The sequence below is a fragment of the Falco peregrinus genome, chromosome 5 (assembly GCF_023634155.1).
Source record: "Falco peregrinus isolate bFalPer1 chromosome 5, bFalPer1.pri, whole genome shotgun sequence".
Taxonomy (NCBI): Eukaryota; Metazoa; Chordata; class Aves; order Falconiformes; family Falconidae; genus Falco; species Falco peregrinus.
The window spans coordinates 88,778,360-88,999,339 of NC_073725.1; the positions used below are offsets into that span (position 1 = coordinate 88,778,360).

The 220,980-nt window shown below is 51.9% G+C and overlaps 5 protein-coding genes across 14 annotated transcripts; 3 read left to right on the forward strand and 2 right to left on the reverse strand.

Annotated features, from left to right (window-relative positions):
* Positions 1–11,101: 11,101 nt before the first annotated feature.
* Positions 11,102–13,469, forward strand: NPW (neuropeptide W). Its single transcript, XM_055806298.1, is given in 5 exon segments — positions 11,102–11,229; positions 11,231–11,356; positions 11,358–11,462; positions 11,465–11,524; positions 13,073–13,469. Coding segments are annotated over 5 exon segments (423 nt in total). The 5' UTR covers positions 11,102–11,133; the 3' UTR covers positions 13,109–13,469.
* Positions 13,470–23,149: 9,680 nt separating this feature from the next.
* NHERF2 (NHERF family PDZ scaffold protein 2) lies at positions 23,150–63,633 on the forward strand. Its single transcript, XM_055806369.1, is given in 8 exon segments — positions 23,150–23,328; positions 23,330–23,494; positions 27,998–28,255; positions 50,365–50,541; positions 54,103–54,256; positions 56,792–56,835; positions 57,465–57,527; positions 60,799–63,633. Coding segments are annotated over 8 exon segments (1,065 nt in total). The 5' UTR covers positions 23,150–23,283; the 3' UTR covers positions 60,958–63,633.
* Positions 63,634–64,216: 583 nt separating this feature from the next.
* Positions 64,217–71,143, reverse strand: NTHL1 (nth like DNA glycosylase 1). Of its 3 annotated transcripts, XR_008747514.1 has the most exons (7): positions 71,008–71,143; positions 70,240–70,487; positions 67,985–68,155; positions 67,273–67,432; positions 65,684–65,932; positions 65,417–65,564; positions 64,686–64,728 (listed from the first exon to the last, which is right to left on the reverse strand). XR_008747514.1 is itself a non-coding variant. In XM_055806370.1 (6 exons), the coding sequence occupies exons 1-6, from the start codon at positions 71,081–71,083 to the stop codon at positions 64,605–64,607; spliced, it is 885 nt and encodes a 294-aa protein (XP_055662345.1). In that variant the 5' UTR covers positions 71,084–71,143; the 3' UTR covers positions 64,217–64,604. The 3 variants fall into 3 exon arrangements, 1 of the variants encoding a protein (XP_055662345.1); XM_055806370.1 differs by lacking the exon at positions 65,684–65,932 and having other exon boundaries at positions 64,217–64,728; positions 65,417–65,522; XR_008747515.1 differs by lacking the exon at positions 64,686–64,728 and having other exon boundaries at positions 65,417–65,522.
* A 78-nt stretch (positions 71,144–71,221) lies between these two features.
* On the forward strand, positions 71,222–106,531 carry TSC2 (TSC complex subunit 2). Of its 8 annotated transcripts, none has more exons than XM_055806361.1 (42): positions 71,222–71,240; positions 72,601–72,765; positions 73,638–73,724; positions 74,387–74,497; positions 75,369–75,513; positions 75,636–75,753; positions 76,259–76,307; positions 76,700–76,825; positions 77,178–77,251; positions 77,599–77,725; positions 78,381–78,524; positions 78,753–78,890; positions 79,098–79,201; positions 79,994–80,075; positions 80,971–81,126; positions 81,448–81,564; positions 82,111–82,233; positions 82,523–82,629; positions 83,244–83,397; positions 84,108–84,230; positions 84,524–84,658; positions 85,233–85,422; positions 85,906–85,999; positions 86,316–86,418; positions 86,642–86,736; positions 89,293–89,424; positions 91,174–91,338; positions 91,979–92,131; positions 92,295–92,407; positions 93,439–93,660; positions 94,463–94,678; positions 96,360–96,428; positions 98,622–98,782; positions 99,129–99,631; positions 100,432–100,507; positions 101,416–101,502; positions 101,739–101,925; positions 103,001–103,140; positions 103,350–103,428; positions 104,147–104,238; positions 104,527–104,625; positions 104,961–106,531. In XM_055806361.1, the coding sequence occupies exons 2-42, from the start codon at positions 72,628–72,630 to the stop codon at positions 105,126–105,128; spliced, it is 5,502 nt and encodes a 1,833-aa protein (XP_055662336.1). In that variant the 5' UTR covers positions 71,222–71,240; positions 72,601–72,627; the 3' UTR covers positions 105,129–106,531. The 8 variants fall into 8 exon arrangements, with proteins under 8 accessions (XP_055662336.1, XP_055662338.1, XP_055662339.1 ...); XM_055806363.1 differs by having other exon boundaries at positions 89,296–89,424; XM_055806364.1 differs by lacking the exon at positions 96,360–96,428 and having other exon boundaries at positions 71,223–71,240.
* A 539-nt stretch (positions 106,532–107,070) lies between these two features.
* PKD1 (polycystin 1, transient receptor potential channel interacting) lies at positions 107,071–206,047 on the reverse strand. The gene is made up of 46 exons (XM_055806360.1): positions 205,718–206,047; positions 164,493–164,564; positions 163,316–163,387; positions 161,777–161,946; positions 159,041–159,709; positions 158,553–158,736; positions 154,612–154,826; positions 153,434–153,546; positions 153,226–153,352; positions 152,024–152,301; positions 150,798–151,547; positions 149,564–149,695; positions 147,764–147,939; positions 147,180–147,313; positions 142,973–146,595; positions 141,818–141,964; positions 139,369–139,512; positions 137,839–138,118; positions 136,110–136,326; positions 134,880–135,030; positions 133,751–133,903; positions 131,324–131,468; positions 129,870–130,472; positions 129,220–129,376; positions 127,608–127,860; positions 126,793–126,988; positions 125,524–125,694; positions 124,949–125,092; positions 124,394–124,604; positions 123,899–124,025; positions 122,886–123,002; positions 122,427–122,476; positions 122,049–122,251; positions 121,319–121,424; positions 120,507–120,625; positions 119,165–119,367; positions 118,624–118,818; positions 117,656–117,795; positions 116,446–116,573; positions 115,902–116,070; positions 115,057–115,182; positions 114,715–114,889; positions 113,771–114,058; positions 113,147–113,281; positions 112,535–112,849; positions 107,071–112,119 (listed from the first exon to the last, which is right to left on the reverse strand). Exons 1-46 carry the CDS (start codon positions 205,963–205,965, stop codon positions 111,493–111,495), a joined length of 13,158 nt encoding a protein of 4,385 aa, XP_055662335.1. The 5' UTR covers positions 205,966–206,047; the 3' UTR covers positions 107,071–111,492.
* Between the last annotated feature and the right edge of the window lie 14,933 nt (positions 206,048–220,980).

Below are 220,980 nucleotides of genomic sequence, written 5' to 3' on the forward strand. Positions count from 1 at the left end.
GTCTCCAGTGACCTGTAGAGCTGGTATAAGAGGATGATCGAAAAATGATTCTGGGACACACCATCCTCAGTGAAGCAGGTCAGTGCTCAGGTTACTCATTGGCATAATATGATAACCCTTAAAGGCAAAACATCTCAAAACAAATTAAATTTTCTAGGAAGGAAAATGGAGACAAACCACATTAATTTACACATTAAAACATACAGTAAATTCCTAGGATCTACTCGTGTGCATCACGGCTAGGTGGAAGATCAGATGAGCAGCATCCTTATCATTCAGATTGCTTTCTTTTCACTGAATTCCTTGTCATTTGAGTTAAAGATGCTCTTGTTTTCTTTGAGGCATAAGTGATCATTTTAAAACAAAGGGGCATATAAAACATAGCAAGTTAATTAAAATGTATCATGGTGTTATCTTGTCCAACATAAACATCTGTGCCATAAAATAAATTAAATAATAGGTTTGATAAGAATTTTGGAAAACAGATAAATGAAGTATTTCAATGTTTTGGATCATCGGCTGCAACAGGTAATATTTGCTTTCTTCTGAAGAGACCCGTGTATCATACTTCAAAGCAGAGTAGATAATACATGTCTTTCTGGTAATCAACATTAAAGTGTGTTTGGGTGGGGCTCTATTAAATAATTAGGAATGACTGAGGATGTTGGCTGTAATTATTTCAGGAAATGTTCCCCCCCTCCCCGAATTAATGATACTGTTGAAAATGTTTTTTTGTCAAAACTGCATCACACAATTTTGGAGAGCAATTAGCATGAAATGAGATGGAGGCTGCTGACAGTAATGTGCTGTCTTAAGTGTCACTCGTCTGTGAAATTACGCAAGTACCCCAGTGCTATGGCCAAGCATAGGGTAATAAATATACCTGCATAATTAGGCTCAAAAATGACATTACTCATCACAAGGAACGTGGTGACAAAGTGACCGGGCAGAACCGGAGTTTGTACTTTTCAGATTTCAGTTGTGCAGGTGGGAGCTGGCCGGTGACACCGCTTTCTCCCCACCCGGGAGCACTGAGGACCTGATCCTGCAAAGCGTGTTTGTACCAACATGCTTTTCCCACCAGCAGCATGCGTGGTGTTCCAGGTGAAAGGAAGCACTGGCTGTCTTCCAGGGTGCTGCAGGCAGGCAGGATCGCTGGCAGCTCGTCAGCTGGGGCATTTTCTGCTTCTCGGATGGTATTTGCTATAATTGGTGTCTGAAGGGGAAAACTGCTGAAGGTTTCGTGTCCTTTCATGGTGCAGCTAAACTTCCATCAGCAGTGAAAGCTCACAGCAGTCAGATTTCTCACTTTCACAGAGTTGTCAATTTTAAACTAGATCCAGGAAATTTATTTGGAACAAAACCCGGGTAAGGTTATCAATCCTTCCAGTTGCAGGCTGGGAGGCCCAATCCAGCCCTGTCCTCTACCAGCAGCCATATGACAACCCAAACCGGCCCAGATCCCCAGCTCTGGCACACCACTGAGGCAGCCTTCGGCAAAGGTTGGATTTCCTTAACTCCTGCCTCTTGTTCTTGCTACCCCCACTAGCGGGTCTGAACAGCCACGTTCCGCAGTCTGCAGCTCTGTCTATAACACTGCAATTCCAGTGATGTGCCAGGTCTTTCCACAGGTGTAAAATGCCAAAAAACCACCATCCCTCTGTGCCATTTCGATATCATTGCACAAGCTACTCCTGCTTCCCTCATGTCTGCACCTTCCACAAGCAGAACAAAGAAGTGCTAAAAAGCCAATATTCAAACTATTCACCAAAGACTGTTTTCAACTCATCGTCATTCTGAAAAATCATCCTGCTGGTGTATGTGAGTCATGCGTTTAGATTAATTTATTTTGCAGTGCAAAGAGGTTTTTATAATACTCTTTCAATGGATTGAATCATTCATTGCTGATGACTTAAGGATGCTGTTTTATTTCTCTAGTGATTGTAAATGGAAGCTCGGTCTTAGCACCGTGACCCCAAAACATAAAGAAATATGATCATATATAATTAACTAGGCTCCAGTGCGTATTGTAAATATCTTGGTTGGTACTTAGTTCTACGTGTTGTCAGACAGGAAATGTGTTCTTCCCAAGATAAAGGGTTAATATTGATGCTAGGGATAGTTAATTTCCATATTTACTTGCTAAATATCACATAATAACAGAAGAAAAAGGCACTTTTTAAGTCATTTAACCAGTAATAAATATACTTTGGAATAATTGATAACTGCAGATGAGCACAACAAATCCATTTCACTCAGAAGAGCAACAGATCAAATATTTATAGTTCAGCACTAAAATATTGTCAAAGTGTAGAGCTAAAGGTTATGCCTTAGATTAATTTCATGTTCACAGCTTGATGCGGATGCGGTTCATTTGCAGCCAAGATACTTCGTGCGTAATAGTGAGATTTGCTTTCATTTGACAAAGTTTCTGTTAAAAGTGATAATTTTCTCAGGGCTTCTTTTTTTTCGTGTAAGTCTCAGATCGCCTCTTATTAGCAGTGGCTTCACACAAGTACCTCATTTAAGGGCGTGTTTAAATCTACAGCCTTGACCATTCATAGTCTTTAGAGACTGGAGTTTATGGTTCAGAGTTTAAGGCTTAAAATAGCATTTTAGGCTGCTGTAGGATCGGCGTTGCTTGTCCCAGACATATCACACCCCTTTCCTCTGAGGCCTCCCATCACTGCTGCTGTGTGCAATCAGACCAGTTTGTGCCATTTCAAACTGCCCAGGGGACAGCGGGGTCAGGGTTTTCACGAGGTTTTGGATCAAATATACCAACGGCCCTACCTGTGGGACTGATAAGAAGTCTGTCTGTTATTTTCCTGCATTTAAGAAATATCCCAGTCTGCAATTATTAATCACATTAGTTGTTCACCGTTTTTTTTAACCAAAAGATGTTTTTCTATTTAAAAGTTCTGTTGCGGAGAGGCATACGCATACTGCAGTCCTTTGATCTGTCAACAGGCACAGCACACTCTGCACAACTTCAGATTTGGTGAGAGAATTTTCCTCCAAGATCTTTATTTATGAAAAAACGTAATTTAGTGATACAAGCTTTTCTGAAAAGTAGTGATTCCTTAAAGAGGAGGAGGATGAATGGACAGGGGCAGGATCCTGAAAGTCAAAAGAGAGATTCATGCTGGGAAGCAGAGTTGTATTTTAAGGCATTCACAAACATTAGTTTGGTGATAGAGTTTTCTTTAGCAGCGGCTTGTTGGAGGATGAGAGCAGGGTAAGTGCAGCTTACAGAAAACGCAGTACCTAGATGGGAATTCAAAGGAACAGTGGGGGAAGGAAACGGCATTAGGCTTTCAAGGTGAAGTGCCGATGTGCAAATTCCCAGAACAGGATGAGCTCGATTTTCAAATAACATTACAGGAGCTAACATCAACGGACAGAGGCAAAGCAACTCGGCAGCAGGCGTGTCCAGTTTTCATATGGGGGGAAGAGCTCATACTGGGGCACATCGGAGAGGACGGAGCAGGCAGAGAAGGGCACTGCGTGATGCCCGGGGCAGGGTGGGAGCCTCGGGAGCATCTGTGGAGCTGAGTTGTGACCAAACCTCACTTCATCTAACCTGGCCTGGTGTCAGACTCAGCAAATGCAAGTTCTGCCTGGTGGTCGGGGCGTGCTTTTCAAATGACAAGATACCTTTTCATTCCCATTTCTATATTCAGCACTGCTACAGCTCAGGAAGCTGCAGAGGTCAGATAGGCAATAATTGATAACTTTGGGAGTGCAGCTTGGAGCCCCCGACTCTCCATTTGGTGCCCTGCCAGCCTGACCACCCTGCTCTGAATAATTTGATTTTTTTTGTCTGCTGCTAGATTTTAGGGGGATGTCAATCTCACACCTACAGGGCCATCATAAACAGCAGTGAGAATTGCATGCTGTCAGCGGGGACATTGGGCTTCTTGTAGCCTTGTACTTCTTGCAACGCAGTTGTAGCATATTTAATGCTAGTTGTTGTAGTGATGGTCCAGGAATGAGACTGCTAATGTGCCTCCTTTTTGATATCACAGAGTGTTTTACAAATATAGCTCTTAGTCTGGCAAAGTGTTCATGCCAAGCAAAACAGACTCCACCTGTGCAGATTTGCTTGAAGACAAATCTTATTCTCATCTACATGCCTTAGAACCCTCTACTCCAATTATCCTACATGTATATAATTGTGTGTACTGTATTGCCTCACCTAATTAAATTTCAAGAAATGGGAGAGCACTTTGGGGTTGTGTGGGATTTGTTTAAGAGATCTCAGAGCTGTCAAAGAAAAGATTAATCTCACAACTCTTCCTCCTTACAGTAAACATGCTTCAGATTGCAGCCAAATATACTCTGCACTTCACACATCTGGGTATTAGCTCGCTTTCGGTATTGTAAATTACTTCCAGGAGAAGGACTGAATCATGGACTGGAGGGGTGTGAGAAGTCTGCCTGCATTAGAGAGAGCTATCTGATGGCATCTCCCTTCCCTGCTTCTTGGATTTTTGTCTTTCCTGCTTACTTGCTACTTTTCTGAGGCAATGCTGTCATGCCTCATCATCGTGATTTTTTTATCAAGATTCTTTGGTGATGTTATGTCATGTCCAGATCCCTCTATGATGACATCGCTTCAGCCCTTGAGATGTTTAGGGACTCTCTTAACATTCTGCCAGCCTCAACTGTTGGAGGGAAAATAGGCAAAATGCAGGGCTGGATGGATGGGCAATGTGATGGGTTCTGACAGTTCATCCTTTCACCCAGTAACCCTGTCAGAGTTGGGTTCTTGAGTTGATGAGTCACGTAAGAAGTGAAGGATCACGCCTGTAGCTTGTAAGATGATGGACTGCTTCATTAAGCTTGGACAGGCGAGGACCTATTAGTGGAGTTTGGTGCGTAGTGCAGAGGACCTGGGTCTGTACCTCGGTTCAGTTTTGGTCTCTCATCAGTGATTCAGTTATTCCCTCCTCGTACTGCAGTTTTAAGCAGAAATAATTCCACTGACTCAGCTGGGTGCAATGGGGCTTAATTATTGTCTGTAAAGCGCTTTGAAATCCTAAATGATCGATGCCTTGAGAGTGTGTGTGATTAGTACGCTGGATGCTGTGTTGTGAGCTCAGCTGCAGACTTTGAGTGAACAAACAAGTTCATTTGGCTTGGGGCAGCCAGCTCCACGAAACTATGCAAAAGTATCGAGTCTGTGTTGTTGTGTTTTTTTTGACTTAGCACTAATGGATCCATTGTTTCATGTAAAGGTTTCTACCGCTCTTGTAATAGTGTGTGACATTTACAGTACTCTTTGTTCCATTAGCAAAGTAATTTGAGATCTTTATTATCCTTTGGAGACTTTACTGCTTGCTGTTTAACTTCCATGTGACTGGACCCTGGAAAAAAATCTCTTAAAATAGTACAAGAGTCTAAAAATAGGGAGGAATTAATCATTTCATAAGGAGTAAAATAATTAATCTAGTGCACTTTAATAAGATCTGTAACATTAGAAAACACTACTTACTGTTTCCTCTTTCTCTTCAGAGCCACCAAAATATGCAGCAGCTCTATCGTGGAGTCAAGGTGTGTCTTGCCTCACAGTTTGAAATCATAATTTGTTTGTATCAGCTACAGTTCCTTTATTTCAGAAGAACAAAGAAATAGCATTTAATCAGCATGTTCTGAATCACTGGTGAAAGGTATTGCTCCATAATCTGAATTTATTACACGAGGACACACTCTAGATGCAAGAAAATGGCAAAAGTTGTTATTCCTGGGACTATCTTCCTGGGGTGCTGTCACTGCAGTACCCGAGGGACTGAGCCCGTTTGGGTCCCGCTCGCTAAGTGCCTCATCCACACTCCTTAGCAAAACACACTCGTTCTGATTCACCAAGAAAGCTCAGCAGTGGGTTGGGTGTTGGAAAGCATCAGAGTTTGCTGAGCCACATGTGTGGGAATATCTTTTTCTTGCCATTAAGACATGACTCGCTCCTGCATTGAAGTAATGCAAGAGGCAGCAGGGATGTGAATCTGGGAAAGTAGGTGAAGGGTGAACTGCAGAAATCTGGTGTGCAGGCAGAGATGGAGCGGCAGGGAGCTGGACCACTGACCTCCTGGGCAGCCAGGCAGGGTGTTTATCACGTTCAACTGTTCAGGTGGGATTTTCAATATCAGGTCACTCAGGTGCTGAGCTTCAAACCTTGCCTGAAAGACAACTGCCTGCAGTGGGCTTTGCACCGGTTCAGGATGAGCATGGTGCTGCCTGGTAAGGGATGGACAGCAAAACTCATCCCTGCTGCAGCCTCTGACTTCAGCTCCTTTGCCAGTTTTGTGCCTCCAGCTGATTTCACGGCAGCCAAGCCTCTCTTGCCTTTTGGCTGTTTTGTGCCCGTCTCTGCAAGGTAAGCTTGTGCCCTGCATGGAAAAGCAGAGCTTGGCAGAGTCTCCCCATGAAGGACCTCAGAGCAGGAGGCTCCATGACTTGGCCATTAGCTTGCGTGGCCTTTGGCAACTCACTCGAATGCTCTGGGCCTCGGTTTCCCAGTCTGAAAAACAGGATGATCACAATTACCAAAGGTGATGTGAGTTTGCCGAGTGCTGCACAGCCAGAGGAGGAGGGCAGGCTCTGCACCAGAGTGCATGAGGCTCCTTGTTCAAAACGATGTTGCCTCCACCCTCTCATCATACTCCCACAGGAAGATGCTGTAGAGCCCAAATGGCCAAAAACCTGTCATGTATAGAATAAGCATTAATGACCAAGTGTGCCGAGACCCCATCACAGGGCCGACCTCCTCAATTGCTTTGTTTTCATGCTCGGCTGAGTCGCAAACCTTCCAATAAACACCAGAGTCATTATAATAAAAATGTGGAAAATGCTGTCATTAAACCACACCGGTTTATTTTTCAAGTGCCTCTTTCTGGGACATCAAATTCATTTAGATCATTCTCAAAAGCCACAAATCCTGAATGGGTGCAGTAATGTGTGTGGTGGGAGGTGAGAGCACAACAGGCATTAAATCGGGTAAAGAGGGCTCTAAGGGAGCTCGGCTGGGTTTATTGCAGGGGTCTAAGACGTGATGCCTCCAGCTGCTCATCCCTCCTTCCCCCCAGCCATGGGGACCCCTGGGCAGTTTTTCAGACTGAAACTTTGTGTTTTTTCAGCAGAAACCTCAGTTCATGCTCTGATAGCTCAGAGCTGTGGGGGAGATGGCTGGTCCAGCAGAGAAGCAGCAGTTACCTCCTGGAGAGCCCGAGCATCCAACAAGATGGGGAGCTGCAGCTGGATCTTCCTCTTACAGAAAGACTGGGTTTGTTCCAAAATAATAGATGACCTTAAATCCTTTCAGCAGCAGAGCCATATGGTTAGATCGCACTCCACCTCGACAAATTAATAACATCGTGAAGGGTTTGTCCAAGCACTGGGGTAAGCTGAGCAAAGTCTCAGCTCAGTGTCTGTGTAGTTGATAAATGTGATGCTGGAGCTAATAATGTGTTTATTAAGTGAAAATGTAAAAGTGGGGTTTTCAAAAGGGCTTGAGATCAGCCGGATCCTGCTTGGGTGAACCCAAGTACCTGCAGCTTATAGAAGTGGCCCGAAAGGCTGAAATCTTACCCTCACGGGGTCTGTAGAATACTTCCACAGGAGCCAGGATTTGTTCAAAAGATTTTTATCTGTAAAGAAGGATTTTGTTCCTCTGGGGGAGTTCCTGACACGAAGACCACCTCGGAGCAGCACGGTGTGATGGGTCCGCTGACGTGCTGCAGTGTTTGTGGGAGCATCGACTGCTGTGAGGGGAGCAGGAATCCTAAAATTATATTTTAGTTACTTAGAATATAAATAGAAGACAAACTGCTTGTCAGCTGTTTTGTTCTAAAGATGCGTAAAAATACTTGGGAGAGAAAACATGCACTCTACTAGAGATCTGGAGCCCTACTATATCATCCTGAAGGGTCTCAAAGTGCCTTGCAGACACAAGAGGCTGGCTGTGAGCAGGAATCATTCAATGCACTGGGAGGAAAGAGTTCAGTTCAGTTCCCAGAGAGTCTATATGTGTGATAAGTTATTCAAGTTACACCAAAAATACACATAAAAGACACTTTAGGCAGATCTCGAGGAATGAGAAAATCTTCCACTGCTGGGTGGGAAGGTTGAGCCCACGTTGGTGTACTGCTGCAGCGAAACATAAGCTCCTAAAACCTGTTTGCTCGGGAATGGGGGCAGAGGTAGGAACAAGCCTCTGCCTTCTCCAGGCTGAGCGTCAGGTCATTCAGAATTGATCTGGCTCTCGGGGGGAGAAGGAACTGTAATGGCTTATTACTGAGTGGAATAAACCTGGCAGTGCGTGTCCGGTTGTGAACTGGGATTTGGTGACCAGGGCAGGCTGCGATGTGATTGTCTGTGTGCTGTACCGATGCCATTCATTAATGGCTCTGTTAAAACGTGAAAGTGGTGAGGCCGTTTGTAATGTTCAGAGCACTCAAAGGGTGATGAAAATAGCCCACCCATCAATGACCTGCTTGGTGGGAGACGGGAACCCAGCTTTCTCCTTACCGTAAGCCTGGGAGCCTCCGAGAAGTTGGGCCATGGGTGAGTTGGACACTCTGGGTCTGGTTCATTAACAGAAATGAGTCGTGCTCCACGCAGTGTAACTTCCAGTACTCTGCTCGGGAAAAGGCCGGGATCTCCTTCTTACCAACTGGGATTTCACTTGCTCCCAGCCTTCCCAGAAGAGGAGAATCATGAGGCTTTTCACTGAGACAGACCATCTTATACCTCCCCATGTCTTATTGCTGCTTTGCACTTCTCTTTTACTCCTCCTCCTCCTCCTCCTCCTCCTCCTCCTCCTCGGAGCCCCAGCCCCCCTGTCTCTGGCCCTTGCCTAGCCAAGGGGCTGGCTCCTCCAGCAGGAGGTTGTCGCTTGGCTGAGATGAGCAGAACCTGCTCCCACACACTGAGGGGTCCCCAGCGTGGGTCTGTCTCCTGCTTGCACGTGCAAACACGTCCCCATGCCTGAGCAGAGGATCACAAAATGCCGGTGTGGGCAAGCTGGGCTGATGGAGAGAGCTTCGCTGCTGGGCGGGATGGGGGAGGCTGGCTGGATGCTGGTAAAGAGCTGGGCAGCCTGGTGGTGGGAAGCAGGCTGGCCACATTCCTTGGGACCATGCTAAAATAATCTCAAAAAGAGAAATGGGCACCCAGAGGCTGAGAATAAAGTCAATCAAGTTACTGTGCGGCCTGAAAAAAAAAAAATAAAAAAAAAGAAATTAGTTAGTCATAGTTCAGTGTATAAAGCCAAGAACTTGGCTAATAAATGAGAGGAACTGGAATTGCTCCCTGATGAGCATGAATTTTACCTGCTTGGTTGCATTAAGGAATCTGAGGGGAAAAGTCACCTGACTGGAATGGCAAAATTTGCAGTAATGTCCTATTTAAGAAGACCTGAGTTGCAGAAAAGAAGGGGACGCAGCCTGACAAGCCCACTGCAAATGGTCTTGAGCACTTTGCTGCAGGACAAAGCCCCTGTCCGCTGTGGGCTCCCACATCGCGGCGGGTTGCAGAACACAGCGGGGAGCTCCTCACATCTCTCCAAAATATCTACAGGCAAAACATCGTGTGGTCACAAGATTTGGATCCAGGCAACATAAAGTGGCTCTCAGCAGGAGGCAGCAGGGATGGTGTCACCAAATCCCCAGTCCTCCTGTTTGTTAAGAAGTGGCACCAGAGGAGTGTTGGAAGGGGCTGGAAATACCAGGTCCTGTGATTTCTCTGGATTATGGAGGCAGCAGGCTTTGGTGAAGAGGAAGACGAGTTGGCAGGCATCCCACGGGAATCAGGTATTCACCTCCTGGGTCATCTTTTTTTTCCTAAAGAAGAGAGGGAAGAGCAGGAATTACTGAAGGAGCTGTTCGGGTGGGAGTCAGGCAGCTGGCCGCTTTACACTGCGATGGACAAGTGACCAAGAGCAGGCGGTGATCCCGGGGGTAGCAGCAGTCTGAGCCCCCCGCATGGGTGCGGTATCTCATCTCTTCCTATTGCTTTGCACCTCTTACGCAGTCGTGACTTTGCCCTGCACCAAGGCAAGTTCATGGGCACTAGGACCCACAAACCACAGGTGGGATATTAATTGAGCTGAGCGAGATCGGAGTGAAATCTGGGTCTCAACGCTCCGTGGGTGCTACGAAGGTGGAGAGCACAGCAGGACACTGAGCTCCCTGGGACACATGGGCCCTTTGCACCCCCCAGGCAGCAGCAGCATCATCTCTACGCCGGGGCAGGTAACCACAGCAGGGTTCAGTCTCCATCACTCACCTCCATCTGGTACCCCACGTGGGATGAATTTTGTTGAAAATCACTGCAATTTGTTCTTACAGTTGGTTCCTCCAGGGCATGTTCCTGCTGCCTTGCTGTTGGTCCCACTCTAGGCAGTGAGGCTGGGGGCACAGGACCTCCAAGGGTCCTCACTTGCAGTCAGTTTGTAACATCTCTTCCTCCAGCAGCAAATCCTGCCGGTGTCAAGCAGGTGCTGAGGGGCTGGAGAGGATGCTGGGCTGTGGGGAACTTGGGGGGCTGTGGGGAGGTTTGAGGGGCTGTGGGGAGGTTTGGGGGGCTGCAGGAAAGTTTGTAGGGCTGCAGGGAGCTTGGGGGGCTGTGGAGAGGTTTGTGGGGCTGTGGGAAGGTTTTGGGGGCAGTGGGGAGCTGTGGGGTGGTTTGGGGGGCTGCAGAGGATGCTCGGTGCTGTGGCAGGATGTTAAGCATGGTGGGGAAGATGCTCAGCGCCACGGAGAAGGTATTTAGGGCCACGAGGAAGGTGCTGGGGCTGCAGAGGGCCCCACGGGGAGGTTTCCTGGGCCATGAGGAGGATGATGAAGGTAGCGGGGAGGATGCTCAGGGATGCTGGGGGCGGCGAAGGGGGGTGCTCAAAGACGGGAGGACTGCTCGGGGCCGCGGGGGGTGCTGCAGGGGGAGGGCGGGGGGCCACTGGAGGCGGCAGGTAGGAGGTGGGGGGGGCTGGGGGCTGCCGGGGCGGGGCCGCGGGGTGCCCCTCCCGACGGCGCTATAAACCGGCGGGGCGCGGGCGCGGGGCAGAGCTCGCTGGGGCGGCCGGGGCCGGGGGCTGCCCCTGCCCGCACCCTGCCCGCACCCTGCCAGCCCGGCGCCATGCCGAGGGGGCGGCTGTCAGGGGGCGCCTGGGGGGCCCTGGTGCTGCTGGGGCTGATGCTGCCGGCCGGCGCTTGGTACAAGCACGTCGCCAGCCCCCCGGTACCACACGGTGGGGCGCGCCTCGGGGCTGCTCATGGGGGTCCGCCGCTCCCCCTACCTCTGGCGCCGGGAGCTGCCGGCCGAGCCCCCCCGGCGCCCCGGGGCAGACACCCCCGCCGCCCCCCCCGCCGCCCCCGGGCCGCCCCGTCGGGGACACGCCGCCGGCCGCCCCGCCGCCGCCCGGTCCCGGCCGCCTCCTGCAGCGCCTGCTCCGGCGGGGCTGGGGGGTCCCCGCGGGGGTCCCCGCCCGGCCCCCGCCCGCGCCCCACCCGCGCCCCGCCGAGCTCAGGTAACCCCGGGGCCCCGGCGGGCGGGCGGGGGCGGTGGAGCCCGGGGGGTGTCGCCCGGGGGGGGGGGGGTGTCACGGCCTCTCGGCAGGATGCTGGAGGGGTGACACCCGTGTGCGGGGCGCTAGAGCCGTGCTGCGGTCCCTCGGTGGCACCACCGCGGTGCTGGGGGGGGCGCCAGGGAACGGGGATGCACGGAGCCTTGGAGGGGGCTCCCCAGGGAATGGGGGTGCACGGAGCCTTGGAGGGGTTTCAGCAGAGAAACGGGGGTGCACAGAACCTTAGAGGGATTCCACCAGGGAATGGGGTGCACAGAGCTTTCGAAGGGGTCCCCCAGGGAAATGGGGGTGCATGGAGCCTTGGAGGGGTTCCCCCAGGGAAATGGGGGTGCATGGAGCCTTGGAGGGGTTCCACCAGGGAATGGGGGTGCACGGAGCCTTGCTGCGGTGTCCCATCCTGCAGGCCCTGGGGTTTTGGGGTGCTCCAAGCAGTCAGCTGGGCTGCCCCATGGCATCACCCAGATATGGGGAGCTGCCCCTCAACACCTGCACCACTTCTGCACCCAGCCCCGGCTGGGCTGGGAGGGTGTTGGGGGGTGAGGGGAGCCGTGACCCCACAGGACAGCCCAGGTCCGGGGGGTTCAGCCCCGTCACCACTGTGTGGGTGCCACAGCCAAAGTTGTGGCTCTGCCACGGTTTTGAACTTGACCCACAAGGTGTGTGGTGCCCCGCAAAGCGGCCGGGAGGAGGGGGCAGGTTCCTCCTCCCCAGGGGATGTCTGTGGGGGAGCTGCACTTTGGTTTTAAGACTGAAAAAGGAGGGGGATTATTTCTGTGCCCCCTGTTTGGTGCATCACAGCCCTGCACCCTGCGGGACCCAGCTGCCAGGGCTGGGAGGGTACCCATGGGGGTGATGCCGCGGTGCTCCTGGTGTGGCCCCCTCTGCCGGACCCCTCTCCCTGCCCCCCAAAAGGGGCTCAGCCAGGCTGCGTGGGGCTGGCTCGGGGCTGGCTCCGGACATGACATTTCTTTCCTCTTATGTCACACTGGAGCCAACATCCAGCTGAAATCCATGGGGGCTGTTAGCTGTTGGAGCAGCCCCTGAATCATGTAGCTGTATTCCTCCGCCCTTGCATTTTTGGAGGAAATAACGGGATTAGTATCTTTTTGGGGAAGCCCGGACGGGTCAGCTCAGCCCTGCGTCATGCCTGTACTGTGCCGTGTCCTCCCGCAGCCTGGCTGCATGCGGGGAGAGCGGTGCTGGTGCCATGGCTGGGGCTCCAGACCTTTGGACACGCGTGTGTCCCCCCCGATGTCACAGCCACATTTCCAGGGGAGCCTGGCAGGCAGGGCCAAGCTCGGCGTTCGGGAGCCTGCAGCCACCCTGGGCTGGATCTGAGCCCACAGAGAATATTAAATGAGGACCGCGAATGCAGCGCTGGTTCCGGCGCTGTACGGCGGGGAGATGCGGTCCCACGTGGGCAGGGCGGTGGTGGCAGGGCTCAGGTGTGCAGCTGGATGCTCTGCAATAACCCAGCCCCTCTCCTTACAGCTTCTCCCGCTTGAAGACGTGGCTCTGATCCGCTGAAGGGGCCCGGCAGAGATGCTTCAAGCGGCGGAGGAGCATTGACTGCCCAAGGTGGAAACCATTCACCCTAGCTGGCGAGGAAGACTCTCATCGGCAGATCTCCCGGTACTCTGACCTCTCTGAAACCATACAGACAATTGCATTCCAAAAAAATTCTAATTTTTCATGGCCGCTGTCCAGATGCAGTGGTAAATTCATCTTGTTTTCAGGTCAACCTAGTGCTATAAACTTGGGGAGAAATAAACAGGGAAGATATTTATTTTTGTTTATTTTTTTTAGATTTCTGTACTAGCTTGTTTGCAATATGATACAAACGTACTGTTTGCTTCCTAGGAACCTGCCCTCATTAAAATGAGAATCGATCAAAGGAAACTTTGGCTTCATTGTACTGTTGTGGTGTGTTGGGTTTTTTTTAAAAGCAAAACCTGGTACGGCTCTGCACGGGGCAGGCACTTCAGTGGTAGGTCACTCCCAGATTTTTCTGACATGATTTAACTCCTTGACACATTTTCTTCTGCAGCTTTACAGTAAATCTCTTTTACTACCCGTCAGGCAGTTACTGCCAGGCTAAGCGTCAATTAAGATGACAGAGTTAGACATCTTTTGTGGACTGGGCTGAAAAAAAGCTCTGTGACTCCTCACTGCTCTAGCTGGTTTTTTGCTTGCTTAAGAGCTTCATTTTTTATTATGTCTGCTGATGAAAGTAAGTGTTATTCCCCATTTAAACGGGGAGAAGCCTCAGGGCCGGGCAGGAGCACATAGTGAGGTGTGCTGGAGCAGGTGGGATCTGGGCTCTAGAGAAAACTGAGGTTTGGGGGGCTGAGTCTGGCTCCCGTGGATCGCTGAGCCCTCGCCTGCCAGCGCTGGCAGATTTTGCAGGAAATCTGGCAAAACGAGACGTTTCCACCCCTCTCGCCTGAACCGCCTGCTCCTGCCAAGCCCCTGCAGCTGACTGTGGAGTGGGGGCAGCAGGGTTTGTGCTGCTTTGGTTCAGATCTGAAAGGAAAACCCCCTCGTGGTGTTTGTTTGGGAGCCAGGTGCACACCAAGCCCTGCCTGCCGTGCTGCCCCTCGCACCTGCTGGGCTGCTGGCACATCTCGCTGGGTCTCAGGGAGGATTTGGGGTTCTGTAAGATGTGAAGGATCATCCTCTCCCAAATGATTCCCAACCGGTTTCTCCTCCCTGTCCCCACTCTCTTGCCCCCCATGATTTTCCAATTTCTGCTCTTCATTAGAGCAGCATGGTGCTCAGATGGGCCAAATAAGACTCGATTGCCAATAACCCATTAGGCAGCTGCACTTGAAAAGGGACATACCTGTCAGGGTGCCAATCAGCCGGTGGAGTGGCCACTGAGGCAAATTGCCCTTCTTGATGGAGGTAAGTGATAAAATGAGGTAGAAAATGTAAAGGTCATCGTTGCACGGGAAGATGAGCAGAGAGCAGGATGAAGGGTGATGTGATGAGAGATGTGACTCAAGCGCATGCTTCTGCCCTCATCTGTCGGAGAGAAGCACTTGTACATGCCAATTACTGGGGCAAAACCAGCAAGACACGTAGTTAACCACAAGCCCTTCACTTCCCATCTTGTAAAATAATTGTTCCTGTTGCTGTTGAAGAGCATGACTGATTCCCCAGCAGAGCTGTAAAATAATTTCCTCTGTGCTCCCAGCTCTCCGGAGAGGTCTGGGTCTTCCCCAGAGGTCAACAAGCCCAATAAAATGGAAGAAAGCTTAAGAGGGTGTTTAATTACCCCTCCCGCCTCAGGGCAGGACCCAGCCATCCCTGATGGATGTTCAACTGATCCCTTCTAAAAGATGGTCCTGGGGGAGATGCTGCACTCCTCACGGTCTGCCTCCCGTCCCCCTCACTCCGGGGGGCTGCATGCCTGGACCACAGGGACCCCCTGTCCTGGCCCCCATGGGTGCCCCAAGATGAAATGCAGCCCCAGGGAGGGTGCTGGGTCCCTGCCCAACACAGGCTGGGATTGCAGCTGGGAGCAAAGCGGGGGTATGAAAGCTTTCGGGGGGAGCGTGGATGGGCCCAGAGCTGCAGCTGCACATCAGCTCCTGGCCCCGCTCAGGGTCCCGGTGCCCCCTGACCCCCACGGAGCAGCTTTGAGGGGGGTAAGTGCAGCCAAGGAGGTAAATTCTGTCACTTCTTTGGGCTCTGGGAGATGTGGGGGGCTCAGAACCCCCCAGGTGACAGTGGGACACATCACCCCTTCTCTCCTACCACGTCCCACCTGGTCACTGAGGCTGTGGGGCGGTGGGCAGGGGTGCCAGGAGTGCGGTGGCACCCGGTGGCTTTGCCGTGCCCTCTTGTGGTCACAGCGATGCCAGGGGATGAGGACGGCTGGGGAGCTGCAACAGGCGTGAGCCCTGCCACCATGTCCGCATCCCTGCGCCCTTGCAGAGTGGGGAACTGCCCCCACGGGTGCCCCTCCATCTGCACAGCCCCAGCCGCGACCACGGGCCCAGGAGGGGGTGGAAGCTCTGGGCTAAAGCCTGTCCCGCTGCTCCATGTCTGGACCAGGGCGGCCCAGGGATGTGGCTGCTCCCAGCTCTGGGTCCCCGCGCAGCACGTGGGGTTTGGACCTGGATGTGGCCGCTGGTCCAGGGCCATCTCCAAGGTGCCACCTGGCAGCTCTGCAGACCCAGTGCCGCTGGGCAGAGCCGGGGCCAGCTGACGCAGCAAGGCTTTCCCGGATGGGGTGCGCCATCACCCAGCCTGCTGTGCCAGCGGATGCATTTTATCCCAGTCCAAAAGGCAAGCGAATCCCAGGGGCTGCGGCGGGCAGGAAGACGTCCCACCCCAACCCACCCTGAGCCTGGGGCGGCTCCTTTTCCTTCCCGGCTACCCAACCTCTCCCAGGGGGCCAGCAGTATTCACCGAGGCGGCCGGGCACGCCGGGGCTGGGGGCTTTGGGGGGGCAGTGTCTGGGGCAGGAACCAGCAGCCTTGGGGGAGCCGGCGTGAGCTCACACCCGTGCTGGCCCATGCACTCACACAATGACTGCAGGGCCCTTGCATGTACCAGGAGGAAGAAAACTCCCCAAAGAATTTCCTCCATCGTCTGCTCTGCCCAAAAGCTGTTCCTCACCCTGCCGGGATGCAGGCGGCTGGGGCTGAGTCCCTCTCCGGTGGGTGCTGGGTGCGGTGGTGGCTGGGGATGGACAGTCCTTGGGCAGATGGTCCCTGCAATGGCCCCGAATGGGGGGCCCAGGCTGCGGGACCCAGCACTGAGCTGAGGTCTGCCAGGGGTCCCGTCCCATCCCACTGGGCTGCCCACAGCTTCCCACTGACACCACCCGGGGGAATTGACCTTGGCTGGAGATACGGGGTAGGAGCTGCAGAGAGTAGGAGATAACAGTATCTCTGTGCCTGCTGCTTGCTGATTTCCAAGATGTCCCGAGTGCTGACAAGGCGCCTGTGGCTTACAGACACAGGCAGAGCCCTCCCTGGCCGAGCTGCAGCAGCCCAGGGCTATTCCTGGGGAGACGCTGGGTCAGGATCCTCCCATGGGCCCCATGCTGCCACCCATGCGTCCCCACCGGTCTCCCGAGGGCTGTGCTGGCCCCACATGCGGCCACCCTGGAGCTGCATCCCCGTGTTGACTGTACACAGGGCTGTATTTGGGGAGCGCCCGTGCCGCCTGGTTGGAGCAGCTCACCTGCTGCGGGCACGTGCCGCAGGGAGCAGAGGTGAGCCATGCCAGCACTGCCCTGCCTGCTCTACCTGCTCCCCGGCCATTCTGCTGGACGTGCCCGTCTCCTGGGGATGTGCAGGCTTGCTGCTGGCTCTGGCACAGTGGTGGCAGGTGGTGCAGCAAAGGTAAAACGTCCCCTTGGGGTCCCCTCCTGAGTAATGAGGTGCTGGGATACAGGCACCTTCCCAGCCTCGGACATTTCCCCTGTCTCATTTTCTGGTGGATGTTCCTTCTAATGTTTGCAGGAGAGAGCAAAACCCAGATGCATCCCCCACCGGGTGGTGAAGGGGACCTGCTGACCCCCAGCCCAGCCATGCAGCTGCTGCAGGAGAAGCAGCCCCACAGACTGCCCTGCACAAACCCCATCAAGAGCTGCCAGCACCCCAGGGGCCAGCTGAGGTCCCCGGGGATGTTCTGGCCCTTCTGCTTATGCCAAGAATCACAGAATCATTCAGGCTGGAAAAGACCTTTAAGATCGAGTCCAACCATTAACTCAGTGCCGCCAAGGCCACCACTAACCATGTCCCTAAGTGCCATGTGCCAAGAAAATGTTGCAGGAGTGGTCCCAGCCCTTGCAGTGTCGCCTGGGTGCTGGGGTGGCATCTGGGGCTGGACATGCCAGCAGAAGAGCTGATGCCTCCAAAACCCTCAGCCTGGGCCACGACTGTCATGGCACAGTAGGATTAAACCCAGGCACAGCCGGGCTAAAACCCCGGCACGGGCCGGCTGCACTCCCAGCCCCCCGGGCTGCCGCGGCTGGGCTGGTGGGGGGGGGGGGGTCCCAGCTGGGTGAAGCTGGGAGCCCCACCATCTCCATCCACCTCCAGCCCTGAAAGAGCCTCTTTGAGGTGCTTCTGCAGCTCCCTGCTGAGGCCACCCTCACCCCCCGCCCTGGGGCTTGGGTCCAGCTCCCATGTCAGCACATGGGGACTCCGCTTTTCCTGGCAGGACAGGAGCCAGCCGTGGTGGAGCGTGGCAGGAACGAATGCCGATGGCTCCTTGGGTGGTAGCGCTGCCCGCCTGGCTGGGCACTGGCAGGGACCTCTCTTTGGAGCACCTTTGAGGTCCCTGCCACTGCGCTGGCACTTCTGTGGACCTGCTCACCAGCGCTGCTCTGCCACCAGCCTCACCCAGGGTGGGTGCTCCTGGGGATGGGTACTCCCAGGGATGGGTGCTCCTGGCGATGGGATGCTGTTGGGGATGTCTGCTTCAAGGATGGGGTACTGCTGGAGGTGGGGTACTGCTGGGGATGGGTACTTCCAAGGATGGGATGCTGCTGGGGATGGGATGCTGCTAGCGATGGGTGCTCACAGGGACAGGGGGCCTCAGAGCCAGCTGCAGGGCTCACTGATTCTCTTACATCCACATCCTTGCTGCGGCAGGCACAACGGCACGCCGGTGATGGCACCGGCACCAGCTGGCATCCAGCTCAGGAAACGAGCTGTGCCAGCATCGGCCTCTCCAGAAGCAAGTCCCTCTGCAGTCATATTATCCGTATGGTTTTCCCATAGCTGTTAGAGACATTTAGCTTTTCCAGGGGAAAATGATGGGCAGAGGCAGCAGGGTGCCCGTGCCATGGGGACGCGGCGGGTGTGGAGCAGGGAGGTTTGCACGCTGCCAGGGTGCAGGAGCAGCATCATTGCTTGTACTCTTGTCTGTGGGTGTGCTGGCATGTGGGAGGTCTTGGGTTTGCCCAGCCGGGCTGGGGACCATCGCCAGCTCCATGCCTGCACAGCACCATGTGCTGCCGGGCCTCATCCAGCTTGGTAGCCATAGTGCTGCTATCTGCTTGCAAATAATAAAGGACCTGGGCAGATTCCTACCTGACAGCTTGTGCAAGAGCAGCATAACTGAACTTTCTGGACTTTCACAATCCACAGAGCATATAATTAATCCTCCTAATGATCAGTTCCCCTTCTATCCCCATAAATCTAGCCTAGAAAATGTTTACAGCTCAATAGTGCCACACACAGAGGCTTAGAGAAAATGAGACCGTGCCTTTTATGAGCTTTCCTCTCGTTCCCAGTTCCTCTGGCAGCACAAATAAATCATTGGCCTTTCCCCGCTCCATGAGAGCTGCTGCTCCCCGAGAGCAGCCAGGACCCAGCAGCCCCACGCTGAGTGATGGCGAAACAAATGAGGAATGAGCACGGCCGCATCCACGCCAGGCGGAAAGCCCGAGACTTCGTTTATTAATAGTCACGAGCCAATTACTGCAGTAGCAGCAGCTCTCTGCAGCTCCCAGCAAGGACTGTCCAACACCACTGCTGACCAGGGTACATCCCTGAGCCTGGGCAGAGGGACTCGGGTCTTCCTCCACACCCAGGCAGAAGGTGCTGTGGGTGGCCAAGGTCTCTCAGGATGTGGAGCCTGGCTGCAACCAGCCCAGTGAGCTCTGGCTCCACGGTGGAAAGCTGGGTGTGGAGCAGGCGGTGGATAAACAGCAGCCAACGTGTGCTGCTGGGGAGGAGGAGGCTGAGCGGGAGGAAGAGCATCTCCCTGCCAGCTGCTCCCATGGCTGAGATGGAAACCAGTGTCTCACGAAAGCTGAAGGGAGGGGTGTCTGGCAGCACCCAGCCTTTTCCTCGTTCTCCCCCTGCCTTTGGCGATGCTCCTGTCGCCGAGCAGGACAGGCACAAGGAGAGACCCGCATCCCAGGGGAGGGTTGGGGAGAGGGGGGAAACAGAGAAGCCACAAGATCTGCCCAAAGCCATCCAGCAGGCACGATGTGGAGCCATGAACAAGACATGGGGCTCCTGGCATCTTGAAAATGTGTGTCCTCTTTGGCAGAAGATGGCCCAAAGGCACGTGCAAAACCTTCTTTCTTTGGAAGGACTAGCACAGCCCAGCGACCCCACCACCAGCCTCGGCAAACCATCCTCCGAATCAAAGAGCTCCTCACCCTGACGCCCTGACCTTAGAAATGAACCATTCTCAACAGGCTCAGGTTATCAGCCAAGGTTTTTCCAGTTTCTGAATGAAGATGGGCTTCATGGGCTCCAAAAATTCCTCCCTCAGACACCACAGGGAGCCTGCCGGTCCAGCCCGCTTTCTGTGATTGTGAAACTCCTCACAGCATCTGTGTTTTGCCTGAGTGATGCAACAGGATCAGGCCTAAAGCAAACAGGGTTCAGGACACAGGTGTAATTCTCGGTCTCTGCTCAACCAAGTGCAGTGAAGGAATTAGAAGCAGATGTCAAACAAAAAGAGCTTCAAACGCTTCCAAGCCAGTAAGCACACAGTGAACTTCCTCAGGCTCCAGGCTGGCCCAATTCAGACTTAAATATGTGCCCAAATCAAGACACACGGAAGTTTAAGTGGAAAAACCTTGCCTGTGCAGTATCTGCCAGATTTAATCATGGCTCTGTTATACCAGCAAGTGCAGGAGCCCTCCTGTGCTCTCTCCTTTTTTCCCACAATGGGCCACAGATGGGAAAAGGGAGGACAGCCTTGAGCACCGCAGGGGTCTTGCACCGTGTGAGGATGCACCTTCGCACAAAGCATTTTCAAGTTTGTTCCAGCTTCTTTGCACAAAGGAGCATCCCCCACCAGCTGCACTAAGAAAATACAGCGTTTCTCCTTGCACCATGCCGGTGGCAAAGCGTGCGCTGAGCTGTGCGTCCCAGGGCAGGGGGACAGCCCCCACCCCTGCACTGTCTCAGCTCCATCGGTCCGTAGAGTGGTGGGATTGTGACAGAAATGCTCTGGTTTAGGCTCATAAGGTGCGCAACCAGGAGCAGCCAGGCAAAACTGCTGTGCTGAGTCGGGGCTCTACCAAACCCTCCGTGTGTCCCTGCAGGAGAGGGGACCCAGCGGGGGCTGGGTCGGGGGTCCCGGTGCCCCCAGGCAGTGGGTGCTGGGCTGCTGCTGCCTCCTGCACCCAGCAGAGGTGGGCAGGGAAGGTTTGCTAAAGCCTTCCTGGGAATGGTTTGCAGATCCCGGCATCTCTTTTGGGTTACATCTTCTTGCTGGACAGCTGACGCTTGGTGCCTGACCCTCCTTAATTTCGCTACAATTAATAGATGTTTTTTTGGAGAAAAAAACACCTTTTGGGGACACTGAGGTTGGAAAAAAACCACAAGTCCAGGTCACACTTGAGAAAATGCTTGTGCTCAAGAAAATAAGCAGTTTTGAAAAATTCACCTCTTTGAAATGATTTTTTGTCCCTTTTTTTTTATTTTGCAAGCTACCAACTCTTTTAAAGACATTCAAAAGGGTTAAAATATTCTGTCTGACCACCCAAAAGATTTTGTCTCTCGTGTTTTTATTGCGCTGAATAAAAAGAAACTTTTTTGTTCAAATAAACTTGAAACGATTCCTTCTCCTCCCCCTCCTCCCTCCAGGTTTTTGGTTTGGCCAGTGAGTGGAAAAATCAATTATTCGCACTCCTCCAGCCTGATAAAAAGCTTCAGGACTCCACAAAGAGGCTCAAGGGACTACTTGTGTCGTACAGCAAATAAAACAGCCTCCGAATTTCCCGGCTTTCTGGCCTCCTCTTGTGTCACCCAAGATTTTGTGCCGAGATCAGCACTTCTGCTGCGCCGCGGAGAGCAAAGGACCCCTGGAGCAGGGGCAGCTGGCATCATCCCCGGTGCGACCTCCCTGGCTGCAAACGGTGCTGGAGCCGGGGCTGAGCCCGCTGCTGGCTGAGGGTGACAGGCACTTCGAGGGCCAGCACCGAGTGCCCGTGGGGGCCAGTGCCCAGCACGCGGCCGTAGCCACACTGCACCCTCTCCTTGGGCACAACACCCAAGTAGCCACATTGCCTGTAGGAAACAAGGGTGGGAAGCATCGCCGGAGACACGTAATGCCATTCTCTTCCAGAACAGTGACTCTCCTCTAAGACACGCCGCCGAGCAGCTTTTTGGTTCAGACACCTTCCCTTTGAAGAGTGACTTTATGTATAACTGCAGTGGGAGTCTTTCTTTGTTGGGTTGACTGCAAATTAAAAGAGAATCAAGATTCATGTCTGGAGTGGTTTACTTACCATGCCAAGCTGGGTGCTGCATTTGCTTTAGCTCTGTAAAAACCGGGTAGGAGAGCAGCTGAGGAGGGAGAGGTAGTAGAGGAGAGCTAGAAAACCTGTGAGAGGCAGGCAGCACGCAGCGGCAGCACTGCCCCAGCTGAGCTGGGTCGTTTCCTCCTTGTGAAAGATTTCAAGGAAATGAAGACTAGGAATGCAAGAGGGTGAAGACGAGGATCTCGGCGTTTCACCAAAACAAGCTCATTCCAGGGGAAACCTGGATGGCCTCTCTGCCTGGGCACCTGGGATGGAGCCGGGAATGGCCAGGACCAGCACAGCGGAGCTGCCCACTAACAAACCCCAGCCTGGTGTTCAGAGGGTCACAAAACATTTCTGAACCCCTTGGCATGGACGAGCTCCACGTGTGACATCCCACAAGGAGCTCCACAGCTCCTGCCGTCCCAGGCTGGGGCTGCGTGGGCACAGGAGCCGCTGGGCTGCATCCTGCCCTCTCCGGACCCAGGGGGCTCCCAGCGCATCCCATCCCTTTGGGATGAACCCTGGGGATGAGGGGCCTCTGACCCAGGCCCTGCCCCCCATAGCCTCCCCTCCACGGGGTGCCCCTGGCCTGTGTCCCGCTGCCCCATGGATGAGCCCAGGCCCAGGTACCCCTCCCCGGTGGGCAGCGGTGGGGGGTCCCGGCCAACAGATGTGGGGGGCAGCATCCCCAGGCTGGCCTGGAGGGTGGTGGGCTCCAGTCCGAGGGGCTGCCTGCTGGCGTGGCCCGGGGGGGGCTCGGTGCTACACCGGAGAGGGGGGAGGGGGAGCAACACCAGGAGGGGGCTCAGCACTGCACGGGGTGGGGTGGGGGCTCAGTGCTGCCCTGAGCGGGGGTTCAGTGCTACACCAGCTCGGTGCTGCCGCAGGGAGGGTCGGTGCTACCCTGGGGGTCTCAGCGCCGCTCCAGGGGGCCTCAGTGCTGTTCCGGGGGGGGCTCAGTGGTACACCAGGAGCGGGCTCAGTCCTGCCACGGGGGTCTCGGCGCTGCCCCAGGGGGGTCTCGGTGCTGCCCCGGGCGGGCTCTGCCCTGGGGGGAGGTCTGGCGCTGCCCCGGGGGGGGTCTCGGCGCTGCCCCGGGGGAGCTGGACCGGAGCCGGAGCCGAGCCGCAGCGCCGCGGATGGCTCCGATCAACCCCGGCCGTTCCCGCACCATCGGCCGCGGAGGTCCCTCGGCTCCGTCCGCCCGGTGCCGGTGCCGGTTCTCCCCGCCCCGTCCCGAGCTGCGGCTCCGCCCCGCCCCCGGCCCCGCCCCCGGCCGCCGCGCTCCCGGCGCCGCGGGGCAGCGCGCAGCATGGCCGCGCTGCGCAGCGCCCCGGCCCCAGCCCCAGCCCCAGCGCCGGCCCCGGCCGCGGCCCCGGCCCGCCCCCCCGCTCCCCGCCGCTCCGCGCCCGCCCCGGGCCGCGCATAAAAGGGGCCCCGCGGCCGCCTGCCCCCGCCCGCCCCGGCCATGGCCAAGGACCAGCTGAAGCCGCGGCTGTGCCGCATGCTGAAGGGGGGAGAGCGGCTACGGCTTCCACCTGCACGGCGAGAAGGGCAAGAGCGGGCAGTTCATCCGCAAAGTGGAGCCCGGCTCGCCGGCCGAGGCGGCGGGGCTGCGCGCCGGGGACCGCGTCGTCGAGGTGAACGGGCTCAACGTGGAGCAGGAGACGCACCACCAGGTACGGGCAGGGCAGCAGCTGCCTGCTGCTCCCCGGTTCTGCCCCCCCCCCCGCTCGGCTGTGCCCGGCTGCAGCCACCCAGGGCCGGGCTGGAGCCGTGCTTTGCTCCCCAAAACCGCTGCGCTGGAGCATCCTTGGCCTTGGCATCCTGGGGGCTGCAGCGGTGGGTGCCCCCCAAACCCTGGGCCTGGGGCTGTGGGGGTGTGCGCCAGGGATGCTGAGCTCCCGTGGTGCATGGGAGGCAGTGTCCTATCGGGTGTCGTGGAGCTCGCTGCTGTGCCGTGCTCCTGCTGGGATGGCATTAGTGTGTGTGTGTGAGCATGCGAGTGGTGTGAGCAGGGGCAGCCCTGCCCCAGGACGTGTGCTGGGATCACCCTTCCTCCTGCTGGGTTTCTGGGCACGGGGGGGACAGCTAGAGGTGTTTCAGTGGGGCAGGGCACTGCTGTAGGGCGCAGCTGGGGGCGGAGAGGAATGGGGGACCCAGGCTTTAGTTCCAGCTCCTCTGTGGCTTTTCTTGGCCGCCTTGGGTGAGCTGCTCGGGCTTGGGCAGCCCCCAGTGTGCAGGGGTACCCTAAAACCTGCTGGCAAAGCTCTCCGGGTGCTGAGCAGTCTGGTTTAATGGAGATGGGGCGTGTGTGGGGGTAATGGTTGTTCCTAGACCGTGGCTGTGGCTGGGGGTGGGGTGGGTCCAGGCAAGCTGTTTCTCAGCCCTGTAACAGAAGCTGCATGCTTCAGGCTTGTCATTTTTCTGTTTATAAAACTGAAACTTCTATTTGTTAAACAGTTCAGTTAAAAAAAGTGATGAGATTGAAGCAGCTCTTGTCCCACCAGAGTCCAAGAGCTTGGCAAGGCATGGCACCGAATGTGCCCATTGCCTAATGGCTCATGGGACGCTGCGGGGTTTGGTGCTTCAGTAACTTAAAACATGTGGCCGAGCCCCCCTGCCAGCGCGTTACCGGGGCAGGGCAGGGATGTGCCTTGCATAGCTCGGGGACCTGGCCGAGTTCTGGGGGGCTGCGGGTTCCAGGGCTTCACCCCCCAGGTGTGGATGCTGCTGTGCTGAAGGTGAGGCAGAGCCTTCCTGGTGGCTCCAGTAAAGCCTTGTGAGCCCCTCTCCATGGGCCTGGTGGGGTTTTGTGGTGAATGGAGCCTGTTTTGATGATCTGAGCCAGCTGTGTAAAAGTTAATGTTTGTCTTGAATGTGATTTCAAAATCCTTGAAGGAGGATCCACATCTTTGATCTGGTTGGGCAGAAAGGAGGGCTGCGTTCCTGTAAGGCACCCGTCGTACTGGAAACCATCAGACCTCCCTGCTGAGACTGGGATGCTGGGCATGGATGATAGCGGAGCTGAGGCAGCCAGCTGTGTCTTTGAAAAGTGCTGGGGTCTTGCAGGAGGTGAAGTGAAATGGGAGAAATCTTTCTGTCTTCCATTTTCTGTTGGCGGAGGCAGGACGGAGCTGCTGGCGCTCGCTCCCCGCTGCAGAGTGGTGCATGGGAGGCAGTGTCCCATCAGGTGTTGTGGAGCTCGCTGCTGTGCCGTGCTCCTGCTGGGATGGCATTAGTGTGTGTGTGTGAGCATGCGAGTGGTGTGAGCAGGAGCAGCCCTGCCCCAGGACGTGTGCTGGGATCACCCTTCCTCCTGCCTCAATACAGCAAGAACCTCTTCCCCCCCCCCCCCCCCCCCCCCCAAAAAAAAATAATGCCTGGCACTGCTGGACGGCGGGAAGGGCAATGCCATGGCGGATCAGGCACAAGGTTAGAGCAGCCGGTTTGCCATGGCCTCTCCTTGCACTACTGAGCTCCCTGACCTTGAGTAAGTAATGCTTCTCCACGTGCATCTGAAGCTGTGGTAGGATGGAGCCCGCAGCACACAAGGCCTTGCTGTTTGGGTGTAACTGTGTTTCGAGCTGAAGCTGGCAGCATTTGTGTCTTTGTTCTCTGTTTTTTCCTGGCCTTACCCAAGGAGCAAAGGCAGAACGTGTTCTCAGGGAGTTTCATGTCTCGGATGTGAAATTGCATCCTGGCTCCTTGGTTCCTCACTGGGCGGGTGTCATGTGCCAGGCAGAGCGGTGGGCTCCTGCCCTCCTGCTGTGCCCCAAGCCAGGAAAACCAGGTCCTTGCTGAGCTGGCAGCGTGCTGTGCGGGCAGGGGCACCTCTTTTGGGGTGGGAGGGATGAGCCGAGCTGTTTCACGTGGCACCACAAGCCTCCTTGCTGGGCAGCTGTTGTTTGGCAAGGGTGGAAGAGCCCGGGCCGCCTTTGCCTGGCCGGTGCTGGTGTAACCAGGGGTGAAAGTCTTTTTGGGTGGAGCTGCGGAAATTATGGGGCTGGGACCGGTGCTGAGAAGGTCCCCAGGCGCCAGATGCACAGGGGAGGCTGTGTCGTTTTCAGAAAAGCTGCGGACTGGAGGCTGTGAGCATGGCTCGGAAGCGGGTAGGGTGCCAGGCTCTGCCTGCCTTGGGCAGGACCTCGCCATGTGCCTGGATGCTGCTTTGCCTTCCGCCTCCCCACTCTGTCCCCTGAGTGATGCGCTGCCTGGGACTTTGTCACAGAAAGCCCCTTCTGCCCATCCCTGCTGATGGGAGAGGGCGAAGGGCTGCCCTGTGCCTGCTCTCCATCCCTGCGGGGCTCAGCCCCTGGCACTCGCAGGGCTGGGGGGATGCTTGCTTCATCGCTGCTCTTGCCATGGCTGCTGGGGAGGTTGGGAGCAAGTTGAGCCCCAGCACCGCGGCGGGTTGGAGTGCTTCTCTGGTCCCTCTGCCTTTTGTTGCGGTCTGTGGCACCCTGCTCCCTGCCTGTGATTAACCGTGCTGCCCTAATGCCTGCAGCACCCAAACCTGGGGTCTGAGGGATGTTGCTGTGCAGGACCTGGCACATTTCTCCTGCACGCTCCCCACAGGTGCTGCCTGTCTGCATCTTGTGCCACCGCACCTTGGCTGCCCGCTCGCAGGTCTCCTCTGGGAGAAGGGGCCTGGCGCAGGCATTGCCTTGCTGGTATCAGCAGCACTGTCTGATGTCGTGTGTAAATAGATCTGAAAGCGAGCAGATGGATTTTCTGGGGCTTGATGGAACAGCACCCTTCAGGGCGGTTCCGGATGGGAGCCCTGGGCATGCTGCCGCTCAGCGTGCCACGTGGGGACGGAGGCTGCAGCCTGCAGCAGATCACTTGGTTTGGGGCAAGCAAGCAGCCTGGTCTGCAGTCTATAAATTGTTGGGTGTGTGTGGTTGGGTTTTTTTTTTGTTTGCAGATACTGGCTCTGACCTTGAATGGAGCTTGCAGGGGAGTAAATAAATGCTAGTTAATTGCACATTAGGCTTGTTTGTTGCTTATAACCTTGGTGGTTGCAGTGTGTCTGGCCGATGTGACCTAGATCAGAGCAGGAGCCCTGTAAGGAAACCCAGTGCTGCTTTGGGGGGTTCCCAGCACGCTGGGGGGGGTCCCGGGTCTGTGGTCTTCAGAGCCACCCCATGGTATGGCTGCCAAGCATTGCTGGTGGTATGACCCCTCCTCCTCCTCCTCCGGATGAAGGGCTGTGCAGAGAGGAGGTGGCCCAGCAGAGCCCTTTGCTGCCGGGGGGAGTCTGGAGGTGGTTTCCCTTGCTCTGGTGCATGTCCTGGTTTTGCCCTGTTCCCATTGCAGCTCACCCTGGTGTGATCCACCCCCCTGCCCGGCCACGGGTGGGATCAAGCTCTCCCGGTTCTCCCCACCATGCCGACACTGCCAGCTCCTTTCAGAGCCCCTGCCAGTCACCGATCCCCGCCAAGGGACAATGGTCCCCATTCAGCGCTGCCTGGAGCTGGATCCTGCCAGAGATGGGCCCATCTGCTCCCAGCGCTGCCTTCCCTTATCTCTGCTGGCCCTGAGCATGGACCAGGGGTGGATGCGCAGATCTGCTTGTTTCGTTTGTAAATCCACCCAGGGCTGGGGGTACCATATGCTGGTGTGGTGGGGAGCACCTGGCATAGGCAGCCCAGCCACTGAATGCATGCACGGGTGCTTGGTGCACCCTGGCTCTCTGCCCTGCCCCAGGTAAGGGGGAGGAAGGACACCCCAGATCAAGGAAATGAGGATGTGTGAGGTGGCTTGCATGGTGGGACAGGTTGTGTTGTCCCTTTAAGGGACAAAGCCAGGCAGCAGGGTTTCTGATGCTTGGGGGGCAACGGAGCAGTGTCTGTGAAAGCTCCTGTCTGAGCAGGGTGGGGGAGCCCTGGTGGTCTGTACAGGTGCTCTGGGCAGAGCTGTCACATGGGTTGCATGGTGAGGGCTGGAAGGAGGCATCACCATCATCACCCAGCGCTGCAGGCTGCTCCATCCTGGGGGTCCCCCAAAGCCATGCTCTGCCCTTCTCCCATCACTGCTGGCTGGAGGTGACAGCAAACTCGCACCCTGCAGGAAGACCAAATCTGCAGGAAGGTGTGAGGGAGCTGGTGGTCCTTGGTTCCAGCTCCTGCCACCTCTGAGAGGTCCCTGGGTTTCTTCTCAGTTGTTCTTCTCCTTTCCAGGTTGTGCAGCGCATCAAAGCTGTGGAGACGGAGACCCGCTTGCTTGTGGTAGACAAGGAGACGGACGAGTACCTGTGCAGCCTGCGCCTGACGTGCACAGAGGAGATGGTGCACAGTGGGATCCTGCTCAACTCTGGCATCTCACCCACCAAGTCGGTGAGCAGCGACAATGGGGAGGTCTGGAAGCCGCAGCTGAATCTAAGTGGGAGCAGCATCCAGAGGCACTCGCACAGCTTCTCCTCGCACGGCAGCAGGAAGGTGAGGGCGGAGCCAGGTGGTGCATGGGGCTGCTGGGTGCAGAGCTGGCAGGGGGTGCAGCCACCCTGGAATTACCTCCCTCTGCAAGCATGGGTTGCTTCTGGTTGGAGAAAACCCTTCTGTACATGGCTGTTGGCTTTGGGGACCCCGCTGTGTCCCGACGCAGTGGGCGAGCTGCCCCTTACCCTTGTTTGCTCTTGCTCAGAGCAGCATTGGCTGCCAGGGGCTGTGCTGCTGTCCCCTCCTGTGCCCCTCCAGGGTCTCTGGAGCCCTGGGAGCTGCTGGAGGGCTTGGGGTGTGTGTGTGCTCGTCAGCCCTGGGGAAGAGTGACCCCATACTGCATCAGCTGAGGCTGGTGTCCCAGCCTGTGGGGACGGGCTGCACGGACCAGGGACGCGGTGAAGCTGGAGCTTGTGAATGAGCTTCTCCCTCCTCCATTATTTGCAGGAGGGAGGGAACATATGGGGCAAATGTGTTCTCAGCTTTTTGCTTAAATAGGAAGGAAATTAGCTCTTTTTCAAGTGGCCTGGGTCTGGACTGTGATTCTGCAGTAAGTGCCTTTTATTGGTAAACTTTCAAAAAAGGAAAGAATTTGGTGTGGAAAACATCCAGTTTCCATGGCTGTCTTGCTGCTGGGGCTGGGCTGGTGGAGACGGCGCAGCCTTGCTCTCGGCAGATAGCAGGGCTCAGTCCCGGCGCTGCCCTTGCTCAGGGTGTGAACTTGGCAGGGGCGGTGTGGGCATCGCGTGGCTGAGCCGGTGACTCTGGCACCTCTCTGCAGCCATCTGTCCCCTTCCCTTCCACGTCCCCACTCTGCATGCAGCCCAGCTGTGCTGCTAACCAGGGAGCACTGGTGCTCAGCAGCCTCTTCCAGCCTGGAGCTGCCATGGGCACATGCCTCCACCTCCTCCCCCCTGCGGGGCTGGCAGGGGCTGCAGCACCTGGTCGGCCTCTGCCCCCTTGGAGGTGGGGTGCTGGCTGGATGCTGGCCCAGAAGGGTCACTGGGCTGCTGGGAGGGTGTAAGTAGGAAAGTCGGGAAAGCTTCGCGTCCTCAGGAGCTCCCATGGCGAAACAGCTGAAGAAATTCCCCTGCAGAGATAAGAGGTGATGCTGATATGGGGTGGAAGGGATGTGAGTCTCCAGCGCTAAGGAGGGGGTCTCGCCCCCAGTCCTTCCCTCTGGCCCTGTTTGGCATCTCGCAGCAGAGGCTCCCTGCTTCCCTTGGGCTGGCAGGAGCAGGCATGGAGGCAATATTTTTTTTTAACTTATTGTGTGATTTGAAGCTGTTTGAAGGTCTGTGTGATGGTGATGGGTGTGTTTCCTCTGGGGGTCAGTGCGGTGGAGGGCTGGTCACCCACCCCCAGGATGGCTGGTGGGAGAGGAGCCTTTCTTGGGGGGCAGGTGGCTGGCTGGGGGCGACTTTCCAAGCTGGGATTTCCTATCCTGTCTCCGTTGCGTTTGCTGGTCGCAGTCCAACAGCGCGTGCTGATGGGAAGTCAGGCGAGGGGAATGGGATGGTCCTTTCCGGCCTTTGGGTTTCGGCTCCTCCAAGGCAGGGGGTAGGTGGGGAGGGGAGAGCCGGGCAGGGCTGGGGTGCAGGGGGAGAAGCACCCATGCTTGGCTGAGGGCTTTGCCTGGGCTGGCAAGGCTGCGGCGTTTGCTGTGTTGGGGCTGGTGTTTGCCGGAGCTGGACGAAGGGAGCTGACCCTGGGGGCGATGCCCACTGCATTGGGGACACTGGGGACGGGCTGCTGAGTGTCGGGTGTTTGCGGAGCTCATGTCAGCGGCTGGTTTGCTTTCGCTGCTGCAGGTGGCGGCTCTTTGAAGAGCTGGGTGCTGCGGGTGCTCCTGGCCAAGGTCACTTCTCCATGCCAGGGCCGTGACTGACCCTGGTGCAAGGTCAAGGGTGGCTGGAGCAGCAGGACTTGCGTCCTGCTCCTGTGCCTTGCAGTCCTGCTTGCTTCATGGTAGGAAGACCTACTCCAGGCTTTTGGTCTGGGTGATGTGGCCCTCCTGCTAGGTCCCACAACAGCTGGAGGCCAGGGGAGCGATGGTGTACCCCAGTCCCTGCAGTGCTCAGCCCCCCAGTGCCATGTCCCTCTGTGGAGCAGCTGTAGCCTGACCCAGATCCTGTAGATCACAGGTGCTGGGACCACAGGGGGCATGCAGTGTCTGAGCTGGGGGGCTGTTTGGGAGATTCTGCCCCTGCAGTGGGGCTGTGGCAGCTGGGGCCCAGTCAGAGATTTGTCCCCAGCCAGATCTGGGGCTTTTTGTGTAGCTTCCCCGGAGGTACTCTGGGCTACTCCCATGGAGCAGCATTTCTTTGAGCAGCATTTGTTTATGTAAAGGCTGCAGTTTTCCTTGGTTTGAGGCTGGGTTGTGCAGTGCAGCCCAAAGCAGCCAGCAACTGAAACAGAGAGGAGGGAAATCTGGCACCCAGGGTGGTTGTAGCGGTGGGCAGCAGGAAGGTGGTGCAGCAGGCAGGGTGGGCATGGCCATGCCAGCCTCCCTTGTGCTGCCCCAGACTTATTTTGCAAGAGTGACCCCCCTGCTCCGAGATCTGCTGTGAGTGGGGAGGTCAGTGCACACCCGTGGCAGAGACCTGGTGTCCAGGACCTTGTGCTCCAGGAACCACGGTGATGCCATGAATAATTCAGCATGTATTTAAAATCATGCTGCCTGCCCTGAGAGCAGGTCAGCAGCGCTGGCTGCCAGCAGCTGTGGCTGTCACAGCGCTGCTGGCGCTGGCACCCTGGGGACTTGCACCCTGCATGGCCGTGGTGGCACGGGGAGCAGGGTGCGCTGTGCCCCATCCCACAGCACTGCACTCGTGTCCGTGGCTGGAGGGGTTTGCCTGCTTGCTGCCTGCCCCACGCTGTGTCCCCTGGGCAGGGAAGCAGCAGGGCACGTACCTCCGTGCCATTGATCCCCCTGTCCCAGGCACGTTCTTGTGGCCACTGGGCTGTTCTCTGCTTTTCCCTGGGGCTCTGGCTCTGCCTGGCCAAGCACCCACCATCGAGCCCCCTGGAAGGTCCGGAGGCAGCGGGCAGGGGGTCTCCGTGTCAGGGACTGCCTGGTGGTGATTGCCTTTTATTGCAAAGGTGCTTTTGGGACCGCAGGCTGAGCTGCTGGTGGTAGTTAATAAAATGCCTGGGCTAACTGTGTATAAAAGGCAGGCGTGCTGTGGGGCTGGGCTGGTGCTGAGCAGTGCTGCTGGCCATCCTGGCGGTGCTGGTGCTGTGCAAGCAGCGTGGCCCGGGGCTGGCGGCGCCTTTGCTTGGCTGTCCCTGCTCCTGCTGCGTGGTGCGTGCTGGTACTGGGACCCGTCACAGCTGCACAGGTCGCACCAGCCACATTAGCAGTGTCCTTGGGACTTGCTGCCTCACTGCTTTCTCCAGGTGTGTTTGTAGGAGAAACAAGAGCAGTAAAGCCACCGAGATGCTTTCGGGGTGATGCAGTTCCCCTCCGTTGCTGCTCTGGTCACACCAAAGCAGGGCTGCAGGGAGCTGGTGAGCAAAGGGACCTTTACAACCAGCATTTATCTTTTGGGAAACAAACCCACCTCTTGTAGCTGCTGCATTCAAGCAGCCTGTTGGGTCTGGGAATTTTAAGGGGGGGGAATTAGCAGCTGGTTGTTAATTTGCCCCTGCTCTGGGAGGGACGATGTCACCTTGGCATTGCAGCTGGCCAGAACTGCAAACAGCCAGAGAATGTGTGTCCCGCCGCTGACACGGGGGATTGTGGCCAGCTCTGTCGCGACAGCAAGCAGCACTGAGCTCCCGTGTGCAGCCAGAGCCCTCGAGCTGCCATGCCTGGGGACAGACGTGCTGTTTTCTGGAGGAGGATGGATCAGTGTCTGGGTGTCTGTCAGGACCCGCAGGTGTGCAGCCAGCGCTGACATTGAGGCAGTAAATATTTATCCTTCTGTTTGGGTCAGGAATAAGAACTTTTTTCTGTTGCAAAGAAAACTGTGTTGCAACATCTTTGCCAGCTTTCTGCCGGAGTGCTAGAAGGGGAGTAACTCAGGACAGATGTTTTCAGAGAACTTTGCCAGCTCAGTTGAGGCCCAAAATTTAGGGCTTGTAGAATAACCACAAAGATGTAATAAAACCTAACATGAGCAGAAATGTCTGCAGTAATTATGTGATTAAAAAAAAATACCAAACACACACAAAAAAATAAGTGCATGGTTTAAATTAAAGCACATCCCTGCAGCATCCTGTGCTTCCTGGGCCCCCGTGGCAGGCTCAGACTTGCAGGGAGAGGGTGATGGGGCAGGACAGCAAAGCTTGTCCCTGGTACAACCTGGGTGAGGTTCCTCCATGCGGGCAGGGGTTGGGGAAGCCCTCCAGCGTGGAGCTTGAGAAGCTGTGGCTGTGTCCCTGCAGCGTCCCCTGCCCTTCCCACAGCAGCTATTTTTGTGAAAGCTGCCAGCCCGGCAGCACTTGCTGCAGGTCTGAAAGGGCAGAGCTGAGAGGAAAAGCTGTGTGCATGCCCTGTTGAGGCAGGGATGCCATCACTGTGCGTGTTCTGCGTGTCACTGCTAAAATAAAAACCAACTCTGAAAAGCCGTTTCTGCACCAGGGCTGCTGGCAGTTTGGGCTGATGCTCTGCTGTGCCTGGCTGAGGGCATGGGGTGGGAGCGTGGCTTCCCACATCCCTGCTGGGGAAGGGGAGATGCCTGCAGGGAGCCGGGAGGCAGGACAGCGGTGCTGGAGACCCCCTGCCTCCCCATGGAGAGCGGCACTGCAGCGGGTGGTGGGCTGCACGGGGATGGCGAGCGCTCTGGTTGCTGCAGAAGCTCAGCTGAGGAGCGGCAGCAAAGCTGGGCTTGTTTTTGGGGTTAGTGCTTCAATCCCATCGCAGAGGCGGCTGTTGGGCTGGTGTGTGGGGAAGCTGGCAGCCCTGCACCGGCACTGACCCTGCTGCATTATTGATAGCGCTGGGCTCGCTGGCATCATGTGTCATGGGGCCGGGCAGAGTCTGTGCAGGTGGGCTCTGGAGCAGCTGCAGCCTCTGGGGGATGGAGGTTGGGGCACATCTCCGGGGGTGGCTGTGGGATGCTCCCCCCTCGCCTGCGGGCAATGGTGTGGTGGTCCAGGTTGCAGGAACCTGCTACACCGTGAGCTTTGCTCCAAGGAGCCCAGCGTGTTGTGCTTTCCTAGGAGCCTGCCCCTTTCCCGTGCAGGCAGCAATAGGATACAGGCATAGAAATAACTGATTCGTCAGACCGCTGGTCCCTCTGACTTGGCTTTTGGTTAGAAGGAACAGGACGAGACACGTTTTTGCAGAGCTCCCGTTGCATAGGGCTGGGGTGTTTCAGGAGCTGGCAGCACTTCAGCCCCCACAGTTGGCAGCAGTGGGGTCCCCACTGCTCGAGGGGCTGCAGGGCTCTGCGTCCCATAGACCCCTACACTGGGACCAGGGCAGCCGTAGCCTCATTCCCCACACAGTCCTGCCTGCTCGCCCTTTGTGCATCGGCGAGCCATTAACTTTGGGCTGTTGTTTGCTGGGTTTGGTATCTGTCTGGGGTAGCGTTGCAGTCAGGAGCAGCGTTTGCTGAGCCTGGGGCTGTGGTGAGCCTGTGGGGTGTTGCTGCAGTGCTCAGAGATGGTGCTGGCGGGGATCTGAGCCTCGTCCCGCTGGATGCAACCTAGAGGCAAGATGGGATGCTTACCCGCGGCGGGTGTAAGGTGAAGAAGGCAGTGTGGCGCTTGCCATGCTGGAGCGTGCCGTTCTGAGCCCCCCAGGTCCCGTGCACTCACTGCCTCCCACTGCTGTGGGGAGGGGGTTTGGATGCAGAGCACTTCCTTTCATGTGGATTGTGGCTGTGTCCTGTCACCTAGAACACCTGGGAGCTATGGGTGGGCTGTGGGGGACAGGAGGAGGGGTCTGAGCAGGGTCCCCTGCGTGCTGCTCCCTGCCCAGGCTCGGTGCGGCAGCAGGTCCCGCACAGGGCTCGGCTGGGGGGTTATTCTTGTGCCGGGGCAGCACAGGAAGCCCCTCCCGGGGAGGAGAGCATCCACCCCGCAGCAGAAACTTCCTCCGCTGTGATATTTTTAGTGAAACACAAAGCGAGTGGAAGGGAGCGGGAGGCAGGAGGCAGATTAGCATCGGGAGGAGCTGTGCCCTGCCAAGTGTCTTTGTTCCTGGGGCCACATGCTCCCAAGGGACACCTGGTCCTGTGAGGGGACAGTGGGGTCACCCCGGGACCCTCCACCTCCCTAGGAGGGGAAAGGAGTGGGGGTGTGTGTTTGCATCCCAGCCCCTTGCCTGGCGGCAGAGCGGTGACACTGCTGGTACCAAGGGATGCTGCGTGTGGTCCAGCCGGTGACGTTCCCTTCTGCATCCTTGAGTAATCAAAAGCTTTTCCTCAAAAAGATTTGAAAACTGATATTAAATGGGAGCCGTTCAAAATGCAGCTTGTTCTGGCACAGCCAGTCCTGGCCCCCTCTGCTTGCAGGGATGCACTTGAGCAGCTTGCTTTAATAACAGCCCCGCTTGCAAGTGGGCTCCTCGCCAGCTGTCTAATGGGTCTGTTCTATAGTAAAAATATTAAATGGTTTTAAATAAATTAAAAAATCTTCTGGCAGAATTGGGGCCTTCTGCATGTGCCCTGGCAGCTGCACAGAGCCTCTGCTGTGACTTTGCTCTGTCACTTGGTGTTTCTCTGGGCTGGTTGGGCTCGTGGTCCTGTCATGGTGAGGGAAACCTTAAAACATTATTGGGTTTGGTTTGTTTGGTTTTTTGGATTCTTTATTCCCAAGACCCAAATGAGTTGTGGAGGAGGGGACATGCTGCACGTTTCCAGCTGTTCCTCCAGGGCTGTCTCTGGTGCCACTGTGCAGTGTGGTTGGATAAAACATCTCCGGGAGTTTGATCCCGGACTTGGTGATGCTGTGGGTCTGGGTGAATCCCACCTCCTCCTGCCCACCCTGCCAGGCACGGGGCTGCTTCTACCCAGGGGAGAATGGGGAATGGAAACATGGAGCAAAGATGCTCTCTGTATGCTGACTTACAGCACGTGTTCCTGGGCTGGAGGGAGCTGGGCTTCCAGCCACCGGCCAGGCACACCTGACTTCCAAACAAGGTTTGGAAGAGCTGCTTTTAATCCGTAAGACTTTAAATCCATAAGGCAACATCCCTTTGCTGCTGGCAGCCCTAAGTGTGCAGGCGAGATGCGATGGCTGTGGTGTTGCCTGTCTGCTTCATTCCTGCCCTTTGGTCTGGGAGACTGTGAGGTGGTGATGCACCCAGCGCTACAGGAGAGCTCGGTGTGTAAAGTAACGTCTGCACTGAGCTGGTTTGGGCTCCCAGTCCTTGGCTGGGTATCTCTAGGTATGGACATCTTACAAGCAGTGGTCTTGTGAGACTCCAGATTGGGATATGAGAGAGAGAAAATTAAGCTCATAATCAGCAAAGGGTTTCTCCAGATCCATAAGTCTCTATAAATAAGAAATTAAAACCCAAGTTGTCAACATAATTATTTCTGGCGTATTGTAATTTGATTTCATTACAGCTTTTGCCTGGACTCCTGAGTGTTTTGGTTCCACTGCTGCATACATTTATTAAACTGTAACTGGATTTTGTTGGCTAAATGTCTCTCTTTTTCCCACTAAAGCCTTGCAAGAGTTTGTTACCGGGTAAAACAAGTAGGTAATAAACGTCCGTTAGTGGTGAGTCTGTGAAAGCTGAACTGTAAAGTAGCTTTATGAGAGAGGGGAAGGTAAGAAAGATGATTCCCTATAGGCACCGATGCAGCAGTAGTGTGCGGGGCCGCTTTGAGGGCGCTTGGGCTCTGTCTCCTTGCAGGGGGTCGTTCCCTCGGAGGGGTCTCCAGCCCTGGCACCGAGCCATCCCGCACGCTGCCCTGCAGCCAGGGATGCTGGGGGAAGGAGTGGGGCTGGGAGCTGGTGTCTGATCGCAGTCCTGGTCCCCTCCATCGGTGGGGCTCACCAGTGCATAGCCCTGCAAGAGCCCTGCCGCTCACCCAAGGCATTATGTGATTAAACCCTCTTACGGATTTACAGGGACTAATCCCGTTAAAGAAACTAGCAGCACAAAAGGTGGCGGGAGGGCTAATCCCTGCACTCCTGCCTTGGCGGGCTGAGCACTCATCTGGGTGTGCTCCAGCAGCTCCTCCTGCAGCCCTTGGGGATGGGGCTGACTGGCATCCCCCGGGGAGCGATGCTCTGCCATGGGGCAGGTCTCCAGTGGCTCTTCCCAAGCCCTGATGGCTCCTGCCTTGCCATATCCACAGCCACCGTGGCTGGTGCTGGGCTGGCTGGCTCGTGCCGGGCTAGCAGTCCCTTGTGAGCGGCCAAAGGCCATCCCAGGTAAATCAGTTAATTCTGGCCCTGGGGTTGTGCATGGTTAGCAGGATTTAATTAAGACAAGTCCTAATTAGTTCTAAGAGGGGTGAATAGTCTGCTTTGCCTGGAAGAATTCCCTGCTCTTGTCTGGCAGCTGTTAATGAGCGCAGGGCGCTCACTGGCATCAGGGCCTGGGTCTGCCCTGGGGATGGGGTGCACGGGAGACCCCACGTTGTGCTGGAGAGGTGCTTGGGGCAGCCTGAATGTGGGGAGATAAACTGCCTCGTGCTGCTCCTTGAAGCAGCTGCTGGGTTTTGCTGGGCACCCAGATCCATCTCTGCATTGCGAGCATCGTGCCGGGGCTGTTCCCGGAGCAGCCACTTTTCCTGTAGCTTTCTGGTCCTTTTCAGCCTTTCCCGTGGGCACGGACCACAGCATGCTCAGCACCCTGCAGCCGGCACCGGAGCCTGCCTGACGCCACGCACCCGCCTTCGCCAGGGTTTATCAGTGGGAGCAGCCGGAGCCTGGCACTGGCTGTGGGGGTTATCGCCACAGGTCCTCCCGTGCTGCTTCGGACACACGCTTTGTCCCGGACCCCCCACCGCTGTGCAGGCCTTTGGCAGAGCCGCCTCCCAACCTACTTATCTGCCCCAGCACAGAGGGGCTGTTCGGCTGCCCCAGCTGGAGATAACCAGCCCCTCGCCCAGGGAGCAGTGGCCAGGAGGGTGCTTAGCTCCCTGCAGAATTTGGCAAGCAAGGGGCATCTTCTGTGGTCTTCTCATTTGCAAGGGGCTGCGTTTAAAACATGTAGTTTATGGAGCTGAGCGTCGTGGTGGAGTGGGCTGAGTGAATGAGCACTGATGTTCCACGATTGCGTCAGATCTCAGTTTGATCCCGTGTTTTCCAGCAGTGTTGTAGGATGGAGCTGGTGCATTTTGCAGTGGTGACTGTGGAAGGAGGGTTGGTGGAGGGGAGGGGAAGGAGAGCTGCAGGCAGAGCTGAGGGCTTGGGTGCTGTGTCCACATCAGCTCTGTGGGCAGCTTTTGTGCAAAAGCTTTGGGCTGGGAATTTTTGGGAGGAGGGGGATGACCGAGGCCCCTCACTCCCACTTTTTGGAAAGTTGTACCCCTGGATATTTTATTGCAGGATTTTTAAATACAAAAGGCCTTACATTTGGTTAACCCCAAGCACAAGTGCCACAGCGCTGGCTTTACTTTCGTTATAAGGAATGCAGAGGATGTTTGGAGCCCTCCCCCTGCCCTGCTTCCTCCAGCAAGCCATGCTGCCCGGCCAAGACAAATATTGGTAGTAAACTATTGAACTTCCCTGGTCCCAGTGCTCGCCGGCGCTCACAGAGCAGTGCCTGTTCTCCCCCTGCCTGGGCAGGGGCCATGCTGGGGAGGTGCAGATGTGTCCCCTCGCTGGGGACAGCCGTGGCAGCCGCTCTGCAGCGGTGGGAGCTGCATGGTGAGCATGCGGTGCGTTCTGCAGAGCTGCAGCACCTGCGGGGGCTGTGCCAGCTCCTGCCCAGTGTCCGTCACACCCCTCAGTGCAGCTTGGGCACGAGGTGGGCTGGGTGGTGGAGCAGGGGGCAAAGCTCACCCCAAAGGGCCACTATGATGGCTTGTGCGATCCGTCTCCTGCCCTGCACGTGCTTCATTGGGCTCTGCAAGTCTAAATATAGCACCCATGACCTCTTCCTCTGCGGCCAGGGGAAGCTGCGGGGGCTCGGGGGGAGGACCAGGAGCTGTGCACAACACAGGCTTCCCCATCCCGTGTTAGACATCCCACCTAACAGCTGGCTTTCTGCAGGGCTGTGGCTTGCTATTGACGTGCTGCAGACTGAGCCCTGTCCCCCAAAATCAGGCTTTTTTGGGGCAAGTCTCAGTGGGTTTGAGCAGGCTGGTGCTGACCCCCGTGGGCTGTGGTTGGCAGCGGGCAGGATGCTGTGGAACGTGGGGTTTGCTGTGTGGTCCTGTGATGGTGACCCCAGCCTGGCATGCGTGCTGCGGTGTGGCTGTGCAGCCCGCCGGGTGAGAGCCAGGGGTTAAGAGCCGGAGCCACCTCAACCCTTGGGAAAATATCTTTCCTTCCCTGGGCGTGTGTCTGAGAGCGCCCTGCCTGTGGCGGGGTGGGGGGTGTTCTCTGCGGAGGCAGCGGTGCTCCCCGCCGTGCCTGGGGCATTGCACGAGCCCCTCGTGCTCCCTGGCATGTCCCACAGCCCACAGGAGCCCCCACTGTCTCGAGGGGGATTTCCCTCTGCATCCGTGGTGCCAAGCTGGTCACCGCGGGAGCGCAAAGCTTGTATGACTGGATTCCTGCTAATGACCCGGGGGTGGTTATTAAAGGCAACGGGGCCAGCATTAATGAATGATTTGGTGATTGCTCAAGGCTTGGCCTCAGCAAGAAGTGGAGGATTCCAAAGGGTAGGCTGATACAACGTGGTCAGCAGTTTTATGGTGTGCGGCTCTGGCCGGAGCCTCTGGCTGCGAGCGAACGCGCGCTTGGGTGCGGGATGTGCTTCGGGCTCTGCCCTGTGCTGGAGGCTCCCTTTGGGATCCATCGCCTGTCCTTGGAGCAGTGCTGGGGACGTGGAGACCTGCCCTCATGGGTGGCAGTGGGGCAGTCTGTGCCCTGGGGGCCGCGAGCTCGGTACGGTCCCTGTGCAGGGGGAGCACCGTGCCATCAGGGAGGCTCATTCCCAGCATCTCCCTCTGCCTTCCCACTGCTCGCGGCCATCCCTCCCCTTGCCCAGGAGGCCCGTGGTGAGCGTGGGAAGGACTTTTCCCCCTGTTCCAGCAGCTCAGGCTGTGGTTCAAGCCCTGCACAGAGTGACTGATGCTCCTTGCCTCCTTTCCCTCCTCCCCTCCGGAAAGCAGATCCCTCTGGATCTGGCAAGATCCCTTTGAATGGAGATCCTGTGTTTCTCCCCTTGGACAAATCCCAGCTTGCCAGGACCCACGTTGCCATCCCACGTTGTCCCAGAGCCGATCCCTCTGGAGCAGGGGAGCTTGCCGGTATCCTGGCCGTGTGTTCCCTTGGCAGATCATGCTGGAAAAGTTGTCTCTTAAAGAAAACACGTGCACGTGGCGGTTTCGGTCTCCTCCATCCTCCCTCCCTGTCTCTCCCTGGGCTGGGCCAGCTGCTCCCTGCTCCCAGCCAAGCCTGTGCTGCTGTTTCTGGCTCCAGCCCTGCCCGGAGGGAGAGCGCGAGTGCCTTCGCTGTCTGAGTCGGCTCAAACGCCAGCAAACGGGGTGGGGGGGTGGGGGGGAAGCTGCTTCTCATGGCTTGTGGCTGAGAAATTCTGCAGCTGTGGGATTGCCGAGGAATGGCAGGGACAGCTCGGCTGGAGGCATCGTTGCTGGGGGGACCAGACGGACTCAGCAGAGCTGGACCAGGCTGGCATCCTGCAGCAGCCAGCTGGGGACCCTCGCCCGGGGCTGTGCCAGCTGGGGATGTGTGGTCCTCTCCAGGACGTGGCCCTGGCCGCAGCCCTTCTCCTGAGAGGCCTCTTTGTGCTCAGGGATTTCCGTAATGCCACAGCCGGAGCTGTGGCCCAGCGCCGGGGATTTTGGAGTGGGGCAAATCCAGGCTTACCCCCTTGCCTTAGGGCATCAGCAGTAAGGTCAAGCTCTTACTTATTTGGCAGCAAGTTGCTTAAAGGTGGAACACTGGTGGGAGGCTGTTAGTGAAATGCTTTTTCCATCACGCCGCTGCGGTGCAGGGTGCCCGGGGGAGGTGGGAGCTGTGCTCTCCCTCTGGGCAGCCCAGCCTGGCAGGCACTGTCACCGTGGGCTGGAGATCAGGCGTCCTCCCCACCCTTCACATCCTTCCTGCTCTTGTTTTCTCCTGCCCGGCAGTTCCTCGGGATAATAACCTTTTGTCGTGTCTGGGACCGTGGCCGAGGTCCGGCTCTGCGGCATGGTGCTGGCACAGCCGCCCTGCTCTCTGCGGGGTTTGCATGCCATAGTGCCTGGAAGGGACCAGGTTGGGGTGCACGGGCTGGGGGAGCTGGGTGCACAGCTCAGGGCGAGCGCAAGAGTGGTAAGAAGCAGTGCCAGGGGACAGCAAAGGACCTCATGAATTTTTTTCTGATTGCTTTTGCATTGCCCTGGGAAGGGCTGCGGGTCACCAGTGGCGAGCCACACTGTCCCCTCTGCCGGGTCTGAAACCGCTGCAGGGCTCAGGGCAAGTGGCCCTGGGAGCAGCGAGTTTCTGCCAGGCTCGGTGGCTGTCCGGGATCATCCGTCCCCTCCGCAGCTGGAAGGAGCTGCCCTGTGGGCACAGGGTTTCCATTGCCCGGCTAATCCTCCTCCTCGTGGGGGCTGCGACCGAGGGCAGAGCAGGGACCTGGTGTCACCTCAGCTGGCACAGCCAGCCCCCGACTCCATGCTCCTGTCTGCTCTAGTGGCCCCGGCAGGGGCTGGAAACTCACTGAAAATATCCAAATTACCATATCAGCTGCAGCTTGGCCATGGGTCCTGCTGAGTACCCACGGCTGGATGCTTTCCACTGCTAATTGGAATCGCTTGGCTGTCTCCTGGCTCGCCTGCCATCCTCGCTCACTCCCTTTGTGCTGCGTGTTGGCAGAGAAAGCAGCAGGACACATCCAGAGGGTGCTGGGCATGCTTGCTGGTGCAGCCCCCTGGGCTGGTGTGAGGATGCTGAGGGAGCAGTGCTGCAGCTGTTGGGGAGAACAGCACCAATCTCAATGTCTTCTGCCCTTTAAAAAAAATAATAATTTTTTTTTTCGATTCTTCTATCACTCAAACCCAGCTGGAGCAATTTAAATAATTGGAGCAATTTGAATAATAGAAGCAATTTAAATAAGCTACAAAAGCCCAGACCTGGAGTCGGAGCTGGCAGCCTGTGCGGGCAGGCGAGGTGCCCGGCAGTTCGGGTCGGTGGCAACACGAAGCTTTGACACAGGCGAGGGACAGTGGCACCGCTTGTGCCAGCGCCGTCAGGAACCTGCAGCACCCCCTTCTCCTCCCGGTGATAATTTAAGATAATTGCATGTTTCAGGGTGATCACAGGCTCTGCCAAGAGCTGTTTTGTGGCAACTTAGTGTGTTTGAGCCCCTGCTTTTCTCTCGGGGCAGCGATTGCCATGGGCACTGCCACAGTCCCCATGGAGCACCCAAAACTTTCTGCTGGCATGTGGACGGTGGCAGCTGCTGCTGCCCAGGAGATGCTGTGAAGCAAAGGGCTTTAAGAGCTGGTGTCGGTCCGGCTGTTGGGTCTATGTTGGAAGAAGGAAGCAAGATTTTTCTGCTTTGACCACTGGTGTTGGAGCCAAAACACCTCCGCGGCTGACAGGGCAGGTGGCAATTAGGGTTGTGGCTGTATAAAAATGGAAGCAGGTTGTTTACTGAACTGGGCCTGCATGAGGTTTTATTCCTGGACTGGCTGGTGGAAAACCTGCGAATTATTTCCCTTCTGTAGGTGTGGGGGTGGGTCTCGCCAGCCAGGGGACCCTCTGGGTGCTGGAGCTGCCACCCTTCTCCCCAGCCCCAGCTGCGGACCCCCACAGGGAAGGGGAACATCTGCTTGTGTTTCGGTGGGTCTGACGTCCCACCAGCCCCGTCTCCCCTTCCCCCTCCTTTATTTATAACATTTCACCAACATCTGGAGTTTGAGCCGATTCGGCGCTGGCTGACTCTGAGCTGGGGGACGGAGCCGGGTGAAACGTGGGCGGCCGGGGAGGGAGGGAGCCCCCCAGCCCTTCCCTGCAGCATGTGGGCAGCCGCAGCATCCCAGCGTGGTGCTGAGGACCATGCGGAGGTTGGGAGGCTGCGGGAGCATCCTCACTCTGCTTTTCTCAGTGGTGGGGATGGTGGGAGAGCTGCTCTGTCCTTGCCCCGTGGCACAGACCTGGGGGTCCTCTGCCTCCCCCCTCGCAGCGGTGCTGGCCAGAGCTCCCACTTTCTGCCTGAGCTTGGAGGCTCCTTTGAGGTTTGCCATCAGCCCAGTCTGTCCCCCGCAAAGTGTCACCGAGGTCCCCCTGGCCCCAGGGGATGCAGGGCTACAATAGCCCCCTTTCTGGTGCTGCTTTAATGGGAAAATTTGAGTCATTCCTGGGGGAAGGGGAATGAAAACCAGCCCCACCGTAGCAGGCTGCGGATCCCTGGCACGGCAGTGAATGGAGCAGTAATCCTGCTCCTGGCCATGGCGCAAGCCCAAAGCCTCCCTTGTTCTCATGGCAAGCAGGGCTACGGGCACTGCCGGCAGTCACGGCGAGGGCTCCGGCTTCTCCCAGCTTTCCTCATCTTTGTAGCGTGAAAGATGGTTTCTTCTGGGTTTTCAAGTCAGGGATGTGAGGACCCCCCTGCCCTTCAGGGCGATAAGCATCTGCTTAAAGTTAAGTGCAAGCTGAGCAAAGGCAGCAGCCTTTGAACTTCCAACAAAATTGTAGTAATAATAGTGGCAATTAAAGCTTGCCCGCGGCTCAGCTCAGCTGCCAGTATAACCAGTACTGCCAAGGAAGGGTGCCCGTGTCAGGGTGGGTGTAAACGGGCCCCTTGTTCTGGCTGTGCTGCAGCCCTGGGTCCCCTTTCTCCATGGGTTTATCCCCCTGGCTTGGCTCCCTCCTGGCTCCCAGCATTGCCCCACGCTGCTCTGCCTGCCGGTGTTTGGGTTTCGGTCAGGATCCCGCGCTGCTGGAGCTGCCCTTCTCCTCCACAACCCCCAAAGGTGGCCGTGCATCCCTCCCTGCCTGCTGCCTGCAGGGGATGGAGAGATCCCAGCTGGAGGTGAGGCAGTGGGGATGGACATGGAGGCCCTGAGCAGTGTCCCTCGTCCCCCAGACATGTGTGTATCCCAAGGTGGCCTCAGGGCAGGACAGGAGCCCTGTGTCCTCCAGCCCTGGCCAGCAGAGGTTTGCTTTGCAGGGAGCAGGCAAGCAAAGGAGCCATTTTCTGACCAAAACCACATGCGAAAGGAGAGGAAACGCCACGGGAGCTGACTTAAAAGAAAATATGTTAACAATGTAAATTAGGCAGGAATGCTCCTGCCTGCGTTTTCTCCAGCTCCACTGAGCAGAGGCGGAAAGGCTGGACGTGTTGCAGGGTGATCCGGAGCCGGGATTGCATCCAGGCGGTTCAATTCCCAACAGCAGCAATTAGAGCTGCTTTGGCTGCCCCCAGGAAATGGCGAAGCCCACCAGGCTGTGCTGCGGGGGGCTGGGGCTGGTGCTGGGAGCAGCCCTGATAGCGCTGGTGGGTGCTGAGTGCGGTGGGTGAGGTGGTCCCAGGCAGGATTGACCCGATTAGGTGGCGAGCCCTGATCTCCGGTGATTATATGCTGCGACGGGGCCAAGGCAGCCGTGACGCCCGCGGCGGATGAGCTCAGCTCGGTTTGAGCAAATCCCCGTTCTGAGGGGACGAGCGGGGCTGGAGCTCCCACTCCCATTGTGGTGCTGCCATGGGATGCTGCAGTGGTGCATCGCGTGCTTCCCGGCTGTGGCGAGAGCATCCCTTCAGCCTTGGAGGGCATTCCGGGGGCACCTCCCCTTGCTGAGGTGCCCAGCAGCATCGTGGCTTTGGCGTGCTGGTCTGCAGGAGCTGCCCTGCCCCTCGGTGTGCCAGGACCCCCTGGGCTCCCCCAGCAGATGGTACCGACACAGCCTCGGCTGCTTAGTCTAGTCCGTGCGTGTGTGCGTGTGCTTGGTTGTCCTCCTCTTCCTCCTCGTCGTGTCCTGGAGGACCTGGGAGAGCGAGGTGTCCACACTGGCACAGCACTGGCACTGCTGTGTTTTTCCTGGAATAAGCCCCTGAAGCGTGACTTTTCCAGGTGTTTTAGCCTGTCACAGGGTGTGCGTTTGCCTGTGCAGCATGAGGAGCTGTGGGGCAGGGGGGCTGGAGACGGTCCTGGGGTCTGGCCGCTGCTGGCTGCAAGCATCCTGGGTGCGGAGAGACCTGCGCCGGCTGGGCTGGGCTGCTGGCAAGTTTGCATCGTGCAGCCTGCAGCATCCATGCTCCTGCTCAAAAGCACGTGCTGCCTGCGTGGCAGAGGTCTTTGAAAAGCCCTTTTCATCCCCGCTCCTGCTCAAAGGCAGGCTGCGGGGGGTGGTTCGGAGTCGCAGGTCAGTTCTGTGAGTTTGTGCCTTTCGGGGAAGGTGGTGGGTCCAGGCTGGGGGGAGCACAGGGACAGCCCTGTCCCAGAGCTGGAGCTTGGGATTGGGTCAGGCTGACACAAGTGGGTCTCTGACGCCTCTGAAGGGCTTTTTTAGGGGCAGTTGGGTTTTGCTTGGGCAGCGGGGCATGGGGGGCTGCTCTGTTGCCCCTCAAAATCCAGGAGGCAAGTTTGTTTCAGGGAACAGAGAAGAGCAAAGTGCCGGCGGTTTGGTGCTTCTGTGAGTGGATCCTGCTTGCATGGAGGTTGGCACACACTAATTAATTGCATGGAAACTCCTCGTTAATCAGAGTTGCTGACATTTCTGATAGTGGCTCCATGGTGGAGTGTGCCTGAAACATACAGGCGTACGAAATGGGAATGGTCCCGGTCACTGCAGGGACCTGCATGAAGGTGGCACGAAGCCTGTGCCGTGACAACCCAGTCAGCTGGGGGGTGTCCTCAGGGGACCCCAGCACCCAGCAGCAGCACTGGAAACTCTAAGGGGTAAAAAATTTAGATGCTGCAAGATTTGTAATGAGATTGAGAGAGCTGGCAACACCCAAGCAGGTTTTTTTCTTTTTGTTTTGTTTCTTTTTTATTGAAAGTGTTTAATTGTTATTTAATGTCTTGTTTGTGCATTGTTAAATGGACCAGCTTGAACAGTGTTTCCGAAACTTTTATCCTAAAATGATGATTTGCCTCAAGCGGCAGCTCCGGAGGTGGTGTGGCAATGCAGCTTATTGTCTGAGCAGCATTTATCTGCACGCACATACCTGCGGGTGGGTATAGGCAGCGATGCCTGTAGGTGGGGTACGACATGCCATTGCTGCTTAGTCCAGTTTGTGAAATTGCTGGATTCCTAGAAAAAAAAATCGGCTTAGTTTTGCAATTTTTTTTGCATGCAAACAGACAAAAAATACAGGTGATTTTTGTTGCTTTCTAGTATAGGTGCGAATCTGACTTATCCAAATCAGCTTTTATGTTCTTTGTATGTGCAAGGGTGGCGAAGCCTCCTCCGGAGCAATGCCGAAGCGTTTCTGCAGGGGCGAGTGGTGGGTTTCTGGGGAGCCCAGATAATGTGCCACTCTTACAGGGAACGCTTGGTCACAGCGCTTGGGTTTCACAAAGGCACAATCCCCCCGGGAGCTTTGGAAATATCTTCCCAGAACACAACCAGGGAAACGTTGGCACCGGTCGAAAAGAAAATAAATAGCAGAGCTGGCAAGAGAGGCAGCAGCTCCGTGTCAACAGCGCACATAAGTGCAAAGTGTTTGAGCATGTGCTCGGCTCTGGGTGAGGCGAGGGGAGCGCCTGTGTTTGCTTAATCCCAGAAAGGGGCTTTGCAGAGTTGTGGTCTAAGACCTCTTTTTTCCTAGTGGCCAAGGATTGCGTTAGTCGGGAGGTTTAAGAGCCCAGCAAAACCCCCGGATCATCTCTGCGGGAGGATAAGCAGTTTTGCCCAAGGATTTCTGCTCAGAACAGATGCTGAATTGGCTTTTTTTTTTTCGTAATTTTTTTTTTTTTTAAACTAAGATCTTGAATTCATTTCAGTTAAGAACCTCGAATTCAGGATTTTGTGGTGAAAGCAGAGGAAGCCTGCATAGGACGCGGCACCGATTACTGCCCTCGCAGCCACAGAGATCCTGCAGATGAAGCTTCCCCCTGTGTAGTTTATTTACTGAGTAATTTGATTTCATGGTGATCCCGAGGGATCCCCTGAAGTGCTGAGCCCCGGGATCCCCGTGCTGGGACGGCAGCTGCAGCGCAGCGTTTCCTCAGTGCTTCCACACGGCTGCTGGCACTCTGACCCTGTAAAAATGAAGCAAGAGGAAAATGGTTTCAAAAGGTCCTTTTTAAGCCCGAATAGGTGATTCCAGACATGTTCCCCTCTGCTTGCGAGACGTGCCCCCTTTCCCTGGCTGCGCAGAGCCCCCGGCATCCTTTAAGGTCGCGCAGATCCGACCCTCTTCGGCCAGTTGAATCATTTCCTGTTTTCTTCGGTTTTTGGAGAGCTCAGAGGCAAGCTGGAAATGTTTGCAGATAGGGTGAACCGGCTGCGCCGGGGCCATGGGAAAACCACAGGCGTGCTGAGTCTGGGGAGGGAGGGGGCACGGGCGCGGGGCTGGTCCTGGCTGCGGCTGGGCAGGTACCAGAGGCACTTTGGGAGCCTTGGCCCGTTCTGGCAGGAGCTGGGTTTTGTTGATCAGTGGATTTTGCACGGATGATTTTTATTTTTTTTATTTTTTTTTCCCCTTCGAAGAACTGATCTGTGCGTTGAGGTGTCGATGCCAAGAGCATCTCCCCAGACAGGTGCCTGGGGGTCTCTTTCCCCCTACAACTTGCCCGGGTAGCATCTGTGCACCCTGCAGGCTCAGCTGCAGCCTGAGCAGTTGGTAAGGGTTTTCCTGCCGCTCCCTCTGTGCTTTTTTTTTTTTATAAACACACCTGCATGGCCGAGTTAATCTCTGTAAGGGTTCAGGTGCGGTTTGCAGCTGACCCAGGCACACCCCGATATCTGCTGATGGCCCTTGTTTGCAGGCACTTTTTGAGGATGTTGGTGCTGTGGCTCCGAGGAGTCGGGGTGCCCGGGGTGTCTCTCCTGGGCTAGAGCAGCCATTGCAGGCAGCTCTGACCTGGCGTCCAGCAAGCACTGGTCACCTCACATCTCTGTTTCTTCCCAGATGCTAGGATTGAACTGATCAAGCCGGTCCTGTAGTCCCCATCCACCTCCGTTCCCTCTGGGCATGGCAGCTACAAAACTCCCCCTGCTTTTTGCCTCCAGGGTCTGGGACCGATGTCATTGCTCGGTGTGGGAGAGCGCAGGCAGTGTGCGCCTGTGCAGGCGGCAGCGGTGGGCGCGGTGGGTGCAGTGGGCACAGTCAGGAGCAGCGGGCGCAGGGGGAGCGGCGGGTGCAGGTGAGTGCAGCTCCAGCTCTTGCTTTGGCCAGGGCTTGCCAAGTGCTGCTGCTGCTTGGCCCTGGGGGGGGCTTTGCTCTCACCTCCCTGCTATGGGGCTCGGTGGGGCTGGGGGCCCGCAGGGGGGTCAGGCTGGCCCTGCAGGGGCTGCATTCGGATGAGCTCTGTGTGGGGAAGCAGGTTGCAGAGAACGGGAGGAGGCGGTTTGCAAAAATACAGCCTGAAGTGATGGGGCAGAAAGGTGGTGGGTTTTTTTTTTGCATTTGTGTTCCCAACGAAGGGCCACAGGGGGTGGGGGCTGCAGTCACGCCAGGGTCATCCCCTGACCTCCTCCAGCCCACTGGGAACCCACCATCCCGGGTATTCCCTAAGAGCAATGCTGGGAGATCTATTTGCATCCCACCGAGCTGGAGCGAGTGCGGGATGGGGTGAGGGGGAGTTTGTCCCCGCAGTGAAGCAGTCGTGGTGGGTTTCTGCCTCCCCTCACCCTGTCCCCGGGTCTCACCCCCACCCCAGGTCTCTCCCTGTTGCATTAAAACCTGCAAGAGGCAGTTGGTGCTGGGGGAGAGGGCAGGGGTCCGGATCCCCCGCTTGCCGGGCGGTCACAGATTGCGGCACGGGGACATGTGCTCCCTGCAGCACGAAGCGGGTGTTTCCTGCTGGGATTATTTGGGTTTATCTCTGGTCATCTGCTCCCTGCGGCTGCCCTGTGGCCCCTGTCCCCTGCCAGCAGCATCACCTGGGCTTGGGGACATCTGCGTGGCCAAAGGTGCCCGTGCTCAGCGCAGGTTGAGGGGCGATGTTCTGGCCCTGAGTTCTGCAAAGTGGGGGACCCAGCTGGGGACAGGGACACGTGCTGAGCAACATCAGTCGTGTTTTGCCATTTGCATTAACGCGGTGCCCCCGGCAGGGAAGGGGCCTGCAGGGCTGCTCCCTCCATCCCCATTGGCAGCCACTGGCTCCGTGGCTGTGCCGAAGGGGCAATGTGGCAGAGTTGTTCCTCAGCATGGGGGGTGACCGCTCTGTGTGTCCCCACCTGGTGCTCCTCCAGAAAATCCCTTCTTCGAGAGGATGAAGGAGATGGGATCAGCCCCCGAAGTGACTTAGCCGTGGCGGTCCCAGCAGCAGGAGCCGGCAGCTCGCCAGCAGTGCCCGGCTGCCCAGTAATCAGCTTGTGCCTGTGCTGGGCATTAGGCACTGACCCCAGCTGTGGGTCACCGCTGTCCCCGAGGCAGCTGGGGCATCAGCGAGTGCTGGCGAATCCATTCAGCTCTTGGCTGCCCTCCATATTTTCCCCCCCCGTGACTCTCAGTGGCCAAAAATCGCCTCGTGTCATTGCAAACAGTTATTCCCTGTGTCACCGGGGCACACAGGGACCTGCGGGTAGTCCGGCTCCACGGTGGCAGCGGGAAACGTCCTTTGGCTGGTTTGGCTCTTGCCATGCAGGGTCCATGTGCAGCTGGAGCCACTTGGCATCACCACCCGTGGGGTCCCTCACGTTGGTGGTGGCCAGGCATCATCTCCTGGGCATCGGGCACGGGTGCCCTCAGCTCCTGCCACCCTTCCTGGAGAGGGAGCAACATTTTAAGCAATTAAAGCAAAAAAAAAAATAAATTAAGCATTATTGAAGGTATTTTGCAGAAAGAAGCCCAAGGTGCTGCCAGTGCAAGGAGCTGTTGGCACGGGTAGTGCCAGCATGGCGTGTAGGAGCCCGGAGCTGCGGGAGGAGGGAGGACATCTCTGGGCACGTGGCAGGAGGTGGGGGTGCAGGTTTGGTGTTCCGCAGTGCCTTTTGGCTGAGAGAGGAACGTGGAGGAAATTGCTGCCTGGGTTTTTAATTTGAAATGAAAGGCTGTAAGAGATTTCACTGTAAATGTGATCTGAAAAAAATACGGTCTGTTAGCAGGAGGGGAGCGGTGCAGCATTTCTTTTAATGAAAGATTAAAACTCAGCCACAGGGGATGGCTCTCCTTAAACCACAGATGAAAATGAAAACTGTATCTCTGAGGTGGCTTTCACTGGGGACGTGGTGCTGTGCTGTGAGCTGGTGCTGCTCGGTCCGTGGGCTGGTGGGGAGAGCAGCATCCAAGGGAGCGTAATGGCTCGCGCAGACCCAGAGAAAAACTGGTGTTTGTTGCTCCTGAGGAGCCGTAAAGCATCTGCCAAGGGCTGTGGGGGGAAAGCACTAAACTCCTTACGTGCTCCTGAACCATTTGTCCCATGCCAAGCTCAGCCTTCCCGTGCTGCAGGGAGCTGGCAGCAGTGGGGTCCGTCGCCCTGGTCCCCAGAGCCTCTCCGCTGGGAGGTGATTGTAGCTGCGGGTGATGCTGATGTCACCAGGACCGAGGGCACGGCGCTGCCTTAAATAAATAGCTAAGGTTAATCCAGTGCCTGGGTGAACTGGTGTGCTGTGCCTGGGCCCCCAGGTTGCGTTCCTCTGCTGGGGGCTGCGGGGCTTGGCTGCTGCCAGGGGGCTCTGGGCGTCTGGGTGGACTTTGTCTGGGCTGCTTCTGGCGAAGGAAATGCACTTTTTGTTTTGTTTTAATTTTTCTGGAATGGTTTTGGACAATTGATTTTCTAAAATAGACTCAATGAGAGGAAATCCATTTGTTAACCTGTCCCCGTTCAGGGGACTGGGAGGACAGGGCGCAGATACGGTGCTTCCTTGGTAGCTTTATTTACGATTGCATCTGCTTCAGAGCAAACCCAAACCTATAAATTAACGACTGTGTTTTCTCTCCCCCCAACCCCTCCTCTGTTCTTCAGGATTTAAACGGACAGAAGGAGCTGTGCCCACGTCTCTGCCACCTGAAGAAAGGCCCCAATGGCTATGGCTTCAACCTGCACAGCGAGAAGTCCCGGCCGGGGCAGTTCATCCGCTCGGTCGACCCTGACTCGCCGGCCTCCAGGTCGGGGCTGCGGCCCCAGGACCGGCTGGTGGAGGTAACGGCACGAGGGCTCAGCACCTCTGGGGGCTCAGCACCTCCCTGCCCTCGGGCTTCCCTCGGTGTGTGCCGCGCGGGGGTGTTCAATCCTGCCCAGCTGGGTCCTGTTCCCCTCTGGCAGGTGGGAAGAGGGGTGGCAGAAGGGATGGGACCCTTGGGAAGCCTGAAGCCAAAACAGCGCCCTGTCCCTTGACTTTTTCCATCAGATCCTCCCTCTGGATTCCTCTGTAATCTGTAAGACCCGTGCGGGTGCTTAAGCAGGGGCTTTGTGGCCCTTCCGCAGCTCGTTCAGCGCAGGCACTTGCCAGCACTGAAATCTGGATGCTGCGGGCACAGAGGAGGGTCAGAGCAGGCGAGCTGCTGCCCCTGCACCCGTCTGGGTGGCTCAGGGGTGGCAGCGGGATTCCAGGGACAGGTTGGGTGCTTGGTGGGTGCCCATGTCCCTGCTGCAGCACAGTGAGCCCCGCAGTCGGTGGCATAGCCTGATGGCACTTGGTGCTGGAGCTGGATCTGCCCACTGCAGTGAAGGGGTCATGGGGACATGTGGGACCCATCCCACCGCCGGTGCTCGGGAGGGGGTGGCCCCCTGCCCAGCCACCCTCCGGTCTGCGTCCTGCCACGGGCAGAGCGGTGCTGCCTGGCTGAGCTGATGCACTCGGGCAGGCGGCTGGAAAAGGCTTTGCAGAGGTTTTATGACACAAAACTGCGGAAGATAGCGAGGGGGAAATTGCTCTTGGAAGCATCTTCCTGGTTGCCGAGTGCTGGACAACACAAGTTTTGGTGGGGCTGGAAATCACCCTCCCTTGGCTTGTTTGTGTCATGTTTTTCCTGAAGAACGAGGCTCCCCGGTCCAGAGCTGCCCATGCCTGGGGCAGAGGGACAGGCAGGGGCTGATCCAGCGGCCGGTGCCTCAGGCATGGCCACCATCACCCCTTTCACTGCAGGAGCAGTGGATGTCCCCTGCTTGGGGTGATGCGTGGCCCTTCCCTGGGAGGGTGAACCCCAAGACCCTCCTGCGGGGACCCAGCCGTGGCCCTCGCTGCTGGCACAGAGGGGGAATGGGGCTCGTGCTCCTGGCAGAAAGCACTGGTGTCCTGGGCAAGTTGGGGAAGTACTAAGACCAAAGCACTCGCCTGCTTTCTAGCCCTGTGAATAACTGTTCTGCAGCCGGTGGGAGCTGCTGCCTCTTCCCAGCACCTGAAAGTTTAATGGTGGGAGCAGCATGGCGCTGGGAGCGGGGTGCCGGTGGCGGCGGCTCCTGGCAGCGCGGTGTCGCGGCGAGGGTTGTGTTATTTATTTATTGGTGCTTGGCAGAGTGCCTGGCACACACAAAGCGGCGAGGGGTGAGCTGGTGAGCTTGGAAACCCAATCCCCTCCGTACCGGCTCTTTGGGGCTTTGATAAATATTTGATGCCCCCCAGCCCTGTGCCGGGGTGGTGGGAGAGCAGCCCTGTGCTGCCTGGCCGAGCTCAACCGGGGTGAGCACCGGGCATGGACCAGGGTGATCGGGAGCGGCAGGAGGATGGAGCAGGGTTACCAGCCAGTAGCTGAGGTTGCTGGCAGCCAGAGGGAGATGCAAAGCCTGGGGAAGGGGGTTCCCTTTCCATCCCAACCCTTGCAGCCGTGTCCTGGCCCTCAGGACCTGCTTCTGCCCCACATTTCTGTTTAGGCGTTCCAAATGCAATGGGTAGCCCGAAGTTTGGAGCTGGCCCAGCTCAGGCTCTGCAGCGTTCACCTGCCTTGTCCTGTTGAGATGAGGATGAGCAGCCAGTTCCCCTGGGTCGTGCCGAGGCTCTCACAGGGCTGGAGACCCTCCTGCTAGTCTTCAACCCCCCCGACAGCCTCGGCACGACCCAGAGGAGCTGTGCTGCTCATCCGTGCCTCGAAGCAGCTGTGACTTTGCCGTGAGAGGGTCCGGGCTGGGCCAGGACCAGCCTCGTTCATTGTCCCACTTTGCTGGGACTGGTGGCAGCGTGCTGGGTGCTGCTGGGGCAGTGCCACCCTGGTGTAGCTCAGCGCCCAGGGAAGGGGCTGGGCTGGGGTCACCCCACTCCCGGGCTCAGTCCCCAGCTCTGGCATCGGTGTGCTCTTCGCTTCAGGGTCTGGCACGGGAGAAGGCAGCTGTCTGTCTGCAGGCGGAGGAGGAATAAAAATGTGTTGATGCTGGTGAACCTGGACAGCCATGGCCCTGCAGGAGAGCAGGCGTGTAACATGCAGTTACAGCGTTCTGTGTGGCTTAGGAAAATAAACAAAATGTGCTGTCCGCTTCTCCTAACGAAGGCATTTCTGTGCTAGGCGGATTTCTCAAGTCTTTGATTTGTTTCAGAAGGCTGTAGGAATGGAATAGCTGTTTTTAAGAGGAGGAGGCTGTGCCGCTCCCGGTGGTCTCTGCATCACCAGCACCCTCTGCCCTTCCCAGTCCAGGCTGAATTAGCACATTGCCGCACTGTGCTGCGGGCAGGCACCTTCAGATGCCGAAGGCAGGGCGGGCAGCGGAGGGTGGGTTGAGTTTTGCCAGAGATGGGCTGGAGCACTGAAAAGAGTTTGTCACACAAAAGCGGGTCCAGCATTGAGGGTCTGGGCGGTGCAGAGACCTTCCCCTGCGGGACAAAGGACGAGTTGTTCCCCGCTGTGAATAATGCCTTGAAATCACGACTGTCCCCTTGCTGCAGGGAGCGATTGGCAGCGTGAGATCACGTTCCTTGGGTAGGTCCTGGCTCGCATGCAGGGAAGGGAGAAATGAATCCATGTGGCAGGTGTGGGGATTCATGCACTGGGGACATGGGAAACCCACAGCTTTCCATCACGGAGGGATGAACGATGGTGTGGTGATGCCGCAGTCGCCTGGGCGGGGACGGGGAGCAGGATGCACTGGTGGCACCCAGGCCGCTGCCTGTGTGCATGGTTGCAGCATCCTGAGATACCTGGGGCACATCCAAGGTGAAGGCCGGAATGGCTGCAGAGGGCAGCCGGAGCGGGAGTGTTCTGGCAGGACCTGGGTGGTTCAGGTGGTGGCAGAGCCTGGGGTCTTTGATCCCCAATGGACATGTGTGGGATGCTCGGGCAGAGGTGTGCAGTAACACGGAGGATGCTCGGGCAGAGGTGTGCAGTAACACGGAGGATGCTTGGGCAAAAAGGCACCGAGTAGGCTGGGGGTGGCAGTAGGAGGCCATGGCTGGCTTGAGAGGGGGAAGGAAAAAACCTGTAGCCTTCCTGTCGTCTCAATGGAGATTAAAAAATGGAAAATCCCATCCCTTAGGGCAGGGGTGCTCAAACTTTTTAACCGGGGGGCCGGCGCGTGGATGAAGGGGCAGGAGGTCATCTGCGGCTGCTTGGTTTCCCCCCCCAACCCCTGGCGGCGGGGTTCTGTAAATACTGGGGGCTGGATTGAGGACCCTGGGGGGCCGTATCCAGCCCGTGGGCCGTATCCAGCCCGTGGGCCGTAGTTTGAGGACCCCTGCATTAGGGGATGAGGAGGCTGCTTGGGAGTCTGTGGGCTGGGACTAGCATCTCTGCAGCAGGGGCCACAGACTTGGGCTCTGATGCTGTTGCTTTGCAGGTGAATGGCATAAATGTGGAAGGCTTGCGGCACTCGGAGGTGGTGTCCCACATTAAGTCCAGGGAGAACGAAGCCAGGCTGCTGGTGGTGGACCCCGAAACGGATGATTACTTTAAGAAGCTGGGGGTGACCCCCACAGAGGAGCACACCAAAGGTGAGACCTTGCTTTCCCTGGGTGACCCTATGCTATTCCCATGACTCACCGTGGCATGGGTGGGATTTCAGAAGCGAGGGAGTCATGTTTCCCTTCTGTCTCATCCCTTGGTAGTTTCCTGAGCACCACCCAGCTATTTATAAATAGTGAGAATACTTCCTAAGCTAGCCAAAACCCAATTTGTTATTTTTACATGGTGAATAATTAACTTAGGAACTTGCTGCCAAGGTAGAGGGTGGTGGGATTTGGGGGGAGCTGCGTGCTCCATGAGGGATGCTCAGATGGGACCGGCCCATCTGGCTGGGGCTGGGAAGCCTCTCTGGCAATGCTGCCAGCCCCTTGGTGGCCACCCGCCCCCTGGGAGAGGGGGTGCCTGGTGTCAGAGCCCGGGGACCCCCAGGGTCCAGGTGAGCGGAGCGGTCTGCCCAGGGGGCTGAGCTGGGATCTGGGGAGGGAGAGTGCCATAAATCCCCCATTGCTGTTTGCTCTGGCGAAGGAGCCTGGGGGTGAAGGAGCCTGAGGGTGCATCGAGACATACCAGAGCAAACACTGTGCATGCAAGGGGAAGGGTTTTACGCCACAGCGATCAGAAGGGTGGCTGTTGTGGGAAATACTTCCCTCGCTGCTGAAACCTGGCAGAGAAAGCTGCCCGTCCGCTCCCCAACCTGTTGTGCTGCAGCTCCCGGGTGGGGAGGGAGCGGGGCGCTCCCAGCCTGTCCTGCCCCGGCTGAATGGGGAGCTCTGTTTCCCAATACAGCTGTTCCTTATCTGATCCGCGCTCCCGCTCCCTCGGATGCTCAATGGGGAGATTTATCCAAAGAAATGGGTCAGACAATGCCGGAGCGCACGGGGCGAAAGCGGTGTCAGATGCTCTGCATGGGTTCGAGGAGGAGCTGGGGCGAGAGCTGTCTGCTGGCAGGAGCCATAAAGGAGCCCTTGTTCCCTGGGGTGGGGACGCAGCTAGGGCCACTGCGGGGGGTGCGGGGGGTGCTCGAGCCCCCGCCTTGGCCCTGCGGCTCTCGCTGCCACCTTGACGCATTTGTCAGAGATCAGGGACTGGGACTGCCTGGCTGGTGACAGTACGTGTGTTGGTGACACGGTGCTCTGGTGAATTCTCTTGTTGGCAGGATAAGAGGAAATAATAATTGCACTCTTTAATCAAACTGCTTTGACCTCAAGCTGACACGTTCGAAGTCTTACAGCTGATCCTAAGCACCCCAGTGTTTTAGCCAATGAGTGTATTTTAAGAGCTGGGTGCTTCTCAGAATTAAGGAAATATGAAAGTATTTCCAGACATGCCAAATTTTGAAATCACTTTTTTTTTAAAGTCCAGTTCCATTTTAATATTGCTTGTGACTTGAAGCTTGCTTCTCGTTTTAATAACATTATCTTTTAGCTTCTTATGATGCCAGAAGCTTTAGTATCATTTCTGCTGCGAGCTGACTTCCTTCTGATGACTGTTGCTCAGAGCCTGTCGTCCTGTAAACACAAGTCTGACATGCGGTATGGTAAAACACTCCAGGATCCCGACACCCTAACTGAGGCTTTTGCACCAGCACACTCTCAAAATTATGATTTGGCTTTATTTTTCTTAAACACAAAGGTGCTGTGATTGGCACAAGGAATCCCTGCAGCTCGCACTGGTGCAGCCCCCATGTGGGTCCTTTGGAAAGCCCAGCAGGGTCTGTAGGTGGTGCGGGCAGGCTGGTGGCTCCGTGAGCCGCCCGGCGTTCGTGTGGGTGCAGGCTGTGCTTGGCACCCTGCGCCGTGCCTGCTTTGCTGGATTTCGGGTTACGCAGCAACGTGCATCCACATCATTGTCTTCTGCCGGAGAGATGCACAGAGCGAGGGCTTTGCCCTGAGAAGCATTCATGCTCGACATAATTCAGTTATTAATCCTGTCACAGTTAACACATCTGTTAGCCTGGGACGGATGAGATGTGGTAATGCCATTAGCAATGGCTTGATCGTGGTGACTGGTAGCTTATCTGCGTAGAATTTGCCATCGTGTGGAATATTAGTAGTACAAATCGTCAAAAGTGAGCAAAAAAGATGCGAGCGTACCTGGGGAGCGAGGAGGTTGCCACACAGTTGTGACACCAACAAGATGCTGCTTTCTGTGAAAAACATTGGGTTGTTATTTAAGATTTCTGATTAAACAGCTTCTGAAGAAAAATCACTAAACAGTCAAAACAAATGGGAGTGCGCTGAAGTTAGTGCTTATAGAAAAAGGTGACTTGGCTCTCTTCCTGGAAGGTGTTTTCTTCTGATGAAAACAGGGTGAAATCAGGGATATTGGGAAGAATTTGGTTCTGGAAGGGGGAGGAAGGGGGACGGGCAGGCTTCTGCCTGGGCTGGGAAGCAGCACAGGGCAAAGGCAAGAGACAGGACACACTGAGCTGGTGGGGCGGGCAGGGGAGAAGGCAGGCTCGGCACGGCCGGGTGGGCGATGCTGAGGGATGCCTTGCCTGGGACCCAAGGGCAGCAATCCCAGCTGAGTGTGTTTACCACGTGTTTTCCCTGTGTGGTCCATAGGTGTGGTGCCTCAGCCCATGACAAACGGATCCGCACAGACTCAGGTGAGTACTTGCCTGCTCCAGGGGTGGCTGGGCAGCATACTGGGGCAGCTGGGTTTTGGAGTGAGCAAGAGGGATCAGGGGTGAGAGGCCAGGCTCCTGGCGTGCCAGCTTTCCCTGGCTCCTTCCAGTGACACACGAGCCTGTCAGAATGACTTGCCAGCCTGCAGAGCAGAGGGATGCTCCTGATGTCCCCAAGGCTCCTTTATCTCAGCTTAACTGCTGCTGGCTGATTTCAGTTGCTTCCTGCTGCAGATTTAATGTAGGGGTTGAACAAGGCTGGTTTCAGCCCCATTTAATCATCACTGTCCCCTGTGATGGAGTGGGGAGGCGCTGGCAGGACAGGGACTGCGCTCTGCCTGGTGGGAGAGAGTGGCTCTGCCAGCAAATCCCAGGGAGCTCCCATGTGTGCATGCATGTGCGTGGGCACATGTGTGTGCAGGGTCCCTTCAGCAGGACCCCCCTCTCCAGGCTCTGTTCCTGTCCCAGGACAAGCCAGGCATTGCTCTCTGCCTGGCAGGGCAGCTGGGATGTCCATCCCCACCAGGACTGAGCATTTTTCTGCTTAGCTTTTTATTTTTTTTCTAATTCTGTCTTTGTGCAAATGGAACTAACATGTTCACTTCCACTAGCTGAATGGAGGATCCACGTCTTCATCTCACAGCGACCTTCAGAGTCCTGGGAAGGAATCAGAGGTAAAACCCCCAGATGTCCCCCCTCCCTTTTACATACTGCTGTAGGTACATGCCTGCCTTATGGCACCATGTAACGGTGCATTTTCAGTTTCGGCTCTCAGACTTGAGTACCCTTGTATCCATCCAGCAAACAAAAATCCGGAGTTTGCTTTCATCCCTTGCACTGTAGATGTGCACGAAACGGAGCTGTGAGCTGTCAGCAGCTCCTGGTTCCAACACAGAGGTGGCCACGCTGCTGGGATGGCTCTGTAACTCCTCCAGGCAGCTGGTCCAGGGCTTGGGACCCTTGGGGGGATGCAAGGTGGCCGTGCCCCCAGCTCACAGCCTGGTGTGCTTATTCAAGCCACCACCCCCTTCAGTTTGTGTTCATTAAGTCAGAGCAAAGCTGGAGCCATCATCTTGCCGCGCTGGTGGAAGACCCGCCCATGGTTATCAGCAGGGTCTGTGAAATCATGATTTTGGAGTTCCGCATGCGTGGTAGGGCAGCAGTGCCGCAGGCGGGCTTTAAAGTGTTTCCTTAAATTGAAGGTCATGATTCTGTATGTTTGCCCACTACAGACGTGAGCGCGGTGCTTGTGGAGCGTGGCCGTGCAGCTCCGAGGTGCAGCCGCCTCTCCCCGAGCCCGGCTCCTGGGGCAACCCCCTCTGCCCTGCCTGGCACCCCGACCAGGCGCTGGCAAAGCCTCGGCACAGGTGCCATGAGCTGCTGCCACAGGGATGTCCTTTCCCCCCTTTGCCCAGGGGACAGCCAAGCTCGTGGCGTCGCGTGGCCTTGGCCAGCAGCAGCAGATGTCCCATATATTAACAGATGGGGTTTGCGAGGGTGCGGATGCTGCTCTGTCCCGGCTCTGGGAGCACTCACGCATGCTCCGTGCTCATCCCTTCAGGCATCGTGACCTCGGGGAGGAGATGGTGCTGCCCCAAGCCGGGCAGCCCGGGGCAGCCCAGAACGTCAATGGGTAACGGCAACAAGTTAATTGGCACTTTGTCGGGCAGTGACTCATGCTCTAATAGTTTGAAAGGAGGTGTAAGATGAAAGGATGTCTACAAGAGTTGTGGATCTTCAGTGTAATTGTACTGACGAGCTACAGGGCAGGAGGCTAGGCTGGGAAGCCAGGAGGAGCTGAGCTGTGAGGTTCAAGTGCTGCTAACAGGAACAAGGCAGGCTAAAATTTGAAAAAGCCAAGCTGCTTTTCGCTTGGAGCACGGTGAATTTATTGGTGTTTAAAGGAGCTGCTCAAGCTGGGAGGAGTGTGGGTTTGGTGGCCACAGGGCTGGGGCTGTTTTGCTGGTGGAACCTGGCTGAATGCTGCAGCGAAGGGCCAGAGAAGAGGCAGACCTCACTGTGCAAGGCGAGCAAGTGACCAAAATAAAACACAAGGCATGGATTGGTATTCCCTCAGTGTTATTAATTTAGCAGAGTTTTTTTCTTTTTCTTGAAATAATAAGTAGGAGCTTTCCAAAGCACTTAAAAATGTATCCTTAGCATGAGATTCTGCTAAAAGTAGGGGAATGTCTCTGTGCAGGGACCCTGGGGGGGGTGAGGTGTCCCTGCCGGTTCTTGGTGCTGGTACTGCCCCCTGCCCCGAGACGGCTGGGAGCAGGAGCCTGACGGCAGCAAGTGCTCACGCAGCCTCCTCTGAGCTCCCAGAGCCTCTAAAACATCTCGAACACCAGCTGCGTCCCAGAGCTGTGGCCAAACGCCTGCAGTCTGGCATCTCTGTTTCTCTCTGAGCATTAAATAATACATGTCCTGATCCAGTGGCTTCTGCCTTTGGAAAATCAGGCTGTGTCCTGGTGCCCAAGCACAGCAGTTCCTCCCATGGAGTCACCTTTGGGCTGTTTCAGGGATCACTGTCCCACCTTTGCACTAGCAACCAGAGTCCCAGGGGGTGGCAAGGTGGCCGTGCTCCCAGCTCACAGCCTGGTGTGCTTATTCAAGCCACCACCCCCTTCAGTTTGTGTTCATTAAGTCAGAGCAAAGCTGGAGCCATCATCTTGCCGCACTGGTGGAAGACCGGCCCATGGTTATCAGCAGGGTCTGCGAAATCATGATTTTGGAGTTCCGCATGCATGGTAGGGCAGCGGTGCCGCAGGCGGGCTTTAAAATGTTTCCTTAAATTGAAGGTCATGATTCTGTATGTTTGCCCACTACAGGCGTGAGTGCGGTGCTTGTGGAGCGCGGCCGTGCAGCTCTGAGGTGCAGCCGCCTCTCCCCGAGCCCGACTCCTGGGGCAACCCCCTCTGCCCTGCCTGGCACCCCGACCAGGCGCTGGCAAAGCCTCGGCACAGGTGCCATCAGTCAAGCAGGAGCTTTAGATTGAGCCTGCTACAGAGCGTGCTGCCTGCTGAAACCAGCTCTGATGAGCCGCGTCCCCGCAGGGATGGTGCTTCCCAGACCGGTGGGGTTTGAGGGGCTTGGAGACCCAGTGCTGGCTCCGGCCCCAGCAGGGGTGCAGCGAGGTAAAGGCATTTTGGCTAGGACGTTCATTGTACCCGAGGACGTGGTGGCCCCTTCACCCGCTGCAGGAGCAGGAGGGTTGGGGTTAGTGGAGGAGCACCGGGGGGGTTCTGGTTGAGGGCACATCGCGGCACTGGCAGTGACTTTAGAAAGGAAAGTTGATTATTTTTTCTTTTAGTATAACAGTATCTTTGTAATAAGCAGATGGAAAGATGCTGTTTTCCATACAGTTCCCAAAGCAAACACTGCTCTGCCTGGTGCCCGTGGGCGGCCGTGGGCAGAGCCAGCTGGGTGGGCACACAGGCAGGCACTGCTGCCCTCCTCGTGCCCCATCCCACCCCAGTTAGCCACAGGTGGGCACGGGGGGCCTTGGCACAGCCCTTCCCTGCGAGCCCTGAGGCTCACCGTTTGCTCCCTCATCCCTGCTCTCTGTCTACACCGGGGGCTTATTTTTCATTTTTGCAGCAGACAAGCGGAGCAGCTCGTTCTCTCCCGCTGGCAGCAGCTTCTGTGTTTCTGCTTTTTCACTTCCAGCTGTGGCAGCCACACATTCTTCGGGTGGGAGGAAAAAAATAAACCACCACAACCCTCCCCCCCCGCCCCCCCCCCCCCCCCCAAATGCAATGTAGTAATTAATTCTGTGGCCACATGGATGCTGCCGGTGAAAAGCCACCGTGTGCTCTCGCTTACCGTGCACGCTGGAGGAGATGCCTCCTGCCTCACGGGGCCACGTGGGGTGAGATGCTGCGGGACACCACGGCGGTGAGGCCGCTGCCGTGGGCTGACCTCTTGTCTCCCTTCTCCATGCAGGATGGAGATGCAGAGAAGAAGGACCCGTTTGAGGAGAGCGGTCTGACCCTGAGCCCCACGGCTGCCGAGGCCAAGGAGAAGGTGCGGGCCAAGCGGGTGAAGAAGAGAGCTCCGCAGATGGACTGGAACAAGAAGCGAGAGATTTTCAGCAATTTCTGAACCTTGCCTGGTGGCTGCCGTCCGCCGCTCTCCTGCCCCTGCCTCAGCTCGGACGTTTCTGAGGTGCCTACGCCCTGTCCTTCAGTGTCCACGTGAGATGCTTTGTGCTCTGCTCTTCACTGGTTGCTTTTACAAGGCGTATTTTAAAGTCCTTTTTTTTTTATTTTTTATTATTATTATTGTTATTATTATTGTTACTCACCAGCGATTCTCATAAGACAAATGTGACCAAAGCTCCTTTTCTTGCTTGCTCTGGCTGCCTGCCATCCCCCCGTTCCTATGAGAAAGGACTGGAAGAGTTTTAACTGTTGTTTCTTACCTGTATCATTTAGGCTTCTATTACTTTTTTTTTTTCTCCTTTTTTATTTGGGGTGTTTGTTTTGGTTTTGTGGGTGTCCCAGACTGAGCCCCATGGGATGCTCTGTGCCCCTGTCTCATGGCCCCGTGCCCCGCAGTGGTGGGGGCCCGCAGGGTGGGCTGTACCTGGCACGCCCTCCCCATCACCCCGTCTGCAGCATCAACTACTCACACGACGGGGAAAATGGACAGTGGCTGTAAATCGCTCTTGTTGGCTTTGCTATTGGATGGAAAAGTTTGTTTTGTCATTTTTATTTTATTTTTTTTAACAAAGTCCCATATGTTTTTAGTTAGTTTAGGAACGTCCCTCCCCACCAGTGACTTCTGCCCCAGCAATAAAAGCCCCTTTTTCATCCCCAACATCTCTGCAGAGGGGAGAGGGCAGGATTTAAAAACAAACCCCAAACCCAACAGCCCAAATGCCACAGGCCTGACCCTTTGCAGCTGTCGATGCAGTGCTGAGCAGCAGGGGAAGACAGGGAAGGGGCCAGTCCTGCCCCGTGGTGCAAGGGGCAGTGCTGCCGGCGCAGCTCCGGCAGCCTTGCAGGAAGACAAGATCCATGAGATGCTACATAACCTCTTTGGACAGACCCGAGAGTGAGCACAACCCAGCATGTTTCCAGGGAAGAACGTGGGGATGCGGCTGTAGCTGTGGGCTTGGCGCTGGGGCAGTGGGGCTGAGCGGTGGCTGTGCCTGGGTGCTGGGTCTGCGTCCCGCCTGGGTTGTTATTTCTGGGCTGGTGTTTGATGCCTCCAGCCCTTGGGAATAACCGAGTCCGTCTTGTCATCGGGAGGGCGTCCTCTGAAGCCACAGGGTCCCTGCGGGGCTGGCTATGAAGCAGGCAGCGGCGTGATGGCATGGGCAGTCGCTTGGGCTTTCTGTGGCCTCCTTTAGAAACACCCTGCTCATGGCGTTAGACCTCAAACACGTATCCTGAAAGCATTACAAATTAAGCCCATTTAAGCTCTTATTTACAGCCAAGGGCAAGTAATGGAGGGAAGGTGACTATGCTGAACTACATCACACTCTCACAGGTGGCAGAGGAGTTTTACCAGGGCAGGGTCCCGGCTGTGATGGGGCTGGCCCCCTCCCTCCCATGCTCCGGCAGCTCCCCGAGCCCAGCTGTGGCAGCTGCCCAGTATTCAGCTCAAATGCCACGGCAGCAGTGGGAAGGGACTGGGCACAGCAAGACAGTCGAGTACAAAACCACTTTCCTCAGCTAAAAGTGAATGGCAGCAATCACTGGGACAGCGATGACTATTTTAAAACACATGGCTGTGGTTTTTGCCCTGTGTTAGTCCAGCACCGTTTGTGCTACAAGCCTTTGGGTTAGTCAGTGCGCTATGGATATTGTAATGGCTCTGTGTGTATTTCCTAAATATTGAACTAAAAGGTGCCTTATAACACTGCCGTCCTCGGCAGCAGCTTGAGGCTCGGCACAGCGGCGGGTGGGTGCGACCGCAGCAGCAGAGCCAGAACATTTGGCTTCACTGTGTGGAGCAGCTGATGCCCGTGGCCATTAGCTGGCTGGGAGGAGAGCATGGAGAGCCTCAGGGGTGAAGGAGATGAGTTCTCTTTTGTGAAAGATATCTTTTTAGGAATGTTGATGGGCTGAACAGGTTGAAAATAATGACTTTGGAGAGGAACTGGTGCAGGTGTTTGGCTATCGGTGACAAGACTGGCAGCAGGACAGTAGCTCAGGATGTGGAGAGGTTTGCTTCCCCTCCAGGACTGCCATTAACAAGACACCTCTTCCCTACCCCACTTCAAAGACAATTACCTGCTCTCTTTTTGGCCCCTAAAATACTTGCTTCTATAAATCAGTAAGCTTTTGAAGGAGCCCTTCTTTTTCATGGTATGCACATTGCTTCCCGTGCCTGCATAGCCAAACCTCAGGCAGTGCCCCAGTCTGCGCAGGGCAGAGCGTTCCCCGTAACACTGACCTAAATGTTGCATTCTCTGATGCATGTCAGAGAGCAAAGACCTGTTTGTAAATACCACATTTCTCATACAAGACTGGGCCGCTGTAGTTGAGGGGGAAAAAAAAGAGCATGTAGTTTTGAATGCAGATAAAAAGAAATCAGGTGTGCAAGTCTGTACTGATAAGATTTTAAAATCTTAATCTCTGCTTAGTCCATGGAAACTGCTCCTGGTTAAAGCACTTACTGTATTTCTGACATCTTGTAGCTCAGTAGTAATTACTCAGTTCCTGTACATTTAACTTGGAAAAAAAATCAATGAAGTATAAGGCTGTCAACTGCATTGCAAAAACATAATGTACACTGTAATGTCAGTAATAAACTTCGTTTTCCCATGTACTGAGTACTTATTTGCTCGTTCTTCATCTGTTTGGTAGGGAACTTCAGGGGGGAATTACAGCCTTCTTCAGCACATTATAAACTTTGTTTCCTCCCTTGCCTGTTTAAAGAGTAGCTGAAGTAATTCCTTTGAAGCTCTACAATGAAGTCAGCACTGCCCTTTCTTTGAAGAACAAAACACGGACGGTGGTGGTGTCCCTTCTGTCAGCTTCTGAGGCACACATGAGCCTGGCTCCTGTGGCCACTGTAACCCTTGCTGGCACACACAGAACTGAGTGCGACACTGGCTCTTCTCCTGCCTGCCCTGCTCTGCATCACCCTCTGCTCTTCTACCAGGACCCCAAAGGTCACTTATCGAGGCGATGGCCTCCTCTGATCCTGCTTTGTGAAGTCTTCAGTTACACCTTACTCACTGTGGTGCCCCTTGCTGCCCAGGCCAGGCAGGCAGCTTGGCAGGTTGCTGTTGCCTGCTTTCGGCTGGCAGGGCTGGTTGCTGTGGTCTTATGCTCTTACGCTTTGGTGAGGTCACCCATGCTCTCCTCCCCCTGCCCTGCGTTGTACAGATGCCAGCAAACCTCACGGGTGGAAAATAAACCCCACCACCTTTATTAAATGCGCATTTACAAGCAACAGCAAGTCCCCTACGATAAAGCATTTCTCTCCAGCTACTCCTGATGTGGCACAGCCTGCTGCTCCGCTGGGGCATGCCCAGGCATTCACACGGGGGCTGGAGCCTTTAGCACTGACACAGCAGGACTGCTGTACTTTGAAAGACCCTTTTTCCTCTCAAGAGCTCAGCCGTTGCCAGCGGCTGCTCCCTCCCAAGAGATGCTGAGCTGGCTGCAGCAGTCTCCTGTTTCTCTGCAGTCACACAGCCAGCCCTGTGCAAAGCACAGCTTTAACTAGGGCTCAGCTTTGGGGTTCTGCTGAGCTGAAGCAGCTTTGTTGCTCTGCAAAGACTGGATGATCGCTCAGCGTCTCTTAGCAGCCGGGCAAATGTCTTGATTGAGGCACTCATTGCAGCGGGGATTCACAGGCAGGCAGGTCTGCTGGCCAAAGCCCACCAAGAGCCAGTTTATCTCCCTCCAGAGATCCCTGTAGTGAGAGGAAAAAAACATGAGCTTTCCGATACAGCTGCTCAGAGGAGTTAAAGAACAGCCCGTGCTTTTAAATGGATCCCTTTCGCCTACTGCCTGTTCCTCTTGGCTTCCCAAGGCATCTGGAGGCGGATCCCAGCTACTAAGAACAGCCCTCCTAACCTTTCCTCATCCCTCTGAACTGGGGTGGGGAGCAGGGAACAGATACACAAAGAGTCTGTGGTCGTTCTCTTCTGCTAAGGCATATGCCAGATGCGGAGCTGCAACAGAGTGCCTGTCAGCTGGCATTTGATATTGAAGATTAAGCATCAATGAAGGCCAGAATCCAACCACAGTCTGATATTGCTGTGGCCATTAGGCTCAGCAAGGTCCTGTGCAGAAAAGCACCTGGCTTGGGTCATGGTAAACTTGTCAAGGCAAGAATTGGGCATCAAGGCCTCCAGGTACCCGGCTACACTAGTGGTAATCAATATATCCGGTAGCCAGGAAACAACCAAGCAGCTGAGATGTTGCTGCTGCATCTCCCTGGGAGAGAAGAAACACCTGCAGGCTAGTCCCTGTAAAGAGGAGGGACCCAAAGCGCAGTCACCGAAAATGCTATAAGCAGGACTGCATGCAGACACAGCTCCTGCAGCTAGCTCGAGGGGCTTGGTGTGGAGGAAGGAGGCTGGGGTCTCAGACCTCACCTGGGCAGCCAGTCCTCCAGCGCTACCCGAGTTTCCTCGGGGTATTTGGTCTCCTTCTTCACCCACTTCAGCCTGTTTGTGATCCTGTGCACATGGGTGTCCACAGCTAGGAAGGGAGAGCCCAGAGTTTAGGTGGGGGCAGACACACCTGAATGGAGAGAGCACAGCCAAAAGCTGCCTGTCACAGCACACCAGGTACAGCGCCCTGCACGGGCTTCCTCCAGGGGCCGGCAGGAACAGGCAGGTGAAACAGGAGGGGAGGCTTACTCGCAGAACAAACGTGCTGCTTTCTTCCTAGGCCCAGAGCCAAAAGCCAGATGGGATGGATAGCTCATGCCACGCAGCCACACTCACACAATCTGACCCAGCCTTCCTTCAAAGGTTTGCACGCTCTGATCTAGCAGGCACAGGGCAGCCTGTCCAGGGTTCTCTTCCTCCCTGTGTTTCAGCTGACGTTACGCAAGTTGCAATCGCTGCCCCTTAGTTTACCCAGCTGGAAAACACATTTCATAATACCTACCAACATAAGAGGGTTTGTGAGGCTTAAACGAATGTTTATAAAGTGCTTTGAGCTAAAAAGCTCTGAATGCAAAGTATATTATTGTTAGATCAGCAGCGATAAACCTGTCTCTATGGCTAATTGGGCAAAACCCAGGAAATTGCTGTAAACAGGAAGACTAAGTCTTGCCTCCTAAATCAAAACCGAGCACACAATTATTTGGAAAACAGTTGGCTAGTTTGGCTCCCTCTGGACTTCCCTCCCCCACAGCAGGGAGAGAACAACAGACCCCAAGCGCTGTCGAATGTAGTGCAAGAGCCACATTTCGTGCAGCTGACTGTCACCAGTGGGGCTGCGGGAGTCAGCTGCTGCCCGCACTAACCTCGCTGCGGCAGCAGTCATTCATCAGGTGACACCATTCCTAGCTTTCCCAGGGCTCCTCCATTAAGCAGAAAATACACATGGAATATTAATCTGTCCCCAGGGGCCCCCAGGCCGGGCAGCTGATCGTCCAGCCCCATCTGCCGGCTACTGCAGGCAGCTCTGCTGCCAGCCACGCTCCCCAACCGGGCACTGTGCAGGAATGAACCTGCCCTGGGTCTGGCCTGGGCCCATCTCCACCGCAGACTTCCTCCCAGCCCATCAGTGGTAAAGCACACAGCTCCACAAGTTACAGCTACACGCTCTCTGTTCAATAAACGTGACAAATAAACAAATGTACCTGTGGTCACCTATTAGCCTGCCACAGGAGTGAAACAGATCAGAAATTCTGTAGACACAGATCACCCGAGACCATTTCTTTCTATGACCCATCATGAATTAACAAATTCAAACGGCAATTTTGACTAAGCCCTGCTTCCGCCCTCTTACGCCTTGCCAAACAAAATTCCCAAATGAGATTTGTTTCAACAGAAGCAACCCTAGGAAAAAATAACCTCAGACTATCCTACAACTATCTCCAGATCACAAAATTACCCCCGCCTCTCTTTCACTTGACACCAAAGAGATTTCAAAGCATTATTCCGCTAGCACATCCTTTTTATGCCCACCCAATCAGGCACTGCAACACTTGCACTGCTTAACAGCATCAGAGGGGAGGGAGTCACTGCCCTTGGGGATTTCTGCTATCAAACTTGGGGAAAAACCGTAGCTGGATCCATGCTTGAATTCTATAGCCACTCATCCACTGTGAGTGGGTGAGAGTCACATCCTTCACCCACCCAAATGCTCTGCAGATGACTAAACTGAAGCAAGGCTACCAGACTCCCAGGGCAGGCAGCTTACCCAGCTGCGATGCTTCCCCTCTGCCTGGGGAATGGATCAGGCAGCATTTAGGAAAAGAATGGGTCCAACCTACCTATCCCAGACACACTGTCCCAGGCAATGTTCATGGCCAAGTGGGCCATTTTGGGCCCAACTCCTGGCAGCTGCACCAGCTCCTCCACAGTTCTCGGTATGTCACCCCCGTATTTCTGCTTCAGGATGGCTGTCGTCTGCTTTATGTACTTCACCTTGTTCTGGAAAACCAAGAGGAAAGGCAGAAAATCCAAGTTGCCCTCCAATACAGGGAAAAGAGACAAAGAGCTCAGAAAAGAAACCATTCCTGAGCACATATTACATGTGAGGCCACACACGAGTTTGTGGAGGGGGGACAAAGCTCTTTGATTTCTCCTTGAAAGCTGAATGCTGAGACCTGATTAGTTCTAACCTCCCCTGCACACTCCACGCACCACAGCCAACAATCTTGCTGTGAATACAAATTGCTAAAACTGGGGTAAAATACAGCCTTCAGCTTGAATTCAGGAGCAAGATCACCAAGGGGCACGGCACACAGGCTGAATACCGGCTGGGGGTGTGTCTCAGGGGTGGTTCGCACCCACCTTCTGCCTTCATCACCTGCTGTCAGCTCAGCCACTCGCTGTGAGCACAGCCTGCAAAGGACAAGCCTGCACCCGCTTTGTGCTTCTCCTCTGGGCCTCCGAGCTGTCCCATGCAGCTGCCTGGGAGCAGAGGATGCTGGAGAGGGTTCCTCTATGTGCACGTCAGTGCTGCTGTGATCCTGCACTCACCCTCCAGAATCCTACAGGGTAAATGATCTGCCCAAGCGTTGCATCATCCATCTGCAAAATACTGTCGACTGTGAGGCCATGCTGCCTCAGGCGCAGCATGGCAGCTGATGTCACCTGGTCCTTGGTCTGGCTGGAGAGCATCAGTGACAGCAAAACTTGGTAGCGCATAACCTGAGGAAAAGGAGACAGTGAGTGAGACACCCCTCTTTATCTCCTCAGGAGGATTGGGCTACCTGCATGGCTCAGCTCTCCCATCCCACACCATCTTCTGTCCAGTACATGATATGGAGCTACCCTGGGTGAGCCACATCTATCTACAAGAGACTGGAAGGCTGCAACATAAATGATCCATAATCTTTTAATTCTACCACACAACAAAGGGAGAAAAGAAACACCTTCAATCTAAGCAGTCAGCGTGCGTAAAAGGTCAGAGATCAGCTACTGTCTGCTGGGATCTCACACCCAAAGATGCCAGCGCTTAGCCACAAATGGCCAGACAACGCTTTTCCTGATGATGGGATTCTCAGGAGACCCCACACAACGCAGAAGTACAAACACCCAGTGATTTTTTATGAGACTTCTGCTCTAAGCAGCTTTTGAAAGTCTTGTTGCTTTCCCACTAGGCTTCAGCAGGAACTGGGTATCTGACTTCAGTGAGCTCCTTACAAAACCAAATCTAAAGAACTGGGATGAGAGAGACTGGGAGATGAAGCACAAACCCCCAGAGTTCCTCTGATGCTGTCATGCAGGGTTTAGTTCAGACCACCCACCTTCTCTTTTTCAATTGATTTTTGCCCAGATGCAATTCTGTCCCCACCAGAATGAGGAGGATGATGCAACTAACCTGGACTGACCCAGGACAACGTGGGATACAATCCTTCCTCCAGCTCTCTTACAAAGTTTACAAAACTGCAGGTGCACCAGGAAAAATCTCTGACCGAGCACAGGGAAATTGTGTGAGGAGTGCTGGTGTGTGCTGAGGGTTACAACATCCACTTTTTCTTGGAAGCAACCACCCTGCCTCCCTCGGGAAGAAAAGTTATTTCTGTATCATGCACCGTAGTCCCCTTTGCCCCACAGCTGCACTTGGTGCCAGCCCACATGGCTGCAGAGCGTGTGACACTGTCTGAATCTGGAATCAAAGCTAATAATTTCCCCCAGGGATCCAAGCCTAGGGCATGATGCCAACAACAAGGACCGCGTTACATGTGCTGAAACTGTGCAGCTGTGTCTTTGAGACCCCTCCCCTCAGAGCCCAGCAGGTCACTGTGGAGCACACAACTCCCGCTGCTCCACCGAGCCTGCCTGCGGGTTATCTCCATGTTCCCACACCAGCACCATGCACGGAGAGCGCAGCCCTGCATCCCAACGCCACACCATGGCCTCGCTGTGCTTTGTTTTTTGTACTGATGCAAATGGTTCCTGCAGAGGGAGGTGTCATCTGGGGCCTTTGATTGTGTTCCCAGGCTTGGGGAGCACAGTGCCATCCCAGCATGGCCCTTCCTTTCAACCAGTATCCCCTTAAAAGTGGACCGCAAGAGGGGAGGAAACCAACCTACGCTTATGTGCTGGTATGAAGAGCACAAAAGCAGCCTGGGAAGTTTTTTCCTCAGTTCCCCTCGCCTTTTCTCCATACTATTTTTCCTCTGTGTTACAGAGCCATCTTGCTAAATACTTTCCTTGGACTCCTACAGAGATTTTTTTAAAAGAAAGGACATGTCTTCATGCCCTGTCAGCCTGCCCCAGAAGACAGCACTGACATAATACACTCTTGGGGTTTTCACTCCCAAGTCCAAAATCATCCTATTTTTGCCTCAGCCCCTACTCCTGGTTCAGTTTGCTAACTCTTCCGGCAGCAGTTTAAGCAGAGGACAAGGGCCTTTCACAGCTGTGCTCGATGGTTGGTCTCTAATGCCCAGCACGGGCTAAACACGAGCAGTGAACGTCTCAGAAAACACCCACAGCCATTTCACAAGGGCTGTCTGAAGCCAACGAGCCTGGTACCAGGAGGCCGCAGCTGACTCTCCTGCTCTAGCAGGATGAACGGTTTCTCTCATACGCATGCTTCTGCAGTAACCTCTCCTGGGACCAGTCCCAGGCTAGAGTCCTGATGTGCCCTGAGTTTATTTTTCTGTTCTGAAGACATCCAAAGTGTCTAGGGGCAACATGAGGATGAGGGAGACTGGAGGGCTGCAGAAGTGGGGCTATATTTTCATGGGCCTGCCTGCCAGAGCAGAGCAGCAAGGTGTTGTTACCTGTGGAGGAGCGCTGCTGTCATAACACTTCTCCACTCCCATCTCATCTACTGGAGCATCTCTGTTCCTCCTCATTTCCCGGATGCGCTCCAGTTGCTGTTGCCAGTCCCTTGGCTCCCAGCGTGGCCTCTGGGGCTCAGATGTCCCCTGCTCGGCACCATGACCCTGCCCAGACTCGTAGGCAATGGCAATACTCTTCCTCCTCCTGCTGCGCCTCGGAATGCCGGCTGCACTGTGACCCTGGCTCACTGCAAGAGACAGGAGAGATTTTCACACCTGAGGCCAGGGGAAAGATGCCTTCGCCTCCCACCAGAGCTCATCGGCTCAGTGCACCAGCAACCACCCAGGGGATCCTGATGAAGGCTGAACGCCTCTTCCCCGTAGTCCCAAGCCAGCAGCAGCACTTCCCATTCACCCAGCCCTAACCAGGGCCAGCTGCGGGACAAGGAAGGGCTGGGAAGGGCCTGGGAAACAGGTGCCAGCCGGGAACACGTCACACTGCAGGGATGCATGTGCCAAACGCCCAGGAGGCTGCTGGAGGCCAAGATGCATCCCTAGGCCCTCGCCCAGTGCCACAAGCAGGACAGCCGCCAGGCCACACCGGGCTCACGAAGGGGACGTGACACGGACACCATGCCCCTGCCGCCCGGCTGGCCTGGGCCCTCGCTCCCGCTGCCGGCAGGCCCCCAGGCCCCGCTCCCCGTGCCCGGATCGGGCCGGGGTCCCGCCCCGGGATGCCTCCATCGCCCCCGTCACCCCTCCCCGTACCTCCGGCCGCCCCCCCGGCTCTGCCAAGCCGCCGGGCCGCCGCCCGCCCACCGCCAGCGGTCACGGCCGCGGACATGGCGGCAGCCCCGGGCACTACCGGCCCCAGCGTGCCCCGCGGCGGGAGCGGACGCCGGAAGCGGCGGGACTTCCGCCGGGGGCGGGGCGCGGCGCGGGGGGGCCGGCGCGGAGCGGGGCGCGGGCCGGGGGCGGCGGGCCCGGGCCGGGGGCGGCGGGTGAGTGAGGCGGTGGGCGAGCGGCGGTCGCGCTGCCCAGGCCGGGGTTGCTGCCTGGGGCGGGGGCTGGGGCCCGGGGCCCTGGCGGGGCCTAGCGGGAGGCGGGGCCTGGCCGTGCCCCGGGAGGGGTGTGGGGCTGCCCCGGCTGCGGGGTGTCCCCGGGTGTCCCCTGTCAGGGAGACACAGGGGGGGTGGCCCGTGGGGTGGCCCCTGTTGTGTGTGCGTAAGGGGTTGTGGCGCGTCCCGGGGTGGAGGTGGTGGTGGTGGTGTTGGGGGCGGGGGGTAATTGTGGTGTGGTCCCGGCGTGGCCGTGGGGCATAGGGGAACGCTGCCATGTCCTGGGCTGTGTGAGGGGCTGCGGTGTGTCCCTTGGGCTGTGTGAGGGGCTGCGGTGTGTCCCCAGTGGTGTTGGGCTGGGGGCCATGGCCTGTCCACTGGGCTGGGGGCTGTGGTGTGTCCCCTGGTGATGCTGGGCTGGGGGCCATGGCATGTCCCCTGGGCTGTATGAGGGGTTGCGGTGTGTCCCCTGGGCTGGGGACCATGGCGTGTCCGCTGGTGATGCTGGGACAGGGTCAGTGCCGTGTCCCTGGGGAGCACAAGTGATCGCTGTGGCAGGTGCCCGGGGTGTGGGGAAGGCTGTGGTGTGTCCCTGGAGGCACAGGGCATAGCTGAGGGGCTGCCAGCTTTGTGCCGAGGGCAGGGTGCTGGGCAGGGGTGCAGGGAGCGGGTGTCCAGCTCTGGGCTGGGTCCGGGGGTCCCTGAGGGGCAGCGGGTTGGGCAGGCGGGGGGGACAGTTTCTGAAGGATGCTGCTGTCAGTGTGCTGTTGCTGTAATGGGTGTGTTTGTTCTCACCTCCCCACTTTCTCCTTGCCTTGGCACCATTTGGATGTTTGTGCAGTTCTTAAGTCCTGCCTCACGTCTGTCTACTTTCAGCATCTGCTTTACAGCGCTGTGTGCTTGTCCACTGCTTTTGGACTGGGAATGAGTACCCGCCAAAAAGTGTGTGTATGTGTGCAGTTATACTTCAGAAATCAGCTCAGTGGTTTTAAAATGGTGGTTGCTCTGCGTGGGCTGTGGTGGTGCTGGCCGTTCAGAGCTCCCAGAAAATGGTAGCCCTGAACTCCGTGTTCCCTGGGTTGCTGCAGGATGCCGGTGCTGAAGGCAGGAGCAGCACAGGCTCCCCGTGCACGCAGGCTCCTCGCTGCTTCATCCTCAGTGTGGGGCTTCTCCCTTGTTTGAAACGGCTTGTGACACCAGAGCAGTTTGTAAAAGCCAAGTCATGACAGGTGTTACTGGTGTTTTCCTGCTTAAAGGTTCCCCTTGGGCTGCCCTTAACAAAAACCTTGTTCTGTATTTGCAGGGGCTCAGCGCTGCTTGCTTGTCAGCAATGGCAAAGCCTCAGAGCAAGGATTCTGGACTGAAGGAGAAGTTCAGGAATCTCCTGGGGCTGGGAACATCCCGGGGAAGTTCAAAGTCATCGGAGGGCAAACAAACAGAGTTTATCATCACTGCAGAAATACTCAAGGTGTGAGAACTGACCATAGTAAAGGTGGGGATAGTGCCTGGATGACCTGAGCTGACAGGGTCGGAAGGAGGGCTTGCTCGTTCTCCTTTCTGTTTTGACATCCATTCCCTCTCCAGTCATGCTTTTTCACTGTATCTCTCTATTCCTTCTCTAACGAAACAGATGTAAAACTCACCTACTTTGAAGTTACAGCATTTTAGTTGTTTGGTGTTTGAATGCTTTTGAGATATTTGATAGGATGGTGTTGTCTTATGTCTGGTTACAGGGTGTTTCCTCAAAACATGTTGCTTTTTTTTATAGTCCGAGTTTGATGAAGTTTATGTGGTGGCAGTTAGCACAAGCTGGAAACGGTTTTATTTTATGAAAACCTTACGATTTTGTGAAATATAAAACAATTTTTTAAAAAATTATTCCAGTAATTGGTACAGCAAGTCTGTAAGCAGAATAGTTGGCATGCAGGGATGAAAACACATAAAAAGGAGGAGACTAGAATCCCATCTGTGCTGGAGCAGCCAAGCTCTTACCTGCTGGAAGGCTAAGGAGCTGGTCTCCTTTCTCTACCCTTCTCCCATGAACTGGGCAAGTGCCACAGCCAGTGAGTTACTAACTTTTCTGAAGAAAATGAGATACTCTGTCCTGGAGGTGGAAAGCTGCTTGGCTTCAGTTCTGTGGAAGTTCTAGTTTTGACAAATCATTTGCTAATGGAAAAAAGTTTTTGGAGAAATTCTTGGAAAGCTCCAGTGATGACTAATGGTTAGATCATTTTGGACAAATATGTAATTTATTTTTCAGTGGTTCACGATCCCCTTTGAGAAATGGATAAGTGTTTCTAGTAAGATAAACTGTTAGCTTATTTCTACATTTCTTTCCAGGAACTGAGCATAGAATGTGGATTAAGTAATAGGATACGAGCAATCAGTCAAATCTGTGAAGTGGCAAAAACAAAAAAAATTGAAGAGGTAAGTTTCAAAGTGTTCAGTGAATAGTGGAAAGATGAAAATTTAAGCAACAGCTCTTAACCTATTGTAAGAAGTTCCTTTAGACTGCCTTTTAAAACTGATAATCCCAGAAGCTGTTTTGTGCTGTCCAAACCTGTAAATGGATGGCTCACAGGCCCTGGAAATTAGTCTTGTCCAGCCTACCAGCGGTGGAGCAGGGAGGACATAGCTGGTGGGCCTCCTGAACTGAATGGTTGGAGAATGCTGCGAATATTCAGGCCTGTTCAGGATGGTTCTTGGGAAAAGATATTAATCTTGCAGAAGAGGTGTTTGCTAGCTCCTTCTGTCTTGTTAATAAGCAACCTCAAATTGGTTTTAAGGTCGTCTTGTATTTGGGTGGAGGTTTCTGCACACATATTCACGCTGAAGTAAGTGTGTGAAGGAAGAACTTCAGTTACTGGGGTGCAGGTTGTCACGTAGGATGGGATTTGGTGTCTCGTATGGTTTGTCCGAGTTTATGACTGGGCAAGTGAGAGTGTCCCTCAGAAAAGATAACTCTGGACATAAAATCCCTGGAGATCTTGTTCGTTAACTTGCCATAATTAATGACTGATCTACTGGGTAAAGATCCTAGAAGAAGCTTAACTTGCCTACTGCCGCCTGTCTGCTGTGTTTGTTTGCAGCATGCAGTGGAAGCAATATGGAAAGTGGTAGCCGATATGCTCCAGCCAGAGCGCCCCGTTGAAGCCAGACATGCTGTTCTTCATCTGCTAAAGTCAATCGTTCAAGGACAGGTAAAAACAAGCTGTGGAAGAAACACTACACTTAGATAGGGTTTGTGCAGAGTACGAACATGAAAAATCCTCTATTCTACAATTTTCTGTGTTTCTTATTTTGGTTGTGCCTAGTAAATGGGCAGAGGAAGCATTTTAATTTACGTCTTGGTTTGACCTCAGCAGAATTTTTTATAAAACTCATAGAATTTTGGGGCAATGTTCTTGAAAAAGAGGAAATACTTTGGGTTAAGTTCAGCATAGTACAGCAAATTTTATATGGTCTTTGCCCAGACCCATTAGTCCTAGTCTGCAGCTGGTTTTGATGTTTCAGCATGTCAAGTATGCAAGAGCTTCTGTCTGAGATACTTTTCTGGCCTCGCCAAGTTAAGCATACTGTGAATTCTTTGAATTTCACAGTGTGCTATACAAATGTAAGACTGTATCAGACTAAAGTTCTGGTTTTCGCTATTCTGAAAAAGTAGGGGTAGATGCTTTTGAAAAGAATAGTCATCCTGGTTTGTTGGCTTTGGGGTTTTTTGAGTGCTGTACTGGCAGTGCTGGAAGTTGCATTTCTGTGGATTACTTTGGGTATTGGATGCTGTCTGTGTGTTGCTGGACAAAATGCCTCCTGTCCTGAGTGCTGATTTAACAGGTTGAGAAGACCTGAGCCACTGTCAAGAGCCAGTAGAGGCTGGAGGTATTTTCAGGAGACTTTCATAGCCCATAGGAAAAGAAAATAATGAAAAAAAAGCATGAAGATTGCTGTTACAGACCTTGATAAGATCCAGGCCTTAACTGTCTTTTCATTAGTGACACTGTTAACTATCCCCTCCCTTTTTTTTCTTTTTTTTTCTTTTTTTTCTTTTTTTCTTTTTTTTTTTTTTTAAAGGGTGAGAGATTAGGGATCCTCAGAGCACATTTTTTTAAGGTTATTAAGGACTATCCCTCCAATGAAGACTTGCATGAACGGCTTGAAGTGTTCAAGGCTCTAACTGGGAATGGGCGATACATCACCTACTTAGAAGAAGAGTTAGGTGAGTGTTGTGTCTGCTCCTGTTCAGTTTGGTGGCAATAAGTCAAGGGACAGGCATGCAGTGATACGTAGTAACAGTTCTGGGTAGAAAGCATGTTGTGACGGTTCGTTTTCCTTCTTCAGCTGACTTTGTACTACAGTGGATGGATGTTGGTTTGTCTTCTGAGTTCCTTCTGGTTTTAGTGAACCTGGTGAAATTCAATAGCTGCTATCTGGAAGACTACGTAGCTGACATGGTCCAGTAAGTTGGTTTCTTTTAACTCCTGCATGCTCATTCTTGGTAAATTACAGGAGAAAGTTGCAGTTCAATATACAGATAAGTGAATTCTTTTTCATCTAGTTTGGATCTGTTTCATTCCAGGTCATACCTGACATTTCTGGCAAACATTTGATTTTCAGTTCTTACAGTGTTCAAATCTGTTTCAGTTTAGCTGCATGTGCTTTTGCCATTGCATGTGGGGGACCTGATTGTGTTGCTTAGTCTCACAAAGGGTCTCTGCTATTGTATTAGCATAGGCATATTGAGTTGCATTTTAGTGCAATTTTAATTATTTAAAGTTAGTTTAACTTTATAAAAGAGGTTGTACTGTTCAGTGCCTCTAAGAGTGTTAACAACCATGTCAATTGTAAATAAAGGGAATGATGAGTAAAATAACATGCCGATTTCCTTATCTGTTTTGGCTTTTTGTAATTTGCCTAAAATCACATTAAGTAAACAATTATAATTACATTTTCTTTCCTAACAGCAAGATATGCCTCTTGTGCATTCAGACTTCATCATCTGTGGACATAGAGGTCAGTGATTTGAGTCTCTCTTAGTACTTTAGAATTCTTTAAAATTCTTTGAAACTGTAACTTCTGCAAACAAAATGAGATCATCAGACTCTCCTCTCAGTTTATTCCCACCGTACAAGAGAGCTAATACAATATTATGAAGTATTTGTAAGCCATTGGATCTCATACGCAAATAATAATTTTATTCTAAAATGAACAGAGCATTGATAATTTCGATAAGTGAATCAGTTTTTCAGCAGTGCTCTTTATGGTTTTTTCCATCTTGCAATGATTAAAAGAAAAAAATAAAAAGACCTATCTGTGTCCCTTTTGACTTCCAGGCTCTGCCAGGTTAGGATTTGACTTGCATTTTATTCAGAGAGAAGTGTATAATCATTTTCTCTTTCCCAAAGATTTCCTTGCAAGTCCTAGATGCAGTTGTTTGCTATAATTGCCTGCCCTCGGAGAACCTGCCAGTATTTATCATCACTTTGTGCCGTACCATCAACGTGAAGGAGCTCTGCGAGCCATGCTGGAAGGTCAGAACTCTCTTGCAGTTTTGTTTTTTTAATGAGCTCACTGTTTTGGCCTCATAGATGAAGTGCCAGATGTGCTTGTGCACATCTGCCATAATTTCAGTTTGGTTTTAAGAGTAAATTTAAAATTGTTTCAAGTATTAAGGGATCAGCACGTCGTTAGTGTAAGTCCTGTCAAGTCCATGGACTTTACCCATAGTTTCCTCTCAGATGGTGTGACAGGCTTCTGTTGTGGCATGGAAATGGCTGGACACGTTTACTTACGTAAGCGGACACGATCAGCCAGCTAACTGCGTATTTAGGCTAATGAGCATTTTAACAATTGGATATTTAAGTGTTTTCTTTGAATTTGCAGCTTATGCGCAACCTTTTGGGAACTCATTTGGGACACAGTGCCATCTACAACATGTGCAGGATCATGGAAGACAGGTAAAGAAGGTGTATCTCACAGAAGCCAGGGAGTTCAGTAGAGGTCCAGTTGACAAGGATAGGGAGTCACTGACCTCAGTAGAACAAGCTGAAGGTTCTGGTGCTTAGAAATTAATTCCCTTCCTAGTTATGCTGCTGAAGTGCTCGTTTTTAGGCTTTTCTGAATTCAGTTTTCCTTTGCTTAAAGTTGTACTAAATGATTTACTGCTTTTAATGTTTGTAAATTGCTGTGCAAAGCTCTGATGTATAACAGCTGGTAATTCTTGTGACAGTGTGTATTTCTGTTGATTCTTCCATGCTAAAATAATTGTGGCATGGTCTAAGACTTCTCTCCCATCTGTTCTTAGAGCTTACATGGCGGATGCAGCGCTGCTGAGAGGAGCTGTGTTCTTTGTTGGGATGGCTCTGTGGGGTGCTCATCGCCTCAGTTCACTCAAGAATTCCCCAACTTCAGTGCTGCCTTCGTTCCTCAAGGTAGGATAGGATGCTGAGGAACTTTATAATCAGGTTTACATCTGGACCTGTACAAAGTTAGAACAAAAATGTGGTCCCCTGCACCAGGGGGATATTTGTATGCCTGAAAGACAAGAGACAGCAATTAGATGTGGGGTGAAGTGTGGGGAAACAGTAAAACAACAGAGGATTTAAGTTTGAAGCAGAGGTGCCCTTCTGGGATATCTTTGTTGGCCACAAAAGCAAAGTCTGAATGCTTTTTATCCAATATCTACATTGTGGGTACTTTGCCATAAAAAACAAAAACAGCAAAAACTTTCACTCTTTCCAGTGTGTGGTACAAAAAGTGAGGGATGGTGTCTTCAGGGACAGCCTCAGAACTCTTAAAATTGTCTCATCCAAATGCGTCAAGCAGGAATTACTAGCTTTAACCTCATGTGTCTGCTCTGTAAGATGGGGCCGTATTTGACATCTGATCTACAGCTGTTTGCAGGAGTGCATAACTGCACTATGTAAAGTGGTTCTTTGCTTTGCTCTTTGTGTGTGTAGACTTGAATATTTATCTCAGGCCTTCAGGCTAAGTTCCTAATTGGTAAGGCATGTTTCATTTGCATTTCAGAGGGCTTCTGATCACTGCTTTCCAACTGTTAACTGAGTGAAGTGCTTTGTATTCCAGGCCATGACATGTCCCAACGCAGTTGTGTCTTATGAGATAGTTCTGTCCATAACACGTCTAATAAAGAAGTATGGGAAGGAGCTGCAAGCTGTAACATGGGATATCCTTTTGGACATCATGGAGCGATTACTGCAACAGCTGCAGGTAAGTATTGAGCCTGCCTTGATGTGCTTTCAATCAAAAGACCTTACCATAAATACTTTTGCAAATCAATCTCCTGTTTGTACCCTCTAGCGAACTTTGAAGCTGAGTATAGGTTTACCCCAGTTCTCAATACTGTGCTTCTCAACCGAGTTTTTTGTTTGTATTTAAAAGTTAGCACTATCTGGTAAGGTAGGAGCCTTTTAGGAATGTTTTTTGTCTCTGTTTCAGAGTCTGGAGAGCCAAGAGCTTAAGTCCATTGTACATGATCTCTTGACTACAGTAGAAGAACTCTGTGATCAGAATGAATTCCATGGCTCTGAAGAGAGATTTTTTGAGCTGGTGGAAAGATGTGCTGATCAGAGACCAGTAAGACTTTTATTTATTGTTGCCTTCCTTTGTTGCCAGTTGAATCCATTTTGTTACTTGTACAGTTGAAAGTGGGGAGTCCTACAATAGCAAGTGGATAGCAGCAAGGACTTGTATGAGCCTTTTTCTTGGGGCGGAGGTTGGGGGAATGGATATATTGTATTTACTTATACGCTAAAAAAAAAATTCTTGATCTTTCTGTGAAAGGAATCTTCTGTATTAAACTTGATAACATACAGAGCTCAATCCATTCATCCTGCCAAAGATGGCTGGATTCACAACCTGCAGATGTTAATGGAGAGATTCTTCAGGTATGAAATCGTAACTTTGTGAGTATAAGGCAGTTTCAAATGTTTCTTGCCACCTTTTCATGTTAGATAATTTTGTTTTCTGAAGTTCTAATGTTAGTAGATGACTGCTAAGAAGTATGGTAGTTCCAGGCACAATACATGAAGGGATTTTGTTTAACAGCACAAAAACTTTCCACTGAGTTATTTATGCTGGTTTTTTTTTTTCTTCTTTTCTTTATTTCCATTGGATGGTGCTGTTCCAATTAGCTTAGTCAGTTATGTGTTCCACTCCACAGCACTTTGTAGTTCTGACACCAAACAAGACTTTCCTGTTAAGCATCAGGATTGCATATGGTTATCCAGTACTGAAGTTACCCGTTTTTGAATTGGTACTCCTGGAAGTAGTGTTGTGCTCTATGATACCAGCATACAGCAATAACACACTTTTGTCTCATCTGTGAAATGCTGCCAAAGAACAACTCTTCCTGGGTGCCATATGTTTGGTTTTAAATTTGCTCACCAGAGCACTTGTTTTTCTGACGTGTGCTTCCTAGTTTGGATTGGAAATGGGAAAACTGCAGAAGGTCTCCAGAAGTAGTAAAAGCAGAATTGGGATTCCAGTTTCCAATTTAATCTGATTTCATATGTAAAGACATTAACTGAAGGCTCAACTGATCTCTTAACAGCTATTGTTCTAACTCTTAAGAAATTTCTTAGTTTGCTTTAGTTTTACTTTCCTTTTCTCCTCTCCCCTGTTCCCTAAATATCAGCAACTTTATTTTATTCATCTTGAATTTGCTCTTCCCATTTTAGGAACGAAAGTCGTAGTGCTGTTCGTATTAAAGTTCTGGATGTCTTGTCCTTTGTCCTGAGTATTAACAGACAGTTCTATGAGGTGTGTGTTTACCTGTTTCTGATGATCTCATGCGAGATCTTAAGTGGGTGGGAACGGCTTTGGTGAGGCATGTTTTATGGCGGGCTTCAGGTTGTCTCTGCCACCGGGGAACGCACAGAACTGTGCTTGAAATGTTGCACACAATAGACGTGTTTCTTTAGGATGCTTGTGAGAAGACTTGCCTTTTAATAGCCCTTAGTTGATACAGGTATGTGCAACTTGCAGTGGGAGCTGCTGTGTTTTGAGGACATACCTGGTTGTGTATTTGCTTCCCTGTTTTAAGGTTGTTAATTCCATATGCATTTTGGTTTTGTAAGAAAGGAAAGTCAATTTGTGAGATGCAGAGTTTACTTGAAAGTTTTATGAAAAGATGAAGTCTGGATGTAATCTGACATGAGCAGATTGACTTGTCTTGGTGCTTGCAGTTTAATTGCAATCCAAGATGGAAGCTGTCTGAGAGAGGAGTTACAGAAGAGCTCTGGGGGGTGTCTTCAGCTCCTTGGAATGTACCCAGAGTGTCAGAGGACAGGAAGGGGCAGAGGTGCTTCTTGGATTCCTTCAAGATCTGTGAAAACATGATGCTGTTTCATGTTTCCTCTCTTTTTCAAAAAACCAAGCCCTAGAAATCCCTTATCAACAGTCTGTTAGAGTGTGGGCTATCAAGTCTGTAGGACAGACAAAAACAAAAGCAATGTTCAACAAAATTCATAAATATTTGGAGGGATGGCATACAGAAATACTTAATTGGATGGAAGAGGAAAGGTCAAGTTAGTTAGGAACAAGCCTAATATCAGAATAGCAGTGTTCTTTCATTTGTAGTTATTGTCTCTTCAACATGCTGATTGAACAACTGACAGCAAAATGTCAAGGCTTATTAAGGTCTGTCCTCTTGCAGGAAGAGCTGATAAACTTGGTTGTGATCTCTCAGCTGGCTCACATTCCAGAGGATAAAGATCATCAAGTCCGAAAACTGGCCACTCAGCTACTCGTAGACCTGGCGGAAGGCTGCAACACACATCACTTTAACAGCTTGCTTGATATCATAGAAAAGGTGAGGCAGGGTTTGGTCAGTTGTCAGTTGGCATCACCACGTCTTTTGCCAGATCCTCTTACTGTGGCTTGAGGAGACTAACCCGTGACTGTTACCAGTTGCATGGCTTAGTAGGATATTGTAAAACTGCTGGGGTTTGGAGGATGCAAATCTGAAGTGCAGAGTGGAAGGAGATTTAGAAACCCTATGCACATCCAAGCTATCTGACTGGGCTTGAAGAATTTCCAGCAAGTATGACCTGCTGTAGGCTTTCCTTACCGTCCAGGTTGAAATAAGGAAAAGATACATTGCAGATCTAAACCATGTATTTCTTTTTAAAAGGTGGCTGCACATTCTCTCTCATCTCCTTCTGAACTGGAAGAGAGGGACTTGCTATCGTATTCAGCTTCTTTGGAGGATGTCAAGACAGCAGTTCTTGGACTCCTGATAATACTTCAGGTAAATGCTGCAGAGCATTAAACGTGTCATCTTCAGAATAGTTTTCTGCTGAACTTGGCTTTTTAGATAACTGTTCTACCTCTGTTAAATAGTCCGACTTCTGTTTTATCCACTTAGTATTTTAACTTTTTTTTAGTCATTCCTTTTGCTTTTGGGTACTGTATGACTGTTCACTAAATGTTTTCTTTTCTTAATTTCCATTGTACAATGAATATGAGCACATTTCCATATGTGGTGAGCAGATGTGTTCACAAACTAGCAGAAAAGGAGTGATTCATAACCCTGAACAGATCTGTTGTGTTTGGGTAGCCTGTTCTGAGATACGGTTAAGCAGTTGTGAAGAGTAGGTTGTTCCAGGCAGTGCCCTTCTGGAGCCAGGCATTATTGCTCTGGAGTCCTTGCAGAGGTTCAGTCCAGAGCCATCTGTTCATCTTGCTTTCAGGAGCAAGTTTTTACTGTGTTTGTCTGGAATTCTCAGTGTGGATACACATTTCTGAATATCAAATGTCAGTCTGCCCTTTGATTTGTGTTTCTGTTCCTCTGTAGACAAAACTCTACAGCTTGCCCTCCAGCCATGCGATGCGGGTGTACGAGATGCTGATTCACCACGTCCAACGCCATTATATATATGCATACAGCCTTGCAGTTGCTAGCAGCATCAGATTGCAGGTGTGAGCAGTAACCTATGCTTTCAGGTCGAGAGCTGCATGCAGTCTTTGGAATTCTTGGGTGCAGGTTGGGAATGTGTGCTCTAGAGCTTGCCAGAAGTAGAATTAAATGTTTCTTGGCTAATAGGAATATGAGTGTGTACTGTAACACCAGTAGTGATGCCTCCTACAGAACTAGCCACAGCACCTATTAAAAATCCCTTCGTACTTGCACAAGTATCACGTGGGGAGGCGGGAGGGTGTTCCACTGGCATGGGTTTTGAGTGATTCCAGTGTCTTCTCTGTTACAGGTATTTGATTTCCTGCTGATGCTTCGAGCTGACTCCCTCCACCGTCTTGGCCTTTCCAACAAGGATGGAGCAGTGAGGTTCAGCCCTTACTGTCTGTGTGATTTTGTGTAGGTTTCTCATTGCATTAAGCAAAAGCCGTTTCCCACGCTGTCTGGTATTTTTGCACGAGCTTAATGGTCCATCAGTAGCAATCTGCAGTTTTTCTGAATCTTCCAGATCCTGATGAATCAGCTGCTAGACAAGTCTATAGTTACAGCCTAGGATTGTCTCAACAAATAACTCATTGGTGAATTGTTCTTATAAATCACTTAGCTAGAAATTTCTCAGGCATGAAATTTCTGCTTCTGCTCACAAAGCTTCACAAAAATATTTGCAGTTTCCTGCCTCAAACCAGTTTTCACCTTCAGGTTTGATTCAATGATTTGTACAAATCTGGCTATTTAAAATTTTATTGCTTAGTCTGAGGTTCTTTGTGTAACACGCACCAAAAGATATTTAAGTTTGCTGCACGCCTGGATAGAAGAACCCTTAACCTCACCAAACTGACTCATTGCTGTCCATCTACTGAGCAATCCTGTATTTATTAATTGAAAAGGCAATTTATATTATTGTTTCGTCATTAAACTGGTTACCCAATAGGGTAGCACTGTAGGTCACATCAATAGGCGGTTCTGATCTTGACTTTACATTACAAGTATTTTTCTCCCTTTCTATGTTGTAGAGAAGCAGAGAAGAGGACTTCGGAGAAGAAGCCTACTGGTACGCTCTCCCCGCCTTCAGGAAGCCCCAGTGTGCCTTCCCAGAACGCCACTATCCGTATAGGGCACCTGCCATACTCAATGGTCTTTGGCGTCCTTCTGCAGTGTTTGAAGCAAGTACGTCCACTCTTAATGACATGTGTCATCTTTGTGTGAAACATGTCTGCTTAAACCAGCTGGCTAGAGAATCCTGTCCCAGAGTATCTAAATAATGTCTGAAAAGCGTTATGTAAAGGATCCTTCTTGGGCAGAATCTGTGTACAACCACCAGTGGGAGCACCAGTTCAGCTCTTCAGAAATTAAGGAACGCTTTCATTTCTGCTTCAGAATAGACAAGAGCAAAAAATGTGTTAAAGATTAAAAAAGTGAACTTGTTTCTGAAAGAGCATTTGAAACGAAAGGAAACCCTCCCACTGCAAGTGTTTGAAGTATGTTGAGAACTGATAAATGTTTCCACTGCTAATAAACTAAATATAAATTGTTCGTTAGTGTTGTATTGGACATAGGACAGCGCCTCAGCACGTAACTGCTCTGGAAGCTAATTTGTGGTAGTGGTTAGGAAAATTGAATTCTGGCTCTGTCTTTTTGAGCTCAGTCAGATCTGGATACAAGTTATCTTCCAGTTGGTGCCAGTATTGCACCTAGAGCTAGTTGACAGATAGGAAGTAACTTGTGACAGCTAAATGCCATTTCTTTTTATGTAGCCACTATGACAAGACACATCTGCCTAGGAAATGGCGTGTTGTTTGAAATTTGCTTGGTCTTACTTTCAAACTGAACTGAAATCCTACAAAAATTTTCCACCTTGACTTTGTCTTTCTTTCCAGGAGACAGACTGGAAGGTGTTGAAGTTAGTCCTCAACAAATTACCTGAATCCCTCCGCTATAAAGTGCTATTTTTAACCTCTCCTTGTAACATAGACCTCCTGGCCTCTGCACTGAGCTACATGGTAATGGCATGCACCCTACTGGTGTATAATCACCAGATCCTTAGTTTGCTTGAGGGTTGGTTGGTTTGTAGTTTTTTTTCTTTGATCTAATATTTTGAAGATTAGCGTGCTGGTTGTCAGTTCTCACCTTTCCTTTTTTTGGGGGTTGTTTTATAGATGGGAGTAGGTAGTAATAAGTGTTCTTTATGTATGATGTGTACATGTGAAAAGGGAGCTATAGGCAGTGCCTGTCTACTGCCTTTTAGAGAGTATTTTTAGCGTGAAGTCTTCTAACTGACTGTGTGATGTATCAGCTCACAGACAAAAAGACTACCGACAGGCTCCATGGTACCCCAGAAGGCTTTTCTCGCACTGATTTGCATCTGGCTGTAGTCCCAGTACTGACGGCATTAATATCCTACCATAATTATCTGGACAAAGCTAAACAGGTATGTGGAAAGTAAGAGAGTGTAGAGGGGGGATGGGACCTGGGCCTCTGTAATAGAACATTTTCTCATGCTAGCCCATTAGGAGACTTAAATACAAGGTAACACTGCCCTTTTGTTATAAAAAGTTGCATCTGCTGTATTTGGCGTGGTGTCGAGGTGAAAAAACACTTTGCTGACTTTGCGCAGCAGTAGCTGTCGAGTCAGTTGCATTCACTGCTCTCTGCCCATACCTGTCCCCTCCTCAGATTCCTGGGTGACCTTACCCTCTGCCAGAAGACCCTGATAAACATAAAAATTCTGTTTAATCAGAAACTGAAATACTGATTTCTAAAATGTTTTCTTGATTAAAGTCCCACCTTAAGATTTTGGCCTAGAATATATGCAGCGTTATATGGGGTTCTGTGTTAGTTCTGTGTTAGTGCATTTTGGCTAAGAATTCATGTGTGTCATACAGGCTTGGCAGTAGTCATACCTTCCAAGCCATGCTGAAATGCTAACTGGAGCCAGGAGATGGTACATCAGAGGTTTTCTCTTTCGCTGTGTTAAGACGTTTTTTTCTTTTTTACTCTTCTAGCGTGAAATAGTGTATTGCCTGGAACATGGTCTTATTTATCGCTGTGCAAACCAGTGCGTTGTGGCACTCTCTGTCTGTAGCGTCGAGATGCCCGACATCATCATAAAGGCACTTCCTGTCTTAATAGTCAAATTAACCCACATTTCTGCTACAGCCAATATGGCAATTCCTCTCTTAGAATTTCTTTCAAGTAAGTTGTAATGTTCTTCTACTTTAGATCTTCTCTAGTTGTAAATGTGTTATTTGCACTGAATATGGCAATTGTGTTAGTCATAAATGTATCATTTGCACTGAATATTTGCTTGTGTTAGTCATATGGAATGGCTTGTAAGGGTTTCTTGGGTTTTGGTGATGCCCTTGCACCATGCTCCAGACATCAGTGTTTGATCATCTCTTGTTTGTTACTGTTTTTCCATTTAAAGTGCTTGCACACACTGGAGAAAGAGACATGCTTTGTGTCATGCAGCCATACAGCAACAGGAAATATGAAGCTGCTGTTTCCACGTTGCTGCTTACAATTTAAATAGCATGAAAGTTAGACCATGAGGTTAACTTATTTGTCAGCTGATGATTTAGAAGAAACAAAACAATTCAAATCGAACTGGATTATGATGTTGGATAGTTTGTGTTCAGAGACCTCACCTGTGTTGGTTTTCTTCTTGAACTGTTCTAGCTCTAGCAAGGCTGCCTCACCTCTACAGGAACTTTGCAGCAGAGCAGTACGCCAGTGTGTTCGCCATCTCCCTACCATACACAAACCCTTCCAAGTAAGTTCATAGCAAATGTGCTTCTACCTCAACTGTGAAATTAAGGAAATGAGACATGTTTTTTTTTGTAGTACTTGGGTCAAGGTTATTTATAGGATATTGCTCATTATCTCTAGGCTTTTTCTGAAGAAGGAACGTACTCGCCTTGGACAAAGTATCTTATTTTTCTGGAACAGAGCTTTTGAGGTTTTTTTTATTTATACTTAGAGTGGGTAAAGGAACAGTTCTGTTTCTCAGATTGAAAAGTAATTCTGTTCGCTTCTGTGGTGGCATCGTAATGCAGCATTAAACTCTGAGATCTTTCTGCTGTTTTTAGGTTTAACCAGTACATTGTTTGCCTGGCCCATCACGTGATAGCTATGTGGTTCATTCGGTGTCGCCTTCCCTTCCGAAAGGACTTTGTCCCCTACATTACAAAGGTAATGGACGCTACTGAATGAAGCAGTACATAATAAAAATGATGACTTAAAAACTAGTTTGAGAAGTTTAAAAGGTTCTGTTTGAAGCTAGAAGATTTCTACTTTTCTTGTCAACATCTTTTTCAAAACTGACTGTGAGTTCTTGTGCGTTGCCCATGATTGCAGTCTGTCAGCTGCATGTCCTAGCCATCCAGACGGTTTATCTGTTTGTCTCGATCTGCAGGGTTTGCGCTCGAATGTCCTCCTTTCCTTTGATGACACGCCTGAGAAGGACAGTTTCAGGGCTCGCAGTACAAGCCTGAATGAGAGGCCAAAAAGGTAAATTATATTTGACTCCAGCAGGGTCTTGGTTCCCTGTTCTAGTGCTCACACCCTTCCTTGTCTTTTTCTGAAGGAGGCTGGGTCTAATTATCCAAAATCTGACAGCGCATTTAAGCAAGCAAAGTAAACCTCTTTAGGTCAGGGGACTGGTAAATGACAAACTGACTAACTTGGGTTGGTAAGAAGCTGGAATCAAACCAAGCTGACAGTCTGATAGTACGTATGAGGGCATCACCAGCTGTTCTGTAAGCCTTTGCAGTAAGGTGTGGGGCTTTTTGTGGTTAATTTTTGAAAATCAACAGTTCTTTCAGGTTGATGTGCGTCAGTATAATGCTGCCAGAAGTAATAGAGAAAGGTAATAGCGGAAGTAACAGAATACCATGTTCATATTGATAGTGTTAACTCCTTTAGATAATTGATCTGTAATGACTAAATGATTGCCAGAGAAATTGTTGTGATTAGCAACCTGTATAAATTGAGAGTGCCAACGCTGTGTTTTTCCATAGTGTTATCTGTCAAGTTGGTGTACTGGGTGGCAGACAGCTGCCTTCTGTGTATCTGGATGTCCTGATCTCTTTTTTTTTTTTTTTTTTTTTTAAATCTTGAAGCCATTATGTCAGTTTTAAGCAAAGCCTAACCTAATGTCTTTGGAAGTCAGAAGGTATCTTGCCCGCAGTCTTTCCAAGTAACATTTGCCAGGATAGGAGAGTATTCCTTGGAAGGCATTCAGAGTTTCTCTAACGTCCTTTACCTGCAGGGCTTACCTAAATTGGTTCACTTGACTTGCTTCAGTGTTAATGTGCAGTAAGCATACAGTGGCATTTGAACCCTGGGGAAAGTGCCTCTACTTTAACTGCAAGGCTCAATGAGTATCTTGCAATGAAGAAACACCATCCCTGCCCTAATGCTATAGCTGTGAACCCTGTTTTGTGTTTCATCTCTCCCATCTCCTCCTCTTTCATTCAGAAACTTGGAAGAGAAGCCTTTTGACACTTGTCTCTCAAATTAGAATTTCAACTAATCTTTTTTTCCAAAAACCTGTTAAATTCTACCAGGTTGGAATACTACTGTATCTAAAGGCTTTTGCTAACACTGCTGGATCACGTTCCACAGAAATCTCTGCTAAGGAGTGTGGGCTGTACTCAGGCAGCAACCCAAAACACCACAATGGCAGGATGCCACTGCCTCTGAGTCTGTCTGAACCTGGGTTCTGGCCAAGTGAGAGAGGAAAGAGCTTCAAGCAAATATCTGTTTCCTTGCTTGAGAAGCTTGTGTGCTTGCTTTTCACTCCTTAAGCCCAAAGATTAAGCATTTCTGTGCCGTAGCTGAGGTGCTGGGTGTTCCATGATCCCCGTGGTTCCCAGTGTTGCTGAATGGCCTGATGTTGGTGTAGGTGACTATCTCGGAGTACAGGCTTGTGCTCTCTGCAGTTGCATCTCCATCTGTGGCCAAAAGTGATCTGTCAGAGGTTGCTGGGAGAAGAAGGACAAATAAATTCTGATTCTTCCAGGTGGCTCTCTGAAGTGTAATAATTCACTGAAAGGAAGGTGGCAAATAATCATGTTTAGAAAGAGCCAGAAGGGTTAAATTAGTATCTTCATTTTAGATAGGGGGATGTGAACTGTTGGACCAACTGTTATGTCCAAATTAGTACCGATCCCAGACATGCAACTCAGCTGTGGCTAAAGTGCCTCTTAGATGTTAATTGCTGTCACCTCTTACCTGTGGTTGGCACCTGACAATGTAAAGGCTTATCTTCCTTTCTATTCCAGTTGAAAGTCAAGTGGGTTACCTCAAGCCACCGAAATAAGACAGCCTGTTTGACAGAAAAGCATCCCGCAGTCAGCAACAGCCAAGAGGATGTTTGTCTCCTCGCCCTCCCATCTGTGCAGTGAGAAGGATCAGTCCCATAGACACGGGTTGAGCCTCCCCCAGTGTCTCGAGCCGAGCTGAGGGGCACCCCTGAGTGGCCCTGGGGGTTTTTTTGCGATTCAGGGTAGAAGCTCAGATTTGGGCCAGGCCTAGCAGCGGTAGAGATGGCTGACACATTCCTGGGTCCCTTAGAAAAATGTGCTGCTGCCTGGTGTTGGTAAAGAATTTTAGGATCTGGTCTCTGTGGAAGTAGTCGGGCTTTTAGCCGTGCAGAAGTGGTGGGTTGGGGCAACACGAGGTGGCTGAACTGCACAAAACTTCTCAGACTTGAGAAATTTGTGCCAAAATTAGCATTCAGGTGCTCTTGCCTTTTTTTAACAGCGCAGTATTCCAACTATCATTTCAATCAGTTTTTTGTTTTAACTTGTACTAATTTCATTTGTTTCGTAGCACATTTAAAATCTTGTTTTCAAAATGTGGTTTGTCTTTTTAATGCTTTCAGCTCTGCTTGTTTGTATGTTTTAATTTTTGTTTTCCTTTTTTGGCATTTGTTTTATTTTACATCACCCTCCGGGATCCCCCAATATTGACCCTGTGACCTGTGACCTTTCAACCTACATCCCTACAATGATTTCCTCCCTTCCTGTGACCTCTTTTGGGGCTTGGTGCTTCTCCACCTAGTAGTTTAAGACTAGCCAAAAATGCAAAGCAAGGCTTGAATAACTCTCCTCCAGTGAAAGAGCTGAAAGAATCCTCTGCAGTTGATGCCTTCCGATCCCGCAGCATCAGTGTGTCTGAACATGTGGTCCGCAGGTAGAGGCACTTTAAATGGGGAGAATCCAAGAGCAACTTAGCGCTTGGAAATTTTACTGCAAGGGTGGGTGGAAGCAGGGTGGATTTGCATGTGGGATGCTTGCATGACTTTGTTACGCGATGAAAAACTGGCCTTAGCCACAGCCAAAGGTTTTGGGAAAGTATCATGGATATCCTATGGCTTCCCAACGCTGGCTATTGGGCTGTCAAATCACACCGTGTGTTGTGTATGGTTACTTTGCCCTATTCTCTGATGCTTTAGCAACAAAATTTTCTTTTTTCACAGTGAAAGTGGTGCAGGGGAGAAAAACAGACAATAAAAACCCACAAAAAAAAAAAAAAAGGAAAAAGGTTGCATTCTGTGGAAATGAAAGTCCTGCTTACAACTTCATCTTCTAAGCAGTGACTTGCCCCAGGGGAGGCTTTTAATACTCTGCAAAGTTAGATACAGACCCTCCTCCCAGACTATGAGGAGTAGTTCTGGCCTCCGTTTAGGATTTGTTCTTGGAGGCAGAGGGAGCTGATGGAAGTATTTTGGTCTAAAGTATGATGCTGTGAAAACCTCGGTTTGTCTTTCTGCAGAGCAGTGAAATGAATGCTCAGCCCATATGAAGCTATTGCCTTCATGACTAAAGAGACTAAGTTTTGATTGCAGGCATTGATCTGCTCACAGGAAAGACAAATCTATTTACGCTAGTTTTTAAAACTTATTTCTGGAGTGCTTCCCTTGAAGCGTTAAACTGCTGCCTATGATGTGTTGGTTTAAAATCTGAACCTGAAGATTTGTCCCTTAATCTGTAAGGATTGCTGTCAGTGGAACTTTTTATTTTCTGTGGTTTTTATCTTTGACTGTGGGGTGTTTGGGGGAAAGACACTGCAGTGACTGAATTGTGAATACAATTCTGGCACTTCATTCTCTGATATCCCCATTACTCTATTAGGTCATTTTCTTCTCTTGTATTTATGTGTAAATGGTAGCAGCTAAAAGTTCAGATAATTACCCGTAATGATGCCAAAGAAGTTGCCACATCATAAAAAATTTGGCTGTGCCTCAGCTTAGTTTGTATTACAATGGCATAAGGAGTCGTGTTTATAAAATATTGCAATCCAGACTGTTAGTGCAATTGCTTTAAATCGCATTGCTAACGTGGCTGATTCGAGAGCAGAGTAGCTCTCTATTCTTGTGCCAATTTCCTGTTCAGAGTGCAATTTTTTTCTATTTCAAATTAAATTAGGTTTTACGTAGTTACTGAAATTGGAGGGGAAAAGTCAATATATGAAAGGGGTGCAACAGAGAAAAAAGCAAACCACAGGATTATAAAGTTAAGTCTAGAGTGCCCCAATTTATGGCTCATGGGCAATATGTTGCCTGGGAAACTGCAGGTCATGGGACACTGGCCTTCACTGTAGAACTGGGAACTCAAAGCATGGTGCTGCCACTCGCTGCTTGGTGCACTTGCCCATGGGCCACCAACATCAGAGAGCACTGGCCTGGCCTAGTCAGGTGACAGACATTTAAACGTTTCTCAGTCTCTCAAGATAAAATACACTTTCTGCAGTGACAATCTACAAAGCACAACATGAGGCTAATCCAAAAATATTTTTATTACATCCTGGGTTTAATGTCTGGCCACCTCTCTGATCTGGCACATGCATGTATTGCAGGTTGTTCTGCATCACGCTGCCTTTCGGGTGACAGGGACAAGTGTTTTGCAATGTGATCTGTCAGTTGGAAAATTTCTCTTCTAGTCGGATACAAACATCCATCACTAGTTCAAGCCTGGGCTCTGCAGATGAAAACTCGATGGCTCAGGCTGATGACAACTTAAAAAATCTCCACCTGGAACTCACTGAGACCTGTCTGGATATGATGGCTCGATACGTCTTTTCAAACTTCACTGCGGTGCCTAAAAGGTAGGGGTCAGTCGGTGACCACGGGAGAGATGTGTGTGTTTGAGGTTCATATTTCACTGCATTAGTGGAAAATTACCGTGACACATTTGAGATTCTGGCAGGGCCCAAGCTCGGAAGCCATTCCTCGCAGATAAAATCTGGCTTGGCTAAATAGGTTAGATGAGAGAAATCCGTTGTAGCCAATCGGTCTTTGCCTCGGCCTTGAAGTGTTCCGTGGGAGATGCCTTGAAGGCACATTGGCTGTGAGCCAGGCTTTGCTCCCTGTCCTTGCCGGGTAATCACAGTCTTCGCCGTAGCACCGAGTGCGGTGCCAGCTGGCTTCAGATGGAGGGCATTTGCTTTTCTTGCCAGCCCTTCCCGGAAGGAGACACGTAGCTCGGCCAGGGCTCATTCCCTTCTGCTTTGTGACGTGTGTCCAGGATTGAACTAGACTGCTCTGTGGTGGGGGTCCTGTTAATTGGTATTAAATTCAGCTCATCCCATGTCCTGATGGATAAAGTGTATGTGGATGAGCAGGGGGTATATGTTAAAAATGCCGTATGAAGAAGGAGAGCAGGCAGTACCTCCTGCGTAGTTACGTGAAACGAGCCACCCGTGTAGGCTCTGTGCTCTGCAGTCTTCATCACAGACGTGGTTCTAGGTCTCCTGTGGGCGAGTTTCTGTTGGCTGGAGGAAGGACGAAGACATGGCTGGTTGGTAACAAGCTGGTGACCATCACAACAAGTGTTGGAACAGGCACAAGGTCCCTGCTTGGCCTCGACTCTGGAGAGCTCCAAAACAGCACAGAATCAAGGTAATTTTGGCTCCCCTTTCTGGATCTTTCCACCTAACAAAGGCACTGAAACCGCTGTTACAGTGCATCTTTTTAGGTTTCCCTCTTAAAGGAAAATGAATGTCTTATCTGTCCATTTGACTGATTGCTCTCTCAGTATCATCAGTATCCTCTTTCTCCACAGCTCAGACCCTGTTTTGCAAGTGAGACAAACTAAAGAAGCACCAGCAAAACTGGAATCTCAAGCTGGGCAGCAGGTTTGCAGAAGCTCCCGCAACAGAGTCCGATCCATGTCTGGTAAATTCCTGTACTGGAGTCGTGCTGCCATTTCTGGGGCCAGGTCGCAGGCGTAGGTGCCCAAGTGCCTCCTGAAGGGACCCGTGTCTGAACTGATTTGAGAGGCTGGACCTGTCCGGTATTTAATAGCGGGCAGACAGCAGCAGCTGCTGGCCTTGGGGGTGGTGGTGCTGCTCCTGCTTGCCTCTCCTTCCAGGAAAGCTTTGTGATCAGTTAAGCGGTGAGCACTTGCAGTGAGAATCACCTGTGTTTATCTAATCTCGTGGTTTCTAAGACAGACGTGGAAGGTAAAGGTCTCCGAGGTCTCTGTCATGGTTTAATCCCAGCCAGCAACTAAGCACCACACAGCCGCTCGTGTGCTCACTCCACAGGGGAGAGGATCAGAAGGGTCAAAGTAAGAAAACCTGTGGGTTGAAAGAAGAACAATTTAATAATTTAAATAATAAAAATTTTAAAAATCGATAATAATAATAATACAACAGTAATGAAAAGTAAAATAACACAAAAAGGGAGAGAAATAAAACCCAAGAAAAACAAGTGATGCAAATGAAAAACAATCGCTCACTACCAGGTGACGGATGCCCAGCCAGTTCCTGAGCAGCAGCCCCCCAGCCAGCTTCCCCCCTAGTTTCTGTGCTGAGCGTGATGTCGTATGGTATGGAACATCCCTTTGGGCACCTGGGGTCAGCTGTCCTGGCCATGTGCCCCCCACCCCAAGCTTCTTGTGCGTCCCTGGCCATCTCGGTGGCACGGCAGCATGAGGAGCTGGAAATCCCTTGACTCAGCGTAAGCACTGCTCTGCAGCAACTAAAACATCAGTGTGGAATCAACGTTATTCTCACCCTAAATCCAAACCACAGCACTATACCAGCTACTAGGAAGAAAATTAACCCTATCCCAGCTGGAACCAGGACAGTTCCCAACATTGTGTGTGCAGCTGCTAGAGGAGCTTAAAAGATTTATTACTTCTGAGATATTTTTAGTGGTAACTAAGCATGGCTCTCCCTTCTGGTTTGTGTCTGTCTTGCTAGGTGGTCATGCCTTACGTGTTGGTGCCTTAGACAGCTCAGCCTCCCATTTTCCCAGTGGCTCAGCTTCCCAAGGGACACAGGGTCCTCCTGCTCCTGCATCTCGATCAGAGAAGACTAATCCTGCTCCACAGACACCTCTGCAGAAAGAAAAAGCAAACTTAGCTGCGTATGTCCCGCTTCTGACGCAAGGATGGGCAGAAATCCTAGTGCGCAGACCCACAGGTATCTTGAGCTGGGTGTGGAGTGAGTTCTTTGACTTGCTAAGAAACCAGAGCTTGGGTGAAGAAGAAAAATCCATATTTAATTGTAAATGGATCTCTTTAGTGCTTACAGCTTACACATTTGGTATTTGATTTTTTGAAATCACTCTTTAGTGTTTTAAATCTGCAGAAGACCTGTGAAAAGATTGAAGCAGGGGCTTAAATCTGTATGTTAAGTAGGCACTGTTACAGAAATGGAGCCAGATAATGTCAACCCTACTTTACATTTCCCGTTTTTACACTGCTCTGTGGTCTTTTCTGAAAATCTGTGCGGTGTTTTAGCTTCCCATGCTAGATTCGAGATGAGTGAGGCTTACGGCTAGAGCAGCTGCATAGTTGTGCCTGCTGTTAGGGAAGGAGTAATGACTTATTCATGGTCAGAATTCTTGAATACTGGTTTGTTAAACAACTTTAACAGGGAATTGTCTATTTCAGCTGAAAGTTGCTTCATGAGAAAGAAACTGACCTGGTATCGTTAATTACAATACCTGAGTGTTTTGGATGCCTTTTGGGAATCTGCTGTAGTAATGAGTTACCAATGATGTTTTTTTAAGAGCTTGGGGTGAAGTACAGAGCCCTGGGAGCTACTTACTGAAAATGGGAAATCAATCAAGTGATTCTGCCTAATGTCTGGAGAACTGGGAACTTGGTCCGTTTCGATTTTTACTTGCAAAATCCAAAACAATTTCTACTTTTTTCAATGCGAGTTGTAAACTTTCTGGAGTTGGGAATACTTAATACTCTTCCCTAATTTTTCTTACCAGGTAACACAAGCTGGCTAATGAGTCTGGAGAACCCGCTCAGTCCATTTTCTTCAGATATTAACAACATGCCCTTGCAAGAGCTCTCTAATGCACTCATGGCTGCAGAGCGTTTTAAAGAACACCGAGAAACGGCTCTATATAAATCCCTCTCTGTCCCCTCCTCCAGCCTGGCCACCGGGACGGCCAAACCATCGCTTCTGCAGCGTTCCAACACAGGTGAGGGATGTCAAGCCAAGTAGCGTGTCCAGCGTAGTAGCCTGTGTCAGTAGCCTGTTGAAAGTCCATTGAAGTTTCTGGAGGTCTTTTAGAACAGTAAAGTTAGTAGCATGAGGAATAAGATAGCAATGGGAAGGGGAATCAGTTCTTGTCTTAGAAGTTTTTAGTGAAAAATTCCCGTCCTCCTTGCTTCTGATGCTTCATCGGAAAAGTACGTCTCTTTCTTAAAGAGAAGAAAGAGAGGACTGATGGAGCTTCTTTGGAGGGGTGATGTGTCTCCTGCTGTTTCCCAAATGAAAATGAACAAAGTCATGGATCCTTTCCCTCTTCCACCTGTTTGGGGCTGATGTGGGCATCCCACGTGTGGATGGATCTTCCCATGCAGTGTTTCCATTTCCATTCGTCTTCAGCACGGGAGTTTGTGTCGGGCACTCGGAGCGCTAGGTCCCTGCGAGAATGGCCTGCTACAGACCTTGCCACCAGGGTCTGTTAGTTGCCACTGTCTTTTACAGCACGAGATAGAGAACGCAGATTCTGCTGGGTGTGGATTTCCACACCTCTTAAAAGGACTGTAGCTTTCAGGCTGGTGCAGCTGAATTTCGATAGCTTTAGATTAACACAGTGGCCAGGGCTTTTCACTGTATTTACTTCGGTGCTAGTTCACTTCTGAAAGAGCTGTTGCTGTTGGGGGGTTGGTGTTGACCAACAGCTAAGATTTTTTTGAGCTTTGTGTAATCCCTGCTCAAAGCTCTTACCATTAATATCCAACACTTGGGGCTCTCCGCACTGCTGGCGCTATCAAACCTGAGCAGTGGTAACAGCAGACAAGGCGTTTTTGGGGAGGTGGCATCAATGGTGCGGACTGTTTGGAAAGCTGGTACAAATGGTGGTTTTCAGCTTTGTTTTAAACAGGGCAGGATATGATTTTAGGATTTGGAATGTGTAAACACATAATTAGAGTAAAAATAAAATTATCACCTTTAAAAAAAAATCTAAATTCTTATCTATGAACTCTTCTTATTACTCCTACAAATTGTTGGTGTATAGGTGCTAACTGATCAGTTGAAAGAAGCACCCACCTGAGTGCCACTCCTGTGGCAGTCCAGGGAAATAATTTTGGCCCCATTCTTTTTAAGACGGCTTCTAGAGTAGACTTGCTGGAGCTGAGTGGCAAATGGATGTTTTGAAGAAGTTTTGGTGTCAGACTGTCATATGCATGTTGTTCTTCCTCTTTAGAGGTTAAAACTGTGAATCTTTATCTATGTTTCTACTCTTCAGATTCTTCTGTGTGTTTTAAAAATGATCGTTTGCCAAAAATGCGTAGCTCAGGAAAAGCTCAGACTGGTTTCCTGTGTGTGCTAGGGTATCACTAAGGAATTTTCTGTTTCTAAAACTCACAAAGATGCGTTCTTCAAAGAGAGCAGTTTGAGTCTACATTGTTTGAATGTGTTTATGCCTCCTTATTCGTGTTGAGACCTTGTACCCTTAAAGTATCCCTTTGGCATCTAGTGAGCTTATCCCAGCTTGTTCTTTCCTTTTGTTTTTTTTTTTTTTTTTTAATTTATTTATTTAAAATAGGCTCTTGGTTACATTTTAAACTCTGTGCTTTTTAATTTTATTTTTTTTTCATATAGTCTCTCCTTCCTTTTGATGTAGCTGCTCACTTGATTTCCCTTTGCAGTGGCCTCTTTCTCTTCCATGTACCAGTCCAGTTGTCAAGGGAAGTTGCACAGGAGCATATCCTGGGCAGGTATATTTATATATCTTTAAGGGAAAAAAAAAAAAAAAAAGTATTGCCATAGCGGAACACCTCTGATTCATAGAAAATGTATCCCTCATACTTCATTTTCCCCTTCCATGTCTCCCGTCTGTACCCAGTCTCATTACTCTCAACAAATGGGATCTTGACTAGCATGAAGAAGTCCAAGCCAGATCCAACATTTGCAAGTGCAGACAATTTCTTAAAGCTTCTGTTTTAGCTGGGGTGGATTGTGAGTCATGAGGCACAGTGTTAAATGACCTGTCAAAATGTCTGAGTGACTTGATTAATTGAATGACTTATTTTCAGCTTCATTTTACAATTGGCTTTGTGTTCTGCTAAATGTAAAAGTTCCCACTTCTGAGAACAGCATAGTATGCTACAGGACAAGCTACCCTGAAATGAAATCCCATGCTACTCAGCCCACAGGAATCTGTCAGAATTGGACACAGAAAAGATAAAAGGAGCTGATACATATATCTGATACATATATATATATTTATATATATGTGAATTTTGACGTTGTTACAACAGATGCTGGTTAAAAGTTTTTTAAATAAAGAAAGAAGAAATATATTTCAAGAGAAAACCTGCTAAATTCTAGCTTTTTCAAGGCTCTTTAGTACCATAAAATCTTTCTCTAGTAAAACTGACTTAGTAATTAAATGGAGATCAAATTGCATACCTTATGAGCACAACACCTGCAATGCTTTGATAATCTGCAGTGCTTTGTGATTTTAATTAGAGGGTTGAAATGTCTTTCTGCCTTCTTTCCTTCACTGGAAAATTCTTTGTAGAGCAGCAGGGTGTTCTTAACTGCTGGTTCTTGTTGACATAAGCCTCTTAAAGCAACACAAAAATGCTGCAGTAAAATATTTTTCTGTACTTCTCTCCGCTCATATTATTCTCTTCCCACCTAAAGAATAATTAGTGAGTGCTTGCATTATTTAAAAACACCAGCAATCTTGGCAGTAGTGTAAGAGCTAGGGCAGCTTGGAAACACTGGGTATGTGCAGGTGTGTTCTGGCTTGGACAGCTAACCAGATCAGCACGTTGTTTTGGGGTTGTTTTTTTTTTTTTTTATTTTGTTTTATGTTTTTTAGAAGGTATGTGTGTGCAATGCTAACTCTTAATTGCTTCTTTGAAATAACTTTGGTCCTGCGAGCTGAAATCAATCCAGGAAAAGCTGCTTTAGTGATTTCTTTTTTCTTTTTTTTTCTTTATTTTGCTGATTTTTTTGTGTGTGCTAATTTATTTATTTATTATTTTTTTTTACTTTGGAAAACAAATCTTGGCCTTTCAGATTGGTCTTCCAGTCCCCTTGTGTGCATAATGGGAAGCCTCCTGTTCTCCAGCCTTTTCCTCAGGACAAAAAAGCAAGGCCAAGAGGGGCCTTTGGTCAGACTCATCCCTGTGGTCAGGGTCACTGCCTGGAGTAGAGACAAGGTTAAGTGCTGCGATAACCTCCTCCACCCTAGGCAAGGCTTCAAGGAGCTTTCTTGTCAGCATGGTTTCATTAACCATTTGTCTGATCAGATGCCACATGCAGGTTTCCCAGTACTGCTGCAGTGCATGTATTACTTTTGCTCTCGTGTACTTTCATACGTCTAGGGCTGAATTGTTTTGCTTCTACTGAGACATACCAGAAAAACTGCCAAACTGCAGGTAAATGGCTCCTTGTAAAATTTCTTATCTCCTTCTAGACCACTACAAGGCACAGGAGCATTGCATTTCAGTACAAGAAAAACTTAATTTTTTGCCCCCTCGCATAGAACTGATGTCTTCATTGCCTGGATAACGATGAACTTTTAATGCTAGTCTTGTACTTTCTTACATCTCTGTAGTTCCTGTCTGTCCTGATAACCGAGCATTGATGTACAAGGTCCCATTTCCTCATTGTCCCCTGCTTGTTCATCAGTAACAATTGGAAACAGCTGCACTTATTTTGGCCAAAGCAGATGCAGCCCTTTGCTGTGAGGGTAAGGTGATCAGTTATTCTATGCAGAAAGGGGGACCAGGAGCAAGTCTGACATGACAAGAAATCAAAGAACCAGAGCAGTCATTCAATGTGGCCTTCCGTTGAAATCCCGTAGGGAAAAGGCTGGTACTTCAGAGGAGAGGATGGGGGCCTGCCGGTCTGTGCCTCTCTACAGACTTCAGTTCTTCTGCCTTGTGTCTCGATAGAATCCGCGGTGGTGCTGGAGGAAGGGAGCCCCTCAGAGGTGGAGCTAAAGGAGACCGAGTTCCCAGCTGAGTCTCCAGAGAGCGAGGACATTGAGACTTCATGCTCTGAACAAGTCCTGAGTGAGGAAAGGTTTGGTAAACCCCAGGAGCCTTACAGCAGGGTAAGAAAAAACAGGTTAAGCAGTTGTGTCCTCTGTGGCAGCCCCATCTTTAGCCACACGGGAGAAATGCCCGTGCTCGGATGAGTCCCTCTTGGCACCCTCTGAAACAAGTCACTCATGGTGCCATGGGGTCACGACTGAGAGTGGGGGTGGCCTGCGAGCGATGCCCGCAGAGCAGTGGCAGTACCTGCCTGTTCTGTGCAGCGGCGCAGCCTGCGCTGCGTTGTACTTGGCACCTTTCCGCTCGCCTTTCGCTGGAAGTGTCGGGGTGCCTCGAGCGCTACTGTTGTCAGCTTTTATTTTGAGTAGCAGGAAAACTGTTAATCTTGGTTTCTCCCTCTTTAAGTCCTCCTCAACCTCCAGCCAAGAAGAAAAATCTCTGAAGTCGGAAGACCTGGTAGAGGGTGGAATTCCCATCGGGAGAGTCCTGCCGTCAGAGGACGGCCGAACACTGGAGGAGCTTTCCTTCCAGCCATCCCAGCCGCTCAGCAAGTCGAGTTCTTCCCCCGAGCTACAGACGCTGCAGGAGGTCCTCAAAGATGCAAATGGCAGAGAAGTAACAAGGAGGCTGAGCACAGAAGTGAAATCCAAATCCCAGTCTGGGAACCTGGAAGGGGAAGGACTGGGCAGTTGGCTGGGCAAGGGGGAGGACACTGGAGTGACTGGGTCAGGTGGCTTGGATGGCACCGGTCCTGTCACCTCGCCTCGCTCCCCCTCCGGGCACCGGCCCCGAGGGTACACCATCTCTGACTCAGCCCCATCAAGGAGGGGAAAAAGGATCGAGAGAGATGCCTTCAAGAGCAGGACAGCAGCCTCCAATGCTGAGAAAGTACCTGGGATAAACCCAAGGTGGGTGGAGGGGCTGGTCTGAAGCTGGAAACGGTGAGCTCAGAGCCGCAGCCATGGCTGGATTCGTTTGAGGGGGTCTGCTGGTTTTGTGGGATCTACAAAACTGTATCTGATTAAAAAGAAAGATTAATTACCTGTTTTTTCAGGAGCTGATACAGACATGTTGAACCCACTACCACCAAACTAACTGTGATTTAGGAAACAGGTCACTTAAATGGTGAAAGAAATACATAAATAGTTTCCTTATGTTCTTTATCCCAGGTTAGGGTCCAAATGGACATGTGGCTTGAGTGCAGGTCACCTAGAGTTAATTCTGCTGTGACCAGGATGTATTTACTAGTCTTGCAGTTCAAGAAATACAATGTGCAAAATACTAAGAAGAAGGAAAGGGGGTGTCATAGTTGGGTTTTGCTCAAAATTGCATTATGTGACAATCTTCACCTTACTGAGGGCAGGTAAAATACACGTCTCTAAAATAGTTTTCTCTGCTAGCCTAGAACTGCCCCCGTAGCTGTGAGGCAGGAGTGCATTCCTACTCCTCCATTCTGCATAAAGATTGCCTTTTGAACGGGGAATTTGCGCAGCTGCCGCTGTTTGACATAACCATTGTATTTTATGACGGGGTCTATTACAAACTGCAGGCAGTCCAGGTACCTAGCGTCTGTAGAAAATGAGTAATACTCTGTTAGCATTTTAATTGCCTCTGTTTTTAATTCTGTACATAACGTTCTTATATACAACAGATCAAAATGGACGTAACTTTTATGGTAACAAGCCTTTTTCCTCCCTCTCCCCCTTAGCTTTGTGTTTTTACAGTTGTACCACTCCCCATTCTTTGGCGATGAAAACAACAAGCCCCTTTTGTTGCCAAATGAGGTAGGCAAGGATTTATTTATTTATTTATTAATTCTTGCAGTTAATTTTTCTAAGCTCATTACTTTTTTTTAACATAAATGATAGTAATGAACATCCAGCTCAGATGATGTGATTTAAAGGTGTTTCCTACCAACAATGCTACAGGTGGGAGATATTCTGTACCCCAGCCCTGGCGGCTCCCGCTTTATGGCTCTGGATTGAATTTGAGACATTGGGAGATTGTGCTGGTGCCGTTCCAGAATCCCAGCCAGAAGGCAGGATGATTTGTGGAGTTTTGGGGCTTGCTGGTAGGAGTGCCGGCTGAGAACTGACCATTAGGTGATACTGGCAGAATGTCACTGGGCAAACCTGCCAGCCCTCCATATAACCGGGAGTGGCCAAGGAGCTGCGGCAACATGAGAAATTAGTCATAAACTTCCTGGAGGAGCAGTGCTGGAATTGGGGGTCCTGTGAACTGAGCACCACAGACCCCCTGCTGGTGGTTTTCCCCTCACTTCAGGTTCGGGTGGTCAGGCCATAGGGAGCCTCGGTGAGAGGAGGTGATGCCTTGGGCTAAAAATGTTCTCCAGAGCACGGCACGTGATAATTTTTCATGCTTGGAGCTTAAATGAAGATGTGATGTAATTTGTCATGGCAAGCGCATCTAACCCGTGCAGTTTGCCAGATCGATCTCATCTGCAGTACAAAACCAAGGAGGTGTGGTGGCAGATGCCATAAGCACTGCTCTGTACCTCGGACTGATGATGTCCTGTGCCCTTGCAGGACAGAGTTGGGCAGCATTTGTCAAGGAAGTCACTAGTGAAGGTCAGGAAATTGTGCTTACTTCATTGTCCTGAAGGGCTTTTAGGGAGGGCAGTGCGTGTGCAGAGGTAAAGTTTTCAAAGACGTGACCGATGTTTTGATTGTAGACGTTTGAAAGATCGGTGCAGCTCCTGGATCAAATCCCTTCGTACGACACACACAAGATCGCAGTGCTCTACGTTGGAGAGGGCCAGGTGAGTTGTGTGCAGACGCATCAATCCTGCAATAGTTACATCTGCACAGAAGGCCAGGGAGTGCTACTGCAGCTGTGAGATTTGTCCTGCTGCTGCAGTAGCCTGCCTTTTCCTTAGTTTCTTGCACTGAAAATCAGTGCCTGCCTGAAGCCCTTCTAGGAGGGTAATAACCATCACTGGTGCTGATTGAGTGCTCTCAGCGCTCAGTGTGGGACTCCCATGTTCTTACTTCCTAGAGTAACAATGAAATCGCAATTCTGTCAAATGAACACGGATCCTATCGCTATACGGAGTTCCTGACTGGGTTAGGGAAGCTCATTGAGCTCAAAGACTGTCAGCCGGATAAAATTTACCTTGGTGGCCTGGACGTGTGTGGGGAGGACGGACAGTTCACCTACTGCTGGCACGATGACATTATGCAAGGTAAGGTGGCTCCAGAAGCTGGAAGTGGAAGGATGGTCTCTTCTCATCTTGAGACTGACCTGCCTTCTGCAAACAGTTTCTTTTCCAGGGATGTGGTAAAGACAACCTGGGGCTTTGTTCTCTTCCCGTTCTCTCTCTGGTATCTCTGCAAGCCACATGTTACAGTTTGGAGAGGTGCATATACCTGCCTTACTTACTCTACAGCAATTTTAAAATAGTGTGCTTTATTGAAGGTTGATATGGTTTGGCGTAGAGGTTTGTTCTTGAGCTGCTGTGAAGGCCGTTAACAGAGGGTAGCGTGTACGTGTCAGAACTGCTAAGCGTTTCTCTGAAGGACAGTACTGAAAGCGGGAGGGTTGTCATTACTGTGGTCACTGCTAATTGAACTGCAGCATTACCCAGCTCTGGCAGCACCAAGCAGTGCAGATACCATCCAGGATCCAACAAGCCATGATGAACTTCCCAGATTTTTCATACAGTTCTCTGCATCCCGTACGTAGCCCGGTTCAGCGGAGCAGCTGCAGGTTACTCACTGTGGCCCTGGTGCTCTGCAGAGCTCAGTTAGGGGAACTCCTGGTTTAAGCTGTTTAACTCTTCCTCCTGAAACCAGCCTCTGCTCACCGTGCTGCTGTGGTCACGGAGGAGACCCCCGGCAGCACTTCGGCAGTTCCCTGTTCGTTGCCTATGAGGAGGCAGCTGGCCGGCGTGACAGCACGCTGCTCGCAGTGTGTGCGGGGCACACGCTGACAGCCGGGCCCTTAATGCACTTTGCTGAGTGCGGTGCTGGGGAAGACTTGGCAGGGCAGGATCTAAAAACTGGAGGGAGCAGAGCTTTCAGGAACGGCCTTTTCGCTGGCCACTGCGCTCCGTGCTCCAGGTACCACTGGGGCAATCCAGTGGGAATGGATTCAGCTGTCACAAATGGGGACGAACCTATCGAGGGGGCATAACTATTTTTTTATTATTGTGGTGCTGGTACTGCTTTGTCTTCCAGAAAAGTGCTGCATGTTGCCCACCGCTGCTTGCAGCACTGCTTTCCCAGGCCAGCCTGAGGATTTTTCTGTTTCCTCTTCAGCCATTTTCCACATTGCTACTCTGATGCCCACAAAGGATTTGGATAAATATCGCTGTGACAAGAAAAGGCACCTGGGGAATGATTTTGTCTCTATCATTTACAATGATTCTGGAGAAGACTTTAAACTGGGAACAATAAAGGTACAAGATCTTACTTGTGGGTGTGTTATGAAACAGGCGCGTGGGTGGTTGTAAAACCTTAATCTGATGCGTGTTATCTTAGCAAACAGTGTCGAGATCATGAATGGAGGTTATTTGCCTTGGTGGGTTCACATGTGTGTTTATGGCATTCACAAGTCACGATGGCTGCTAGTAAAATGTATATGACCGTTTTATCGTTTTCTGACCAGGGTCAGTTCAATTTTGTGCACGTTATCATCACACCGCTTGACTATGACTGTAACCTGGTGACGCTGCAGTGTCGGAAAGGTAGGAATCCCTCCAGCCTTTGTTCTCAGGCTTTCCCCTATTGGTGGTGCAATAACTGCCTTCACTTTGCAGCATTTTTGTGTTTCAAAAGTAAAAACTTCCAGGAGAAACTCTCCGAAAGCCATTTGCTGCCCAGTTATGCCTGGATATGTCCTGTTCATGTATCTTCCCCAAGATAAGAGGTATCTTCCCGTTGTACCACTCACACTCTCTTCAGACTTAAGACAAAGTGCCAGCAGAGCAGAGCAGGTCCCTCCAACAGTTGCTTGGGAATACTGGAGGAGAGAGGAGGTGGAGGTCCCTGTGGCTTTGGCCTCTGCTGTCCTTCCCAGCACCACAGGGCCCGATACTTGGGAACTGGTCACGGCTCCGTGCGAGCTCAGCAGTGCTGGTGCAGTGAGCTGCAGGGGCGTTTGCTGTCCTCTGATCAAAGGGGCACTTCTGGGTGTTTTGCACTCACGCTCTGGTTCTGCGACGCGGGCCCAGCAGTCTCTCCTCAAACCTTTACAGAGCAGCTGGAATTTGGGCACCAGCTGTGTTAAGTTGCAGCGTGAGTTCTGTTACAATTAGAGCCGTGGAGCTGGATGGAAAGGAACTTCTGAGGTTCTGTGATGCGGTCCCTCAGGTTTATGTTACATATCTGTTTAGTTACTTGGCAACCTTTGGCTTGTTCTTAACTGTCTTACAAGGTTTTTTTTCTTATTCTTTTAAAATAAAGACATGGAGGGTCTCGTGGACACGAGTGTTGCCAAGATCATCTCTGATAAGAACCTGCCCTTCGTGGCCCGTCAGATGGCCTTGCACGCTAACGTGAGTACCCCTGAGCTCCCCAAGACCTGCTGTCTTTCAGCTGGTGTCTTAGTCCGTCACCAGCTTCCAAGGAAATGAGTAGGGCTTGTGAAAGCAAATAAGTAAGTTTTCTGCTTCAGTTATTGCTGTCAACCTTTGAAGTCAAAGTTAGTACGTAAACGGTTATAACTTAGAGCTGTATTTCAGTTGCTGTCAAACTGTACTGAGATGTGCTGTTCATTTTATTGCTGTGGTTATGTTAATGTGCCTCCTCTCATTCCCTGCTTCTCCCCACCCTTCCCACATTAGATGGCGTCCCAGGTTCATCATAGTCGATCAAACCCTACTGACACCTACCCATCCAAATGGATTGCAAGGCTGCGCCATATCAAGAGGCTACGGCACCGGGTGAGTAAAGCTGGCTGTTCTGCGGCTTTGGAACTGGGCTCTGCCTTACAAACAAGGCACGCTAAAATCAGCTGTCAAAACTTGCCGAGTAAGAGGAGCAATACATGCGTGAAGGTTAGAATCCAGCTCTTGTGGGAATGGCAAGCGTAGCAGTGTAGGTCTGGACATGTGAGCTTCCATCCCTGGTGGCAAAGGGTTTGGGAACCCCAGTATCTGGACACAGAGCTGCACCCACCCGGCCCTAGGGAAGGTGGGACAAACCTGCGTAACCTGTTCCGCCCTGCCCAGAGTGAGTTTCAGAGAATGGAGCTTACCTGTTCTCATTTGACTTCCAGCTACGTGAAGAAACCCAGTACCAGACCCCCGGCCTTCCCCTGCAGATGCATCCCTCTGCTCCGACAAAGCCCCCTCCCCAGATCGCCCAGGACCCTCCACCCACCTATGAGACCGGCCAGAGGAAGCGGCTGATCTCCTCCGTGGACGACTTCACCGAGTTCGTGTAGGTCCCAGCGGGTCGGTGTGTGCTCTGGGACGGACGAGGCAGCGGAAGCGTTTTACCTGCGTGCCGGCTCCGTGCGGCTGCATGGACAGAGGAGGGGCTGGCAGGCGCGGCGTGGCTGTGCTGCTTGCACGTGGACTCGGCATTGAACCGCACCGGGAGGCTTGAACGTTTCACTGTCTTAGCCTGCCACTGTTGTCGGATGAGGACACTGTATCCCCAGCAGATGCTCCAAGAGAGGACCAACTCTATGTGTTTTGTTTTTATTTGGTTTGAGCTGTTTCAAGGCTTCCATCTCCGATGGGAATTTTCCTGCAGAACCTTTCTTTGGACTCCTTCCACACCGGCGTCTGGTGGAAGCAGACAAAGTATGATATTCTGCAGTTCATCAAGTAGTTGGAAGATGCAGGAATTTTGATGATTTTATTGGGAATGAAGTATGAAGTACTGAAAATCCAGTCACTATTTCTAAGCACCCTGGAATCCCAGCTCCTCTCCCAGCCTCGGTGCCTCTCAGCACTTGAACTCTTCAGGCTCAGACACGTTCTGCTGCCAGCTCTGGCAAGAGTTAACTTGGGTTCTCGGGTGACCTGCCAGATGCTGCTTAAATTCCCAAGGATTCATCTCCATTTAGAGAGATTCACAGCAACCCCTCCTCGTTCAGCAGAAACAATTTTGCTGCCAGAAGTAACACAGAAGAGGGGGGCAGATGCCACTTGCCCGAGCAGCAGAGCGCTGGGCCACAAGGTGCTTGTGATGACCGGCCCGAGCTCCCAGGCTGACGGCAGGGATCCAGCCCAAGGACAGACCTGGCTTCCAGGTTCACCTGCAGGATTTCCACTGGTTGCAGCGATGCTGGGGTAACTCTTGTCCTTCTCCGTGCACCCAGTAAATCCTTTTTTGAAAGACTATTGACATGTCTTGGGGCATCATCTCCGAGTGAGTTTTGCCTGTTGCACTAACGCATAGTGACAGTCTCCTCCTGGCACCTCGGGAACGAGCGGCCCTGTCCGTGCATGCGGGTACAGGTGGAACGGGATTATGTAGCCCATCTTGTGGTAAGATGGTCATCAGACACTACACTACCAAACTGGGAGAAACCATGTAAGCTGGACTATACTGTGAGTACTTTATCTCCTGCTCTGTCAATAAATGGGAAGCGCGGCTTTTTGGTACCAGGTAACAGCAGCGCCCTTGCGATGGCGATGAAGCAAGTGCAATCTGCACAGGGAACTGTGAAGTGGCAGGCGAGGGGACTGAAGTGATGCTACTAGCTTGTGCAGGGCTGTTTGGGAACTCTAAGTGTATGTTGTGTTTTGAGTGTTTCCAAGTCATAAAGGAAATAAAATATTCTTCTGGTCAGTGGGTTCTTGCTGGCCTGGGAAGATTCTGACTGTTTCGTAATAATGTAAATTCCTTTCTCCTTTTCCCCTTTCCATTTTCTGATCTGTGTCACTCATTTCAGTAACCCAGTGCTGGACGGGGTGCGATGCCGGGCTGTGTTCCAGTGCCTGCGCTGGGGATGCTCCCTTGGTTCAGCTTCAGGTGGCCCTGGGACAGGGGCCGCCTCTGTCACGCTGCCCACCCAGGGGAGCCAGAGCAGCCGCGTGCCCTCGCCGAGGTTTGTGCAGCCGGGGCCGAGCGAGCCCTTGTGCCACCCTCTGCCGGGCTGAGGCTCCTTTACGTTGACTGCAGAGCCCTCACGGACAAGCTGATGTCACTAATTACAACCCAGAGCCGCCCCAGTAGGCTGGCTGGTGTAAGAAGGTGTCTTGTGCCGGAAACCTTAATGAAAATTCCGGTCAGAGACAAAGAGGATGACAGTGGGGTGGGGAGGAGTGCCCTGGGAGCAGCTCTGGCAGGCGCTGCTTTGCCCCGAGCCTTTGCTGAGCTCTCGCTGGTGGTGCCGACTGGGCTGAAGCGAGTGTTAACAAAAGCACCAGAGCCAGGTTATAGCAGTCATCTTTTATTTGACCTTGTCATTTTCTAAGAAACATCCCCACAGTTACAAAATACAATAGTTTTTGTTCGCAGTGAAATGCTGACCGGACAGTAACAGGTGGCATATCGGTCATAATAATTTGCTTTGGTTTGTTTGGTTTTTGTAAAAAAAAGCACTTCTGTAAGTCCCTCCCTCTCCCTTTTAAACTAATGGATAAGGTTGTTTATTTAAGCAGCTTGATACTGTTGCATCTTTGTGAGGCTTAAGACAATAAATAAGAAACCCTCTCTTGGTGACTACAAACACAGAAATATACATTCAGGAGTATTTTTTGGCTAGGGCTGCAAGTCAGGTTTGTTGCTGTCGAGGGTCTAACTGTGACTAGTAACTCCGGCTGCAGCTAAGTGCATGTGTACGCGGTACCTTAGCTGGGACAGTGAAGGAACCCTGTGAGTGTCGCTACAGTTTGTACAAATAAATGCTGCGATGAGAACTATCATTGCTCGAAAGCTGTCAGTGGTGCCCGCCGCGCGCACGGTCCCGCGCGGAGGTGTTTGGCTTTTCAAGAAACAACTGGGGGTTCCAGAGCTGCTCTCCGTACTTCCAATGAAGGAAAGAAGTAGGGCAGTTGTCTTATCCTGTTTCTGCTCCTCTTTGATTAGAAGAAGCACTTGGTAAGTCAGTCACACGCATCAAGTCACTCACACACACACAGAACAAGCTTGGTAAGAAACGGGCACCTGGGAACAAAAATCCCGGTGCCTCACTTCGGGAGCATCCCGGTTACACCGCCCGCTTGCCTCCCGTAGCTTATTCAAGGCTGTTGGGAGCAGTCGGGCCCCGGCTCGCTGCTGCCTCTTGCCTCTGGCTCTCCTCCCTGCGCTCAACTCCAGTTAGTGGCTCTTTTAAATGGGCACAGTCAAGCCGTGAGGGTGGGGAGGTGCTGAGACCCGAACTGTGGATCTTGAACTGAACTTTTAGGCTCTTGAAGATGCAAGAGATTTCCAAGACCTGCTTGGCTTGTTTAACTCGCTGAACGCTCTCACATGGCCCTCGCGGTGGCTGGAGCTACACACGCTGCTCCGCTGCAGTGGGGAAGGGGTGCAGGGGTGCAGCCGGGTACGGAGCTAGAGGTTAAAGTGGCTGTTTTGGTGCAGTTGTGCTTAGATCTCCCATGTAGGAACCCAAAAGCGAGTAAAAGCCGGTGGCCCACCCAGCAGCACGTGCCAGCGAGCGCCTTCCTACCATTACTCTCCTTTTTCCATCACTTTGTTGGCCAAAAAAATTCCTGCGTGCTTACCAAGCGGGGCTAGGAGGTGAGCAACTTGTTTTTGTCTGTGAGTAGTTGCTGTTTACACAACTCAATACTTCTCCAGTGCCTCTCCTTCTGAGGCACAGCTAGAACGTCAGGAACTTTGGCTTTTAAGGACAGAAGTAGAACAGAATTCCTGCGGTTCACCTGTGCCTGCGCCTACCTCACCGAACGGGCTTCTGCTTTACAGCTCTGGCCTGCCCAGCCCCGGGAGGGCATGCCGGAGGGGTGGCGAGCTCAGCAGCTGGATGCAACTGCAGATGTGTGCCCAGCGCCAGTATCAGAGCCGCAGTGCCACATCCCAGGTGTCCTGGTACATCTCACAGCTGCTCCTCTTACTGCCTTAAGGGTTTTCGGACATGGCTTGCAGGCACATGCACCAGCATTGTACCCCTGTCACCAAAAAAAGTCACGGGCATCTACCGGAGCCGAGCCTGGTGGCTGTGCTGCCTGGGTAAGTAAACAGGACCAAAAACCCCAAGGCAAATTGTTTTAAATCTCTGGCTTGAAAACCACTTTTAGATACCAGAAAAGCTGTGGAGCAGATGGAGCCGTTTGTAAAAGGAGGAACAAATCGCTTCTACCAGCAGCCCTGACGCCAGCACTGCGGCCCTTCGCTGCTGTCTACCTGCTCCAGGCACCTGCTGCCGCCGGGCCGGGAACCTCCAGCTCCCGCTGCCGCGCTCTGGGCACTCCTGTCATCTCCTCCTCTGCCGGCCTTTCCTTCCCATTACAAAAGCTTCGCGGTTACCAGAATTAGTTTTCTCCCCTCTCCTCTCTACTTCCCTCTGTGCAATCTGCTCTTTCAACAACCTCTGTGGTGACCAACCACCATCTCACTTTCAGCAATCTTCAAGCTACAGCACACGTGTTTTCTCCTGCTCCCATCCTTCTGCAACCTTTCCACAGCCTCTGTCCTTCACATCAACTGAGTTTTTCGAAGGCAACTTCCACCAGCCCCAAAGCCATCACACAGCGCACCCCGCGTCCCTCCGTCCCTCAGGCGCCCGGAGGCACCGGAGCCCACAGCCAGCTGGAATAAAATCTTTAAAAGCATCTAACGCAGCACGGCAGAAGTGCTGGGAGCTGGATGGGGAGACAGGGGGATGTGATGAGCCATGAGGTGACTGGGGAGACCCCTCTCTCTGCCCAGAAAGGTCCCCCCTGCCAGGACCACCAGCGTCAGAAGCAAGACGCAGACTAACCCACCCCACGGCACCGCCCGCCTGGTCTCGCTGCCTAACGGCTTCCCTCCGGCCCTCAACATTCCCAAAGCGTGCAGCAGGCTCTGGGAACACCCCAAGGAGCACACGCAGGGCTTCCCCGGCCCCGCCACGCTCCGCTCCACCTGCACTGACTGGCCCAGAGCCAGCCCGGCCAAACCTCAGCTGGGAGGAGAGCACACGCACCACATGCACACAGACACCTAATACTTTATATACACGGGACATTCCCAGGAAGAAGCACTTAATACATCCTTTAAATAACTCTGACAATAGTATTCTGTCTCCTATCTACATGTTTCAAACACGTTACCAATGCTATGAAAATATAGCAAACATACAAAAATATATACATTTAAAATAAACCAAAAAAACAAACCACCGTATAAATTACTTACAATATACATAATGTGAAGCGGTGACGAACAAGTGAGCGCAGGCCCCAGGGAGGCTTCAGCTGCTGCTCAGCACCCCCGGCACTGCAAGCAGGGGGTGCCCCGCAGCGCAGCCCCCTCCCCAGCCGGGCACGGCGAGCACAGCCCAGCTGTAGCCCAGCGCACGGTGAGTCCCGGGGAGCTGCGGGGTGGCAGGGGCTGGAGGGACCCCCCAAAAGCTCCATTTGGGCTTCACCTGCCTCCCCCCGCGCCTTTGTGCTTCTCGTAGGGAAGGTGCCAGGAGGCACCGGCACGGCTGCCTCAGGCTGGGGCGTGCTGGGGGCTGCGTTCACTTCATCAGCGCTTGCTCATTTCAGTTTATGATTTAAACAAACAAACAAAAAAAAAATACTGCTTTTGTGATATATTATCCCGTTCTTGTTAGATCGCATGTGTCATTGTTAGCTGAGGAAAGCATTGTTTAAAGTGCTGGGCAGTACATACGAACAAGTAAACCAAAAAAATACATATACTTACGTCAATACATTCCTTGGATTAGAAAAGCCAAGCAGCCAGCAGCACCCACACCCCGTGGGCTGCAGCGTGGGGGGCGAGGGCGGGTGGGCAGGGGGTGGGTGGGGGGACCGCAGTGAAGCCAGCACGTTGGCAACCCCACGCTCAGAGACAGCCGAAAGCGCCCCAGGTCTCCGCACCCCTCGGGCTGCGGCTGCTGCTTGTTATCCCCTCCGACCTGGCCGGGCAGCAGGGCTGGCAGCTCGCTGCAGCTTCCAATGTCATTGGTCTTAAATATTGGATTTCTTTAAATACAAATAATAGTACCAATTTCTGGAGGATAAAAGTAGCCAATACTGGAAATTAACTGATCTGGGTGTAGATATCATTTATCTATATCTATATATATTTATGCTTTAAAAAAAAAAAAAAAGGGTTAAATATCTTCTCGAAAGCTGTAGCTTTCCTCCACAGTGTGCCTGGTCGACAAAAATCCAAGACTCAATTCAAACCTTCAAGGCCTGGGGCTCTCCTCTCCCCCTTTCCCTCCGGCACAGCCAGTGGGGAAGGGAGGTGAGCTTTGTACCGGTCACCCTGTGCCAGTCCCCAGTAAAGTGTCCTTGTGACAGTCACCATGTGCAGGCTGTCTGCAGATGGAGCCATTTCAGAGACAACTTTTTAATACTGCCCTACGCTAACGCATTTCCTGCACACTGACCGTGCCCTGCACAGCCTCCCCCACAGTGCTGGGCACCACCAGCGGAGAGGTCAGCACACCCGATGGGGACGTCAGGCCCGTGGAGGATGGCAGCGGTGCCACCCCGGTGCAGGCAGCAGCCCCGTGCGCCCCGGCAGGCACAGCCGCCGCGGCGGGAGCCATCAGAAGCGGCAGCTCCTGAGGCTCCAGGTCTGCAGGGCAGGCACAGCCCGCCCTATGCAAACCACTTCCAGGCGCTGCCGGCTCTCCGAGGCACTGCTCCCCGCGATACCCAGCAGGCCACCTGTTACTTGACAGTGGGGTGCACCCTGTTCTTGGCCCGGAGAGGCCGTTTCTTCTTCACCGCCGGAGCCACGGCGGCGTAGGGTTTGTGCGGGGGCAGCACAGAAGCCGCCATGCCGATGCCTCTGCTAGCTCGAAGGAGCCGGCTGGGCACAGAGCCCCTGGTGCCTGGTGGGGCGGCAGCAGAGTGGGGGGACAATGGGGCGTCCCGCAGGGGCTGCAGGTCCGTGTTGGAGGGGGTCTCAGGCGAGGGCCCCTGCTCTGTGCTGCCCGCACAGTACCTGCTCGGGACATCCTCGGACACCTGGGTACCCCTCCTCCTGGAGCGGCGGCTCTGAGAGCCCTCCAGCTGGTGCTCGATGCGGTACACGTCCTCTGTCACCTGGTTGACCCGGTCAAATTGGGCAAGCAGCATCTCAAAGAGGGAAAGGAGGCGCTGGATGTCAGCGTCCACTTCCAGGCTGTCCCGGGTGCTCAGCACGAGGCTCAGCCCGTCCAGCTGGCTGGAGGAGGTGGAAGCCCAGGAGCTGTCAGATGCAGCGCTGGGAGTGGGGCCCCGAAAGGATTTGGAGTCACTGGAGTCTCGGGAAGGCAGCGGCTCCATCCCTTCGAACCTCACCTTGTGCCGAAACTGGAAGAGAATAAGGGAGTGCGGGGCAGGGGGGGCCAGTTATTTCAGGAGCTGGGAAGTGGGAGTGCCGTGCTGTGGCACTGTGTCCCGCTCCACACAGCCCCAGGGCTGCTCCCAGCCCTTCCTGGTGCGCCAGGCCATGGCCCTGACCTGGGGACAGACCCCAGACAAAACCAGGTGGAACCGAGAACTGGCAGCCGGGCCCTCTGCAATGCCCCATCGCTACCAAGCCCCTGGGCCCTCGGGAATGGCCGCTGCTCCAGCCCTCACCCGCCGGAGGAACCCGACTGAACAGCAGCGGGAAGCAGCCAGAGGCAAAGGGAAGGCTAAGGATGGCGGGCATCAACACTGCAAACCTCTGCGGCCTGCCTGCCACAGGGCCCCTTCCCCATGGCATCTCCCAGGCTGTGCTCACCTCCTTGGCTTTGCTGAAGCCCATCCACATTTTCAGCCTGCGCATGAAGAGCTCCACCATCTCGTAGTCCTGGGGCTCAAAGGCGGGGCGGTACAGCTCAAAGTGCATTTCCCGGTAGCTGTAGATAAGCACCACGGTGAACAGCCTCAGCACAATCCACGCCTCCAGGACGATGTAGCTGGTGCAGAACAGGCAGTAGAGGCCCGAGGACTCGGGCAGGCAGGGGCGGAGGGTCCCGCTGCCCCGCAGCATGGCAAACAGCAGCAGGAGGCTGCTGCCAACGCTGCGGAAGGACTCCGAGGAGGAGGAGAAGAGCTGCAAAGGGGACATTGGAGATGTCGGGAGAAGGGATCAGTGGCAGAATGTTCCCCTGACCACCGGTACTCACTACCCCACATTACAAGGATAAGCCCTGAGGAGCGGCCCACAAATCGGCTGCGGCGGGGACAGCCAAGACGCTGCCCCTGGTCAAAGGCGCCAAGCCCGTGGAGACGAGCAGCCTGGGCAGGCTGGGCACCGGTGCTCCCAGAGGGCCCAGCAGGCTGAGGGATGAGGGGACACGCGACCCCGGGCAGCCCCCTGCAAGACGAGGCGGGGACAGCAGGTAGTTACCAGGAAGCCGAGCTGAGCGTAGGCCAGGATGAGGACGGCGAAGGCCAGCCCTGCAGCAGCCAGCTCCTTCGCCGACTTCCGCAGGGTTTTCCCAAACACAGACCACTGCCTGACAAAACGCAGCTGCTGGGCAGCCTAGGAGCAAGAGAGAACACGGTGTTACAACATGGGCCCATCACAGAGGCTGCTGTGAGATCCTTCTGGCTCAGGGAAGGGTCTTTCAAACATCTCTACAAGTCTGAGAAATGCAGACTCTGGCAGAGCAGAGGACATCCTAGTCAGTGGGCTCCTTGCAGACAAAATCACCCCATCAGCCACACTAGGCTGAATTAATTCCCCAAGGGAACCGAGGGCCCAGAGGCTTTAGAGACCTGAAGTGCTACAGCAGAGATGCACGTGGCATCGCTGCCCACCACCTCCGTCCTGCAGCAGTCTGGATGTGGCAGCAGCCCCGTTGCATTCTGTTAGTGCCTGGCACAGCTGGACCACAGTCTTGCATTTGCTTTTACTTCAGGGCCTTTTGCTGCCCCTGCCACAGGACTATGCGCAGATGACAAGCTAGCACAGGAGGATGGAAGCACACGTCCCTGCCCAGGTGCTGCTCCCACCCAGCCCTCTCCATACCTGCACAGTCAGAAGGAAGAGGAGGGATGCAGCCAAAGTGCTGAAGATGGTGTTGAGAAAGGCCACCTGGTAGAAGTTGGTGAAACCCTTGCGGTTGTTGAGGTACTTGAGCCACTGCTGGTCGGCAAGGGTGGCTTGGCTGAGGTGCACCACCACGGTGCACGTGGTGAGGAGGATGAAGACCCACTGGCCATAGTTGCCCCACAGGGTGAAGTAGGCTCTGCCTTCCTTCTTGATGGACAGCGACTCAGACACCACGAAGTAGACCACAAACATCATGAGGAAGACCTGAGGGAAGAACGGAGAGGTTACCAGTGAAGAAGAGGGCGACGTTTGACTGCTGTGTTGCACCAGGGGACCCTGCAGCACCCCAGAACGGCAAGACTCCCATGTACTAGGCTGAGTTCTGCCAGCCTAGAGCTGGAGCACGCCCCCGAGCCCTTCCATGCCCTCCTCGCTCACTCAGTGCCTCGCTCCCTCCATCCCTAGCAGTGAAGCTCCTCAAACCACGTCCAGTGCGCTGGGGGCAGGGTGGCAGTGTGCAGGGGAAGAGGGCTCTGCTTACACTGAACCGTGGCCCAGGCAAGGTCTCTGGGGACATGGCTCAGCTGGCTGCTGTCCCCGCCGAGGACAGAACAAAAGCCTCAAGATCCCACAGCGACACGCATGAGTCCAAGGAAGCAAAATGCTGAGACAAGACCAACAAGTGCCACCAGAGAGGAGGAATCTCCTTCCCTTCGGTGGTGCCAGGGATGTTTTCCGTCTGCTATCCAGGCCTGGAAGCAGAGCGGTGACAGGTGTGGAGACAAGTGGCCCCAGGCAGGGGAGCTTTAGCCCACAGTGACTAACGCTGCCCTTCCGGGAGCCCAGGCAATGAGTCCCCAGAGCCCACTGTGTAGCGACCAAGAGGGAAGAGGAGCACAGAGGGGAAGTAACACACTGACCATCATGAGAAGCTGCAGCGTGACACCCCTGCTGAGCCGCAGCAGTGGGAAGGGGCTGATGGTGACCGTGGCGATGGCCTGGCCGGCCCCCAGGAACTCCAGCTGGAGGGTGATGGCAGCATGCAGGTCCACGCTAGGGTTATACTGCATCAGCTCCACAAAGACTGCCCGACTCCTGCGAAGGGAAGAAGAGCAGCTCAGGGCACTGGGACAACACCAGCTCTGGGCTTCAGTGCCACTGTTTTGTAAGATCACAGATCCTCTGCCCCTGTGACACTCCAGCAGCATCCCCTAAAAACCTGGGTGACAGCAGAACAATTCCTTCACCCTCGCCACACTTACATGTTGTCGATCCAAGTGTGCTGCTGAAGGAAATTCAGCTGAGCCCTGCTTTCCTCTAGCGAAGCCCCCAGCTCCTGGACGTAACCGCTGCTATCGTAGAAAGAGATGTAACCCCAGTACCAGACCCTGCAGAGGAAGAGGAGCCACGAGGTGAGAGCTGAAGGACAGATCAACCACGGTATGCTCTCCTACCCAGCAGGCCAGGAGCGAGGGTGCAGGTGCAGACCCCAGCCCCTATGCTGCTCATCCAAGGGTGACAGCTGCCTCATTGTTTGTTTCACAAGACAAATTACAGAAGCACATTGATCCATCCCAAGTGTTCCCAACCTCAGAACAGCCCCAGACTTCAATGAAGACACATCCACAAACAAACCAGAGCAGAAACCAGCGGTGATTTAATATCCAGTATGATGGTAAAGGCCAACCTCCCACATCCCACTTTAACAGAAAGCCGGTGCTGCTCTACGGCCTCTGTGGCCAGCTGGGTTACCTTGTCCTGCAGCTCGTCTCTGCCCTTGAAGCTGGGGAGTTGAGCCCTCTGCCCCTGGGCCCCTGAGGACAGCACTACACTGCCGCTCAGACAGCTCAAGGTGACACACATCTCTAGGGAAGCTGGGTGAGCAGCAGCTACGTGCCTCCCATCACTCACACTGCCAGTGTGGACATGTCCAGGGAAGGAAGGCGTTTGGCATTTCTGTTCTTTTGCACTTTGCAGGCTCAGGGACTGCAGTTGGCCTCATGAGGCGAGGCCTGGGGACCACCCTGGGCACCAAATCAACTGTAAAGATGCAATGTCTCTGGCAGATGGAGCAGGGGGTGCAGGTGCAGGCTGGGCAGCAACTTACCCCGTCAGGTCAGGTGGTGAGTAGGACCACGCAGCTGACACATTCACGGCCGCCCTTTCCCAGCCAGCTGCATAGTCAGCAGTAGAAAAGCTGTGCGAGTTGGTGCAGTTGCTCCTGGCAGCTGGGCCCATGCTATGGAGGATGTCCCGGGCACTGTGCTGGCACTCAGCTGCAACAAGACCCACACTGTCAACCCGTGGGGAGCCCAACACAACCCAAATAGTGCTGGGGCACACAGCTGAGCTTTCACACTTAGCATCTCCCTTCTTCCCAAACCCCCTCCATCTCCCCAGCCTCAGTCACACCTCCAGCAATCAAGTCAACCCCTAAGTGTAAATCTCCATGACCGATTGCCCCAGTTCATCTCCGCAGAAGCAGAACCAGAGGCACCACTAATACACGTGCTGCAAATAAAAACCTGCCTCCATAACCTCTAGCCTTGCTTCGCTCAGCCCCAGTTATGCCCAGACCTGGCCATTTCAACCCTCCAGGACTGTCACCTCTCACCCTGTGACAGCAGAGCCACGGGCCCTCGCCCACCTACCTTCCTGCAGCCGGAGCTGGCGCAGCCGGGCTGCTCCCAGTGTGGTGCTGTAGCTCTCCTGGCCTGACTGGTTGTTGTAGAGGTAAGGGAGGAAGACCTGCGACATCCAGACCCAGAACTGATCTGACCTGCAATGGGGAAAAGGTGTGAGAGGCAGAGCTGCTGGTGCAACTCTGCTACAGCAGCCTCTGCACGTCTCACCCACAACCAGCAGTGTTTCATCTGGAGGGGGGGCTGAGTTCTGGAGAGCTGCTCTCCTGCCGGGTGCCTGGCTGGCAGGAGGGGCAGCACTTCCATCCATCCCAAGAGCTGGGCTGTGGTCAGGAAAACATTTATTTGACATGCAAGACCTAAAGGTGACTGAATCCACTTGGCACCTGGAGGAGGATCAGACCAGAGGGTCTGTGGCAGCGCAGTGGAAAAAGATTATATGTAGGACCAGACTCTGCTCTGCTTTCCCCCTTGACACCACTTTCACCCCAGAAACTCCACTGAGTTTGCTGGACTCAGTCCTGACTCATACAGCGGTGAATGAAAGTTTCTGTGACTTTGCATGACACGGACAAGCCATGTCTGTTTGCACAGAAGAATCCAGGGGTCTGTGGTGAGATGGGTACAAAGATGCTGTTAATCCCCAGCAGCTGTTCCAGTGTCAGTCTGGACTGGTGGAGCTTGCAGCAGTGTGGAAACTCAGCTGGGAAAATTTAATCTAGTTAAACTGTATGTGCAGAGCAAGGAAGGGAAGGACTCTGTATTTATATGAGATGTTATTTTTGGTTCTCGTGATGTTGTTTTGTGGCTAAACCCTATAGTTGTAAATTTTGGAGCCAGAGCAAACTTGTGTCCTTTTCACCAGATACAGAAAGATGAACATCTATAATTCACACAGTCCCTTCCCCACTGAGGAAATACTCGAAAGTCAAAGAAATTAAAGCTCTCAACCCCTAACAGGTCCCTCTGTTCTCCAGGAGAGAAGCGGAATCACAGGGACAAAACCAGACCTGCTCACTGCTCTGCCATGCTCGTGTGAGTGCCCAGCTCCATGGAGGCACCAGTGCTCCCCATAGAGTCCAGAACCTCTTAAAGGAGCGACTGTGGAGCCTGAGCCCAGCAGCCAATCCCAGCCTGCTCCCCGACTCCTCGCTGCAGCCCTGCACAGCTTCTCTGGTATAAAGCAACACCCTGTTCCTCCCCAACCCCTCACACTTACCTCTTGATGAGGAGGAATTCGTTGCTGCCCAACTGCTGCTTGATGGAGCTCTGCAGAAGGTAGGCCCTGCTGTTGCGGGAGGCGTCTCCGTAGTTGGTGAGCAGGATCACCAGCAAGAACATCATGTAGATGAGGAAATTCTGGCAGAGAGTGGAAAGGGATTGCACCCAAGCACGGGGTGGTTTGCACCCAACACAGGCTGGTTCCCAATCCTGCAGCAAACCGGTGCTTTCCACTGCCTGCTGCCTGCCATGCAGCAGGATCAGGACCCGCAGCATGCTGTTCTTTCTTTTTCCATATGGGAAGCAGCTTAAAATGAAACCCAGACCACAGGCTCGTAACAATACTCTTTGTTGAAAGCAGCCAGCCCGGCACCACATTTCAGTTGATACACATCGCACAACCTCCCTGCACGAGCTCCTATATGCTGGCAGCTCAGCTTATAGGATAGTTACGGGGGTTTCCATCCTTTAAAGGGAAATCGCTCAGTTAAAAATAACTTGACTCTGTTAAAGCAGCTGTGTATTCCCAGCACAAGTGTGGAGGATTAGTCTTGAATGAGCTACAGAGAGATTGAAACTTCTGCTCCTACACAGGGAGTTCTGTGTTTCGCAAGACTCCACCAGTGATTTTTTTTGTGCAAGTTGTGTCTACTCCACACTGCAAACCTTGCTCTAACCTCAAACACCCGAGTTAAGGAGTCAAACACACCAGCCACTCCAAATCAACCCCCTTATGGTTGTGCCTTCCAGTTACCTCAGATCTCAAGAGTTTCACAGAGAAGATGAATGTCACTGCCAGTCTTTTACAGATGGGGAAACTGAGGCAGAAATGGGAGACATGCATCTACTAGCTCAGGAGATCGACCACAGCTGGACTGGGAGAACCCACACAAGGATGTATCTCAGCTTCCACAGCTAGCACTCTGCCTCTGCCCTAGGCACCACAGGCATCAGGAGATGTCTTACCTTCAGCATCCTGTGTAGCAGTTTGACCTTCCTGGCCTCCTCCTTGGCCTGGAAAAGGGCAAACCCCTGTGGTGGTCGGACTTTGCTGATCTTCTCGGAAACATGCTCAACAAATGGATGCTCCACCAAGGTATCATCTTCCTCTGGGTGCAAGCGCTTGGCAACCAGTGAGAAATAGAGGGCTTCCAGCAGAACCTGGGGAGAGAAGCAGTGTCACGAGCCTGCAGAGAGCTGTGCCACCAGAACCGCCGTGGCCAGCAGCTCCCACGGGCATTTCAGCACAGACAGCGAGCACGGCTCAGCTGCTGAGCACTCTCTTGGAGCAGCTAGGCAACCTTTAAAACAAACTGCCACCAGCTCTGCTTCTCCTGCTGCTGCTGGTGTGCACACCCTTCCCCTCCTGCAGGGATACAGCAACGGGAGGGAGTATTCAATCCATGCAGCATTCAGTATGACTTGATTAGTGTCTGGACAAGATGTTAATTACAGCTAATATATACACATGTACAGATATGTGCTTGTGAACTCATGTTACTCTTACCTTCAGGGGCTCCCAGACCAAGAAGGATGCCAGAAAGCTGAATATCCCTGAGATGAGCCACATGAGGGCTACGCTGGAGGAAAAGCCCACCCCGATCCACACAGAGACCCCCGTGGAGGTGGCAAAGAGGAGGAGACTGATACCATGAGCCAGGTAGGAGCACCAGGGTGGCAGCAGGCGCTTTCTGAATGTTTGATCTGCAACTGGAAGGAGGAGGGAAAACAAGCATAAGCATTAAGGGTCCCAACAGGTACAGGAAGGGCTGAGCACACCACTCATCCCAGCAGAGAGCTCACCACCAGTCCTAGGTGAGTTTGGAGGTGAGTTATCCCAAACATTTCCCACTAAGTAGCAATGCAGACAGCACACTGCAACACATCCAGCCTCAGAAGAGCAGCCTCCCATCTGCAGACAACAGGGTGGGCCTGAAGAGATGGGATCCTGGTGTGGGTAGTGGGATGGGTTCCCTACTTTCTTTCAGAGCTCCAGGACATTGGGTATGCCCAGCCTGGCTGGAGGAGCTGCTGTCAAACCCATGAAAACCACGCAGATTTGTTGCTCTGGCTGCCTTCAGACTGCCAAGCCACCCTGCCCTGGGGCTCTCTCAGCACAGCTTCCTTCACCCACCCATGCAAATCAATGTCTGGATGAAGATAATACAACCATTCATCAATCAAGATGAAGTGATGGACTTCAACAGACCCAAGAGTACTGCTGCTGCGTCCAATTCTCCATGCTGCAGCCTGGCCCAGGGAGGCTACGCCTTAGGAAGCCAAGAGCTCATGGTAAGAGAACTGATGCTGACCATCTCCACCGGGCACCCAGGCACTTCTGACCACCCAGACCTTGCAGGCCTGACAGCTTGCTCCCTGCCTTGTGCCAGCCCAGCTGGCCAGCTGTCATGTTGCATGACCCAGTAGGAAGCATCTCTTCTCTTCTTTGCTTTGTTTGTCCATTTGAACTTTCCCTGGTATTTGCCTGCCTTCCCCCTCTGGTTATTTACCAGAGACTCTTGCGCTCTCATGCTGGATGGATGAAGGGACTGGCGGCCGCAGAGGGGTGCAGAGAGCACAGGAACTGGGGAAGCAGTGAGCAGAGCTTTCCCAGGGTGCACAGTCACACACACCACTGTCACAGAACAACTGGTGGCCCAGGGCTTACTGAGATTCAGGCTCCAAGAGAAGCCGGCAGGAAAGAGCAAATATGTCCCAAGCGGCGGAGCAGCCTTTCCTAAAGCTCCTTCTCCATCTACCTGCCTGCCCCTCCCAAGTGCTGCTGTATGCTCTTCCCACGCACCCCCACCTCCCTGCCCGATGCTGGCACAGCCCTGCAGCGCTGGTACCTGTCCACGTCGACTTGGCCGATCTGTTCACTTCCCTGGGAGGAGCTGCCATGCCCTGGCCTTTGTCGTTCAGCTTCTGCATCATGACAGTCTCCACCTTCTCCCCGAACATGCTGGACCTGCCAAGGCCAAGGGATGCCACTGCTGAGCCGTGCCACTGCTGGCTCTGCGGTAAGCAGGATGGCACCCAGGTGGGCTGAGCTCCAGTGCTGACACCCGAGCAGCGCGCCCAGGCCAGTTACAAGCTCTTCCTTCTACAGCAGCGGGCCCAGCCCGCCAAGGCACACAGACGCTCTGCTCGGGCATCTCATAGGGAAGGGCTGAAAGTCTGTCCCCTCCCTTGATCTGCCACTTTGCACTGGCTACCCAGTGGTGGGCTGCCAGCCCGGCTGGGCGGTGGTCAGGGTCCCAAAGCAGGGAGCTCTGGGCACAATAACACAACAGAGATTCAACCCCCCCCTTCTCCCTCCTGTCAGTGCCATGAAGTGAACCCATGTCCTGGCACTTTGTCAGCAGCCTGCAAAGCTCTGAAGACACATCTTCAGCTGGGGCTTTAAGGGGATACTCCAGGTGGCTCCTGGAAGGGTAGCCATGCCCTCTCCTGGAGTTCTGGCTGTGGGGGCTGGAGGAATCATGGCCAGCAAGAACATAATGAGTAACGACAAGGCATTTGCAGTGTCTCAACACCCAGCACAGCTCACTGTGGCTGCGTGCAGAACTGGCTGTGCAATACTGGCCACTGCGAAGCTGAGTGGAAGGGCAAGGGACAGGAGCATTGGCTCAGGGCGGGACTCCACTCCCCGAATACTTACAGGCCTGAGATCAGATCTGTTTCAGCCCTCATGTACGGCCCTAGGTCCTGGGAGTGGGAGATGCCACTAGCTCCATCTGCCAGGATCTGCCGGATCAGATCCTCATCTGGGGAAAGAGAGTGTGCAAACAGCTTTGGCAGGAGCACAGCACCCAGCGCTGCACCAGGGGATGGGTCTGTACTGCTCCGGCTCAGCCACATTGATGGAACTGGGGAGAAGGAGGGCCAGGGTGAGGTCCTTCTTCATGGGACAGCCCTCCTCTCATCCCTGTCTTCTAGCTCCTGTCTATCCCCAGCTTGGCTGCAGAGCCTGAAATGAAACTACTGGTACAGGAGGCCAAGCTCTTCTCCTTCTCCAGCCATTTACAGAGGTTCAGAGACACACTGTGGCTTCATAACCAGTGAAGAAGCATTGGTTGCTTTGTAACGTTCAGATCCCATGGGAACGCATCTCTCCTTGCTCCCAGTCTGCTGACGGAGTGGTGACCACTCACTTCAGACTGATCTACAGCGGGCTTTCTGCTTTGCCAGACTGGATTTCCCATTAAGAAAATACAACCCTCCTCCTCTGCCTTTCAATTTGAAGCCAGTGGTGATGGTGGCAGGTTTGGCTATTCTGTCTTCTCCAGGGTTAAGCCAGGGCTCGTAGGGACCAGACTGCTCCTTCTGCACTTCCCTGGGGCATTCAAACCCTGGCACAGCAACTGAGCCATTGCTACTCACACACCCACCTGAGGCAGAGAAATATCGAGGTTGTCCCTGGTGAACACCAAGCGACAAGCTGTCCTCCTCAGTTGCCAATGGGGCCTCGAGTCCAAGGTGGCGGCTGGCCCGGCCCCTCTTCAGCTTCTGGATGGTGTTGCCCATGATGGAGGGGTCGCTGAGGAGGTCTGGCCAGCTGAGCAGGGCCTCGCTAGAGGGCCACCGCACGAGGCTGCAGGAAAAGAGAGGAATGGGTGCAATTAGGTATGCAGGGCAAATGGGAAGCATGAGAAAAGCAATTGTGCTAGTGTGTAGGGAACTGTCTAGAAGGGCAACAGCACAACCCCAGTCTACCAGAGCAGTGAACTACACTAAACTACTCGCTCCATCCTCAGAAACCTACTTACCTTTTGGAGTCCTCCAAGAAGAGATCTGTTTTGGTTTGCTCAGAGAAGGCCTGTGGAGGAAGCAGAAGCATTTCAGGCACATGACACTGTTTTGTGGCTGGTTAAAACAACAGGTTATTAACATCAGCAATCACTGGGAACCTGGAGCCTGAGCTGCTGCTAGCCCTGGGTCCACGCCTCCGGGAGCCTGCTCTCCTCCAGAGGTAGCGCCCAGGCACGCTGGGAATCCCCATGCTCACAGACACAGAGCAGTCGCTGGAGACAGCTTGTGCTCGGTACCCAGGACTGCCCTGGGCAGAGATGCAGGTGAGAGACGAAGGGCTGAGGCTCTCCCCCATCACCAGTATCTGCCAGAAGCACTCGAGTGCATCAGCTCTTGCACCGACAGCTGTGGATGGACACTGGGTCCGTACAGGGGCGCACACAGCCTGCCCAGCTTTTGGGTGAAAAGCAGGTTACCTCTGCCTGGAGCCCAGGGAAGGTGGGGAAGGAGCTGTCAAGGATTGAGGAGTCCAGGTAGTTGTCGATCTCCAAGGACTGCTGGTCTGAGTGAGTCAGGGTGTGGTTGATGGAGACCTGCAGGAGACAGGAAGGCTTGAGCAGAAAAGGGAGGGGTGGAGGTGACAATGTCACAGTGGTTCGGAGCCCTGCTGCTCAGCAGATCTCATCAGCTCGCTACTCTGCTGGGGAGCTCCACACTTGCACAGGCAGGGCTGGGGGACCCCCGGCCCACCCAGGGGAGCTGAGAACAGGCACATGCACGTCCTCCACTGCCCCACAGGCACCTTCGGCACTTGTGCCCACAGGTACCGCAGCCCAGTGCCATCTAGGCTGCTCAGGTACAAGTCCTCAGGAAGCCACATGAGTTTGCAACCTCCTGCAAAGCAAGAGGTGCTTACAGGAACAAGAAATATCAGGGACATTTGCTGCTCATCAGTCACTGAGCAGCCGGCTGCAGTATTTAATGGGGCTGCTAATTGTGCCTAACTAGTCATTAAATCCCCAGCTAATCCCTTCACAGCTGCCTAACCACAGCTCTGCTCAGACAGCTGAATTTGTACCCAGGGTAGACATTTCATTAGAAATGCTCTACTGAGCATCTCTCAAACTCCCGCCAATACAGCAAAGAGTCATACCTTTACACTGCATTTGGGTACCTATCACATACTGAAACCAAGAGAGAGTAAGTGCCTAGGCAGCTTTTAAAATCTGCCCTTTTGGTCTCTGTCTGGGCACTGTTGGAGTCCAGGCAGTGATCTGTCCCTAAGGTCAGGGATTGCTCCCAGCTCAAGAGGGAAGGCAGAGGCTTGCCAAGGGTCTGGCCATGGTGCAGGGCAGCACAGAGGCACAACTGGAAAAATGCAGAGACTACCTGGAAAAGTGATGTACCACAAAGGGCAGAATCTAGCCTCAGAAAAGCAAACTCGGTGGCATTACAGCCACCTGGGCAGCCTGCAACTACTTCTCGTTACCTTGCCACGAGCCATCCGGAAGAGAAATAAAATGACCAGGTAGAGAGGGTAGACCACCACGCTGGACACCAGACCAACAGCCACTGTGTCCACGTTAACAGGGATCAGGTTAGAAACTGCCCCATTGCTGGAAAGAATTAAGAGAGATCAGACACTGGTGTTAGCAGAGCACTCAGGGCTGCCAGCTAAGCAAGCAGTGAGACAAAACTGCACAGCTGGGTTTTTCAGATGTGTACAGAAAGAAATGGGCATGGGCTACACTAACAGATGACACGGCAAAACCAGGTAAGGGGGAAAACTGCTGATTGTCTTTGGTTGTCCACCATCCATCTCCTGGTCCCACATTCTTTGGAAGGGGAAGGGCAGACTCAGGGCCACAAGCAAGTCGCCTGTTCCCAGCAGACATAAGGTCTGTCCTGCCCTACGTAATGGGAAGTGCAGGAGGGACCCTGAAGAGGTAAGGGAGTGGCCAGAGCACCAAGGGACACAGCGCACCTGAGGTGTACGTTCCCCACCACGCCGTACCACACAGCATTGGCACAGAGGAAGAGGAAGATGAGGAGGGAGCAGCAGGTGGCTCTCTGGACACGGGTGAAGCGGCTGCGGGGCGGGCGGTCCCACATGGAGAGCCAGACATGCTTCTCAAAGAAACCTCGCTGCAGCTCTGCTATGAAGATCCGGGAGAAGCTCCTCAGCTCTGTCTCACCTGAGCACAAAAAGAGAGAGGCTCTCAGGGCCAGCTGCACCGCAGAGGGGACCCGGCTGGGCCTGCCGCGGTCCTCCTTGCAGACTGATGTTGAAGGAACTATCCATGCTGCATCTATATGGCCCCTCCTGCACAGCTGGGTCCCTGCTACGCCTTGTCCTCTGGCACAAAGGACCCAGCAGAGCACCTGGCTGTGCAAGACATCAGTGCAGCGTGGAGGAGCCAGTGTGCAGGCTCTATGGGCTCTCTGCAGTCTCTTGCTGCGAGGGCCCTTCCCCAACACGGTAAGAACTGCCACGCTGCTCAGCCATCCCAGCCCCACACCCCAGGGGCTGAGCACTCACTGGCAGCATAAACCTCCTTCTCCACCATGCCATCGTTCTCTTCACTCTCCACCGACAGCCAGTCATTCACCAGGAAGAAGTAGCTCTTGCTGCTCTGCAGGTCCCGGACTATGACGTGCTGCAGGTACCAAGAGGGGCTGAGTCCTAAAAGTTAAGAGATGAAGAAATGTGTTTCATGTCAGACATTCCCTGCGTGAAGCTGCAAAGGTGAGAGGGCAGCACAAGCGCCCGTCAGTGTGACAGCAGAAGTTACCCCATGACACTACCTTCATCGATAGGAAACGCAGGTACCCAAGCAAAACGCTTGGCACAGCCAGGTCACCTCCTGGGCTGTACAGACATTTACAGACGCTGCCACAGTGCACAGCACGTTGCACCGTATGTGTATGGGATGACAGCTGACCAGTTTTCACACTTCCCTGTGATGGAGACTCCACGTCCCCCTCCCCAGTAATCTTCCCCCAAGCCAGTGGGTCACCACGGTCTCCCATCAGGCTTAGTCCAGACTCCTGGCCCAGAGCCCGGTTGTGACCTGTGATGGCTGTCTCAGCCCCATGTGCCCCCTCACATCTCACCTTTATTGTCGTGCCAAATGCGGATGCGCCAGATGCTCCCCAGACTTCGTTCTGTTGCGATCTGAAACACATCGAGGCTGTTGCGGTGGAAGGCGTTTTCTCCATCCAGGTGTCTGTGACCACTTTTACTGTCTACACCGTACAGGGCGATCCCCACATGGGCCGTGGTACCTGCCAGAGTTGATGGGTTCAGTTAGGGAAGTCCACCCAAGGTGGAGCTGTTTCGCAGCCCTGCCTTCCTGTCAGTGACCTGGTACCAGATGCAATGACCCTTCAGAAGGGCCACCTGGAGGCTGGGGAGGAAGGAATGTGCTCAAGAGCCATCTCACACCCAGGGATTGTGTTACAGCCTGGAGGGCAGCTGCTCAGTTTGGCTTGGTGCATGGACTTTGGCATGCTCAAGGTTTTCCTCTCTGGAGGGGACTTATTCTGACATTCCTTGCCTTGCTAACACCCTAATGGGAGGAGATGTTTATTCTGGATGTTTTTTCCACCAAGTAGCTGAAAGACTTGTTTTCTTTGACTTCTCTCCGGTACCATTTGCCAGATGCTCCTTGGTCTACCTGCTCAACCTGGATGGTCCTGGGGGAGAGCTTCAGGAGAAAGCTGCTGCCAGTGGTTACACTAAGATCAATGGCAGCATGTTTCTGGCGGTGACATGGTGGCACTCCAAATCTGTTCTTGCTTAGAGCTTCCACATCCCAGCTGCCTGGATTTCCAAGTCCAGGGTGATGTTTCTGGCAGTTCTAGCTACAAACCCAGCCGTGGATCAGAAAGCCAAGCTTTCTGCCTTCATGCCGCTGGGAAAGATTCAGGTGGCAGAACAAGTGACGGATGCTGGAGGACAGCAAAATGGTCCACCTAAAGGGCCCACAAGGCCTGGATGCTTCTGCAGGAGAGGGTCAGAAGTGAGGAACAATCACTGCCTCTGGGCTGCTCCTGCAACCACAGCCCAGCCAGGGAAAGCAGGCTGGGCGTACTGCTGTACTGGGTGGTTCCTTCCAGCAGGAGTTGCTTGTCCCACCCCAACAGCAAGGAGTGGGGCAGTACGCTCTTCTCCACAGCTGTTGACCTGCCCCATCATCACACAATAACAACTGTGAATGCTGTGGGAAGCCCTGAACCGACTGCCTGCTCAGTGCTGCTTCAAACACCAACTCTGGGCCCTGCAGGGGAACATTTGGTGCATGATGTGCTGAGGTGAGATCTCAGGGGAACCACACAGATGTCACACTAGGAATCAAGCACAGGAATAGACTGGGGACTAACCTGATCCTCTGCCCCAGCCAGTTTTCACCAGGATCTCGTATTTGTACAGCCCGTTCTTCCCACAGAAGGGTATCACCCCTACTCGGTTAATGTCAATCATGTCCAACTTGTGCACTATCAGTGCAGCCACCGAGTAGGTCACAAAGCAGACGGCACATGTCAGCAGAACGATGTAGTTGAGACCTGGACCTGGAGCCTAGAAGAAAAGATGTATCTTGAAAGGCACTCTCCTTCCCCAGGAGGACCCCCCTCCATTCCCCAGGAGTCACGCTGCCTCCTTCCTGGCTATTACCATCGTTCACCAACATGACACCACCTGCAAAGAGAGACCTCTCCCCGCACAGGCCATGTGCAGCATACTGCAGCAGCTGGCCAAAGCTGCTGTAGCAGCTGCCGAGAGCTCTCTGCTCCCACTTACGTCACACAGAGCGAGCTAGGAAGAGCCTGAACACCCCTGGGAGGCAGGGAGCAGCTGCCGGGTGCAAGCTCCCTGGGAGAAAACAGTGCTGGGTGACAGCTGGGAGGAGTGTTTGGCATCGCACTAGGAGGTGAACACACTGCGAGGTGTCCAGGTAGAGACCAAAGCCATCTGCAAAGGTCTCTTTTTAGCAGCAGCAGCCAGGATTCACCATCAGAGGACAGAGCTCCTAAAGACTCTCAGGTACTTGTGCCAGCTGGGCACGAGTCAACCACGACCCAGCTTGAATGTGAAGTCAATGGGAGCCCAAGGCTTTCCTCTAGGTGACTACAATCCGTTCAGTGTGTGGTAACACTGCACAGCTCTGTGTGACAGTGCTTTGCTTTGTTTTACTCACAGGAAAGATGAACTGGACAGAGTTTGGGGGGACAAATAGACTGGCTCCAAAGGCAGTGAGGTGCTGGGTTAAGCACACAGCCTGGTCTGGCCTGGTCTCTTCCAGTGGGATGATCCCTTCTGTCTTCCACCGTTTCTCCTGCTCACTGAAGTACTGGCAGAGGGAGGTGTACAGCCCCAGAGTCACCTCCACTGGGGACCAGCTGAAATGGTTCGTGATGTTGAAGTAGTATTTCTGGATGGTGTCATCCGTTCTGGAGAAAGGAAAGACAGCAAGGAGTCATTATTAACTCGCCTGCTGAAGGGGCGCTAATCCTGTTCTGGTGGATGTGTGCCCACAGAAAGCACCCTGCTGCAGAGACAAGTAAGCCCACAACGAGGAGGAAAAGCCCAGTGAATGTGCTGTAATTTACATTCTGGGGTTCTACAGGCCACTTCAATTCTGCTTTATCTTTCAGCACATGGAGCACTATGTTGCACATCCCCTTTGCTGCGCTGGCAGCCTTGCACAGCTCTCCCACCTGCCCTTCCCTGTGTCCCACTGACCCACACAACACTTACATAGCTACTCTATGATTCTTGGCTGGGAGCAGATATGCTTATCAGGACGATTAATCCCTCTTCGAAAATTCTGTTATCAAAAGCCATGGAAGCTGTATCAACTTACACAACAGTGGCTCCACTTTTGCCCCACCTATTCCCAAGCTGCCTATCTTTTCTTCTCAGATAATGCCTCAGAATGGCTCATAAATAACACGAGGCACGGACACACAAGCTCCCAGGCAAGGCAGCAAGGCAGCAACTGAAGTCACAAGATTGACTGCTCTGATAAAAGGAACAGAGCTTTGCTGCAAAACCCAACAACACAACAGCAGTGCTTAATGAGCCACGCAGCAGGCAAGCAGGGTATACGGGAGCCCAGGAGGGAAAGTGTGTTCTCCTCCTGTCACACATTGGGAAGATGAGCTCTGAGGACAGAGGTGCTTTCATGCAGGTTGCACTGCAGATCAGGAACTAGGCTAATGCGTGGTGCTTTGCTCTGGGAAATGGTTTCATGAGCTGCACGAAGCAAGCCCTGAATGTGCAAAGGTCAGTGGGAGTCCCTCGGAGAAAGAGTCCCGGTAAAGATGGGCAGCTCTGGGATCAGCAGTGCACGGAGGATGAAAGCTTGGACAAGCAGCAATCAGACTACACTAAGTATCAGGCAAGTGAGCAGAGAAAAGGGCAGTGTGGGGAGATTCATCATCAGGGCTTGTGATACTCACAGGGAACAGGATTTACAGCTCTAAAAAGGGGAACCCTCCCTCACCTGGATCAGAAAGGCAAATCACAGAGCACTGAGCTCCTTCTGCACCAGCGGCAGATATCTGGGAAGGAGGGAATGCCAGGGTTGAAGAGGTGCCAATACAGGGGTGCAGGAATGGCAGCTTGCAGCACCCTGCCCGGGAGAGCTGCCTCCTCCGAGGACAGAGGAGCACTGTGAATAGCTACAGCAGCACCAGCCCTGCAAAGTAGCCTGGTATGAACCATGGCAAGGCCCTGAGCATCCCTCACATACATCCACGGGACAGGCCTATGTGGGTGACAGGTACTACACGGGAGGCTTCTCTTACCTGGGTGAAGTGAAGAAGGTATAGAGCTTGTGGTCCCTTCCAGCCAGGGCATCCAGGCCGATTTTCTTAGAGGCACTACAGTTGTGCTCGTTGGGCTCTGGTTCGTGATGGAGATAAGCCATAATGAATGGCTCAGGCTCGCTTGCGATGTAGCGATCTGTGTGGGGACGGGGAGGGAAAACAAAAAGTACTTTTAAAAAACAGGGAGAGCTCAATGACAAGCCTGTTACCAGCAGTGGATGTTCAGGGAGGAGTATCAGGAATGCAGAAAGCCAGGAGAGATGCTCTTCCAGATTGCACCCTCTCAGTCTGCAGTTCAGACGACCCCTAAGGAAGAGACTCACGATACCACTACACCTGACCAAGACACAGACTGGATAAACTCCCTCCGGTGTTGATGTGGCTCAACAGAAAGGCTGAGAAAAACAAAAGGCTTCTCCATGCCACAATCCACAGGCAAGGATTACACTGGGAACTGGATAATGCCTGCGACAGATGGAAACTCAACCATGCGGTTGCTGGCTACACCTGACATCCCCTCCCACACCAGCTACCTCTTGACAGAGGTCTCCTTTGCTGCAACACCCAGCCCTCCTCTCCCAGGGGAAGAAATAGCAAAGAGCACAGAAAGTTGGATCTGTCCACACTACCGTTCAGGACTCTGTAAGTGAGCTGGAAGTGCAGCCCTGCTTCTCTGTTGTTGCTTTCCATAATCACAATTAAGTTCACAGATGTTCTTGCCTCGATGACTTCAGTGCCAGCAGAGAGATTGTCAGCATCTGTGTTGTTTGACACCATAACAGTGATGGCTTTCTCTGAGTCCAGGCTCCCAATGGGGATCTGCACCCCGTTGTGTGTCTGAAACTCCATGGAGGCGACCTTTGTGGACACAGTGTAGTTGCTGATGTAACCAAAAGGGAAAGGATTGGAGTCCACTTGGAACATGACTTGAATGACATCCGTCAGGTTGGAAAGGGTGGTGTTGAATGCCTGGGGGATGGAGAACTGGCAGTTTGGTGTGTTTTCGTAGCAAAGCAAGTTAAAGGGATCAGACCGCTTGCCTGTGGCCTTAATTTCTCCTCCCACCAGCTCAAGAGGCTCTTCATTCAGCACCCGAGACTTCATGAGGATGCGCATCAGGCTGGAAGACAGGTTGTAGGCTTTGGGAGCTAGCAGCAAATTGTGGGAATCAGCAAGCAGCTCCTGGGGCTTGGACTCTTGTGAAACTGTATTGACAAGGTGAATTAGGTCACCTGCCAGGAGAGAAATAAAGGTGCAAACAGAGGAAGTGGTAAATAGCCTAGATAACTGCTACAGTCTAGATAACATCTGATACCTTCCCAAAACAATCAGACAAGTCTTTCCTCAGTGTCTTCTCACTGTAAGTCTACACTGTGCACGTGACCTTCTGCACTCAAAGTGTTCAGTAGCCCATAGCTAAAAATAGAGCTGTCAGCAATTCCTGCAGTCTCTCAGCTAATCTACAAAGTTTGGTGGTGAGTACTTGATCACAACAGGCTTTATTTTCCTCTTGTATAGTGACTAGAATGGCAGATTGGGAAACAGGGAAGGAATAGATAAAGCAAACATATGTTACTATGTTTTTGCACTATGAAGTGGAGAACACTCAGAAACGCGTAACAAGGAGTACAAGCAAGGTGTCTGCTTCCTCCCAGGGTAACCAGGTGGGAATTCCCACCCAGTGTTCACAGGTGCCCCAGTGAAGCTTGGTACCCTTCAGATTGCAACCAGGAAGGCAAGCATCTGGAAGCCATAGCTGTTACTCACTGTTTACAAAATGGGATTTCCCTGAACGATTAGTGAGTTTATTGACAACTGTCATATTTAAATGTCTGCAGAGACAGCTGCCAAAGCCAGGACAACCCTGAGAAAAGTGCAAGCAGAAGAAAGTACTGGGGTGCCACACTCCAAATGTTAGCTGTGATTCTCCTAACAGCCTGAAAAGGCCAAACTCCTAATGGTACAGGAGAAAGCCCACAAAGCTGCTCTCAGCAGACATCTGCCCAGCTCCTTGCACAGGGAGACCTGTGCCCTCAGCAGTATCTGGTCAACTGTCACCTGTCCCTGCAAGAACAAAACTCACCTGTGATATTGAGGATGTTGTCAGCGATGCCAGTTGGTGTCACAGTGCCCTGGGTCGTTTCTCCCTGTAGAATGGTCATCATGGTCTCCAGCTTGTTCAAGGTCCTTGTCAGGCATGACTTGCAAACCAGTTCCTTGCTCACCACCTGCAAAGGGAAGCACAGTCTGAAGGAGCACACCCAGGGAAAGACAAAAGCAGCTGTGGGCAAGTTCAGCTGGCTCAGTCCCTCAACAATTCGTTCAAACATTTGTTCAAACACCATTTGCACTCTGAAAGTCACCCCTGCTCCTTCCAGCCCCTATGAGGTGACTGCAGAGACTGTGGCTGCTCTGCTCACACTGAGAGATGCCAAGAAACTGTTGATATCTCCAAGACTCTTCCATCCACCTCCCCTCACATTACAATCTGCCAGTGTACAGCCAGGCATGCCAGGAGTCTGATGGAGGTTGCATGAGGGTTGGAAAGAGCAACATAGGGCAGCATATTCATGTTTCCTGGAATTCACGTGTAAGGACCAAGCATCTCTCCTGCTGTTGTATCTCATGAGGACCCCTTCAGGGCTACACACTATTCCTACAGAAATCAACCAGGAGGAGCTGGATAGGATTCCTCCATCCACTCTGCTGTCTTCAATGGAAGCAAGATTTAGCCCTAACTGAATCCATTCCAGTGTCCAAATACTCCTGAAAGCTGTGGGAGGGATCCTGCCACTCAGGCATGATGGATGTCCCTCCCTCTGCTCCCAGATGTATCCAAGAAACAGAATGTTCTAGCCATGGCCTGGAGCTCCCCGCACTCTCAAGGGCTGGATGGGAGGGACTGAGGCAACACATGGAAGCTGTTACCACAAACCCATTCCTAGCTTTTATTCATCTTTTTTCTTTTAAGCATCATAGGATTCAGACGTGATTCACCATATGTTTTGGTGAAGAATCAAAACAGCATCTTCAGGTCTAGAATTCCCCCTCTTCTGCTTTTATTTGTAAGCTAAGCAAGGACATACTGTGCAAATTATAGTCCACAAGGCACAGTCAGGTATCAAGAAGCTGAGGAAGAAAAAGGGTTATGGGGAAGAACCACCCAAGGGGAGCTGCTACTACTTAGGAAGGAGAATTGACTAAGACGACTAAGATATTTTTTTTCCCCTTCAGGAGAAATTCATTCTGATTTTTCCTCTTCTCTGTAGGTAAAATCAAGAAAGTATCAGCACTGATTGACACTTCTACAGGAAAGGAAATGTGTGAACTCTGTGCTGGTCTCAACCGCTTGGGAAATTCTAGATTACTGTTTTTCTAAGCTTTTCATTCCAAACCAGAGCACAAACTAATCCTGGAGTGTCAGCTTTTCCCGTGGAAAAAAAATTTCTATTTCTAGACCTAAGCTTCCACAGCGAGATCAAGTCGCAAGGCAAGAGCACGTCAGAGACACAGGAACGAACCAACCCAGCATCAGAATGACATGTGCTGAACCCCAAAATCCCTGAACAAAGATGAACAGAAAGAAGTGATTTTTGAGGTTTCCAGACTGTGAAGCAGAGAAAGCAGCAGCAGAATAAGGACTCTGTGGGTGGGATGCAGTAGTCTGTCCATCGTTTTGATGACAGCCTGTTCCTGCTGAGCAAGGTTGCTGACCTGGCTGGGGAGGTGATGCACAGCCAAGGCCAGGGTACCAGACTCCAGTCCCGAAAGCAAAGATCTGGGAGGGCAGGGAGGAAGAGCATGCCAGAGCAGACTGGCTGACCACCAAACCCCAAGCACATTATATAACTGGGCTCTCTTCCCTCTGCCCATCTGACAAAACACATAAAGCCACTCCTAAATCCACCAGGCAGCAGCCCCAGCACCGGGGAGCTGAAACTGCACACTGGCTGGGGAACACAGCACTTCCAGTCAGCAGCAGAGCAGAGCAGTGTTTCTAATCTTGTATGGTAGAAACAGGGCTGGAAGGAACATCAGTCCTTGGCACTGTCCCTTGGCTCAAGGCAGGTCCGGCTCTACTTGTGTTACTCCTGATAGGAGTCCAGCCTGTCCTCAGAGATTCTGTGACTCCCCCAACAATTTATTCCAGTGCTTCTCCAGTCTGTTGTGGCATCTCCTACAGACTCCATCTGCAAGCGAAGGAACCAGCTGCTAGTAAGCTGCCACACCAGGGCTGGTACGAGAAAAAGCACACAGTTCTGAGGTGCTGCCTTCCAGCACGTGAATACATCATCTTATCAACGTCTGCTAGATTGGTGGCATGGCAAGGGGCAGAGCTCACAACACTTAGTACATCACCACAGAAACCCTAATGATGTCAACAAGCGACACCTGTCCTCCCTGTGTGGCATGTGTGGGGCAGAGAGACAGGGAAGCACATCAAGAATTGAAGAGCATCTAAGCTGCACCTGGAAGAGCGGGAGGCTGGAGGCGGTAGTGGGGAACATACCGTGCACTGCGCCAAGGCAGCTGAGATCTGCTGGATGTCATCAACTGTGTTCACATTCAACGAGTTCAGGGTTTCTGTGATGTTATTGCGAGTCCAGGTCCGGAGTTCAAATTCATTTCCAGCCTCAGATTCCAGAAGCATGGACCTCTCGTACTGGGAAGGAGAAAAGCAGCAAAGTGAGGAAATGTATCAGGTTGTTTCAGAGGATGATCAGCTGTGCTAAGTCACCTCTTCCCTGCACTCTGTATCTCCCTGCCTGTGCTCTTCCCCAGAGGGTGATCTCATGAGCTGTTTTTTCAGTAGAACTCTCTCAATTTCACTTGTGCTCTCTAAGCAATTATCTTAACAGCCTTGCACTTGACAGCTCAGTAGTATACCAGTGTGCAGTCCTTATCCAGCTAAGCAAAGAGCCTGCGGTCAGGGGGATCACCTCTGCCTGGCTTCCAGGCATGCAGCAGGCTCTTATTGGGCAGCTGACCAAAATCCCTGCCTTGCCTATAGAGATGCACATGGAGGGGCTCAGCACTACTTTAGGTACAAGTGAAAGTGAATGCTGCCAGGAGGATGATGCTCCTGGACTGTGGATTAAAGACCTTGTATGCAGGCAGAAGATCCTTCTAGCTGCACTAGCTCAGCAGTCAGAACAAGGTCTCCTTAGCACCCATAGCATCACTGGAGCAGCTACAAGGAGTTTCCAGCCCTGCTGAGCTGGAGCGTGATGGCTGGCTCAGGGGAAGCATGAAGGAGCTGGGGGAATCTGAGCTAAGATTCTGGTTTCTAAATTCAATGTTTAGACTTAAGGTTGGCAGTACAGAGGAAAAACTATCTGAATATGAGGACAAAAAAGCAGGTGGCATGGGAGATACCCAAGGCAGTGCCTTCTCTAGGATCCTTGTTTTATTTTGCAGCCCTTCTGCTTCCCTGGTCATTGTGTGTTGGGAGCTTGCTAACCTTTTTGATGCATGAAAATAGGTCCAGCCCAGCTCCCAGCACGGACATACACTGATATACATGAGAAACTGTAGCATTAATCATTTCCCTACACCACTGTACATAAACTGGCCAAATAACATTACTGGCAATTGCAAGGCCTTCTGGAGGCCCTCTTGGGCAGCGGGTGCTGCTTTACCTCATTTAAGATGGTGATGAGGGCCAGAGAGTACTCAATGACCTGCTGAGGATCCCCTTGTTTCACTAAGCCCTGGAGCACCGTGTCAGTTTGATTGTACAGCCAGTGGGAGAGGCTGGGGAACCCCTCAGGTAAGCCGATTTCCATGGAGCTGCCAAGGGAAAAAGGGATTTGGGTTAAGTGCAACTATCAAACAGGGCTGGGGGAAGGAGGCAGAATCTGCTTTTCCGCTGGTAAGGAAGAGAAAGGGGGAAGCAGGTGGTTAAACAACAAAGACAGCATTGCTGAACCTTGCCCTGGTGCCCAGTTTGCACAAGCTGTATGTAGGAACATCATGGACCTGCATCCTGGTTCCTCACTGGTCCAGCTCTGTGAAGCTGTAGGTGGAGGATGCACACATTGCATTGAACCCAGAGAAGAAAATTCAGGTTCAGTGTGATGGAGCAGAAAGAGCACTTAAAACCAGAGTCAGTGTCTGGGAGAAGCTGCACTGCTTTTGGCACTGTTCCCTGGGGTCTGAGGAACAGCTGGGACACAGATCCTCCTCTGCAGGCACTGCAGGACTGCGCTCCAGCCTGGGAGGCCAGGAGCACATGTACAGCATGGGGAGCTCCAAATCAGCCTCGAGAAGGAGCAGTCCTACAGCTCTGCCAGGCAGCAGAGACCAGCTCAGGATGCTGCCCAAAGACCTGTGGGCACTTGTCACCTGCATGGAACGCACTGGAAACCAAGAGGCATTTGCAGAAGGGGTAACTGGGCTGGCATAGTACCGGCCCTGCCGAGACTCAAGCTGCAGTCAGTCCTTCCACCCTATTCAAATGCATGTGCTCTCCACTTTGGCTCCATGAGACCTCCCTGGCTCTCAGCAGCGGAAGGTGATGGAGCACAGAGCTAAGAGATCTTCCGCCAAAGTGACATTGTGCCTTCAAAGCAAGGTGTCACTAGGGAATTAAGGAGGTGGTAGGTAAGCGGTAAGGAAAGCAGTAACTTATGGGGAAGTCTCCCCCTTGAGCGATGATCCACAAGGACTGGATTCTCTGTATTGCACTTCTGCTGAGCCTCCCCTCCCCTTCCCACCAACAGTCTCTTCCAGGAGCAAAACATTTCACCCAGCATCTGCCGAGCCCTTCAGGACAGGGACTCAGCAGTCAAGCCGTAGGACTGACTCAGGAGCCCAGGCCAGACACTGGCGCTGCCGCGTAAGCCCAGCCTGTGAGCGGTGGGTCTTACCTGTTAACGGCTACCACGGTGGCTCCCAGCTGGTCCTGAACAAGGACCGCCACAGACACCATAAAGCCGCTCTCATGGAAGCCCGGGGGCAGGAAGGCACTGTGCTCTGCACGGCTGCCCTTGTACACGCAGAACTCGTGGTAGTGCCCAGCCCTGTGGCGAGACGCCAGCAGGATGTACACCAGCGGGCCCTCCGCGTCCTCTGTGTCTCGCCAGCCTGCAAAACAAACCCAGACAGGGGGTCTGACGGGGTCGAGGGCACAGAGCGGGGGCTGCAGCCACCGTCCCAAAGCGCAGCCTGACCGTCAGAGCTGGCACTGCCTGGCGGTGCCCCGTTCCTCCCCCAGCGTGTCCCACCCTGCCCAGCCCTTCCGCATGGCACCTGCCCTCACTGCTGTCCCCAGCAAGGTGTCACCCTGCTCCGGCAGAGGGACATGTTGTCCCCAGAGCGAGGACAGCTTGAGGACTCCACTGGGCTGCAGGGATGTCTCAGGACCTCCAATGAAAAGCTCTGACCCTCTCTGAATTTTTCTGATATTTAGGGGTTTCTGCCTAGTTGTCTGGGTCCCGTAACATTTAAAGGGATTTGTGAAGACTTCATGAGCAAAATAAAAATGGGAATAACCCTACTGGGGCTGGGAACAGCACTGACCCAAGGCTGCAGCTTCTGTACAAGCCCTGCAAAGCTGACGTAAGACAGAGGCTCAGCACAGTGCTCAAGCAGTTCAACATCTCAGGAATAACTGAGTCTAGGATAAAACCTGCATAAAGGTTTCATAGGAGCTCCCAAGAATTATGAGGAGTCTTGTGGGAGCCAGACAGTTGGGAAATTCACTGTGCATTTCCCAGTGAGCACCACCAAAGGTGCTGGTTCTGCCCAGGCTCACTGCACTGGACATGTGACCAGTGAGTCTGTATCCTGCGTGTTTCACTTCAGCTTAAAAACAATTACTAACAGCTAAAATTCCCACCACTCCAAAGAGACAGCAATTTCCTAATTACTCTGAGTGGCTCAAAACACGCCAAAGTTACAACCATATGATGCTGAATACACTCATGCTTCTCCCCCAGAAGTGCTTTGGTGACCAGCCTCCCCAGAATCAGATGAGTTCATCATCTCTGCAGTGTGGCTTCTCAGCATTTGTGCACAGACAGCACTAACCTCTAACACTAATTTGGGGAAATATGGTTTAGAGGCACTTAATCCTCGGCCCAAGACTACAGGATGTCAGCCAGGCCACTTTTCCAAAGCTAGACGTGTTGTGCCATCTCTGCAGCTGGTTGAGAAGGTAAATGCCGACGGGAACACCCAGCCCACATCGCAGAGAAGGCCCCAGTGCTTTGTCTTTTGACTCTTCCCATGTGTGACTCAGTTTTGGCACCTCTCTTCTTCTTCCTGCACTGAAATGCCAGTTCCTTCCACAAGTACTGCCCTGGCCTGGATATCACCATTCAGCTACATGAATTAGGATGTTAAATTGGTAGGCCTGCTACCATGTGTTTTAGAGCACCATAATTCGGGTACACAAAGCCTCATGGTCAAGGCTTTGGGGATCAGAAATGGAAAGATCCACTTCTGAACTCAGCCCTGGGCAACAGTGACCTGGGGTAGGAGCTCAGAGTAAAGAAAACACCTGTGGGAAGAAGGGCAGCAGGTAACACACTGGTCATGAAAAACCTTTGCCCACGAGGAGCAGAGTGCCCAGCACCGCTGTCCGCTCGCTCTCACCTGCACACTCAAAGTGCACCTTTGCCATCAGTGCCCTGAGGGGTCCTTCCGGAGACAGCTGGCAGGACCCTCCAACAGGTGGCTGGTTGGGGAGCAGATCGATTGAGGCGAATCCTTCCTCCCCGGTTGTGAGGTCTGTGATGTGAAGGGTAAAAGTATATCCCTCCCCATCCTTCAGTGCCCCTTGCCTCAAGACCAGGTTCATGCCTGTGTCGCCAGTGGAGGTAGTTTTTTTGTCCAGGATGAGAGACTTGTTTTTAAAGCTGTGTGCTGCCCATCTCTATAGAGAGGAAGAGGGGAAAAGACAGGAGAGGTTTTGTTTAAATCTGAAGTTATGTCCTTAAAATGTTTTCAGATTGAGTTTCTTCTAAAAAGTAACAGATTTCTAGTGGGAGCATCTGCCAAATTTGCAGTTGATAATTCAGCTTTAGTCTTGTGTGCTACAGCAACAAGAACTGGAACCTTTCCAAAATGTCTGGTGGGAATATTTCCACTGTGAGATCTACTTTAGTCTCTGGGATTACATCACCCTCCGACAGAATATTTCATAATACAGAATACAAAACACAGGAAATAAATTAAATACTGGTGGAGTCTCCATGGGATACCATGTTTTATATGCTTCAAGCTGAACGTGTCCTGGATGGTTACTGTTAATAGCACAAATGTACAATTGCGATAACAAGAGGAACAGTGAGATAGCCAGCCAGAAAATGCCATACAAGTACATGCTGGGCTTGCTGGGAGCAATACAGACTAGCTCTCACAACAAGACTTCCACTTCTGAGACCTGCTTCATTCAACAGGCTGCAGAGATGCTGCAGAGTGGAATCTGTCATTAGAGGAGGGCATGAGGGACTTGGAGGATCAGAAGAGACAGAACAACCTCTGCTTGAGCCACCACAATAATGGGCAAAATGCCAACCTGCAGGGAGAAGAAAACACTGTACAGACCTCTTCTAGGAAAAAAGTGGCTTTTGTGTGGAAACAGCTGGTCACTCATGAGCTTGGCTTGAAAATGACCCAGCAAGGACTTGCCCTTGTGTAGGTCAAGACACTGATGGAGGACCGTCAGGCCATGTGTCCTGTAGCCTACAGGCACAACCCAGGGCAAAGAAAAGCTCTGGATATCTCAACAGGGGGTCCAGTGGTTACAGGACATGAGGAACCTGCTTCACAGGCCCTCCTAAGCCTCCTCCATGCTGCTGAGGCACGGAACAAGCCCCATGTCACACAAAGCAAGCTCCGTACAGGGCCTGCTTTAAACTTCTGACTCTGTAAGCCAGTCCTGCAGCCAGTTCCAGGGGCTGTGATGAGGAGACGAGCATCAAACAGCCTTCTTCGTCCCCTCAGCCAGACCCAGCCTGCCACTGCATTAACAGTCAGCGATTGTTTCCCCTCTGTGTCTCCACAGCAATTTAGGTCCCAGACTTTATTTCTCACACAGCTCTTTCCACCCTGTCCTCTTTGACTCTCTGCTTCTCCCTGAAGTCCACCAAAGGTGAAGCAAAGACCAGCTAATGACTTTACCCCAAGCTTGGAGTCGTTGTGACAGTTCTGGCAGGTCCCCTCCAGGTAGACGTAGGAGCTCTTGCTAACTTCATAGACAGACTGAGCCTTGCAGGAAACGCACTCCAGGGAGACGATAGGGACTCCTCCCCTCTTGATGAATACCTGGGAAAGCAAGAGACTCCATCAGAAGATCTGAGACAAAAATACATACATCTAACAGTTAAGCAGACATCCCAGCACCTGGTTCTGCTCTGCCACAGCCCAGTCTGTGCTAAGGGAACAGCAGAAAAGGATTTCTAAAGGATTTCAGGTCATCATCTAAGCTACATCACTTTCCTTACACTGGCCAGTTCTGTCACTGATTTTCAAGAGTTATCCAATGCCAAACTGGGCCAATCTAGGTAATTCTGGATTTACTTTATTTACACTTTTTAATGACACATCACTTTCAAAATGTCCCTCTGGTACCCTGTGCTGAACTCTCAGCAAGTCCTGCTTGTGCTGCTGGGCAGAGATGATGCTAACTGAAGCACTTTGGTGGACCAGCCATCCCAGGACAGCTGTTAACCCTACAAAAGTGGGATCCATGTTACAGTTAGGAAAAGATGACAGTGTAACTGGGAGGAGGAAACCCTCCACTACAGCACAGACCAAACATCTGGTGAACACCTGCCCTGGGAAACAACTGCAGCTCTCCTTTGTTTCCTGTAGGCCAAATTCTTGGTCCTGCCTCTGCAGCTGCAGAATGCCTGACCTGGTAAGGTCACAACAGATCTGCCGTGGACAGAGGACTGTGGGGTTGTGGGTCCCTGTCTTCGACTCGGAAGGCTAAATGGGAAGTGTTTACAGTCCAGACTAGCAAGAGGGCTTAGGGCAAGCCAGAGTTTACTGAGAATACGCTGCCCTGTGCAAAGCCAGCATGGTCCTGCTGTCCACCCCCAGCCCTGCTCTGACCTACAGAGCTTGGACTAGAATCACGTCACGTTTTAGGACCCAACCCTTGGGCTCTCAGAGTCCACTGCCTGTGCAGAACCATCATCATTTCTGGCACTACCTATGTCTCTGAGAGATAAAAATAGCCAGAAAACACAACTCCCACTGTGCATCAAATGCATTTTGCTCTTCAGCCTGGAAGAATGACCTTTTCCAGAGAGTTGCATGTGTTCCAGGCTTTTAGCTCAGATCTAAGTTGCACATCTCAAAACGTCTACCACACCTCCTCGGCAAAGCACTTGGAGAGAGGAGAGCACTGATGGCTCAGACACAACGGCTATTGAGCTCTGACCCCAGTACTTTGTCTAAATTCCTTTAATCCTCTAGGAAATGGGGTTGTCCAGCATTCAGCAGAGCCCTCTGCCCTGGCATAATGAATACTCTGAATTCAAAGAAAGGCAGTAATGAAGACATTGTTTAATATGGCAGACTTTTAAAAGAGGATAAATATTCCACAGGACTAAGCTGAAGTGCCTTGAAGCTTCATCCATTCCTACAGTATTTGCAAATTTCCTGCGACACTGGAATCATTGTTTTGTGCTCATGCATGGAAACCAGATAGTACGGAATGTCCTTGAAAGACTATCAATTTAATTTTTTTCTTTTTATCCTCCAGCTTTGGTTTAAGACCCAGGCAGTAAGAGTTTCCACTTTCAGACTAACTGTATCTCTAATTGCCAAACACACCACGATGAATGTTTCTGACATAAACCATAACTGCTGTCGGACTGCAGATGCATTCAGCGTTAAGCTTAATTTGACATAAACAACATGCACTTAAAAAAAATCCTCCCTTAAAAAAATTCACAAGGAGAGAAGAGAGGAACTATTGACAGTAAAATTAAGTACCAGCTCTTAGGAAGCTCTCTCTGGGCAAAAACTGGGGAGGAGCCTGGTGCTGTGCCATGTGAGGAGTCTGGTACTGCACAGGGTGCTGGAAGAGCCACCTATCATGGGCTCCTTTGCTGTGCTGCTGCCACAGACCCTCAGTCCCGGTACCATCCAGGGCTGGGTCACTAACACAGCCTCTGCACAGAAAGGGATGAACAGATGAATGCAAGGTCTAAAGGAAGGAAGAAACTAAAAGGACTTGGCAGGACAAGCAGAAAGTGCTGCCCAAGGCAGCGTAAGATGAATGTGTCACAGAAATACCTATGTCGGTTCCTGACAATGACCTGGATGAGATGGGTTAGGGAGCCCCAGCGATGCCCTAAAATCTGCTTCCCCTGCTTTCCCATGCTGGCTGGGGCAGGTGGGTAGTGTTAGCTTCCACCACCCCAGCTGAACTGGCACTGGCTCTCGGATGGGGCTAGGGGACACAGCCTGGGAAGTCACCCATAGCTGGCCACTGTCCCGAGCCAGCAGCGCTCTCCTCTAGAAAATTCCTTATGAAAAGGGCCATGGACTTCCAGCTCGGCTGTCTCCAGCAACAGGCACACAAGGACAGAAAGCGACAGTTGTCTGTGGTACGTACGGTTTGATTTGTTGCCTCAGGACTCATACCCTCCTTCCTGACGGTGAGGTCGAACGTATACTCCACATCTGCTTCTAACAGAGCTTTGGAAATTGTGACAATTCCTTCCTTGGCACTGAAATTCAGAGAGCACCCTGCAGCCGAGCTCTGCTTGCAAGGAGAAAAGAACTTTCAAACCCTCCTTGGTACGGGTGCACATCAGGTTAGTCCACAGCCAAAACATTCAGGTTCACACAAGTCACTGCTACAGATCTTACTGTGCAATGCCACCACTGGGGTGGGAGAAATGGGGTGGCATGTGGGCAATAAAGCACATTACCCTATTCTTCAGGTTAGTAAGCAATACTTGGAATACTCCTGTGTTTCATCTGAGCATCAATTTCTTATTTTACAGCAATTAATTCTTCACTAAATAGCTTACAAACATTGCCAAACAACACAAAAAGCTCACATTAAACTCAAAAGTCTAAGCCACACACACTCCACAACTTTCTGTTTTGAGGTAAAGATAGAAAACAATGACATTTTACCAGCAAAAGAATTGCACATTCAATCAAAAACGCTCTGAGGGGGATCTCCCGTAAGAATCTGAAGGGCAGTTCTCCCCTGCCCTTCTGTCACCGTAGTGTCAAGACTATTTCAGCATGTGAGGACAGTGACCTGCCTGTGCCCACAGTGACCATGACCTGTGCTCACTCGACGCCTCCAAAGTCTAACTTCAGCCCCTGCTGAAATTAAAGACATTTAACTGTTACCAGGTGAGGAAGCAGAGCCCTCAGCCCCGCAGGCTGCAATCAGCAGCTCGGTAATTCCTTCAGGTTATGGAGTGGCCACACTGAAACCACGAACCAGAGGTCAAGTGCAGAGGCAGCGGCGACGCGGATGCCTCAGCTGCCAGTGCCAACACTTCTGCCGTGCAAAGGACACTGCAGCACTGGGCTGCAGCAGGCTGCACTGCACAGCTCCTCACAGCAATTTTTGTACCACCATCCTGAGCTGGGAAATGGGAAACCTTTGCAACCCTCCTTCCAGAGCAGCTTTGTTAAAGATGCTCACAAAAGCTTCCCCCAGTACCATTTGAACCCAGACATATGTTTGTAGCGGAGCTGCTGTGTGGCTCCCAAACCCTCTCTGGCTGTGCAAAACTGTTCTTACCTTGGAGGAGAATGTACAAGACCAATCGTATAACAACGGAGTCTGTTCACCGTCATCCAAGTTTGGGTCATAGGACTTCTCCCCATCCAAGATTAAGTCCTGAGTGTTGGACCATACACGGTATGACCCCCCATCAATGATTGGGACCAGCTTACTCGGTATCACAGTCACATTGGCAAAGATGCTTTTGGACAGTGGGGTGTCTCCAAAGGAGACAATAAAAATGAAGCAGTAATTCCCAACTTCCAGGGCAAGCTTTGGTATAACTAGCTGGGGCCTGTTCACATCAACATTTGGCAGACGGATCCTGCTGGAGTCATCCAAGTTCATGCAGCTGGGTGCTTGGTAGATCTCCCACAGGTGCTCTGTCTGGTACTTGATGCATCCTCGGAGGTCAATCTGTGCCTCTAGGTAGTTCCTCTGGGACCGCTTCATGACTACTTGAGGGGGCAAGGCTAACTCCACCTCTGGCTCCTCACACTCCAGGACTTTGACAGTGACAGTGAGGTGGGCTATGAAGAAGCTGATGAGATTGGTGGCATTCACCTCCACCAGGTAATCCCCAGGGCTCACGTAAGAATAGTTGGCCACTGCAACCCTGGTCATTTGAGTGGAAGAGCCATCCCCAAAGGTCCACAAGAACTCAACACTCCTGCTGCTGGGCACCACTGCTGCTTCAAACAGTGCTGTCCTGTTGACAAAGGCATTGGAGGCAGTGAGGGAGACTTGGACTATTGGGTCTTGGACTTGGATGGTTCTGGTGATATTGATACCTCCCAAGTCATTGAAGGCATTGAGGTGAATCTCAAGCAGCCCTGCAGCTTCTGGAGTGTAGGAAACACTCTCTCCTGCCACAGTGACCACAGATCGTCCTTTCTCTTTCCACAGGGAGAACTGCCATGAGAATGCCACACGGGAGCCACTCCCCACCTGGGCATGGAAGCTCTTCTCCGTGCCTGTGGGTATGCCTTCCTCACAGCAGTTCAGGAGCCTGACATCACGGATGGCCTCCAGGACAGAGATGAGCACTTGGGCATGTGCGATGCTGATTTGGTTCTGCACTGTCACAGTTACCAAGTAATCACCACTCTTGGTGAACTCATGCGTGTACCTGGACCCATTGAGCACCACAGAGTAGTCCCCACTTATGCTCACCAAGTAACTCACAGAGGTACCTGACAACATCCTGATCACAAAGGTGACCTGTTCCCCTGGCTCCACCACCTTCTTGCTAGCAAGAACTTCCAGTCCTTGAATCCTGTCCAGCACTGAGATATTCCTGCTGGCCAGAGCCCAGCTGATGTCATTTGATGCATTCAGATAGACTGTATAAAACCCTGCTGTGGGGAACATGACTGCCACAGACTGGCCAGTCAGCGTTCCATTTGGCACCTCCCAAAGCCATGTCACTTCAGTCCCTTTCTGCAGCTCCCCCTCAAAGACCACTGTGGAGCCGGATGAGACGTATCTACAGTCCAGTTCTGCAGTCCCTATACTCAGCCCCTCTATGACCTCCTCTACACAGATAGGAATTGTTGCATTGGTTGAATTCAGCTTGTTTTCTGCTTCAACGATGACCTCTATCACTCCAGGGCTTTGGAAGGAGTGTATAATAAAGGGTTCAGAAGTAACAGGAGAGAAGCCATCCTCTAGGTACCAAATGTATGTGATGCCAGTGCCACTGGTTATGGTGGTACTTATGTTAACAGAGGCATTAATAGCAACTGGGTTGGGGAAGGCACAAGGCTTTAAAAGACCAATGCTTTCAATGAACTCCAGTGTCCTGTTAGCAGTTGCACATCCCAGCATATTAGTGGCTTTCAGATAGACAGTGTAGTTTCCAGCTTCTAGGACAACCAAGGAGAAGGTTTTCCCAGTGAAGGTCTGCACAGCATTGCCATCCCTTTGGGCTACCCAGCTGTAAGAGATGTTTGTTCCCTCTCTCACCACTGCCTGCAAATGGAGTGTTTTGTTCGTTGGGAAATAGATGTCCTCTACCAGGTCACTGCTAGCCACCTGCAGGCCCTCAATCTGTTCCAGGACGTAGACATAGATGCTGTCCTGCAACGAACTGATCTTGTTCTCTGCTGTCACAATGACATTGAATGTGCCCACGGACCGGAAAGTGTAGGAAATTGTGGACGAGCCTTGGATAGGAGTGCACCGATCACAGAGGATCCACGAGTAGCGGATGGCACTGCCAGCTACAAGTGTGGCTACAAAACTCACTGAACCATTTAACGGCACCACTGTCCTGCTGGCATTGATGGTCAGCCCCTGGAGCCGCCGTTTCACTGTGACATCAATGACGGTCTCATTAAAGCTCACATCATTCCGGCCCACCACACTAATAGTGTAATGGCCCGTGTTGTTGTAGGAGTGGGCAGCGATTTGCCCGGGCTGGGTAGTGCCATCTCCAAAGTCCCAACAGTAACTCACTTTGGTTCCATTCATGCTGGCAGAGAACAGGTAGATCTGGTTCAGCTCCAAAACACTTGTCCCGTTATATTCAATCTTTGCTACCCCAACCGGTTCCTGGACTTCCACAAACGCTGTGTCGTTGTTGAAAGAGACATTGTTGGAGACAGTCACTGTGACCAGGAAGACCCCTGTGTTCTTGTAGGTGTAGGTCACTTCAGTCCCACTCGATCTAGTGGACTCATTGGTCCCGAAATCCCAGCGGTAGCGGTACTGGTAGAGAGGCACGGCACTGACCTGGAAGCTGCTCTCTTCACCAAGCCTCACAAACTGCTTGGAAGGGAGAAGTGTGACATTGACAATCTCTGGCTCCACACAGACGCTGGTGAAATAGTGAGCCTTGTTAAACCTGCTTGAGAGAGTCAGGGAGAGGGGGAATGTCCCACTGCGGGTGAAGTTGTGCATCACCACAGGGTCCCCACTGATTGTGACATTGGACGAGCCATCTCCAAAAGTCCAATCAAAGATGTATTCATCAGGATTTCCTGTCACATATGCAGTCAGCTGCACGTCCGGGTGCTCAAGGATGCAAGAAGTAGGCTCTATTTTGAGTACTTCCAGGACAAATATCCTAACGGGCACAGTTTGGGAGACAGAGTTCACAGGATTCACAGCTGTCACATTCACAGTGCAGTTGATGTCCTTTACATACACGTGTTCTACCACTGGCACTTGAGTCCTCAGCACCGTCCCGTCCCCCATATCGAATATCCAGGTGATGCTGTCCCCCGTCTGCACGGAAGCATTAAGGGTCACAGATGCTCCCAGCTCTGCTGCCTCATCTGCAGAAACATGAAGCCCAGTTATCTCTTCAAACACTTGGTAGTGCTCAACTGTCTCCACGCTGCTTATGGTATTGTTGGCAGTCACAGTGATGTTGTACACCCCTCTTCTGGGGTAGCTGTATGTCACTGTAGACTGGCTCTCTGTGAACAGCAAGGACCCATCCCCGAAGTCCCAGGTGTACACGACGCCATAAGGAGATGGCAATGGATCAGCTCTGAAGGTGACCGGACAGTTCACAACTAAAACATCCTCCTCTGCTTCCATCTTCACATCAGTCAGGTAACTGTGGATGTGAACTGGGGTCAAGTGGGTGAGGTTCTCAAACTGGTTTGACACGACAACCACCAAGGCATACTCTCCTGCATTGGAAGAGAGCAGAAAAAGACCAGTGGTGAGGTCACGCTTGCGCAACAACTTGCTCAGTGCTGCAGCAGTGTGGGAAGCAGGACGGGGACTGCAGGGAGATACTCTGCTTCTGCACTGTGCACACCCTGGGCTTCGCTCCTCTGCTCCAGGACAAGCAGGAATTACACCCAGGCCATCCATGTGAGGACCAAACACCAAGTAAGAAGCCAGTCTGACAGATATGGAGAAAAGATTTTTTTTCTGTTTGCTCACAAAACAGACCCCCATCCTGCTGCCCACAGTAGTGCTCCCTACCCTCTCCCATCAGCACAGAGCTCACCTGCCACTCGTCTGTCTGCTGTGACTGCCCAAAAAGGGGACTGTGTGTGGTGGTCTTGCTTCTTACAACATGGACAAACCTCTCCTGGAAACAGTTACAGAGGATGGCAATTGCTGGAGACTCCCAGTCACTCTGGCTGTTTGCTCAGGAACGAGGTAATGACTTTCAAGCCATTGTTTTATTTGAAGGTGTATTATAGCCCCCTTGCAAGTAAAATATCTGAGCCCCTTCTTCCCCAAAGAACTGTCCTGAGCATACCTGGGTCTTGATAGACGTGTGAAACATTGTGCTCAATTACAACCTCATGCACACTGGGATCAGGAACAAGGAAAGACTTGTTGTAGGGAGGTTGGAACAGGTATGTCTTCTGGACACCATCTCCAAAATCCCACCTGGAGAAACATGCAAACCGTGTTACACAGCACAGCAGGAAACTCATGGAAATCCCAGAGGAACACTGGCCTGGCCTAGCACTGTCTTTCAGGCTCAGGCCTGGGGTTTCCAGAAAAACCACAGGCAGTGTAATGCCAAGTATCAGAGCAGTAGCTGAGCCCAGTGCTGCAGAACTGTTGCTGTGAGAGGAGTACAGCACAAGTAAGAAGAGGAAGAACCCAGTATTAAAGCAATGTTGCAATCCTTTAAAAGAAAAGTATTTCAGCCTCAACTATAGGTCCCAGCCAGTGTGACTGAACCACGCTTGCAGAGATTTCAAATTAACTAGACAGCAGCGGAGAAATGGGCCATTTGACATCAGCTGGCCCTGGGAAGAGAAACAGTGCAGGCAAGACTGGTAAGCTATGCATAGTAAGATCCTAAGTTTGGGCAACTTGCAAAGGACTCACAGGAAAAGAGCATCCACAGCTGAATCAACCTGAACTCTTGCTGTAAGCTCCACGGTGCTGTTCTGCGGGAGGACCGGCAGGACACCCAACACAGTCAGGTTCTTCATCTTATTCATCATCTCCACCGTGACATTGTAATTGACCGTAAAGTTACTGACGTGGTTGGAGGCGGTGAGCTGGGAAGGACAGTGGGACAAAGAATGCATCTGGGATCACCCTTCCCTGCTGCCCTCTCCTGAGAGTGGGGCTTCACTGTACTGAAGAGGTCCCACCAGGCAGGCGAGCAGGTAAGGTCAGAGAAGAGCGGCCTGTGGGACAGTGAGACAGGGGCAACAGCCTGAATGGCACTGGAAAGCAGCATGGACTGGAAGGTCACCTACCTGGTGAAGCCACCTCTTGCTGGAACCACCACATCTTCACTACTAAAGTCAGTCCAAGACTGACTGGTTCTACAGCAAGAGGACAAGAGAAGATCTTCTCATGTGGGGACTCCTCTGGCTCTGAACTTGCTAGTTACCCTTTTGCCTGCTCTGAGGTGCCCTGCACAGTCCCCAGCTGCTGAGCCCAGGCACTTGCTGCCACCGAGGGGGCAAGAGCCACCCAGTTTCCACAGGACAGTGGTGGATGAGTGCCTCCAAGCACAGAGAGCGGGGATGGGAGAAACTCACAAAAGCACGCCAAGTGCAGCTCCAGCGTCCTGGGTGCAGTGGGCACAGAGAGGGAAAGCAAAGTTGGGCAGAGGAGGGAAAGGGAGGCAAGAGACTGAAGAGACATGACAGAAGTAGAACAGGATCCTCAAGGTTATATAGGCATTTAACACTGACAAGGCACCTAATAATGAAGCATCTTGCCATCTCCTCGCCTGCAGGAGAGCTGAGCTGCTGACAGAAAGGATCCTTCAAACCCAGTTGAGCAGAGACCTCCCACCCCAACAGATAAAAGAAGTTCATGTCTTGGCTTCTGTGGGTCTGTTCCACTGAATCCAGCAGACCCTAGCCTAATGCCACCTTGTCAGCTCTGTAAGTGAAAGCAATCCAGGCTTGTCAGCAGAGTGCTTCACCCAGCAAATCAGTGCTACTCAGCATAGTGCTGCACCAAGCAGATTAGTGCTAGCATGCCCTCAGAGCCAGGGCTGGTGTCTCTTCAGGAAGCCAGCAGTTACCCTGCTAACGGATCAAGCAGCTTGGAGCCAGACCAGGACTCTGCGTGGCAGTACAGGGCATGACACAGAAGGATGTTCTGGCCAGGGATAAACTCCTGTTCCACAACAGATACCTCCCTCTGCCCAGACTCTCTGCTCTATCATTCCTCTGGGTCATGACAAAGCCCAGTGTTCCAGCCTGCACCAGCACAGAGAGAACAGGACAGAGACCAGAAGAGCTTGTGGCAGAAGCTCTGTGCTGCCTATGAAAGTCTTACATTTGCATCCTGCCTCTGCCCGAATTCATGTCTCCTGCCTGCCAAAGCAGTGGCTGGCACCCTGCAACAGGGCTCCCTGCTTCATTCCTGTTGGGGAGGAGTAAGAACAGACACTCCATGAACAGAAAGGAGAACATGGAGAAAAGAGGAGAAAGTAAAGACGAGGAAGAAGCAAAGTCAGCTGTAATGGAAGAATAGGAAGAAACTTACTATTGCATTTGCAAGAGCAGCTCAGTGAGAAATAGTAGGCGAGCTTGTTAGGTGAAAACCTTCTCAACTCATCTCTGCCTTCTCCTCTCCCTGCTGCTTTTCCTGCTTAGTTTGCGGGACGAGATGGAAACCCAGGATTGAAATGGTATTATGGGAAAGGCCTTGGCTTACCGAAAGCTTGTACACAGCTGGGCTTTGGTAGATAACATTGAAGACAACATTGTAAAAAGTGAAAGATGGCTTATCATCTACTGTCCATCGGAAAGTCACATCTGACCCAGCTTCCATCACAGGGATGTAGCTCTGAAAGGCATGAGAACATTTTATACTAGTGCAAGAGAAAAGCATGCACAGCAGTTCCCAGGAGACCTCCAGCTGAACTGGAGAAGGAGCAGAGCCAGACTGGGAGGCATCACACACCTGTAAGACACTGCCCTCAAAGCATGACACAGAGGTGCAAGATCATCTGTGGCTTTGCTGCTGATAAAGAAATGCAGACTCTGACTCCATAAATAACAGCAGAGCAGGGGGCAGAACACATACTGCCTGCCCCCACATCCTAGTGCTCTGCTCTTGTGATCAGGTCTCTTTCTTGCTGGCTAAAAAACTTTCCCATATCTTTGCAGAAACAACTCAGCTTTAGCTACACCTGTAAGATGAGTCTCTGACCCTCATCCCTTGACGGTGCCTGACCCAAAGGCTAAAATGGTTGAACTGCACTGGACAGGATAGTCTCCCTCCTCACTCCTACAGTGCCTCCTGAGCAGACCGTGGCAGCCAGGAAGGGTGAGACCATCAGGCATTGCAGGCATAGGGTTCTGCCGTAAGCAGCCAGAGGTTGAACAGAGCATTCACAGATACCAAGGGGCAGTTATTGAACAGGTTTCTAGGGCTCAGCTGTAGCTCTGGGGACAGGGGATTGGAGGAAAAAAAGACTGCAAACACCAGAGTAACTCCAAGACTTTGACAGATGGATGAAACATTTTTATAGCTTCAGCTAGCTGATGTAAGGATTTAGTAGAGCAAATCTTAACACCTAAAGGAATAACTACCTTGACAAGTCAAAAGAAGGTAAATACTGGCTTTTTATAATGCCTCCAGTTTTCTGTGGAACTGGAAAGGCAGTACCCACCTCACAGGAGGTACTGCCTTACCTCTAAGGGAACCCAAGTGAATGTACAGCTGAGCTGTCTTCCTGCTGGAGAGCACCAGTGCTTTCTGCCACATGCCTCTGCCTGCAGCGGCGCTGTCTGCATGGCCTGGGAGCTGGCGCTTAGCAGCAAGCAGAGCTACACCCAACCAGCGTGGAGCTGAGCCCCTGCCCTCCTCATGAGCCAAACACACCACCTTAGTCTTAAAAGCCAAAAATGCTACTGACAAATTAAAAGCAGCAGTAATCACTCACCACTCGTGTATTTAGCAGGACTCTGCTCTCAGGGTCAGGGGTGGCCCGCAGCCCACGGATAGGCTCCTCCACTTTCACTGTGACAGTGATGTTCTGCGAGCTCACAGTGTTCTCTGCAACCAGCGTGTGGGTGCTCATCCCCTCCCTGAGGCCGCTCAGGCTGACCACTGCAAACCAGGTGTCATTGGTCTCCCTGGCACAGTCTGCTGTCAGCAGGGCCACAGCCACTGGGCAGGACCCCTCGAAGGGGAAGGTGCGGTTGTCTCCCAGCCAGCTAGCTGTTGCATTCACCCCTGAGGAGAGTTTGATGACCAGGGTAGTGTGGTTGGATGGTAGGTAGACCCTGCCGCCCTGAGGAGCGGGGTGGATGACACGCAGGCCTGACACCTGGGAAGCCACCCAGAAACTGCAGGACAGATTGGTGCTGAAGACCCCGTTGTCCACGCTGGCTCTGACCGTGTAGCGACCTGGATGCTCCAGCCCCGTGTTGTGGGAGCTGATCACCGGGACCAGCTGCTCCTCAGCGTACCAAACTCGGAGAGAACAAACAGTGTTGTTCATCCAGGTGGCACCGATGAAGCCGTCAGACAAGCCAAGTGCCGACTCCGAAGAGTTTATGCTTAAGACGTTGGTTCTGTAAGGGGATGTGGTACTTGGTTGGCACTGGAGGAGTAAGCCCAAGCCTGCATTGTGCTGGATACTGAAGACATCCTCAGACCTGACAAATATATTTTCTTTTCTGAACGTGACCTGCAGAGAGAGGAGACATTTTTGGATTAATGCCTCAAATCAAGAGCACTCAGCACCCAACTATTGCCTGGGCAAGACAGCTGGATTTACTGCCAAGTGGAAACCAACTTGGAAGCTGCAGATGCAAACACAGCACAGGGAGACATTTCACCATTGGTCACTCTGAATTAAATGCGCTAACACAGAAGCCAGCCTTATGCTCTATCCCCACTGCATAAGTGCAACGGGAACAGCCCAGGAAATCTGCGCAGCCTTTTGACCAGCTATGCTATTGCAACAGGTTACTGTCGGGAGTCCATGGCTTAGAGCAGGGAAGATTGAAAGCGGTGGCACGTGTGACGCTGGGCAAGTCACTTCATTTGAATGGACTTTGGCATCTCCATCTGAAAATTGGGAACAATTCTTTATTTACCGAAAGCACTCAGGAGAAAACTGCCCCACCTACGCACTGGTTATAGCAGCTAATAAACACTGACCAGATACCGGGAAGAAGGGCCAGCTGGTATTGTAAAGAGAAACTCCTCGATGAGTTCATAGCTGAGCTGGCTTTCACTGTGCTGAAGGGAAACGGGGGTAGAGCTGCTGGCAAGAGAACTGTTGGCACACTCAGTTGCGTTGCAGCAGTTGTTTAGCGATGAGCACAAATTAGTCAAATGACACCACTGGAAACCAGGAGGACATTCAAATAGTGTCCAGTTCCCATCATCCTGAGAAGTGTAGAATGGTTCTGTAGCATTTTTTTCCTCCTGGTAGTCTGCAAGAAGTGAAAGAGAAAGCAACAATCACATTCTGACAAGTAACACTTCTAGCGCACTTGTCCCTTGCTCCAAATTCCCCATTTTTTCCCACTTTGACTGATGATGGCTCCACTCTTAGTAAAAGCTGCAACTGCAACACATCATGGTGCTATATAAGACAAGTGTCCTTGTTTTACTGCAAAGGTTCACAAAGGCATGAAGGTCATTAAAAACAAAGTTAGCCTCTTTTCCAGTGAGAACACACCAATATGCAATCTAAAAGAGATCTATGTTCAAGCCAAAGCAAGACCAAACAAAAGTAGAGCTGGCTTTGACACTGAAAACACATTAAGCAACTTTTCTTAAGTTAAAGTTTCCATGTCAAAGTATCAGCTTTTCAGTGTCAAAAAATATCCTTTTGCAACCAGCCAACCCTATGGCAATAGCAAACATTTTGCTGCAAAATTAACTGTTGCCAAAACTGTGACTATTGAGCTGTTGTACAAGGAATAAAAGGCTTATTAGATTATCTCGTCTACCAGGAAGAATTGGGCTCACTAAAATGTTCTTCCTTGTTAACCTGTGGGACTAGATGGACCAAAACACATTCCCAACATTTGACATGTCATGTCTTCCCAAAGTATTAAAGTATAGCTCAGAAGATTAACTCACTTCTACATATGTTCCTTACACCCACATTTTCTTCACACACTAAGACAAGTTACTCCCTCTATCAATTTCTCCAGGACAAGCAGTTGGACATCTCAGGATGTCCAACCATACCTGCAGATTTTGCACTGTAGTGTCCTCATAAAACGGAACCACATGTCTGAACCTTTGAAGACAGAGGGGCCACAAGAAGGCCACACACACTTAGCCTGCCATGGCTCTGATGGTGTCAGCTCTAACAATATCACAAGTGTTGAGAGGAGATGCCTCACCTTCTCCATCTATCGGTCTATGCACCTGGAACCTCACTTGAACGGGCTGATGCAGTTCCTGTGTTACAAACTCCAGGGCAGTCAAATATCCCTCGTGCCTGAATGCCAGCTCAGGGAACACCATCACCTGCAAAACAAGCAAGGCTCTCACCTGCCTGCATTTTCCTGGGCACCTTCTGCAGCAGCAGGATGAGCAAACCCTTCTTACCTCCACAGCTTGCCATGGAGCTGACAGCGCATCTTCTGTCACATTTTTCACAGCCTCATGTGTGTCTGACACAGGGTCTCCCACAAAGAAGTTTTTGGCATTTAAGAGAACTCCTGTTTACAAAGGAAATATGTGAACAAAGCTCAGGAGACTCAGCAAAGCCTGAAGCTATTCCCCCCATCCTGCTCATGCTTGCTCAAACCATCCAGCAAAGCTGTAGAGGGCTTGGATCACTCAGGAATCTGTAACTTCAGCTTTACCGGAGAAGTAGCTGCTGTAATCCCATAGTTTCCTTCTTCTTCTTACAGGTGTTCTTATTTTTCTCATCCTGCACAAGTGATGTCTGCATTTGCAATTCTCAGCATTTTTGACTTCTAGGAACTCTACAAATACTTCTCCCTTCCAAAATCCCATGATTTTTTGAGCACAAGGTGTACTCCCCATCCTCCCTCCCCACCTGCACTTCATGAGAAATGTGGCCCAAACCAGCTGGTTTCCACCAGGCAAACACCTCTGGCTCATTCACAGCCAGGTCAGGCTCTGCAGACTGCACTCAGACAGCTGATGCTGTCCCTCCTACTAGGGCCAGTGAGCTCTCCTCCTAGCAATGGCTCTTCCTTCTTACCTAAATCTTCTCCCACATTTCATGTCCTTTCTGTTTCTCTTTTTTACTCCCTACACCATTTGGGAAGATCTGGGAGGCTGCATAAACACAAACCTGCACAGCATACGACATAAAACCTTGCCTAATGATCTCCGAGGCCTGATGATCTCACAAGACCCCAACATCTCAGACTACAAGGTGCCACAGAAGGACAGCAAGAGTTACCAAGGCAGCACCGTGGCCTCAGATCCTAGCAGCCGCAGAGACTGGTCAAATAAGAGAGAAAAGCTATTTCCAAAGCTCTGCCTCAGAGCTCTGCTTCCCTCTCTACTTCTGTTGATGGCAAAGATTAAAGTGGGCCAAATTCCTCCCTTTGGGCTAAGAGAAGTTTCTGAAAGTTTATCAATCAAACCTCTGTTGGGAATATTGTGGTTGTTGCCAGTCCCACTTGATCTAGGGTGATGCTCTGGACAACCCCCCCAGAGCAGCTCTATTTTTCCTTGGTACATGCCAGTGAGCAGGACACCTGCCTGCCCACAAGGCCAGCAGACAGCAGGAGCGAAGCAGAGCCCACCTTTTGGCTTGTACTCGCAGACGTAGCTATGCTTGGCCATGCACAGGTCTGTGTTACACTGGCCTGTTGGGCCCATCCGGACACAGTGGTCAGCATTTGATGGATGTGGTTCTCCTGGCAGCCAGTTCTGACAGCTCTCCAGGTTAAATCCTTCACCTCTTTGCTGTGCTCCAGTGCTTGCAAAATCATTGAACCCAATCCAGACATCGAGGCTCCTTCAAACAGAAAAAGAAGGAGGGGGGGGTGGATTTCAGGAAATCGTGAGTATTAGAAAGATCTGGGACTGATGCCATCTATGGTTCTCTATAAAAATAATCATCTTAACAACAACAGCTTCATCTGGGTGTCACAGGCTGCATTTAACAGAGCCTTGTAGTTACTGAAGGATTTCAGTATCCATTCCACCACGAGAACCTGGCTCCTCAGTAACAGCTTTTTCATGGCACACCATCCTGCTGTCTACCAGCCCTTCAAACCTCTGTCCCAAGAGCTACAGAAAGCCACCTGCCCTTTGACAAACAGGGGGGAGAGCTGAGCCAAGAGGATCCAGACAGAGCAACCAACACCAACACACCACAGTGCAGCGGAGCTGGGAGAGAGAAGCAGCTCAGGGGACCACTGTGTGCAGCTGAGTCAGATGCTTGGTGATCACTGTCCCACAACTTGAGTCACCCCACTCCCAAAATGCCAGTCTCACTTGCTCAGTTTACAAGTTAAAGGCTCCATCGGCACCACAGAGCTTGTGACATACTGGTGAACACTGATTCATACCAGCCTCAACTGGTACAAAGACATCAGTGAGGGTAATGAAACAGGGTCAGGAGATGGCACTGGCTGGAGAGGAGAACCATAAGGTTTTAGTGTGTTCAGAAATTCCCAGGACTCTAAAACTGCACATCTCCTTCCCCAAGCTGGAGTTGCTTTCTTCGTATTAATATATTAATATCACTATGCTATCTGAGGGTACAGAGGGTCAACAGCCACTCACAGGGGCTGGAAAAGCTGAGACCAGCTCTCCCGCATAAAGAGTAAACCCCACACAATACAGAGAAGCGGGACTAGCTGCAAACTAAGGAGTATCAGCAGGTTGACTTGAACGTCAGACCCCTCTCAGGAGAGCAGTCTGTTAAAACAGCCTGCCTGCACTGCACTCCAAATGACCCTCATGGACACTTCTAAGCCTGTATTGAGTCATAACTTAAGAGGAACAGCATGGTCATACAAAACACTGTCTGAAAAAGCTGCATCCTTTAGAAAATCTGTGCTTCATCTGGGCAGATCTGTGGAATTTGGCACTAGTCAATTCTCCACTGCAAGTGGAACTGGCACCAGTGCAGGATTAAACCTCGGATGGTGCCAGGCACGAGAGCTCCTGTTCTCTTTGATGCAGCTGTGTGGAGATGCTCAGCTACTCCTGAAAGGCAGCAGCCGTGGGGGAACAAAACACCAGCAGCAGAGGCCAATGAACCCCACATACACAAGAAACTGCCAGGATCATTTTAGGAAGATGAAATGTCCTTCCACATTTGGAAACTGGCTGAATCCCAGCAGAGATTCTGGTGGAAAGTGCTGAGTGGTCTTTCATAGCCACAAACAGCCTGGACAACTGTTTCTAATCGCACCCAGCAGAAAGTGAGGCATTTGTTCCATATTAACTTCTGGGGGGTGGGTAACAGCCTCATCATGCACCCTTCAAAGCCCCCAGCTTCTTCTCCATGCTCCCTCCTGCAGGCTGCTATCAGTCCTGCTATGTCTTGCCCCTCTGCTCCAGTGTGCTCCCTGCGTGGTACAACTGCTCTGCAGAAAGCAGACCAGGAAGATCATTGGTGTTTCTCCACCACTAGGCTCATGCCAGATGAAATGATTAATGAGGTCATGCTGAAAAACGACAACAAAAATAACTGTTCTGTGAATCAGTAGTTTTCATTGCAAATAAGATTAAAAAATAAATAACCACTGTGCTCTGCTCCCGAACCACTGGCAGGGGATTAGGGAGAATGGGCTAGGAAACCGCCTGTTTGCTGCCACCAGTAAAACTCGATAGAGATTTTCCTGTTCTAATTCCAGCTATGATCTAACTGCAAGTCATCAAAAAAAAAAAAAAAAAGGGGAAAAAGAAAAAGGGTGTCTGGCTTGTTTCCCACCCCTGCCCCACTGCTTGGCCCATTACCTTGCAGAGAGGAAGAAGAGAACTCTAGACATCCTTCTCTGAAGCAAGATGTGAGCACCCCTCTGCTTCTGAGGAAGGACCATGGACCATGCTGCCTTGCCTGGAGCAGAACAAAGCCTGAAGGAGGCTTGGAAGAGGAGGGGGGCTCCCTGCGCTGCCGCAGAGGGGAAAGCGGGGTCCCCTGGAAGGGGTGTGGGCTGGAGCACTCAGCTTCTGGAGGTGGGGAGGGGACCAGCTCAGCACATACTGCTCCTGGGGAGGCCATCAAACGGCAGGAGAGAAGGGGAGGAGAGAGCAGTCCTCGCTGTCGCATGTTCTAATGGGAAACAGATTTCTGCTTCTGTCATTTTCCCACAAGAAACTATGGAGGCTGCATGTTCCAAAAACCTGCAGCTCGGCTGATTTGTCTTTTATCACCAGGGAAATCGCATCCTGGAACTGCCTCATTCATGTTTATCTGAATGGATTAATAAAATAAATACATGAAATAAAGGGGGCTGGGGAGGAGAGCAACATGGGGCAGCAGCTGGGAAACAGCTTGGGCGGCTCATTCCCCTCTGAGGTCTCATGATTTCCTTGCACTGCAGTCCATCAAAAGCCCTGCACGCAATGCCTGATAAATCAGAGCACCAAGTGACCAGCTCCTAACCCACAGAGAGGGACAAACTCCTCTTCCCCAGAGCAGGGACCACGTGTTTGCAATCTCAGGATAAATCCCAGTGTGAAAGGAACAGGGCAAGGATACAAGTTTGGGAAGAAGGGGATGTCAGACCCTCAACAGGACTGTTCAAAGCCTACGTCACACGCAGCTGTTCCCTTTGCATGCGCTTTCTGGGCCATGTTTATTAAGAGGCCATCTCCAATATCTGCATCTGGGAGCGCTGACAAGAGCCATCAGGCCCCTGAAAGCTCTCCTGGTCATTCTCTCCAAGATGGCTGGTTGCAGAAAGTGCTCTGAGAGAAGCAGATTTAATCAAAGGCTGACACTTTCAGTGCTCTCTGTTTATAAAGCCCAAGTCCTGAGGTGGAACAGATGTTGCTGGAGCCTGACACTCAGAGAGGAGTGCTGCTCCTCCTCAGGATGCAAAAGAAGAGTGGAAAGGGTCTGGGTTCAGGCTGCAGCCATGTCTGGAAGGGTGTGGGATCCCAGCTCGGGGGCAGGACTGCAGGACTGGCTTGGGCTCTGCTACAGTGGCTGCTCAACGCCAGTGTCACACGTGGGGCAATCCAGCTGTAATTCTGCTGATGGAGGGAGCTGGTTGGAAGGTCACCCTCAGGCCCTGCTTGGCAGCCACATGGACACAAGCACAGACCCTCTCCATCGCCCAGCCCCAGAGGGCAGATGTTGCTGAACTCTGAGGTGGAAGGTTTGCTTGGCCCAGCCCCATTTGCTCCTGACCCTGCACCACCCTGCACCATTTCAGATGTACACACAGGCACCAAAGTAGAGTAGGAGATGCCCACCAGAAGCAATCCCACAACTCCCAGTTCTGACTTCCAGCCTTTCTGCCCCGTTCCCCTTCTTCCCTCCACAGCCTTTAAGCAAAGGAGCCAAGTTCAGCAAGGGCTCAAGCTCTGCTTATTCCTCCTCTTTGTTCACCAGCCTCATCCCTACCATCTCCCCGTACTCAGCCTGGACCCGTGTGTCTCTCCAGCCTGGCTGGCTGCCACCAGGCTCGGCAGGACCCTCCCTCCAGACCCTCTGCAAATGTGACCCCAGGAACACAAGACTCATCCCTAGGAAATTTTAACTCTTATCCTTCTCGCTTACCTGATGACATGAGCAACCAAGAAGCTCTGGATCTCAGGGCTGCTCACAAAAGCCAGCTCTCCATTGCCATGCTCCTGGCAGTGCTGCTGGGCCTCCAGCCACTCAGCCTTCTCCACCACCAGCTGATAGCAGTGGTTATTGCCCGGGAAAACCAAGCCATCAGGGGGACACAGGGGGTGAACAGCTGCATCAGGTAGAAGAATACACGCATGATGTCCTTTCTATGGGACCACACACCCCAACCCAATCCAGGGAGTGAGGAAGGAATGTCTCGTCCTTCTTGAAGCCCATAAATCCCCTTTGCTGTTGAAATGCACCCTGTGCAGTCATCTTCCTGGCCTAGGACAGTGCAAAACACCGCCTGGTCAGTCAGGGGAGCCCCAGAGGAGTCATCCCTTTCTCCTCATTAGGGAGGAAGGGAAAGGGAAGGCCCAGAACCCACTGCCACCCCTCCCTTGCTCAGCACCCAGCCAGCCAGCCCTGCTTACCTCTGCCCAGCTCCCCAGCCTCTGCGGTGATACTGTACGACACTGCAAGGCCTGTGCCACCTCTGTTGCGGATCCGTATGTCCAGGCTCTCATTAGTCTTGACCAAGGAAGGACACTGCAGTTCTAACTGTTGGGGTGAAGCCACCACCTCAATTTCTGCCTGCACGTATAAGACCTTGGTGCCCACAGAGATGGTGGCAGTGACATTGTACTGGCCAGGTAAGGCATACATGTGGACAGCTGTATTTCCAGTGGTGTTGAGAACCTCTGTCTGGTCCCCAAATTCCCACAGTAAAGTGCTGACAGCAATGGGAATACTGACATTGAAGAGCACGGCCTGGCGTAGGCTGTACCGGGGCTGGAGTCCTGTGAAAGACACAGATAGCTGTGCCTGGAAGGGAGAGGGGACGAGTGATGGGCCACCACAGGCCTGCCCGGACAAATGCTCAGTGCAAAATGGCAAACAACCGTAGGAAGAGTTTGTTTCATGGGCAGTACCACACAAACACTGCTCCTGGGTGCTGAAACCTCCATATTCCTGATCTTCAGCATAACAGAGGGCACTGCAAGTCTCCTCAGTGAGGTTCCCAGGGTGAACAGATGTGAAGAGGATGACAAATTCAGTCCCTTCTGTGTGGTTGCTTGTCAGACACGTTATGTATTGAGCTCCTGGGGGACAGAACAGAAGATCCTCTTGCAAACTGACACTGTGAAACCCTCCAAGACACGCCACCCCACACTCCTGGGAATGGACTTCTCCTGGGCAGCTCCTACTCCCAGCACTTCCTTTTTGAGACTTGCCTGGGAAGCCTTTAATCCCTCAGCGACAATTTCCAAACTCTTTATGCTAATTAATGATGACAGAAATTACAAGCTGGTCACACAGATTTATGGAGCAGCAACACTCAGTAAATAAAATGGGTCTTTAGAGAGCCTGACAGTCCTATGGGACATGGAGCCACTGAGTCTGACCCTCAAAGGAGCCCACAGGACTAGCCACCAAGTAAGACCAAGACAAAAGGTTGTCCCTTGGCTGTACCTTGGCTTGGTCTGGTGCAGGATGTTTCACTGCATGCTGCCTGGGGCTTCCAGCAAAAAGTCTATAAGGAAACACACTTGAGCAGATGGGGCACGGGGGAAACACCATCGGACTCTTCACCAAGCCCACGACAGAGCTGGACAGACACTGCAGCCATCTTCCTCCATGGGGAGAGCAAAGAGCTTCCCACTGACTTGCAGACAATATCTGGTGCTAGAAAAGAGGGCAACGCCACACACAGCCTGCACCTAAGGGGTGCAGAAGGACGCACATGTATGCATTCATGGGAACATGTGCCTGGCTACAGTGAGCACAAGTACACATATGCATGGATATGCAGGCATGTACGATGGCAGCCACAATAGCCCCGGTCTCAGAGCAACAGCTAATTCCCTGGACTTTATTTCCTGCTCATTGCCTTGCAAGGGGAGCAACGTTTCCCTGCCACAAACACACAGGCAGGGCCTCCGCCATGTGCACAGCCGCAGCCCAGCTGGGACTGCCTGGCCTCCTCTCCAATTCTGCCCACGCAACCGAGCCATGTTTGCTCCTCTGTTTCTGCTGGTTGCTACAACATCTCCCCCCAAACATCTCAACAGCTCCAGTCTTGTGTGATCTTCCCATATCAAATCCATCCAATTGTCTGGGTTTCTTCACAGCCTTCCTGCAAACATTGAGCCACTTTTCTTAAGAAAAATCTCATGAGGAAGACCACGGCATGGGAACTACTTTGCTTTTCTACACCAGCCTGGTTGTACTTCTTCGTTCCCTGCTGCTCAGTAACAACTGTCAGTAGCTGGCAGGCTGTCCCCAGCTTACTCCCATCACACTAAATTACCGAGAAGACAGTCTCCCATTATTGTTTCCACACTAACTTAAGTAGTTCAAGAGGGGAACAACTAATTATCAAGGGAACAACAGTGTCGGTATTAGTCTCCTTGATAATTCCTGCAAGGTGCTGCAAGGCTGGGGTAACCTTGCTGAGGAAAGAGGAGCAACCACCACCTGGGCTTTGGCCCCAGGGAGCACTGCACCTCACCAGGCAGCTCAGCTGGCTCCCACCAGCTCTGGCTCCCACAGCCTTCATCACTCCACCTTCCCATCATGTATTAAAGGAGATGCCTGCTGCCTGCTGGGGGGAGCATTCGCTCTCCCTTCCTCTCTGTTACTCAGAGGTAGCTCAGCATCCAGGCAGGATAAGTTTTCTTAGGGCTCCCCCTTCCCACTCTCCTGTTAAACACTGCCCAACCTTTCTGCTAGCCAAGGCAGTCAGAAAGCACCCGGAGCAGGCGATGGGCTGTAGATGGGGGCAGCGTTCATTCAACACTCCCGATGTGGAGCCCTGTCACCTGCAAAGATTCAACTTAGCATGTCCTCAAGTCCCATCAACTTCAGTGAGATTATCACTGCCTAAAGTCAGACTGAAAGAATAAAAGCCTAAGGCCAGAGGTCACGAAGCTAGTGTCATCTGATGGCTGCCTGAAGCTTGGTCTGTAATGAGTCTGTTGGTCTCAGCCCTGGTATGACCAACTCAACCCTTAAGGCATCAGTCATATGCTACCATTATTTGCTTAATTAGATTAGAACTGGTGGCTTGAGGTCTAAAGAGGTCTAGATGTGATCCCCAGCTGCCTTCGGGACCATTGTTTCCACTGGTTTAGGCATCTCTCCCACAGCAGCCCACAATGTTTCCTTACCGCAAGTAGCATTGACGAACAAGACATCAAAGAGGGAAAGGTTTGCCACCTCAGGGGGGTGGGCGCATCTCGTATCTGATGCCTGAATAACTTTCACTTGTCTGTCTTCCACCCAATGGGGCAACCAGGAAAGTTTGCAGTCACAAACAAATGGATTCCAACTTAAGTTTCTGTAACAGGGAGATCAGACAAAATTCAGGCATTAATTTGACATGTGCTAGGTGTTAATTACAGCAGTGTGCAGATCCCTCACTGTTCCCATCTGTGCCACTCCACTGAAATGCTTCAGAAAGAACTGCGAGGAGGGTTAATGAATAGGGAATCAAGCAATAATTAACGTGATTTTTCTAGAGGCTAGAATTAGGCAAGTACTTCAAGTACTTTTTTAACTCTACAAATAATTGTTGCAATTAGAAGCGAATTACAGACACAATCTTATATTTAAAATAGTCTGCCATCTAACAGCCATTGGATGTAATGGCAGCTTCTCCAGCTAAGGGAGACTATTTACAGCTCCATTAAAAAATAGCTAAGAGAATAAAATTGATCTGTCAAAAAAGAAATGCAAAGTCAATGATAATCTTTCCATGTGGCAGCCTAATGAAAAGATGGAAACTTTAATTGCAGCTAAGCTTGATCCAAATTACAGCCTTCGGCATTCAGCTGTGAACAGGACAGAGATGGAAAGCTGTTTGTTTAGCTGACGCCAGCTGGGCTGGGCTGCCACAGGGGCTGAACCCAGGATTTTCACCCTGAAAGCACCACTTTGCCAGCCAGCCTCAGCAGGGGCAGACTCACTCGGACCTAGCCTGGATCCTTTGTGTCTTTTCGGTGCCACTTGTAAGCAAAAATGCAGAGCTGAAAATGCCCTTTGTGTCATGTCTTCAGGAAGAATGTGTGGCTGAGGTTTTTTCTTGCTGGCCAAGAGCAACTGCATGGGGTTAATCCTTTGGCTCGTTCAGATGCAGAACTGCCATTCTGTGCTGTGACTTCATGTATCTCTCCCGGAAATGTGGCTTCTGCTCGCTTCACCTAACACCACAGATTTTAATTACTTCAGTAAAAAACCTATGAACCTAAGAACGTGGATCACTTAGGGAGAACATCTTCAAGTGACTTAGACACCTCAGTCAGCGCCTCCTGCGTTGCAGGTCAGTGCCCTTTTTATTAGACCAGAGAGTCCCAAGGTGTGACCATACAAACAGGAACGGTAAGTGTGACCCAGAGCACAGCCAAAGAACCTCAGCAGGGCTGGTGTGGGAGTGAAGCAGAGAAGCCAAGAAGGTAGTGGCAGAGGTCGGAAGTATCCAGGAGACAGAAGCGATTTCTAGGAAGAGATAAGGCTTGAAGGGCACCAACAGGACCCAGGAGCAGGACACAGCTTGAGGAAGAACTTGAGAGTCTAAAAGGTAGCTGCTTGGTTAGGTACACACCCAGATCTCCCCCAGACGGCACCATATCCCACCCCACCAGGAAAGGAAGAGATGTTTCAAGGAAAGGTCTCAATAAAGAACTGGGAAACAAAGAGGATGTACTTACATTTCACTTAAATTAAATAAATTATCAAATATTCCATCTTCTAATGTAGAAATCTTGTTGTGGCTTATATCTCTGTAAAAGAGGTAAAATGAAAAGGAAAGTTCATCATGCTGGTAACAACTTCCTGGCCCACACACAGGATCAACCTCTGTCCCAAGCTCTGCTTGGGTTCCAGTTACCTTCTGAGCACCTTCAGTCTCAAAAGTCACATGCATATAATAGAAAAATGTCCAGCCAGGCACTAAGTCACAGAATCACAGTGTGGCTGAGGTTGGAAGGACCTCTGGTCATCTGGTCCAAGTCATCTGGTCCAACCCCCCTGCCCAAGCAGGGTCACCTAAAGCAGGCTGCCCAGGGCCATGTCCAGACTGCTTTTGTGTATCTCCAAGGATGGAGATTCTATAACCTCTCCAGGCAGCCTATTCCCATGCTCAAGTCCATTTCAGTGCTCCAAGCCCTTCCATCAGTCCTCCTTCTAGATTTTTGAGGTGTAAAGATGGCAGGCTATCCAGACTGCCAGTTATTCAGCTGGAATCACTAAAGCAGGTTTTGGTGCTAGCTGTATTGGTGCCTGCTTCGGTCTGACAGTCCAGTCTTTCTTTAAAAAACAGTTAATCTTCTCTAAGAACCATCAGCAGGTAACAGTGCAAACTCATTTGATCAGCAGTGAACCAGTGAGTTTGCTAATGGTCAAAGCTCTCCTCTTCTCCTGGCCCACACAGAGTATGGAAAGCTTTAGTAAAACAGGACAGCTCAAGCTGAGAAGAGCAGTGAGACATGGAGTCTGTCCCCCACTAGTGCTGGGCTCCTCAAAGGACCCTCAGACTCAGTACCTAATTCCTTGTCAGGATAGATAGGATTTGGATACCGCAGCTTTATCATCATTTTCCATGTACTAACACAGATTTAGTGATAAATCTCCTCTTGCCTTGATCTCCTCTTCACCTAGCAGTACAGCAGGTCAAATCCTCCCTGACTCTGAACATCCGTAAGCAAATCACCAGACTGTGCAGCTAAATACCTTGAGGAAGGAATCCAAGGACACATCTGTCTGGGGCTCGACAGATGAGGTCAAGCAAGAACAAGGCTAACTTGTGAAACACAAGCATGTGTTCTAGATACCAGCTCAAATGTGCATGGCGAGCTGGAGGACTGGAAGGGCGGAATGTGTACTTACAGTTTTGCCAGAGAAGTCAGGCTTTTGAATATCTGAACATCTAAACCACTGATCTTGTTATTGGAAAGATCCCTAGAGAAAGAAAACACAATTTTCAGTTTTCGTTCAACTTCATTTTGTCATTCCTCCATTACTAGACCTTAGAAAAGCCTCTCTCCAAACTCCATCCAGACTCCAGACTGGAGGGTTTTGATGTGTTGGAGCACAGCATTTCTCCCCGCCAAAGAAAACACCTTTCCCAGCTATAAAGCATTTGCTACTCAAAGCTTTGTATAATGTGTAGATAAAGATCTGAACTATCATTATATGCATACCATTCTGCAGTGTATCTAGAGTAATTACAGACATGACAAATGTATTACTAAGTTTGATGTATCCTTTGACAAAAATATTCATCTAATATATGTTTAAAGAAGTAATAAAAAATACTTTAGACTGAAGTAGTAATTAACTTAGAGAAAAATTTATGAGGAACTTCCAAGTCCATTTCTAGTGCCAAAGAACTCATCATTAGTTACACAACTGATGTGTTCAACTTTTACATTTTGTCTTTTACTTTTTGTCTCTGTTTGGAAAAGCTTAAAAGGAAAGAAGTAGTAACAAAGAATATTTTCCATTTAAAATCAGGTTAGATTGTCTTTATAAAAGGAACACTGTTCTAAAAAATCTCTGATCACTCCCTGTAACACCAATAGCCTTCAATTCATCCAAAATAAAATTGTTTCTGTCCTCCAGTCCAGCTCTTTTCACCCCATGTCCTCTTTTTCAATTTTAAAATGTCACTCAGCTAAGAAGTGAAAGTTTCCCTGATAGGTCGCCACTTGTTCCCAATAAACTCCACTCTTTGGTTTCAGATGAACCTCCTTTGGCCAAAACCTTCTTCTAGCAGCATCAAAATACTTATTCTGAGCCCATGCAATGGTTGTTATCTTTCAAGGATTTCTGGCAGAGCTCCAGGGAGTTGGACAGGGCTGGATTCACTGCAGCCGCAGCGTGCTGTGTCAACAGACATTCTCCTGCTCACCTCCCTTCTCACCTTTTTTCCTGCAAGCATCTCTCACAATTTCTCCTCGCTGTCTCACCTCTTATTTTTATGCCCTAATCAGTTAATTCTTTGTTTGATCTGACATTTAAACTTAATTTATCCAAATGAAAAGAATTCTGCCAAACTGGCAGGAAAATTACGTATGATTCCAGGAAACTGGGGATAAGTAACAGGGATGGATGTCTCTTTAAAAGGTTTATTTTCCCTGATTTTGCTAAGTGGGAATTCGTTGCCAAGCCAAGAGTCGATTCAGAAGAGTTCACCAGCAACACCAATAAGGAAGTCCAAGAAATGTGCAAAATAAAAGCTCAACAAATACACTTAAAAAAAGGATGCTAGCAAAAATACCCAATCCAGCCAGTGTTCCTTTGTCTCAGGGTAGCTGGGACAATAGTTAAATAATACTGAGCATCCTTTGCTGAAGTGATGCAGACCACATGAGAGTCACATTCTGCACACGGGTAAGAAAGTCACCTCCAAACCAGTTTCCAGCTCCCACTTGCAAGACAAACACAAAAGATAGCTTGGACTGGAATCCCAACTGCTGCCAGCCAGGTCAGATCCTTCCTCAGGGAGGCTCCTGCCCCACTCCTGCTTGAGCATTTTCTGTAAATTGTGCTCCTCTGACTCTGCACCTTCTTGCATTACTTGACCAGTTTTGGAAAGGATCAGACCACCAATCAGTTACCTTACAGGGAGACCAGTACAACTATTTCTCTTCTCCTTTAAAACACTTGGAAATAACCCATTTTGGTTTTTAGGCAGCATCTCAAGCCCAAGCCAGAAGGAAATGGTGTTTCACCTCTGATGCCTTCTTACTCCTTGCCCAGACAAGAGAGACCTCCAAAACAAACCATTCTGCTACAAGATCAGGGCTTTGCCATTTCGAAGAGCTTCTCCAAAAGCACCACTTGGCTGCATGGAGAAGAGAGTACGCAGGGCAGGGCGAAGCTCTCACCATCACAGATGGCACAAGCAGGCACCTGAGCCGTGCAGGGTAGTGGGACACCCAGCCCCAAGCCCAGCCGCCTCCTCTGCAGCTCTCTGCAGCTTTTCATCTCTCCCATCTTGCTACTTGGCTAGTAGAAAGTGAAGAACTCCAGCAGGGTAGGTCTGCTCTTCTCCATCCCTCTGCCACAAGTGCCAGGTGTGGAGGGGCTGGTCCATAGCTGGGAGCCTTCCCCATCCCTTTACAAACATCCCTTATCATTATTTCCATTTCACCTCAGAGAAAGCTTTTAAACTCAGGTAAGTGAGGCTAAGACCCCAAATCCTTGACCCCCAGGGGTCAGTCAGCTTCATTCCTACCCAAGAGCAGGACCAGGGATGACTGTGACCTGGTACCTGCTCCAGGAAGATGCACAGTAGCACTGCTGCTCCCACCAGCTTCCTCAAACAGGTAAAATGCAAACAGAGGCAGTAATTTCTTGCGGTGCCGCTCTTACACACTGTGTTGGACTGACACTAGATGTCACTGCCTACTGAGCAGCACACACAGGGGAAGCAGCTCCTGGTGAACAAGAGTGATCCACTCAAAGGGTGCAGGACACCTGGTGCTGTGGCTCAGCCAGCAGGTTTTGCTCAGGAAAGGTCAGCAGGAGCTGTGCCCCATAAACTAATGAGTGACAGCCCTCAACCCTCTTTCTCAGGACTGCGCTGCTTTGTATGGCCAGGACAGCTTGTGAGGGTGTCAGGCCACTTGGATGTGTGTCTCTGGGGTGCCCCAGTGAGCCTCCACAGCGTCATGGTGGAAAGGCTGGAGAGGGCTCCTGCACCTTTTTCCTCTTCTCCACCTTTTTCCTCTTCTCCCGATAATACAGCTGGGCTGCCATTCCGCACACACATCCCCAAGCTGATACAGGCAGATACCATCTGAGCTCACATATCTATCCTGTACCCACTACCGTCACCCAAAGCCAACACTGACCCACAGCCCAGCATGCAGAAAAGCTCCACCAGTGGGCTTCAAAGGAGAAAGCTGGGGCTCGGTTCACAGGTGAGGCTGCCTCAGAGCCTGCGAGATGCTCTGAACCCTTGGAGTAATTAACCAAGCCCTGTCTATTCCCTGACACTTTGTCACTTTACAATTCACGTGCTTTCTTTCAAGGGATCTCAAGACCTTGGCTCCCACCCTCTTGTCTTCCACAGCCTGAGCTCCTGTCCAGCACCCACAGATGCTGCTGAACTCCATTCAGACCAGGCACTAGCTGGCAGCCCATCGGTACCTACAACCCAGAGCCCAATTCCCTCACTATTTTCTACCCTTGCCTTCAAGATCTGATGAGAAACTGGTACAAAACCTCCCAACTTTCAAACTCCCCAGACCTCCTGGGTGCAAGAGCCTGCAAAGGAAGCAGAGCTCCTGTTGACAGGACAGCTTGGAGGAGCAAGGAACAGCGGTGGATGCCAGTGCCTGCCACCTCCAGCCGCGACAGTGAGCTGGGCTGCCAGCCGCCTGCTTGCCTTCTCCCACTGGTCCCTCTCCAACTTGTATGGAAAATCATATTATGCCTTCCTGGCATGGGAAAGATGGCTGTGAACCAAGCTAGGTTGCAGAAAAAAAAAAAAGTAATCAGGAAATACTGAGCAATAAAACCCAACGCAAAGGCTGTGGGACAGAGCTCAGCCTCTTGGTGCCACAAACTGCCACGACTGTATTTTCCCAGCCCACTGCCAGGGCTGGAGGAAATTCATAGCAGGTTCAAAGCAGAACTGAATCCAGCAGAAAACAAGGCTCTCCATTGAAATGCACGGTGCACACAGACTGCCGCACTCTCCACGAGAAGAAAGAAAAATTTAGTTTACTGTGACAAGGGGGATACTGAGAACACCCTGTGCTGCCTGGAAGAGGGCAGCTATGGGCAAGTCACAACTTCTCAATCCTACCTCAGTTTCCGCACCCACAAAACGGAGCCATGTAAGCCAGAGGAGGCTGGGACAGCTGGCCCACTTCTCCACACTATGGTATAGAACAACAACTGTGCAAAAGATGCCTTACAGGGAGCTCCCCTTGCAGCAGACATGTTCACCTTACATGCCTAGCAAAGGAAGATTTTAAAATACTTCTGGAAGTGGATTCAGTAATGTGGGGAAGGTGAAGCTTCGGATAAGGGAACATTTAGTAACAAGGGTGTGAGCCCGAGCCTTGGGAGCCTTCAGCTCCATCCTAGCCCTGCTACCAACTCCCTGTGTGATGCTGGGTGCACCACTGAACCCTGCCAGAGTCGCATGTACCGCAGGGATAACAGCAGCCTTTCTGACCAAGAGCATGAGGATGGATCAGTCACAAACACTGCCAGCGAGATCTCCTGCAGATGGGGTTGGGTAACTTCTGGGGGTAAGAAGCATCAAGCACTGGTGTGCCCTCACATAGCTGCTGCCCTCCAGCAGCTGCTGATGGAAGCAAGCAGCAGGGCTGGCTGCTACCCACTTTGTCCCCTCCTGATGCTCAGATGGGCTCCACGTCCCCACAGCTGCAAGCTCAGGGCAGCCGAGGGTTTATTTCTGCAGCACTGTGGTGGACAGGCTTTTTTTGGTGCACTGCTGTTTTTTTCTTAATTCCGCAGAACATATAATGTTGAGCAGAGTATAGCACGCCTCCATCTGCCAAGCCTGATGTCATGCTCTCATTATGTCATTTGCGGGCCCGCTCTGCCTTCATTTCACAAAAAAGGAGGGGAGGGAAGGGAAGGGGGGGCAATGCTGGCCTGTGCCTTCCCCAGCCCTTTTGGTGCATGGACCCCAGCCAGAACAGTAATGGGAAAAGCATCCACAGACAGAGAGGAGCGTCTGTGCAGAAAGGAGCCTGTGTGCAGGCTCAGGGAGAGTTGCAGCAGTTCAGTAGAGAAGAAGCTCCAGGTCTGTAAGCCACAATAAAAGGTAAGATTTTTGTGGGTCAGTGAAGCTCCAGCGGTGCTAGGCAAAGACGGCAGCTTGGGTACAGTCATATTTCCACCCAGAGTCTGCACAGGAGCCTCTACAGTGGCCACTAAGGGACCTGCAACAGTGCAGGAGGAATAAAGCATCTGCCCTCCAGGCTGCCGGGTGCAGCTTGTAGGCAAGGGAGATCTTCCAACCCATCTTCCTGAGCCAGGCTGGCCCAACAGGACACACAGGGTGAGTGCATGGAGCATCTGCAACAGACACTGTCCTCTGGGGAAAAGCACTTTCTCCCTGTAGATCATGCAGGTTGGGCTCTCCCCACTTGCCTCCCCAACCAACCAGTCTTCCCTGATCCAGGACAGACCCCCCCTAGAATGGAGTTTGCCTCATGTTTGTGTGACCCCAGTAATAGTCCTGGGGACAGGGCTGGCCCTCATTTTGGTCCAGATACTGTGTTTTAACAGCAGGAGTGGCTGCAGGGACATCGGAACAGCTCTGCCCCCTGGATCAAGGGTCCATCCTGCCCCAGATCACATCCCCAGTAGTGGTCAGTACCAGGTGTTCAGTGAGATGCACGAGCAATCCTTCCCCAGCACACCTCCCAGCTCTTGGCAGCCAGCAACAGAGGACCTTCAGAGCCAGAGACTGCACTGAACTGTTGTATTTAACAGCCACCAACAGATGGATCTTCCTTGATGCCGTCTTCCCCTTCCTGAGCCAGCCTGGGCTCCACAAGAGCCCACAGCAACAAGCTCCATAACTCACATGCTTTAAAAAAGTACTTTCTTTAGTTTGTTGAAACCTGCTAGAGGCATCACTTCATTGGATACTGCCTAATTTTCTGTACTGTGAACACTGAATAAATGTACTTCTTTATCTCCCCTGCCCCACTTCTGACTCCAGAGCTTCTCCCAGACTGCCTTGGCCCTCTTTCCCAAGCACATCTTCCAGTGGGAGCAGTTCTCCCTTTCTGACCTCAACTCCCCATACTTTATCAAAATACTCACAGAATTTCACCTTCAGGATACAAAAGTGCTCAGTCCCTGGCAGTTCTTTGCCTTGCAAGCAACCAGGGAGGAGATGCAACAACCAAAGTGAGCAGCAAACCAAGGCACAGAAAACACCGCCAGCAGCAGCAGCTGCCCAGCAATGCCCTGACCAATGCCCAGCAATGCTCCCATCTCTCACCCTCACCAAAAGCCAGGCTGCACCGTTCCACACCTTGCAACCAGAGAAGACAAGTGACAGAGGGCCATGTGAGATGGCTTATGAGGCACAACGAAGCCCACTGCTTCCAGAGCCTTCCATCCACTGACAGAGCAGCAAGCTGCCCAAGAGGTCGCCTGCACAGCCCAAATGCTGTCTTACGTGTTACCATGGCAAATGCTTTTCTAGTCTCCAGGAATAAAAGGCAGCGCAGTGCCCCATGCAGCAGTGCTGCACTGATACTGCCCGACGTACATAACAGACTTTCCAGAAAAGAGGAGGGAAAACCCTATGTGGTTTTGCATGCTTTACCCAGGAAAAATTAAAGGGTTTTGCTGATCTGATTCCTTTTTTAATTTGGCTTTTGCCTTGCACCTCTCCTAGGAAGCACAGTAGAAGTAATAGCACTTGTGTGCATAGTGGGGAACAGAGATTCTTGCCACAGTGGCTACCAAAATCTGAAAAAAACCCATAGATTTTTCTGTGTGCCGAATGCGGGCAGCAACGCTGTCATCCTGCACGAGATGCAGGGACACCCTGGCTGGCAGGCTGGAACAGCCTCAGCCGCTCTCCTGCACCATGAGCTCTCTGCCTTTCAGTACTGATGGGGGCCAACAGCATATGGAGATCTTCATCACCAGCTACTGGTTTCAATCACATTGAAGCAGGGATTTTCCAAAGCAAAGGGATTCTAGCCCCACCACACATCACCTCCAAGAGCTGCAGCTGAACACGAAGAGGGGCCTTTTGCTGGTGGGTTTCACCCCCTTCTTTCCCAGAGCCATGTAGTGGGTTGCTGTGAACCAATGCATCCCACCCCAGAGGAGGCTGCACTTTGTCCGTGTGCCTAGGAACTCCCTGCGGAGATTAGCTCCCAAAGAACAGCAAGGCTGTCAGGGAGCAAATGCAGGAGGTGGAGGGCTGTCCAGGGAAAGGCTCAGGGAGACACCAGCAGCTCCTGAGAGCGAATCCTGAGCAGAGGGCTGCGTGCTGAGACTGGCAGACAGCAGTGAGCACCCTCATCTCCCTGAGGCTGTCACAGCACGATGACAATTTATTTGTTCATTTTGAAATTATGAGTTTCAAATGCCGGCCCAAGTCTTAGCTCTCTCTAAGGAATTTGCCCCAAAAGGCTTTTTCACAAATATTCATCTAAAAACTAAATGTTTTTCTTCCCACAGCAAAATCGTAATTGTTGATACGAAAATCTAAGGCAAGGATACAAACATTTTTGCAATGTTCTGTACACTTTGTGCTTTCCTGGGAGAACTGCAAAGCACTCTGACATATGCCCTTGCAAGGCAGCTGTGCCAGGAAGCGGGTGGGTTTCACATGGAGCAGACCCAGAGGTAACTCCCAGCTCTGCTGCAGACTCGCTGCAGGACCACGAGCACATCACTCCATCTCTGTGGGTTCCCCTCCGAGCAACAGCAGTGAAGCAATGTTCCTTCCCCACCTCACCGCCTCGCCTCGTCCTGCCACAAGCCTCTCCCGGAGCATCACCACAATGTGACCCTAAGATCTGCAGCAGTAAATCTTACTCGTCTTGCTGGGTTGGGGTCAGTTCTTCACGACCCCGCTGAGAGGCTGGAGGCTGCACACAGGGCAGCGTAAAACACTCTGCTCTCAGCAGAGCGGGTGAGCTCAGGGTTGAAGCTGAGTAGTGGGTGTCCCTGCTGGCAGCTGAGGAAAAGGGGCTGCCCGAGCCTGTGCTTCAAGAAGCATAGGAAAGACTGAGCCCTGAGCCCTGCACAAGACTGAGCTGAGAGCTCGGGACACCCCAAGTGACACGGCAGCTGCTGCTCACCCACAGTACCTCTGCTCCTGTGCCTGTGCTCCATCCCCAGAGCAGACAGAAGAGGTGAGGCTGCACATGCCTGCTGGATGCACAGCCAGGGCATCCCAACCGTGGCCAAGGCATCCCCACCATGGCCAGGGCATCCCCACCACGACCAGGGCATCCCATCCAGGGTGACCAACTGCAGCCAGGGCATCCCAACGACAACCAGAGCATCCCATCCAGGGTGACCCAACTGCAGCCAGGGCATCCCAACTACAGCCAGAGCATCCCTACCACAACCAGGGCATCCCATCCAGGGTGACCAACCGCAGCCAGGGCATCCCAACCACAACCAGAGCAACCCCACCATGATCAGGGTATCCCACTCATGGCATCCCAACCGCAGCCAGGGCATCCTAACCATGGCCAGGGCACCCCAACCACAGCCAGGGCATCCCCACTCTCCAGGTGGGAGCTGGCTGCAGTGCAGCTGAGGCTCAAGGAGCAGCTCCTCGGATCCCCACAGCCAGCAGCTTTCCACAGACTTTCCCAAATATGGTTATAAAGTCGGACCAGGGATGAAGCCACTCGAACAAAGGGGACGCGTTACCTCATGGAGTGACGTCATGTTTTGGCAGGGCTGGATCATAGGCAATGGCACCATGCGCTCCGTCCCTCTCCTCCCCGGCCAGGGGGGCTGGGCGAGGGCTTTTTCACACAAGAGGCTCCCAGGAACCAGAGCGCTGCTGTCTGCACGGGGACCCACAGCACAGCTCATTTTACAAGTTATTCTTAGACTGCAACTGACTTCATCTCCTCATTCCCAACACCAAAACAATGAAGCCAAAGACAAGGGGAGTCACAGGGGCCTCCTGTGCTGGTGGGGGTCATCTCCTCATTCCCAACACCAAAACAATGAAGCCAAAGACAAGGGGAGTCACAGGGGCCTCCTGTGCTGGTGGGGGTCAGCAAGAGCTTCTTGAGGCATGCTGGTGGGACAAGGAGCTGGCTACAGGGATGGTCGCTGTTATGAGAGAGGCTTTTCATGCCAGGTCCCACCTTCTGAACCTCCTGAGTGAGTGACCGAAGCTGCCGCTGGACATGGTCCTCCCCTCCACTGCCAAGAGGTGACATAATGTGGCATAAAGTAAGGCTTGAAACATCAGGCATCACCCAGCCCTGCTCTGCCTCTGCAACATCATGCTAAAAGATGAGAACAGGGAAAACCTTCCGCTTGGGAAAGCAGCAACCCAAATATTTAAATAAAGTTAATGTCCATAATTAGTGCTGCACGTAAACAAGCTGTCTGCAGTTTCATCCAGCTAAATGTCAGCCCTGCAAATATACTTTTCATGGAAAGTCTGCTAAGAAACCAAAGATGCAATGAAACCAAGCATCTTTCCAGCACACATGGCAGAGCTCAAGCGAACCATATCAGCCGCCTGCAGCCCAAATCCAACCACTTTCCACACTGATACCCACTTCTTCCCCAAAAAAGCATCTGCCTCGGGAGCCCCCAAGTCCCGTGACACTGCATGCCAAAACAGAGCTCTTTCAATGCCTAGCTCTGGTCGCTTCAAAACCCAGAGTGTTCCCAAGTCAGCATGTTCAGAGCCCAATATTTTATTTTACCATGAAAAGTAAGCCCTCTGTAAGCTGTAATTTAGGAATTACACAGCTGAGCTACTAAGTGCTTAATCTTCCACACAGAAAGTGAAGGGTTTTCAATAAATGTTTAGGTAGTGCTGATATCAACTCACCACTGGGACAGGGGATGAAGCAGGTAATCTCTGGATCCTGGTTTTTTATTATTTTATTTGTATTTATTTATTATTTATTCTATTTGTATTTATTTTAATGCGAGGCCTTTGCTTGGACAGCTACCCTCTAGGGATATTATTTCTCTGTGAGAAATAACAAAACCACAATGCTATTTTTCCCCAGCACCATAAATTCTGCAATACACAACAAACGGGACCCACAGGCAAGGTTCACAGGATGCAGGAGGCTCTGGATGATGCAGTTGTACCGATAGCAGCGATACATCACTGAGCTGACACAGGAGCTGGAGCCAAGAGATGCAGAGAACTCCAGGGAAGTTTTCTCCAAAGCACACGTCCAGTTTGCAAACACTGACACAGCATGAAAAAATATTTGCATAGCCTGTTCCTTGGAAACCTTCTGGGGCATCTGTGTTTTGTATCCCAAAAGGAACAGTGGAACAACTTGGGCATCAAAACAGCACAAGAGCTGTGAACCAGGCACCGCCTGATCATCTGAAATGCCCTGAGGAGATTTGCAAAAAACTTAATGTCACTTCCTAGCTGAATTCAGAGCGCAAGCCAGCTGAGAGACAGTAAGATGGATAAGGCAGTATCAGATCCAAAGTAATTTCTTCAAACAGTTGGGACAAACTTCTCTCATTTCTCGCACTGGGAGAACAGTCAGTACGTTGTCAGGCACCACACAGCACCAGCAGTACACAAACAAGAGGAAAACAAAGCCACAAGGCAGCAAAACACGGCCATTACGGGGGTTCACAAAGGACTGCTGATTTAGGAGTAACATCACCTACCAGCCAAAGCCACCTATGCATGGAGGTAGAGCAGACACGAAGAAGGCAGCCTGGATCCAAACCAGTGTGAGAACATGATAGGTAAAGTCTCATGGCCAAATGCCATGAGGCAGTTGCGGGACAGTCTCACCGTGTCCTTCATCCCTCTGGATGCAGGAGCAGGCTGGGGTGACCATGGCATGCTCCCCACTTCAGACCTCCTGCTGTCAGAGCAGCACGAAGATGAGCCGACCTAACAGATACTGCTGGCCGCGCAGCCAGATCTCGACAGTCACTTCCCACAGGTGACAATACCCCCTCAAACACTTTCCTTTTTATAGCTGACAGTACAAATTTGTTTGACCTTTAGCTAACAGCAATCTCTAACAGACCAGATAGTTTCCAAGTTCCTGGGTGGTTGCTTAAGAAAAACATTTCTGTGTGTATTATTTTAGCCCTGTCTGTCAATTGATTTTCATCTCCAATATGTTTTACAACATTTCATTTAAGAGATTCCCTGTTCTCACCACCAGCCTTCAGCTTGAGGCACAGGATGCTAACTACATACAGACAACATGGAGAAAAGGACAAGTAAAGACCAGAAACACCCAACCAGGTCCAGGCCTGGCAGTGCTTTGTTTGCAACCCAGAATGACTTCCAGCAATTCTGCAGCACAGCCTGTGCTGGAGAGATGCTGAGCCCCTTATTTTCTTCTTCTCCAGAGAGAAAATTCTGATATTTGGGGCAGTCACATTAGCACTTGATATGTTTAAAAATAGTGCAAAATCAGTGGTGCTGCTCTGTGAAAACAATGATGCTGAGCACAACCACAGAGTTCACAGCCCACTGCCTGCGACAGAAAATCACAAACCAGGGGAGCCTGGAGCAAAAAGAAAAGTGCAGCATGTTCAGGACACTAGACCTGGCCAAACCACGGCTGCAGCACAATCCGGTTTGTGTTTTCCTTGTAATCCTGATGTTATGTCTGCTTTCTGTAGTCTCCTCAGTGAGGGACAGGCTCTCCAGATGTTCTGAAGCCCTGGGACCTACCCAATACATGAGCCAGTTTTGGGGAAGGGGGGAACAGGCCACAAAGCTACTAACCCTTCCCTTTTGGCAGCCTGCTTCTTGCACTAACAAAGAGCAAGGAGAATGACTCACAGATTTTTAACATGACCATTTATCCCAACGACTCACCTACTACAAGCCATCCAACTCCTCACAACCAATTTCTGCATCAAGCCTAAGCAGCTCCCCATCCTTCTAGAGAACGCTCCCATAAAGACTCCCAGGGATGGGATGGCCACCACCAGCTTTGGTGATCTGTTGCAGGGTTAGTCAGTTAGGCTTCTTTCTGGTCTGAATTTGCCTAGCCTGAGTTCCCAGGTGTAGGATTCACTCCGTTTGTCCACTAACCTGAGGGTCCTTCTATTATGTTTTCTGGGTTTAACCACAAATACTCCCCAGGCTGCAGTCACCCACCACCTACTTGCTGGAGCAGCGAACACCAGCTGCCTCTCAGGAGACATCCTTTCAAATGGGCTTCTGGTTGGATTCTTTAGGTCATCGTGCTCTCCACGAAGCAAGGACACCAGGAAATACAACCCCTCTGCTCCATAGTTCCCTGTTTACTCATCCCTGGGTTGCACTAGTCATTTTGGTGGCCATGTCCTTCATCACACACTTGACTACCACACCTCCCCTGGCTGAGTCCTTGCCTTCCAGGAGAAGGCTCCCATCCTACACAGCAGGCCTGCCTTCCTTGCTCCCAGATGTACAATCTTAGACTCAGCAGCATCGCTGCTCCTCTCTGTGAACAGCTCTCCGACCAAAGCAGAGCTGCGTTTCCTCCTCTGTGCTTTGGCACTCCCAGTACAGTATTGCTAATGTTTTTGTTATCCTCCAGTCTCTTGACAAATAAGACTACAGAGGCAGTCAGTAATCAATCTTTGAGACTTCACTGCTCTTTATGATGACTCCAGTTCATTCTTACATTCTGAAGCCAGTATTTAATCCCTTTAATTTATGCAGTGATTTTTTTCATTCCCATTTCTGACAAATATGTGACATTGAGTCAAATACCTTACAGAAGTCATATGTGTATTACATCAACGTCATCTTCATCCACTCCATCTGTAAACTTACTCATAAGGCAGAGGTTCACGAGATCTATTTTCCATAAGTGAGTTTTCCATGTTGATTGCCACTAATTACACTATTCCCTTTAACTTTTAGCTGATGTCCGTGCTATGCACTGTATTGTTTCTCCTTGGGGTAGAAAACTGGGACACTAGCCTAATAAATGTTTGTACCACCCCATTTACCTTCTGTTAACAGTGGCACCATGTTCATTTTGATCCAGTCCTTTGGAATTTTTCTAATGCCCCAAAACCCACTGAAATAGCCCAGAGGGCTCTTCAGCCAAATCTTTTAAAATTCTTGGATGCAGAATATCTGAACTTGCTAGTTTAAGAAGGTCTAACATTAATAGCAGCTGTTTAACATCCTCTTCAGTTACTGTTGGAGTGGAAAGTGTTTCATCATCCTCATATGATACAAATACATCATATGGCTTTTTTCCAAATAGAAAACAAATATTTACTGAACAGTCCTGCCTTTTCTGTATTTTCATTGATAATTTGACCATCTATTAACAGGCCAATGTCATTTAATTCCTTTAGTTCCCAATATACTTGAAAAACTCTTTATTCTTGACTTCACTAGCCACAGACTATTCTTTGCATTCTTTAGCTTATCAGTGTTTGATGAACTTGAGCTCTCAGTCCATACTCATCACTATCAACATCTCTCTTTCCCAGTACTGTATATTTATTTTCCGTAACTGCTTTCATTTCTCCTCCAGGCTCCACCTGGTTTTTATGCAGGGCATAAGGAGCCCTGTATATTGATTAATACAGAGGGGCACATAAGGATCAAGGCAGACCTCATCACCAAAACCTATCTAGCACTCCAAATGAGGTTCTCCCTAGAGATGCTGTGTGTCCCAAATGCTCTCACAATGCCTGAGGCAGGGTTTCAAGCAACACAGCTCAACACAGATAAGACAGTTCAGATATACCATCTGGAGCTGCAGAAAGACAGCACCCCTCCCCAGAAGACTGTCCGACCTGACCTGCAGACATGGGCACAGCTGTGCAGGAGGCACAAGGCTCAGAGCTGGGTGGAGCAGGTGGCATGGGGCAGAGTGCAGGCACTCCAGCAGATCTGCTCCGGGCACTGATGCCTGTGTGCATGACAGACAACCCCTTTAAGGTGTCCTCTTTAAGGACCTGATGTCCCCAACAGCTTTGTTCTCCTAGCCCATGCAGTGAAGATGATACTGAAAGAATTACACAAGTAAAAAAACTAGTGATCTTCTGGATCCTCCCACAAAAAACAGGACCAGCCCCATAAGATATTCCTCAGGGATGGTTACAGCCTGAATTTGAAGTCCCAGTTGCTGGGGTTCCCACCCACCAGTGACTGTTCCATAAAAAGCATCTTTGAGCATTCTCCACTCTCCATGCACTTTTTTTTGTTCAATTAAATACCATCTTTCCATCTTCTCTAACTCTGCTGCATCTACAGCAACTCTTCTTTGTCCTTGGCATGCAAACCCCCTGGACACTTGCAGGATGTTCATCTGCACCCAGTAAGCCAAAATTTTCATAGTCCTTTTAATCCATCTCCAGAAAACAGCAATATGTGGCACTGTGTAAAAGCCGATCGCAGTAACAGCACGCACAGCTCCCACAGGCTGCAGAGGGACCTCTCTGCGACCAGCACATGTGTCCCCGCAGCCCAGCAGCAGCCCAGACCTAAGCCTTCCACAGCTCCAGCAGAGACGGTGGGCTTTTTACATCAACAGGGCTTTGAGCGACATGCCCGGCCCGGGTACAGCTCCACAGGGCTCTGTGTGTGTGTTTGTTTGTGATTTTGTGAATAGGGCTGCTTAGCACGTTGAATCCTCCCCGTGGGGATGATGTGTTAGAGCGGATTGGCTCACTATTCCCCGAAGGAAACATCTGCACATTCCAGACACATTTTGTAACGGGAGTGAAACCCATCCTTGAAGTGAAATTTTACAGCCTCCACAGCGCAAAATAACGATTGCTGGCAAGGATCAGTGGAAAAGTAATGTTTAAAATATTATTACAGGGAAGCGGCTGCCAGAGCCTCAAATTAATCATTTGAACGTGTCTCTAGAGCGGAGCGGTGCGTTATGTAACGCTCATCCAGCTCCAGCCCGGAGAGCAGCTTCTCTGCGGCCCCATCCCAGTGCCGTGCACCCCTTCCCACACTGAGAGCCAGGAGATACCCAGGGACCCAACACCCGCTGCCCTGCCACGCTGTTGCTAGCCACGGGGATGAGCATTCCCTTCTGTGAGGTCTCCTTCAAGAGATTTCAGCCAGGCCTGGGGTCCACATTTCTTTCAGGTGCCCAATTTTGTCTTGTATTAAAACCCAGGAGACACAAAGCCAAGGGGTGTCTCTCGGTCACCTATGAAAAGCAGTGTTTGCCACAGCCCTCTACAGCAAGATGAACACCGGAGGAGCTGGAGGGAGGTTTGGCTGCTTCCCACCATGGCCTGCAGAGGAGGGGAAGCCACAGGTCTGCTGGTTAAACCCTTTGGGCACTGGTCTTCAGCCAACCTGGTCTGATCCTGATGGCCACGGGGCAGGCAACGGAAGAAGGACATGATCAGTGTAGCATCTTCCTCCCCTGCCACACGCTGCACAGTGATCTCTAACTGACAGGATCTAAATATGATAAAAATGCAACTGACGTTAAAAAAAAAACAGTCTCTAAAGGAAAGCAGGAACAAAACCAGCACTGGATACAGACACATCTATGGGGGAGGAAGAAACAAAACATTTGGCAGCCTGTACCAACAGCAGGAAGAGAAGTGAGATGAGTACGTAAGGGAAACAAGTCCTGCACTACAGCAACCAGAAAAAAGCCTGCAGGCCCTCAGGAAGGGCTATTCTCCCAACAGAAACAAGGGCAAAGCTCTGTTATTCATCAGGCTGAAGATACCACAATCATAGCCAGAAACTTCACTGATGAGGACTCCTCCATCTCTCCTAGTCTGTAGCTGTGTCAGGGGATCCAGTCCTTCCAGGTGATGAGGGCTCAGCCTAGCCTGTGCCAAATTTCACTGCCTCCTCCCCCCAGGTACACAGTGTGAACATGGGGGTGGCGTGACTGCAGCAGTGTTTGTTGGGAGCTGCAAAGGCAGAAGAGACATGGGAATGGATGACTCGTTTCAGGGAATGCTGATGGGAAAGTGGGAGATGAGGAGAGGCCATGTGTGAGCAGAGGTGCTGGCAGGGACATCAGACCAGCACTGGGACAATTTCAGGTGGCCCAGAGAAAGACCTAGGTGCTACTGGGCTGCTGTGACCTGTATGCCAGCAGCAGTCCCATCAGAAGCTGAGTCCAGCAGAAGCCGTTTGGGTCTGCAGATGACAGCTCCTGAAACCCTGATCTCCCTCTGTTCCAGAGGCATCCAACATCAGGGGTGATTTCTAAAACGTTGGCTGAGGTTTTAGGTTTGCAGCATCTCTTCTAATTCTGAGTGTTGCTGCAGTATCCACCAACAAATATCATTTATCCTAGTTCCTACAGCACATGTCCTTTCCTTTCCTGGCTCGCTTCCCCCTGGATCCCTAGGCATTACAATATTCTGGGTCTGAAATTAGACAGAGAGATAAACAGATATATACATACACAGACACACATACAGACAAACAGTTTGCCCCCAAACTGACTTTCTTCTTCAAATACAGAAACAATCTGGGACTGTTGTTTTAAATGCCTAAATATGTGCTTCATTAAAGGATCCAGTTCTGTAGGAGTTGCTGTGTCTATCAGCTAAACAAAACACTTTCGGAGAAACTGCCTAAATGCATAGTTCACATTCTGGTCTGCTGGGCAATAACGGAGATTTAGAATCAAATCTAGAAGCTTCCTCTATTTAAGGGGGGGCGGTGGGCGGGGAGCAAACCTGATTAGTTAAGCAGCCTAAACCAAATGGAGGTGTGCAGTCTGACCACAGCAGAGGTGCTCTGGTGGCAGGTGGGCCTGAATCTCAGGTGATCTCTGTGCATCACAGTTCCTTCTGAAGCTTGAGATAACAATATTTCCACAATTCCCAGTGAGAAAGGGCTTCCAATCTACTGTTTTGTTGTAAACATCGTTCTAGCACAAGGGCACTATAATTCAAAGTCAGCACGATGAAACCTTATTGAAATAGAAATGCTCAAGGAATTCATTAAACAGCAACTTTGGTTGACGTTATGTGCCATAAATCACAAGGCACAGTAAAAACACAGAGACGTTCTGCTCTGCAACTGGACAGACAGATAGACAGACAGACAGAGAAAAGGGAAATGGTTTAGAAGACACCGAGGGACAGGCCTTTCCTTAATCTCCTTGTGCTGGTACTGGTCCCAACATGAGCTCCTCCTTACTTTTTCAAATGTGGTTGTTTGGGTTGGAGGGCTCTGCTCTGAATGTTTTTGGAATATGTTCACTATAGATCCTTAAACATCTTCCTTCTGAAAACAAAAAACAATTAGAACCCAATATAGACCTGCTGGTTCCAGTACAAAATGCATTTGCTTGTTTCTGGCATTAATAATGTGTGTGGTTGGGTTGCTTCCTTTTAGCATTAGAAAGTCTTCTGTGATGCAGTCAGAATATTTCTGCTCCAAAAAATGCTGATGTTCAGAGGCCCCGAAGTAGGTACAAAGGGAAATGAGCAGCTCGCTTGGGCCTCAGCAGGGCCCCGAGCTCTGCAGCAGAGCTGCCCCCTCTAAAAGACCTTGTGAACAGGCTTGGGAAACAGTAACCCATTTGTCCCCTGCAGGAGATCTCCAGACGTCTCTTTGCTGTTGCAGCGAAGAGCTGACCGCTCACTCCAGCAAGAGGAGACACGGGCGGTACAAGCTGTATGCACGGGATGGAAACCACACAACGCTGCTCCTCTCCCTAGCACTGCCTCCACTGCTGGGATCAGAGCATGTATGGGCTGAGGAGCCCCTGCCATCTCCTTATCCTCCATCACCCAGCTAATCCTGGCTTACATACAAACCCAGAGGCTTCAGCAGAGACAGCTGACCACACACCCACCACAGGAACTGTCTGCCCTCCCTCTTGGGAGTTTCAAGGGAAAGCACGAAGATGGAAATCTCCTTTCTCTTGAGGCTCCTCCAGCAGCCAGGTCAGACCCATCACCCAGAAGCCATCAGCGGAGGTTTGCTCTGGTCACTGGCCATGCTTTGTGCTTCTTCAGGGTTGGTGTCTTACCGATGCTGCTGCCAGCATGGTGGAGGTCCTCATCAAGTCAGAACATGTGCCAGGCCTGGGTGCAGGTGAGGTACATTTCTGGTTCTTCTCTGTACCACTGTGCACAGGAGTCTGCTCAGTGTCCTCCTCCAAACCCATCCTGGTTTTAGCACTCTTTGCATCATTATCAGCTAAACTCTGGGGTTTAGTCATATCTCTTTCATCGGAGGAGATGGGCCTTTCCCTACTCAACCCATCAAAACAGCCAACAAATGTTCCTGCCGAGAAGGGCAAAGTACAAAATCGCAAGAATTACAGAGGATTTTAGGACAAAAGTTGTTCAATCAGCATGGGACAAATTCAGCCCTGAAGCCAACAGAAGTACCCCAGGGACCCACTCATGTCCACACGTCGTACGTTAAGAGACGCCAACAGCTCCTTAATGTGCCATGGGTACAGAAGGCACAACCGACATGTTAGCAGTGATACAGCTGGAAAGACACGAGCCTGACGCTGCAGAAAGCATAGGTTCGGATCTCACGAGTTAAACAGGACTTGCACATCTAACTCTCTACTCGCTGCTTGGAAAATTTCAACTCCAGACAGGAGAGAGCCAAAACTTTAACATGATCTGCCTGGGACGAATAACTGCCGACACTTCTGCCAAATATTAATGGCTGATAAATCCACTATGCAACATATCTGGAGGTACGGGGTGGAGACCAAAGGACAGATCCCTGGAAAGAGCTCTGGAAGAATGCTTCAGTCAAGGCATCAGCTTATCCTGGAAAGACGCAGCTGACCTCGAGATAACCTGCTTTTACACTGCTCCCCTCAGCTCAACTCTCCCCACTGACACCGACTGACCTCCACCTGTCCAGAGCAATGAGAACAATTTACCTCCGACTTCTGGCTCAGTCAAAGACCCTCCTGGGCTTGCCTCTGTTGGCTGTAACACAGCTTCTGTGCTGCTTTACTGCAGCCCACAAGACCTTCAGCAACTGCAGACTCTTCCTACAACATGCTGCCTAGAAGGACTCCTGCTGCAGGCTAAGTGGGCAAGCTGGGGCTGCATCCAAACGCCACCACCAGCTGAGCCAGCAGAAAGTGCATGCTTCTTAGGGAGAACTTCCATGCTTCCTTGGGGAAAGACACAGAGGGCCCTGATCCTTCGCAACATCCACAGCTTGGTGCCAGGCATCATCCCCTGTCCTGGCACATATATCATCCACACAGGTATGTAAGTCACACACGCTCTCAGGTCAAGAACACGTTATCTCCAGAGCATTCGCTTTAACTCAGCCTGGGGAAAAACAGGAGGAAATCAGAGCAGCCTTTCCACAGTGTACAGGGAAGAAGCTCAGAGATCCCAGTCTGCTTCCTAGTGGAAGCACAGCAGGCAGAGAGCTGGTGGGACCGGCTGGCTGTACCCACAATCCTCTCCTCACAAGGAGGTGCCTCTTTCTCTGATCAACTTTAGAAAAGGGATGTCTCTCCCTCAAATTTAACAGATAATGGAGACACAGTTGGTCTGATTTTGTTGTGAGGGAATCACAGAAAGGATAATTTCAACCACTTCAGGCTACAGTTCATGTCAGTGATCTGTTAAAGAGAGGATTGCTGCAGTGTCTGTTCCTTTCTCCCATAGGACCAATGCCTATAATCCTTTTTTTAAAACATCATTATGTGGAATAAACTGTCTAGGGAAAGAAAAAGGCCTTGCAACTCTGCTAATCTTCCTAATGGGTTAATACCTGCAAATACTACTGGGAGGTATTCCTTTCCTGATCGCATTAAAAGCTGTCGTATTAAACATCTCACCACACTTCAGCATCCTACTGTGGATTTTTTTTTTTTTTAAACAAAGCCAATTTCTCTGGAGACCGAGTAAGGGTTTTTGCTCCCACAGCCTCCCCAGTTTTAAAAGATCTTCTAAATGCCTGTCTGGGGGATTCCAATACATCCTGGCACAGATTCTCCAAATAGTAGCAAAGCTAAACAGGGTATGGCTGTTATTGTAGAGATCACTCACTGCCAGCACAAATACACAGACTGGACCATTCAACCTTTTACAGTGGGAAAGTCATGGACAGTTGATGATTCACAATCAGCATTTTTTCTTCTACTACAGCCACCCTTTTTCTTTAATTATTCTTTCTTTCTGGCAAGCATCCCTTCCCTGCAGTTTTTGCAATGCATTTTCCCCCCGATTTCTTAATCATATTTTCAAGAACAGACAGGGGACATGCCAGAGTCCACAGTTTAATTTCTGCATCTGCTCAAGATGCCATGTGTTGCAGCCCTGGTGAGAAGTCCCAAGTGTTGTGGTTCAGCTAGCCAGGGTTAAGCATTCCCCTGTGTACAAGACCAGAACAAGGCCTGTGAAACACTCCTGTCCCCCTCAAGACCTCAGAATAAGGCTGAAGTGGTTTCATGGGCGGTGTTTGTGCTGGCTTTGTGCCCAGGGGTGAACCTCAGCAACAGCAGCCTATACTATGAACCTTCCTTTTTCTATTTTCATATGCAAAGCCAAGAGACGTTTCTTTCCCAGGTCAATAGGTACAGGTACATCAAACTGTATAATATGTTAAATTATTGCCTACTCCCCAAAGCATGTGTTGGGACTTGACACAGTGGCTCAGGGGCTCAGCACCCCATGGTGCTCCCTACCTGCTCCCCTCACCAAAACAACCCAGCACGAAGCAGAGGTGCCAAAGGCTCACAGGGAACAGAGCATGGGTACAGGAAGGTCTGCCCCAGCACAGCCTGCCCAGTCTCTCTCCACTCCAGTTTCAAATGACTGCAGCACAGGGGATTCTCCCCAGGAGCTGATTCTTCCTCTAAGAAATCTTTTCTCAATTAGTCAGCTTAAATCTTCCTCAGTTCAGCTTCTCTTCAAAGTTCCCAGGCACAGGTCCTCTGATGATTCACCTGAACTACTGGTGTTTACTGCTGTCTAATACCCACAGCCATTGCACATCACACAGTTATCAAAGCACACACCAAGAAAAGAGAAATGAACCATTACAGACCCAACAGTGCTGATGTCACTGGGGCAGAGACAGGCACCTTAAAAAAAAAAAGTCACACCACTTCTACACAGATATTTTTTTTCCTATCGTAAACAGATTGATTTTGTTGTTGTTTCACTTTCTGTGGAGTAAAACAGAAACCCAAAGTTTCGTCCCCCCTCCAGCACAGTGCTACTCAAAATGAAACACTGACATTGCTGTTGAGAAGTCTTTGGCGAGGCTGGTGCTTCACTTCAGGTTCAGGCAACTGCCTTAGACTATGTCTCAATTTAATGATTAAATACAAAATTACTCTACTTTATTCTTCATAAGCTGAAGATAAAAAAACATGAGGGTGATTGTGTAAGAGGGTGTCAGCGGTAAATACAAACCACCAGTAAATTTGCTCTGTTTAAAATGGAAAAAAACATGAACCCACACAATGCCAAGCCAAAGAAAATACTACAGCGTGCCCCCAACAAGCGGAGGCATGCAGCCCGCTCTCCAGTGCTGTGTAGCAGGCAAAGCAGGCACCGGTGTGCTCTGTGCCCTGCTAGCACCATCCATTGCCTCTGCTCAGAGTACTGCAGAGACTGGAAGGCTACCAAGAGCAGGCTTGGCACAGCAGGACATGTAAATACAGTCTGATCCCTTCTTAGGCTCCATATAGAGACTCTGGAGGGTTTTGGAAAACATCCCTGGTAATCTTTGGACACCACAGCAATGTCAATAAGTATCACATTCACAAATCAGACCTTGTATCAGCTCTGCTGGCAGAAAGAAAATCTGCCCAGTTCTCAAAGCGCGCGGAGCCTCAGATGGCATCATCGTTTCTCAGGATTTATAGTAGACACTGAGTTAAGCTGCATCTTTGGTCTTTTGCTAAATCACCTTCTTGCCAAGGCTAAAAATTGCTCCATGGTGTAATCACAAACTGAGGCAGAAGAGTGAAATAACAAATTTCATTCCCATATAATAACAAGCTACGTTTCCATAGCACCCCTCTTCCTCTCGGATCCAAAAGGACATTACCAATTTAACTCACTGAAGCACCCTCTCTGCACAGGGATTTTGTAATCCACGGCTGAAATACAGCCACGGCTCTCTAAGGGTGCAATCCCATGTGAAAGCAGAGTTAAGACAGAAAGAAGAATCACCAGTGCACTAGGAAAGGGATGTCATGGAGCAAGAACTCAATCCTCCATCATGCTGCCGATGTGAGGACAGGTAGACTCCAATCCACAGTCCGCTCTCTGCAGATTTGTCAGATGAGAGGTGCTGCTTTCTGCTGACAGGACTAAGCCCAGATCTCTCTGGGACAATGACAAATACTGGAGCTCCCTCTCCTTAGCAGCAGCCAACAGGGCAACACGACTGTGCTGTCCCCCACTCAGCTCAGGGCCACACTGCCCTGACAGACTGCTGGGCACCTCGTGCATGCCTGGGAGGGCAGAGCTGCTGGGAATGCTGCTTTCCAGCTGATGAGGAAAGCACAGCCTGGGCACCACTGGTCAGAAAACGTCCTGGGTCATGCACTCAAAGACAAAACCAGTCCCACATTTGGCTAAGTCATGCTGGGATCACTGCCCAGTCATGCCTATTCAAACAGCGTCAACCCACACTGATTGCACCCCTCTCTCTCAATACAAATAGCAGCTTAGACTCGGTCGGTGGGTTCAGGAAAACAAAGACCCCAAGGCTTTTCCCAGTAAGTAGTCTGTCTGTCCCATTTTATCCCCTGGACAGTTATCAAAAAGCTACTGTTTCCCTCAAAATCAAATAAAATAAAGTTAGGAGCATGTAGGGATTATAAGTATAGCAGTGACTGAAGAGGGATTTCATACCAGCAGAGGGACCGAGGAGCATGTGATGCAGAGGTCCCCAGCCCTGTGTGCACATCTGATCTCAAGGCAAACTGAGCTACAGACTGCTTTTGCTCCGATTTTCCTTTCCAACATTTTCCACACCCTCCTGCCAGAAAACTCTGAGCGCTGCCTGCCATGTCTGGCAAACGCTTCCTACTTGCAGAGTCCTCCCGGTCAGCACACACAAGCACACGGAGGGACCTGCACCAGGGCTGCCGGCTGCTGCACTTGCTCAGAGATGCAGCAGGATGTTCACAAACCTCCGTCCTCACTCCTCACCATGGGGCTGAGGCTCTTCTGATATCCCAGAAGGGAGAGACTCAGGGAGAGCGAGGGATGACTCTAAGGTATATTAGGCATTTTGGGTCCTACGCAGGGAGTCCAGCTCCCCAGCTCCTACGGGGTTTGGAAACCTTCTAAGATAATGGGATCATGCCAAGGTTTACAGCAGATGAAGTGAAGAGGGAAGGCAACGCATTAGAAGTGAGATAACCATTAGTTGCCCATGCTTAGGCCTGGGTTGCAAATGCAGAAGGGGGGTTGTACTTGTTACTAGTGTTCCCAGGTATCACACAAAGGCAGATCTCCTGGTCTCAGATGCCTGAGCTTGGATTTCATATAGTTTTATTACATTCATCATCAAATATTATGAAAATTTTTGGAAGCTACCTGGAGCCCAAGCTCCTACATCCAGCATAATCTGAGCAAATAAAAATTTGCATCTGTGTTTTGTATGTTTGGCGTTTTTTTAATTTCCTGCTGTAAGAAATAGGAGCAGCAATAAAAGAAAATCCTTGGAAACAAATGACAATTGTTTAATGGAGTAAAAAAACCGCCTTCCTAGGCTGCTTGTGCCACAACTGCTACATGCATGGCTGCTTACACAGGTAGAAGAACAGGCTCCAAGTCTGGATTTCCTCACTTTTATGGGTTTAAATTGGATCCCACTAGGTGTTTAAGGCCATTGTTGAACTGCTAACACATTCTGCAGCATGACTAACACCAACTGGTTTATTTTTCCTTCTCATTTGGCTTTTTTTTGCTCCATCTGCCTGTCATAGCAGACAGGAGAGCCAAACAGAGCAGCAGAGTAGCAAGTGAGTGATAAACAGTGTGCTAGATGTGCACAGAGCAGCGATAAGAGTTCACCAGCAAATCTGTGATTGAAGAGGTGTTGTAGGGACAAGCTGCTGCATTCCTTGACTCGGTGAGCAAAAGTGATATATAAATATGGCTTTCTTTCAGATAAAGGGCAACTGTAACTGATGTGGCAGGGTAAGACAGAATGGCAGGAGGAAAAAATATGAAGAGCTACAGGTCACTGCTACAGAAGTTAAAGAAAGAAGGTGACTCTCCCCATGAGGCTGGCTTCAGCCCTCAGTGAAGTGCTGCAGGACCTTTCCTGACTTAGCTAGGCTCTTCTGCATTTGCAGCAGTGCTCCTGAGAACAGTACTTGGCCCTGCGCTTCCAAAAGGTTGGCAATTTTCTCCCCACCCCACCCCCTTTTTTTTTTTTTTGTCTGAAAAGTGACCAGCAGACTCTGATTGACTGCACACATTTAATTGGCCAGAGTCTGGCAGCAGGGACAGAGAGAGGCCCAGGAAGAAGGCAGCAGGCAGTGGTTTATGAAACACCCTGTGGAACCAACACTTTCCCCTACCAGGAAAAGTCTTTCGCAACTGGATGTCTCTGAACGTGGATTCGAGTGATTTCAGAATTCTCCCCCCATGACCTCTCCCCCTCCTTGCCAGACTGTGGCTTCATCTTAATGGAGGAGGCAAACTGGGTTGGGAACATCACTAACAGCATGGAACGAAATGGGAGAGACTTCCCAAGAAATGCAACCACAGAGCTGGTTCCAGGAGCCCCTTCCTGCACAACGGCAGCTCCCAGAGGATCCTGGAAACAGCCAGCATACTCATCCTACCTGGGATCTTAAAAGACTCAAAAAAAAAGCCATGCAAGAAAGTGCCAGCAAATTAAATCCATCCTTTCCTTGTAACAACCTACCTTTCTTGATGTGAAGACAGCCCAGTCCTACGACTGCTGGCTCAGAAATGGGGAGTAGAACTACAGCAAGATTTCTCCATCAATGGCATCGGTACTCTTCGACAAATCTGCCTTAGTTCAACGTATCATCAAACAACACACTTTAAAATGCTCCCTCTGCTCTCCTATTAACTGTGCTGTCTAACAAGGTTCTACATGGGGAGTCCTGCTAACTTACAGTGAGCAATTAGGGGGTGTAGTTTCAAATTGGAAACAATCAGCTACACAAGCAATCCATCCACGTCTATTATGTGCAGACACCCCAGGGGCTGGCATGAGCTGTTAGACTTGGCATTCAAAGGCTCACAAGCTCTACCAGTACGGAAAAGTCTGAATCTGTTCTCCCACCTATGTAACTCCTGGCGTAGGTTTGCAGTACTCAGCTGAACAACACTGTGATCTTGACTACAAGACAGATCAGAATCAGGCTTCAATCACAATTTTTCACTGGAGTCCTGAGAAAGCATGAGAAAAATACTGGTAAAATAGTGGAGAAAGTGAGGCTGGAAGAATTAAGACCTCTGAAATGAAAGAGTGAGCTGGAAGAACTTGCCCTTCCCATTAAATACTTCACAGTACTTTTATTTGGTGCTACCCACTAAATACACCCTGAACCCACAGGTCCCAATTACAGTCACACCTCTCGGGTCCAGCCAGCACTGGACAGTCAATCTGTCACAGTTGGGCACATCACATCCCCAATTCTGCAACCACCCTGCAGCCACCACCCCCAACTCTACAACCACTCTTTAGCCTCACAAAGAGGCAAAAGCCAGAAACTTGGGGATAAAATTTCTCAAGGTCTGAGTGGTGTTTGGGAAGTGAATCAGGGCTGGGAGGGAGAGGAAGGCAGACTCAGATTCCTGGATCGAAGGCTAGCTCTGTCTGGTACAGCATTCAGTTCAGCCTTGGGTTACCTACAGATTAAATATTTACCTCTAAACAGCAGAAATGTCATACAATCCATCTGTTCACATGATAAATCCTCTAAACATGATACTCAAGATTTCATCTGCCTCTTTAGGAACCTCAAAGCCTGTATCAACCTCACCTGAATCCTAAGCAGTTCCTCTATCTAGTCCCACGGTACGTGGCTTTGGATGACCCACTTTTACCCCCAAAAAAGGAATCAGAAGATATACTCAGCCTTGCTGTAAAAGAAGTGGTGGGTTCCCTAAAGTTGTCTCCTGGAATCATGACATTAAATTATAATCTCTGTTTTCCTTCCCTTTTATCTTGCTGAAGTCTTTCTTTTCCTCTACATGTCCTTATTAAGAAGCACAGATGTCTCCAAATGTTTCCTACATTGGACTTCAGGCTCAAAACTCAGAAGGCAACAACATTTGGCCTTTTTTGGTTTATTTTTAATCTCAAGATTTATGAGAGGTAGCTGACTCATGTTTTGGCTGGCAGGGCTGGACTCTTGTAAGCAATTGGATCCTTGCTATTTTATTAATTAAGATAAGTTTTCCCACTTCTGTTTGAGCCATTGGTGATGCCATTGGCTGCTGCAAGAAAAATACAGGTCTCTGCCTTGGGTCTCAGGCAGGTGAAAGGCCAGACACTTCCTTCTTCAGTCTCTGGCCCAGGCATCCAAAGTGAAAGGTGCAGATATATCAAATTTCCCAGCACTGCTCAGCTCTATCAGATCCTCCAAGCATCTCCTCCCACATGGGAGCTCCACCCTCAGCAAAAGGCAAGAAATCCTACACACACCAGGGCTACTGTGACTTGTTAAATATGGTTTTGCTTCACATACCCCAATTTCCTTTCCAGCAATGCACCAAAAAAACATACCAACGAGAGAGTTTGTAGCTAAGGAATTCAGTGAATGATTAACTCCATCCTACCTATTAACCATTACTCTCCGTTCCCTCATGCCTTGCAGAAACCCCAGTTCCGGGTAGCAGAACCATGCCAAAATCTGATACCCCATTGGTTTTGCTTGGAGAGTCATTAGGTGATGCAGATGGTTCTAGCTTTGAGTTAAAACCCATTAAGTGCAGTAATGATTAATCCAGAACCCTGGCACAAATTCATGATGAAATGTTGTTCCTCTTGTCACACCAAATTTACCTAAATGAATCGTGCTTCCTGGAGGTCACCACGGAGGAACAGTCTCTACACAGGCCTGCAAAGGCAGGACCCCCACGCACACCAGGAGCAGGGGCTAGTGCAGGGACAGCTCTTCACAAAGTAGCTAAAGTGACTAAAGTGACAATGACTAGGTGTTGCTCTCCCCACTCTGAAATGAACCACATCTAAGCCATGTTGTGCTGCCTTTACAATGGATGCAGCTCTGCCAGTCTGAAGATGCTTCACATCAGTGGTAGTTAGATGCATGTCCACCCCCAGCAAGTCATCTCACGCTTCACATCGGACTGGCCCCATGTGCACGTGCAAGTCCACGTGTTTATCACACTCAGCTGCACCTCAGAAGACTGGGAGGACTCAGTGCCAGGCTCGGACAAACTCCCTGTATGACCTCAGGCAACTCCCTTACTCTCTATGAGCATAAAGCTGTTACAGCCTTACCCAGCTGAAAAACAGGAAGACTTCCTTTTTCTTTTGCCTTGTCTATTTTTATTGCAAGATCCTGAGGATAACGTCTGTTATGCAGTATGCTTGCGTACAGCATCCAGCACTACAAGGTCCCAATCCTGCCCAGGCCTCACAGCACAACAGATATAAAAACCAGTTCCTAGAGCTTTGGGTCTTTTCTACAAACCCACACATATCAGGATGCCATGCACTGGAGATCCAAGCAAACCTCTGCCTTTTGAATTGGGCTTTCTAGTACCTTTACATACAAAAAGATGCCAGCACTGCTGATGTGTCAGGAATTTAATCCCCAGATTCTTCTTCATCACCCAAGGACTAGCAGTAGGCAAGAGCCTGAAAGCTCTGCTCTGCTCTCAGGACAAAGTGTCTTTGGGTCCAACATTAAAAGTTCAGTATTTCCTCCCACTAGGAGAAGGACTGTACAATTTCACAAGCATCTGCTGAAAGCCACTTACCACCACAGCCTGTCACCAAAGTCCCTGGCACAGAGAGCAACACGTGAGTAAATGGCTCTTGCGCTCCCATTGTCATGCCTGGGTTTCATCAGTTAGTGGTGCTGAGCCACCCGTGCAACCACAACAGGTGTCTGCTTCAACTGTTCAACACCAGGACCCTCACAGCGCACAGTCAGGGCAGGTAGACACCAGCTAAAAATGTATATGGAGACCTTAAATACATAGATATCCAGTACCCCAAAACCCAGAAACCTGTACTTGCAGTGTGAGAGCCAGGGTATTTCACAGCCTCCACATACTGACAGCCAAGTGGGATTTAAGAGCAGCCCTTGCCCAGCACAAAGTGGTCCATCTGAAAGAGTAGGTAGGAAGGACTAAAACACACCTCTGCAGAAGCCAGGACCTGATGCTGCAATGCCAAGACTCTCAACTGTCTGTGGCCTGCACAGAAACACAGTAAAACAATACAAGTCTACCATGCTGTTTAATTCTGTAGATTAATTCAGTAATATAAATCTGACAGGACCATTCTCATAGTCACACCAGATGCCCACACTTGCCCCTGCGCTGATCTTCTGCCACCCACACTGCCACTGATTACCTTCCTCATAGGTGGCCAATGATGGCTTCGCTACTGCCAGACAGCCCATGAGCCAGCAAGAATTAGGACCCCAAGAAGTGAAAAGAAACAAGTGTAAAATCTGAACTGCAGCCAGAAGAATTGGGACCCATCCCTGCCACGTGCCTGTGTCTCATCCCAACAGTAAGCTCAAGCTCCTGCTGAGGGCTTTTTCGCTTTAGATTCAATAAAGAAAAAAAAAATGATGCTGCTGAAATGTGTTTCGTATTGTAAAAGTCAGAACCACTCCCTCTGGAAGGCCGTGCTCCAGGCTGCAGTGGCAGCAACGCAGCAGAGACCAGGCTCTTCTTGCCCTTCACTGAGTTTGATTAGGCAGAGGATCAAGACATCCTCAAACTCCCTGTCAGAATACCGAAACGCACCCCCTAAGGAGGAGGAAAGGGCCAGCCTCCTCTCCCTCTAATCAGCCATCATTAAACAAACAACTAACAGCGGGGATCTTGTAGTATGCACTACAGCCAAGAGCTACCGACTGCCTGATCCCGAACCCGCACTGCAGCGGTGTCAGCAGGCCCAGCTCAGCAGCCCTGGGGCTCAGCAGCCCCGGGACACGGCAGCCCCGGGACACGGCAGCCCCGGGATACGGCAGGCCCAGCTCAGCCCCATGGGGCGCCCAGCCTGGGGCACGGGGTGGCTCATGGCACCCTTTCCCTGTGGCTGAGCCCCGCATCAGTGTGAGGCACACACCACACCAAGGCCCTGTGTGCCCGACGGGTGCTGACCATGCAGAGGCCATAAAGGCAGAAGAGGAGGTGGATGCACCAGCCCAGACAACACGCTAAGTTTCCAGAGGGCCCATTGTCTGCCAAGAGCCATGATGGGCCCCACGGTGCCACAGGGGCTGCAACAGGCTGATGGGTGATGGCAGCCAGGAGGGCTGCTGGAGGGCCAAGAAACAGGGCCAGACTGCTAACGCCACAGCAACCCACTGCCAGACCCCCCAGCTGTGGGCTGCCTTACCTGGGAGAGGCAAATGGCACAAGACAGCAGAAGCCACCCCACAGCTGAAGCAGTATGGCAGCCGGTGAGATCAAATTGGTGCCTGGCTGAGGTAAAGCGGTGCCTGGATGAAGTCGAAAGTCGCCTGGCTGAGGTAAAGTGGGGCCCAACTGAAGTAAAAAGTCGCCTGGCTGAGGTAAAGTGGGACCCAACTGAAGTAAAAAGTCGCCTGGCTGAGGTAAAGTGGGACCCAACTGAAGTAAAAAGTCGCCTGGCTGAGGTAAAGTGGGACCCAACTGAAGTAAAAAGTTGCCTGGCTGAGGTAAAGTGGGACCCAACTGAAGTAAAAAGTTGCCTGGCTGAGGTAAAGTGGGACCCAACTGAAGTAAAAAGTCACCTGGCTGAGGTAAAGTGGGGCCCAATTGAAGTAAAAAGTTGCCTGGTTGAAGTAAATGGCTTGCTAGCTGAGGTAGGATGCTTTGGGGGGAAAAAGTGAGGTGTTGGCCCTGGAGAGCCACCCTGCAGCAAGCCGCCCTAGCATGGCTGCAGGTCTGCTGGGGGGGACATGCCGTCCCCCAGCATGGCTCTAGCCTGGCGCATCCACCCCTGGCACCACACAGCCCTTTCCCGAGGCTGCTCCTGGCGAGGAAACGCTCCCAGCGCCACGTCCCTCTGGGGCCGCAGGGACCAGCCACATTCCTCTCAGGAGCCAGCCCTGGGCTGGAGGCAGCGCTGCCTTCTCGTTTGGGGCTGGGGGGTCTCTGTTTTGGGAAACTGACGGCACTGCCATGAAACAAAAAAAATACATTTAGGCAGAAACCAAAACTTTCCTTTTTTTGAAAGAAAAAGCAATGGTTCTCTAGCTACGTTAGCAGTGAGATCCGGCTGGCTCCGTCCAGTACCTGCCACAGAGTAGGTACCTGCTTAGTTTGGAGGATGACAGCAAGAAGAGGTTGAAGCACAAGCAGGGGTGGGAAGGCAGGACCAAGGTTACCAACAAGTCTGTCAAAACAAGTACATGTGTGTGTTTTGCTGCCCAGCCATTTACCTTGCTGAGTGTGAAGACTCAGCTTCCCAGGAGCTGGTACGGGATAACGTTTTGCTGCCTTCCATGAGGATGGCAGAGCACCAGGCAATAGGAAATAGAAATCCAGGGCATCTATCCAGCAGCCAAGCACTGAGGCCCTCCACAAGCATTTAATCCCCATAAATAACCACTACAATACTCCCACGAGGCAAGGAAGCACCAGCCCCATTGCTCAGACAGGGGAGACTGAGCGCAGATGAATCAATGACAGCCCAGCCCACACAACCAGGGTCAGAACTGAAAACAAAACCGCGAAGTCCCACTTTCCCCTCTGTGTTCCAGCTGTTAGACAACACTGCCCCCAGTAGCTCGGCTTTCTTCCCAAACTAAGGTATGCACGTCAGTTCCCTGATTGCAGAGGGGAGAAGAACAGAGGGGGAAGCAAACCCTGGCCTTAAGCACACTGCACACAACCTCCATGGCTGCTGCAGAATTTAGCAACTTCCAGGAACTGCAGAGCAAGCCAATAAACACAACACCAGCTCCACTGCCACTTCCCCTCTGTGGGAACAAACCAGAGCTGTGGTCAGCCTGCACACGGAGAAAAAAGGTGCTCCACGTTGCTGACCAGACCAACCACTTGCAAGTGGAGAGGATGAGAAGTAGGGCTGCACACCCCCATAAGAGCCAGGGCTCTCTGATGACTTACGAAGTACCTTTCCCAAGCAGCTATAGTGCATCTACGTCAGGAGACGCTTTGCATCTTGTGGGAGTGGGGGTGTTGGAGATTAATTTCCAGACGCAGTGTCCTCTCCCAGTTCTCTCTGAAGCTATGGGATCAAGCTACAGACTTGGATGGGTCACAGCTAATCCACAAGAAGTCAGAATGCAGCAGTAGGCTTTGCTGGCTTGTTTTAAGAGATCTGATGGCTAGCTGTAATTAACGCTCTAAATGCTGCAGATTCTGAATTATGCCAGAGGGTAACACTCCAATCTGACTGGCTGCATAACACGGGTCACTACACTCAGCACAAAGCAAATATAAAGTAATGTAACTTAAATTCGTGGCTGTATCGGATGCAATCTGTGCATGTAATCAGAAACTAAATTATTCAAGGACAGTGACATTGCTACCTTGACAGTTTACTCTCCTGCAAGCACCGGAAAGGCAGAAAGATTTTCAAGAAATGGCTAACCGCTGGGTGCAATGAGTGACAAGAGGGAAAGCAGTGAGGGCCAAGGGTCTCAGTTCAGGATCTGGCTGTTGGGCTACTGAACTTACTTTGTGTTGTATGAAACACAGACTCAAGAACCAGTGATGCTTCTGGCACTACCTCCAAAAACGGGGTGTGTCTTCTCTTCTAAATTAAAACTTGGGAATTGTGTTGTGTCAGTGTAGCAGAACCTCAAGTACCACCCAGACAGCTCAAGCTTTGTTTCCATGGTGCTGTCTAGTATGTGCTATGCCCTATAACAGCTTTACTGCACAAAGAGGCAGCAGTTTTCTTTTTTTCTTTTTCTTAAGTAGGGCCGTTACTTACTGCTGGTATGAATGCAATCCACCGCATATATTAGCTACAGTGAATTTTCTTAACATAACTGAAAGACTAGCACAGTGTAACCCTTGGCCTCTTCTAGCTTTTGTCCTACCACCTCAGCTTTGTCTACACTAAATTTTTTAAGACTTCTGATACAAACTTTGCACTGATCCATGCAATCAGAGGCTGCAAATCTAGGCAGAGTTCAGTCTATAAAGCCAGTGACTTCATTTTTTCCCTCTGTAGGAGTAAAATAACGTTCCCACACTCTGATAAAAACCTTTGCTCTGCACAGATTTAATTCATTACTTATGAATCTCTGGCCAACGTCACTCTGTTCATTTCAGTGGCTCTCTACTTCCAGTTGCCTCCTGAGTCCGGGAGGACAGGGAACCTTTTTTTTTTTACCGTGCAGTGAAGCAGCCGAGAAGGGATCCTGACTAACGGCTTCACCAACTTGTTACTTGTTTTAACAGTCCTCTTCTAGAAAATCACCCAGGTAGCAATAATGAGCTGCCCTCCACAACTGCTTTACAGAGTTGGTCAGAAGCCAAGATCTTTTCCAATGGAAACTCTTCTCCCAGGGAATCACCCTGCATACTATTTCAGATGAGTACTTTGTTTTGGTTTAGAAATAGGAGAAGATTTTTTTTAAATTGTGCTATGCTTAGGTGCAAGGGCAGTTTCGTGACACAAATCACTGAGGAGTTGCTATAGGGCCTGCTGGAATCATTTATGAGACCAGAATAGCAGCAGCTCCACTAACACCTCAAAGGCAAGTGCCCGTGTTCCAAGCTTAGGCTTTTGCAGGATTGCTTAGACTTGGGTGACTTTTGCAGGTCTTGGGTGAGGGCTGTCTCTTTGCTGTGTCCACACTGTGCCTAAACTATGAGATCCCAGAGGTGGTACAGCAGCAGAAAATGTTTAAAGTGCCAGTTGATTGCTCTTTCCATATCCAAACTCCTCTTTTTAAAAACTCACTCTTTCCAGAAAGCTTTCCAGCCCTTTTCATTTGGGGAGGGGTGAAACACCACCCTGCCGCGGGCCAGCTCCACACTCCAGGCAGCACACAATGCTGTCTGCACACGCTCCAGCAGAGCACAGATGCTTTCACAAGGTCTTCACAATGCTCCTGTGACTGTCTGTGGGTGACAAGGCAAGACACTGTCCCAAAAACCCTGTCTCGTTCCTCTTTCTGTTGAAGAAATGCAGCTTTAAACAGAGGTGTCTGAAGGAATAAAAAGCACAGCTAAGTGGACGGAATGTGGCTGCAACACTTTTCTTAAGAGACTCCACTCTGCACTTCATTGCAGTTTCCAACCGTTCCCTCAGCTCTCTGAACCCCAGGGGAGGAAACATGGCACAGACACTGCACTGGGAGCACGCGTCACGGGATGGGGCCCGTGATTATTATTCTTATCACCCCATGGACTGCCTGGCACTGGCTGAAGAGTGTGACTCGGATGGTTCTCTCTCACAACCAGCTATGCAGCCTCTGCATGTGAAAGTCATTAAGCAATAGCACAGAAGCAACCCATGAGGCAAAACCCGTGAACATTCCCATACTGACAGAACGCCAGTCCCGCTGCCAGCAAGACGCCGGCACTGGGCTGCACACAGGTGCTGACGAGGAGCCATGTGCATCTCCTTGAAGTTAACACTTGTGTGGCCGGCTCTCCTGACAGCTCCACAAATGGCACACGGATGCTGGAGAGCAGAAGAGCCCCGCGGGGCCTCCCCCCATGCGCAGTTCAGGGCCTGTGTGCCAGCACTGATGTCCTACTGTTGGAAATGTGGCATATGGGAACATCGGCAGTGGAGACAGGAACTGAAACATCTGTTTTTTCCAAGCCACACTTGGAAAGGCTAAGCTGTATTCAACCCCTAAAACACAACCAGCCCAGCTGTGAAGCAAGCAGATGAACAGAGAAGTATAAAAATAGCCACTTCTGTAGTCTTCTTTCAAGCAACATGAGGTTGCCCTACAAAAATAAACACACAAAAAGGAACAGTCATGGGGGGGGCTGGCTATTAGAGGGACTCATGCTCACATCACTGCAACATGGTAAAAGGATGCAACCCCTCAACTCACAGCTCTGTGTTCACAGTGTATTCCCTCCCCAGCTAACCACTTTGGGTCTGTTTGCAGTGCAGCAGGAATCACCCGCAGCTTCCACACATGGTCCCTGATGGGATTTAGAGACAGATACTTTCACCAACATGACCTAAAACACAATCTGCATGCTTCAGGCCGGACTCACTCCACCCCCTTCCCGAGGCGTGGCTTTGAGAGAGAAACTAACAACTTTGGCCAACACAATTTGTCTGGGCTCTTGCTTTCCCAGGCTTAGCTGTTCCTCGGGTTCCTCCCTCAGGAGGACTCAACCCACACCCTAGATCCTCTTTTTAGAGAGCCACTCCCACCTCGATGAAGCATTTGCTATAGCAAATCTATTTAACCCGTTCCCAGCAGGACCAGTGCCTCCAAACGAGCAGGGAAAGGTGTTTACAGAATCCCATACAAGCCACCATACCAGGGAGAGGAAGGAGAGGCTTCACTGCCCGTCTCAACCAAAGCCGCAAGGAAAACTGCTCTTCTGCTTCTGGATCTACCTAGGTCCTCCTCCCTACTAGAGGAGCCTAGAGCAGCACGGATGCTGTGGGAGCCAGGGCCGAGGTACTGCCAGGGGATGTTGCAACAGAGCTGCACAGAGGCCATTGCTGGGGATCTGCAAGTACCATTAGTGATGCCTGACCAGGGAGGTGGGCGCAGGATCTAACCAGGGCTACAGCCACCACCCTGGAAATCTCAAACAGGGATCAGCCCTCATGACTTCATCACAGATATGCAAAATAGCATTGCATAGAGCCAAATGCATTTCTTGATACAAGCAGCTGTCTGTATAGGCGGGCAGAATACAAGCTGCCCAGCTGCTGCTGAAAGAAAAACAGGCATGGTACGGTGTTCATGTACAAATTTCAAAGGAATAGGAACAGGCTGGCTGAGCCCTGGCTTGCGCCCTGAATGCATGTCACTACAGATTGTCCCACAGGCTCATCAAAAGCAAAAGCTGCTGCAGACTATGCCTGCTGTCAGAGTGAGTACAGCCTTCTGATCATGCTCAAGAGCATACGCCAGCACAACCACGGCAGGAAGAGAGCATCCCGTCACCTCCCAACACAGCGGTGTCGGAGGGCAGCCCGTAAACCCCAGGCTGGAGGTAAAGGAGGGCCACATGGTTAACACACGTGCACTGCAACTGAAAAATGCCACAGGTGGGAGATTTGCTACCAAAAAGTGAACAACATCATTTCTTTTCTTCCATCAAATACTGTTAGCAAACCAGCATACCACACTATCTTAACACGGGTTGCTAATTAAATTACAAACGACATCGGATTAAACAAAATAACACAAGACCGTATACCACATCTGAAACTTTGTCTCTGATCTCTGCTTATTAAAGTTTTTAGTAGCCTGATGCCAGGAAGAGCCAGAAATGAGATGTACTCATTTCTAACCTGAGGGGGAACTATTTTTACCGTTAAGACTGGCAGAAACAGCTGACTGATTAATATTGTGCTTTGCTTGATTATCTCTGTTTAAATCCAGTGGTAGCACATCATCAAAAAGGATGCAGTCTATTGAGGGAAAGGGAGGAGCTGGAAAGTGAGGACAAAATCTGTTTAGTGGTCACGGTTCCTACAATATACCACAAATGCTACAGATGGTCAACTTGCATGTTGTTGATGCTCTTCTTGATGATAGCTATCCTTTAAAAAAATAGGGACAGCTGTAATCACATGCTCTTTGCTTTTTGTGCCCTTTGCAAAGCAAAAACTAATATTATATTTCAGTTTGACATTTTTAGTTTTGGTAAATAGAGATGCCAACTTAGCTTCAGTGTCTAAGTAAACAACAGTCCTTCAACATAAAAAACAAGCTAATTCTTTGCTGCCAAGGCAGAAATAAGGGCCAGGGAAGTCTGATTTGACACTCATCCTCCTGGGACAGGCAGCAACCTTTGGCAGAGCACGTTCGTGTAGGTGGCTGAAGCTGCAAGGGGTACGTCGTCGGTAGCTCTGCACCCAGCAGTCAATGTAGCTTTCCAGCCTTTAAGCCCAACCTCAGCAAGGCCTGGAGAGAAGGGTGGGCTGACGTGGGGTGGGAGAAGTGTGGGCTGACGTGGGGTAGCAGCCATTCCTCTGAATAGCAACAGCACCGTAAGTGCAGCCCACTAGCACAGCTGCCAACTTTCCACTGTGGAAGAGACAGAAATTTTTGCTTTGAGCCTGACAGCGGCTGCCTAAATCATGCTGTTAACTATCGTGGGACTAATCCACAAGTGCCTTCCCCCCCACGCTCCCTCCTGCACTCTCCTCACAGCAAGAGCAGGAACCCCTGGCTGTGCAGCTCCCAGCCTGCCCCACCCTGGCACAGGAAAACACATCCTCGCTCCTGAGCTGTCCTTCACCCCCGCTTACTTTCTTATTCACTTATTACAACTCAGAGAAATGTTTGGGGACATATGGGGGAAAATAAGAGACAAGATACAAAATCAAACTGAACTGCAATGATCAATCAAGGAACAACAAAGCTTGAAGAAATGGAGAAAGGATGACGCAGAAATGCATTGTAGAAACCACAGTGTGGAAAACGTGGCATGACAAGAGATAATACAAGGAATCCCATTAAGTTACAAACAGGGAGAGAAGCATTAACAAACCATATGAGTCCATTTCACCCTGCCTTCTGATCGAGTGATCTTCTTTTTAAAACCCCTCTTTGTGAGAGCAGAATGAAAGCAGCTGGGTGAAACATGAGAGATGTGGCAGGGGTCTTGTCTGCAGGAGATGAGCAGGAGCGGGCCCACACTTTCACTCCAAACCGGAAAAAGCCACATGCAGAAAGACACCACCAGTAAACTTAAAAATTGCAGGAAATAGAAAAATCAATGCAACAGTTTTCCTTTCTACTAACATCTGACCAGAGTCAGGAGTGGGCATTCCAGCAGCAGGTCTTCCCGCAGTGGGGCTCTGAGATGTTTAACTAGGGTTTCTTAATGCCTGATTTTCTGTCACTACCAGGGATTGTAGGTTTGGCTGCACCAAACTGCAAATCTCAAAATCTTTAAATGCTGGGCTAATAACAAGAAAGTGAGACAGCTCGATGCTGCTCAGGATTATTTAATTCCAACTTTTGCCACGGAGCAGGAACACCTTCAAATGCCACCTGTCTGGTGGGTGCCCTTTCTTACCTAGCAGCACATTTTTGTTGACATCTTTTTAAACACCACCAAAAACCCACCAAAGTTTTAATTTTTTTAAAAAAAAGTAAGTTCCTCAGCCACGGGAACAGCGCTCAGATTTCACTGCAGCTTTAGGAAGGAGCACAATAAATAACCCAGATTCATGCCACTGCTGTAGCGGCAATAGCAGTGACACTTCACTCACGCCAGAGACACTCTGATAGAATAATACAGAATTGCCTCCTTGTTTCCTGCTTAAATGATAGTTACAATTTGCTTATGTGATTGGTCCCTTCTATAGGCTGAATGAATCTCATTTGCAAAATATTTATCTAGCACCTCATTTGGGCCTTTTTCCCCCTCCAAAATTTCTTACTAAAGAGAAACACAGCCTTGTTTTTGCTGGGGATACAGCTTCTTAAAAGAATGACATTCCAGACTGTTTAAGTTTTTTCTAGAAACAGCAGTAAAGCTATTTTGCCTTTGTGGACTGGACACTACTGTATAGACACTTCCACCGCTTGTGGTTTTACCTGAACTGGATTTTAGTTTTAATTGGATTTCCGTCCCTGCCCCCCCACCCCCGCAATAGCTTTTGAAGATACCCTGAGCTTTAAAAAGGCTTTTACTACATCACATAACAAAATCTAAATCACTCTTGAAATCTAAAATATCACAGACTCTAAGTTCCTGATTCATAAAATCTGTTTATTTTAGGAAGGTTTGCTTAGGTGAAGTCACCAGCTAGGCAGTGTAACCCCAGGGCTCACTGCCAAATCCACAAAAAAACCCTGCTGGGTTTTGGATGAAAGTTACGACCCCCAAATCTGCAAAGCTTCTGCTTCTGCAGGAGTGTGGCGATAGCAGAGCTTCTCTGATTTCAGCTTCTCCTTCTTCCCCATCCGCAAATAGTGTTCCACATTAATGAAGGAAAAACAAGGGAGCTTCAACACTAGTCTTTTAAATCAAGATTCTAACATCCACTTCAAGACTACCATGATACTGACGATGTGTCAGAAATAGTCAGTATTTGCAAGGGAAGTCTATGAGGTATTTCATTCCTCAACTGGAGGTAAAAGTCATACCGGCTCATGAAACATCTAAGTCTCAAGGTAAATGTGAACAAAATCCAGTAGCCCTAAAAGCAGAGCACTTTAAAAGAGATCAGATCAGAGCATTTCTCAGATGGAGAAACTCAGAAGCGCAAATGCTGCCACTTGAACCACGTTGCTCTTGAAGCATGGATTTTTATGTTGCACACTGCAGATTATTTGGAAAAACAGACTTTGCTCTTGATTCCAGCCAGACTGCCTTACATTTCAAGAACCTGACTCTGGAGATGAGAGGGGGCCAATATTCCCATTCGGTCTGCCTGGAGACTGCTTCCAGCTAGGTATGTAGTGTCTGCAAGCAGCAGAGCTTATTTCCTTAGTGATTCTTTGGATGGGGCATTTCTTCTGTAATCCTAGTAACAGTGCTGCTGAAGTTGGCATTTATTTCTTCAAAGTTGCTACGTCTATAACGTCGGATACAAGAGGAATTCATTTCCTAGGCCTTACTTCTAAAGCTAGAGGTACGGTATGGTACCACATTTGCTGAGTGCAACTGCAAGCACACACGCCTGCCGTAGAATCGGGAAGCTTTGGCGTTGGGAATTTTTTTTAACTCAGCCTTCTTAACGACTGGGTTTGTTTCAGACCAGTAAAAAAAAAGAAAAAGGACAGCAATCATTAAAAGCTTTATTTACTTTATCTGTCAGTGTTCAATAAAGGGAACATGAAATGAATAGTGAGAACCGCTTGCATAACTACTGTGTCATGAGCCAGAGTCCCTCTCATCCCAACAGAAATGAATCTGTAAATCTTTCATGGTTATAATGACGACGTTAAGTACACGTCTTCTTTCCCATCATCAGGAGGTCAAACAGGGCAGTAAACTTCTCCCCAAAGGAAATCCATGTGCCACAGCAGACTGCTTCAGCACATCTTATACCAGTCATCAGAATATTACCAGCACACACGTTTTCAGCTGAGTCGTGACTGTACACACAAGATAATCTGCTGGCTGACAAAGATGACTCTACGGTCTGAATTCCAAAGACAATCATCCCTCAGCAGAGCAAAGCTCTTCCCCTTACTGCACTGCTCTCAACAGTGCTATAAAACAAACATTTTTCTATCAAAATCAGAGGAAGATGTCAGTAAGACTATCCTGCCATTGCAGTCCATTTGCTCAGTACATTTCCCCTTCCCATATTCTGGGCACTTTGTTTTCTTGACCTGTGAGAGCTTTATGTCCAACTTCAATTTGTCACTGCAAAATAGGATCTACTCCAAAATGTTCTGGGAGCTTTTACAACTCAACGCCTCTGAACAACAATAATATAAACAGTCTCAAACACTTACTAACAAAATTAATAATCCTCGAAACACACTGTAATAACCCCAAGTCCTTAAAAAGCCAAATGAAGGACTCGCCATCACAGTCTTCAGAAGGCTGCTCTACAAGTGACCAGCAAAGTGCTGGCACGTTCTGCCTCTGTCGCAACAGCACACTGAGTCCCCAGAGCTGCTGATATCCCCATCTCACCGACAAAAGATAACGCAACATCAGAAACCCCTTCATAAAAATCAGTTTTTCCCAGTTAGGGACTTTCTGCAACAAACAACGGCTAGTTTGTTCGGGAAAATCTAAACATATCTGGTAAGAAAAACAGTCGGAAAACACCTTGTCTGCCAGATTTAGAGACATGCACATTTTCCTGAAGTTAGTCTAGATACATCCTGCCAACATACAATATAATGTTTACTGTGGTACTTTGCAACTTCTGCAACCTCTCTTAGTCTATACTGACACTAAAAAGTGGAAACTTAGTTAAGAATATCCGAAAAGAAAAGCAGACCCTTAACTTATTGAAATACCAGTAGAAATTAGTTCATGTGAGATTTTTCTACTGCAACGGGCCCCACGTCATCTCTCCTGCATGAATCACTCGATGCTTTTGTCTCCTCAAGAACAAAAAGTTGCTCCCTAAGGAAAACAAATTTAGGTTTGCAAATAAATTTAAAAAAAAAAAAACAACATTTTTCCCTCAAGTCTGTTCTTTGCATCATACAGGAACCTTATTCAAGTGACTGAGCACATGGACCATTCTAACACCCCTCCAAGAAACACACCTTTCCAACCAATTTACCCAAAAACAACAAAATCAGCATCTGGACACAACTGTCATCCCATCTTAGCACTTCCACAGAGAAATCTTCATCTGAATGTGTTATTGAGTCGTTTGGCTTTTCTGTGAACAGAAAAGCCCTTAAACCACATTCAACTCATTTCCCGACACCGTTCTCCCCTTGCAATTTCCCCCAGAACTTCCAGAAATTAAGCTCCCGGCACAAACCTCTGGCACAGCAGCCCCTCAGGGTGCCCACAGGGTGCCCGGTTTGCCCCGCATACCAGCCAGGGTGTCTCTGGCCTCACACGCCGGCATTACCCATCGTGTCCCAGTGCTTGGCAAGACACGAGCAGCATTGCAAGACACAGAACTGGAGAATAACCATTTCAGTTGGAAAGGACCTTTAAGATCTTCAGGTCCAGCCGTTACAAGATGACATGGTTGGGCAGCATCCTAAAAACACTGCTCCAGCAGCAGAGCCGGGCACATCCCCACAGCCCTGACCCCAGGGGCCAGCAGCCCTGACCCAGGGGAGGTGGGCAGCAGCCCTGAACAGCCCTAGCCCTGGGGGCTTGCAGCCCTGGCCAGCCCTGACCCTGCGGGCCTGCAGCCCTGGCCCTGGGGGCCTGCAGCCCCGGCCCTGGCGACCAGCAGCCCAGGCGACCAGCAGCCCTGGCCCGGGGGCCTGCAGCCCTGTGCCAGCCGAAGGCACGAAGCCCGAGCCGCGCTGCCAGGCTGGGCCCGCATACCTCACATACTGGAGCTGTTTTCCCTTCTCCCTCGCCTGGGCCACCGCTGCCCACGTCCGACCCCGCAGGCTGACGGCAAACTTTCTGCCATGTCTCTCCCCGCTGTCTCCCGTCCCACCCCCGCCCGGCCCGACGGCACAGCCGGCGCCCCGGGGACACCCGAGGAGCTGAGGTGCCGGGCAGCCCCCCCAGCCCCCGGTACTCACAGCGCGGCGGCGGCCGGCGGGATGCCGCTCCCCGGCCGCTCCATCCCGCGGGCAGAGCAGTTGACGAGGCAGGCGGGGCCGGTGCAGGTACAGCCGGCGGCGCAGGGCTGGCAGGCGGGGGGCGCCCGGGCCGCCGCCAGCCCCCCGCACAGCAGGGAGCAGAGCAGGCACCAGCCCGAGAGGGGCAGCCGCGCCGCGGGGACGCCATGTTTGCGCTGTGATCCAGTGTCTCCATTTCCAAAAGGCATCTCTCCCTACGGGCATGGCATGGCCCCGGCCCGCCGCTCCCCCGGCCGGCCGGCCGGGCCCGGCCGCGCCCCGCCCCGCCCCGCTCCGCTCCGCCGCCCCGCTCCGCCGCTCCGCGCCCGCCCTCCGCGCCGCCCGGCTCAGCGCCCGCCCGCCATGGCGGCCTCCCCCGCAGGGCTGGCGGTGCGCGCTGCTCGGCGGCGCCCGGCCCCGGCCCCGGCGCCGGCCCCGCTGTGGGCTTCCCCGCTCGCCGCGCTGACAGCCCCGGCCCGCCGCCGCTCGGCTCTGCGCTCCGCCCGGGCCGCGGCCGCCGCCTCCCCGCTCCGCCTCCCGCCCGGCGGAAACCCGGCGCCGCTCCAGCCCCGCCGCCCGCCTCGGCCGCCCCCGCCGCGCGGCCGCCCCCCGCACGGCCGCGAGGGCCGGGACCTGGGCAGCGCTGCGCCGCCGGGCGGGCGGCCCCCGGGGCTGGGCCCGGGCTATGCGGGCTCTCGGACCCTGCTCGGCAGGGGCGGGCACGGGGAGCGAGGGGGTCCCGGGGGCACAGGGGTCCCGTAGGGCAGGAGCATCCCGGGGAACAGGGGGTCTTGGGGAAGGGAACATCCCGGGGAACAGGGGGGTCCCAGGAAGAGGAGCATCCCGGGGGACAGAAGGGTCCCGGGGACAGGAGCGTCCCACAGGGCAGGAGCACCCGGGAGACCGGAGGGCAGGGGGGGCCTGGGGACAGGAGCATCCAGGGGGACAGGGGGGTCCCGGGGACAGGCCAATCCTGGGGGACAGGGGGGTCCCGGGGACAAGAGAATCCTAGGAGACAGGGAAATCCCAGGGGACAGGGGTGTCCTGTAGGGCAGGAGCATCCCAGGAGATGGGGGGCAAGGGGGGTCCCAGGAACTGGAGCATCCCCGGGGAATGGGAGGTCCAAGGAACAGGAAAATCCCGGGGACAGAGGGGTCCCATAGGGGCAGAGATTCCCAGGGACAGGAGCATCCCGGTGGACACGCACATCCCAGGAAGCAGCAGTTACCCCAGGGGGGGCGTCTCAGAAACTAAGCAGGCCAGCAGGCAGTGAGTGCAGCATGGCGTTCTCGCAACAGGGGTTTTGGCCGTCCCAGAGTACCGGGAGATGGGCAGGGGGCAGCAGGGGCACCCATCACTCCCTCCTTGGGGGCTGTTGGTGCTCAGTTCCCTGGCTGGTGCCCATTCCAAGACTGCTGCAAGCTGCTGCACCCAGCGAGAGCTGCAGGGCACAGCGCGTGTTACACGCCTGCAGCACAGGTGGTAATTCAGGTGTCTTGGAGAGAGGTGAGAACAAGGCAGGTACTTCTCAGTGTGGGGTTTTTTTTAATGCTGATTGTAGCCAAATCACGGGGTTTCTGTGCCACTTGCACCCTGTGCTGGCCCAGACCTGGTGAGGTCAATCCTGGCATTCTGTGATGGCTCCTCAGGGATTTGAACCGGTTCTGGTTTAAAGTGCCCGAAGAATATGACTGAAATAAACCCTTTGTACAACCAGAGGAAGCGTAATTCTGTCATTGCAGAGGGCATCTCTGCAAAACCAAACCCAGTCCCATTTGAAAGTGGTGGAGAGGAAGGTGTGATAGCTGGTGATTTCGCAGGGACCCTGCTTTGTTAGCGTTTACTATGTGTCGTGTTACTGCCTGATGGTATGTGTGGAGCATGGCCCCTGCCATCAGCCGAGGGGAGGATACAAGGAAGCTCGACTAAAACATGGAAGAAGTTGCTTTTGAACTCGTTCCGTGCCAGATTGCTCTGCAAACCAGAGCCAGTGGTTCCTGTGCAGCCCGGCTGGAATTTCTCCCCATAAACACAGCAAGCACAAACATGTGGCGCTCTGTGTGGGAGGAGAAAGCTGGCACTGACCCCCAGAAAGACGGAGGAGATCTGGGGGGAAGCAGTGGACCAGTGCACAGTGCCCAATGCTTCCCTGTGGCAAGTGGCCCAGGGAGGGACATTTGAGAGTCACAGACCTAAAGATGGAGTGTTAAATCCTGCACGTCCTCTGGAGGCAGGTGCTGCTTTGCTCCGTGGGGGCTGATACCCGAAGTACCAGCCGCAGGCACTTTCTCCTGAGATGTGCTGATGCAGACAAAACTTTCAGCAGGGTTTTTGCTAAATAAGAACAAAAACATCTTGCTCTTTATTTATGTGATTCCATTGATTCCTGCAGCCATGCACACCCTTTGAAATATGTAACATTTAAGCTCAGTGCAGCAAATCACTCCAGCTCAGCCTCGGCATTGAGCCCACTCATGTCCATGGGAGTCCCCAGGACTGCATGCCCACCTGCAAAACCGAAGCCACGGCCTGTTCAGTCATGGCTGTTGCAGCAGTTACCGTCTTTACAAATCCCCCTGGAAGTGCCGTCCAGCAAGCACCTCTGGGAGAAGGGCTGCCCCTCTGCCGTACAGGTGAGTCACCCACCCGCTGCGAGGTCGCACCCCTCGAACAGACAGCCCCCCAGTGCCAGGGTGAGGGACGTTTTGTACTTGTCGAAAGCAGCTTGCAAGGGCTGCCTTCTGTCCAGAGCTCCTGTCACCCCTTGGAGCTGCACCCCTTGCCTCCACTGGCATTCCCCGTGCTCCGACAGCGAGCGTGCTGGGGAGCTGCCGTTCTGACACCCTACAGCAGGTGTTGTGTCGTGGTGCCCTGTCAACTGGCGGGCTCAGGAAATCTGCCTGGCAGCTTTCAAGGGAGAAACCACAACAAAAAGGGGTGGGAGCGAGACATGCTAGCTGTTCGCAAGCATCTGAGGAGTGCGAGCAGCAGGGAGCCAGAACAATTGTTCAGGGTGGTACCAGAAGAAGGACAGGAGCCTCAGAGCCTGCTACCCCTGCTGCTCCTCTTCTGAGAATAGACCTGGGGCAGGGGACGGCCGTGGGGGCATGTTTGCCTCTGGTAGTGGCCGGCCGTGCCTAAACCTTGTCTCTCCATGAGTGTAAAATGCCTGTGTGAGGATGCCTGCCTGCACATGCTCGCGTTGGGGCCAGGTCACGGGTTTTCACCGTGCGCTGCAGTGATGCTGCTGCGGTCCTGCCAGCAGGTGAAACACAGGCGTCTTTCCTTCACCTAAAAGAGCTGATTGTTGTTGAGCTCCCTCCACCTCGGGCACACTGTAACCTTTGAAAGCTCAGGAAAGAAGGCCTGGGTGAGGGTCAATTTGGTTTTGAATCACGTAGGATTTTTTAAGCCAGTTGTGATTTCAGACACGTATTCTCTAGGGAACAAGGGACTGACCCACTGGTGCTGGGGGTGCATCCGCTGCGGGTTACAAAGCCTGCGTTACACCCCCAGAGCTGCTCACCGCCTTCCCGCTCTGCCTGGTGTGCGTGATCTGGGACAGTCTGCTCCAACAAAATCCGTGAGCACCTGTGTGGTTTTAGGTACGTGCATTGTCCTGCTGAAACCAAAGGGGTGAGGTTAGCTGGGGCTCTGGCTTTCCTTATCCAGCTGCTGAACAAACCTTAAATAAGCCTGACAGCATCCAATTTCACTCATTGGCATGGTACTTAATATATGTGAGAATTTACTTTCCAAAAACATTTTGTGCCTTTTGGACTTGAAATCTGCTTGAAAGACACATCATCCTTTGCATGATGTATTGTGCCCAAAATAGCTCAGTGGTTACTACTTCCTCATGTGACTACGATGTATTTATTTCCGCTCCCTCAATTGTAAATTGCTTTTTAGGTTTGGTTTTTTTTTCCTTTTCTTCTGTACTGATGCCCATATTTTTTCAGATAACAGCAAGGAGAAAATATCCTGTGTATGGATTGTAATCAGCAGATTAGATCACTAATGTAATCCAGCAGATGTAATGAAGTTAAGGGCTCTCCCCCAAAAGCTAGGGCTGCCAAGCTGTGAAGAGGGCAATGAACGAGGAAATAATTGAGTGAGTGGGAAAGGAGACAGCTCATCTGGATACAGCTGCATGACAATAATTTGTTCACATCTAATCACGATTTTTGATCTCAGAGGAAGGTCTTGTTGCTGAATCGAGATGGGTTTTAAAAGGCAAACTGCAGAAAATTATGGAAGTGGAAAATGTACTCTGGGGCTGGGAGGCTGTTGCTCACTGTGAGGCTGGGAATGGCTTGTTTGTGGGGAAGGGATTTTTCTGGTTCCTCCTACTGGCAAGCAAATGGAGAGTTTCTCAACACTGTTTACTTGAAGGAGAATTAAAACCCCAACTAAGAGGGTGTTAATTCTCTCTGTCCCACCAGTCCTGCAGGCTGAACACACCCAGAACATCAGCAGCGGCAGATACACTGTGGTCAGCAAAACGTGACAGAGCTGCGGCTGGCCAGGAATGTCGCTGCTGCCTCTGGGCCCCTCCAGCCAGATCCTGAAAGTACTACAGAAGTCTTCAGCAGCACCTGGACAGCCCTGGACCCTCGCTGTGCGTGGCTGGACGCTGCGGCACCCCCTCTCCAGCACTGCATTTCTGTGCATTAAAGCGCTAGTTTGCTCACGCCTGCAGTGCCCTGGTGCAGAGGGGCCACGAGCAGCTGGCGCAGATCAGGCTGTGCTCCCCGTAGCCGTGCTGCAGCCACCGTGCTCACCAAAAATCTTCTGCGTGGCCACCGCACCAGGCTTCATGTAAGACACGACGGCAGCTGCTTTTAAAACACACCGGGAGCAAGTCTCCTCATTGCATTGCTCCCCCCACTGCTGCTTTTTCTCTCACCCAGAGGTCCTCTGTCACATTTACACATGGGGCAGTGGGTGGGCAGGAGCGGTGGGGACATCTTGTCACCCAGGTGGGTCCGTGGCCCATGGAGGGAAAGCTCTGTGCAGGTGGAGGTTGCTTTGGAGCTGGGATAGCTGGGCCAGGATAGGGAACATTCTGCCTCCAGCAGCATGTATCTGCTGTACTTTATCTGTAGTTTGAAAAAAGAAAGAAAAAATACCTCTCCTGAACTTTCTGCCCCCTTACCATGAGCTTTGGTCCCTTTGGAGGGCAGCTGTAGTCACATATGGCCATCACTCTCAGTTTGCTGTTATTTCCCTGCTGAGAAAGTACTCCTGCATGATGGAAGGAGCACACCTTGTCCTCAGCAGGTGTCCAGCGGGAGAGAGCTGTCCCATGTGCTTCTGGCTGGGATACGGGTACCCCAGGGGAGGTGAGGATCTTTACTTCTCCTGGGAGGAAACGGCTGTTGCCAACCCTGCAGGTTGTTGCTCTGTGGCTGCATTTTGCATGCCCCTGGCTCTGCACCAGGAGGGATGCTGTGGTACCTGGAAAGAGTGACTCCAGCAGGAGCCACCTCCTTCCACCCAGGTCTGGCTCCTGCTTCACCTCCCAGTACGAGCATTCCCGATCTCTAATTACGGAATGGTCGGGGTTGGGAGGGGCCTCTGGAGACGATCTAGTCCAACCCCTGCTAAAGCAGGGTCACCTGCAGCAGGATGCACGGTTGCATCCAGGTGGGTTTTGAATGTCCCCAGAGAAGGACAACCCCACAGCCTCAGCGGGCAGCCTGTGCCGGCGCTCTGTCACCTTCAAGGTGAAAAAGTTCTTCCTCATATTGAGATGGAGCTTCTTGTGCCCCTTGCCCTGTCCCTAATCCATCACGAAGTTGCCTGCAGCTGGATCCAACCCCGCATGGCCACCCAAGCCCCTGCGGCGGCAGGATGGTGCAAGGAGCACAGAGCAGCCGCGGCGGGGCCTGCCCAGGCTGGGGGGGCTGCCCCGGATCCCGGGGGTTTGCCTCGGTTCCCGGGGGGCTCAGCCCCTCACCGCGGCCTCCCGGCGCTGCGGGGCCGGTTGGCGGGGCCCTGGCGCCCTCTAGCACCGCCGCCCCGCGCTCCTCTGCAATAAAAACGGTAGAAAAAGGCTGAAGCGAGCCAGCCGGAGCCCGGCAAGCAGAAGTCCCCCAAAGATGGGATGCAGCCCACCCTGTCCCCACCGCCTGCGGCGGACACCGCTGTGGATGGGGCTGAGCCCATCCCTGCTTTCGACCTCCCACCCGATGCACCGAGAGCAGCACGAGATCCATCTGGTCAGTGTAATCTACGTGTGATGGACTGATGGCTGTGCAGGGCAACGATCCCAGCTCGGCCATAAAGAGCAGAGTCATCTCACACCATGTCCCGAGCAGAATTTAACCCGTGCTGGATGACTGAAGCAGCAATCTGCCCAGCAAACGGCTCCTGCTGCACGTCTGCAGTCGCTGGGGGTAGGATGCTGCAGACAAGGTGAGAAGGGATCGCTTGACACAGCTGTGCCCACAGCCAGGTGGGACCGATGCTGCCACCCGGCTTCTCCCGGGATGCTGGGAGAGGGACCCCCACTCCCCAGGCTGTGCCTGGGGTCGCTGCATTCTGGCGAGGCGCAGGGTTGTCACCGAGCGCTGGGTTTTCAGCCGCTCTGGGCTGAGCTGAGTCAGCAGCACCAGCACCAGACCCTGATGGGCTTTTTATGCATTATTTTTGTGGACGGTTTCAGCTCAGGAAATGAATTTATTCACGCTGATCAGTTTCATCCGTTTGACTTAGTGTGAACGCAAAACAGAGCTGGGCAGTTTTAGTGACACCACTTTCTGCTCAGCAGCTAACTGGTGGCGATTCCGCTCCTCTTTACCACTCCGTTGAAGCAAACAGAACTTCATGACTTCTCTCTCAATATTTTTCAACGTTCAGGGCTTTCAGGGGTCCTCAGCTGATGGAGGGTCATTCCCATCAGGCTGAACTTGCAGGCTCCTGGTTTCCGGCTGTGGGTGCTCTCTGCCCATCCTACTCACCTGTCCCCCCGGTCAGCTCCCCGGGAACGCTGTGCACCCTGGAGGGGTTTGTAGCTGCTCAGGATTTTCCTGTTTGCAGGTCCCTGCACGCCAGCAAGGCCAAGGTCGAGGGGTTGCTTTGGCTGGAGACAGGATGGATGGAGAAGGGGTTTGTCCTCGGACACTTGTTAATCAGAAACTTCCCGGGAGCGTGCTTGGCACTGTGAGGCCCGGCCAAGAGCCGGCCACGTGCTGGCAGCGCGGAGGATGCTGCGTGCTCTGCATGCGCAGGCTGCAGCACACGTCGCTGCTCAGGGAGGACGTGAGCTTTGGGGCAGGGGCCAGGCGGCTGGGCCAGCACGGCAGGGCGCCTCTCAGCCACGGGCTGGCCTTACGTCTCCTTTGGCCACCACGTACCCTACCTCCCCCTGAGAACTGCTGCTGCTGAAATCCCCCCTGCCAGCTGCAGGTGTGTCAGTGCTGGCAGCAGGGACAAAACATCCTCCGTTTCTTATTTCTTTCGTTCCTGGAAAAGTCCAAAGCGCAGGGAGATGATAATGAATTCAGCCAGGAAGGTGCTGGTGAGCGCTGGCTGCAGGAGCTGGGAGGAAGGCTGCTCTGCGCTGTGGGTGCCCCATGAGGGTCTGGCTCCACTGCACCAAGGCTGACGGTGGGATGCACAGCTGGGGCAGTGGGCAGCGAGGGGGCAATGGCACCCATCCTGCCGCAGCGTGGTCCCCCTGAATCACTGCTGCTCTGGGCCCGTTGCTATAGCAATGCTGATGTCGCAGCGCTGTCAGGAGGCATTGCAGTGCTGGAGTTGGCATCTTTCATTGAGATGAGTTGATGCCATCCTGGGTTTTAGCTGGGTAAAAAGTCAGGGAGCAGCCAGGGTGGCTCATGTCCCCACCGCAGGGATTTCAGGAAGCCATGTCCCCTCTCCTTCATCTTTTGCACCCACCGTTGTGGCATCACCCTGCCCTGCACACGGGGAAGGCACCCAGCCTGCTGCAAAAAGCCCAGGACAAGCATTGCCTGGTACCAAGCTTGGGGCAGGACAGTCCTGTTTGCACTGCAGATGTCATCAATGAGACGAGGGGAAGCCTCTGCAAATGACCATTCACACCCAGAAAAGCAGAGTGCTGTAAACACACTGATGAAGCTGAAGCCAGTGGGCAGCCGGTGAGAGGCACACAGGCAGAAATACGGGTTCAAAACCTTCAGGACAGGCCGAGTTTAAGGCTCCTTCCATTCACCTCCAGCCTGGTAAAGCCAGGGCTACCAGCACCCCAGTGGGGCCAGAAGGTGTTCGCAGAAATGCTGGCGTGGCATGGCCCGTCACACCACAACGTATCTGTTTTTGAGAAGCCAGCCCAGGAAAGTTGCCTGCCAGCAGGTTTTGGCTTTGAATTGGCTGTAGCTGCTTGCATGGGGCTGTGCCTCACTCCCTGCCTTCCCCAGACAGAGTGGATCACTCACATGTGTGCTCAGATGTGATTTGTCCCTCTGATTGCAGGACAACTAACGCAAAGCAAATCACTTGCAGACAAAATGTTTGCTGAGCTGAGACGACCCTTCACTTCACTGGGGAAGAATATGTTTCCAGCAATAAAGAAGAAACACTTTTAAACAGACCAGGAAACTGAAATCGCAGAAAAGGGAAGGCAAGAGGAGGCTGCCTGAGCAGATCTGTTGAAGATCTCTGAGAGCTCAGAGTGCCTGGAAACACTGGCTCTGTGCTGGCCATGCTGCTCGTGCATGATCATCTTAAAGAAAAAAGTAACTGCCCAAACTTCCAAGAGTTTTTCTAAGAAGAGATTTTCAGCCTTCCTTGGAAAACATTAACAAGCACCATTAAAACTCTAAGCTGCATCTTGATCATCCAGATTATTAATTACCTGGAGCACTGCCACGTGCTAACAGCACAGACCAGGGAATGTCGTTGCAGGTATGTCAAGAGGACAAGCAGGAAGACAGAAGCTATCGATCCTTAGGCTGATTTAGGCTGATAAACACCACCTGGTGCTGCCCGTGTCTAATCAGCAATCTGCCACCAATTTGCTCTGATGAATGGCTGAACAAGCTGCAGGCACCCGTCTGCATCTCTCCCAGGGCACAGGAGCCTCTGCAACAGCCACAAACGGGGCTCTGCTGCTGCTCCCTGGCACCCGCGGCTTTCCCAGGAGGTGGATTTGCTTTTCTTCCCAAGGAACGTGCCGGTGGAGCGGGACCCCTGTCCAGCGAGGGGCTGGCACATGCTGCTACAGGGGAGGTGCAGGCAAGGCCAGCACGGGCAGTGATGCAACAAGTGGCTCTAGTGGGAGCTTCTTCCCAGCCCTTAGCAGCTGCTTATTCTCTGGAGCAGCAGCTTTATGAGCCTCTGCGCGTTCCCATGCTTGCTTATTGCCGCTGCTTCTTATTTTACAGGGCCTCAGAGCACCGCGCGCATCCCAGAGCTGGGGCTGGCCCCGGATAGCTCCCAGCCCTGCGGTGCCTAACTCGCCCCTCCCAAAGATGAGGGGTTTTAGGGTTTTATCTGCTCAAGCTCCTCGGGCTCTGCAGCAGTGACTCTGCAGGCAGTGCTGCAGGCAGCAGCTGGGCTCGTGCTCCCAGACGTGTGTGAACCTATCTGGGATGGAAATGGCTGAGTGTGCACAAATAACAGAGGCGCCCTGCGAGGTTTATACGCTTGCTTTTGAAACCACAACCACGCACTAACTCTTCCCCATTTCAGGATGCGTCTGTATATGGCTACAAAATAATCTTGGATAGTTTTAAGCTGAGATGTTATATTTCTGAAATATTTGATGCCACTGAGGCGTGTCTGAAAAGCATTTAAAATATACCAAATAGCCTGAAAATATCTCATATTTGGGAGGCTGAGCAGTTGTTGCTCAGCTCTCCCTCTGTCTCAGTAGGACACATTTCAAAAGTGCTTTGAACATCCAACTCTGCATCACGTTTGAAAGCTCTCGTGGGTGACCACTGGAGCGGGGGACGTGCCTGTGCTCGATCCTGTGCTGGCTGAAACTTTGGCTCGTTCCAATCTTGGCACAAGGAAAATTAATTTCCTGGCCTCAGCCCAGTGCAGGCTCATTAGGATCTGGCACGGTCACCTTTTTGTGTGCTGGAGGGGACAGTGGGGGCCCAGGGCAGCACCGTGGTTCCCTGGGAATGCCTGTGGGGACATGCCAGGGCTGGAGGACATGCCAGGCAGGACTTGTGTCCTAGTACGCTGCTGGCAGAGATGCAGGCTGCTGACCCGCAGGGAGCAAAGCCCTCCAGGTGCCAGGTGGTCCCTGGATTTGCTGCGGTTTGTTGTATTTGACCAGATAAGCAGTTGCACCATGTCCTGCTCAGCCCCGGCCACTGCTGCCGACTCCCAGTGCCATGCTGTGGGCAACCTCAGGGTGCCAGCCCCATAGTGGGGCAGAGGGGGAAGCTGTGCCCCATGTCTCCTTTGCCAGCTTGAGCCCAGGACAGCCAGCTACACCAAAGGGCTCTTGCTCTGCTCCAGAGGAGGGGACCGAGCCACCTTGGCTTGGCAGCTCTGCCGGGCTCTGGAGCAGGGGAAGGACTCGACCTGCAAGGCTGCGCTTGGGGCAGAGACCCCGTCCCGTCCTCCTGTTGCCTGTGGGAATGATGCCTTGGCAGTGGTCTGGGGGGTGCTTTTGTTGCTGGTGTGGGTCCTCCTCTTGAACACTGCCAGGGGTTGCAGGATGCTGGGAAAGGTGTTTTCTTCACTTGACTTTGCCTTTTGGAGAGGGAAAGGGGACCAACAGGGGCAGTTGGGTGGGCAAAGCAGCACTCAGGCTCATGGCTCATGTGCCGAGACAGGGCCTGTGCTGAAATAACAGCACCAAACCAGCTCAGTGCTTTACAAACCCCCTTGGGGAGCCCGTTGCTGCTATTACCATCAGTTGCTCTAAAAGCAGCAAGTTCTGCAACACAAAAATGTGCCAGCCTGGTTGCAGGGCTGGTTTGTAGCATGCCAGAGCTGCCCTGCACGCTGGTGGGCTGCATCTGCCCGACCCCCAAACCTCCTGGGGTCCCACCAGCGTCGAAGGAAGTGCAGAGCTCTCTGGGTGAGCCTGCAGGTGAGAGCCCCATGGTGCATTCAGCAAGGCTCGCCTTGAAAATAAATTACAGATTTGAATGCCAAGGAGCAAAGACTTAGTAACAGGCTGGGCTCTCCAAACCTCCTGGGTGCTTTTCAGGGAAAATGATGAAAATGAAAGGCTGGAGGCAGCCACAGGTGGAAGCTGCCCTCCAGGACAGATCAGAGAAGTGGAGGAGCCCGAGATGGAAACAGGGACCGTGCACAGGAGAGACAGAAAATTAAATACCCAGACAAAGGAAGGAGGATTGCAATATAAGAATGGGCTTGGCAATATAAGAAAGGGAAGAGACTGAAGCAGTCTCCCAGCAAAACGCTGGAATTTAACTTTCACAGCTGCAAAAGGAAAACAATTCCTTCCCACACAAAAATAACTGATGGGCCTTCTTGATGAGAAGATGTCTAAGGAATTTCAATTAAAAGCCAGTGACACTGACAAAGGCAACGAGATTGAAGTGTTCAAAGGTAAGTGAGCAGTGGGGAGAGAAGAACAATGAATGGCGAGGGAGGGAACAGTGCCTGCTCAGCACTGCGTGGGCTGGGCCCTTCCCGAGGCAGCAGAGAAAGCCCTCGCCCGCCGAGCGTGGCAGGGTGCTGGAAGCCACCCCCAGCACGTGTCCCATGTCCTGGAAACGCTCCCTCTGCCTCCCCGTGCCCCCGCACACCCCATGCTCCTGCATAGACTCTGCTCTGCGGGGAGATGCTTGCTGAGGCAGGCTGTCCCCTCTGCCTGGCATCGCTGGGGTATGTCTGCTCGTACACAACGTGAAACCAAGTGCTTTTCGTTTTCAAGTCAGCCCCGTGAGCATGGCGTCACCTTTGTCCCCAGCTGCCCTCCCTCCCATCCAGGTGATGCCTTCAGGCCCAGTCTCTGCAGCCACTTTGGAGTCGGAGCTGTGTGTACCCTTGGCAAAGGACCTGTAGCAGAGCAGAGAGTGGGAATAGCTGGCAGGTTGACATGTGATTCCAAGGAAAGTCCCCTGAACCTTGGCTGGTGGCACTGCAAAAGGTGACAGCAGAGGCAAGCCAAACCGCCTTACCAGCAGCACACGGAAGGAGTCTGCACTGCTTTTCCTGCAACCACCAGGCAAAGAAGATGAATATCTTCTGAGATGGCTCAGCTGACACTGTGTCTGGTGGGAATAGCTCATCCTTGCAGCCTGCCTGCTGAAGAGACACCTCTGCTCCATCTGAGCCAACGACAAGAGCTGGGACCAGTAGGGCAGCAGGGTCCGCACGCTCCCAGGCTGCTGGGAGAGGCATCGCTAGAGCCTGGCCAGGACAAGGCAGGTGTCCCTGCCTGGGGGATGGAGCAGCGGTGGCCGCGGGAGCACAGGGGCAGCTGCAGCGTGAGCCAGCGAAGGAGCAACCTGGACTAGCGGGAGGAGGAGGGAAGGATGGCCTCGCACCGAAATATCTTGCTCGGCTCCGAGCACGGCACGCAACTTCTGGCACACAGAGAGCCCTGCAAATTTCCATGCCAAAGAAAACAGCTACATTTTAAATCCCGAAGCACAGTGTTTGTGCAGAACGGCTGGCCAGAGCCCGGTGCGCAGCCCCAGGCAGGCTCTTTGTGTCTCCAGCCCTGTGTGCAGCTCTGTCCCCAGGCAAGGGTGGCCGAGCCAAGGGCAGGTGCTGTCCCCCGCCGGCCCTGGGCTGCTGCTCGGCTGCTGGCACAGGCACAAGTGGCTGGCACTGGCCACCTCTCGCTGCTTGCATTTACAGCCCCCCGCACACTGCAAGATGACAGACCTCTTGGGTTGACAGCCCTTATGGGGACGAGCTGATTTTCTGCCTTTAAAAACAAAACGACTGATACGTAGATGTATCAGAATAACAGATAGCCATTGTCACAGCCGGCCCCGCTCGGAGCCCTGCCAGATACCGCAGTCCTGTTTCCCCAAGGCACGCCGTATCTTCAGGCGCCTGTTGTTCCCTGAATCTATTTTTAGTAAATATATCCCCCTTAGTTCAGCTGCAGTTATCTGATTAGTTCCTGTAACTATATAAGGAGCAACATCTCCAGGCGTGACTGCGATTTCTGAGCAGACTGTGTCTCTGCACACAGGTTTTCTAAAAGAAGGAAACTTGCTGAAAATGCTTCTCCCTGCGGCGCTTCTGGACGTGATGCTCTGAGCTTGGTTTCAGGGGGCCAGGGGCAGCAGGGATCAGCACCGCTGCAGGTGCTGGAGCACATGACCTTTGATAAAGGCAGGATTAACGAGGCACGCTTCCCTGCTGCTGCCCGATAAGGGGCCATCCTCCTCTGGCGTTGCCCTGATGCGGTGGTGATAAGCAGCTGGCTCTGTTTGCTCCTGAACACCAGGCTGTTGATGGAGATTTCCATCATCTTCCACCATGGCTGAGAGAGGGGAAAAGTCCCCATGTGTCAGTGGTCACAGCCTGGGGGGGAGGCTGCCCCGAAGGTGTGGGGTGCCGGGGGTGCGTGCCCCTTCCTCCGGGCAGGTAGCACTGGGGAAAAGCTCCAGTGCTGCTTTGTCACTACATGGGGACTAATTAAAACCCTACAGACCCACAGATGGCTCCAGCATCGCACTTTGCTCCAAGGCCTCAGCCTCTATTGAATGCAGCTGTCCCCGAAAATCAGATTATAGTGCAAAACCCTGGCATCGAGTCTGTGCTGACGAGTCAGGTCTTCCATCTCCCAGCTAGCTGGTGGGGATGAAGAGCACACGAAGGGGAGCAGGGGGACAAGGCTCCTCTGTGACAGCTTCTCCTCTGCCCTTGGCCGCGTTGGAGGCGTGCTGCAAACCCAGCGCTCCTTGATGTTCCCCGCGGCCAGCAGGGCTGTGCCCGAGGCTTGGGGTGGGAGAAGGGGGATCTTGTCCGGCAGCCGCACATGGGACCTCCTGTCCTGGCTCATCTCCTTCACCCATGGCCAAAGCCATCAGAGCTCCGCTGCCCACTCCTCCTCCTCCCCCGGAGCACTCCAGGGCCACTGAACAAGGATTAACTATAGATTTAAATGCTTCCAGGGCAGCAAAGGGAAAAGCTGGTCCATGCCCACAGTGAGAGCAACCCCTCAGCATCCCCATGGCGGGCAGCCGAGCTGTGGCCCGGGGGGTGCCGGGCTGCCTGAGCCCCACTGCGCCCCCCTCCCATCCCTGCCAGCACTGGTGCTGCTTCACACACGCACCGCACCAGCCAGGCTTCCCACCGCACCAGCCAGGCTTCCCACCGCACCAGCCAGGCTTCCCACCGCAGCCGCTCATCGTGTGCCCCTGCCCTGGCGGGAGCCTTCAAGCCTCCTTCCCCAGCCAGGGTGAGGCTGCGCCACTGGAACCGTGTCACACACCTGAACACATCTATTTCAGTCGGAGACTCGCAAGCGCCTCAGGTGACGCTTCATTTGCAGCCAGAAAGGTGCCCAGTGCTGCTGAAACCAGTTGCTGAGACTGGCTGGGAACAACATGGATTCCCACCTTTGGAGAACTGGGAAGCCCATGCTCTGTCCACTCCACAGGCTCTCCCCGGCTCCGTGCCAGCCCCCAGACCTGACCTCTGGCAGGGCCCCGCCTGCCTCTAGGGACCCCCGCACCGTGCTGGGACTGTGGCAGACCCGGAGCTGGGGGGCCTGGGCCTGGCAGGGGAGCGGGACTGACACCCCACTGGGCGCCTGCCCTTCCGCAGCTCACTGCAGGGCTGGGGCGGCAAGCGGCTGGGGGGGGCAGGCACAGTGTGGGGCACCCCATGCTGCCTCCGGGGGTGCAAATGCTCCTGTGTGTGCATGCAAGCACCCTCTGCGCTGCTCCCTTCACATGCGCAGCCCCTTGTGTGTGCAACTGCCCTGTGCTGCTCCCCTTGCATGCGCAACCCCCTGTGCGGCTCCCTTCGCGTGTGCAACCCCCTGTGCTGCTCCCCTTGCATGCGCAACCCCCTGTGCTGCTCCCTTCGCGTGTGCAACCCCCTGTGCTGCTCCCTTCGCGTGTGCAACCCCCTGTGCTGCTCCCTTCGCGTGTGCAACTCCCTGTGCTGCTCCCTTCACGTGTGCAACTCCCTTCACGTGTGCAGCCCCCTGTGCTGCTTCCTTTGCATGTGCAACCCCTTGCACTACTCCCTTCACGTGTGCATCTCCCCACATGTGCATCCCCCCACACTGCTCCCTTTGCATGTGTAAGTACCTGTGTGTGCAACCCCCTTCA

Excerpts from the sequence above, each read along its gene's own strand:
- NTHL1 (XM_055806370.1), bottom strand. The coding sequence starts at position 71,083 with ATGTCCGCGGCCGTGACCGCTGGCGGTGGGCGGGCGGCGGCCCGGCGG. Across the intron at positions 65,523-67,272 it reads GGACAGTGTGTCTGGGATAG|CTGTGGACACCCATGTGCAC; the intron begins GTAGGTTGGACC and ends CTCCCTTCCTAG. Across the intron at positions 64,729-65,416 it reads CTGGAGGACTGGCTGCCCAG|GGATCTCTGGAGGGAGATAA; the intron begins GTGAGGTCTGAG and ends CTCTCACTACAG.
- TSC2 (XM_027780450.2), top strand. The coding sequence starts at position 72,520 with ATGACAGGTGTTACTGGTGTTTTCCTGCTTAAAGGTTCCCCTTGGGCT. Across the intron at positions 76,826-77,177 it reads TCTGCGAGCCATGCTGGAAG|CTTATGCGCAACCTTTTGGG; the intron begins GTCAGAACTCTC and ends TTGAATTTGCAG. Across the intron at positions 86,000-86,315 it reads CCATACACAAACCCTTCCAA|GTTTAACCAGTACATTGTTT; the intron begins GTAAGTTCATAG and ends TGCTGTTTTTAG.
- PKD1 (XM_055806360.1), bottom strand. The coding sequence starts at position 205,965 with ATGCCTTTTGGAAATGGAGACACTGGATCACAGCGCAAACATGGCGTC. Across the intron at positions 147,940-149,563 it reads CAGCTGTGTACAAGCTTTCG|CTCACCGCCTCCAACCACGT; the intron begins GTAAGCCAAGGC and ends TGTCCTTCCCAG. Across the intron at positions 138,119-139,368 it reads ACAACGACTCCAAGCTTGGG|AGATGGGCAGCACACAGCTT; the intron begins GTAAAGTCATTA and ends TCCTCTCTATAG.